The sequence below is a fragment of the Pieris napi genome, chromosome 10 (genome assembly GCF_905475465.1).
Source record: "Pieris napi chromosome 10, ilPieNapi1.2, whole genome shotgun sequence".
Taxonomy (NCBI): domain Eukaryota; kingdom Metazoa; phylum Arthropoda; class Insecta; order Lepidoptera; family Pieridae; genus Pieris; species Pieris napi.
In genome coordinates this window covers 12,955,031-13,243,388 of record NC_062243.1, presented here as the reverse complement: position 1 = coordinate 13,243,388, position 288,358 = coordinate 12,955,031, and the positions used below count along the sequence as shown (strand labels likewise).

The following is a 288,358-nucleotide window of genomic DNA, read 5'->3' as shown; positions in this document are numbered from 1 at the left end:
GTAATGGGAAAGATCTATGAGAAGATGCTGGTCGAGAGACTGAAGTGGCACCTTGTGCCTAAGCTATCAAAGAGACAGTACGGGTTCATCCCGCAGCGAAGTACTGAGGACGCCCTCTATACCCTAATGGATCGAGTACATAAAAACCTTAAAGGGAAACTCATAACATTAATCATCTCCTTGGATATAGAGGGAGCCTTCGATAATGCATGGTGGCCCAAAATACGCACGCGCCTTGCCGAACAAGGATGTCCCGTCAACTTGAGAAGGGTGTACGATGACTATCTCCGGAGTCGCAAAGTTAAGCTTCGATATGCTGGGGAAGAAGTAGAAAAATCGACTACAAAGGGTTGCGTGCAGGGATCCATAAGCGGACCCTTGCTCTGGAACGTTATACTGGACCCGATACTGGGGCAAATGTCTGACAATGATATATATTGTCAGGCATTCGCTGACGATGTGCTGGTGATAGTGGAGGGTGACAGTGGAGAGGAAGTCCAGAGGAAGGGAAACAAGGCGCTCGAGTTGGCCATGAAATGGGGTGACAATAATAAACTGAAATTCGGACCTAGCAAGACCCAGGCTATGGTAATAACAAATAAAATCAAGTATGACACCCCAAGGCTGGAAATGAGTGGAGTCCAAATTGGACTGGCAAGAAAAATTAAAATTCTTGGCCTGACAATAGACGATAAACTCACTTTTAATGAACATGTGTCAACGATTTGCGTCAAGGCAGCCAACTTATACAAACAGGTGGCTAAGGCAGCAAAGCAGACTTGGGGACTACACCCGGATATAGTATCCACAATTTATACAGCCGTGGTGGAACCCACTATAACTTATGCAGCGGCGGCATGGGCCAAGGCAGCCGGAAAAATATGTGTCCGCAAAAAATTAAATACTATCCAAAGGGGCTTCACTCAAAAGATAGTAAAGGCGAATAGGACTGTGTCTCTGAATGCAGCTCTGGCTCTTTCTGGTGCTCTCCCACTCGACCTGCGTATAACTGAAGTAGCCACCCTATACATGGCGAAAAAAGGCCACTGGGAGGGCCTCTCGGACGATATCGAGGTCGAAAATAAAACAGAGTATTGCAAGATGGACCATCCCGCCGAGGAGCCACTGCTAAAATTCAATCTTATTTCAAACGAGGAGGACTTGGCGACGAGCTCGGGGGGACAAGTGCAAATATTTACGGACGGAAGCAAAAGCGATAAAGATGTCGGCGCCGCTTTTTCCTGGTGGAAAAACGGGGCCGAAATAAAGTCCAGGAAATTCAAGCTTTCATCCTATTGCACAGTGTTCCAAGCGGAGGCGTTCGCCTTGTTGGCAGCCACAAAGGACATGAATGCCGCAAACGACAAAACCTGTGACATATACTCGGACTCTAGATCGACACTACAGGCGGTTGCCAATGGCAACTCATGGCACCCCCTTATAACTAAAATAAGAATAAATCTCAAGATAGCAAAGAAAAACAATAAGGAAATAAGACTACACTGGATAAAGGCCCACTGTGGTCTTTCGGGAAATGAGAGAGCTGACGAATTGGCCAGAAACGCAGCAACCAATCTAAAGACTAAAGCGGCGTACACAAAATGCCCGATATCCCACATGAAAAGGGCCATTCGAGAAAAAACAATAAAGAAGTGGGAGCAGAGGTATGCGGAGAGTGAGCGGGGTCTGGTGACTAAGGTATTCCTACCCGATATAAAATCGGCATATAATTTTGTTAGACAAAACAGACCAAACAGAAACTTAGTGCACATCATGACGGGCCACGGGCCTTTTGCCAGTTACCTACACAGATTCAATTTAAAGCGAGACCCGTCATGCCCATGTGACAACACCACGCCGCAAACGTCCCTGCACTGTCTGCTTAGCTGCCCAATGTTTGGAGTCGCGAGGCACGAGGTGGAGGAGAAAACTGGAATTTCTTTCAATGAAAACGAGCTCCCATACCTGGTGTCCCGCGACGACACTCGGACATGCTTGGAGGAGTTTTGCGACAAAATTATAGAAAGTGTCCGCAGACTGAACAGGGACTGTAGCATGCCACCACACTCGACGGACCACGACGCCGTGGGGATGGGGCTTTCCCATGGATAAAAACCGTTCAGAGGGAGGGCCCGTGCCACTCGGCGGCGCGTCCAGATATAGCGTATTGCCATACTAATTTGTAAACTAAGATATTATGTATGATATTATGTAAATAAACAATGTAATTAAGTAAATAATTAATGAACAATATGTAATAAATAATAACACTCATTGAAGTAAAACATGTAACCTACAGATTTTGAAATAAACATTTAAAGACCTCGTGTTTCAATCTAGATCGAATTTCCACGGCCCGGGGATAAACTTCGCCCGGGGAGTAGGCTGATTAGGTAAAAAAAAAAAAAAAAAAAAAAAAAAAAAAAAAAAAAAAAAAAAAAAACCTAACCTAACCTAACCTAACCTAACCTAACCTAACCTAACCTAACCTAACCTAACCTAACCTAACCTAACCTAACCTAACCTAACCTAACCTAACCTAACCTAACCTAACCTAACCTAACCTAACCTAACCTAACCTAACCTAACCTAACCTAACCTAACCTAACCTAACCTAACCTAACCTAACCTAACCTAACCTAACCTAACCTAACCTAACCTAACCTAACCTAACCTAACCTAACCTAACCTAACCTAACCTAACCTAACCTAACCTAACCTAACCTAACCTAACCTAACCTAACCTAACCTAACCTAACCTAACCTAACCTAACCTAACCTAACCTAACCTAACCTAACCTAACCTAACCTAACCTAACCTAACCTAACCTAACCTAACCTAACCAGTCGCAGTCGAACCGCCGTCGCGTAAGCAGCAAAACCGTTTAGCTCCGCAAACTAAAAATCCCAAAAATAGGATTTTTGTCGCGAAAGAAACATCGCGATACATCATTTTGTGCGTCTCGCGACGGCGAATCTAAATATATAAATATTGTCCAATAAAAAGTGAATATAAGTGACTGAAAAGTTCAAAAAACAACAAAAAAGTGAAAAAACAGTGACAAAAGTGAGTGCGACGCACGTATTTGATCGGTGACCTGTGCTTTTCTTTACATCGCTGGATGCGCCTTGCTAAGCCGCATCTTTTGACACCAATCTTGGATTTTTACGGATAAAGGTTTTTGAGAAATTTAAATAAAATAAAAAAGGGGCGTGACCACTGGTCGGAGAATTAGAGCCGTCCCCCACAAGTGCTATACACCAAAAGACGCGGCTCAAAAAGACGAGTCGAATGACATAATTTTCTAAAATATATGCCTTGGGGAAAAAATTATATAACTGAAAAACCAAAAATAACCTAATAAAAAACAACTTAAAGCTCAAAAACTTAAAAACTAAAGCGGTGACCCCCAATTTAAATAACGTCACTCGATAGAACTCACGAAGACGCGTCTGCTGAAGGGTCGCAAGGATTTTTACCATCAAAAATAAAAAAGTTACGACATAAAAACCCAAAAACCACGTGGCACGTGGTCGGCGAAATCCGAATTTTCTGGAAAGGTGCGATACGTCGTTGGATAGCCCTCTGCGAGCTGAACTTAACGACGGTTCGAACCAGAAGATCGGACCAACCTGAGCGGAGCTGCAGCGACGGGAAGAAACCAGGAAGAAAACACAAATATCTCGGGAACGGTTGGTTTTTTCGCGTTTTTAAGGGCAGATCAATATATTAATATATATTAATATATTGGATTTGTCCGCCTGGCCCGCCCCTACCAGGATCGAAATTCCAAATTTTTAAATTCCAAATTTTCAAAATTTATTAAAATTATTAAAAATTTCTAAAACTTTTGAAATATTAAAATCTTTTGGCAGTTAATAACTCGAAAACGGTGCGTTTTTCGGCAATTTTGGCAGCGGACTTGTATACGTAGTATACGTATACTTAGCAAGTTTGGACGAATTAGGGGAATATAAATATATAAAAAACGCACCTAACCCACGGACACGTCCGCCTGACCACCCATCAAAATCACAACATACAGGTGCGACGGCTCAAACGACTCCACTCAAAGAGGGGAGTCATTTTATAGCTACCGCACCTAACTACACACACACACAAGTGACTTACACACACACATACACACACAAAACACAATAAACACTAAGTGTGACGGCTCATTTGACTCCACTCAAAGAGGGGAGTCACCTGACAACCACCACACTTATACACACACACACACATCCTCTCGACTAGGGCGGACGGTCCAGCGCGCGTAGTTATTTATTTCTAAATTATACCAGCCCTTCCCGAGGACTTGAAACAATTAGCTTAAGTTTAGAAATTTGACATTTTGACGGCTGCCACCCTATTGGGGACAGACCTTAGGATAAGTTTTAAAAAATTTTTGACAAACTGACGGCTGCCACCCTTTTGGGGACAGACCCTAATATTAAGTTAATATTTTAATATAATTGTAAATAATAATTTATTACTGTGAACTGACACGGCTACTGCCCTATTGGGAGTAGACCTTAGGATAAGTAATAATATTAAGAAATTAATAATTGTATATAGAAATTATTTGCTATTGACACGGCTACTGCCCTATTGGGAGTAGACCCTAGAATAAGTTTTATTGGATAATTTAAATTATTGTATTTAAATAATATATTATTGACACGGCTACCACCCTATTGGGGGTAGACCTTAGACTAAGTACTCAAATTGAATTTAAATTTTACCACTGACAATTCCTAATAGGCAAAATGCTGGGTCTACGTACTCCACCGAAAAGTCAGTCATCGGCGCCTGCCATCAGGCGCAGCATCGATAAGTGGGAGGAGGCCTCTAGCCAGGGCCCAAAGGTGGCAAAAGAGGCTTCCCTGACCGGGGCGGGTGGAGGAGGTAAGTCTCCTGCTCCCGCTCTGGCCAGGGAAAAAGAAGCCAAAAACTGCTATCTGAAGGCAATGGCGCACCTGGCGGAGTCCAGGAACATAAAAACGGATATTAAAACAGGGGTACAGTCAGCTGTCAAGCGGCTGTACCAGATAGTCAAAGAGGCCGAAGAGGAGATACAGAGGAACCCACAACAACAAACACCGAAACAGGAAAATGACGCAAAAATAGATATAAACGAAAAGCTACACAAACAAATAGAAAGAATGGAAATGGAGAACAAGAAATTGGAAAAATTTCGAAAAAATATGGAGGATCTGGCAAAACAGAAAAATGAAAGCATCCTGACCGAGATTAGGAAAGAGTTGGAGGAAAAAGAAAAGAGAGAAATAGAAAGACATAACATCTGGGAAAGGAAAATGAGGTCGTACGCAGAAGCGACGAAGGAAAATCTCGGTCAGGGCCAAAACCGAAAAGAAGGCCCGGGAGGACAGAAACCTACGCTGCACTCTGTCGTTGTGGCGCCTAAGAGTGCGACAGACACGGCAGAGGACACGATGCAGAACATCCGGCATCTGTTAAATGCTAAGGAAGAAGGCTGGCAAGTAGCAAAAATAAGAAGAGCCAGGGACGGAAAGGTCGTAGTGGGATGCAGGACGGAGGAGGAAAGGAATAAAATCAAAGAAAAATTAGGGGAAGAAATGATGGTGAAGGACACCTTAAATAAAAACCCATTAATAAAAATTAAAAATCTCCTGTCCTGCAACACGACAGAAGACATTACCCGGGCCATCAAAAACCAAAACAGAAATGTGACTGCACACCTGGAGGAACGGGACCTAACAATTATAGAAAAATATAGAAGAAAGGCGAGAAACCCCCTGGAGAGCCACGTGGTCCTGCAGGTCACGCCAAAACTCTGGCAATCATTAACAGCGGCTGGCAGGATACACGTGGACCTGCAGCGGGTTTGGGTAGAGGACCAATCCCCTCTGGTCCAGTGCACTATGTGTCTGGGGTACGGACATACCCGCAGACATTGTAAAAAGGAGACCGAGGTGTGCAGTCATTGCGGAGGAGCCCATTTGAGGGCAGATTGCCAGATACAAAAGGAAGGTAAACCTCCCAGCTGCGTCAACTGTATATCAATAAAAGGAAGAAACGCGGAGCACGGGGCCTTCAGCCAGAGCTGTCCAACCCGGCAGGGGTGGGACAAGGCGGCGAGGCTAAGCTACGCGTATTGCTAAAAAAGCCGAGGGCACCAATAATATTACCGGCTTTCTCCTGGCACAAGCGAACCTTAGAAAAAAGAGAATCGCGATCCAGGAGTTTATAAAAGAAGCGGGCGGTAGAAACGTGAAAATAGCACTACTCCAGGAACCGTACATAGGGGCCAGTAAACAGATGGCAGAAAGCCCTATGTACAGAGTAGTGCAGTGCGTACCCACTGGAGAGAAACCGGTGAAGGCGGCGATACTTGTTTTCGACGAGCACATCGAGGTCTTACAAGACAAAACTCTTATAACGGAAAACATAGTGGCTGCCGTCCTGAGAACGGACCAGTGGGAGATAGGGATAATTTCAGTGTACTTCGAAGGCGATGAACCCATCGAACCATACCTCGTACAACTAGGAAGCTTCACGAAGAGACTAAAAACCAAGATGGTACTAATTGGAGGGGACGTGAATGCATGGAGTGAATGGTGGGGGAGCCGAAACGAAGACACACGAGGAAAGGAACTACGAGGGTTCCTTGAAGAAGAAGGGCTGAACATCCTAAATTGTGGCAACACACCCACCTTCGACACCGTAAGAGGGGGCCGTAGATACACGAGTGCAGTAGATATCACAGTATGCACAACGGCTCTCCTCAGTAAGGTAACGAGATGGTGGGTTGATACTTCTATTACTAGTTCAGACCATAACACGATTTTTGTGACTACAGCCCTTCAAAAACCCCAAACGCACACCCTACCGAAGACGACCCGCATATACAGTACCAAAAATGCAGACTGGGAGGATTTTAAGAACAAGTTAAGGACGGACATGACAAATAAGGGAATAAATTCTGACAAAATAAAAGAACTGGACACGAAGGCCAGGGTCAATAACATAGTAACGGAATATTCGAAATCAATTATAAAAGCCGCAGAAAAACATATCCCCAAAATTAAACAAAAAAGAAAAAACTTCAATCCACCCTGGTGGAACAAAGAAATAGAGGCCCTTAAGAAAGACATGGTCAGGAAAAAGAAACGGATCTCATACGCAGCTCCCAGGAGGAGAGAGTACGTAATAACTGCCTACCTGGAGGCAAAAAAGATATACGAAGAAGAGATCGAAAGGGCTCAAAAGGAAGGGTGGAAAAAACTCTGCACGAAGCAAGAAGGGGAAAGCTTATGGGACAGAATATATAAAATAATAAGAAAGGCGGAAGGGATCAGGGAAGACACCACGCTAATAGAGAAGGGCATTTCACTGAACTCCGAAGAATCGGTGCAGCTGCTGGCACAGAAATTCTTCCCGCCTGACAATTGTGAGATGGATGATGACATCCATCAAAGAATGAGGAAAACGGTTGAGGAAATGACCAGCAGCTTGCAGGGAAGTAGTGCTGATGAAGTGCCAATCACAATGGCGGAGCTCATCAGCACTGCTAGAAGCTTCAACCCGAGGAAGGCCCCGGGGGCTGACGGACTCACTGCGGATATCTGCTGCGCAGCTATCACGGCGAACCCGGAGGTTCCCTTGGCCATCTTCAATAAATGCCTCGAAGTGGGATGCTTCCCTGATCTATGGAAGGAATGCACGATAGTGGTACTGAGGAAGCCAGGAAAGGAGGATTACGCGGCCGCCAAATCCTACCGTCCAATAGGCCTGTTGCCAGTCATGGGGAAGATCCTAGAAAAGGTGATCATAAATAGAATAAGACATAGCCTACTCCCCAGGATGAGCAGGAGGCAGTATGGATTCATGCCAGGAAAGAGCACGGAGGATGCCCTCTACGATATCTTGACAAAAGCGAGGAGCCACATTAAAAACAAGGAAATAGTGCTGATGGTGTCGCTAGATATCGAGGGGGCTTTCGACAACGCATGGTGGCCGGCGATCAAGTACCAACTAGCAAAGAAAGACTGTCCCAAGCAACTAAGGCTGGTAGTGGAAGACTACTTCAAAGGCAGGAAGGTGGTGGTCCGCTACGCAAACAGAGAGAATGTGAGGCAACCTGAAAAGGGATGCATTCAGGGCTCGATTAGCGGGCCCACCTTCTGGAACATCTTGCTCGACCCACTACTGGTCGAACTAGAAGAGGATGGGACATACGCACAAGCTTTCGCAGACGATGTTGTGTTGATGTTCAGCGGAACGGACACGCACTCCATCGAAAACCGAGCGAACGTTGCCCTCGAGTATGTGAGGAAGTGGGGTATCGAGAACAAGCTCAACTTCGCGCCACAAAAAACCAAAGCAATGGTCCTGACGCGAAGATTGAAGTTCGATACCCCAAGAATAAGAATGAATGGACAGGACATAGCATTAGAGAAGGAAATTAAATTACTGGGGCTGACTATAGACGAAGGGCTAACGTTTAACAAGCATGTGCAAAATGTCACAAGAAAAGCGGCGGATATTCATAAAAAAGTAGCTAGAATGGCGAAGCTGGAATGGGGAATGACGGGAGACATGGTACACCAGGTATACCAAGCCGTCATAGAGCCGATAATTACGTACGCGTCGGCAGCCTGGGCACCGACAGTTAAGAAACTGTGCACGAAGAAAAAACTGGAGACGGTGCAGAGGGCATTTGCACAGAAAATAGCAAAGACCTACAGGACGGCATCGCTAAATTCCGCGACGCTATTGGCGGGGATACTGCCCCTCGACCTCAGGGTGGAAGAAGCCGCCGCGATGTTTGAGGCCAGAAGGGGGTCGTCTCCGTTCATACGCGAAGGAGACCGGATTGAGAGAGCCGTACCTGCTTTAGAACAACCCCATCCCGCGGAAAAACCGGAGATAAGCTTCGCCATCACAACTGACCCTGGCCTAATACAAAATGACGACACAACAGCTATCTACACAGACGGTAGTAAGACGGAGAAAGGAGTAGGGGCAGCATGGACGAAATGGGAAGGAGGAAGAGAGCGAAAATGGAAAAAGATAAAGATGGCCCCTTACTGCACCGTATATCAAGCAGAGCTGGCGGCTCTCGTCGGTGCAGTGAGGGAGGCGATGATAGCGGGTACTGACGTGAACATCTGCAGCGACTCGCGGTCTTCGCTCGAGGCGATTGCGGGCGGACGCTCTCGAAACCCCCGAGTAGTCGAGATCCGCAGACACCTGGTGGAGAGCCTTAAAAAGGGCCAGAATATTAAGCTCCACTGGGTGAAAGCGCACGTCGGCACGGAGGGGAATGAGAGGGCGGACGAACTCGCGAGAGCCGCTGCGGAGACCTCGAAAGTCAAAGCAGCTCACGTAGAGTACCCGCTCTCATACATCAGGAAAGAAGTGAGAAGAAAAACTATAGAAGAATGGGATCGAAGATATAAGGAAGGGATAACAGGGGGAATAACCAAATTGTTCCTGCCAAATATTACAAGGGCACATAAACAAATCCGAGAGAAAAGATTCAGTCCCGGGATGGCACAGGTCCTCACAGGCCATGGGCCCTTTGCCGAGTACCTGTGCCGTTTCAGGCTGAAAGAAAAACCTGACTGCGAATGTGAGAGTGGGGTGGAACAATCCATCCCACACCTACTTCTGGAGTGCCCCATTTTTGCCTCCTCCAGATGCGACCTGGAACAGATGACGGGCATGTCGCTTAGTCTTCAGGGACTGCCCGACATGCTAGTCTGTAAAAGATCGCACCTGGAGGATTTTTGCCAAAAAATTACCAAAAGAACAGCTAAGTTCAATGAGAGTAAGGCCGGGGCGGGGACCGCGAGGCGGCCGGCGCCCACTTGCCAATGAGTATTATAAGAATACTCACGGAAAAGTAAAAGCCGCCCGCGTCGCGGGCCCCGTCTCTGGATAGGAATGTGTTGAAAATAATTAATGTAAGGATATAGATAAAAGTAGGAAAATAAGAGACTGACTGTGATAGAAATGTAAAGATAAATAGATAGAGTAAAGAAAAAGATAAAAATAGGATAATAAAAAATGTAACTGAAACTGTGATACTGATAGGTGTAAAACCCTAATAAAAAATAAAGCTGTGTGTCAATTATTTTGAGGAAGGATGATAGAAATGATGGAAGTTTAGCTTAGACAACGACCCTGTGCGATAAAGTAGCCGGGGAAGGTAGGCCTATTAGGTGCATAGAAAAAAAAAAAAAAAAAAAAAAAAAAAAAAAAAAAAAAAAAAAACCTAACCTAACCTAACCTAACCTAACCTAACCTAACCTAACCTAACCTAACCTAACCTAACCTAACCTAACCTAACCTAACCTAACCTAACCTAACCTAACCTAACCTAACCTAACCTAACCTAACCTAACCTAACCTAACCTAACCTAACCTTTTTTTTTTTTTTTTTTTTATGAAGGAGGTTAAAATGCACAATTGCAGGCCCGCGGGCGTATGCAGTCGCTACCGCGGGGACTGTGGGGATGGTTATCTCTTATCCCTCTGCTAACCAGAGGGGAGAAACCCGACCCACTAAAAATTCCTCCTAGGCCCTCCATATCACCTGCAGTGCCAGACACATCCATTCTGAATGAATGACATCTGGCACCGCATTGAATTCCCCGGGGGTCGCACAAGGCATTCAACCCAGGGAATTCAGGCGAATATGTCCGCATAAGGGCTCAACGACGGCGCAGCTGAACGCTGTTGGGCGTACGCTCTTCGCGTCCAGCCCCCGCGCCCACGCCACGCCTTCGCCGAGCACAACCCCTCCGGCCATCGCCACACACCTCCCGCTGACGCTCAGCAGCCTCCTTCTGCAGCAAAACGCGCTCACAGAAGAAAGCTACCGCTCGCCATGCCTCTTGGCTACCAAGCATTGCTGCAACAACGCTCGGTAGCGAGAGGTCCGTCCCGATGACCGACACTAGGTCGTGGCGTTGCCTCGACCAAGTGGCACATTCAGCCAGGGTGTGCTCCGCCGTGTCCTCCGGGGCGCCACAATGGTGGCAGATGGGATGGATTTCCCGTCCCGCTACCTTGTGCAGAAACCGTCCGAAGCACCCATGCCCGGACAGCATCTGCGCCATCCGAAAGGACACAGCCCCACCCGGACGATTCACCCATTCCCGTAAAAATGGGCGAATCGCCTCCACTGTTCTTAAACCCGCCCTTGGCATAGCCAGATCATGGGCCCACCTATTAAAGGTGTCCTCCCTGGCTTGCCTCCTCGCTGGTCCGACCAATTCGGCCCATCGGCCATCTGCTCTCGTCTCACACTTGAGACGATACAGGCCACTTAGGGCCACCGCCTCGAACTCCCAGGGCGGAGTCCCCGCCAACAGGCACGCCGCCTCGAATGAGACAGTCCGATAGCAGCGAGCTGCCCGAACCGCCATCACTCGCTGCGGCCTCCTGAGCAGGGCGCGGTTCTTCGCCCCCAGCCTATCATCCCATATTGGGGCCCCATACAAGGCCATACTGCGTATGACACCGCAGTACAGCCTCCGTACACTCTGCTGAGGGCCCCCAATATTAGGCAGAAGCCTTGCTAGCGCCCCCGCTGCCCCCACTAACTTCCCCCCGAGAGCCTTAAAGTGGGCCTCAAAGTTCCAGCGACCGTCCAAGACGAGACCAAGGTATTTCATCTTGGACGACACCGGAACCCTTACTCCTTCCACCATCAGGACCGCCCCAGGAGGTGGACCATTCCTAGGGCCATGGAACAATAGGGCGTCCGTCTTATCGAGAGACACCCTAAGTCCCAGGGCCCCTATCCGTCTAACAGTAAGGGAGGTGCCAACCGTTGCAAGTCGAGCCACCTCCCCATAGCTTGCCCCACTGGCCACTACGAGGGTATCGTCTGCATAGCAGAAGACGCGCAATCCTGGCAGAAGCGCGCCCCGCAATACCCAATCGTAGGCCATGTCCCACAGGAGTGGCCCTAGGACCGAGCCTTGAGGTACCCCACACCGCACAGGGTGGTAACAGACCGTGCCCTCTCTATTGGAGTACACGATCCGTCTCTCCGCAAAATAGTCCCCCACTATCCGGCGCAGATACAGAGGGACCTCAAAAAATTCAAGGGCCTCTCCAACCACGCCAAAAGGGAGACTATTGAAGGCATTGGCAATATCTAATGATACTGCCAATGCCCTTCCACCCTCGCTAACCACCCCACCGGTGTGAGACCTCAGGTCCCGAAGAGCATCTAGCGTCGACCGACCCGCCCGAAAGCCGTACTGTGCCTCGCTCAGATCCGGCCCCTCAACAGAGAGGTGCCGGCACAACCGAGACGCCACGACCCACTCCAGCGCCTTGCCCGCCTCGTCCAAAAGGACAATAGGGCGGTAAGCCGCCGAACTGTCCGCCGGGCGGTCCTCCTTCCGCACGAGACACAGTCGTCCCGTCTTCCAAGCCACCGGGAACCGTCCACCGCGCAAACACGCGGTGTACAACTCCCGGACGGAGACCTCCATATGAGGGAGGACTACTGCCAGGACACAACCTAACCTAACCTAACCTAACCTAACCTAACCTAACCTAACCTAACCTAACCTAACCTAACCTAACCTAACCTAACCTAACCTAACCTAACCTAACCTAACCTAACCTAACCTAACCTAACCTAACCTAACCTAACCTAACCTAACCTAACCTAACCTAACCTAACCTAACCTAACCTAACCTAACCTAACCTAACCTAACCTAACCTAACCTAACCTAACCTAACCAGTCCGCGTCCAAACGCCACCCGAAACAGTCAAAATCCACGTCGCTCCGCGCCTTAAAAAGTTTAAAAAAAAATCAAAAAAAAAAAAAAAAAAAAGTGGTATTTCGTGTGATATTAGTGAAGTGTTACATATCGTTAGATGCGCGCTATCGCGATCTATCTTTTAGTGTAAAATTCAGTTTTTTAAGTTTACGTTTTCTATTTTATTTTTTCAAAAAACTTTAAAATTTTCCGTTTTTTCCATTTTAAAAATAGTGTTTATAACTTTAAAAATCAAAAAATGGTGCTGTGTTGTAGAGCTAATTAAGCTCTACATTTCGACATAAAATTTGAGGTTAAGGACTCAAAATTGAAGATAATCTGGAGCAAAAACACTAAAAAGGTGAATAACTTTTAATTTGGATCGACAACCACATGTTTTTATAGCTTCAATAGATTGTACTCCGTAAGGGCTTTCGTTTAATACCCAATTTTAAATTTTTGGAATAAGGGCTGATTTATTAGAGACCAAACCAGGGGTTTTATCGCCCAGCCTGCAGCCCCTAAAGATAGGAACCATTTTTTACATTCAATAGAAGCGCTAGACGGAAAGGTATCTTTTGACACATCACTCGACAAAATCGGACCAGAAATATCCTCTCGGACCAAGGGAAAACCGTTTTTTGGGTTTAACCACCCCCAAACATTAGAACACCAAATCAAAATTACGATAAGGACAAAGTACAGGAAATAACCTACAGACTGACACCAATATCAACAATATTCGCCCAGTAGTTCAGGAATTTCGACCAGGAATAGGTTGGAATCCAGGGTTTCCAGGGGATCCACACCTCCAAAAAATCGGAATCTACCACCATCTTATACCGCACAAGATAGCATCGGACCAGCACCAAACCGCACATCACACTTTTTCACCTGCCCAACTGGACACCAGATTGTCTGGTGACCAGCTGGAACAGCTCCAGTACCAAAACCACTGGATTGTCCTCACCGAGGGCAAGTCGAAAACTACAAGCACCTCTGCCCTACGAGCAACAGCCGCTGAGCAATCCTGCTCCCAAATATAAGGTAGGGTGGATTACCAGCCCCATATTTAAAAATTTTAATATTTTCAAATTTTCATCCTAAACCCGTCGAGCTTGGGCTCATTTAAACCGGCTCGGCGAGTTCTATTTGATAGCGTATACGGTTCCTTTCGCAAACCCCCCTCCACCCCACAATATAGGTTTTCCCCCCCCACCGCGCCAAAATCTTCCCCCCTACCCCCACCCCCTCGAGTTGGGTATCAAACGACTCAGCTCGAAGAGGTGAGTACACCTGTCCACATTTCAGCCCCCCCTCACCCCCCTTCGCAGACATGTTACCCAGAACCCCTCCCAAAACATCCAAATCTGACATTCCGGCACCTTACATGACCACAGCAGCCGCCAGGCGGTCCCTAGTGGACACTCTGAGCCCGTCTTTCACCCGCACAACTCCCCCTGCGGAGTCTACATACATAGAGATGGCGAGAGACTATAGAAAGAAAGGCTTGGACGCAGTATTAGCCTCCCGCAACCTAAAGGGTGATCTCAAAACCTCGATCACAGAGGCAATAAACGGCCTCTTTGGAGTCATCGCCATGCTCGACCCCTCCACCCCCTCCCCTCCCAAACCCCTCACGACACAGGCCACCAATACAACAGTTACACCAACTAAAGACACCACACAACAACAACTGTTAGACAAACTCGAGGCCCACTCTCGGTTACTCGATGAATCGAATAAGGCCTTGCAGGAACACACCAGGGTTATAAAGGCATCCCCTAAACCCGCGCCGCCGGAGATACAACCAGTGTCGGCGGACCCGCATAAGACTCATCAATCCTACGCTAAGGCCGCCGCCACGCCCAAACCCCCTGCAGGGCCTTCCATCATCGTGTCCGGAGAGGGTCTCAACACAGCAGAACAGTTACTTACACAAATTAGCAAAACAGTTAACTTCCGACAGGGCGGATACGCCCCTTTAAAGGTAACTCCGCTCTCCAAACACAAAATCAAACTCGTCTTTGAAAAAGACGAACATAAAAAGCACACTGTTACACAATTACAAAACAACGCAAACATCAAAACACAGGAGGAAAAACGGATTGATCCAATGATAATACTTAAAGGTATAAGGAAAACAATACCCGAATTTGAACTCATTAAAACAATAAAAGACCAAAACATCACACTAACTAAGCACACATTCACTATAAAATTCATTGCCAACAACAGAAACACTACACTGTACAACGTGGTTCTAAACACAACACCCTCTGCCTGGAATGCGTTCGCCGATCTAGGCAGAGTCAACATAGGGATGCAGCGGGTCCACAGTGACAACTTCTCCCCATTTAGGCAGTGTCAAAACTGCCTAAATTTCGGACACACAAAGAGCCGCTGCCCCAACACCACACCCACATGCGCCAAGTGCTCCGCTCACCATCCGACAGCGGAGTGCAAGGCCGAAGTACACAACTGCACCAATTGCGCCGAACACAACAAACAATTCAACACTAACACCGGCACTCTACACCGCGCCGACTCCGACAAATGCCCCAAAGTTACAGCCATGCGTGCCCGCGTCGAGGCAAAAATTAACTACATCTAAAACATACACAAAACACTAATTTCACATTAAACAACACAATTACACTCTGAATCAAACACTAACATTAACAGCGACCTCAACGCGCAGCACTTTCACTGGGGCATTTGTCTGCCTACACAAAACCTCTTACAAACTAAAAACGATTAAATTCACGACGACCTTTACACGCTGCACCTCCTCTAGGGCACCTATCTACACAAAAACACAAAAAACACAAAAACATCCACAATCCTTACCCCTTATCAAACAACACAACCCTTCCCAACCTTGTGTGCTCTATCAAAGCTTACAATGATATTTTATATTTTACATTCTCAATCAATAATTAATTTGCAAATAATCCACCCTCACCTTTACAAAAACACAAAAATGTATAAAGTTACCTCTATTCATCTATTACCTTTTACACTTTTTACAACTATAATACCCACTATCTTAACTATACCATTTAACTTCGATTCAATTATCAACTACTACTAACATATGTTAGACTATAATCTCAATTTTATCCATTTTATTTTTCATTAAACAATAAATTTAATTCCTACTTTACTGCATTAACACCATTTGTACTAAACAAATTGACTCGATTCTAATTTTACTATAAGTTCAATTCTATTTCATTGTATATTTTTATTTCACTATAATCTCAACTTTATTTCACTGTACGACTAATACCATTTGTATAACTAGTTACAGATCATTCTAGTCTCGATCTGTAACTAGTTACGGTTTATTTCACTACTAGGTTTAATATATACATGCACAATTCACTATAGCTTATCTCTGATTAAATTTAACCTTGTATTAACTGTAAATATAAAACCTTCCTATGTTTAATAATGTAAAACTTTTCTGTGTAATATTAAAGGCTGGTGTTAAGAAGAGGGCTTAAACTGGGAGGCTGAGGGTCGGTTATTGTATCCTATAGCAGAATCGACCCTCAACAACCTACCCGTGTCCAACTCTAAACACCTGCATAATTATCAGCCCAATTAATTATAACCCATCCTTGCTTAAATTTAGCATTATATCAACGGTATGGGTAAATGTAAAACTTTCTTATGTCTAAAAATATAAAACTTTTCTCTGTGTAATATTAATGTTAGTGATAAGTAGCGGACTTAAACCGGGCGGCTGAGGGTCGGTTATTGTATCTAATAGCAGATCCGGCCCTCAACAACCTTCCCGTGTTCAACGCTAAACACTTGCATAATTATAAGCGCAATTAATCATAATTCATCTTTGTTCAAATTTAGCTTTGTATCAACTGTAAAAGTAAATGTAAAACTTTTTATCTTTTCTTTATTCTTTATGTTTAATAATGTTAAACTTTTCTCTGTGTAATACTAAATGTTGGTGTTAAGTAGCGGGCTTAAACCGGGCGGCTGAGGGTCGGTTATTGTATCTAATAGCAGAACCTACCCTCAACAACCTACCCGTGTCCTACTCTAACACCTGCATAGCCATATTTATAAGCGCAATTACTAAAGCATATCTCTGTTTAAATTTAGTTTTGCATTGCCTAACGATGATGTATAGATTAAACTTTTTTCTCTGTTCAATATGTGCTGGTATTAAGAGGCGAACTTAAATTGGGCGGATGAGGGAAGGTTATTGTATCTAATAGCAGAACCAACCCTCATCAACCGACCCGCGTTCAATTCTTAATAGTGGAATAATTATAAACACAAATTATTTAGTTTAATAGTAAAACATTTTTTTTTTGTAATAACCTACTTACTTAAGTACAAATAATTTATAAAAATGTTTACTTTCACTTTATATAATTACTAGTTTTAAGACGCGGACTCTGTTCAGGTGGTTGAGGGAAAAGAATTGTATCAAATAGCAAAACCAACCCTCAACCACCTAATTCACGCCCAATGCATATATTTGTTTTTAAATCAATAAAGACTTCAAGCTGTACTTTAGCTTAGCTTCCTCGGCCCCGGGGCGTTAGTCGCCGGGGATGGTAGGCCTACTAACAATTAAAAAAAAAAAAAAAAAAAAAAAAAACCTAACCTAACCTAACCTAACCTTTTTTTTTTTTTTTTTTTTTTACCTGGGGAAACCCGCTTACGGGCCCCCGCGCCTGGGCAAAGTGTGAGTGGCGCGGGGAGTGTGGGGGTCAAGGTCATAAAAAACGATGACCCCATACCCACTAAAACCACCAGGGCCCAATCCGTAGCGTGTCTGTAGCTGGGTCGTGGTAATAGCCTTTTCAGGCCTGAACCCACTTTCCAGCTTGCGCATGCTGCGTGGCGCCAATTAGCGCGCAGCACTCCTAATAAAAAGCCCTATATATCTCTGTATGACGTCAGCGACGCAGAAAGTCGCGACGGCTACGCGCGGTACGTTTCTTCCTTAAAGGCGGCGCCGTAGGGTCAGCCTCCCGGGCTCGCTCGCTGGTTTCTTTCGCCTGCAGGACAGCCTCGGCGAAGGCTTCGACCGCCTGCCAGGCTCGTCTATCCCTTACCATGACGGACACTAAATTTGGGAGTGTCAAGTCGGTCACATTTATTGAGGAGAGCAGAGCGCTCCTCTCGGACTCCCACGCTGGACACTCCTCCAGAGTATGCTGCGGCGTGTCATTTTGACACCCGCAGTGGTGGCAAAGGGGGTTTGCCTCTCGGCGAGCCACCTGGCAAAGGTATTTGCCAAAGCATCCGTGTCCAGTTAGTAGCTGGATCAGGTGGTATCTCAGTGACCCCCATCGTCTGTCAAGCCATTCTTTGAGGACGGGCCGTATGGCCTCGAGGGTCCACAGGCCCGCGCTTGCATTTGTCAGATCGGCACTCCAGTTTCGTATCGCGACTTCGTGCGATTCAGTTCGCCACTGCTTAGTTACCTCGAAGGGCGGCTCTTCTCCGCGCCCCCGCCAGTGGTTTCTCCTCCAGTAAACATCGGCTAGTGCTACCGCATCGTGGTACCAAGGGCATGTTCCTGCTATCACACAAACTGCGTCAAAGGAAACGGTGCGGTATGCTCTTGCCACACGCAATGAAATCGTGCGTTGCGTCCGTCTGATCAGCGCCTTATTCTGCGTGTTAAGGCCCGTTGCATTCGCCCATATTGGGCAGCCGTATAGGGCTTTCGCTCTGACGATACCGGCGAATAACTTTCGGCACGATTCACGCGGCCCGCCAATGTTGGGCATGATGCGACTCAGCGCCATGGCTGTCGCTTCCAGTTTCGGCGTCAATTCTATGAAATGATTCTTGAACGACCATTTGGGGTCAAGCAATAGGCCCAGGTATTTAAGCCGCATTCCTATATCAATCGGGACCCCTCCAACGACGATTTGGGCGTCCGGGGGGCGAGATCTCCGGGGGCCGTAGAAGGCAATGGCCTCTGATTTTTTAAGGGCGACACGCAAGCCCAAACTACGAATGCGACCCACTATCTGCGCAACGCCTGCTGTCGCTCTGAGGGAAGCCTCCCTAAAAGAGTCGCCGGAAGCCACGACGAGTGTGTCGTCCGCGTAGCATAAAACTTGCACACCACGAATCAGCACCCCCCTCAAGACCCTGTCATATCCGATGTTCCACAACAGTGGCCCTAACACCGACCCCTGTGGAACACCGCATCGCACCTGATGTCTCCTCCAGCCATCCCTACCGGGATATATGATTTTCCTTCCTTGCAGGTACTCGGCGACCAGTGTCCTCAAATAAATGGGCACCCCATGGTATCGGAGACCATTAGTGATCGCCTCCCAAGGTATGGTATTGAACGCGTTGGCGATGTCGAGCGACACCGCGATCGCAACGCCACCTTTTAATGTTATTTCTTCCGTGATTTCTCGGAGGCGGGCAATGGCGTCCATGGTGGACCTTCTCGACCGGAAGCCAAATTGACAGTCCGACAGATCGGGTCCAACCGATGTCAGGTGGCGCCCTATGCGCACGGAAATTATGCGCTCGAAAATTTTGCCCGCCTCGTTCAAGAGTACGATCGGCCTGTAGCCTGAGGGCGAGTCGGCCGGTTTGTCGATTTTCCTTAAGAGGACCAAGCGTCCATCTTTCCATATTTGTGGAAAGGACCCTCTTTTTATACAGTCAGTCAAAAGAGATCGGAACCTTTCCAGAAGCCCGTGGCGGAGGGAGAGAGCCAAGACCTTTCCGTGTACCCCGTCCGGGCCTGGCGCCGTCTTTTTGAGCGCAGCTCGTTCCGCCGCAGCAACCAGCTCCTCCTCTGTAACCTCCGACGCTTCGTCGTCCTCCTCCTCTATGTCTCTGGTAGCATAGGCTCTCATTGTGTCCGACATTGCCGATGCCGGTGGGAAAAGCGTTTCTACGACCTTAGCCAGGAGAGACGGCTCCATTCCCTCGGTGATTGGCGGGGTCCATGGACGCATTTTTGCCATAACCGTCTTATACGGCCGGCCCCAGGGGTCGAGGTCCAGAATGGACAGGAATTCCTCCCAAGCCCGCTCCTTGGCCTCACTGATCTCCTTCTTCAGTGTCCTCTTCGCTTGCTGCAAGTCCGCACGAAGCCTCGCTTCTTCGTCGCCACCGAGAATGGCTCCACTTCTCCTTCTGTACCTTCGCAGGCGTCTTCGCGCCTCAGTGCATGCCTTGCGGAGTCTGCTCAGACCTGCGCTCCACCAATAAACATACTTTCGAACAGTAGGACGCTGAGATCTAGGCATCGAGGCATCCGATATCTCTTTCCAAGCCCCTTCCAGCGAGATCACTTTCTCGTCAATACTCCGAGCTCCAGCGGCAGGACACCAGGAGCTCACCACAGTTGCAACCACCAAGTCTTCTCTGTTTAAAGCTTTTAAAGCCCATCTAGGGCCTATCTCACGCGGAGCTCCCTCCCGGACGCGAGGCACTGACGACGAGGGGGGGGTGAACGCTGAAACGTATATATCGATGGTCGGAGAGCGTTTCCACCCCCGTCTCCACTCTCCAATCCCGTACACGACACGCAAGGGCGGGGGTGGCAAAGGTCACATCCACCACTGAAGCTCCCGATTCTCTGCAACACGTCCATTCCGAGCCGACATTCAGTACGACGAGGTTGCAGGATGCCAACCATTCTACTAGCACGTCCCCGCGGCAATTTCTAACTGGGGAACCCCACGCCGCAGACTTCGCGTTCAGGTCTCCGGCAACCAAGACCCCGCCAGGCGCGCCTTGCCTTACAATACTATCCATGCTAGCCAGGAAGGACTCGAATTCACTGATTGGTTTATTTGGAGAGAAATAAACCGCTACAACTTTCTGCTGGCCCAAGTTGGCTGCTACCCAGCCGTCTCCTTTCGAAACGTTCCTGAGGTGGCACTCTGAATTGCTGGCAGCAACGATAGAGACCAGACCACAGCGATCCGAGACCCAATTTGGGCGATCAGGTGCTGCGTACGGTTCGCTAATGACGCCTATGTCTATGGACCACTCCGCCACGCTCTGAACCAGCAAATTCTGAGCGGCGGCGCAGTGGTTAATGTTCGCCTGTAGGAAATTAAAGACCATATCAGTTGACTACAGCCCCGTCCGTCTCCATACTGTTATCCCCGCTCGGGTTGGGATGGGGTGCCTTCGATGAGGGCACTCTCCTAGGCATCCTCTTTTTGGGGGCCGAGCATGAGAGACCTCCCAAACGATGATCGGCCTTCCTACCGGATGCCACACAAATAGTGCACTGGACCTTTCCCGTGCATTCTGCCGCTTTATGGCCGGCTATTCCGCATCTGTAGCACTGTAGGCTGCGGTCTTCCGCCGTGCATCGGACCGCTACGTGTCCCTTCTCCAGGCACCTGTAGCAGCGTAGCTCTCTGGGCATATGGACGGCAACACGCGCCGCCACCCATCCGACGAGCAACCTTCCTTCGGTCAGCTTCTTTGCAGCTGTGATCGGGCACGTCACCCACGCCGCGGAGAGCCCACTTCTGTCCGGGCGGACTCCACTCACCCGAATTTGATCTGTGGGGCACTCTCCTTTTGCCGATACCGCAAGACGGATTTCCTCGGCTGTGACTGAGTCATCTAGTCCGGATATGCGGACGCTCGTAACTTTTTGAGGTCTAGCCACTTTTACGCTTTCTGCGGGCAGTACCTCCTTTAATTTGTCCGCGAGAGAGTTTGCGACGCCGTCCTTCCCAGTACCGGGAATTAGTAGTATGGCGGCCCCGGTCACTCCACGGCGGAACTTGACCGCCTCTAAGCCGAGGCCGTTGAGGTCGATCTTCTGCCTCGCTTCCTTTATAATGTCGGCGTAGGTGAGCCCCTTCTGCTCGGCCTCTTTTGCTAATGTAATGCTCACGGCTGCAGAACGTGTCACCCGGAGCTTTGGTGAAGCCTTCTTCTTCGGGCTAGTCTTCGAACTAGCGCGTGCCTGGCGCACTCTCGGCGAAGTCGGCAGGTCATTGACATCCTTACCTCGTTTGCCAACTACAACCCATGCGCTCTCGCCATCTCGGCTCTTAACGCCTAGGTTTGTAGGGAGCGCAACGGTGGCGGACGTAGAGGGCACTTCTGGTATGGGCACACTCTTACTGCTCTCGCCAGATGCTTTGGCTTTCTTCTTCTTCCTATTTTTCTTCATTTCTGAGGCCTGTCGGGCAGTAGCTGGGATTGAAGCAACTGCTTCGACTCTGCCTTTTGTGGCTATATCTGCCGCGAGCGGGGGACGGACTCGTTGCGCGGGATTGAGCCTTGGCTCCAGGTCCTCAAGGCGTGCATTGAGCCTTTCCCCGAGATTTCGGTAGATACGGGCTTCCATCTCTTCGAGGCCCGGCATCTGCGTCTCCATTCGCTTCTTGAGCTCCTCTATTTCACGATGGAGGCGCTCATTGTCCGCGCGTAGCGCACGCGTCTCTTCTGAAATCGTTTTCTGTGCGAGCGCAGCTGCATCCTTTCTTATGTCAAGTACAGCTTGTTTGAGGGCTTGAACGAAGCCGCCTTTTAGGTTGCTCGATTTAGTGGCAACTTTTGTTACCACTTCGAGACTGGCCTCCATCCGTTTTAAGACGGTGGCTGTCGTGTCCGATCTGTCTCCTCCATAGAGGGTACACTCTTCATTCTCCGATAGCGACAATGTCGATCGGGTCTTGCGAGCCTGCGCAACTGAGTCCAGAATCTCGGCCTCAGCGCGTGTTCTCTTCTCTTCTCGCTGCGCCTTACGGTAGGCTTCTTCAGCAGCGAGGCCGACGTATTCTCCCGTTGTGGGTGGCTTGACTCGTCCTTTCTTTTTCCGGTCCTTGGAGCCGGGAGTGTCTGTGGAACTACCCTCACTCTCTTCTCTACCTCTCTTGGGAGCTGATCTGCAGCTCCAGAAACGGCCAAATGACTCCCGGTCCAGTGACCCGACTCGGCTCGCCGATGGCGTGGACGACACACTAACCATCGACTCGACATCCGGCTCAGATATCCGCGCGGTTGCGCTTTCCTCAATTGCTGTAGATGTGTCTGGGATCGGCAGTCGATCCAGAACAACTCGCAGCTTTCTCGTCTTCTCTATACTTTCCTGCTTTTCCTCTTTACTCCACCTCTTCTCCGTAACATCTCCATCTCCTTCTACTTCTAAGTTGGTTTTGTTTTGATTATTTTCCATATTTGGTTTAGGTACATGGGGGATATAAAACGTCCACCCGGGCGGAGGCCCCTGCACCCGAGTAACCCTAATACCGCTTGGAGGTCGGGAATTATCCAAGGGTTGGCCGCTAGAAGCTCGACTTTACTGATCGAACGACCCGCTTACCCTTCGGAAGAGCGGGGGTGCAGCGTCACGCGAGGCCTCAAAGGGCGCCACAACGCGTGCACATTCAGGGTTTTTTATTGTGGTTTTCCTTCCACTCGGACCGGCCGGTTAAGGCAAGCCCACTGGCAAGGTACAATCCGCGAGACATGTCCACGACAATTGCACGAAGTACCAGTTTGCCCGGCGGGGGGTCGAGACCCCTGACCGATGACGACACATCGCCGTCACGGCCCACCGCGCCACAGTTCCACCACAACCACTGAGTGCCGTGATGTATCCATCACCTTACCACGCTGCAACGCAGCAGCTGATTCCAAAACTCAACTAGCTTCAGTGCACCGCATCTCGCATATTTCCCGAAAGAAAGAGTCGAGAGCAGCCGAGGCCCAGTAACAAGTGCGTAGCATCGCAACGAAATGGACCCCCTCCCCAGTCACCCCCCGCACAAAGCAAAGGTCCCCCAGCCTCACCTTTGAGATCAGGTGATCTCTCCAGCTTGCCGGGGACTAGCGGACTCATCTCCGCTGGGCGCTGATGCCCTCTCCAGAGACTGGCCTTCAAGATAAAGGCCAGCCTGTATAGCCTCCTTATTTGCTTCCCCTTTGCGACGGCATTGCTGCGGTCGCTCCAGGTACTGGGCCCCCCCGGCACGACAAGCCTAGGAGCCGCGGGTAAATCCATCCGCGGAGGGGGGGAACCTAACCTAACCTAACCTAACCTAACCTAACCTAACCTAACCTAACCTAACCTTTTTTTTTTTTTTTTTTTTATGAAGGAGGTTAAAATGCACAATTGCAGGCCCGCGGGCGTATGCAGTCGCTACCGCGGGGACTGTGGGGATGGTTATCTCTTATCCCTCTGCTAACCAGAGGGGAGAAACCCGACCCACTAAAAATTCCTCCTAGGCCCTCCATATCACCTGCAGTGCCAGACACATCCATTCTGAATGAATGACATCTGGCACCGCATTGAATTACCCGGGGGTCGCACAAGGCATTCAACCCAGGGAATTCAGGCGAATATGTCCGCATAAGGGCTCAACGACGGCGCAGCTGAACGCTGTTGGGCGTACGCTCTTCGCGTCCAGCCCCCGCGCCCACGCCACGCCTTCGCCGAGCACAACCCCTCCGGCCATCGCCACACACCTCCCGCTGACGCTCAGCAGCCTCCTTCTGCAGCAAAACGCGCTCACAGAAGAAAGCTACCGCTCGCCATGCCTCTTGGCTACCAAGCATTGCTGCAACAACGCTCGGTAGCGAGAGGTCCGTCCCGATGACCGACACTAGGTCGTGGCGTTGCCTCGACCAAGTGGCACATTCAGCCAGGGTGTGCTCCGCCGTGTCCTCCGGGGCGCCACAATGGTGGCAGATGGGATGGATTTCCCGTCCCGCTACCTTGTGCAGAAACCGTCCGAAGCACCCATGCCCGGACAGCATCTGCGCCATCCGAAAGGACACAGCCCCACCCGGACGATTCACCCATTCCCGTAAAAATGGGCGAATCGCCTCCACTGTTCTTAAACCCGCCCTTGGCATAGCCAGATCATGGGCCCACCTATTAAAGGTGTCCTCCCTGGCTTGCCTCCTCGCTGGTCCGACCAATTCGGCCCATCGGCCATCTGCTCTCGTCTCACACTTGAGACGATACAGGCCACTTAGGGCCACCGCCTCGAACTCCCAGGGCGGAGTCCCCGCCAACAGGCACGCCGCCTCGAATGAGACAGTCCGATAGCAGCGAGCTGCCCGAACCGCCATCACTCGCTGCGGCCTCCTGAGCAGGGCGCGGTTCTTCGCCCCCAGCCTATCATCCCATATTGGGGCCCCATACAAGGCCATACTGCGTATGACACCGCAGTACAGCCTCCGTACACTCTGCTGAGGGCCCCCAATATTAGGCAGAAGCCTTGCTAGCGCCCCCGCTGCCCCCACTAACTTCCCCCCGAGAGCCTTAAAGTGGGCCTCAAAGTTCCAGCGACCGTCCAAGACGAGACCAAGGTATTTCATCTTGGACGACACCGGAACCCTTACTCCTTCCACCATCAGGACCGCCCCAGGAGGTGGACCATTCCTAGGGCCATGGAACAATAGGGCGTCCGTCTTATCGAGAGACACCCTAAGTCCCAGGGCCCCTATCCGTCTAACAGTAAGGGAGGTGCCAACCGTTGCAAGTCGAGCCACCTCCCCATAGCTTGCCCCACTGGCCACTACGAGGGTATCGTCTGCATAGCAGAAGACGCGCAATCCTGGCAGAAGCGCGCCCCGCAATACCCAATCGTAGGCCATGTCCCACAGGAGTGGCCCTAGGACCGAGCCTTGAGGTACCCCACACCGCACAGGGTGGTAACAGACCGTGCCCTCTCTATTGGAGTACACGATCCGTCTCTCCGCAAAATAGTCCCCCACTATCCGGCGCAGATACAGAGGGACCTCAAAAAATTCAAGGGCCTCTCCAACCACGCCAAAAGGGAGACTATTGAAGGCATTGGCAATATCTAATGATACTGCCAATGCCCTTCCACCCCCGCTAACCACCCCACCGGTGTGAGACCTCAGGTCCCGAAGAGCATCTAGCGTCGACCGACCCGCCCGAAAGCCGTACTGTGCCTCGCTCAGATCCGGCCCCTCAACAGAGAGGTGCCGGCACAACCGAGACGCCACGACCCACTCCAGCGCCTTGCCCGCCTCGTCCAAAAGGACAATAGGGCGGTAAGCCGCCGAACTGTCCGCCGGGCGGTCCTCCTTCCGCACGAGACACAGTCGTCCCGTCTTCCAAGCCATCGGGAACCGTCCACCGCGCAAACACGCGGTGTACAACTCCCGGACGGAGACCTCCATATGAGGGAGGACTACTGCCAGGACACGCGCATGCACAAAAAAGGAATGTCCAATTACTTAACCACTTGTAATTGCCACCCTCGGCCTAGAGCGTATTGCTACGTTCTAAGCCTAAACACAGGAATCTCAATATAGTTGGGTGCCCACTGCACACTATAGAAACTCAACTGTGCCCACTATGTACGGTTTAAACACTCGCCCGGCACCGTACAGCCCTACCAAAGGCCGAGAATAAATATAAATTTACACTCGGACCGGGAATCGAACCCGGAACCTCACACCCACCACGGTCACATACAAAGCCGCTTGGCTATGAGGCCCTTAAAAAGGAATGTTGAATTACTTAACCACTTGTAATTGCCATCCTCACACAGGAGTATCGATATAGTTGGGTGCCCACTGCACACTATAGAATCTCAACTGTGCCCACTATGTACGGTTTAAACACTCGCCCGGCACCGTACAGCCCTACCAAAGGCCGAGAATAAATATAAATTTACACTCGGACCGGGAATCGAACCTGGAACCTCACACCCACCACGGTCACATACAAAGCCGCTTGGCTATGAGGCCCTTTAAAAAAAGGAATGTCCAATTACTTAACCACTTGTAATTGCCACCCTCGGCCTAGAGCGTATTGCTACGTTCTAAGCCTACACAGGAGTATCGATATAGTTGGGTGCCCACTGCACACTATAGAATCTCAACTGTGCCCACTATGTACGGTTTAAGCACTCGCCCGGCACCGTACAGCCCTACCAAAGGCCGAGAATAAATATAAATTTACACTCGGACCGGGAATCGAACCCGGAACCTCACACCCACCACGGTCACATACAAAGCCGCTTGGCTATGAGGCCCTTAAAAAGGAATGTCCAATTACTTAACCACTTGTAATTGCCACCCTCGGCCTAGAGCGTATTGCTACGTTCTAAGCCTACACAGGAGTATCAATATAGTTGGGTGCCCACTGCACACTATAGAATCTCAACTGTGCCCACTATGTACGGTTTAAGCACTCGCCCGGCACCGTACAGCCCTACCAAAGGCCGAGAATAAATATAAATTTACACTCGGACCGGGAATCGAACCCGGAACCTCACACCCACCACGGTCACATACAAAGCCGCTTGGCTATGAGGCCCTTAAAAAGGAATGTCCAATTACTTAACCACTTGTAATTGCCACCCTCGGCCTAGAGCGTATTGCTACGTTCTAAGCCTACACAGGAGTATCGATATAGTTGGGTGCCCACTGCACACTATAGAATCTCAACTGTGCCCACTATGTACGGTTTAAACACTCGCCCGGCACCGTACAGCCCTACCAAAGGCCGAGAATAAATATAAATTTACACTCGGACCGGGAATCGAACCCGGAACCTCACACCCACCACGGTCACATACAAAGCCGCTTGGCTATGAGGCCCTTTAAAAAGGAATGTCCAATTACTTAACCACTTGTAATTGCCACCCTCGGCCTAGAGCGTATTGCTACGTTCTAAGCCTACACAGGAGTATCGATATAGTTGGGTGCCCACTGCACACTATAGAATCTCAACTGTGCCCACTATGTACGGTTTAAACACTCGCCCGGCACCGTACAGCCCTACCAAAGGCCGAGAATAAATATAAATTTACACTCGGACCGGGAATCGAACCCGGAACCTCACACCCACCACGGTCACATACAAAGCCGCTTGGCTATGAGGCCCTTAAAAAGGAATGTCCAATTACTTAACCACTTGTAATTGCCACCCTCGGCCTAGAGCGCATTGCTACGTTCTAAGCCTACACAGGAGTATCGATATAGTTGGGTGCCCACTGCACACTATAGAATCTCAACTGTGCCCACTATGTACGGTTTAAACACTCGCCCGGCACCGTACAGCCCTACCAAAGGCCGAGAATAAATATAAATTTACACTCGGACCGGGAATCGAACCCGGAACCTCACACCCACCACGGTCACATACAAAGCCGCTTGGCTATGAGGCCCTTTTAACCTAACCTAACCTAACCTAACCTAACCTAACCTAACCTAACCTAACCTAACCTAACCTAACCTAACCTAACCTAACCTAACCTAACCTAACCTAACCTAACCTAACCTAACCTAACCTAACCTAACCTAACCTAACCTAACCTAACCTAACCTAACCTAACCTAACCTAACCCGTCTCCGTTCATACGCGAAGGAGACCGGATTGAGCTAGCCGTACCTGCTTTAGAACAACCCCATCCCGCGGAAAAACCGGAGATAAGCTTCGCCATCACAACTGACCCTGGCCTAATACAAAATGACGACATAACAGCTATCTACACAGACGGTAGTAAGACGGAGAAAGGAGTAGGGGCAGCATGGACGAAATGGGAAGGAGGAAGAGAGCGAAAATGGAAAAAGATAAAGATGGCCCCTTACTGCACCGTATATCAAGCAGAGCTGGCGGCTCTCGTCGGTGCAGTGAGGGAGGCGATGATAGCGGGTACTGACGTGAACATCTGCAGCGACTCGCGGTCTTCGCTCGAGGCGATTGCGGGCGGACGCTCTCGAAACCCCCGAGTAGTCGAGATCCGCAGACACCTGGTGGAGAGCCTTAAAAAGGGCCAGAATATTAAGCTCCACTGGGTGAAAGCGCACGTCGGCACGGAGGGGAATGAGAGGGCGGACGAACTCGCGAGAGCCGCTGCGGAGACCTCGAAAGTCAAAGCAGCTCACGTAGAGTACCCGCTCTCATACATCAGGAAAGAAGTGAGAAGAAAAACTATAGAAGAATGGGATCGAAGATATAAGGAAGGGATAACAGGGGGAATAACCAAACTGTTCCTGCCAAATATTACAAGGGCACATAAACAAATCCGAGAGAAAAGATTCAGTCCCGGGATGGCACAGGTCCTCACAGGCCATGGGCCCTTTGCCGAGTACCTGTGCCGTTTCAGGCTGAAAGAAAAACCTGACTGCGAATGTGAGAGTGGGGTGGAACAATCCATCCCACACCTACTTCTGGAGTGCCCCATTTTTGCCTCCTCCAGATGCGACCTGGAACAGATGACGGGCATGTCGCTTAGTCTTCAGGGACTGCCCGACATGCTAGTCTGTAACAGATCGCACCTGGAGGATTTTTGCCAAAAAATTACCAAAAGAACAGCTAAGTTCAATGAGAGTAAGGCCGGGGCGGGGACCGCGAGGCGGCCGGCGCCCACTTGCCAATGAGTATTATAAGAATACTCACGGAAAAGTAAAAGCCGCCCGCGTCGCGGGCCCCGTCTCTGGATAGGAATGTGTTGAAAATAATTAATGTAAGGATATAGATAAAAGTAGGAAAATAAGAGACTGACTGTGATAGAAATGTAAGGATAAATAGATAGAGTAAAGAAAAAGATAAAAATAGGATATTAAAAAATGTAACTGAAACTGTGATACTGATATTATGTGTAAAACCCTAATAAAAAATAAAGCTGTGTGTCAATTATTTTGAGGAAGGATGATAGAAATGATGGAAGTTTAGCTTAGACAACGACCCTGTGCGATAAAGTAGCCGGGGAAGGTAGGCCTATTAGGTGCAAAAAAAAAAAAAAAAAAAAAAAAAAAAAAACCTAACCTAACCTAACCTAACCTAACCTAACCTAACCTAACCTAACCTAACCTAACCTAACCTAACCTAACCTAACCTAACCTAACCTAACCTAACCTAACCTTTTTTTTTTTTTTTTATGAAGGAGGTTAAAATGCACAATTGCAGGCCCGCGGGCGTATGCAGTCGCTACCGCGGGGACTGTGGGGATGGTTATCTCTTATCCCTCTGCTAACCAGAGGGGAGAAACCCGACCCACTAAAAATTCCTCCTAGGCCCTCCATATCACCTGCAGTGCCAGACACATCCATTCTGAATGAATGACATCTGGCACCGCATTGAATTCCCCGGGGGTCGCACAAGGCATTCAACCCAGGGAATTCAGGCGAATATGTCCGCATAAGGGCTCAACGACGGCGCAGCTGAACGCTGTTGGGCGTACGCTCTTCGCGTCCAGCCCCCGCGCCCACGCCACGCCTTCGCCGAGCACAACCCCTCCGGCCATCGCCACACACCTCCCGCTGACGCTCAGCAGCCTCCTTCTGCAGCAAAACGCGCTCACAGAAGAAAGCTACCGCTCGCCATGCCTCTTGGCTACCAAGCATTGCTGCAACAACGCTCGGTAGCGAGAGGTCCGTCCCGATGACCGACACTAGGTCGTGGCGTTGCCTCGACCAAGTGGCACATTCAGCCAGGGTGTGCTCCGCCGTGTCCTCCGGGGCGCCACAATGGTGGCAGATGGGATGGATTTCCCGTCCCGCTACCTTGTGCAGAAACCGTCCGAAGCACCCATGCCCGGACAGCATCTGCGCCATCCGAAAGGACACAGCCCCACCCGGACGATTCACCCATTCCCGTAAAAATGGGCGAATCGCCTCCACTGTTCTTAAACCCGCCCTTGGCATAGCCAGATCATGGGCCCACCTATTAAAGGTGTCCTCCCTGGCTTGCCTCCTCGCTGGTCCGACCAATTCGGCCCATCGGCCATCTGCTCTCGTCTCACACTTGAGACGATACAGGCCACTTAGGGCCACCGCCTCGAACTCCCAGGGCGGAGTCCCCGCCAACAGGCACGCCGCCTCGAATGAGACAGTCCGATAGCAGCGAGCTGCCCGAACCGCCATCACTCGCTGCGGCCTCCTGAGCAGGGCGCGGTTCTTCGCCCCCAGCCTATCATCCCATATTGGGGCCCCATACAAGGCCATACTGCGTATGACACCGCAGTACAGCCTCCGTACACTCTGCTGAGGGCCCCCAATATTAGGCAGAAGCCTTGCTAGCGCCCCCGCTGCCCCCACTAACTTCCCCCCGAGAGCCTTAAAGTGGGCCTCAAAGTTCCAGCGACCGTCCAAGACGAGACCAAGGTATTTCATCTTGGACGACACCGGAACCCTTACTCCTTCCACCATCAGGACCGCCCCAGGAGGTGGACCATTCCTAGGGCCATGGAACAATAGGGCGTCCGTCTTATCGAGAGACACCCTAAGTCCCAGGGCCCCTATCCGTCTAACAGTAAGGGAGGTGCCAACCGTTGCAAGTCGAGCCACCTCCCCATAGCTTGCCCCACTGGCCACTACGAGGGTATCGTCTGCATAGCAGAAGACGCGCAATCCTGGCAGAAGCGCGCCCCGCAATACCCAATCGTAGGCCATGTCCCACAGGAGTGGCCCTAGGACCGAGCCTTGAGGTACCCCACACCGCACAGGGTGGTAACAGACCGTGCCCTCTCTATTGGAGTACACGATCCGTCTCTCCGCAAAATAGTCCCCCACTATCCGGCGCAGATACAGAGGGACCTCAAAAAATTCAAGGGCCTCTCCAACCACGCCAAAAGGGAGACTATTGAAGGCATTGGCAATATCTAATGATACTGCCAATGCCCTTCCACCCTCGCTAACCACCCCACCGGTGTGAGACCTCAGGTCCCGAAGAGCATCTAGCGTCGACCGACCCGCCCGAAAGCCGTACTGTGCCTCGCTCAGATCCGGCCCCTCAACAGAGAGGTGCCGGCACAACCGAGACGCCACGACCCACTCCAGCGCCTTGCCCGCCTCGTCCAAAAGGACAATAGGGCGGTAAGCCGCCGAACTGTCCGCCGGGCGGTCCTCCTTCCGCACGAGACACAGTCGTCCCGTCTTCCAAGCCACCGGGAACCGTCCACCGCGCAAACACGCGGTGTACAACTCCCGGACGGAGACCTCCATATGAGGGAGGACTACTGCCAGGACACGCGCATGCACACCATCCGGGCCAGGTGCTTTCTTGCGGGCTTTGAGACGGGTAAGGATAGCCTCCATCTCTATATCAGAGACTTCCGGAGCTATCCCTTCCTCTCCGCCCGCCACATCCCCCACAGACGCCGCCATATTCAGAGGGATAGTGTCAGAAGGCAAAGGAAACAGATCCGCCACCACCCGCTTCAGGAAGGTCGGTTCCAGACTCTCCACGAGAGGCATCCCCGTACCTTTCAGCCTCTTACGAGCCGATCGGTAGGGGCGCCCCCATGGATCATCATTCAACCCCCGAAGCATCTCCTGATGAGTCCTTTCCTTTGCCTCACAGATAGCCCCCTGGAGAGCCTTCTTGCGATCATTATAGATCAACCGAAGGCCCTCCGTGACATTGGGGCTATCTCCCCTCCTCCGGCGGCTCCTGTAGTAGGCCCTTCTGGCCTCACCACATGCGCCTCGGAGATTGCCAATCTCCGATGTCCACCAGTAGACCGCTCTCCTCCCCTTCGGCGGCCTCCATTTGGGCATTGCCGCATCCGACACCCTTCGGAGACTTAGGCTCAGTCTGCCAGCTCCTTCATCTACATCCAGAACACCAGTGGGCGCACACCACCCCTCGACAATTGCCACCTCCTGCGCAATCTGACGGTCCAGTCGGCCTATGGACCAGCGAGGAAATCTCATCCGAGTCTGCCCCCGCACATCCCACCTCATCGAAGTGGAGACCCACATCTGGATATAACGATGATCCGATAGGGTCTCCACTCCGTCCAGCACAGTCCATGCCGTCGTTACCCGGGCCGCCGCCGCAGAAGCAAGGGTCACATCCACCCTTGAACTGCCCTGTGGGCGGACACAGGTGGGCTCCGTTCCCTCGTTTAAGAATACGAGGCCCAACTCCGCCGCCCACTCCTCCAGAACCGGGCCCCTCCGACACGACACCCTGTCACCCCAGGTGGGAGACCTCGCATTAAGGTCTCCCATGAGGATAAGGGGCCGCGGAAGAGCCCCCCGTATGGCCAGGCCCATGGCATCAAGGAAACCCTCGAAATGGCTCAGACGCTCATTGGGGGAAAAATACGCTCCGACGAACGTCCATTCCCCCCAATCAGCCAGAACAAACCCAGAACCTCTCTCTCTTAGAGAGAGAGGAGGTCCATGCGGCCGAGCAATCACAGCCGCATCACCTCGAAGGTCCCCCACCCATGAGCTCTGTCGCGACACATAGTAGGGCTCAGTAACAACGGCCGCCATCACCCCCCACTCCGCCATCGACTGCAGGAACAAGTCCTGAGCCGCAGCGGAGCGCCTTAAATTCCCCTGAAGGAGGCTAGTAAAGCTGTCAGACATTTTATTTGTTTGACAGCTCTACACCAACCTCCATGGGAGCATTCCCCACCACCGTGCTGGACGCTACAGGGGCATACGGGGCCCCCCTCCGCCTTGGAGGGTTGCAGGCCCTACCCCCCATTTTGTGGTCTGCCGGCTTCCCAGCCGCTGAGCAGACCACACAATGCAGCTCTTTCGAGCTGCACTCATGGGCCTTGTGACCTACAACCCCACATCTAAAGCACGCCTCCGCCATGTCCACCGCCGAGGTACAGGTGACCCGCACGTGACCAAACTCCTGGCACTTAAAGCACCTCAAAGGGCGATCCTCTCGGATTTCAACCCGACAGGAGCTCCACCCAATGAGGAGCTTTCCTTGGCACACTTTCTCGGCGGCGGCGACCGGACACAGGAGGAACATCTCCCCCAAGCCCCGTATCCCACGCCTCCAAATCTTACCTGGCTTGATCGCTTCAGCCAGGCACCCACCCATGGCAGCCACCGCCTCCGTCACATCCCTCTCAGTGATGCTGTCGTCGAGGTCCCGAATAAGGAGGTCCGCACATTTGACGGGCCTCCCCACCAAGGCTTCCTCCGACAGCACCACACGAAGCCTAGCCGCCAGGGCATCAGCCTTCTCCTCCCTGTCAACCCCCGGCACCTCCAGCATCCGAGCTCCCGTTGCTGTTAGCCGGATGCTGATACTTGCGATACCAATCTCAGCCAGGCTAATACCATTTCTGGCCTTGGTTAACACGTCGGCATACGTCACCCCCCGCTCCACCGCCTCCCTCCGCAATGTGATGACCACTGCGGAAGTTTTCGGCGGAGTGAGCGAAGGCTGCACCCTGACAGACCGCCCAGCCGAGGGCCCTGCGCCGTGACCCACTCCATGGTCCTGTGCCTGGCCCACACGGCCACTTCCCCCACTCACAGGGGGAAGGACCGGCGCAGCGGGAGAACCACTCTTCTTCCCCTTTCCTTTTCCCTTCTTCTTTTTTTTGGTGACGGTCGCCCAGCTTCCGTCACCAGGACCCCCAGAGCCCTGGGGCCCCAAAAGACCTGGGGCCTCCGGGACTCTGCTCCCCTCAAAAACTTCGGGGCTCTGGGTCCCCACCACATTCGGAGCCACCGTGCCCCGACCCCCCAATGAACCCTCACGGGTCCTTGAGCCCTGGGGCCCCGTTAAATTCGGGGCCCCCGGGCCCCCCCTCTCTACAAAACGCTCGGGGTTCTGACTACGGGCCGATGCCGCCAGCGGAGGACGCAGCACAGGCTCAGGGAGGAGCCTGTCCCCAATCCCCGCAAGCTTGGCATCCAACATGCCCCCAACAGCCCGCATCACATCCCCCATAAGATTCTCCCTCACCCCGTCCAAAAGCCCCTCCATCATTTGACGGAGGGCATCTGGAGTGGAGGGACCCTCCACCGACACGGAGTGTCCCTTTGCCTGCGCAAAGTGCGCAGTGCGTTCATTAAAATCCCTCCTAAGGGCCGCAAGCTCCAGACCCAGGTCTTTTACCTGGGCCCTCAGGCGAACATTGTCTCTTTGGAGACGCCTATCCTCATCCCCCCTGAGGCATCTGTCGGCGAGATCCTCCACCATCTCGCCCATATCTTTCGCCGCAACCTTTAGGTCGCGCACAAACTTACCTTTAAGGTTGCCCGACTTCACCGCAATCTCTATGATTTGGTGAACCCGGGCAGCCGACTTCTCCTTGATCTCAGGAACCCCCAAGAGAACCACTGCGTCCTCGTAATCCTCCCATGATGAGAGGGGCCCGTCCGGAGCCTTCACTGAGCTTGCTGAGGCCCCATCCTGTAAATGGCCCCCAGCACCACGCTTTTCCTCTCCAGGGAGAGGCCAGGCCTCAAGATCCCGCAACTCACTCTGCGCCACCTCCAAACCCACCACATGAGAAGCCGCCTTTTTTGGTGGCTTACCCTTGGCAGGTGGAGAAGATGGAGAAGAACTTCCCTTCCCATCCCGCCCTGGGCTCTTAGCATGACCCCGCTTTCTAAAACAAGTGCCAATAGGCACATCGTCGTCACTATCGGACGACGACGGAAACCTCCCCATAATCCTCCTCATCAATGAAGATGCATGTATGAAATGGATGAATACAATGAAATAATATAAATAATATAATACACCACACAAAACTAAATTAAATTAAGATTAACTCTAACTTAAAATCAAAATCAAAATTAAAATTAAAATTAAAATTAAAATTAAAATTAAAATTAAAATTAAAATTAAAATTAAAATTAGACTTAAAATTAAATATAATGTCTTAATCCACTTCGGTGTAAATCTTCCACGTTCACTCACTGCGGTGTGAGAGACGTCCGCCAACACCGACGCGTCACAGCGCCTCACTTGACACCAAATTTACGACAAGATGGCGTCGTATATTGTAACATAAATGATGAATGATGCTAACATCAATATCTCAGCCCTCCCTGCTCCAAACCAGACTATGTTGATACCAATCAAACCGCCTTATTGAGACGAAGGCGATGGTTATCTCTTCTAGGTCATCAGACCACCCTCCGAAATAATATGGTTTAAAAACCAACTCAAAACTAAAAGTAATTTTTTAGCCAACTCTGTGAGCCGATTTTAAAAATAAAAGTACTCACATAGTCACTGCAATCCAACACATAGAATAAGTTCTAAAAACTTATACGTCGTCACGACAAAAACAACACAAACACACCGGGTCAATTTCCCACTCACTTATGCCTTGTAGTTATTAATGTTTATAACTTACAAGGTTCACATACACATCAAAATGATCAGTATTAATTCCTGAATCTTATGAAACCATTCACAAAATTATCAGACACAAAAATCCCACATAGGATTTTTATAGCCGCGGAGCGAACGAAAACGCAGTTGCCGCTACGACAGCTCGACGCGTACTGAAAAGGAATGTTGAATTACTTAACCACTTGTAATTGCCATCCTCACACAGGAGTATCGATATAGTTGGGTGCCCACTGCACACTATAGAATCTCAACTGTGCCCACTATGTACGGTTTAAACACTCGCCCGGCACCGTACAGCCCTACCAAAGGCCGAGAATAAATATAAATTTACACTCGGACCGGGAATCGAACCCGGAACCTCACACCCACCACGGTCACATACAAAGCCGCTTGGCTATGAGGCCCTTAAAAAGGAATGTCCAATTACTTAACCACTTGTAATTGCCACCCTCGGCCTAGAGCGTATTGCTACGTTCTAAGCCTACACAGGAGTATCGATATAGTTGGGTGCCCACTGCACACTATAGAATCTCAACTGTGCCCACTATGTACGGTTTAAGCACTCGCCCGGCACCGTACAGCCCTACCAAAGGCCGAGAATAAATATAAATTTACACTCGGACCGGGAATCGAACCCGGAACCTCACACCCACCACGGTCACATACAAAGCCGCTTGGCTATGAGGCCCTTAAAAGGAATGTCCAATTACTTAACCACTTGTAATTGCCACCCTCGGCCTAGAGCGTATTGCTACGTTCTAAGCCTACACAGGAGTATCGATATAGTTGGGTGCCCACTGCACACTATAGAATCTCAACTGTGCCCACTATGTACGGTTTAAACACTCGCCCGGCACCGTACAGCCCTACCAAAGGCCGAGAATAAATATAAATTTACACTCGGACCGGGAATCGAACCCGGAACCTCACACCCACCACGGTCACATACAAAGCCGCTTGGCTATGAGGCCCTTAAAAAGGAATGTTGAATTACTTAACCACTTGTAATTGCCATCCTCACACAGGAGTATCGATATAGTTGGGTGCCCACTGCACACTATAGAATCTCAACTGTGCCCACTATGTACGGTTTAAACACTCGCCCGGCACCGTACAGCCCTACCAAAGGCCGAGAATAAATATAAATTTACACTCGGACCGGGAATCGAACCCGGAACCTCACACCCACCACGGTCACATACAAAGCCGCTTGGCTATGAGGCCCTTAAAAAGGAATGTCCAATTACTTAACCACTTGTAATTGCCACCCTCGGCCTAGAGCGTATTGCTACGTTCTAAGCCTACACAGGAGTATCGATATAGTTGGGTGCCCACTGCACACTATAGAATCTCAACTGTGCCCACTATGTACGGTTTAAACACTCGCCCGGCACCGTACAGCCCTACCAAAGGCCGAGAATAAATATAAATTTACACTCGGACCGGGAATCGAACCCGGAACCTCACACCCACCACGGTCACATACAAAGCCGCTTGGCTATGAGGCCCTTAACCTAACCTAACCTAACCTAACCTAACCTAACCTAACCTAACCTAACCTAACCTAACCTAACCTAACCTAACCTGCATAATTATAAGCACAATTAATCACGGCTCACCCTTGCTTAAATTTAGCGTTATATTAACTGCATAAGTAAATGCTAAACTTTTCTATGTTTAATATTGTAAAATTTTTCTTTGTTATATTATATTATATTGTGTTGGTGTTAAGAAGCGGGCTTAAACCGGACGGCTGAGGGTCGGTTATTGTATCTAATAGCAGAGCCGACCCTCAACAACCCACCCGTGTCCAACTCTAAACGCTGGCATAATTATAAGCACTATTAATTACAGCTCATCCTTGTATAAATTTAGCGCTATATTAACCGCATAAGTAAATGCTAAACTTTCCTATTGTTTAATATTGTAAAACTTTTCTCTGTAATGTTATATAATGTTGGTATTAAGAGGCGGACTTAAATTGGGCGGCTGAGGGAAGGTTATTGTATCTGATAGCAGAACCGACCCTCAACAACTAACCCGCGTCCAATCCTTAATACCTGCATAATTATTAACACAATTTATTATTTGAATCATTATGGAACAACCTTTACACCTACTACTTTGTAATATAACATTCTACTGTATTAGCCTACTTATTTAAGCACAAACAATCTGTAAAATTTTTTACCTTAACTTTATATAATTACTAGTTTTAAGACGTGGACTCTGTTCAGGCGGTTGAGGGAAAAGAATTGTATCAATTAGCAAAACCAGCCCTCAACCACCTAATCCACAACCAATGTACATATTTGTTTTTACTCTAATAAAGACTTCAAGCTGTATTTTAGCTTAGCTTCCTCGGCCCCGGGGCGTAAGTCGCCGGGGGTGGTAGGCCCACTAGCAATTAAAAAAAAAAAAAAAAAAAAAAAAAAAAAAAAAAACCTAACCTAACCTAACCTAACCTAACCTAACCTAACCTAACCTAACCTAACCTAACCTAACCTAACCTAACCTAACCTAACCTAACCTAACCTAACCTAACCTAACCTAACCAGTCCGCGTCCAAACGCCACCCGAAACGGTCGAACTCACGTCGCTCCGCGCCTCAAAAAAGTTTGCAAAAATAATAACAGTGGTTTTTCTTAAGTGTTGAGTAAAGTGTTACATATCAATAGATGCGCGCTTCTGCGATCTATATGGTAAATTCAGTTTTAAAAGTTTTAGTTTTACATTTAATTTTCACAAAAAACAGTAAATTTTGCAGTTTTTTCAACTTTAAAAATAGTTTCAGTTATTAAAAAATTGTTTTTGTGGTGTAGTTGAATAGAGTGCATTAAGACGGACATTTCGACCCAAATTTGGTCGATAAGGGTCCATAACTGAGGATTTCACGGACAAAACCGCAGAAAAAGGTTAATAACTTTTTATTTAGATCTGTAACAGTGACTTATTATAGCTTAAAACGATAGTCCTAATTGAGGGCTATCGCCTGATACCCAGTTTATAATTTTGGACCTAAGGAATAATTTTCTAGAGGCAAAAAACACCAAAAATAAGGATTTTCCCCACCAGCAAGCGGCCCCACAACACACAATTAATTTAATAAGTCTATAAGATACGCTAGACGGAAAGGTATCTTTTGACATATCTCACGACAAAATCGGACCAGAAATATCCTCTCGGACCACGGGAAAACCGTTTTTTGGGGTTAACCACCCCCAAACATCAGAACACCAAATCCAAATTACCATAAGGACAAAGTACTGAAAATAACCTACCGACTGACACCAATATCATCAATATTCGCCCAGTAATTCAGGAACCACGACCAGGAATAGCTTGGAATCCAGGGTTTCCAGGGGATCCACACCTCCGAAAAATCGAAATCTACCACCATCCTATAGCCCGCACAAGATTCCATCGGATTAGTTCCAAACCGCACATCACACTTTTTCACCTGCCCAACTGGACACCAAGTCATCAGGCGACCAGCTGGAACAGCTCCAGCTCCAACACCAACGACTTGTCCTCTCCGGGGGCAGCCAGAAAACACCTATCACCACTACATTACGAGCAACAGCTGGCGAGCAATCCTGGTCCTTAACACAAGGTAGGGTGGATTACCAGCCCCATATTTGTAAATTTTTAATATTCCAAAATTTTTATCCTAAACCCGTCGAGCTTGGGCTTATTTTAACCGGCTCGGCGAGCTCTATTTGATAGTGTACAGTGTTCCTCTCAAAAACCCCCCTCCACCCCACAATACAGGTTTTTACCCCCCACCCTGACAAAATCTTCCCCCCCACCCCCACCCCCTCGAGTTGGGTATCAAACGACTCAGCTCGAAGAGGTGAATACACCTGTCCACATTTCAGCCCCCCATCACCCCCCCTCACCCTCCACCAGCAAAATGTTACCCCGAACTCCACCCAAACCAACAAACAAAGCCTCTACTCCCTCTACGTCCTCAACTCCAGCAAGACGGACCTTGGTAGAGATGTTGAGCCCAGCCTTCACTCGCGATAAATGCCCATCCGAGTCGGCTCACATGGAGATGGCCAAAGAATATAGGCAGACAGGCTTACAAGCTCTCGCTGACTCCCGCAACTTAAAAAGGGAACTAAAAACTGCAATAACAGAGGCAATCGAAGGCCTCTTCGGAGTAGTCAGCCTCATTGACCCCTCACCTACCACCCGCCCCAACCCTCCCGCCCCCGCACCGCACATACCACAGGCAACCAAAGCCACGATTACACCTACAACGAGTACACCGCCAACCGATACACAAATACACACCACACAACTAATACAAAAACTCGAGGCTCACTCTCGACTACTCGATGAATCGAATAAGGCCTTGCAGGAACACACCAGGGTTCTAAAGGAATCCCCTAAACCCGCGCCGTCGGAGATACAACCAGTGTCGGCGGACCCGCGTAATATTCATCAATCCTACGCTAAGGCCGCCGCCACCCCCAAACCCCCTGCAGGGCCTTCCATCATCGTGTCTGGAGAGGGTCTCGACACAGCAGAACAGATACTCACACAAATTAGTAGAACAGTCAATTTCAGAGAGGGCGGATACGCCCCCTTAAAGGTCACCCCGCTATCTAAACACAAGATAAAACTCGTTTTCGAAAGAGAAGAGCATAAACTACACACGCTCACACGACTACAAAAAAACACAAAAATAAACACCCAAGAGGAAAAGCGCATAGACCCAATGATTATACTAAAAGGCATAAAGAAAACAATACCTGAATTCGAACTCATTAAAACAATAAAAGACCAGAACACCACACTAGCTAAGCACACATTCACTGTAAAATTCATTGCTAATAACAGAAACACTACACTGTACAACGCGGTTCTAAACACAACACCCTCTGCCTGGAAGGCGTTCGCCGACCTAGGCAGAGTTAACATAGGGATGCAGCGGGTCCACAGCGACAACTTCTCACCATTTAGGCAGTGTCAAAACTGCCTAAATTTCGGACACACAAAGAGCCGCTGCCCCAATACCACACCCACATGCGCCAAATGCTCCGCTCACCACCCTACTGCGGAGTGCAAGGCCGAAGTACACAACTGCACCAACTGCGCCGAACACAACAAACAATTTAACACCAACACTGGCACCCTACACCGAGCCGACTCAGACAAGTGCCCCAAAGTTACAGCCATGCGGGCCCGCGTTGAGGCAAAAATTAACTACATTTAAAACATGCACAAAACACTAATTTCATATTAAACAACACAATTACACATTGAATTAAACACTCACATTAACAGCGACCTCAACGCGCAGCACTTGCACTGGGGCATTTGTCTGTCTACACAAAACCTCTTACAAACTAAAAACTACTAAATTCACGACGACCTTTACACGCTGCACCTCTTATGGGGCACTTATCTACACAAAACACGAAAACATTCACAATCCTTACCCCTTATTAAACAACACAACCCTTCTCAAACCTCGTGTGCTCTATCAAAGCCTTCAAAATGTTTATATCTTATATTTTACACTCACATTTAACAATTTATCGGCAAGTAATCCACCCTCACCCGTACAAAATGTATATAGTCATTTCTCTCCATCTATAACCTTTTAAACTTTTTACAATTATTATACTAACTACTTAAATATTTAACTTAGATTTTTTTTACGATTGTTGTTTTATTTAAATCATACTTTACTGTGCTAATACCATCTGTACTAAACATAAATTATAATATTAATTCCATTTTTATTTTTATTATAAGTTTAATCCCATTTCACTGGGTAATTTTATTTTAATATAACTCTAAGCAAATGTAAAACTTCCCTATGTTCACTTGTTTAAATTTGGCTCTATATCAAATGGTTTAATTCCATTCTGTTGTGTATTTTTATTTTTACTGCAATTTTGATTTTTCCTTATGTAATGTTTAATGTTGGTGTTAAGAAGTGGACTTAAATTGGACGGCTGAGGGAAGGTTATTGTATCTAATAGCAGAACCGACCCTCAACAACCTACCCGTGTCCAACTCCAAACACCAGCATAGTCATTTACAGGCACATTATTAAAGCCTATCTGTTTAAACTTAATTTTATAACAACTGTTTTATTCCATTCCACTGTGTATTTTTACATTTTTATTTTTCATTAACTCCAAATTTTGTTTGTGTTATGTTTAATGTTGGTGTTAGGAAGCGGACTTAAATTGGGCGGCTGAGGGAAGGTTATTGTATCTAATAGCAGAACCGACCCTCAACAACCTACCCGTGTCCAACTCCAAACACCAGCACAGTCATTTACGGGCATATTATTAAAGCCTATCTGTGTAAACTCAATTTTATTACAACTGTTTTATTCCATTCCATTGTGTATTTTTACATTTTTATTTTACTTTAACTCCAAATTTTGTTTGTGTTATGTTTAATGTTGGTGTTAGGAAGCGGACTTAAATTGGGCGGCTGAGGGAAGGTTATTGTATCTAATAGCAGAACCGACCCTCAACAACCTACCCGTGTCCAACTCCAAACACCATCATGGTCATTTACAGGCACATTATTAAAGCCTATCTGTTTAAACTTAATCTTATAACAACTGTTTTATTCCATTCCATTGTGTACTTTTACATTTTTATTTTTTACTTTAATTCTAAATTTTGTCTGTGTTATGTTTAATGTAGGTATTAGGAAGCGGACTTAAATTGGGCGGCTGAGGGAAGGTTATTGTATCTAATAGCAGAACCGACCCTCAACAACCTACCCGTGTCCAACTCCAAACACCAGCACAGTCATTTACGGGCATATTATTAAAGCCTATCTGTTTAAACTCAATTTTATTACAACTGTTTTATTCCATTCCATTGTGTATTTTTACATTTTTATTTTACTTTAACTCCAAATTTTGTTTGTGTTATGTTTAATGTTGGTGTTAGGAAGCGGACTTAAATTGGGCGGCTGAGGGAAGGTTATTGTATCTAATAGCAGAACCGACCCTCAACAACCTACCCGTGTCCAACTCCAAACACCATCATGGTCATTTACAGGCACATTATTAAAGCCTATCTGTTTAAACTTAATCTTATAACAACTGTTTTATTCCATTCCATTGTGTATTTTTACATTTTTATTTTTTACTTTAATTCTAAATTTTGTCTGTGTTATGTTTAATGTTGGTGTTAGGAAGCGGACTTAAATTGGGCGGCTGAGGGAAGGTTATTGTATCTAATAGCAGAACCGACCCTCAACAACCTACCCGTGTCCAACTCCAAACACCAGCACAGTCATTTACAGGCTCATTATTAAAGCCTATCTGTTTAAACTTAATTCTATAACAACTGTCTTATTCATTCCAGTGTGTATTTTTACATTTTTATTTTACTTTAGTTCTAAATTTTGTTTGTGTTATGTTTAATGTAGGTATTAGGAAGCGGACTTAAATTGGGCGGCTGAGGGAAGGTTATTGTATCTAATAGCAGAACCGACCCTCAACAACCTACCCGCGTTTAATTCCTAATACCTATATAATAATAAACATAACTGTTACTTTAATAATTATATAACCACTTTTATCTACTACTTTGTTGTTAAAAATTTTATTGTATCAACCTACTTATTTAAGCACAAAATAACCTGTTAATATTTCACTTTCACTTTTTTTTATATAATTACTAGTTTTAAGACGTGGACTCTGTTCAGGTGGTTGAGGGAAAAGAATTGTATCAAATAGCAAAACCAACCCTCAACCACCTAATCCACAACCACTGTATATATTTGTTTTACTTTAATAAAGACTTCAAGCAGTATTTAGCTTAGCTTCCTCGGCCCCGGGGCGTTAGTCGCCGGGGATGGTAGGCCTACTAACAATTAAAAGAAAAAAAAAAAAAAAAAAAAAAAAAAAAAACCTAACCTAACCTAACCTAACCTAACCTAACCTAACCGGGCGGCTACGCCCCGCTTAAAATATCCCCCCTGTCGAAAGGGAAACTAAAAATTACCTTTGAAAGTAATGATAATAGACAACACGCGCTTTCACATTTAAAAAAGACGGGCTCGCTCAATGCAGAAGAGGAGCGTCGTCTCGATCCCATGATCCACATAAAAGGCATCAGCAAAGACACTCCCGCCGAGGAAATTATCAATGCTATCAAAGATCAAAATCCCTCACTCAAATCAGAGAAATTTAACATAAAATTTAAACGGAACAATAGGAACGACAAACTATATAACCTCGTACTAAACACCTCGCCGACAGCCTGGCGTAAGTTCCTGGAACTCGAGAGGGTCTCCATTAATTACCAAAGAGTCCACTGTGAGAATTTCTCACCATTTATTCAATGCAGAAACTGCCAAGGTTTTGGGCACACCAAAAACCGCTGCCCAGCCACCGTCCCCACCTGCGCCAAATGCGCAAAAACACATACAACGGGCGAATGCAGCAAGGCGACCTCAGAGAAGCCTTGCTGCATTAACTGCAGTGAGCAAAACCACCAATACAAAACTACGACCGACGTTAGCCATCGCGCTGACAGCGAGAACTGCCCCAAAGTAAAATCCATGCGTGCCCGCGTCGAGGCCAAAATCAATTACAATTAAATATGCAGACACATTTTAATATCTTACAGGCGAACCTCGATACTTTTAATTAAATAACTAAAAAACCAAAGCGGCGACCCCAAAATTAAAAATCACATTCAGATAGAGCACAAAAAGACGCGTCTTTTGAGGGGTCGCACGGATTTTTCCGGCCACGAACCAAAGAGCAGCAAAGAAGAAACCGCAAAACCACGTGGCACGTGGTCGGTGTTCCCGTGGGATAAAGAAGACGTGCGATACATCGTTCAATAGCTCTCGTCGAGTTCTACAAGAAGCCGCTTCAAAAATTGAAATCGACCCAGCAGCTGAAGAGAAAAGTCGACGGGAATAGTTTTATCAAAAAACCGGGAATAACTCGGGAACGGTAGGAGATAGGGCATTTTTAACGTCACCCCAGTATATGGTAATGATTGCGGGGCTTAGGTTTATAATATTACATTTTAAAAATTTCGAAAACTCAAAATTTGCAAATATCCCTAAAATTCGAAAAAATTTTCAAATTCGGAAATCTTTATATGCCCGTATCTCAAAAACGGTGCTGCTTTCGCGATTTTTGACGGCAGACTTGTATACATTTATGTATACAAGCCTTGTTCCAATTGATTAGACAAATATTTAGGCAAAAAATTTCCCCCCCCCAAGAATTCACCCCGCAACCTCCCCCCCTCTCGCCGTTCTCGAGTATTTCATAAGAATAACTAAATTTTGTAAATTTAATTAGGACAATACAACCCTGTGAAGCGAATTACGCCTTAAAAACCTAATAGTATTATAGATATTCCACTTTTATTAAAGCCTTCCCTTAGGACCCCCATCCCCACCTCTTTTTCAAAATTATTTTTCCCCTAATTAAAACAGGTAAAGAAAACATTACAGCTGAGAGAAAACCGCGACGAAATCGGAGCAAGGACACCGGAGCTAGAGGCGTTTTTCATATTGACGGCCATTTTTGTCCGCCATCTTGAAAATTTAAAAATTTGATATCTCTGGATCGGGTTGTCCGATTTCGGCGAGACTCTCAACTTTTAAAAGGCCAGACTTCGCTCCGCAGGATAGAGTTTAAAAATTGTAAAAAAGTAGAGTCGACTCTACAAACCCAGTTTTCTCACTTGACAAGTCGGGCGTGGGGCGCTTATCACGACTGTGAAAACCGCACCTTCCTCCGACAAAATCTTACAGAGATACGACAATTTTACAGATTGGCGGCCATTTTGTCCGCCATCTTGAATAATTTAAAAACGCTATATCTCGGTAACTACTGAACCGATTTTAGTAAAAGACATATCAAACAAAAGGGCTAAAGAAGCCCAATCAGACTGGGTGGTAGAGACGACTCTACATAGAGTCGGGAAAAAATTTTCTGTGACAACCGGCTCAAAATTAGAATAAGTTGACGGCTGCCACCCTATTGGGGACAGACCTTAGGTTAAGTTTAGAAATTTGACATTTTGACGGCTGCCACCCTATTGGGGACAGACCTTAGGATAAGTTTAAACAATTTTTGACAAATTGACGGCTGCCACCCTTTTGGGGACAGACCCTAATATTAAGTTAATATTTTAATATAATTGTAAATAATAATTTATTACTGTGAACTGACACGGCTACTGTCCTATTGGGAGTAGACCTTAGGATAAGTAATAATATTAAGAAATTAATAATTGTACATAGAAATTATTTGCTATTGACACGGCTACTGCCCTATTGGGAGTAGACCCTAGATTAAGTTATTAATTTTAAAAATTTGAAAATAGCGTAGTACTTTTATTGAACTACTTTGATTTTAATAACTGACAAAACCTAATAGGCAAAATGTTGGGATTACGAACTCCACCCAAAAGCCAAACATCGGCGCCTGGCATAAGACGAAGTATAGATAAATGGGAAGAGGCCTCCAGCCAGGGCCCGAAGGTGGCAAAAGAGGCTCCCCTGGCGGGGGCGGGTGGAGGAGGAAAGTCTCCTGCTCCCGCTCAAACCAGGGAAAAAGAAGCCAAAAATTGCTACCTTAAGGCAATGGCACATCTGGCGGAGTCCAGAAATATTAAAACGGACATAAAAACCGGGGTACAGACAGCCGTAAAACGGCTGTACCAACTAGTAAAGGAGGCCGAAGAGGAGTCACCGAAAAACCAAGAAAAGCCAACACCAAAAGGGAAAAAAGAAATACTAAGCGATAAACTAGACAAACAGATTGGAAACGGAAAACAGAAAACTGGAGAAATGCAGGAAAGAAATAGAGGATCTGGCAATAAAGAAAAATGAAAGCATCCTGGCCGAGATTAGGAAAGAGTTTGACGAGAAGGAAAAGAGAGAAAAAGAAAGATATAACATCCTGGAAGCGAAAATGAAGTCGTACGCAGAAGCGACAAGGGAAAATCTCGGCCAGGACCAAAATAGGAAAGCAGGCCCGGGACATAAACCAACGCTGCACTCTGTCGTGGTGGAGCCGAAGAGTTCGACCGACACGGCAGAGGATACAATACAAAACATCCGTCATCTACTAAACGCGAAGGAGGAAGGATGGCAAGTTCAAAAAATAAGGAGAGCCAGAGACGGAAAAGTTGTAGTGGGCTGCAGGACGGAGGAAGAGAGGAGTAAACTTAAGGAAAAATTAGGAAGAGAAATGGAAGTAAAAGATGCGTCAAATAAAAACCCTCTTATAAAAATTAAAAATCTATTGTCCTGCAACACCACGGAAGATATCACCCGGGCCATCAGGAACCAAAACAAAAACGCGACTGCACACCTGGAGGAACGGGACCTGACCATAGTGGAGAAGTATAGAAGGAAAGCAAGAAACCCTCTGGAGAGCCACGTGGTCCTGCAGGTCGCGCCAAAACTTTGGCAATCATTAACATCGGCTGGTAGGATACACGTGGACCTGCAGCGGGTTTGGGTAGAGGACCAATCCCCTCTGGTCCAGTGCACTATGTGTCTGGGGTATGGACATACCCGCAGACATTGTAAAAAGGAGACCGAGGTGTGCAGTCATTGCGGAGGAGCCCATTTGAGGGCAGATTGCCAGATCCAAAAGGAAGGTAAACCTCCCAGCTGCGTTAACTGTATAGGAATAAAAGGAAGAGACGCGGAGCACGGAGCCTTCAGCCAGAGCTGTCCAACCCGGCAGGGGTGGGACAAGGCGGCGAGGCTAAGCTACGCGTATTGTTAAAAAAGCCGAGGGCACCAACAATATTACCGGCTTTCTCCTGGCACAAGCGAACCTTAGAAAAAAGAGAATCGCGATGCAGGAGTTTATAAAAGAAGCGGGCGGTAGAAACGTGAAAATAGCACTACTCCAGGAACCGTACATAGGGGCCAGTAAACAGATGGCAGAAAGCCCTATGTACAGAGTAGTGCAGTGCGTACCCACTGGGGAGAAACCGGTGAAGGCGGCGATACTTGTTTTCGACGAGCACATCGAGGTCCTACAAGACAAAAATCTTATAACGGAAAACATAGTGGCTGCCGTCCTGAGAACGGACCAGTGGGAGATAGGGATAATTTCAGTGTACTTCGAAGGCGATGAACCCATCGAACCATACCTCGTACAACTAGGAAGCTTCACGAAGAGACTAAAAACCAAGATGGTACTAATTGGAGGGGACGTGAATGCATGGAGTGAATGGTGGGGGAGCCGAAACGAAGACACACGAGGAAAGGAACTACGAGGGTTCCTTGAAGAGGAAGGGCTGAACATCCTAAATTGTGGCAACACACCCACCTTCGACACCGTAAGAGGGGGCCGTAGATACACGAGTGCAGTAGATATCACAGTATGCACAACGGCCCTCCTCAGTAAGGTAACGAGATGGTGGGTTGATACTTCTATTACTAGTTCAGACCATAACACGATTTTTGTGACTACAGCCCTTCAAAAACCCCAAACGCACACCCTACCGAAGACAACCCGCAAATTCAATACTAAAAACGCAGACTGGGAGGAATTTAGAGAAAAAATAAACACGGAGACATCTAGGACTGGACATTGAAACGATACAAGGACAGGACACAAAGGCCGGGGTCAATAACATAGTAAGGGAATACATAAAATCAATAACAAAAGCCGCCGAGAAACATATCCCCAAATTGAAACAGAGGAAGAAAAGCTTCGATCCACCCTGGTGGAACAAAGAAATAGAGGCCCTTAAGAAAGACATGGTCAGGAAAAAGAAAAGGATCTCATACGCAGCTCACAGGAGGAGAGAGTGCGTAATAACTGCCTACCTGGAGGCAAAAAAGATATATGAAGAAGAGATCGAAAGGGCTCAAAAGGAAGGGTGGAAAAAACTCTGCACGAAGCAAGAAGGGGAAAGCTTATGGGACAGGATATACAAAATAATAAGAAAGGCGGAAGGGATCAGGGAAGACACCACGCTAGTAGAGAAGGGCATTTCGCTGAACTCCGAAGAATCGGTGCAGCTGCTGGCACTTAAATTCTTCCCGCCTGACAATTGTGAGATGGATAATGATATCCATCGAAAAATGAGAAAAACGGTAGAGGAAATGACCAGCAGCTTGCAGGGAAGTAGTCCTGATGAAGTGCCAATCACAATGGCGGAGCTCATCAGCACTGCTAGAAGCTTCAACCCGAGGAAGGCCCCGGGGGCTGACGGACTCACTGCGGATATCTGCTGCGCAGCTATCACGGCGAACCCGGAGGTTCCCTTGGCCATCTTCAATAAATGCCTCGAAGTGGGATGCTTTCCTGATCTATGGAAGGAATGTGCAATAGTGGTACTGAGGAAGCCAGGAAAGGAGGATTACGCGGCCGCCAAATCCTACCGTCCAATAGGCCTCTTGCCAGTCATGGGGAAGATCCTAGAAAAGGTGATCATAAATAGAATAACACACAGCCTACTCCCCAGGATGAGCAGGAGGCAGTATGGATTCATGCCAGGGAAAAGCACGGAGGATGCCCCCTACGATATCTTGACAAAAGCGAGGAGCCACATTAAAAACAAGGAAATAGTGCTGATGGTGTCGCTAGATATCGAGGGGGCTTTCGACAACGCATGGTGGCCGGCGATCAAGTACCAACTAGCAAAGAAAGACTGTCCCAAGCAACTAAGGCTGGTAGTGGAAGACTACTTCAAAGGCAGGAAGGTGGTGGTCCGCTACGCAAACAGAGAGCATGTGAGGCAACCTGAAAAGGGATGCATTCAGGGCTCGATTAGCGGCCCCACCTTCTGGAACATCTTGCTCGACCCACTACTGGTCGAACTAGAAGAAGATGGGACATATGCACAGGCTTTCGCAGACGATGTTGTGCTGATGTTCAGCGGAATGGACACGCACTCCATCGAGAACCGAGCAAACGTTGCCCTCGAGTATGTGAGGAAGTGGGGTATCGAGAACAAGCTCAACTTCGCGCCACAAAAAACCAAAGCAATGGTACTGACGCGGAGGTTGAAGTTCGATACCCCAAGAATAAGAATGAATGGACAGGACATCGGAATGGAGAAGGAGATAAAACTACTTGGATTGACGATAGACGAGGGCTTAACGTTCAACAAGCATGTGCAAAATGTCACGAGAAAGGCGGCGGATATACACAAGAAAGTGGCAAGAATGGCGAAGCTGGAATGGGGAATGACGGGAGACATGGTTCACCAGGTATACCAAGCCGTCATAGAGCCGATAGTAACATACGCGTCGGCAGCCTGGGCACCGACAGTTAAGAAACAATGCACAAGGAAAAAACTGGAGACGGTGCAGAGGGCTTTCGCACAAAAAATAGCGAAAACGTACAGGACGGCATCGCTAAATTCCGCGACGCTATTGGCGGGGATACTGCCCCTCGACCTCAGGGTGGAAGAAGCCGCCGCGATGTTTGAGGCCAGAAGGGGGTCGTCTCCGTTCATACGCGAAGGAGACCGGATTGAGCGAGCCGTACCTGCGTTAGAACAACCCCATCCCGCGGAAAAACCGGATATTAGCTTCGCCATCACAACTGACCCTGGCCTAATACAAAATGACAGCACTACGGCTATATACACAGACGGTAGTAAGACGGAGAAAGGAGTAGGGGCAGCATGGACGAAATGGGAAGGAGGAAGAGAGCGAAAATGGAAAAAGATAAAGATGGCCCCTTACAGCACCGTGTATCAAGCAGAGCTGGCGGCTCTCGTCGGTGCAGTGAGGGAGGCGATGATAGCGGGTACTGACGTGAACATCTGCAGCGACTCGCGGTCTTCGCTCGAGGCGATTGCGGGCGGACGCTCTCGAAACCCCCGAGTAGTCGAGATCCGCAGACACCTGGTGGAGAGCCTTAAAAAGGGCCAGAATATTAAGCTCCACTGGGTGAAAGCGCACGTCGGCACGGAGGGGAATGAGAGGGCGGACGAACTCGCGAGAGCCGCTGCGGAGACCTCGAAAGTCAAAGCAGCTCACGTAGAGTACCCGCTCTCATACATCAGGAAAGAAGTGAGAAGAAAAACTATAGAAGAATGGGATCGAAGATATAAGGAAGGGATAACAGGGGGAATAACTAAATTGTTCCTGCCAAATATTACAAGGGCACATAAACAAATCCGAGAGAAAAGATTCAGTCCCGAGATGGCACAGGTCCTCACAGGCCATGGGCCCTTTGCCGAGTACCTGTGCCGTTTCAGGCTGAAAGAAAAACCGGACTGTGAATGTGAGAGTGGGGTGGAACAATCCATCCCACACCTACTTCTGGAGTGCCCCATTTTTGCCTCCTCCAGATGCGACCTGGAACAGATGACGGGCATGTCGCTTAGTCTTCAGGGACTGCCCGACATGCTAGCCTGTAACAGATCGCACCTGGAGGATTTTTGCCTTAAAATTACTAAAAGAACAGCCAAGTTCAATGAGAGTAAAGCCGGGGCGGGGACCGCGAGGCGGCCGGCGCCCACTTGCTAATGGGTATTATGAGGATACTCGCGGAGAAGTGAAAGCCGCCCGCCTCGCGGGCCACGTCTCGTGATTGGAATGTGTAGAAAATAAATAATGAAAGGAGATAGATATAAGTAGGTAAATAAAAGAATGACTGTGATAGAAATGTAAAGATAAATAGATAGTAAGGAGATAGATATAAGTAGGATAATAAAAAGTGTAACCGGAACTGTGATATTGATAGGTGTAAAATCCTAATAAAGAATAAAGCTGTGTTGTACATTATTTAGAGGATGGACGAAAGAAAAGAGGAAAGATTAGCTTAGTCAACGCCCCTGTGCGATAAAGTAGCCGGGGAAGGTAGGCCTATTAGGTGAAAAAAAAAAAAAAAAAAAAAAAAAAAAAAAAAAAAAAACCTAACCTAACCTAACCTCGTCGAAGACGTAATATACAAGCAGTGACTTCTTATGTTGTGTTTGCCATCTAACGCTGTCGCGTTTTACTTAACATCTAGCGCCATCTAGTATATAAAAACTAAACCTTCATACTGCAGGACCGCTCTCTCTTTCCTTAAAACACAACTCATACATCCAACAACTCAAATCATTGCACCAGCAAACTATAAACAAAATATATATATTTGATTTAAATTAAATTGAATTGAATATAAATAATTAAATTATATAATTATTAATCTAAAATATATAATTATAACGTACATATTATGTTATTACATTGTGATTGATGAATTATTTAAAATCATTTTATGATTTTATTTATTATTATAGAATCTTCAGTCGAACAAGTTTGACAGTAAAATTTCAGAACTTACATAGAAACCACAAATAAAGCTAAGTCAGTTTATTCATAGTTCATTCATAACACAGTTTAGTCATGGTACGACAACATGCTATTGAATTTAGGAACCTAAACTCATACGCTCAACTGGATTCTTTTAAGAAAGCTCACGGTATGCCCCCTGTCTAACACGTCTGTAAACACGTCTCTGAATACTACGCCGACAGACAATACAACTTGTCGATAAAACAAAGCAAGCGCCAACTTGCGGTTCTGGGCCGAGTAGACACGCACGTAAATCGCGCTTTCTGGACAGGCTTTAAGTCTTACGAATAAAGAATTTCTGATTTGTAAAAGTCCAAGTGATGTGATGAAGTGAGTCGTGCAATTCCAAATTGCATCTTGTCCACTTAACCGCACTAACGCTTGAAATTTAACATAAACTGTTCTTGTCAAATCTAAGTCCTTTTTTATTAGAAAACGTGATTCTATCTAAAGTTAGTAGTTAGTAGTTTAGTAATTTAAATTTATTCTAAATTTATAGTTAAACTTTGGACAATATGCGTTCTGGAAATACATCACGGACAACAAGAGATCTGGAATTACTGACATGGACAACAGGCTCAATGGAAATAAAAATTTAGATATGATAACAAACTTTTTATTTCTGATAATAATAATTATAATATTGTTTTGCTTAAATTATTAAATCTACATCATCCACATCTACTTAGTAGAAGTAGGGAATAGAAGTAGTAGAAGAAAAGTAGTAATAGGTGTGTAGAATAGAAGTAGTTTCAAAACCTAGGGGTAGAAACACCAATAATAGTTTATTGGTGTTTCTGTGTATGTACAAATAAATGTGAATAGTGTATGCCAACTACAAATAGAATTTTCTTAGACATCACTAAACCGTTTGAGTGAAGTGCCGTAAAAAGGAGTAAACACCTTATCGGAAACTGCAGTAAGTTGCTTTCTAAAAACTTTTAGTTTTATTTGTTCCAAAAGTGCATTTTATTCTAAAGACTTTTACGTTCTATTTACTAGAACTCGTACATAATGTTTTTTTTTTTTTTGCGTCATATTTGACAGATAGAACTCAGTTTGTGGCAGTTGGTGGTATAGAATCGCAATCATACACTTCCACATCATGTGTTCCACAAGGTTCTCATCTTGGTCCTGTCCTATTTACTCTTTTTGTAAATGATATCGGTTCGTTTGTAAAATATAGTAATTTTACATTTTATGTGGATGATATGAAAAACAGTAATTAATAGCGCTCATGATGTGGAGTTATTGGAAAGTGACGTAGTGGGTCTACAGAGGTGGTGCGATCATAACAAAATGGTTCTAAATGCCAAAAAAATTTCGCAAATTACTTTCTCTTAAAAGAAACTACCAGTCCCCTCTAAATACACTATCGACGGAGTACTACTACTACTACTTCCAGGTCCATGAAATTAGGGATTTAGGAGTAATACTAGATAGTAAATTATCGTTCATATCTCATTATAATGCAATAGTCAATAATGCTTCTAGAATGTTAGGTTTCATAAGGCGGCCGACTAAGAGTTTTAAAAATGTAAAGCCTAGACTTTTTTCATACTTTTCTATTCTCTGGTCCGTAGCATTTTGGATTGTGGTAGTGTTGTTTGGAACCCTGAATATTCTGTCCATGTTGACAGAATTGGACGAATTAACCGCCATTTCTCCAAACATCTATGCCGATTAAATAATAACATTAGCTATAAATGCGAGTATGAAAAAAGACTAGCTTTCCATCACTTGCAATCACTCCGCGATAGACGCCGCCTTATTATCGACATTATATTTGTTTACAAGATTTTAAATACCTTAGTAGATTTACGTAATGTTTTAAGTCAAGTTTTTTTTTTTTTAATCGTCAAACATAAAAAAATAGAATGCAATATTTTGCAAGTGAACTTCCTCTTAAAGAGGAGCACAAGAAACATATCAATCCTTTTTTACGTTCGGGCAGTGAGGACCAACGTCGCTGGATGCGCCTTTTTGAGCTGCATGTAACGACACGTCACGTCATTTGGATTTTTTTGTGTAAAAAAAAGGAAAAGAAAAGAAAAATAAAAAGGGGCCTGACCACTAGGTGGTGAATTAGAGCTGACCCCCACAAGTGCAATAAACTATAAAACGCGTCTTGACACGGCGAATAAAACAGTGTATCGCACAAAATTATTGACATCGAGGAAAAAGAGAGCCAAAAATCAAAAATAACCTCTTAAAAAAATAACAAAACAGATTATTACTCAAAAACCAAAGCGGTGACCCCTATACTAAATATACTAAGATAGAACTCGTAAAGCTAGTATTATTTGATAAATTAAATATGCAAAATGTAAAATAGGTAATTTTTTTTCTCATAAATGGCAACATTACGTCACGCGATTACAGCGCTGCGTCTGTGGGACTTCTTTCATAAAAAGGACTATAGTCCTTCAGTGCAGTAACCAATGTGTCAAATGTCAATATTTCTATCATGATATGTTATGTTAGTGATGTCATGATTCATGACGTAACTGAAGTATTAACTTAAAACCAGTATAATAATTAATAAATTATACAATAGAGTGTAGAGTGTAGATTAGATTACGGCGTTAGACTGTATTTCATATTTATTACTTATTAGTCAACTTTTAAGCAAGTTTAACTTGAACTCTAGGAACAATCAACAAACACAAATTACAATATATTTTATTATTTAAAAAACTATCTTGTCATTTAACGTGTAACTTTAAAACTATTTTGTAATGTCTCTTGCGGACGAATTGCTCGCTGATCTGGAAGAAAACGACGACCTAGACCTTGAATTGGCTATAGAAAATAAAACCACGCCAAACAATGATCAATTTGCTGTACCCTTTCCCATGGTACCAAAAGAAGAAGAAATAAAAAATGTTTCAATTAGAGAGCTTGCTAAGTTAAGAGATTCAGATAGATTAAAGCGGGTATGTGTAATAAGTGTTTATAACTTGCATTTGTTGTTTGTACTAAACCTTTCATTCTAATGTAATAAACCAAACACCGTATAAAAACTCCTAAACATAGGTTCTTAGAAATGGTCTAATATTACAGGTGATAACAGAAATTGAAAGAAATGTTGGGCAGAATAGAAACAAAATGGAAGTCACTGGTTTAATGGAGTCTGACCCAGAATATCAACTGATTGTGGAAGCTAACAATGTGGCAGTTGAAATTGATGGAGAAATTGGTATTAAGACTTAATTTCATATACTTTATACTTCTAGTCATACTAGTTTCTAGATATAGAAATAATTCCAATTTTCAGCGATTATTCACAGATTTGTTCGTGACAAATACCAGAAACGTTTTCCCGAGTTGGACTCCCTAATCGTGACACCTTTGGAATACATTAGATCGGTGAAGGAACTGGGTAATGATCTCGACAAGGCCAAAAGCAATGAAACTTTGCAAAGCTTTTTAACACAAGCGACTATTATGATTGTATCCGTCACTGCCTCCACGACACAAGGGTAAATTCTTTTCTATATTCATGAAGTATATATTTTGATCCTTTTATCAAGGTTTGATTGTTTTATAATCTTTTAAATTTCTTTTCATGTCATCAGAAAGTTATTGACTGAAGTTGAGTTGAATGAAATCTATGAAGCTTGTGACATGGCTTCTGAACTAAACAACTACAAACTTAGAATATATGAATATGTTGAAAGCAGAATGACTTTTATTGCACCAAATGTAACAGCAATTGTGGGTGAGTTTAAATTGTCAACATTTCGACTCACAATTAGACCTGACCGGTTTATATAGTCCTGCAAGTATTAATCATATTTTAAAATTGTAAGTTTATACAATTCATATTCATATCGAGGTGCACATATTGACAGTGGACTTTTTAAAATACTCTGGGATAGTTACTTTGGTGTTAATATGGCCATATTTCATAAGGATGATGATCAATGCTTTAAATTTTCCTTTCTATGTCTGCTAGTTTAAATAAAAACAATAAAATATTCTCTAATAAAATAGGAATTCTCTGCAGGTGCATCAACTGCTGCCAAAATACTTGGTATAGCTGGTGGTTTATCTAAATTGGCCAAAATGCCGGCCTGCAATGTTCTGCCCCTCGGACAGCAAAAGAAGACCCTCTCTGGCTTCTCTCAAGCGGCTGCCTTGCCCCACACCGGCTTCATTTATTTCTCACAAATTGTTCAAGATACAACACCGGTAACAATATTTCCATTAACAATTTTTATTACCTCTTAGAATCCTAAAAAATTATGAGCTTGAGTTGGGAAAAATTTAAATTAATTATATTATCACGTTTCACTGTTTGCAAGCAATGTTTATTAATATAGTTTTCACACAATCAAGTGACGTTTAGAGTTCATTCAGTTAGTTGAAAAGTGGCATTTTGCAGTTAAAATAAATGTATTTTCAAATGTACCTAACGATGTGACGATGTGGTGATGTAAAAAGGAGCTGCGATACAAAGCGGCCAAGCTGGTGTCGACCAAAGTGACTTTGGCCGCGAGGGTGGACTCGTGCCACGAGAGCCCCGACGGCCTCGTCGGGCGAAGGCTCAGGGAGGGCATCGAGAAGAAGCTGGACAAGTTGCAGGTGAGTGGGTGCTCCTCGTCGTGTGAACGGTATCCGTCGGCTCTCACTCGAACTCTCACCCTCCCGAACAGGAGCCGCCGCCCGTGAAGTTCATGAAGCCTCTGCCGAAGCCCATCGAGCAGAGCCGCAAGAAGCGAGGAGGCAAGAGGGTGCGCAAGATGAAGGAGCGCTACGCCATGACGGAGTTCAGGAAGAACGCCAATCGCCTCAACTTTGCCGACGTGAGTTGTCACTTTTCATTGTACCTCCGCCGCCTCACTCTTCTCCACTCCACTCCGCTCCACTCCACTCCACTCCACTAGCAACAGCCTAAAGATAATATTATGAACCCAACTTAATTATATCCCATTAGCCTTTGTGCGGCTTCGCACGTGTTTGATACTCATAAATATTGCCCGTCCGCTGTCGTTTTGTACTTAGCGAATTATACGTGGATTGCGTCCTACTTTGTTTACAAGCCGTAAAAGGCAGGTTTTTGGTTTTTAAAAGGTACACTGACGCAGATTAGTTCCGGTATTGATTTAGTGATATTTTTTTTTATTTTCTTTTAAACGAATCATCTCGACACAATCGAACGATAATTACAATATAACTTAAAGACAAGCTCGCGTTAATTAGAGTTGCGTTGAGCCGGAGCAATCTTGTGCAATAAACTGGGTTACAGTAAACTTTTATTATAGGCTGAAAGCTAACTGTTGCACAAATTGCACTTATTATTTCGCCATTCTCAATGCCCCGCGTCCAATACTTACCGTGGCCGTCAATAGGTCTTGTCGCATAGTAAGATGTTTAAGTGAAATAATCGTGAGCCGTAATGGTTGCGCTCGATCGCATATGCAAATGCGGAGCGGTAACTCGGCAGAACGCCTAATGCGATTCCAGATGTGTGGAACACTGGATGCTTACTTTTTTCGCCTTCTTCAAATAGACCGGAACTAGAACTGATGGAGCGAGGGACGTCCGTGCCGTAGCAGTCGACGTATTAGTAGTGGTTCAAACGATTACTTTCAACCGCACAGTTGTAGAACAATACGAACGCTCGCTTATGAATATGCACAATCTTTTAATCGTTTTGTCTGTGCCTCTGTAAAGTTTGTGCACTGTATTCGGCCTCATTGTTTGGCCAGCCACAGTGGTGTAGGAGGAACGTGAGCGAACTTTTTCTATGAATTATTCACGAATCTGTTACGATTCGTCTGCTTTTGTTTAATCGCTTCGCAGTTGGAATTCTCGAGGGAATTTTGTATGTTCAATAGATTAAGTAGTTTGTGCACGACATCAGTGATAGTATTGCTAAACACAGTTTACCCGAACTACGGCCTGAACCTTTATGTTTAGATCGAAGACGACGCCTACCAAGAAGACCTGGGCTACACTCGCGGGACGATCGGCAAGTCGAGCACCGGTCGAGTGCGGTTGCCGCAAATAGACGAAAAGACCAAAGTCCGCATCAGTAAGACCTTGCAGAAGAACCTTCAAAAGCAGCAGCAGTACGGCGGCGCGACCAGCATCAGGAGACAGGTGTCGGGGACGGCGTCTTCGGTGGCCTTCACTCCGCTTCAGGTAACGTATTTTGGGAAACGTGAACGTGCAAAAAGTGACGAGTGTGGTACAAGGTGACACTTGAGGCCCGCGACCTCAGCGCGAGGCGGCCACGCGTGACCATTGTTTTGTTTTAGGGATAATGAGGGAACTCAATCCTATTTTATGCAAAATCCTTTTGTTGCAGGAATCGGTTAGGTTAGGTTTAAAAAGTTTATTGTTTTCAAATACAGTATAATCAAAAACACTACAAAGACACTCAATGATTGTAAATAGGGTATGCTAAACATTCCTTCTCAGTGACACTAAAAAAATCTAGAGAGATGTAATACTCGGATTTTGCAACCAGTTTCATATTCTAACTCCCTTTATACGGTATTATTGGGACGAGACTAAACTGTTCTGTTATTTATATAATTTGACATAATATATTCGTAATGTGTCCGTGTGTCATCATATTATTGTGACGTAAAAGTATTTCTATCTGTATAAGAAAACAAGAAAGGGCGTCAACAATACTCGATTCTACCGTCTGAATGTCTTGACAGTACGATCCAAGTCTCGGCTCATTAGATACGGCGGATGCATTGCATCAAAAATGCCGACACCTTGGACGTGGTAGGATTATCTGCTCGGGCTGAGAATTAATTAATATTACAGAATGGACATCGTGAAATTAGATATTAGTTTAAGACACGTTAATGATTTAAAGCTTTAATCGTCAGAATGAGCCTTCGATGGCCATCGATTGAGTTACGTATCTTTCGGCATTTAAGATATAATTCGCCCGCTCGGCCTCAGTTTTGTAATTATAATGTATGTTAATCTCTAAAGTAATTATGATTAAATAATGTTTTATTAACCATAAACAGAAATGAAAATTATGTGATTTCTATTAATTAGCATTCGGCCATTAGGCGGTTTACAATTTTGTGAATAGTAAAAGTTGAGAGATAATTGTATATGCAATGAAACAGCTCGTGCGCTTGCTTTTTGCCCCTTTCGCTTCATTCTGCGCAACTGGAATGAAATTGTTTACGAGCCATAAAATATAACGATGCCCCAACGTTCAGCTGCATTGTAGACGCTTTTAATATGACCCATAGCGCCATAAGAAAGTAGAGAAGGCCGGGCTTTTCATTTAACAGCTGGAAGTTCCTTTGAGCCACTCTCGTAAAGTTTAGTAAAAGGAAAATGGCCAATTGGTATTTCATACGATCTCGTTAGAACTTTCACCGTTTACATTTCGCTGTTGGTATTTGTGCTACGGTGCCCTTTGCAATAACACAGACAGACAGACATTCTGTTAGGTACTTGCATTTCTCATTTAATATATGAAAAACATTCTACGAGATAAGGGATAAAACCCGGTGTGACGCACAAATTCCCAAATTTTCAAATTCCACATCATTATCATTACATTACAATATAGGATATTCAATCATTGTTATTACATTGTTTTCTTTAGTCTGAAATCATGCATTATTAATAAATTGATCCGCTACTAGTGTGGAAATCGGTGCCGAGCAAAATCTCTTCTTTACATTAATTAATTAAAAGTTTTAATTGAAACTGTTGTGGAAGATTAATGTTAAAGATTTTAACATGTTATTGTGCAACAAAACGGTGTAACCAATCGCGAAATTTAAGATTTCTTCGTGTCAATGGCCATATCACCTGCATTATGCACTAGGGCTATTACAGCGAAGGCTATTTTGCCGGCCGACACTAGATAGCAATCGCTAAGATTACGCGCCCGCGGGTCGTGCGTGATATCTCTTGATTTACCGTTTTTGTAGGCATTCGTTTACGCTGTCCTATCATTACGATACAATTTTACTTATCCTACTGTTCATTTATCTAAAGGTTGGGTTATTGAATGTCACCAGTCATTACGCTCGTAAATATTAGATTATTTCTTAACATATTGAAATGCCGAAAGTGATGCTCTGAATTCTGATGTAAAATCAATTTGCATAACCACTTTTAGGATGCTTATTAGACGTGTAATGGATTTTAAGCAACGATTTTGCCATTAGAACAAATCGCAGCCGTGCTTATCCCTTATAAAACATTGGTATAACGCATGTTTCTATCTGTTCTGTATAATAAGAGATAATGCTTGGCCAACACGTTTTATTATACAGTATTAACACGCCTGACAAGTCAATGGGTAATGATACCGATTTGCAATTAATAAAGCCACTAAAGTGTTGCGTGCAAATGAACAGTCATTGCTCGTTATTAACTTACTTGTCTACCCTCTATGACGGTGCTGAAGTTGTCTGACGAGATGGAGATTGTCTCTAAACCGCTTAATGCATTGGGTTATTAGTTGAACATGTATACATAAAACATCCTATACAGAACGTTCTCCGCTGATTTTCTTGTGAGTTGAGCTCAGACTAAAGAAATATCCCACGATGCACTGGAGCCTGTCACAGTCTAGACGAAGAAATTTGATCTCTGTGACTTCACCACACGATGTCAATTATATACTCGATGTAATATGACATAACTTTTAGTATATAATGTATTAACAAAGTTTCTCTAAGTGGTTTCAATATCTGATCTACAAACAATATACGCTCACTTGGGAAGTGTAGTAAACTGTTTTAAAAAAGCAGGTGAATGCCAACTCTCTCGTAATCATCGAAACACTTGTTGACATTGAGCAAGTCATTTACCTCTTTCCACTGGGCAATCATCATTAGACGCGATTTGCATTGTGATAATAATCGACGTTACGACGCCTTTTTCTGATATACTCGCCTATAAGTGGAGCACGTTTTCAAGATCGATGCATTTCACTGCCATATTTGCGCTGCGCTTTTATTAATGTGGGTCTCCAGACATATTGAGAGACAATATTTTTTTTATTTTCTCTCAAATTGCATTCTCATATTGCGATACTGATGTCGTTAATTATTTGAGTTTTTAATAATAAGTAAATTAGACATAAGTTAATTTATATATTTCGTTTCAAGGGTTTGGAAATCGTGAATCCTCAGGCGGCAGAGACGAAGGTGAATGAAGCGAATGCCAAATATTTCTCCAACACATCAGGATTTTTGTCCGTCGGAAAAAAGACTACGTGATCGTGTTCAATTTGTTTAAGCTACAATATACTTACAGCTACATATTAAATTTTTTCTTTTATTCTTTGACCTAATAATAAATAATTTTACTGGTGTTAATTCAGCGTAATTGTAAACATGAGCGAGGCCAAACAAAATAGAGCTTCCGTGGCTCGACGTGCTTTTAGAAGGGGATTTCTGGCTTTGGATTACAAAAAAAAATCGCGAGTCAAATGTGCACCTTGTAGATTGTCACCTTTTAGATCGAAGTCAGTAGTAACAGGCCGTGTACTGCAGTTACCGCATATTGCAACATGACCGGTATTAAATGCTAGGGAATAAAATACGGCAATATTCTCCACGTCCAGATGAACTCTGCCTTATTTATAATGCTGAAGCGTTTCGTTATACAGTTGGTAAGGATACAAATTAAATGCCCTTTCTCCAATACACTATGCGTAATCGGGGTGTTAATTAAATAGCCAACCGTAGAGAATTAAAGCGAAAGCAAGAATTATTTAGTGTTGTGTAGGTATTGCGATACAAGTACGCTGATGTGTAGCATATTGTGTTACAGTTCAAGGGCACGAAACGTAAAGCGCGTATAATTTAATTCTTTCACTTTCTTCAGCCGCTCATTACGTCACGAACCCAATTAAACTTATAAGAATATAAAAGATATTAAAACGTGTAAAATGCTTTTACACTAACTAATTTATGCATCAATTGGAACTTGCCGCTTTCTTCATTTGGCGAAGATCACTTTGTTATTATAATTTGCTATAAACACCGAATTTCTTTTGTTCATATGTAGTTGCATATGTAAAAATGAGCTTACACCCACCTTTGAGAGGCGAGCATAATTTTCCTGCACAAAATCAGTAAAAATGTGTTTTAAAACATCTTGATCATTGATCTTTACGATTTAAACGAGCGAGTAAATCATTTCTATAGTTCGATAAATAGAAGGCACGTTGTCCGAGATAAAGATTGAGAATGCGATACATCCTCCATGTAAATGCTAAAAAATAAATACAATCACCCTACAAGTAGATGAGACACTTTAATGTGCCCAGTCCGGAAAAGCAACTCCGAGTTACCATTAGAGGCGTCGGCGCGTAATACCGACTCGGCATTCGCAACCTTCCGCATTCTTACAGGAGAAAAACTTCTCATAAATCTTTCGCGTTAAAGTTTCGAAATAGACGCCGTTGAAAAAGCTTTAAGGAAAAGGGAAACTCTCGTTTGAAGATGGATCTTTAAGTACTATTTCTATAAATCAGTGGTTGCAAATAGCACGTGAAATGCACACAACTAATGAATAAATTTATAATCCAGACGCAATGCAGTATTACGTGATGTGTTGATAGGACACGCCCGAAGTAAAGAACGTTAACGGTTCATTGAAATCGAAAGAGTTAAATCAAATTGTGGAGACCGGAGAACAGGTTTGGAGCGATACATCCCGACGCCGAACGCTCGGCGGCCGAGTGCCGAGGCGCAGTGTTGAGTCGACCACTCTCGAGCCTGCGCGTACGCTCGCTTTCGGAGCTCTTCGCGAACACACCTGCCGTTTACCGTGCGCGCATCTCATGAGGACGATTGATGTGCCCAAGTGCTAATTTAGTGTTTCGTGTATAGTATGTTACCGGTGGACTGACTCGGCCTACACATGGCTAGCTTCGAAGACCTCGCCTTCGACTGGTCGACGCTGTGTCAAGAGTGTCCCGAATGCTGGACAGCCTCAGGTTAGTGACCCATCATTATTTCCACATGATTGGTCATGTTTCCTTGAACTATGACAAGACGAATTAGGAGTTTTTCAAGAGATAAGCACGCGTCTTTCGTAACCATTTATCAGGTAGTTATTAGAGCGCAGTTTGCTCGGACATATCTGCATCGTTTCGACACGATAGTTAATTGTGATTGCATTGCAATTATCATTATTTTTTTTTTAATTTTTATGAACTTTTTATTTAATTAAAACTTAAAGTAAATGTACTAAATTCTACCTTTGTTAACAAATGTTTTTTTACTACCCACATACAACTAAATATGTATTTTTTTTCTAAATAACCATCAGTATACTATTTTACTTTGTTTAATTTTGTATAATCTATATTGAAAGCATTAATAACTTATGGTCAGTCATGGCAAACAACTATCTATGGTTGTGCCAATTGTAGGAACATATTTTATTTATTGGTTAGACAACAAAATATTTAGCTTTTAAGTCAACTTATAATGGGTCGGGGCTAATAATCACATATGACAACTTTAACTGGGACAAGAGTTATCTTTATTATTTACAGCATTTATTTCTTTATTTATACAGAGGTGATAGATACAACAATTTATAGTATAGACTAACTTGTAGTGTGACATGGATTGATAGAAGGAAACCCTTATAGAAATTCCGCACTAACTACGACATAAAACGCATTGGCATTATCAATAAATATCTACTAGTAAATATGATCTGGATTCGTGGTAGAAGTGGTAGAAGAGTGCGTGAGATTTATCATGGAACTCGGACACAGACGACACGTTCCTTCAACTTTCTTGGAAAATTAATAATGTGATAAAAGAGTATTGTAATAGGTGTTACGTTATTATATGTACTACAATTAAGGCTTTGTTTCGGCCGCTCTGTCTATTTTGGCTCTTATTGAAGTATGTGTATGTGTGTCTTTGGCTGAACCCATTCGAAATTTGTATTAGTTCAAATTTACTAAGCTTGTTCAAGTCGAAAGTCGAATTTCAGTAAGTCGACATTCCTATGTATAATTACTAAAATTTGAATGAACTCTTGTCGTTAAAAAGTATTAACAAGATTTCTATTCACATTAGCATTATGAAGTAACGTAAAAGCCATGTAAGTAATGGCTTCTGTCTCTAAAAATATGCTCGTATCATCCAATCAAGCAATTATTTTAAACAGCCGCGTACCATCTCTTTTCACACGGGTTTCTGTTTTCATCTAAATTACGATTATTTTATTTAATATATTGCTTCGTTAAATTTTTCCTTCGCGTGTCTTGATAACCTTTAAAATAAATAAAAATTACAGTTTCTTTACAATATTATAAATGTTTTCATTTTTATCTGCAGAAGTAATTTCGAAATGTATTTCCTTGTTTTGCAAAGTCGATGTTTGTCTTAAAATACTCCTTAAATAATTTAAAAAAGTAAAGACGGCGAGTAGGTAAAATTTTAACGATAAATTAGTATACTTTTGTCCCAAGATTTCTGAAACAAGACGTTCAATGCTTCGATTATAATAAACTACCTCTATTTAAAAAAGGCTAACGTGGATTTACGACTTTTTATAAAAAACTGTTAACGCTGAGGTTAATTTAATTTATTCCAAGGAAAAATAAGATTTGAACTTTGGACCTGCTTTAGTTATCGGATAATTATTGGAATATCAGTGTTGCGATAAATAAATAGTGATAAGTTTTCATTATTAATAATTAGTATGTATTTCAAAACACAGAATTAGACCTTATAGCATATTTTATTCATTCAATAAAGTACCTAAAAGTTTCAAATATACCTACTATATCTCTCTGTTGGTGAGATATAGTTAGATTTGTTGAATAAGAAAATCTTGAATTGATATATTTTTGTGCAGCTAGACTATGTCCACTATTAAAATTTATTTATTTTATGTAACTTTAGTAAAAAATAATCTCTGTATAATCCATTTGGCTCAATATCCCACGCAGGGACGACGGCCGTGTGTAATGTTACTTTAGTAAAATAGTTTCCAAATTTATTGAATTCAAATTTATTTAAAACATAGCGCCTATTAAATTTATATAGCAAATATATTTCGACATGAATGTTTCTAGTTCAGTTTCTATGTCAAAAGGTTATTTTATTCGATTTTTATATACAGCTTTGCAGTTACCCTATAAATGTAGTTTTTTTTTTTTCGGAAAAAATTTTTTTAAAAGAAGTGATATTTGGTTTGTCTTACAATGTTAAAACAGTTACGAATTACGATAAACCCAATGTGAAAAGATAACTTAATGAGGCGAATACAATATAATTGAATGTCAAGTCACACTTACTTATCACACATACGTAGTTTTTAATGTAAATAATTATACTATTACTTTTTCTCAATACTCTTGCGAAGAGTTAAGAGCATCACGATTCTACCTTCACCTGTACCTACCGTCATCGGTAACCTCTGAAAAAGGTCCAGAATTTCTAAAATGAAAAACATGTATGCACTGTATACATATATTCTACAAGAAGGTTAATGGCGTTCGCTAGTATCACTGTCGCTGTGGGAGTTTCCACTTAAAGAATTCTTTAAAGACAAGTGTCACCAGAATGTCAATCAGGCTTTGTCGCTCGTACTTGAACAGTGTAGAAGCACCGTTATAGTATCGAAATTCTCGACTCGCGTTCAGCCCATTTTAACTGCCATTGATGAACAATTTGACATAGATTTAGGTACGCTTAGTACTGTAAAAAGAGAAAAGAGACGGCAACGCCTACTAAGACTATAAATATGCGTGTTTATAAACGTTTTATGTATATGTGTATGTTTTTATATATTATGACAAAGAAAGCTGCGTTTTCTTCGGAAAACTCAATTTGAAGCTAAGGACTTGCATTAAAAGGAAGTGTTTCGCACTTCTATTAAATTGCGATTAATTATAAAATACTTCTTTACCGACTAGGTTAGAACGTAAATTATTTGAGATTTATGTTTTACAAAATTTGATCATTGTAGTTGTGCGATGTTGAGTGGGTCAAATAATAAGAGAAAAGTACAGATAGGGGAAAACTAAAGGACAAATATGCGTTGACACTTACACGTATAGAAGCTTATATTGACAAGATTACGATGTTAATACATCGCGTACAGAAGTGGGCGCTAATGATGAAATTATGGTTCCTGGTGCGACTAATAGTGGCTCGGGATCTTCAAAACCTTAATAAATAATTTGCTTTATTTCCACACGATATCTATTTTAGAGGATATTTGGACTCTGTCTAAATTCTACTTTAGATAAAAGTAATCATAGATTAATAGTGAATACAATGTGTTAAAAGATTTTTTAAATTTGACCGTGAGATTTGCGGTCGTCACGCAGCGTGATTTCTTTATTATGCATCTTTATACTTGACTAGAGAGATTGTATTACTTAAACAAATAAAATGAATTTTGATACGACTTAATTTGCAATATTTTGTTTCGACTGTATCGAAGGCTTATGTGCTTCGGAAAATTAAATTATTTGATATCTCATCGGTCATAAACACGACTTTATACCGGTTTTATTTAACTCATTCAATATAACATATATCCATACATGGGGCTCGTTACCGTGATAGCCAATTGGTACCTACTTATTATTATTAATCAGCAGTAAAGTAGCATATAGGCCGATGACCGGACATGAGGTGCTGAGAAAAATCTACTGCGGAAGTGATAGCGATACAACTGGTTTGTAAATAGAGACAATAATCGTATTGTTAACATCGTGCAATCCATCAAAATGGCCATTGGCACTTTACACGCGATACTCCGAGTGCATCTAGTTTTTTTTTCTTGAAAAAAAAAGCGCTTTTGCCCTCTTTTTTTTGTTCATTCATTTGTACAATAATATTAACTAATTATTTTTATTTTCAATTAAAATATCATCAACATCAATGTCATTTCAAATGCTAATATCGAGTGTACAATATTAAAATGCCCTATTTCTGTAAAAAAGGTTAAATAGGTTTAAAATTAAAAAAAAGTACCTAGTGATTAATTTATTCAAATTAAAATAGAATTTTCTGAAAATAGATCTCGCTTGCCTGAAGCATTTTGAATTTTCCTAAAGAGTATAAACCCGACAGCGGCCACACTTACAGTAAATCTGTAACAATTTCAATTATTTTAATTATATAGATAGAATTGCAAAAATATGCCACCCCAAAATAAATTCCTCTAAATTATTCAAATAACAGTGTTTGTTTTTTTAACTAGAACTGATTCTATTTAAAGCCACAATTTTCTCACACTGATTAATCCTCAAATCGCCTAACAATAAAATAATTTCGTGTACAAAAACACAATTAAATGATAGTCGTGTATTTCTCGCGTAATTCATGCAAATGATTCACGTTTTGTTACCAAATCATGAAATTTTCCATCGTGATTATAATTATTCGCATTTACTTGATATTTAACACTTATTTATTTTAAAATTGTAGCAAATCGATTTCGACTATGCCGGGTATAATCTTCAACTAGTTAGAGAAGGCGGTTAAGTTACTCTCTTTCTTAAGTAACACCTTACATAGGGAACAGTGGCGAAAATGAACACCAAAATTTTGTACGGAAAATTGTACTTTACATCGAAAATAACATGCATTTCTTAACTCACTCAGCAAAGCATGCTATATTCTACAAAAATATAAGCTACGTTTTCCCTAAACAAAAAATAGTCCCAAAAGTAATTGCACTACTATATTTATACCAATATCTTTCTTTGACAAAGTATCGTGTGTCATATTTACGATGCTTGTGCATAAATAATGCAAAGCAGGTCTCTTGAAGCACGGCTATACGGGTATTCGTTATAACCGGCCGCATTCCTTTTATAATACGCGTTATTATACTGAGAATTGCCGGATGAACGTGCCTCGCTTTGATTAAAATGAAAATATATCTAGGTATTATTGGAAATGCATTTAAAAGTTGTCTTTGGTACAGCTCAGTACATAATAAAAACGAGTGACCTAACTGTAGACATATTCTGCTAAAGCAACAGGAACGTTGAGGTTCTTCTGTTAAGTAAGTTCTAAGAGAAAGGAGTTAATAAATTTATGTTTATGTTTCACTTCGCATCAATATGTACATGTAATAAACGTGGTGCGTGGGTGTTATTTTGCAAGTATTCTGAGATTGTTGCGAGAGGACGATATTCATCTCGTTGTTTTCTAAGTCTCAAATGTAACATGTAATACAACCTACATACTGATTATTTTCTTGCTCAATTTGGGCTGATTTGGCGCCTTGCTTATCTTTCTACAGATATTTTCGTAACGACGTGTATGTCTGTCTGTCTGTCTATGTGACGTGTCATTCAGTGACAATGATCTTATTCGTGAATAATAGTCAGATCTATATGACTCTTCCATAAAACACCGCAATTGTTTGTCCTAGAAGCCATGTTAGTGAGGAGATAGGTGTTACCAAAAATATACCATTTACTTACTTGGTGCAACAAGACATCTTTCGGTAATGGCCAAAACTAAGTTAACCTCGTAAAACTATGTAATAATTAGCAATAATGATCGATTTATTCCGACAAACACCCGCTTTTTGTTTGTTTGTTAAAAAATTTGCACAGAACAACTTGGAGCATATTTCTTAAGGCAGAGACTTGGACTTTAGATTGTTTAAAAATTGACTGAAGCAATTATACACTACTATTATTATTTAATGGCCTATAAAATTCTCATTTAATCGCAAAAGGTACGTACATAACACAGACAGACTACGCTACGAAGTGTAGCGCTCACTTTTTAAACAAACTTTAAAACTTTCCTAATGTTAAAAACTGGTAAGATATACCTACATATTAAATATATTTTAATTGTTTGGAACAAATCAAATAGATTGAAATGTAATCTATACATACGTCATAATAATCTACTATTTTATTGTCTTTTAGTGTTTTTATTTTGTACAATTTTTCCTTATGCTGTATGTTCTATGTTGCCGATACCGACCTTTAAAAATGGGCCATTTTGTGCGTCAAATTTTGAAACATTCTCTTCAAAAAGTCGTTATTTCGATGCCCAGAAACGAGATCCCTCGCTGCAATTACTCCATAAAGGAAAATGTAAGAGGATGTGCCAAATGTATTCACCCGTGTGTGGTAGTAATGAAAAAACCTATACTAATATCTGCTATTTAGATGTTGACATGAAAAGTGATAAAAGCATTTTCTACAAATACAATGGTGTTTGCATGACTCAGAGTGATATTAAACCTAAAAATGGAAATATGAAATTATTCGACTTTAGCTACTACGATCCCGACTATGATAACAGATTCGATTCTAGGAACAAGAGAAAACTGTGTGCTTTGTCTTAATTCAGTATTAGTCAAAATATACGATTTATAAAAAAACTGTTATGTTTATTATAATTAATTTAGTAAAGTTGGTCGACAAACTAATGGAGATTCTACTCAGGGGAAAAGTATGGATAGTAATTAAAATGTCTAAAAACCTTTAATATGGTAACTCAACCTCAGGTGGCGACTCAGTCGAAACTTATCTGGAATAAATTGTTGTCTCCGCTCGTCGCTATACTATTGTTCTCCATGTTAAAGTTTTCGAAGGCGCTTAACTGAACTGTAAAACATGAAATTCAGACGCTCAGTGTTACTCATTGATGCCGATCGAATATTGTGCTTAAGCGAAATAACTAGCATGCCTTTTACTTACGCATCGAACTATATAGTTTGGTTATAAACCTCTCTCTGAAATCGCCATATTCATCATTCGAACTCGGCTTAGAGGGCCGACGGGACTTTCTGTGTCAGATATATTGAATACTTAATTAATATAATTATTATTAAATCATTTCATAAAATTCACAAAGTTTTACTTTTTCCCATCTCGAAGATATCCTCCGTTTGGAGATCCCACTGATTTCATTTGTTGATTTAGGGCGACGAGTTGTTTCCCGATTGCGCACTGTCCTATGTGTCTTACGTGCACGTAAGGGTGGACAGTACGTATTATTTGCAAATCACATAAGTTTAAATATGTGACTCCGTCACTTCCACAAATCGGTCTGTCCCCATAAATGCATCTCAGATTAGCCTCGTTAATATAAGGAACCAATAGAAATACAACAACTGAAAAATAAATATATATCCTTTTATTCTTGCCTGTTCGCCGGTACACTGCGATATTATCATTTAATAAAGAATGTGTCGAAAATTCAGAACTAGACTTATATTTTGTATTCTTAGTGGCATTTAAAAGGCTGTTTAAATTTAACTTATTAAAGTGATATGATTATTTTTTAAATCGTTTCTAGATTGTTAAAAACTTTCAAAACGTACGTGTCAACATGACTAAATCAATTTAGTTAGCTTAAACTTTTCACTTTTATGAAAATGTCGAAAGAAACACTTTAATAATGTTTCAGTGTGTAATAATTTTTAATTTCACCGTCTAATGTTCTTATTTCATGGCAATAATTAATTACTGGACAATTAAGTCATTATAATTATAATACAATTCTTTAAATTTACCAATAGCTATTATGTTACCCTTAACTGAATGTTTTTACAATATCCCTTGGAAACATTACGTAAATCCATAGATTCTTGGCCAAACAGATTAATGGCCTATATAAAAGCCAAAGGTGGCCATTTCGAATAGAATATTTATTTATTATTTACTTTAATAAATATGTTGCTATAAATTTAAATAATAGTACATTACTTCATAAAAAAATGCATTTTCATTTGTAATAGAACTTGTGGCTGGACTAAGTTGTACGCGTCTTGTGAAGCTGCGCAGATAGTTGTCTCTAAGTGTCATACTTAAAAAAAATTACAATCACTCCCCAGACTCAAGAAGCATAAGAAGACATGTACGATGTAATTGATGGACACACAAACATTGATAGATTATTTATTAGTTTGATTGGATTTTCAACTAAATCCCTAGCGTCATATCTGAATATTCAATAATCAGTAAAACTGCGTATTTATACAATTCAGTACCTTTTCAATTGATTTTAATATATTATATCATATAGTAATATTGTGTAATGTGACTTGACCGTTATTTGTATTTTTTTATTGAGATAGACGACGGCGTATATTTTTTCCGTTTCGTTCCTTCTTTTACGTCATTTCCAGTGCCATCTTTCTAAGATTTCGTCGGAACGGTTCCACCGTGTAAATGCGTTTTTTGTAGGTAAAAAAGGTACTCACAACAACCTAAACCACTAAAAAAATCTCGTAAATATTGACTCAAATGATAACATGGTTCCCAGGGTTAAAAATGATTTATTGACACATTTTAGAGCAAAGGTAATGACTAAAAGAATTCGAATCCTTTGTCTATATAAAGAAAAGCGGTTATCCTTTGGGTTTATTAAATGATATTTGGAAAGAGTTGCTGGTCCCCTGCGTATTCACTGCATTATTCTCAAAATTGAATCCGTTCAAATTAGCTGAAAGGAAAAGCTCATGCTTTAAAAATACTCTCACAATCAAATGATGTCATGATTAATATTTCCACTAAATTGTAGCGTGGATTTGAAGAATGAGTAACGCTGAAAACGTAAGAACGTACTTTGTGCTTTAAGTATTTGAGCCAGAAATAGTTTCTTCAGATTTATATTTGACGGGTTTTTCTTTTGTTTACCGGCCGACAGTTTTCTGAAAAGGCAACATATTCTTTACAAACTGATATGAACTTTGAAAAGCAGAATTGTAATAGTTTTATATCTACCTGCTTCTCAATTCGGACTTTTTATTAAGAAGCTTGATGAACGGTTCCAGTGAGCATCCTTCTCTGTGGCAGACACCTATGTGATGCAACTCAAGGTTGGGTCGGACAGTTCGCACGATTTCCAAATCACAAAGACTGTTATAGGTGAAGCCGTCACTTCCGCAAACGACCATCTCCCCGAGTGGGCATTTTACCGCTGAGACGTTGCTCTTACAAAATAACGTTACTAAAACATTAATAAAATAAATTCTAATAAAAATACTTCCCGAATAATTCGATGACATGGCTTCTCGTTCAAATAAACTATAGATTCTGAATTATAAAACACACGTTAGTAATCGTATTTTACGATTAAACTTTTTAACAAAGCGTTAATTTTCAATTACAGGACATAATTTCGTAATCGGGTGTAACGTATAAAACTAATGGAGTAATTGATAGAAAGAGTCGATCGATGTATGATGAAATTATCCGGAGGATATTACTATATTTTATGAGTATTAGAACGGTTATTAAGTAATAAACATTTTTTCGTTATTACAAATATATTATGTACATACAGCAAAGAAGTAACTTTTGTGTAGCTTTACTAGTATTTATTACTAAGCAAAAAGAAACGTAGAATTATGAATATGAGCATATGGCTCTGTTTCATCGGGAATATCATAATGGAAAGGATCGAAGTGTTATTTAATAAAACAAAGAATTAAACGAAATTGTTTTTTTATTAAGTTATTCTAACCCACATTTATACCAAACCTGTTATGGTTTCCTTGTGTATTTATCGCATTATTTTCGAAGTTAAATCCACCCATGTATGCTGTAAGATATCAAAATAAATAAAAGTCTTGATGGATTTAGAGGAAATTGTACAAATAATCAAAGTTTAGCGCTTGTAAAATGTGGCGAAATTGTGGTTTTACATTACTTTGCGAGTAATGTAAATAAATTTACACTTACTTTGCGAGTTTATAATTTTCGCTAGTAACATCTTCGATAATTTTCCCATTCTTAGAAAATTCGGAATCCTAAAATATATTTAAAAAAACCTTGTATTATTGGTTTATTTAAATTACGAACTACATTATTTGCTTGATTCGAAGAACTTAATAAAATGACAATAACAGTACTAACTGCCCGCGAAGTCGTTGGTTGAAGACATGGCGGTGGTCGCACGGGCCCTGGTGAGCCACGACCAGGTATGGATTTACCGCTTCCATGGTGTGGAAGGCGCACAGGTCGTAGTATGTGGAACCGTCGCTGCCGCATAGAACTGTTTCTCCGTATGAACAACGAATATCCGTGCCATATCCCCTATACGGAAGAAAAACTAGGCAACAAACTGAAAATAAAATTTGTTTTAGTTCTAAAGATTATTTAATAGTGTGAGGATTACACAAAATTAAATAATAATAAAATAGCGTGAGGATACTTGAAATGTTACTAACGTGCGAACCGTGTTAGCATTTCTTCTTTTCACGTCACAATGACGGCGTCTGGCCTGATTGACCTTTAAATAATTAATTCTCAATTAAACTTCACTCACACACCTCGAAATCAATCAATTATTACTAGTTTCGATAAAATATTCCTAAAAATGCTGGCGTGCACAATAACAATTGGTGGTCAATTTTTCAATAACCTAAATCTCCATAACTTACTACATATATATATAATATATATATAATTCTCATAATATATCATAACTTTTGCGACAGCTGAGATATTCGTTTTAATGCCTAAAGCAAAGTACTATGATAAGAAATAGTATATGCACATCATTCTTAACGTAATTAAATAAGAATAATTTTGTAAATAGTCTTTAATTAACTCGCTACATATTACTTTATCCAAAAGTTTTGATGTTGTGTGCGTGTATGTTGTCTGTTTAAAAAAAATTAATAGCCTATATTCTTCTTCTTTCTAATATTTTTTTGCAGACATATAGAACAGCAACAATCTCACTAGGCGTAGGTAAATTGCGTTTTTCACAAAACTTAATAGTTTTTCAGTTCAATAAATTTGCGATATTGTGACAACCTTATTGAGAAGAATAGCTTACAAACTTGAAAATTTCAATAAAACCAAGGTGCCTAATAGAAACGACATCTCCTTTATTAATTGATTTAAATTTACATAATATAAGGGTACGGCTCTTTATATTTGTTTCGGCATTTCGATTTAAGGAGACTTTCGGGAACTCAATGGAGATGCTACTAATACGTTTATTGTACGGATCTGGTTATCCACCGATGTCTATTTGAAAATTATTCCGGCATCCTTGAGTATTTACTGCATTGTTTTGAATGTTAACTCCTATATTGCCTGCAAAATAGAAAAAAACGGTATACGTGCGATTACTGTACCCGCATACGGCCAGGAACTAGTGCAGGCGAATTAATTTCACTGCAAAATACACTGATACTACTTACTTTGTGCGTTTATTATTTTGGATAAGATAATTTTTGAGAGCTGGCGGATTTTCGATTTTTGACGATTTTGACGATCTTTTGACGATCTAAAATGAAAAAAACATTTATTGTATAGTACAAATGAGTCTTAAAGTATTTTTTCTTGTTTATTTTTATACTAACTGCTTTCGTAACCCTTTTTTATTGACTCCGTCTTCTTGAATAGCTTTAACTACTTTAATAAAAGGTTTAGTAAAATATACATTTCGAGCACGAGGGCCCGAGAGAGCCATTGTTAGACCAACTGAAGCAGATTTCTTGATATCAAAGTCGCACTTGTTGCGGTAAGCGTAACCGTCGCTCCCACATATTATAACGTCCCCGTACGAACGCTGAACTCTTGCAGCTGCTTCGGTCTTTGATAATGTCATGAGCAAAAATATAAAAGCTGTGGAAAATTATAAGTACCATTAAATATAAAACAATTATGTCGAAAGCAATTATTTAGAACTATTTTACATAAAACGCACGTAAAAGGAACATGGGGGTAACAAGGGCAGAAATATACTTTAGTGAAAAATTCAGAATATTTTTCGCAAATAAGTTGGCTAAAGGGTTCTTCCCACTACAAGTGCGAATTTTTCCCTACACCTAAGTCTGATCGCGACCAGACTTTAGAAGTCACTTTTGTAAATGTGCCATATACATAATTAATGGCAATTTTACAGTAAGAATTCTCCTTGCAATCGTAGCGTGTACTTTCAGATTGCTAATTTTCTGCATATTACGTAAGTACGTAATTTTTCATTAATGCTTACCGACTAATTTGCCTCCTTAGAATATTGGATGAAGGCCCTTATGTATTCATGGTTGGGCAGTGCCACATTGCGAGGCAGATGTTGCCGGGCACATGGCACGTGGATAAAGCTCTTCCTATGAAGCCTGTTTTTATTAATTATCTTTCTCGCGCAAACTTTTAAGCAAACAAACATTTCGTGTTTCAAATCAAATTTAAATTACAAGATGTTAAGGATATTACATCTCTATATCATCATTGAATGTATAGCACAAAATTAATTATGTTTGTTTTTTAAGAGCAGAACAATACTGATTTGCTATAGAATACAAATTCAACAATAAATGAATTATTCTCACGTTTTATCGAGCTGCAATGTTCTACATTATCATTATACAACAACATTCACGGCCTTTAAAGGTTAGCTCTCGTTATCTGAACTTATTACTTTACTCGCGATTGCGAAATTTTATCTTAGAGCCAATACATTTTATGACCTGCACTTCAAACTACAATTGAACGAGGATGATGCATCTTTTGTTTTATGAGGGTCGGTCATTCTTCATAACAATTCATTTTAGTACCATCATTTCGATTCCCTACGAATCACTAACAAAAAGTCTACTTCGGGTGTCAGAAGTTATAAATGAGATCAAAATATTTACAGATACATTGCTTTGCAATGTGTAGTTATAGAGCTGTTATTAGCGACATTTGTTAGATATCTTGATATAGATTTAATCAAGAATCGTGGGCGCGTCGGTGGAGAAAATATTTACAAATCATGGTCAGAATTTATCGATTGTAATGCTTAACCTCGCTTACATTCTCGTGACTCCGAGCGATCGGTGCCGAGACAAATTGTCGAAGAAAGGGCACCTTAAACACGTTTAACAATGACATAGAGGATTGAAGACGCAGATACGGTACTATTCTTAAAAGTTTTCTTTAATTTGCCAATATATAATATCATATTATTCGGCGTGTGCCAATCTGTAATTGTAACTTGTTGTTCTGATTTTTTTAAAGTATCCCATTGCAGAGGAAGTGTAGGCTGATCAGAAAAGTCACGAATTCACACGACATTAAATGTAAACCGTGTTCACATAGACGGACACGGAAGCTTTCAATATTGCGACGATTTGTTTGGTATTAAATATGTAACGATGACATAATGCCGAGTTGGTATTGCCTAAATATTGACAGGCGACCGTTAGCCGAAGTTAGAGGAAGTGTTTTGATTAATTATACTATTTAAGTACATTATACAAGGTTTATAAACTATAAACGGAAATGAGTCGAAACTTAAAACTAGGATTTTTTATCAACCGTCTTGGTTTATAAGTTAACAAATTCTTCGAAGCAAGTATAAATATCTAATTGAACAGATTTTCATCTGCATTTGTTGTAAGTATTTTGAATTGACTTTTAATTGATGCAATAAGTACGTGCACATAACACGAGAGTCAAATATGATCTTGTAATATATTTTACGGATATTTATCTGGCTCCAACTTATATTTGATGCAAGTGAAGCAATTTTTTTATTAAAATCATAAGGCTGTCACTTTAGCTTTGAAAGTATTCGGTAATATTGGTAATTGAGATAATTAAGTGCTTTCAACTGAATAAAAACAGAGCAGTTTTAAAGTTATAAGGGCGGGAAGTGACATAACCGCAATAAAACAAGAATTAAGCAATCATCTTAAACGGTGAAACTTATTAGTTAAAAGCTCGATGTTTGAATCGGCTTACGCGTTGCATAAGATAAATTTTATTTGCTTAGATAATGCTGTTATTGTTGAAAAGTTACCATTTACTAACTACCAAAACGAATTTTATATTTGAAAGTGTTTACGCAAAAAATATATCAACGAAATATGACATACAAATAGATTTGATAACTACGCAGATTATGTATTTGCGATTTTTCGGAAATATAATGAGAGCCAAGTTAATTAATTAGGTTCGTAATGCTAAAAATTATGGCAAGTGTTAGCTAATATTAAATATTTTTTGCAAATCATTACCTCAAAGTGCGGTTACGCAGCGGCCAGCTCATCGAAAACTAGATTTCACGACGCCATCCCGATAATTCATATCTTGACATCAATAATTACATGAACGGACAAAGTACAGAATAAGTAAGTGCCAAGTGAATTGCACAAACCATTTCCCTAACGACTATTTATGATCTGTTGCCGATCGGAAGCAAAACGAGACGCAGCGGATCTGATATTAAGTGCGATTATTTAATAAATTCAAGTCTAATTTATACACGTATGATTTGTTAAGTACATTTTAACACCGAAAATATATTTAAAAGCGTGTACAAGTATTATTTAATATTTTATAACACAATTACAGAAGCGAGCTTTACATCTATTTCCTAACTTGGCGTAAGAGGTATCTATTTCAGTGATGAAAGATAAACCAAACATTGTAACGGAGCGTGAAAAAAAATTGGCAAGTAATTCGAACCTATTGCAATATCTTAATATTGCGTTACACCTGATTGACAAGCTTTATTTTTGGAAATTTCCCTTATACGTTACATAAGCCAATGGTCGGTTGTGCGCAAAAAAAAAGGAGATTGTCGTCGCGATTATAAACTCGTGAGGAAATGTCTCCCTTCATATTATCAACATCGTAAATGCAACGTAATAAAAACGGAATATTGCCGTCCCTGTGTTATGACTCTCATCTATCTGTCGCTCTTCTACTTCTGGTCGAGCAGCTTCTACTTGATGCAGACAGGCTGCTGCCTCTGCCGTTTTAAAACTTTATAGTTGTAGTAGATATCATGAAATGTTTTCTACAAAGGATGTCGTAATTGCATTCACAAAAAATATTTGATAAAGATAAAGGCCTTTGGCAAACCAAAAAAGGCGATGAAAGTTGTAGTACACGCCTTTGTAGTTGCATTACGCCCAGTCAGGGTTGGTATGTTACAAACTAGATTTAATAAATGAAATCGAGAAACTTGTGACTGCAATTTATGATATAAACTGAATATCAACCGAGTCATATGACCAGTTAAACCTCAGTACACTCCCTTCTCCAAACAAGGTGCTCGTACCTTTCAAAATACACGTCTACTGGAGTCAGTTGACTTTACTATTGAGGAGTATTTAGGAAACTAACTAAAGCCCTATTCTATCATCATATAAATACCACATTTCGACTAATGTTTTTCTTTTTGCATTTCCAGTTTTCGTTGAATTTCTAAAATCCTTTTTTTTTAATTGTTGATTAGATTTAAGTAAGTAAAAATTATTTACCTGAATAATCCATTCCACTCTTGAAAGTTGAACAAACTTTTGTTGTAAACTATATCTTTTTTAATTCGATTTCTTGTTACTAATAATGATTAACTGCAGCTTGTTGCATGATTTATTAAGCTTTAGACTTGTCGAAAGTCTACGTTGCCTAAATAATAAGCAAAAACGCTCTCGAAATAAGATATGCCTGAAATCGATACTGATGCAGAGTATTTTATATTTTGCATACGTAATACACAATCAATTAATTATGTGTTTATGTGTATTTGTTAGTACATATTACATTTGAAACTGCGGATAGTAAAATTGATTGGCTTCGTTAGGATCGTGTTAGCCTGACTTAACTTTTAATGATGCTTTCACGGTAAATTAACGATTCAATGGCCTCTTCTTGTAATGTATGAGAGCCGGTTACGAACACGACGTCTTTCTTATGTCCTAAGCCCCAATTCTTTTCACCGTGTGCGGACTATTAAGTATAAGTATGAACCTCGCAAGGTCTACGGCACTTTTTGTGAGCCAAGTGTGACCTAGATAACATATTATACACTGTTATGTACTGTTCTAAAGATACACTTACATTGCTTTTACTATTTTTACCTTAAAACCCGTAGTGAAACGCCATGGGCCCTAAAGTGATACGTTTCTAACCTCTTCTGAATACCTATAGCATAACTCATAGAGCAGATCATTAGTTCTATCAGATTAGAATCGGACAAGTTGATTCGTTTTAATATTCCTTAAAGGTTTCACGTTTTAGGTCTCACGGATCCGAGATTTGTTGGGGAAAGTTAACAAAGTGCAATGAAATCTCGAAACCTAATTACATTTATTATCACTTCTATTTGTTTCGGAAACCTGAACGGGTTTTGTAAAACATTTTCCTTTTTTAAGTTTAATTTCTGTATACTTTATTACACATTATCACACATATCTTTGTATAATATTATCATATACACAGGCTGCTGGATTTCTATTAAGTGGGTGTTACTCCTAAGATCAGTTCATTAACGCTGTATTGTTATCTTATGTAGCGTGAGATCTATTAGGTAACACGTTATAATACTATCTTGTTTATTAATTGTTCCACTAAAACTCACAATCAATGCAGACTCGGGGATTAGGAGAGAGTTTCTCACGTACATACAACATAGTGGAAGGCGTATGTCTATCTTATGTCATTATCTAAGCTCCTAAGAAATTACCTCCAAAGCTTGGAGGTATTATTTATTACGATTGCTGTGTCGACGTTACAGTCGTTAGTTGTCACTAAAACTAAAAAGAACTTTCCTAAAAGTTTTCTTCGATAGCAGAAGTGAGTAATATGCTAACTAAAAAACTTTTCCCATTCGCTGCGCTTGCGCCATCCCTTGAATTAATATTTACGGACATATATTGTATTAAGCCATTGTAGTCTCTCAACTGTCGAAGGGAATAGTCGATGGCTTACGTAATAGCATGAATTACATTAGAGCTATTCATGAGATAAACTAATCGATTCAATTCCGAGTTCCTTGATTACCATTTGCATTCGCCCACACGAAGCCGCCAGCACTATCACAGTTTCATAACGCTATAGGAAGCTGTTAATGGTGTTTTGAACTGAATTTTATGATGCACTTTCATAAATACTAAGGATATATGGTAATTAACAAAGATGCGGCGACTATCTGTATTATTGCTATTTGTTTAAATATAAAATAATTATTTTTTACCACCGTTTTCAGCTGTGCCACATTACTTGCAATCGAATCGACAAGAACTTTATCTTATAATGTCGAGAGACAGTTTGGACATGCCTTTTTAGCTTAGATCGAGCCCCGTCTTTTGAGATTTACTTCCTCGTTGTTTCATTATAACTCTAATAAACATAAAATAACATCTTCCATAACGAACATTGAAATTAAATTAGAATGAAATGTGTCGTTTAAAGAAATCATTATGTGTGTTGGTTTACTAGAATTACAAATTGCAATTATTTGTCAGTGAGCACAGTAATCATCCGTATATAAATGTTAGAGAGGTACTTAATTATTTGTTGCTCTCAGATTTATTAAACATTTGATAACAAATTCATTTCTTACTACATCGTTGTTCTTTGCAGTTTCAAGACATAAACCTGAAACTTGCAAATGGAAATAAAATCCATAATTTATTTTACAAACGCCTACTTTTCTCTTTGTCATGCTTACTTTAGAGGTAAACCTAAAAAAAGTACAAAAGTTTTAAGATACCGAATAGTTATATTGTAATTGAAATTAAATCATGTCTTTCGTATAAACAATGTGAATTTAATTAGATAAACTTAAATCTAGCCTGCATTACGTTAACACGATTAAGCTTGGGATTACCTACTTCGTGCTTCACGAATTCCATTGCTGATTATACATTTAAAAAATGACAAATGGATACATAGTTTCTTTTTAATATAGGAATTGAGAAAATACACAGACAATTTGTAATTTTATAATTATAATTTGTTTTGAGCATGTTCGAGCTATTCCTCCGTCTGGAGAACGATCTGGTTGACCGAGGAATTGTAGTGAATGAGGACCTATTTGATAATTATAGTGACAATCCAGTGGCGCTACTACCCTTTATAATTATTAACCTCTCTTCCATAGACAAGTAGTCGTCGATTTTTGCATTTGAGACTTGCCTGTTTCCTTCACCGGACGAGCGAGTGTTAGATGCGCACATAGTGAAATGTCTATTGGTGCAAAGCCGTGAATGGAACTCAGGGATGAGAGTCACTGTTCTCAGGTCATTAAATATAATGTCTCTTGAAAAACCCTAAACACTGACTTGCTACTGAAGTCAATCTTTATCGACCCAAATGGTCCATTAAATACGTCAAAGTGCACTAATTTCTCAGGGCAACGCGAAGATTGGAAGACGAACGTCACGTATACACGATATACGTAAACCATGATTTATGAATTTATAATTGATTGGGTATAGAGTAATATAAAGGCATGTGTTCTAGCGATATTGACAATATTTTGTAATATTACAAAAAAAAACCCTTTGTCGACTCAAACATTAAATAAATATACGTTATTATACATAAATTAAATTAAGTAGATTGGTACTGTTGCACTATGGTATAGGTTTCACGAAATAAAAAAGGACATGGGTCGTGTCGGTTCTATTTTTTATAAAGGACACATTTTGAGATTTGAATAACATAAATCGCCATCGCGTTTAAGTTGCTTAACCAATAAATAAATTAAATAGATTAACCAACAACAATTAGTTTTCTCATCTCACGAGGGCACGCGATGAGTTAGAACAATCAAGTGGATCTAATCTTAAATCAGACCGCATCACAAACATCTCAATTATTGGTCGCGTGCGCTGCATTCCCCTGTAATGGCTTACAAATCATAACTTTTTATGTTAAGCACTTATTATAAAAAAGTATTTGAAACAGTTGTGTTCCACATATTCGATTCGTTTCGTTAAGCCTGCTATTCGCCATTGACGGTTTTAATTGGGAATCGCTGATCAACCAGCCTACCGAACATATAAAAATGGCGCTACCACCCTTGGCTTTAGATTTATGTATTTGTCACCAACTATTTTTTATAGGCAAGTAGGTGATCAGCCTTTTACGTCTCATCACGGTGTCACTAAGTATTTATAGCGCTCTATGTATATGACTCATAACTTGTAAATAGTCAATTTGAAATGTTCAAGTAAATATGTACATAATATTATTCTAATTATAAAATAAAGCTCGCATAACAAGAGTGGTGTCCGTTTAATTATATTTTTATTTAATTAAAGATTTCGGGCGCTCATTACAGTGCATTGTCTCGGCGACGTTCAAAGAATGATGTAAGCCATTAGGTTAGTCTATTAATTATTTTAGAGCAGTTTACGTTACGTAATGAGCTTTCGCTCAATACAATAATATGTCTATTGTCGAGTATTTGAATGAAACATTGTTCACGCCCAAAATGTAATAAATATCTGAAGATCCATTGTAATTGATTACGTAAATAGTGACTGATAATGCGTACAGTGGCCGATCCGGTTGTTATCAGATTGTGCTTTCGGTAATTGAACTAATTCTCGCTTATCGACTCGGATGTGGACAGAGTTTCTACTTTTGGGTGATGAGATTGACATAGAACTCGAATAGCCCACATTATGTTTATGAATATTGAACATGAACGGTCTAAAAGAGAGTGAAAAGACGTAAAGATATTGCTTTTATGTATGTTATTTGTCATTCGGTTAACACTTACACTGATGTCACTGCTTGTTCTAACAAGGATATAATATTTTTTGTTCAATGAGTCAATTCTATTTAAAAATATACCTATAATATAACACTGATGAAAACCAGTTTGACACTTGAAATGGTAAAATAAAACAGTTGCTATGATCAAGGCAGAAAGCGTCAGGTTATAAAAAATTGCGCCTCCATCAATCCAGTAGCAAATTCGCAGAAATACTTGATTGCTACCTCCAACATGATTTTTATAGAGTTAACTTGTTTCGAAATTATTACGACACATAGTGTTCGTAAAATACCATCACATAGTGCAAGGGTGTTGACTTTTCAGGAAATTAGTAATAGAATTGCACGTGATTCCTATTGCTTAATATATGAGTTTTCCATCGCTTGGCAATTTCAATATTATTGGTCCTTGTTAAATTAACGTCACCTTGGGGATTGAATTGATTAATATCTCTCGAGCGGCTATTTCGTCTGGTTCAGTGAGGCAAAGCGCTCCGTCGACGCCACTACGCCTCGCGATCATATCGATATCCACTTTATTTCGCGCATGCGGCGTTCGTACTCAGCAAAAAACGCAGGCGAACTCGCATGCGCCCTGCGAATTCGGTACTGCCTCTGGCCGAGTCTTGCGACACGACTCCTCTTGTGTGTCGCATAATTGATTGTCCACTCGGCTCTGACATTGAACGGACCGTGCACGGCTGCCGCCTATTTCACTACTTTACTCACAAAGTTTAAGCGAAGTGGAAACGTGATGGCATTTTTCTGTGATTGTGATATTATAGTGTGCTAATGGTGTGTGACCATGGATGTGGTGAGGGATAAGACTGGGATATGCGAGGACTTTGCGGAGGAAGGCAAAGATTCGCGACGCTGCATGCTCGATGGTGAGTGGCAGATGACGGTTGTCAATTGGATTCTTATCGGGTGAACTCCAGGTCAAATTAACAAGTAATAGGGAGTCTGTAACGCAATCCGTCTCGAGGACCAAATTCAGTACGTATTGATTTTCCGCGCAGCTGACATTGGAAGCAGGCGTCATGTTTACAAGCCAGCTTCATTGTTTCAATTGAATACCTTTTCACGGTGACTCACAGAATTAATATGACAATCATGATTCTATAATAAAACTCAATGAAGAATGCTTGGAAGTATTTTTTCCTTTACCTTTTTGTTAAAACAAATGTACTACACAATATAATATGAATTAATATAATATTAATCTAACATTAGTTTACGCCTATTATTATTCCCTATAAAAGAATCACATAACTGATCGTGATTCTCGTTAAGATAATTGTTACGCTTTTCGGAAGAAGGAGAAGAGGAGTTACTCAGATTCGTCGTTAAAATGCATAAGCAAATGGTGTTCACAATTGGCGAGATCCTCGGGACTGGTGCATGCAACATGCCACGCGGTGCGTTCACCCTTCGGTTCCCTTAGGCGTTTATAGGGTTTTAAAATCGATACCAACTCCCCTACGCAACCGGTATATGAAACGCAATCCTTCTTTCTTTGCTTTCGTACATCTGTCGACGACACCACACTGGGGTAAATTAAATATCATAGCTTTATATCGAAGTCGTCGTTACTCGGTATCTAGGTTAAGGTAGGCACTTGGGAATGGTCGTATAGTGGCTTAGAGTCAGGCGTTAAGCTGAAACAATGCGGTTTATTGATAGCGGTATCAATTTCACATTCCAGAACCGTCACTTTTGTTGTTTAATCGAAGCATAATTGTTGTTGTATTTTATAGCAATACTTAAAATAATCTGTCGTATATGAACAAAACAAATAAAGTGGTTTAAAATGTTAATCACTTGTAAAAAGCTTCATAAGGACTTTACTTATTTATTTAATATATTTTGACGTTCATTATATTCTTGTTTGCCGGTGTTACAAAGTATTTAAGCAAAATGTTTACACATCTGTATAATCTATGAAGAAATTTTGACTTTAATAAGCTGCCAGAGGACACATAACCTATTGATAACATAATCTATCGAACTGAAAAAATAATGTTAGTATTATTTAAATTACCTTTCGTTAATAAAAAAGCAGTGATCAAAGAAAAGCCTCAATTCAAGTAGAATATTAAATATTGATCTTTAAAAATAACCTTGATGACGAAATTTAAATAATGTTCTAATGAAACAACAAGACAATGCAATAATTGCATCTTCGCCAACTTGCAGTCGACTTCTTAATAATTATAAATACTAAGAAACCTGTAGTAGGTGCCTGCTGTCCTTGAAAATGGCTGTCAGCATAAAAAAAACATTAAACCTGTTTCGTTCACTTATTTCATGTTGAATAATCGCGTTTATATAATTTATTTATTAAATCCATTTTTTTATCTCCAAACGTTGATTTATGTCTTTAATCTCTATCAATCGATTTGTTACGAAATCTTAGTGATATTTTTTAGTTTTTAATTACAGATAAACATAAATAGATAAAATTAAAATGATTAATAAGTAAATACAAATTCATCAATATCGGTGTAGCGGTTTAATCGAGAAAGGGCGACGATTACGTGCGCACTATATACATCTAAGCACTTGAAACAAAAAAAATGTCTGAATTATTTGACATTGATGTGTAATACCAAAACAACAGAGGCAGATAAACAATTATATAAACCAAGCCAAACTATTGTGTTTCTTACCGTGCAAATTTATATTAAATGCAAAATAATCTTATGAGTACCTAATAAATATAAAATAAATAGTAAACAAAATTAATTTCGTACCAGTTTTATTAATTCGCTTATTTTATTACCTACCTATTATTAATTAATCCTAGAATAATAAATTAGTAACGTATGCTTGGGATACCATAGGATATTGTAAATCGTGAATTCACATATCGGTGACATCGGTCTAAAGTCAGCGTGAATTAGCATTTCTGGCATATATTTTGAATTGACTGCTAGTGGTTTTTACGTAGTTCATTTCAAGGCAGTTGACAACGTGCTTCCGCTACTTTATCATTAAACAGGCTAGCCTAGTCATAGTTATATAGCCCAGGCTTAATTAAATTTTTTTGAAATGTGTAAGAATACTCAAAATACACCCATGTAGTTGCTTGGTTTCAAGTTTGTTTACCACAACTGCTGGCCACGTGGATTGTGCATTACTACAAAACCTTGATACGTACCAGGCGTCCTCGCTCACCGTGCGTCACGCTTCCCGTGGTCTTTTCGTAAATTAACGAAAAGTATAAATAAACGGTCGTTGTTGCAACTATGTCCCAGTCTAGGCTAAACTAAGTATATATATTTAAAAATGCATGTAAAATTTGCAGAAGTAGCTAAGTTAAAATTGATATGAGAGAGACAAGAGAAGCCAAGCGTCAATGCATAGGCATTAGACTCTACAATGGGTGAAATTAACAAAAACTTGTAACCGGCTATTAATTATGAGTAACAAAATAACCTTGACGACGACATGTTCTAATATTTTGTAAGAGACTTATATAACGGTGGTTGTTTGCAATCGTTTCACCGTACTTGTAGTAAATGGAGTAAATGTTACAGAATACACTTATTCTTGAGAATACACAAAATGTTCCGCGAGTTAACTTTTAAAGTAAAATATATCTATTTTAGTTCTCTGAAGCCCACGACTGACTAAATTGGGACCATAGAAGCATTTATTGTCTTTCTTTCTGTTTACGAATAATTTCGTCTCATCTAGAATAGGAAGCTCTTAAATTCCTATAAAATACGCAATTGAATTTAATTACTGTGTGATCGTCTCAACTGCTTTGAGCTCATATTTTGTTGTGTTCAAACTCATATTATTTATAATAATGTGGGAATTTCAAGTAATTTTATATTTTTTTACAAATGACCATTTTCATAATTAGCTGTCATTAGTTATGAAGCTAATGAGTAGTCAGTAAATGTAGTCATTATATATATATATATAATGATATTTAGTACAGTTTAGTAGTAGCTTTAGTTACAGAATTTATAGTTTTATTTTTAAATATTGTATTGTAATATTCCTTTTAATTATAAAGCTTCCGGAAATAAATTAAATTAAAAGTGAAAACAGCCTTTATTCCAGTAGGTAGTATAATTTAAGTTAATTAATTTATGTCCTAATGATATTCGATTCTAGTGCACGACCTCCAAAAGAAGTTCAAGGCCTCCTCCAAATTCTTCTACTCGTCTCTCATCTTCTATTTTATAATATTTTCTCTTTATCTTGTCTTTTTTATTTCATGTTCCCAGATTTCCGGTGGGCGTCGTCTCCTTTTTTGCCCACTGGGTCATTCCAAGTACCATTTCGATCCATCTGCCATCAAAATCGCGGGCAGTGTGTAATTTTTTGAGTGTGTCACCACGTCTGTTTGTAAGGCTTTGTATTACACTATTTTTCACATTGTCTCTGGAAACAATAAGTATAAAAATTCCCAAAAAAGTAATTCTGTTTTTCTCTCGACAGATAATATCAGCTATAAGTTTCATAATATAACATAATAATGTTAATATCAGTAGACACGTTGCGTTCTTTACGGCGGCTGGCGTAACAAACTGAGGTCGCTCACCTTAGGGCTCACTCTGCTGGAGTAACTAATTAAAAGTATCCAACATTTGTTTAAAACAATTTATAATTTACTTTATTAGCTCATAAACGCACAATATAAGCTCCGCCTAGGGTTACAAAATCGCTAGGGGTTTTATGTGGAAATGCAATGAAATGAAAACAGTCCAAGATAAAGTAAATCAAAAATTGTTCTCTTCGAATGAAACGCAATCGGCATATTAATGTAGTACATAATTATAGGCGTATCACATACGTGTAAGGAGCGTTTAGCAAGCAAAATACTATAAGTAATTAATTTTTATTACCACAGATTACACACGCAGTTGCACACGCAAACTAGTGTACTAAAATATTCCAAAAACCTACATTTTATAAATCGAGAAGCGTGAGAGAGCAATTGTCTTACTGCGATTTGAGATTACAACTTTCCTTGTACTGACGATACATATAATTTCGACCACACGTAGTACCGTACAAACATTTTGATTGATTGTTTCTTGACTTTCTCCACGAACACAAAACCGATATTGAACTACCTCGAGTCGGCGCTGCATAGATAAGGTTTGTAATTTGGTTTGCTATCGCCGAGTAATCGAAAGAAATGAGATCGGAGCGGACGGGCGACGGCGTTGGTAATTGGCGTGTTCTTTTGTGAGTTCGCCGCTCAGTCCGTCCTGTGCCGCCACACCAGTCACGCCGGTTCAACGCTACGTATTCGAAGCAGCAAAAAATATGGCTGCTAACGTGTACGACTCATTATAAACGACGTAGTCGCGAATGACCTTCGTACGAACCGCGCCGATGAAGATGACCGAGGAGCAGGAGCGTAGCGACTCTTTCAACTCCTGGGAGCTGAACGGGCTGAATTCTTTGGATCTCTGGGACTACACGGTCGAGTTGGAATGTCTGCAAGGAACTGAAGGTCAGTCTTAGTCACGTCTTGCGCAAATTGGAGGGGCTCTGCGGACTGCGGTAGATGTTGCGTTCACCGGCCGATTCGCAATGCACAAAGCGACACCACAAATTGTTGCTACGGAATTTAACTGACTCTGACACGATGCTGTTGCGATAAACGCTTTCTGGTACATTATTTTTTGATTACCCATTTTATGTAATGTTAGCGAGAGCTCAAATGTAATAGAACTTTCTAATTTTAGGGTGCTAATGTTATACAACTATGCTGTATGGAATTACTTACGTTGGTACCTATAGATAAGTACCTGAGGTACCTATACATTTTTCGGATGAGCGAAAAATCTTAATTACTTCTGGCTAAAACTACTTTCAAGCAATATAGATTACTACGTACGTACACAATTTTTATTTGCATCACAATGTACCATTTTCCGATAAAAACGTAACGTAATTACAGTAAGAGATAAGCTGCTGCATCGATTAAGATAATATTCATTACTGTATCTACTGAAGTGCCTCGTGTTGATTTAAAGCCATATTTACTTTGGACTCCTAATTACCATGACATTATTCGAACAATCTAATTAATAATGAGTTGATCTTTAGTATAGTTATTATGATCCTATTTATTTTTTGATAAATCAAACACTCCAAAGTACTAAGATGAATCTTTCAACAGTTAGAACAATATTATTTTGTACGTAACTAGCGTAACTACGTTTCTGTCCAAAGTACGTTGAATTTAGCTTCGTAAATCATTTCTATAAATTAACATATAATGTTTATATTTCAACAACTTTACCTAACGTCGACTGACATGACGTAGCCTGCCTTCGGAATATAATTATCATGTTATTACAAAAAAACAACCGCTCGGTTTATAATTTTATTCCTACTTGTATAGTGCAAATTTAAATTCATACTTAAATATAAAGATAGCTTTTCATGTGTCACCTCACAGCCGTAGATTAGTACCTACTAAGACAATGGAAGTATCTACCAGTGTCTCGAGTGTTAGTTACCTTTGTCGACTATTAATAATTATCTGTTAATAGTTTTGTTGTATGTTGACACAACCAGTCCTGCGAACCTTACATTTCATAGACTATGTTATCGTATTCCTCATCTTAGCAAAAGAGAAAGTTTTTTACATACCTAGACACCAGTTATTACGAGATAATAATAGGTCTATATGTCGAAAGGAGCCTTCTATGTAGGGAATTGTTTGGATTGACTCATACATATTACAAGTTGTCCACTGACCTTTTCAAAAGGTCGACGACCTTTTTACAATGAATGAAACAGCAATGCAGGTAACCTAGAGTACTTTTTAATGATAAAAAACTATTTCGCTCTTAGTCGCGGGCTCATTTAAAAATAGCCTTATTTTTATATATCAGTGTAACGTTTAAATAAATGTTCCGAAAGTCTTGAACTCCTGAAAAGGTAGTTACCTAAAGGACTATACTATAATGTACATAATGGCCACTGAACTGCCAACATGCCTGGCACGAGAGTGTTCAAACACCGACAGATTATATCTTAGTTTTAAATGTATTGATTTGGACACCCAGGATTGACATCTGAGGTTGAATGATCTGCACCCAGACAGTAGACAATAATTGTCGTGATAGTTATAATATAGTTGTAGGTTTTATGTTCTCTCTATCTTCCTATTTCTGTCTCATAGGTTTACGAGTTCATCTTTAAGCTCTAAGAATCACAATTTGTAAGTCGGATATTCCAAGCGAGACTAAGGTTTGTAGTTGCTAATATTTGGAGCGAGAAGTGTTCGAACAAACTACGTCGTAAAAACTTAAATTGCTCTGCGTTGCGTGATATTTCTACCTGTGAGCAATAAAAGTCATTTAATCAAATAAACATTCATATCTTTCGTCACTATACTACAACTTAAAGAGTAGGAGCAAAACTGCCGCAATATTATGTTATAGCATATTAAACGTGTCAATGGGAAATGTGTGTAGTTATAAGCCTACTTTGACATGGACAACTCTAACTCAGTTAACATTTTTAGCTTTCGTACCACAAAACCAACATATTCTGTAAACATTGGTATTCAATCATTATAAACACGGCTGTTACCAAATGACCTTATTTTTCTACATTTTTATTTTTAACAAGGCTGCTGGAACCTTTCACGTGTCCAAATTTAAATCATATAAACTCTTTGTTACCGAATAATACTAACAGTAACGTGTCTGTTATTTTGCCGTTGAATACGAGGTTGGTCATATTATATTGTTGCGGATTTAGATTTGATGTGGTGGAGGATAGTATAAACCCTGCTCGAGATAACACTTTTATTTTACATCAAACTTTGATCAAAGTCTGCGTATAGAAAGAATATCAGTATGCACTATACGTATTTAAAACGTTTTATCAGGGAACGTGTAGGTGAGCTTTCAATTCAGAGTACAATAGTAATGATCGAACTATCTTGTCCGCAGATTTGCAGTTAGCGGCAGAACTCGGAAAGACTCTGTTAGAGAGAAACAAAGAACTTGAAACAGGGCTACGTCAACATCAAAATGTTATTGAAGACCAGGCACAGGAAATTGAGGTTAATTTTGATCTTAATACACACCCTACACACATCTGAGTTGCATGTTTTATTTTATTATTTTTTGACTTCTAGTACTTAACCAAACAAACGGTGGCACTACGCGAAGTAAACGACTCAAGACTGAGAATCTACGAGCAGTTGGAAGTGAGCATCCAAGACTTGGAGCGCGCCAACCACAGGCTCGCCGTCGACCACGCCGCCGACAAGAAACACATTAAAACGTGAGTTCAATGCCATCACAGGCCGTTTCCTTTATATTTCTTATTGAAAGCCTTCGTTGATTGCACATGGATTTTGTTTTTATCAATGATGTTAAACGAATTATTACCAATAATAAGATGAGTAGTAAGCGGTATTCTCCTTCACTTGTGAAATATGCAAGGCTATTCCAAAGTAGGTAAATTGTTTTATTCATGAAAACTGAATTTTACTACAGGCTATGCGGAAACATCGAAACATTGGAGGGCAAATGTGAAGAGCTTCAAAAGACTGTGGACGACCTAAATAGCCAATTGGAAATTTTTAGGCGGCGATCGGAGCGAAAGCCCGAAAGCGAAAAACCCAAAGAAAAGCCCCCGGAAACGACTAGCGCTGTCGTTAAAAAAACAGAAACTAACGGTACTCCTCTCAAAAGTGCGCCCTTACCGGAGCTTACGAAAGAGGACGAAGACTTGTTGAGAATCAGCGATGAGCTCAGAGAGAATAAGGCTGCATTTGCACAAGAGCACAGGAGAGTCACTGAACTAGAGGAACAGTTGGCTTCAGTTATTCAGGAGAATAACAGGTTACAGGAACAGTTGAGGAATTGGCACCAGCGAGATGACGAACCTAAGTCGATGCACGAGGAGTTCTCGATCCTTGAAGAAGTCAGGTATGCACCTTACATAATAATATATTGCTACGTTATTTGCCGTCATGAGCAGTAGTTTTAGTAGGTATCTACTTAATAATATATTAATGCCAGACTTTTGTATAATTAATTGTTTCGGATGATGTTCTAATAGTAAGTAGTTTCATATAACTTTAGAGGAACATTACCTATTAAAATGATTCATGAAATGATGAAAACCTGTTCCAGGCAAGGACAATTGTGCATCAGATGTCTCCGCGGCATAGAGCGCGACGACTTGTCTTCTATGCTGGACGGAGAGGAAGACGACAGAAGTGCTATTTCCTCTCTCATTCTCACTCCAACCGGAAACCTGAGCCCCAAAGACGAAGTCAACAGCAAACTTATGAAGTTCGACGTCAGTATCCCCCGCTTTATGCCTTTTACTCCTCTGTCGCTTTTGATCCTATATAACTGTAGTTTAACCTATCTATCTGTCTACTTAATACTTGAGCATAAACAAAAGACATTTTTTAAATCTCCTTAGAAATACATCGATTTCGATTATATTGGCGCGTGTCCTTTTAATTAATGTCTGCACTTTGATATGCTCAGTGTTAAGTTCACGGTGGTTATTAGATTTATTGTGTCTGTCCTTTAACATTTTTCAAATTTTCTGTAAATTTACTAATATTCACTTATAACTGAAGCAAGAAACAACAATCAACAAAGGTAATTGAAGGTCCCTCCGACTCTCATTCATCACATTTCTTCTTAAGACAATTATCCGACAGTTATCCTATCCTTACTCTGGACACCAAAACCCTTAAAAGCTTTAAATTGTTTGAAAATAAAAAAAAATGCAGACCGTAGAAGACTATAAAAAAGGCCCAAATGATTCCCGGAAATTCCCACATCTAATCACAGGGTCTCCCTATCCCTCATGAATTTGATTCGAGTGTTTAAATCGTTTCTAGGCAACACTTATTTTCCAACTGCCCCTGATGTTGTTGATCACGCTTTGCATATGCATTATGAAGCGCATTTGCAGTAGTTTTCTTTGGATATATCGCATGTAGTCGAAGGTACGTCCATTACTGACACGTTATTAGACTAAGAGTCTGCACGCTATTCAGTCATCGGTGAGGGTCATTGGTTTTCAGAATCAATGTGTCTAATGTCTGTATGTATGTTGTGATATTTATTTGTACTAACCAGATAATTATGTGTGTGACTTGATTAACATTTTCAATAATGAGTCTATAACGATAAGAGTAATGGGTGTATTTTGACTAATTACTTGAATTTTGTTATCGTTTGTTTACTTCTGAACTCGGGCTAGTTTCGTTTTTAATCATATTCTTGCCATTTTCTTAATTAAAATATTTTCTCTTATAATAACATTAGGTTCACATGGTAACAAAAATGTAACCTTCATGGCCTTTTCCCCCACCATTGAAAACAGTTTATACTTTCATAATACGCAAATAATAACTCACGAAAATAAATTAATCAAGAAAAAAAAACTTAAGACATAAGGTCACCAAATTAATATTTCTTTTATTGCAGAACGCCAAGGAAAAGTTACTTCAAGGTGTTTGGGCAAATAAGGAAGACGGCCACGAGAACCCGTACCGGGAGCTCGTGCAGAAATATGAGGCTTTACTCGAGGTACAACTGTCGCAAGGCAAAAACATCAAGAAGAACAAGACGGCCTCGCCGAGCGCACAAAACCAGACCGGGCCGCTCTCTCTCAACGACGAGCTGCAGACCTCCGGAGACTTCAGCCAGTTCAGCGTTAAGGACACCGACGAGGAAAGCGGCCACGGCGAAGAAGCTCAAAAAGATAACCGACCGAAGAAGACGGAGCCCACGTCGCGCAAAAAGATCATCCAGACACCGGACTTCTCGGAGGCCGAAACTTCGAGCTCCGGTTTCTCAGACGAGACTAGCAACAAAGCGACACAAACCGAACGCGAGAGACCCGGCTCCTTCTTGTGCACGATCGCAGACGGCGAGGATTACCGGTTTAGTATTTACGACGACGTCAGTCCGATGGACAGTCGTTTCCGCAACAGGCCTGAATACCGAGAATTATTTAAGGAGATATTTACAATTTTGAAGAAAGCGGCAGAGAACAAAGACGATGGAGAGCAGCTCCCCTTGCTCGACGACACGACGACCGGCAAGGTGCCACCCGTCACGCCCGCCACGGAGGAGCCGCCGGGCGACTTCACCGACGACACCCAGAGCGTCCTGTCGTCTGTCATGTCCGAACAGTCCATTCCAGTGTCCGACGTCACCGCTCCCGAATCTTCGACGCCCAAAGAGAAGGAGCAGCCCAAACTAGCTTCCGAACCGAAGGAAGCCACGCCGAAGACGAGCGTCGAAAGCAACAAAGAAAACAAACCAGTGGCCGAGAGCACCGAGAAACCGAAAGCCGGCGAGCAAAGGAAAGAGAAGGAGAGAGAAAAGGAGAAAGAACGCGTGCTCACGCCTCTGGTGCGTCAGCCACTGGAGTACATCGCGGCCACTAGAAAGAAGTCCAGGCATCGCAATCGCAAGCACAGTCAAGATCGACAGGGAGCCGACTCGCCAGTCTTTCCGTCGCCACCGAAGATCATCTACCAGAAGTCCTCCAACAAGAAACGCAGAGATTACAGACCCATCGAGGTCAGTCCCCTCGCGAGGCCCGCGGAGGCCGAGTGGAACGGCTCCACGCTCCAGTTCTACAACAGGAACCTCAACTCGCCCACGCCCAGCGTGAGCGGCCGCACCGGCAAGATCTACCAAGGATGGAATCCGGAAACAGACTCCTGGGACATCAAACAGAGCACCGCGTCCCAGGAGATCCACAAGCTCAGGAAACTGGAACTGTCCTACGCCGAGGTCCTGAGGAACACCGACAAGAACAAGAACAGGCGTAAGAAGCATCAATAATATTATCAAATGGTATTTTACAAAACGACCCCCTCTCGCGTCGGCGAGAGTCGAGTGATTCGATCGCCATTTGTCTTCGCCGACCGGACAAAATTTAGTTTTAAGTATTTTGTGATCTGCTAGCGTTACTTATTAATTTATATCACGAACGATCATCGAATGCCATACCGATATACTGTTATTTATTACCGCATATCGCATACGAGCCGACAAGCAATAGTCAAAGTTACAAATTAATTTATTTTACCTTTTTATATAGATCCGACATCATAAAGTAGCGCTTGTAACGTGCAACCGACCGAAATATGCATTTATAGTAGACATTAGACCGAGCGTCCGATTGTGGCTTCTTCGTTCTTTGTGAGCTTTCTTCGTATATCGCATTCTTTTTCATTCGGATCGATCGAGAGTTTGTTCCGTCATCGAGTCACTATTTTAATTGTATATTGTGTATTTTATTATGAAAATTTATTTGTAAATATTCTTTAAGTTAATTTTATATTAATTAATTTGCCATGGTACAGCGGCGCTTCGATTCATCGTGGGAATCGTCCGCCGAATTATTTAATGAGGATGAGAGGTCGGAGGTATGAAAATAAAAATTGGAACAAAATAATCAGTATTTCATTTAACCTTACGATAAGAACAGTTATAAATAAATATCGAAAGACTCGAAGAGCGGAGATCACTTCTGCGCGTCCAGCAGCTCCCGCTCGACGATCTTGCGGTACTCGTCGAAGCCGCCCTCGACGCTCTGCACGGAGCCTCCGCCGCAGACCCACAGCTCCCGGCAGACCATGCGGATCAGGCGCTCGTCGTGGGACACGAGGATGACGCCGCCCGAGTACTTGTTGATGGCCTTGCCCAGCGCCTCGATCGTCTCGATGTCCAGGTGGTTGGTTGGCTCGTCGAGCACCAGGAAGTTGGGGCTGCCGAGACACAGGTTGGCGAAGGCCACCCTCGATTTCTGGCCTCCGGACAGGCTCCCGATCGTCTGCAGAGCCAGCTCCCCGCTCACGCCGAAGCTGCCCAGCTGCCGCCGGTACTCCTCTATCGTCTTGCCTGCCGACAGACCCTCGTCACGATGCGCCTCTCGGAACTAGTAATAATAATAATAAACCGAATAAACCGTTCGATGACTCACCGGGATAATTCCTCTGGAGCAGCTCCACGGAGTTGACGTTCATCTCCAGCTGATCGACGTGATGCTGCGAGAAGTACCCGAACTTGAGCCCCCGATGCACGCTCCTGAGTCCGCTCGTAGGAGACAGGATGCCCATGATTATCTTCAGCAGGGTGGTCTTCCCCGCGCCGTTGTCGCCCACCTGTCATTCGTCAAGTGTTGCCCCGGGTGAGTCTCCAAGGGGACAATCGCCCAGGCACATGCGCACATACGCACATACATACATGGGCAGGTCTAGGAATCGAGAGTCCGAGAGGGGCGGACGGACGACTCGGGGAAGAGATAGAGGTAGAGTTTTGTTCGCGAACTCACGATACATATCCTGGACTCGAGCGTGGCCCCGAGGTTGACGTCGGTGAAGATGAGCCGGCCCTCGGAGTAGCGGAAGCCGACCTCGTTGAGCTGCAAGATGGGCGGAGACAGGGGCTCGGTCTCCGGGAACCTCAGCACCACGTCGACCTCCTTCTCTATCGGCTTCAGCTCGGGCCTGGGGTTTAAAAGTCACGTGACCGACGGGCGGAGGCGGGGAGCGACGAGAAAAGAAAAGAGAGAAGGCGCTCACAGCCTGTCCAGCATCTTGATCTTGCTCTGCACGGAAGACGCGCGGTTGGCGTTGTAGCGGAAGCGGTCGATGAAGTCCTGCGTGTGCGCCCGATGCTGCTGCTGCGCCTCGAACTCGCGCTGCTGGTTCTTCAGCTTCTCCGTCTTCGTCTTGTGGAACTGCTCGTAGTTGCCTCTGCGCGAGAGAAGAAGGTTGCAGAACATGGTATCTATCGGCTCTCGGCGAGAGGAACCTCCGGGCCTCACCTGTAAGTGTCGATCCGTTGCGAGTGAAGATGCATAATGTCCGTCGGGACGGTGTCGAGGAAGTTCCTGTCGTGGGAGACCACCAGGAGGGTGGTCGGCCAGTTCTGCAAGTAGCTCTCGAGCCAGATTATCGCTTTTATGTCCAACATGTTCGTCGGCTCATCCAGGAGCAGAAGGTCGGGTCTGAAATTCACATTTTCAATTATTTTTACGAAATCTTTTTGAAGTGAAACTTCTTTATCGGGGTTGGAAAAAAATTTAGTGTAACATTTTTCGGTTACGCGTCACATGTTTCGGTTACGCGTCACATTTGACCGTTACGCGCGTCTTTTTCTCGTCCCTACCACGGTTGATTCGAAGAGATTCTAAACCATTAATAACAAAAATTTATAATAACTATAACAATGATACTAAAAATTATATTACAATTTATGAAATTCTGTAATAATCTTAGTGGTAATAAGGTAAAATGAAATAATTGTATTATTTGTATTCAAGTCTGTGATATTAAAAGCCTTTTGTTAAACTTTATCTAATTTAACTTTATTTAACCAATTTCTGTAAAGTTAGTTGCATATAGATAATTTTTCGAAAAATAAGGTCATAAAGAAGTTTCACTTCTAACGTGTGTACACTAGTACACGCACATTTTTTAATTTTGCGAAGGTAATATTGTTTATTTTAATTTATGGACCCACTTGGAGAACAAGGCCCTCGCCAGCGCGAGCCTCATGCGCCACCCTCCGGAGAAGGTCCTCGTGGCTCGAGCCTGCATCTCCGACGAGAATCCTAAACCGTTCAGTATGATGGAGGCCCTCGCGGGTGCTTTGTCCGACTCGATGTTTTCTAGTTGTGCATAGATTTCTGTTAATTCTGATGACAGACTGGGATCCGTCGAACTGCAACATGGATATTTTATTTTTGTTACACCTCAAGACTCATCTCATTAGAAGAGAAGACCTCAGCTAAACCTAAAGCTTACCCGTTATTGATAGAAGTGGTGATTTCCTTCTCTCTCTTCAACAAAGTCTCTCTGACCGTATCGCATTCGAGTACACTTTGCAGTGCAATCGTGTCGTCACCGACGACTTCTTGCTCCACGTGAAGAACTGAAATGTGTGATGGTATCTTCAGTTGTTTTGCCGAAATCATCCTCAGAAGTGTGGTTTTGCCTAAACCGTTTCTTCCCACGAGACCGTAACGACGACCGAACGCTAGAACCAGATCTGCGCCTTGTAATAATACTCTGAAATAACATTCATTAAAATCATAAGGAGTGTGGGAATGTGATAATGAATAAGTGAGATCTAAATTAGTATTAGATTATTGTTATTTGGTAAAGTGAAATCGAACTTTACTTTTGTCGTTCTTTGGGAGAGAGAAGCGAGCATTAATCAATATAGGAAAAAAGGCACTGAATTGAGAAATAAATATTCCTAACCTATCCTGGCTAATTATTAACAATATGAAGGTTTAATAACTACATATATGGTTTTTAAACTTAAAAAAATATCCTTAATACAATTCCGCATCTTCTGCCAGAAACCAGTGTTTCAATGCAGATACACAGAAAATTTACTCAGAACTGTAGAAGTGTTGGCTCGTAACTAATTAGTCACCCCAAATTTTCCGTAAAAGATTTTGTTCGAGGTATTTCATGTTGCAGTGACAGTTAGATAAATTTCATGTTTTTATAAGATGCCTATTTTAATAGTTTCCTAACTCAAGAAGATTTTCTATACGCACAATATACACAATGAATATACCTAGGTAATGCACGGGACTCATAGATTAAGGGTTAAAATATTTCAAGTAAATAATCAATATTATGTATGAAAAAAAAAATCATGTTTCTTCAATTAATAAACTGTGTAGTGTAAAGATGCTTTTTCCTGTACTTTCAGGCTTTATGTACTGTGTGCTGGACACAGAAATATTTAGGATCAATCTTTTGGCTACAAAATGAACTGCATACCTGTCACCATAGGCAATGTCAAAGTTTTCTATCCTTATATCTTGAGTCCTGTTAGTGCCTTTTGCTTCTAATTTACTGTCTTTCTTTGAAGTGACCTGTGATGCCGTGGCAGTTTGTAAAACTGGAATTGCTACGGGTACTTTTGCCTCCTTATGTTTTTGCTGCTTCTGTTGTAATTTTGCCTCAGCTTTTTCTAGTTTTCTAGCATCAACTTTCTAAAAATTCAATTTAAAATATGTATATTTTTTTAATATAGTGCTTTACTATAAGAACCAGTAATAAATAAAAAAATATGTTTATTTAGGAATATAAGATACAGGGATCACTTATTCCACCGTCTACATCCTCCGTCTTCTTTGCCGATGAGTAGGGATGACTACCAATATAAATTTAATGACGTGGAATAAGTGATCCCTGTATCTTATATTCCATAATAAGGATATTTTTTTTGGTCTTTTTTTATTTTTACTATGGCACACATAGAAGAAAGGAGGGAGATATGGTCTGCTTTTTATTTGCGTTAAATTAAAAACTGAACAGAAACCTTGCAGTCCAGTTTCTGGTAGCAGCACCTGTTCACAGGCATGACGTGTGAGCCAACGAATTGAGGGAATTTAACAACCCGTCACACATCGCCACCACCCCAGTCACATTTGAGTAAGCATGACTTCTCTGGCTTCCCAGTTATTGAAACTAAACCTAGTGCGCATGTCAGGCATTTCCCTTCCTCCAGGCTCAACAAGCTGGCACAAGAAAACAGCACCAATATTTAAGGATGAACACATTAATACTTACAAAATTATCATCCCTTGTCTGTAGCCATATGCTCTTTACATCATTGTTTTCCATTACTGGGACTGTCATTGAAGCTAAGTGTATGGGAGCATCGAGAACTTTCCGTGGACCATTAGAAGTTTTTGTTTTTTCTGGTTGTAGCATATGAAGCAATTTTTCACATATATCCCTGAAATAGTTGTTTTGGAAAAGTAAGTAATAAAAAAGGTTTTCAAGTTTATGTAAGATAATTATATCTTACATTGATAAAAAGAAACTATTAGAGACACTTGCGAAAACTGAATGCTGTAATAATTGTCACAAGTTGAGACACTAGGGCTTGTTTCCAATAATACCGATAAGTGTTAATGGAAAGGTAGTAACTAATATAAACAAGGAAAAAAGGTGCAAACTACTAGATAAATAAATACCTTATGTCCTCTTCTGACTTTTCTGATATTCCTTGTAACACTTCACCCACAGCTTCAAATACTTCCTCTTTGTCTTCAAATTCACCAGCACTGCTATCCAGAACATCTTAAAAATTATAAATGCTTTATCTGTAAAAAGCTTATACGAAAAAGTAATAACAATAATTGTTATTTTTCTAACCTCTATATCTGAATGCAGAACCTTACCTTCTACATATTTTTTTAATTCTTCGTCAATTAAAGGAAATTGACTTTTTATATATTCACCACAGTTTGCCATTTTCTCTGATACTCGGTATTTCAACCAAGATAAATACTTTTATTATTTTACCATTTATTTATAAGACAACGTATAACTCCCCTTTGGCAATGTAAATTGTAAACTGACAGGTCTGACACATTCACAGATGAATTTGAAATTAGCTACTGAGTACTGACATTCAAATTTAATTCATTCGTATAATTCGTAGACGGACTATGGTATAGACCAAGCATCAGCGTACAGCGTGTGAGATAGCGAATGATCGACATATCACATATGTCATATTTACAGTTTTAATTCATTGAAGATTGCTTATTATTGACCAAAATACACATTCGAATGAATAATTCTTGAACAAAGTTAATGAGTCGTGACAAAATAAGCTACTTACCGATGAAAGGTTATGTTTGGTTCTTTACGTTCACTATAGCTTTTACAGCCAATTATGCAACAATTCACCATGACTGACACTTTAAATACACCTCTTATAAGGATAAAGTCATAAAATATGGGTTTGACTTGGGTTTCACCGATTTATCAGTAAGCGGTGAAAACTTGTTTACCACCAAGGGCTCGGTGGTAAACAAATAAAACCCGATACGTAAATAGAGACAGAAAAACTGATACTCTGTTTCGCTCGCACTTAAGTATTTCACGTTAATGCCTTCTCTCTTTAGTTATTATTGTTATTTTAGAAGCTCATCTAGTTCTATACTCTATCTACGGTATAATTAATGTTTAAATATCTTGCTCTGTCACTACAGGTCAGAGCCAAACTACAAACTTACTCTGTGATCCATATATTTTTGAAAAGATCATTACAAGGCAAAAGTCAGCCTGACTAAACGTTATATGACTTATCTGACTGAGACACCCACTTTATATTACATTCGTGTTCTATTTTGCTTGGTGGTCCTAACGATGTTCGAGGGCGGTCCTAGATAGCAATATATAGATAGCAACCGATAGCACCACTAGGGCAATGGCAAATTACATCGCTTCGAAGTTCGAATATTCTCGTAGACAGCTACTGTAAAAAATTCAGCCGAATCGAATGCGTAGCTTTTGTTTTTGATTTCAGAAAAATGGAAAATGAGCAATATCAGTCGGTGATACGAGCAAAATCAAAGAGCAAGATCACTTTGATAACGACCGTCAAAAATTGGTTTTACGAGTTTCAATTTAATCGCACGTTGGTTTTTGATGAGCCACGCCCAGGTGCCCCGAAAATGGCTACTACGGAGGGTAACATGACAAAAATTCACAATCTCGTATTGGCAGAATACCGATTTAAGATGTGCGAGAGTCAGTAGGCATCTCAAAAGACCGCGTGGGTCATATCCTCCACGAAGTATTGGGCATGAGAAAGCTGTAGGTGCAATGGGTGCCGCGTTTGCTCACTCCGGACAACGAGCGCAACCATGAGACCACTTCAGAGCAGTGTTTGACGACGTTTAAGCGCAATCCGAACGAGTTTCTGCGTCATTTCGTGACCGTGGACGAAGCGTGGATACATTGGTACACACCAGAAACCAAGGAATAGTCGAAACAGTGGACTTCGCCCTTTTGGCGCCATGGATAAACCGAAAATTCGTAAAATTTTCGAATATGAGTTCCTACGTGGAAATACCGCCCAAACAATACGAAACAACATAATATGACAATTTTTTTTTTTTTTTTTTTTTTTGACAACTTTGACCTAAAAATCTTCTCTTTAATTAGGAATTCCAAAGTCAATTTTTACAGTTATTTTACTCGTGCATTTGTTTTTCGAAAACCACGGTTCATTTAATTTTCCCGTTTTAATTTTTTGTCTTTGCGTCACTCTATTTATAAAATGGAAAACATAAAAACACGTTGTTTACGAGTATGAGTTCGAAACCGCTCGAAAGATTAATGATGTGTAGTAGACCAGTGCAGATAGCCTTTAAAATAAATAAAAAGGGAAAAAAATCACAGTAGGATGAAACCCATTAGAAAAGGAGGGGAATATGATCAAAATGAAAGGAAAAATAAATTACGGTCGATCTGAGGTCGGGAAGGGGGGGGGGGGGGGGGGGAGTTTTAAGGGTAAAAAACGGTTTATCTCGATTTCCGGCAAAACTAAAAGTCCTATCGAAGAAAGTTAAATGGCAAAGTTGGAGGTAATAAAAATATCTAAAACTTTTGTATTCACACATTTTTCACATAACCTCAAAATTTATGTGAAAAATTCAAAAAACCAAGTTTTTGCTTTTTTATTTTTATCTTTAACAAAAATATATTTTTTTTGACGAAATTTGGTGAAAACTTACCTTTCTATGCCCCAAATACACTGTAATTTATTTGATTAAAAATATTTATTTGTTCACCTTATTTTGAATTAATATCGAAAAAACACCCTAATTTTCAATCGAAAATTCTGACGTCAAAATTTCAGCTTTTTTCAAAAAGTTGGTGTGCTTTCAGTTCGTTGAAATCTCTACTTTCCTATGGTAAAAAAATATATATATATTGCCATAGTAAATCTTCTCAGAAAACGCAAAAAATCGTATGCAGTATCGCCCAGACCTGTCATCCCCTTCCTTACTTCTCTATGAAATACGAAAATTTTAGCCCATCTAAAGGTTAAATTTTTTTTTTAGGTCACTCAGGTATATATAAGTTCTTCTACATCTTAAAATAGTAATAAATAGGCATCTGATTATAATTTAAAGAAGATTCATAGAGAAGTAGGGAAGGGGATGACGGGTCTGGGCGTTACTGCATACGATTTTTTGCGTTTTATGAGAAGATTTACTATGGTAATATATATATATTTTTTCACCATAGGAAAGTAGAGATTTCAACGAACTGAAAGCACACCAACTTTTTGAAAAAAGCTGAAATTTTGACGTCAGAATTTTACTGTAATTTTATTTGGTTTCAAAAATTATCGGCACTGGTCTATAGGGCGGCGGAAGTGGCATAACTATACCATCTTTGGCCCGTGGCAAATCTTCTTTCGTGGCAATTATTTTGATGGGGCCCTACCAGTAAAAATTGTCCCTACTCAGTTTAATTTTAATAAACTTCGAGCGTACTCGTTTTCAGCGTACATACTCAATTACACATTGTAGGTATATGTCCCACTAATGGCCATAGGCCTCCTCTCTTCGGCGAGAGGGAATGGTCTGTAGTCCCCACGCTAGCCCAATGCGTATTGAAGACTTCACATTCATCCATAGAACATAATATCTCTTGGGCAGGGGCCCTCTTGGCTTTCTAGGCCACTGCTGATTCACGACAACGCTATCTTGGATATCTTCCTGCAAGGTGAAAAATTCAACTATGATGGGGCAGTCGAAACCGCCTTCAAAGATTTTATTGATTCCCGTCCGAATGGTTTTTTTAGTAAAGATATCAATGAGCTACATATAAGATGACTTCAGTACATAGATAGCAATGGTAGATTAATAGCAATGGTACATACTTTGATTAATTAAATATATTCTATTTAAAGAAAAAAAGTGCGTGCGTACAAAGTACACATGCTAGAAGTGAAACTTGTTTGGCAAATTAATTTTTAAGTTTTGTCATATTTCTACAAATCTAAAACTTTACATTCCCGATACTTAGGGGGAGGGAAAAAAGAAGAATATGTTAGGTATTTAATGAATTTAATTTAAAATTTAATTTAATTTAATTAATTTTCTTAATTTAATAAATATAAGAAAATTAATACAAATTATATTTATTTCTTCGGTAATAAAAACACGTGGCATTTTAATTTACAATTCGTAATTTGAGATTTAAATAAATTATTTTGCATAAAATATAAAATACCTACTAGGTAGTTAATATTTCATAAATTCCTTTTACGAAATTTTAATTTCTATAAAGTAATTCGCACTTCTCACTCTCTCTTAATCGGTCTCAATCGCTCTGTCCCTTTTCTTCGACAAAAACGCTGCACATCTTCGTGACGCTAATATTATTATTATTGCGTTTCATCGGTAAAAATTTTACCCTCATGCGCTTAAGAAGTTTCACTTCAAAAATCTACTTTTTGTTCCTTCCGTACAAAACGCCAATTTCATATGTAACGACCTAATATAAAAGGTAGATAAGTGGCATTAAATCCATGATCCGCGACACGGGAATTGACAAAATTATCTATGGTTGTGTATAACGATTTCACTCGGTTGTACATGAGAGTATACTTTTTAGTTTTTACCTATGATGTGATGCGGCCGGCCTACAACTAAGCAACTAAGATCCTTACAGCACAACTTGTTCACATCACGCAGGCTCAGCAGTCTATGACCTTGCGACTTCTTTTAATCTCTCTCAATTGGTCAATGAAGGCACTCGATAGCCAGATATCGAAGACTATACTTCCAATTACCTTGACCTTCTGCTGACTTTAGATCTGGACCGGTACGTGGTCTCTGTATCTACCACAAATGGTCCGGTCACTGTCTGGTGAAATCTGTGTCGTCATATTAGACGAGAGCCTGCGCGGATAATATGTATTTTATTAAAACATTAAGATTAAGAAAATTCATACAAATCTCCAATTAAGGGGCGTCCATAAATTACGTGAGGTGTTTTTTTAAATTTTCTGTACCTCCCTCCCCCCTTGGTGAGATGTCGTGAGATTTTATTCAACCCCCTCCCCCATCCCCCAATCTTCCGTGAGATTTTTCAAAATGTGGGTTTCTTACGTAAGGACCCACCTATGTAAGGACATACGTTATAAAAAAAAAAAAGGGTGCGTGTACTTATGTACGCGCGTAAGAAGTTATACTTCTTTGGCATTATTAAAAATAGTTTTTGATTGCATGCAAATAATTAATTACAATTAAATAATCAAAGACTGGAAAAGGAGTCATTAAAGTCAATAAAGTTCAGTTTACATTTGAAAAATTAATTAAATAAATATTTATTATTATTCTCTTACATTAAACAAATAAAACACTATTTATCTTTAAAACATTTTTATTTCATTATACTATTTATTTTTAAGTGACTGTCTTCATCAGAATTTCGGTTTGTAATTTTAAATTAATCATTACTTGGTTGTGCATCTACGAGGCTTCTCCAAAACTAAAACTACTACTTGCTTTCTGCAACAAATAAGAGAATATTAATTTAAGCTCTGTCCATGCAAAACTTAAATTTTTTTATAATTCATATTATAAATTTTTTAACACATTTATATTAATATAATTATATAAATGTGTTAATAATATAATTTGTAGCACATGCTACAGACCTGGATAGCAACTTTCTTTTATTCTATTTAGAGATAGAGATAATTTAAATATAATACCGGTGTCTTCCGTGTAGGTTTCTTTGGAGTTGTTTGGGGATTCTTGTTGTTCAGTTCGACATGATTTTCTTTAACCTTTCTTTAATCCTACAAAATAATGAAATTGTTAAGTTATGTTGTCACTGTTGTGCACACCTTTGTTTGGCTTTTTTAGTATTCAAGTTATGTCAAAACTGATTTATTACCTTGTCATTGTTGGCTTTTGGGATATCAATTGTTTCCAAAATGATTTTATTTGTAATATCCTGAAATATATAAATAACATCTGTTAATTTAAGTATCATGGTGAGTGGTTCGCACTCAGGTATTAAGGTGTATTATACCCACTGTCCATTATAAGTGGGAATGGGCTCACTTCTGGCTGGACAGAGTTTCGGTACTACAAGTGCAACATGGATGTTTTGAGGTATTACAATATGTCTAACTACCTGTAGGGGAATAAAGTACTGTTGTGAGCATATGCCTATGCTTGAAAGGTTGAACCTTGAACATTACCATACATCATATTTATAATTAACATTCCTACCTCGACACCATCACAATCAAATTCATTGAAATCTACTTCAAACCGTTGCGGTATCATCTCTGCCATATCCATTGTGTCTCGAGAAGGTGATGGTGGCTTTGTTCCACCTCCAGTTTTAGATGTTTCACGGCGATAAGATGACAACTCTTTTTTTGTATTCAATTTAGTGCACTTCCACTGATTCATCAATTGTTTTTTGTCTCTTGTCCTTATATTTGCTAGATTAAATCTGAAAAATTACATGTTTTGATTAAATAATGTGGTCATTTTTTTGAGATGCAGGTACTTATTAAAATGTTTACTTCTCTGTTATATCGCTCCAAGCCTTCATTTTCTCCTTATTAGTATTCGTGCTTAAATCTTTGTTCTCAATTATTGATATATAGAATATTTCTAAAACGTTGCTGTAACAAACGCAATAAACATAAGCAATGAATAATGGTTCATGTTTCAGTTTTAATCAACAATAATACTCGATAATACCTACGGATAGTTAACCTCAATTGTATTGAAGCACTCAGGAAGGTTGGCACAGTTTTTTCACAAATATTTTATCATATTAATTAGTTTTGATTTAGATATTAAATTTAAATCACTTCTGATCAGTGTTGCCAACTTAATTTTAACGAACCCACCAATTTTGCCGTCGCAACCCACCAGAAAACCACTAAAATCCACACTAACCAATAAAATAAATGTAAGTGTGTTTGTTTAATTATCCTTTTTTCACGCCGAAAGGAAATATAGGATCGATGTGATTTTTATGTCCGCAGATAGGAGGAGGTTAGGCAAGCAGCCGGCGAGCACTATTTTTTTGATTTAACCGCGGGAATCACATGTTTTACTGAAGTAAACAGTAGTCTATGGACTATGTCACTCTTTACTTTAGATGGATAGCATACAGCTAGGATATATTTTTTGACAATAAAAGAACAATATTGTAAATTGAATTATAAAATTCGTTTATTTTCATTACAAAAAAACTTATAGAAGACATACAAAATCGTTAAAAATCATCTTCAGCAGAGGATTCCTCTGCACCTTCTGATTTTAAGTACACTTCTTTCGTTCCTATTTTCTGGACTACATAATTTGGCAAGATGTAATTATTGCAACACTTTCCTTCGCGTTTTAAACCTGCGCGGATTGTCATAATAGATGACAGTAGATCTAGCTTCATTCGGTTTCTGTGTTTTGTCTTCACGATATTCATAATGCTGAATAATCGCTCTACTTCAGCATTAGAGTGCGGTAAAACTAATAAAGATATAGCAAACGTGGCTAAATCTTCAAATCGGTTTTCTCCTGCAATGTCTTCGAAATCCAGCACCTCGTACCAAAATTCCAGCCGCCTCCAGCTGTACTTTCCACCACTTCCAGCCAGTCCTTTAATTGGGAGTCCCGTAACCAACAATCACGGAACTTTTGCGTATATTGCGGTTTTGGCATTTTGTTTTAAAAATAAACTAAACATTTGCAAACAAACAAGGTCGCTCCGATGCATAGCATAACCAAAACTACTAAGTATCTGTGTTGTGTATTTCTATTTTTGTGCATGCATACGAAACGAACACATACAAATCTCATTAATTCAAATCAAATTTGACCCATTAGACATACGAATAAAGTCCATAATCAAAATAATTTAAGAAATTGATAAACTTGTTTCGGGAAATTCCCGAAAATAACGAACGTAATTTTACAGAGTTGCCTACAGTGTTGCCAACTTAATTTTAACGAACCCACCAATTTTGCCGTCGCAACCCACCAGAAAACCACTAAAATCCACACTAACTAATAAAATAAATGTAAGTGTTTGTTTATTTATCCTTTTTTCACGCCGAAAGGAAATATAGGATCGATGTGATTTTTATGTCCGCAGATAGGAGGGGGTTAGGCAAGCAGCCGGCGAGCACTATTTTTTTGTTTTTACCGCGGGAAACACATGTTTTACTGAAGTAAACAGTAGTCTATGGACTATGTCACTCTTTACTTTAGATGGATAGCATACAGCTAGGATATATTTTTTGACAATAAAAGAACAATATTGTAAATTGAATTATAAAATTCGTATATTTTCATTACAAAAAAACTTATAGAAGACATACAAAATCGTTAAAAATCATCTTCAGCGGAGTCGGATTCCTCTGCACCTTATGATTTTAAGTACATTTCTTTCGTTCCTATTTTCTGGACTACATAATTTGGCAAGATGTAATTATTGCAACACTTTCCTTCGCGTTTTAAACCTGCGCGGATTGTCATAATAGATGACAGTAGATCTAGCTTCATTCGGTTTCTGTGTTTTGTCTTCACGATATTCATAATGCTGAATAATCGCTCTACTTAAGCATTAGAGTGCGGTAAAACTAATAAAGATATACAAACGTGGCTAAATCTTCAAATCGGTTTTCTCCTGCAATGTCTTCGAAATCCAGCACCTCGTACCAAAATTCCAGCCGCCACCAGCTGTACTTTCCACCACTTCCAGCCAGTCCTTTAATTGGGAGTCCCGTAACCAACAATCCCGGAACTTTTGTTTTAAAAATAAACTAAACATTTGCAAACAAACAAGGTCGCTCCGATGCATAGCATAACCAAAACTACTAAGTATCTGTGTTGTGTATTTCTATTTTTGTGCATGCATACGAAACGAACACATACAAATCTCATTACTTAATTCAAATCAAATTTGACCCATTAGTCATACGAATAAAGCCCATAATCAAAATAATTTAAGAAATTTATAAACTTGTTTCGGGAAATTCCCGAAAATAACGAACGTAATTTTACAGAGTTGCCTACATAATGACAAAATATTCCTTTATAAGGTAAACGTTTTCGTCTTTTCCTGTAAAGATATCACTCGTGCTAGTGGTTAAATGTCGTAGCATACCACTGAATGAAACAAAGTAAACCACTAGAAAAATCCACTAGCCACTAAAACCAAAATTCGCCCGCTAAAACGTATATCTAAACCACCAGATCTAGTGGAATATCCACTAAGTTGGCAACACTGCTTCTGATTATAATTCAGACGCACATATAAAATTCGCACTTGTATAATGAAAATAACTAGATACATAGATAATCTTTTATTTTAAACAATAATTCAAACTCCTATATTTGTTTAAAAGGTAAATGTCAATGTCAGATGTCAATTGTCATGGATATTCAAAATTCTTGTTAAGCTGCTAAGCTAAGAAATAGAATATGCGTGAAGTTAGCTTATATTCTATTTCTTTTGTAGATTGCGCACGCTATAATCACACTCCGAATTTTGTGTCATAGGTGCGCGCGCATCGTAAAATTTCACTCTCATCAAATTTTCATAACGCGCCTAAAGAAGTATAACTTCAAAAACCTTATATTTTTTTTTCTTTAACTAGAAAAAGTTGAATAAATGATTCTTTGCTAAAATTGTTATTATATAATTGTTTAATTATGTTTAGTGGCAAATTCATCATTTGTCATTCAATAACTTAAAAAAACCGTAAAAGTGAAAAATTATTATTATAAAGAAGGAATTTGTACGGTCTGGAAAAAAAACTACTACCGACCTACGTAAAAATTAAAACACAACATAAAATATTTTTTTAACATTAACGTGGAATTAAAAAATATTAAGGGATCGATCGATATTCCTTTTGCTAAAATTAGCGTGATTTCTATGCTTTAGGACTAGCCTATAATGCAGAAAGACGCTACAGTCCCGTCTAGTCCATAAGGCGTCATGCCTGTCAAAAAGTGACCAAGTCTCGAGCCATGCAACTACATAAAATACTCTGTTATCTCTAAGTTAGTCTATGGACTTTACTTAATACCAAATACCAACATTTAAATTTATATCCCGCGCCCGCCGCGACGAAATAATATTTCTTTGATCAAAAAACAATTTTTATTTTAAGTTTCACAAATTATGGCAGAGGTAGCAGGATTTAGTTATAAACGATACGAGAAGTCTTTAGGACTACTTACTACTCGATTTGTGACATTGTTACAAAAGGCAAAAGATGGTGTTTTGGATTTAAGATCCGTAAGCATAAAAGAAAAACAATTTAATGGTATAACAATATTATAAACACCTATTCAATATTTAATGTGAATTTTTAGGCTACCGAAATATTAGCTGTTCGGCAAAAAAGAAGAATCTATGATATCACTAATGTTTTGGAGGGTATTGGGCTAATAGAGAAACGAAGTCAAAATAGCATTCAGTGGAAGTATGTTAAATTGATGGTCTTATTTGGTTCCTAGACTGTAACTGTATCTAAGCAATTTTTTTTATTAGAGGTGCTTGCCATGATGGAAATTCAAATGAAATTGGAGCAAAGGTTAATTCCTTAAGGAAACAAATAAGTTCTCTTGAAGACCAAGAACAAATATTAGATCAGTAAGTTCTACTTTAAAATCTTATGATAGATTAATAGAAATTTCTTAAGTCTTTTTTTCTCTTTTAAAGGAAACACCAAATGATGGTATAATTTTAAAACTGTTAAAGGTAAATAGTTACTCACAAAATTTTTGTTATGGGTTAATTTTATGTGCTCTAGACTAAATTACTATGGTCAGCCCAAGTATAAAAAGAGATGAATGAGATCTGCAATGTGTTTTCTTTTGTACATTTGTTTGTAAGAGATAACTTATTCACCTTATTTTTTTTACTAGAATTTTTTTCTATCAAATTAAAGTAATATTTTTATTTCAAAAGAGATATCTATTAAAACTGCTAATGCAATACTTCTGAAATATATAAAAATATTGTTTAGTAGGTTCATTCCTCTTGTATGGCTATGACGTCAGAAAACAACAACCAATTATTCAATGGTTCTGAACATAATGTTACAAAATATTGACAAAAGTAGTGACTTCATTGCTAAAAGTAACTGTTGTTACATGGAATTGTCCATGTAACATATTTCACAGTAAAGGAAAGTTGAAAGAAATGTTATAGTAGAAATTTATATTACCTTGACATTACTGATGTGAATTTATCGTTAGTGATTTATGTGGACTTAAAAATAAAAATGTATAAAATTAGGTAACAATCTCATACATATAAATTTATAATATCTAAACAAGTAAGAACTTTTAGGCACATGCACTTTATAGAGCAAAGTATCAAAAACATACTGGATGATTCGGACAATCAGAGTTTACACTATGTCACCGAAGCTGACATTAGGAAGTGTTATGATGGAGAAAAAGATCAAAATATACTTGTATGTGAGTGTCCCCTTGGCACTGAATTATCATGCAGCCATAATCCATATGAGGTATTATTCTTATTTTGCTGAAATCTGGAAAAGCTTTATAATTAAAATATTCTTTATAATTAATTATTAAGTTTAGGCAATTAGATATATAAAACTTATAAATATGACGCAAACCAAAACAATTATACATAAAAATAAACAACCTATAACCATTTTTAAATTGCTATATTTAATATCATAAGCAAAGTGTGAAGTAATATAAAAAACAGAAATGAATAAAATTGTTGTTATTTCAGGAAAAAGGCAGCATACTGCACTTAAAATCACATGAATCTGTAGGAGTTATATTATTATGTGATTTAAATAAAGAACAGGTTTGAAATTTTTTATTATTTTTTAAGATGATTATTTACTAGACCTTTTATAGAAAAAGGGAACATATAAGACTATTTACTTATTAACAAAAATTTTATTGTACCAAACGTGACAGAATTCAATCATATTAGAGTTTTTGTCTATAGGACAAGTTCGTTATTTCAAAGTTTCAAATGGTGAAATACTTATTGTGCTTTTCAGAAAATGGATCTAGACGACACAGATGAAGAAGTGGAGAGTTACACGGAGTTAGGATTTAGTAATACTTCATCCAATGCAAGTGAGTGGTTTACAATGGAACATGTCTCCCACCGAACGATTCTTCAAAACTACTTTTGTTTCAGATTACCTTCTAAGATTGAGTCCACCCATCACAAAATATGACTTCACATTCTCCCTGAGCGGGTCGGAGGGACTGTGCGATCTGTTCGATATCCCATGCTAACGTTCATATCACTATTTTTAAGATGCTATTTTATTTGGAATTTTATTTTGTGATCATGTTGACTTTACATTTGTAAGAAAATCATGTAAATATATAATCGAGAATGTTCACTATGTGAAAAAGTTTATGTGAATAAAACAAATATTTCTGATATTAAATTGGTTTATTTATTTGGTTTCGGTTTGGGAACGAAACGATCCAAAACGCCAAACGATTTGCTCGGCTTTTGTCTGTCCTTCGGCTCCTTCGGCGTCGTCTGAGTTTTAATGCTTTCCATTATTTGATCCTGAAAATTTTGTAAACTGCAATTACGCCTTTGAAGAAGCCAGATGCGATGCCCTCGGACGACACGTCCGAGTCTCATGAATATAACTTATTTAATACTTTTAATTGTAAGTAAATTACTCTAAAGCGGAATTAGAAAGTCGTAAACTACTGACCTTTCTCGCCTTTTCCTTAATTATTTTCTTTCTAGCAATAGTAGTCAGTCCTTTATTTTTACGTTTCGGCTTCACGTCGATCTTCTTTCGCCTCACGTGCTGAAAATAAATCTGTATTAAGTATGAATAAAAAATGAAGTGTAATAATTTTGTTCAAAATCCGTTTTCCGCAAAGAGACCACTTCGGTTCGTCGCTCACCGGCAACTTAGCCTTGGCTTCGAGTTTGTCCTCGAGCGTGGGCACGTCCACCTTGACGACCTCGAAGGGGTCGAGGGCGATCAGGTCCGCCGGAATCTTCTCCAGCAGGGCCTTGACTTCGGCCTCCTTGCGCTGAGCCTTGTTTTGGTACGGGTTGCTCTCGTACGCGTCGAAGTTGGGCTCGCCGCTGCCTGCAATGCGAAGGAGAAGCTTCACGATAAAAACGAAAGCGGAGCACCGCCGAGACAACCCCTTCCGAAGATTTAGAAAGAAGCATACGATATCTAATATCTCTCTATAAGCATAAATATAGATATATTTGAGTTAGATTAGGGAATCTCACCTGGCACTAGAATGCTCGTGAATCCACCGGAGGTCCCGATTCCGAGTACGTCTTCGTAAGGGCAGAACTTGAAGTTGCATATCGACTTGGCCATTTTGTGTCTCATGTATGGTTTGTCCGCTGTTTTCGTACAGGTATCACTGTAACGTATTTTTATTATTCAAAGACACTATTATTATTATACTATTAAAGTAATGACCCGAAGAAAAAACTCACCTATAAACTTCCACGACTTCTCCCAATCCGACGGCCAGCATGTCCTTCTGTGAGAAATCCAAGTCGACGGCAGAACTTCTGAGTCGGTAATGCTGTAAAGGACCATCCAAGTTACGAATGTCCCATATCTTCAAACTTTTGTCGACACCCGTCGTGGCCATGTACCTTTAAGTTAATGTCTATTAGGTGTACGAGTAGTGTTTAACCGGATTAATGTTTTAATCGATTGAAAATAGATCTTACGTTCCCTTCTGATCCACAGCGATAGCGCTCAGGGGCGTTTTGTGGCATAATATTTTGGCAAGAGGCTTCTTGACGGTCGGAGACCACATCGATACGACACCTTGAGAATTTCCCAAACATATTGTTGCATTATAAGGGTTTTGCGTCATCACAGAAGTCCTCCCCAAATGATTGTTGTAATGACCCACTATTTCTCCTATAGATATATCCAGCCACGACATAAATCCGTATTCATTCTATAATGTCAATAAATTATGAATATTAATTTCATTTAGTTTGTACGGTACAAGGGCCTAACATGTGTACGAAATGTCCGAGGAGTTTTTTTTATTTTAAATGTGAAAGGATTGAGGTAGCATTTTCTTTGAAAGCTCTGACATTTAAAGGAGATGTGATTTCAATATTTTTCCAAATTTATTTTCTTGTTCAAATACAATAAGGACTTTCACTTTAAAATACCAATAACTTTAATGGATATACCATTAAAGTTATATGCATTATACATATATAGCTGTAGCTGTAAACTTGATAAATTAAGAAGCAACTAATAGAGCAAAGCATGCTTGAGCACACAAATTACCAGTGTGATGGAGGCCTTTACCCAAAATGGATTCTTGCCCAACAAGAACAATATTAGTATTGTTCATTGAAAAAGGCATATATAATAATTTATGTAAACCATGAAATTAGTGTAAATAACCTTTTATAAAAATACAATATTTTATAAATAATTAATATTAACTAAACAAATGTAAAATAGAACAATGGAGTTGTCTTCACAATTTTATACTTGTTTAAAACTAAAAATAGCTATACTTACAACTGCCGCTAGTAAGAAATGATATGGAAGAAATTCCATCCTCAATATTTTATCCATTTTTTTCATACAATGCAACTCCATTCCTGTATTATCATAAATGTACAACCATTCCTTTTGAGCGGCTGCAATCATTGTCTCTACATGTAACCAACTGGAAATAAGAATAAGAATCAGTCAGAATAAAAAGCGTTGTTGTAATTACAATGGATGGCTGAAGTGGAACAAAATTTGGCTTCATCAGAGTATGGAATAATTTGCATTTGCAATGAAGTATTCCTTAGTACTTTGTTTTGGAAGATTTGGAATGTAAATGTTGCATTAATACTGGTTTCTACATAGTTAAATGGGCTTTTTGAGTAACTGCTGTGGACATGATAGCAGTACCATCAGTAAAGGTTGTCTGTCAAAATAGCTTCTTAAAGCTTTGGAATGATTCAAATTAGAGCTGGCAGGCCAAGCATGGCTTACACTGTAAATCCATGTGTGAACATAAAAATGTCACTTCTAAAAAAATATTGAATATGTACCTCACGTCATGTATGGATTCCATAACATTAATTTCACAATGTAGCTTTTTAGTGACCCAATCAAAAGCAGCAAGATGACCTTTCTTGCTACCAAGTAACAAGTGTCTGCCATTCTTTGAATATTTTGCCCTGTATGGGCCAAAATCTAGATTAAGGTTGAAAATCTTTGTAGCAGCTGTTATATCAACATTCTTTACAATCTCCTTTTGGGTTATACATGTTGTTCTATGATCATCATCCACTTCTAAGTAACTGAAAAGTTAAAAAATTGCTTCTTTAAAAGTCTCATACTTAAATTGTTTAGATTTGTACATATAATTAATTTCCTATCAAGGGAGTGGTTAAGGCAGTTATTAAGGAGGCCCTGCCCCACAATTAGAATAAAGACAATGTAAAATCTTGTAAGACTATATTTATAACATCTTCACAATCTGGCATATATGCCATATATAGCAATTGTAAAAATTTCTAATTATTATTATTTTAAACATTTTTTACAAATATTCTTTCTTACCCTGCATTTTCTGTTAATAGTATATCAGCCCGTGCTGCTTGGTTTTGAGCAAATCTATATTTAAGTTCTTTCTTTTGTAGTTTGGCTGCATACAGAGCATGTTTGACTCCTTTGTCTGAAATTCCATCCCCACGGGAGTGTTTCTCTAAGTTTTTAATATTAATAGGTGATTTTCCAGAAAATTTTTTGTTAACTTTTTGTGGTTTGGAGTCCTTAATTTCAAGTTTCTAAAAAATAAAATAGGTCAGAAGAGTTAATAGAAGACAAATTATTTAATTAGTAAGTATTAATATGTGTATAGTATCTCACTTTTTTTGTCCATTTGGAATGGGGCTTTAACTTCACGTGGTACTCTTCAACTTCATCACTGTTTTTGATAAGCTTTGAATTATTTTCTTCTCTCTTTTCAAAGTAGCGTAGCTGAAATTTGGGTTATGTTACTTCAGAAAGTGAAATATTATTATTATACTTCCATAATTAGGGATTAGATTAGTACCTTTTTTATTTGCTCCGATTTAACTTTCATGTCTTTATTCTTTAATAATGTTAGATCGTTGAAAAATACTCAAGCTATATTTTTATGCACATGCGTGATGCGATACTGTCAGTATGCAAAACAAAACGTTTAAACGATCAACACAAGTCACAACACACCTCCGTATTCAGAACACAGACTCTGTACAGAATACAGATTAGATAGTAGTCTGTAGTACACAGATGGGACAGTTGTGCTTAAATACAAGATGAGAGCTCGTGTGCAGTGCTCGACATCGGCTGAGTAGCTTTGGTATTGATTACTATATTACTATATCTATAATCTCTCGAAGTGTTACTCGTTAGTCAATATTTAAGTAAATAAATCAAATTTATAAATGCTTAAAATTCACAATGTTTTATCATCAAACGATTGATCATCATCACCATCAAATTGAAAAATGTTGACTGGGTTCTTAAAAAAATTGCCATAATCCGTTTTAAAGGATAATAATAGATAAACATATTTTCATATTTGGTACTAGACTAGCCTTATAACTTATTATATTATGGACCATGTAGATGCAGTGTGGCACTAGCGAAGATATATATATAATATATATAGGTTAAAAAACTATATATATATATAGGTTTTATACTTTCGATAATGATAAACCTTAATTGTAAACCTTAATATATGATACTAGACTATACAATTTGGGCATATTTTATACAGTTATCAGATTTCTCTTATATATGTTAACGTAAAATTGTAAAAACCGTTAGATTGTAATCTATCGGTTATCGGTTATCGGTATTCGGTAGATTGTACTACACTAACTTAGTTATCATTCAAACTTCTTTGGTCAATTACAGATTATTTTTACTTCCCAACAATTTCATATAACTACCGAATAATAATACGTTAAATTGCAAGCAGTATGTTGAGTTGACAATCTTTCGACAGTTTACAATCTCGCGAGATAGATTACAATCTAACGGTTTTTACAATTTTACGGTGACATATACCTACTAGCCTCGAGTCAACACGATATTCGGAACCTAAAATCAAGAGTTACAAATGCTTTAGATAGAATTCGTAACCGTAAAAAATAAGAGTAGACCCCCGGTAGCTTACATTTGTTAGTCACGAGACAACGTTATTTAATATTTGGTCACATTATAGTGGTTAGGTGTCATAATATTCACGATACTTTGTGATTGTTTGTGATAAAATTAAAAATTTCTAAGAAATAATTGCCAGAACCCCAAAACGTTTAAATTAATCATTGTTTCTTACTTTCTTCCTTTTTGTGAAAGTTGTGGTAACATAATTATCTTAAGGTGGTTAAGCTCTCTCAGTTTTCACAAATATTTAAAGGTTTTTCTTATTATTCTATAAAATAAATGAATGTATAAAAAAATACAAAACCTGCGATAGCAAGGTTTTTATTTTTGAATAAAATCCCTTTTTTGTTAAGTGATACCGCCGCCCACGAACACTTACACTGTCAGAAGGGTTGCAAGTGCGTTGCCGGCCTTCGACGAATTGGTACGCTCTCATCTTGAAGTACACTAAGTCGAACTGGCTCGTTAACACTTCAGGTATGCAGCTGGCTTCACATAGTGGTAGTGCGCGGCCAAAAGTGATTTAAAAGTATTAATAGGAAGAACTCCTCCGAACACTCTCCAAGGTAAATGCGGTAGAAGATGCAGAAAAACCCCACATATCTACGCACCGCCAAGGGATCAAACCGCTCGGAAAGTGACTGGTCATCGATGATTCGAATCGCTCTTCGTTGAATACGGTCAAGTTGAAGAAGCTAGTGGTACTGGAGAGCTCCCTCTAGACGTGAGAACAGTACTCCATATGGGGCCAAATTTGCGCTTTTTCGCCAAGCTTCTTAGAGGCCAATTTAGTCTGTCAATCTAAATTACCGCGAAATTGAGCGTAAAGGCGGAAACATACTACTAAAACGCGACGCGACGTGTCGTGTCGACACCCGATGTCCATCGTGCACATTACCAACACGCGACACCACGACACGCTTGCAAATTCAAAAGTCATTTAGCTGATTTATTCCCCGCGCAATGTGCCAGCAAGTTTTTACCAATTTGAGGTTCAGATTCGAGGAATGTTTGCAGCGCAATGGTGCACACCTGGATGATGTTATTTTTAAGAAATAAATTTCCCAGATGTCTATTTTAATTGAAATAAAAAATTTTGTGTATTGTATTTAGTGTTTTTTTTATTTTTTTTTCAAATTCGCAAATCTTTCTGGCCCACCCTGTATTTCATATGTAATTTCATATGTAAACTGAATTTGGCAGGTTATTTGTATTAACTAACAACATCCTAACTCCCTGTTTTTGTCCTTGTATTGAGGTAATCTCATGTCATATAAAACAGAATATTGTTTCACCAACTCAATTAATTGTTCGTCGTTCATTTCGCCAAATAAATCCAAAAATATCTAAGTATATAAATTGACATTCGTGTCAAAAACTCGAAAGCATTGACGCATGACGTCATCATCACAACATCCACAACACGCCGATCCAAATCGATTGGATGTTACCGCGTGTGATCACATGGCGTGTTGTCTATGTGCATCTGACCGAGCAATTAATCTATTCATAAAAATTAAAAAACTTTAGGTAGCTATTGTAAAACTATTTAACTACGTAGATATAAATCCTAAGTAGGTTGAGTAGTTGAATTATATTCGGGAAGAGGTTAAGAGGTAAGGATAAGGCTGTAGTGGAATTCCAGGCTTAACTAAATAAAAACCATGTTTTACGTTAAATAATCACGCCGTGGTAATTTCGATATTTATTACTTTTTATTCTCTTTAACAACACATACTCAATATATTACAGAAACATATATGACAATCAGATTAGTAACATAGTAATAGGTATTATTTAATGCGTATATATTCAAGGTTCGTTCAATGTCCGTTTTCACTTTTCACAGTATTCATAATAATAACACAAATGACGTTTGTCGGTGCGTCTCAAAGATAAAACAAACATTTCCTTTTAAAGCACAAAACATATTGCAAATTAACAGCCTCCAACCTCAATTCGAACTATCACATTCCGCAAACAACAATAAATAAATAACAATAACATAATCACAGCGAAGTGAACATTGGCTAACGAGGATTATTCCTATAATTGGTTATCAATTAATGACTGAAGGACCTTATCCGACCTAATGAGATCTCATTACTATGACGCCCGAGCGACGTCTTAACTAATATTCACAATCATTTATGTACAAGTAAACTGACTAGTGTCTCTTAACTTTTATCTGTTTTTACAATTATGTTCGATCCCCGTAACTTCCACCCGTCAAAGTCCGCTTTAGTATTTGGCACACACCCGCACCTCCTACGATGCGGCAGAAGGGAGGGCGAATTATTTAACTTCCTATTTTCTTCCGAGAGGGACCTTCTCCGTAATCTATATGTGAGCGTGAATCAGAAATTTTGTCCGCTTGTGTGCCTATAACTACGAGAGAAATACACAGTATTTACAGTTATCTATAGAGACGCGTATGGGACTAAAATCGTTCACATTACAAGTATAAACTTCTCCTTACAATAATTTAAGCATACATACGAATAACAGTGTTAAAATTCATTTTAGACTAGAATTACGGTCTTAGTGATATTAGTCTGTTTCAATGTAAACGTGACGTCTCAAAGAATTCACACATCGTATACAACAGTTTACAAAACAGTTCTACGGTCCGCTTCTCCGCACTTCACTATGAACTCCAGTAAGCCCCGTCGTCGGCGATCAGCGCGTCTGATCGCTTTCGGCGGCGCTCGGCGAGCCTTAAATGGGAGTCGGGAGCACCGTAAAGTCTTGAAGCGCGTTTTTAACGGTCTCGTAGATGGGCCGGTTTTCGTCGGGGCAGTACCCGTCCGGGGAACAGAGGGTCTGCAGTTTGGTCAGGTAAGAGTCGAAGTTGTCGTGGGCGGGCTTGTCCCCCGGCGCGGGCGGCGGTGCGGTCCCGGGGGCGCCCGACGACGTCACGTGTGCGGTTCCCCCGCCGGGGATCTTCACGTGCTCCAAGAGCGTTATTACGTTATTTCTCAGGCTCTCGTAGTACTCGTTCAGATTGTTGTTTCGTTGCGACATCAACTGGTTTTCCTGTTGACAAACGTACTCCATATAGTAGGTACAACGAGAAAAAGCAAATTAATTCGATTCATTCATTCATTTTGAGACATTGAGTGGCTACCGGATCGAATAGAATAAGTAGTACTCACTAAGCAATGTTTTGCGTTGGACGTTAGGAGGACTCAAAGTTGGATGTTTGAAGCCATGACAGTACCATCTACGTTACGACAAAAATATCCACTTTGAGTGTTATATTCGGATCTAATTCACACACTCACTCAAAAGCATGAGACTCTTACTCTTTCCCCGGTGCTGAGATGTGACTCCATAGCGTTAATGTCAGATTTCAGGCGCAGCATTTGCGACTCGACCCTGGCGTTCTCTCGTTGTAATTCAGTAATTTCTTGTTCCAACGTCATGAGGTCCTCGCCGTTGCCGGTCTGCATGTTGATGTCCATGCCTGCAATTATAGCAAATACAAACATAAATAATGAAAATATTCATTTTATAATATCAATTCTAATCCAACCTATGTTCAAAATAGAAATATATACTCACTTGAGTACGGTTTCGGATAAAGAGGCGTAATATCATCTGGGTATTTCGCCTTTTTGGGTTGAGGCGTGGGCGTCGTGGCGCCGGCTACCGGACACCCTGACAGCGAGCGATGCGTCAAAAAAGACCCGTTTATATGTCCGGACCCGTCACAACCGGGTGTCGGGCAATTCACTCCATCGAATTTGATCGCCGAAGCGGCGGCTGCCACTGCCGCCTTGTGTTGTTCGACTGTCCCGCCACTTTCGAGCACCCGCATTTTGTTTCGATTCGCTATCGGGCACCCGGATGCACTATAGGATAGAGGTAAACTTATACTCTTATGATGCATAACATCAGCGTCTTTCCTTTGGGCGTTAAATATTGGATGGGCTAACAAATATACTACGCCTGTTATACTCTTACATTAAATATTACGTCATTAATACCTATGTAATTGAAGATTTGTATAAAATTTCAAATATATTTAAAAAATTGTATTTTTTAAAATCATATTAGATACAATTTTGTAAAATCTGCCGGACGGGAGGTCTGAAGTCAGCGAAAGCGCTTTTCCTCTGGGGTGTTGAATTTTCACCCACATTATTTTTTTTTCTAGATTTTGAAAAACTTAATCATGTATTGGGGCAAGGTCTAAAGAGAAGCAATGGGAAAAAACTATTGAGCACTGAGACAAACACCTACTGCAGTTGTCGTACAGAATCCACTTTTCATCGCAGGTAACAATACGACGCTTTTCTCGACGCTGTCGTTTCTTCGACGCATAAGTTTCGTTGTTGGTTGGTTAGTTTGTGTGGCACCCACTTATCTACGTTTTATATCTTTGCGATTTGATACTTATTCAAAGACCCGCATTAAGCTCAGCCGTAGATTGAATTGGATCCGCTTCCACTATCGCCTTCAATTCGTCGTTGTCGATAATGGATAGCGGCCGACGGCGAGGAACGTTTTTTAACTCAAAATTTCCAGATTTAAAACGATTGAACCAATAATGGACCGAATTTATGCAAGCAGTGCTAGGCCCGTAGACGTTAATTTGTCGTATTGTTTGCGCACCGGTAATTTCACGTAAGAACTGATATTCGACAATTTTACCATATTTCAGTTTATCCATGGCGCCAAAAGCTACCACAAAAACAAAACACTATCTAAAAACAAACTGAACTTCAAATTAAATTACCACGGCTTTCGGAAAAAAAATATTTGAATTTCAAATTGCGTGCCAATTCGTAGATAATTAAATCTGTAAATGCTGGTATAGAATCTTCAATTACATAGGTATAATAAATATTTCATGGATACAACGGTTTACTTTATATGTTCCTTCTTAATTTTTCCTTCTCTTACCTTCTATGTGATAAAAATTTCCCTGTAGCATGTCCAGATCCATCACAACCCGGAATAGGACATCTAAGCAGCGTGTAAAGCGACAAACTCATTGCAATGGTTGGTCAAGAAAATGCGACGTTAATAATTTATGTTTTACAATGTTTAATGAAATTAGTAACGGATTAGCGATGTATTAATTATGTGTGTGTGGTATTCTATTGATCAAGTAGAGGAAAAGCCAGAGAGTCAGTTCAGAAACTATGCCTTGCCTTCACGAAACCTAATGCCATAATAATTTTCCCTCCCCGACCAATAAAGGAGATCCTACCTGAGTGGTTCTGAATCTTGTCCATCTCGGGGTTTGCTCTTGGGTTTGTTTGCCCTGGGACAGCCGGACAGGGATCGGTGTGAGGAGTAGTTCCCTGTGACGTGACCTGACCCATCGCAACCTGGCGTCGGGCACTTCAGCTCTTGTGAATGGGGCTGGAGTTGAGATCGGTCGGCGCGCGGACATCCAGATAGACTGCACATATACAAACTGCTTACAATGGCGTGTTACTGTATCTTAACATACGATATATTTTAATCATTTATAGAAATAATTGCGAAAACAGCTTACACAGTTTTCACTAGTTTAGAATTAACTAATTATTTTCCGGGAACACGTTCGTAATTTTTAATTCAGAAACGGACTAAATTAAAATTTCTATTAAATGTTTTTAACTTTGTTTCCCCTTCAACCGTCATTTCTAGATTGTCGGGAAAATGCATTGCATAAACCAAAAGCATGATCAGCTGATATTGAATCATATAAAATGCTTAGCCTAGGTATTTATAACAAATATGAGCTTATTCTTATATTTGTCAGTTTAAATCGTTAGTAAAAAATGGTAATTACCACATCGACAAACGCAACATGCAACTATTTTAGACGAAGACGTTAAACGATAATGATACCTGGTATGATAATATTGACGCGTTTAAGCGTACTTGTGTTATTTTTAGTTGTCATAAATTATTATATTACTAATTGCCAAAGTCTATATACGATGATAGCGAACAAACGAAAGTTTACATAATAGTAAGTATTCCTTATTTACATAACAATAATAAGATATTATACATCACATATATAAATAGAAGTATAACATCTAAGAATAATTCATAGTATGTTGGATTATTTTAAGAGAAGTTTACGATTCGGTATGCTCCTAATTTGCGTAAGAAGTTACGTCTATTTATGGACACTATGAAGAGTATAAATAAATCCGGAAGACGTTTTCGAGGGTACAGTAAAGCATTGCGTTTATTTTAATCTCTAAATCTATGATACGAGAGGTTTTTAGAGAACATTGATAATGTTTGACTATCTTTTTTTTAAAATTGTATACTAGAAGTAGTAAAGAATGTGCAATCGAAATTAGAAACAGGAATTCCCACCGTCATGCGGTTAGTCGAATCAAACACAGCGGGTGCGGAAATGCGTGTAACTAGGTCGTCAAAGACTTATGTTTAGTATACAAATGCTCTGCGAACATATGAGACTGCCAATTTCACGAATATCTATTGCATTCTCAGTGGCCCTTGCCTGCGATGAGTGGCGAAATTACCACTTATGTGCCCGGAGCCGTCGCAGCTCTCGACCGGGCAATGAATCAGCTCTCTCGGCTCTCGTATGCGGTAACCCAGTTTCCCATAAAAGTCGTCACGATGATAGCTACATTAACAGTTTATTCGGAATGTGTTAAGTTATTGTCTCGCTTCAACCGTAACCTTGTTAAAAATCCAAGTAAATAATTAACATTGATTCAAGTGATTAACCTACTATTAAAAGTTGGCGCGAACTGAGTTTCGTTTACGTGAATTGTTTAAATGTCAATATGTAGAGTTATTATCGTGTTTATAGGGAAAAATGTTAAAGTCGACACGTCATTAAAATAAACTTTAATTAATCACAATCTTACCTGCTTCTCCGCATGTTTTGTACTTGTATCTTATCAATATAATATTTTATCAGCGCGTGGGGAGCGCGCGTCGTGCGCGTACGCCGGTATATTTAGACTGATCCGTCAAGTGTGACTTACGAAGTATAAATTCGTAATTCCGTATGACGCTACAAGTGTGTCACTATTCAGGTAATAGTACAGACAGTGTGCACACTGCACAGTCCCGACGTTCGCATTACCATCTGCATTATGTCTCTAACAGAATTCATTTCTTCTTTTTGTGTGTCCTTGAGTTTCGTGTTAATATCCATTCATTGTACGCAAAACGTTTAAATATTTTGGAATGGAATAAAGATAAAAGAGAACACGTGTCAAGGTTAAACACTGGTTTTGTGTACGAACTATGGTAATTGTCGATGAAATCAATTTATTAAGCCTGTCAATAATCGTAGTCAAATGTAGCCAAAGTATGTACTTAGTATTGTCTAAGCGAAACTGTCGGTCTCGTTTGATCCGCCATTGCAAGCAGTTGGATGTCTTTATAGTTAAAAATAAGTTTATGACTGTATGCTTTTGGTTCATTTAATGTATTAAATCCGAAGATAAATTTGATCTATCTGGTGAGTCGTAGGAGAAAAATGATCAAGTGAAACATAGTTTGTCCCAGGATGTGCTCGGTATTACATTCTTATATCTTCAAAAAATACTCTTTTAAGGCGTTTAGGTAAAAGTTATCTAGATCTTTCTACTCAGAATTAAGTGATAATTGTTAAGTTTCTCGTTAAGACTGGTCGTGTCCCGTCTGCCTCCATTCTACTAATAGATAACTTTCGATTATATGTAGATTTTATGATACGACCAAAAAGATTATATTATGAACATTTGGCTATTCGTTAAAAATTCAGAGACCCTGGAATCGTGGAGCAAGTGTGACTCTCGTGGCTGTGAGTGTCGATATTATATTCACCTGCTGTCCTTAGGTTTGTCGTGTGGTGCGTGAGGCGGTGGCATATAGCAGGGCGGTGAGTAGGGCGGCGCGTGGGGCGGATAGGCAGGCGGCGGCGGGTATGCTCCACACTGGTACTGGTAGCCGCCGTAGCTCGCCGCTGCGGCCGCCGCCGCGTAGTCCGGTTGACCTAAACCGTAGCCGGCGACCGGGTGTGGACTCACGCCACCGTAGCCTGTTAAATATAGTTCCATAGTGTTAACTATTTCGCAGAACTCGTACCAGTATCGTTTCGTCGAATATGTTGCATAAACCGATGCACTGGATATGGTTTTAATTGTCGAAATTACCTGTTTAAGTTTTTCAATTATTATTAAAATGTGGCAATGCACTTACTAAAATATCGTATTCAGTACATATTTTAAATTACAAATACAATCTATACACATCTTATGCATTATTAAGCAGAACATAATTATATTTACATATAAATGTAGGAGAAGCTTTTTATTTTCTTGAATAAAATAGTATTTTCAGTTTATGATAGGCGGTGAAGTATTACGGCGGCACAAGACGCCTGCTCACAGAATTAGCAATGTAGCGTGAACGTGTTGCGGCGAGATGGCAGGGGCCGTGTTTTAATTTGTACTGTGTTTTACGACTCTCCGGAGTCCTGGCGACCTGTTTATATTATACATATGTATAATATGTTACATCAAGTATTTTGCTTAAGTTTTACCGAGCAAAAGAGAAAAATATGGTTTTAGTTAAAGTCTCATTTTTACCTCTTAGTTTAGTTTAGTTTAGTCTCTTTTTTTAGTGTCTCTCGATGACAACTATTGCTGAAAAGCAGTCGAAACGTTATATTGATTTTGTTATTTATTGATACAAATAGAACTTACCCGCCGTATCTCGATGATATGCCTCTAGGTAAGGATGGCTTCCGCCACTGTCTGGCGTAGATTCCCGACTATACGTTACACCGCCGGGGAACGCTCTACTGCAAAAAAAGACATGACATGATATGACATTGAGCAAAGCCGCGAGGATACAGCGTTTAAGGCTAAGCCTAACGAAGAATGCCTCACCTATGTGGTAAACGGGTGACGCTAAGGTCGAGGGTCTGGCCCTGCGGGCTGGGCACCTGAGGGCTGGCGGTGAGCTGAGGCGAAGCGCCCGGCTGCGGGCTGCCTCGCGCCCCACCGGCGCTACTGTACACCGGGGACGCGTAGGGACCCTGTCGTAACAAGCGTGTTAGGTCAAGTCTTATAGAAGAGCAGCCGCCGGGGTGGGCACCTGATGAATATCGGGCCTTAGATAGTTTCTCACCTGTGGACTGCCACTAGACGAGGACAGGTCTATAGCCGGGCGGGGATCGCGGGGGTCTCGGGGCGTCGGACTCCGTGGACGCTGCGCCTGCGCCGCGGCTATCTTCACGGAGAGATTGATCGCGGAGAAACCCGTCGGGACGCCGGCCATCGCTCCCACACCGCCCACTACCCCGCCACCCGCCTCGTAGTGGTACATCGGTCTGGACACACATATTTATTTAGCCCGAACGAAGCCAGCCATCGTCAAACTTATACATTTTCCGCAATTAAAAAGTTAAAAACGCAAAGAGACCCGTTTACCACATAGTAGAGCGCTCAAAAAGAGTGAGACCTACCTAGGATAAATGGGTCCGGAGCTGGCATCCTGTTCGGATTGATCCGTTTTCATCGGAGTGGGTAAGTGTGGGTCGTGGTACCGTTCTTCCTCCCAGCCGTAGGGCCGCTGCGGACATTGAGGGTCGTACCGTTCGAACGCCGTGGCACCTTCGTAACATCGAGCTTCGTAGCCGTACCGTGTCTCATTCATTTGGCTAGGAAACAATGGGAGACGTTAACATGGTCTTCGGTCTATCTTTAAATCTATTTTTGGCGTCACTTCGATAGATATAGGTATATCTCTGGCATCTTTGCTTAAATGTAAATGTTCCAGAATCACCTAAACGGGGATTAATAGCTCACCTATATGACCTGACGTGATCATCTGGCGGCCGCTCATAGGGTGAGCGCTGATCCGGCGGCGCGCCGTAGCCGGCGTGGCGCGTCTCCATGGCGGGAGATTCGCGCTCGGGCTCGGCGGCCTCTCGCTTTGGGACCAGCAGCTCGGGGGCTTCCCGTTTCACGACTGGACTTTGCGGCGATGCCGCTGCTTCCGGCTCACGTTTTTGTGGCGTACTTCCGGTGTCAATTGTCGCACTCGGGGCAGATATTGATGGAACTGGTGCTGATAAAACTGTAAAGTTATAGACATGTTTGAATCTATACTTTTATAGAATTGACTAATAACTTCACGTGATGTAAGCTGCAAGTGCCTTGTGGGTTAGCCTAGTCCTACAATTTCTACCAAACCGCTTCATATTTCTTTATTTATTTATAAACACTTCATTCCAGTAATATAAAAAGGAAAGGAAGAGTTATGATATGGGATTTCAAGGATATACTTTTCGAAAGAGCGTAGCTATAGCAGCTATGGGCTCCCAAAAATTTTAAATCGTTTTTGAGATTTAAGGAAGAGTTTTAGTATTGAACAATATCCTCCATTAGCTGCTCTTACGATAAATTTTGATCAATCAAACCCCTTCTAGAAGAAACCTATTGTTGAAAAAAAAATTATAAAATTAATTACGCAACCAAAAGAAGATAGATACTTATATTTAAAGAAACTTCTCCAGACCGCTTTAAGATTGTGGCATAATTAATATGTACTTGCATGTCTTAAACCAAAATATAGTAGCGTATCTGTCAGGCCTACGCCAGATGTCTGCCTACACCTACCTGCCTACATTATAGAAAAATTATGAACAAAAAATAAACAGAAAGACCAGACCAGACCTCACGTTGAAGTCGATTAATCTATCCAAATGAAGTATTGCATAATTAATGTAATTACCGTACCGATAGGCCTAGCACGTTGGGTCCTGGCAGCAGCTTTCCTCGCGGCTGCAGCAGGGCAACCGGATAGAGACCTGTGCGTGCTTCGATTCGAGCTAACGTGGCCGCGACCGTTGCAACCCGGCGTCGGGCACTTTAAGATTGTCTCGTGCAACGCCAGTACTAAAAGTTGGTTATTTAGATTATCAGCTAGTTCTAACCGACTAAAGAAAAAATATTTTTTTAGTACCTTCTACTATTCAATACTTTGCTACAAAAACAAAACATAACCCAAAGCCACGGGTTGCTTTTGCAATGTAATATAAATTAACTTGTTTGGTATTGGTATTGTATAGTAAAGTCACAACCGAAACAGCTACAATAGCTAGCTACAACTAAATCGTTAGAATATACTTACTCTCTGGTGTAACTTTATCCTTTCTTGGACATCCTGACAGACTGATGGACAAAGGATTATAAGATTTAGTTTTAGTTGGAACTACGTTCAAAATAAATGATTAAGTTAGTTTGTTATTAAGATTTCCACTTTTCAGTCGCAGATGTTGACTGAAAAATCATGAAATTACAAAACTGACCTTCGGTGATGCGAGTAAAGGCCGGTGACGTGGCCCTGCCCATTGCAACCGGGAGTCGGACACTTGTTGCCTTCTGTGGACAAATCGATGATGATAAATTATTATTTTGTTAATGATTTAGTGTGGGCGTGAGGAACGATCGATACGGGCGGGCGTGTCGCTGGGCGTACCTGCGCGGTGCCGCCCAGCCGCCCGCACCCATCCCGCGCCAACTTCGAAGAAAAAATAAAGAACGCCAGGCGACTGCGCGGTCCGACTGAGGTTTTTTCTTTCGCGTAAAGTGGGGCGGGACGCGGACGCCCCGCCCATTACTCTGACCCGTTTTTATTGCATGACGTAAACTCATTTTACGACGCAAATCTTTATATACATTTTCCACGACGTCCACATAGTTCGGGCTCTAATGTGATTACACCCGAACAACATTAGACGATAGATAAAGTATGCTTAGCCGTAAAATTTAATTATTTATTTCAATAAACTACAAAATTCTAATAACCGACACGGCCGCGAACCTTGAACCGCTGAGTCTACGAGCAAAGTGACTTTGAAACAAAGTTCTCCGTAAAGTTCTGTCATTATGAAGTTTGGTAATGGTTGACGCGGAAGTACCTCTGGAGGCCGGCGGAGAGAGCGCATTGAGCGGGCGCGAATCGCGCGTGGGCTGCGCCGATGGCACGGTCCGAGCCTCGTGCAGCGCTGTGGCGGCGCGGGAGCCTAACCCGGCCGGTTGTAAGATCGTGTATTGTTTAGAAGCTTTCGAATTCTTCTCGTGATCATTGGAGTACCCGCCGAACGGCTCACTCGGAAAAGACGTCGTAGGAATCTTATGCTTCACCTCCGCGGGAGGCTTAAAAGCAGACTGTGTGGAATACGGCAAGGCAGCCGTGGCCGCTTTGTAAACGTTGTAAAGCGTCTGCTTATTGACAGACATAATCTCTTTCCGCTTAGACTTAGCTTCCCTTTCGTCTTCGTATCTATCGTCGTTTCTGTCGGACATGTCGATTTCAAGTTCATTAGAAGAAGAATCGACGAGATCATCGAAGTTATTTCCATCGTAATTATTACACGTTTTACTATCTCTTAGACCGTCATCGTTACTCTGAGTTTCCATTTTCTCTATGACGACATTACTAGATCCGACGTTGTCATTATCATTAGCTTCTTGTTCGCCGATTTGGTTGTGCAAATCGAAACTTCTTTGTGAGCCATCCGTAGTATCTGAAGATTGTGACGGTGATGACGGTAACATTTTATCTGATCGCTTGTCAAGAAACAAAGTATCGAAGTCGTTGTTATCTTCGTTATCTTCGCTATGAATTGAATTTCCATCGCGGGACCAGCTGGGTAAAGAATTTAAAGCGGAATGCGTCCTCGGAAGAATATTATTTTCTTCTATGGGCTGGTGAAGATTATGTGGCCCGGTGTAGACTCGACAACGCTGGTCGGCTTCATCGCGTCTCTCGTCATCGAGAAGTCGCCGTCGTCTTTTATTCCCCGTTTCTTCATCCATCGATTCTTCGATGCCGCCTTGGTTATGTTGTCTGTCGATAATTCTAAAGGCTTCTACATCTACCCCAAAATCAAATCTTCTTTTGTTTATTTGCGGCAACGATGAGAACGTATTCATCGGCGACGTCCTGTAACAAATATCGTCATTAGACTAAACATAGGTAAAAAAGAAAAGCAAAGAGAGATATAAATGGTAAAAGTAAAAACGTACTTGCGTATCGATTTTCCATCCACAATCAGAATTTTTACGCGGAAATGATTCTCGGTGTTTCCAATCGACGTATCACATTAAATTCACTCGGTCGTTATTTATTTGCACAAAAATCGTTCCCACGTAAAAACCATTTCACTCAAGAGCTTTCAGACCAATTATATTTCGAATAAGATTAAAAAGAAGAACTTGCAACAAAAGTTTTATCTCTAAGAAAATAGTGTCAACGTCGCCAATGGCATAATTTAGTCGATTCCCGAATACCTAAATGAACAATACAAATTTTATTTATCTATTACAATATTTATGACTTCGTATAGCGTAAAAACGTACTAAGTAATTTACTAACCAAATAAAAAATCGCATTGAAAAAGTTTTCTAAAAGTTTTTGTGTTGCGCTTGTAATGACGTAAATGATAATTTCGTGTTGTCATTAGTTTTAACTTGACATAAACAAAATGTGAAGGAGATTTGATATAAATAATATTAAGGCTGATTCGTCAGTAGTTGTTTTGTCGACATAAATAAATAAGACTGTCAGTGAGCTTGAGAGAATGGCCAATATATATTCGGATAGTGGTGTAAATATGTAGTTACGTGAGCACCCCGAAGGCTGTACCGATGTAAGCCGAGATTACACGAGACGTGGCCAGTATTCCAATGGCCCTAAAGGGTTGTAACGTGCGACTGTGCGTTTGCGAAAAGCGCTCGTGTGTTCCCTTGGAGTAATTAGATAAACTCCGAGGGTGGTTTAACCAGTTTAAACTAGTCGTAGCGACCTTTATCAACGGGTGGCGAGTGGCGGGTTATCTCGGGCCGCGTTAATTGTAATGCCTGGAGATTAAGGCACGATATAAGTTCCGCTGCGTTATATTGCGGAACGCGTTTGGATTACGCTAAGACGCTACGTGTGGGGCTCTGTGATGATATCGTGTGTTGTCGCCCAAATGCCTTTTAAGGCGCTTCTTGAATAAGGGAAACCGCCAAAAGCGTCCACATTATAATTCAGATTATATATATTTTATTGAAAATGTTAAGAATGCCAATAATTTAGTAATTCTTCAACAATGCCATCGAAAATGAAAAGTGAACGTGCGACCCTTTCCCGCCCTCGGCAATAACAAACACGCGACCTCCCACGGGTCCCCAGATCGCGTCTTAAATTCAAATTGCACCTTAGAATTCTTAATTATTGAAATCATAAATCAAAATGTGCCGTCTGGGCGCGCGACCATAAAATTGGAGGGAGAAGCTCGAGTGTGGTAGGATTAAGACATTATCACTTTTCTTTGGAGCACTCGCGCCCTCGTCGGCTCGGCTCGACTGTAAATCAGTGGCTAAATCCTCTGGATTAGATTCATAGAGTTGCCGCGGCCTGTGGATCGTGAGGCCGCGATAATGGCATCGTGTGCTTGCGTGATTTCGCTTTTAAATCGACTCCCGCCCGGAGATAAATACGCTTCCAATTTACTTCAATCCCCAAATAGAGTTCACAGTTTAAACGGACTTGATGAGGCGAATTTATAGCGAGTAACAGGCTCTGGATATCGAGTGGACATGTTTTATAACGTGATAAGTAAAAAATAGTATAATAGGTACTTATACACTGTCTCGTCATCTTTGTATTGGGCAATTAGTTGTTCTAAATAAAGGTACGTCGTTGGCAAAAATCTTAAGCAATGAAGACCGACAAAAACATTGACCAAAGTCGTAACTTTTTTAATTTTTAACAATTTTTAGGGTTTCTCTATTTATATCAGTCAGAATTTGTTACGTCAAAGTTTGTTCAACATTATTTCGACACATCTTTGGGACTTCTTTCTTAAATTTTCTTGCGTAAAGATATTATTATTATACATATGACTGGTTCATAATATTATGTATGAAACCACCCGCATCGTTAAAAGTATCTTAAAAACTGTATCTCTTGATATCATCATCATCATTGAAATCAAATGATGAAATTTTGTTCAAAATTAAATACGTATCTAAATAATCATTAATAATAATATGATTTTTATAAAAAGACCTTGGGAAATAATTAAGTTGATTCCGTTCAAAAGTCAGTCAACCTGCGAGTATGCCTAGGTCGCAGATTTTATGCATTACTTTTACCGTTTACGTGCGTTGCACGCAGCGGAAAAAGCTGTCAGGCACAAGTAATATTCCCTGGGCCTTTAGTTCGTTGATAAATGAAGTATGAACTAGAAGATCCTAAAATTTGCGCGATTTACTAACAAACCATTCAGTTTCTAAATAAAAGAATAATACTTGATATTGAATAATTATATATTTTTCTGACTAGAAACAAATATTTAACAATAAAATTTAGTTTAAGATTTTAGATGGTTTTTTTATCCTTAGTATAGTACGTTTAAATCCGCATCACAGCTTCCCTACCTATATCCATTAATGAAATACCAATTCATTAAGAAAGCCACGTAAAAAAACAGCAGCAGTTTTGAGTAGCCCCTAAAAAAATTTAAGCTATTGCATAGATTTTATCGCGGGCTTTGAGCGCGGCGACCGAATCATGAAATTCCGTAACGAAATAAACCTAACACACGATGACGTAATATAGGTGCGGCCAATACGCGTTAGAGCGGCGGGACAGAACGCATGCAGTATGCGTCTCACATCGGTTTAGGGTGATCGGATAGGCGTGTTAGTCTGAGTCTGGTGGAGTGGTAGATTAAATTAATATCAAAGAAAAAATAAATACTGCAAAAAATAAATAAATATTTATATTGCATCAGTTTATTATTAAAAAAATGCTAGCTTTACCGCAGCAGTCCCCGAGTGCCACACGTATTTTTTTCACATAAAAATAGATATAATCTAAATAAAAATAAGGTATATTAATAATTATATGTGTTATATTAAATTAAAAATATCACAAAATACGTAGAAATTTAAAACATTCGTTGTTTTAGATTTAATAAATATATCGAAGTTATTTTTATTAATTTATATGTTATGTTATAATAATTTATACTACTACGAGAGGAAAGATTTGTTTACGTATAATACATTCAAAAACTTCTGGAACTATTTCTGACTGAGTAATATATTTATATATTTAAATGACAAGGCGCTAGTTAAATATTGGCAACATTAATCTGACATTAAATCATTAATAGCGTCATTGATAATTCATACGTCAGTCACGTAACACAAAACATCATTCACCGATTGGACGATTGTAAATTCTATAGCGGCCTTCACACGTGCAGTTCGGAATGGCATTTCTGGAACTGCGCACCAATCTGCAGATAAATCTGTGCAGACTAGACCGCGCGCTGATCTGTGCTTCTACTTTACGCTTCAATTGTAATAACAGTTTGAACTGCGGTTCAAACTGCCTATTTTGCTTTTCTGCAGATAAAACTGTACGTATAAATGCTTTTCGAGAGTTTAGATCGCAGTATGGAATGGCGCGTGGAATGTCGACCAATTTTAAAAGTTTTCTTTCAGTTTGAACCGGTACAGTAGAAATGGATACACGTCTCGTGATCGCGTTAGCTGGTTTTGTGGTTGGTTTTAATATACTAAAAAGGAGACGTGTATGGATGGACATTTACCCATGTTAAAAAAAATACGAGAAAACTATCCAGAAGATTTTAAAAATTACCTAAGGATGGACGGCGATAATTTTGATTGCTTATTGGAACTTATCCGTCACAGAATTACTAAGCAAGATACAGTTATGAGAATATGCATAACACCAGAAGAACGTCTTTCCGCAACATTAAGATATCTGGCAACTGCACGTTCATTTGGAGATTTAAATTACGGTTTGTATAAGCCGACTTATTTTTAACTTGCCATAAACATGGATGTTCCCGATATATTTATATCGGATATCCTTATAAAACCTGTCACTGCTTCCACGCTCCAAACTGCCATTTTGAAATAATTGTCATCCACACGAGGTACCCGCATAAAACTGTACAAACGTTCGAACACACCAATGCGCCGCATCGAACTGTCAAACCACCACGCGCTTGTCGCGTCTACACGGACGGATTGGACGGCAGATCGGAATGGCGCGGGCTGTTTCCTACGGTTCGAACTGTACGTGTGAAGGCCGCTTATGTCTTTGCCAATCTAATCCTCTCGCTGAATTGGAGTTTAATTTCGTTAGAGATTGTTTCTGATCAAAATATGATACATATTTATTATTATTTTAAATATGATACATAAATGTGTTGTGTAATTTATGAATAATTGTTAACACGTAAAACATTGTAACAACTTGATGTCTGTTGACATAATATTTAAAAGGACGTTATAGGAACTGGTGCGATGCCATCTTGCCTAGGGAATCGTTTTGGTGGGTTCTTGAAATTATGTTTTTTTTTAAATCCAATTTATTCAACGGAAATAAAAATAAGAATTTATTTACCTATTTATAGTCTGAAATAGATATAGATAACCTATTTTCATCAATGTTATAAAAAGATACACTAAACAAATATTTTATCCTAAAGTTTTGCGCGAAAACAGCAAAGAGTTCTTTATTTATTTCTGCGTCACCCAAAGGAACATTAGAGAATCGAATCTCACATCATCCGTCCGTTTCGTATGATGTGAGATTTACACACAAAGCTGGTCAGCTCCTGACTTTCAAAAGTGTCTTTTAGTGCCTAATAGGCCTAATTGAAATAAATAAATAATTTGAATTTACTTCACTTGTTTTTTTTATAAAAATGAGTTGTAAAAAGAAACAGTATAGTATCTCATATTTTTTTATATTTCTGCAGCAAAGAACAATCAAAGCCTTCAAAATTATCTACAATAATTGTACATTCAGAAAATATTTGTATCTATCATTTACAAAGACAAAAATTACTGAATCGTATAAAAAAACTGCCAACATAGGTACACAATATTTTATTAAAAAATAAACGATAATCCTTCGAGATTTCCAATATCAGTTAAAAGTAAATGGTTTAAAATACGCATTGAATATAAAAATTACACATAATTTTATATTGTTGTATAACTCGGTTCTTCTAATAGATTATAATTAATTACATTCTGCTACAGACTGGGCAACTGCTGCTATACAGTAATAAAGCAATGCAAGGTGAGTCGTTCATTTGAATTAATAACTATATAATAGATAATATACTGTTCTCTACATTGCAATATATGACATTTAAGGTAAACGTAAATAGCAGTTAAGCTAACGTTCATATTAAAGGCTTAAAACTTCAAAGCATCGATTATAATTTAGACAAAAGAATCATATGATTGTGAAAATCAATATCGCAATAGTTTAACTGAGTTTGAATAAGTGGGGTAATGGTATCGAGCGGTGCACTAGTCCGCACTCCTGCGAGCCCTTACCCTTGCATTGGTATTGGGGTGTATAGGGCTGACTCTAACATTATGTGTTGTCTTTATTTCATAAAAGAATTTGAATTCGTTAAAAATATTATCAACCAATCGAACAAGAATCAAAATACATGTTTGCAAATAATGGAGAAATAAGAGATGATATTCAAAGACATTTAACATGTTATTCTAAATTTATTTCTATATTTTTAAATATATTCTTATACGAAAAATACCAATTGAAGTTTTTTCTTTCATATAACTTAATTACTGTACAGTTAAAAGCGTCTTTAGTTTCATGTTTAAAAACATCAGGAATTGATTTAAACTATGATTTTAGTACATTTTACCGATAATGATTTAGCATAACCCTACGGAAACCTTCCCTACGTGCACTTGTAGCGAGGGTCATACTATTGCTCAGCGTTCGCCCCTCCGCACACATTCTACTTGTTTTGTATTTTTCTTAAAACTTTATCACCCAAAGTTTAAAGTTATCGAGTTTCTTTAAAGCATTTAGATATGTAGTTAGCAGTGATATTAATACCTTTCTAAAACAACGTGAGCGTAATGTGAAGCCTGAAAGATTCTGTTTCTATTTTCACGAACAACAAGCAAATGACAATTAGTCGGAAGGTTGCCCATCAGATAGCTCCAGTGGCTTCGGTGGAAACAATTTGAGGGCTTTATCTCGATCGGCCCGAGGCGTCACACGTGAAATCCGTTTAGCGACCGACAACCCTACCTGAATTAAACGTTATGTACGCTCCGTAAACCGTAATAACACAAAATTTAACACTTCTCCATCGAGTTATTTAATAATTGTTTCATTAATCAACAGTATCATTCTTTAAAGATAAAATTTTTGTTGTATCAGTTTGACTCTATACTTTTTGACTACTAAATACCTTTGTCAGCGAATGTTTATAGATAATTTTCAATTGAAATTCTTATTTTTTTTAATACTCGTTATTACTTTTAGTCCTCAATATTTTTTTAATGAATTGAAATTGTACCCATTAATTTGTAAGTACATAATATACAATAATTAAGGGTGTTTAAAAGCTAAAATAGATTAAGCTTACCGTAAACTAAATGAGAAACTTTTATGTAAAAAATATAACATTTAGTTTATCACATACATTTGATGTAGTAGGTAATAAATAAAGCACTAGCCGATATTTTTTTTATGTTCTTTCTCACGTATATACATATAGACAAACACCTGTCAGCATTAGATCATGCTTGAATTAAATGAAGATAGTTAATGTGAAGAAAAATACACATTAATGTTTTAAATTAATTATACATATTTTGTTCATGATGGTTGCTAATGAAAATGACAATTTGAACGTAAATAACGTTATATGATAATAATTTCTACTTAGTCAATCATATTAAAAGATGTTAAGAAGGCAACCATTGGTTAAATTAAATTATTAACCGCGTCGTAGGTTAACCTACGGTTAATCGGTACGCATTAAGTATTCCCTCAGTTTTCGTAAATGTCGCCGTTATGTGACGATTCGCGCATTCGATTCAATTAACGTGTATGTCAACCGCGAACGGAATAACTAATTAGAACCTCCTACAAACCTGGCTCAGAAATGTAATTATTAAATTATTCGTAACATTCTATCGCTTTCTTCACCAAAAGTTTATGAAAGCATTTCGTGAAATGGTTTATTAGCGTGGGATTTGTGCGTAAACGATTATTTTTTTGTTATACTTCACTCTTCAGTGCAATCCGACAAGAGCATTGGCTGAAAAAACCGGAACCGTAAAATCGGTTATATACGATCGCAAAATGAACTCGGCGCTTATCGTAATGACTTACCAAACGGGTCGGACAAGGGCCGACATCACTAAACAAAGCGAATCACTAACATAACGCACAGTTAAAGTTGTTATCTAGCACTAATCACAGCACTACGCGAGCTCCTAGAAGCGTGAAAGTTTGTCCGCGGTGCGTGAGCCGCGGCCGGAGCGATGCTCGGGAGACAGGTGGCGGTCGCAGCGCGATTCGCGGACTATGCGGAGGCCGAGTGCGGACGCCGGAGACCGGAGGAGGGAGGCTTGCGCGCGCACGCCTCGCCCATCGGCCCCGCCCCACACACCCGCAACCTATTTATTTCTAGTTACGTAAAATTTACGCGCAATACAATATATGTACCTGCATCTAGCCTAATATTTTATACATAAATGTCGCAATCCCACGCCATTTATTTAGCTCGGCACCAGCACTAACTCCAAAATAATCGATTAATCTCAATTCGCGGATGGGCATTAAAAAGCTCTCGAGCGCTTCGCACGGTGTAATGAAGGGCCTACGTTTTTATTAAAAGCCAATCACAGTTTTTTCCCGTCACTTCGACGGCCGGCAGGTGAAGTGCGAACTGAAAAAAGTCGCCTCCGGTCAATGGGGCTCCATCAAATTTGGCAGACGAGTTTTTTCGACCGCAGTTACGCTATCAGTGTCACTTAGATAAATTGAATGAGCGGCATCGGAGGGCGCCTCGCTGATTCTCGATCGTTTTAACGCGTTCCGTTATCGCCCGGTTAAATTTTTATTACGAAAAAACAAATGTGTCGAACGGGGAGGGCCCCGATGAGACACGTTTTATTGCTTGAAGTTTTAACGTATAAATCGTCGAATGAGTTTAATTACTGCCGGTAATGTAAAAAGCGATTTTTGGACTCGTCGGGAGTGACGTCACGATCAGCTGTTTCATCTCTAGCGCAACAGACAATGCGATTAAGATCTACGCAGGACAACTTTCGCGCGCCGAGCGGCAGTTAGTTGTTATGAAAGAGAGAAATTTGTAAATTGTTGGCGCCCGAGTTCACGAACTCCGTCGAACTGGAGTTTGTTTTAAGAGTTCAACCTTGAAACAAGAAAAGTAGTCCTGTAAAACAAAGTTTTGCGGCCGCCGTCGCCGGCGCAAGCGGTTCAAGGATTGTGCCCGAACTGTCTGTCTGTACAACTTTACCGATTAAAAGCTCAAAAGCTTCCAAAGTCATTTTAAAAGTTTATCTACACGCGGCGCGCGAGGCGGGAGGGTGTGGCCGCTTCGTTATCAGCCTCTGCAATACTTTGTCGAACCTAGTTTAACTTATTTACGGATCGGCCGCGGTCGTCGACCGTGCTTCCCGAATTAAACTGTCAAAGTTGCGAAGTAGCGATGGGCTCCTCCCGAAGACACGTGTTCGGCGGGAATAGTTGCCGACGCGACGTACACACCGAGTTCCTAGACCCTTCGCTACTTTGTTTTACAGCTGTTCCACTTAGCGAACTATGCCTAGAGTTGGGCGCGAGTTCTTGCATGTATATCGGCACACAACCGGATCCGAATAGTTTCATAAACATAACCCAACTTAGTTTTGGACAACTTTTCAAAGTCAATGCATACTAACTTTCGATGTCTGGATATTACGATTGGATCAGTTTGCGGTGACTTTAGTGCATTCGTTTGTCGGGAACTTTGTTTTATTGGATCGAAACTTCGGAACAAGGTTAAGTATCTTAATTCACTTTGTTCGCTGTAGGCTAACTTAACTAACTTTTAATCATAAAAATGTTCGAAGCTTCCGAATAAGTAAGAGAAACTTTCACTGTATTCCTAGAACACAGTGTCAAAAATTCTAGATTTTTATAATAGCCTAGATAAGGCGGTAGGTATTCGGAATTGGAGGCGTGTAGGCATCCACTATGAACAAAACAAACCCACTGCACCTTTATTTTCCTTTTAATTCGTGGGTCAAGTGAGTCCGAAGTTCTGTGCCAAATGCGACACATGACGGTGTTCTTAGTCATATATGAGATTCTTGCAATTTTTCAACAATTACATACTATCTAATATAAATTAAATAATTATATTTTTAAAAATACATATTTATTTTTATAACTAAGTCTTTATTCTTAGACCTAGTTGGAGAATATTATCTTACGTAAGGAATTACTCCATCGTCAGATGACTCCCCGTATGTAAAAATTCAAAACATTTTTAAAATACCGCAGTTATACTTCCCGCTAAGTGTTGGCTCTGAATATTACCCTTTTAGAGTTTCGGCAGTTAGTAGTGAAGTGTCAGTTGTTCAGTGGTTTTAGGTTTATCTATTGCAAACAAATATACGCACAACAAATCTATCCTTAAGATCTAATCTATCTTTCCTAGTTAAGTATGAACGAACTAGTTAATATATGATGTCATGACATGTTCGTATCAGCTAAGACAAATAGTGACACTCTAAAAAATCCTCTTTTGCTATTCAAAAGTATTATTAACAATGAAGCAGTCATCAAAATCTTTAGTGTATATTAATTATTATAGCAAAACATATATGCAATAAGAGGAGTCATATTACGGTATATGCTAATAAAAGTGATTATCTATAAATGAAGGGTAATAATTGGAGCTGGCAAGGTAAGATAAATCACGCTAGGTTCCGTTGTATGGCTCACTGCAACGAGGACTGCAGACTTACCGCATAGTCCTTGAGTTATTTCATGATTAGCTTCGTGATTCCAATGCAACATAATTTCTAATTAATGCTAAACAGTTCCTACAGACGTTTTACATTTGGATAAATTCGTATTTTTTTAAAGTTTCGTTAATTTACCTGAATAGGTATATTAATTAGGTATATAACAATATAATTAATTAGGTAATTACATAGAAATTATAACGATTTTCGTTGAGACTGAATTACTTCGATAATTAAAAAAGATACAGGAACTAATAGATCAAGGACTACCGTGATACAGAATTTATTTATTCTTTCATCTTCATTTTTGAAGTGAAACTTAGGTTAGTTAGGTTACTTTAGGCGCATGAGGGTAAATTTTTACGAAAACGTCACGAAGATGTGCAGCGTTTTAGTCGAATAAAAGGGACAGAGCGAATTAGACCGATTGAGAGCGAGTGAGAAGGGCGAATTACCTTATAGAAATTCTATTTTTAAAATTAAAAATCATAAAGAGAATTTAGGAAATATTAGTATTTTTATTTATGCAAAATAATTTATTGAAATCTCAAATGAAGAATTGTAAATTAAAATGCCATGTGTTTTTATTATCGAAAAAAAATGAAATTTATAATTTTTGACACTTTTAATATTTTAATGACAATTAAATTCATTAAATTCCTAACATATTATCTTCCTTTTTCCCTCCCTCTAAGTCTTGGAAATCTAAAGTTAAATAGTTTGCCAAAGAAGTTTCACTTCTGACATATTGTGTACTTAGTGTGCGTACACACGCACTTTTTTATATTATCATTTATAGCCTATTTAAATAATTTATATGCAATTAGCTTTATATTATTTTTTAGTACGTAGCTTCGGGCTATCGAAAGTTAAGCACGATTCTCTTTCATAATCAGTGTAATTACCAAAATCTCTTTCGAGAAGTCACGATTTAGCAGTCAAGAGTAGAGATAGCGAGCCTTCCAGCTAAACACTTTCCACCGTAACGTGACCTCCCCCGTTACCCTTTACACTTGTGTAAGAAGATGTTAGCGGCATACGAGACAGGCCTTTTAGAGGTCATAATAATTTTGCCGCGATTTATGTGTTATCTTCGTTTGGCAATAAGTCACGCAATAATTACCGCTAGTCGGGATCACGCTCCCCCGCACATATTTATTTATGATAAATAAATACCATGTGCTCATTTAATATTTGGTGTTTATTCTAAATATAATTGGTCTGAACTCTGTGTTTACTTGATGTTGGATGTTGTTAACTACAAATCTAATCTTGTATCTCTTACGTGGACGTCGTCGAGGTGGCAGGTCGGAAGAGTTTGTGTATCACCACAGGCTCTTCTTTATTCTGAAACAAACAAATTCGATTTAAAAACGTTCGACCTAAAGGTCTTTTCAAGCTGTTCAGTAAATATTTCGGATAATTTCCTACAATTTATATGATATTTTATCAAACATTTCATCAAAAACCATTTATTGTGACTGAAATAGAGCTAAGCATTATGTATGAAATTAGGGTGTTACGTGTTTTCGAAGCAAATGTGACTTTAATTGACACGAATTTAGAATGGATACGGTCAGCAAGTTATCAAAATTTTATAAAATGAATACATTATATTATATAGAGGAATCCTTTTATTTATAGTTGGTACTCTGTAGTTCAAATATTAACGCGTTTATAACTGTTATTTATTAAATTAGTATTAATGTTGTTCTCTGTATACATAGGATATATCGCAGATGTCTCTTAGTTGTGGGGCGTGTGAACACACGGCGCAGCATAATATGTTATCACAGTGTCTACGATGGTTATGGTTGCGCCATGAGCTTTTTTCGTGGTAGGTCTGTCTAGTGTTATTTAGGAAATGCTATGCTTGGAATGCGATGGTCTTCTGTGAGCAAGTATCTTGCTTTAAAAGGAGTCTGCAGAATGAGAGAGAGCGTAGGATAACAACCATTTTAAGGTATGGAAGGGGAGAGGAGAAGGATAAGGTTCGTCTTACCCTGTATACGACAAAACCTTGGCTAGCAGATAAAAAATAGGACATTTTTTGTTACCCCTACCGCCCCTATAAATAAGTACTGTGAGATTGTGACAATGTTTAGATTTAAAAGGGTATTCCCTAAATTTGATTTTAATATTAAGCATATAATTCCTGTTTGCTTACAACCAAGCAAGTAATTGATACAGTGCTCTTAGCACTCGCCTAAACCGTGTAATTATTTTCCAATTTATCGGCTTCGGCTCTAAATAACGGATTATTAAAACGTAGCTTTACCTTTAAGTTGTATAACATGAACCCTTTTGATTATAATTGAATTGTAATAACTATTTGTTTGAAATCAAAAGATTTTCTTCGTCGTGTATATTTGTAGATTGATTTGTTTTGAGTCGTAATATATTAATTTATCATACGAGTCCATCATACCAAAAAAGCTATTCTCAGCGAAAGATAAACGATAGTAGTCGAACTCAAGTCTAAACTAATGAACAACGTGTACGCATCACAATTATAATTCTTGCAAGTGTTTAGTCTGTGGCAAAAGCTCGGTCTCCATACAATTCGTTCGTACGGAGCTCCCCCTTGCCGCAGAGATTATGGTGGGTGCCATCAAATATGCATAAAAGCCGTAAAATGCCACACTTAACCGCTCGCGACGCCTCCGTTGTCACCTGCCTGCCGCAAAGAGACTCCAGACAGATTCTCAGACGTTCTAATTAAAAATTGCCACCGTCTTATAGTGCATGTGTTATTAGAATTTACAATATTAAAGGGAACCCTACGAGGTACTCGGATTTTTACGATTGTCTTGATGCATTAAAAATATTGAACTACGGTAAAGAATTTCAGACGTGCTGCTCTGTACCTTTCATTTACCTTAATCAAATAAAACCCTTTATAGAATATGTTATTATCTTTAAGCTTTAACATGATATAATAGGCTGGTTACCACCTACTTGCCTACAAGACAAATAATCATGAAACAGATTCTGATATCTGAGGCCCAGACCTAAAAAATATTCGTTTACTATTCATGTAAATAAAACATTAATAATGTATCGAAAAACTTAAAATGTTATGTGTCTAAGTTAGATGCGTTAAAGGCAGCGTCGGGCGCACTATTATATATGTATTACAAAACGTCGCAAAATCTACAATCCCATTATAACAATCATCTTCCCGTTCATTACTCAGCGCTAAGATAGTAAATTTAAATTAACAGCCCCTTGTTGTTCAACTCTATACATGCACCAAATGAATGTTCATTTCGTACGTGAAAATCACAATGTCAACAGTATTAGTAAGTCTCATTAATCTTTTTCAAATGCGAACAAAGTATTACAAACAGCAAAAATGTTATTGTCAATGATAATGTTTCTTTACATTAATATTTTTACATACAATATTCTTGTACTACTTTTTTTAAATATTATTCGAAGACATATATATCTGCAGTATAAATGGGGTAAGAACGTATTTTTATAATTTGGGATTAATTTATAGTTTTTTTAATAAACACTCGTAAAGTAGATACTTTTGATCTAAGTAAACACTGTCATAAAAATGAAGGCCTTAGAAATTAAAGCTCACTGTCTCGCCCCAACAAAATGAGCTGAAGTGAAAAGGCTTTGAGATTAGCATTCAAAACTTGTTCTTCAATTACTGTTCTTAAAAGCTGTCTGCAATATTCCTATCCTAAGATTTTAGAGTGACTTTTAGGTTTCTATCTTTTATTTATGGCCTCGTTTGCAAAAGTAAACATACGTATATAATATTTAAACATATTGTTTTATATATATCTTTATTTATGACAGGAAGTAAAGAACATTGTATTGCAGTTTCATATTTATACTATATTTTGTAATTAATTTGTATAATTAATATTTGAAACAATAGTCAAAAAATTTAAAGATAGGAATGAACCTCCATCTTATAAAGTCGGCTAAACAAAGAGAAAGCCATCTTCCCAAGTGAAGCGTAAGTTACAAGTCAAATTTACATAATGATTTCGCACTAACAAAAAACCCCTGAAACAATGTTGGCCCAGGGAAAGCCTGTATAAATTGATACTCGATCGTCGCTCATATAAAACACTCTGCCGAGATCGTCCCATGAATAATAAAGAATTGCCATGTCGCGACTCTGCGTTAAGGTACAGACATTTCCCTTTTAATAGTAATCATGTAATATATGCATGGTGAAGGTGAATTTTTAAGGTTTGTGTGAAGTAATACAAGGTGTTCCTTTTATATTCTTTTCCCCCTACATATGGCGAAGGAAAACTAATTCAACGCTAATTTTGTATAAGTAGTTTTCATTTTAGTGTAGATTAATATATAATAAAATAAGGGAAATATAACAAATATACTACAATTGAACACCATAAAACGATCTAACCGTTTAAAGCTAAAAAATGTAGGTTTTTTTAAAATGTGCGTATATTTTGTGTTCTCATTCAACTAAACATCTCCCCTTGCCATAAAACGTGTAGAAATATCCATAAAGATCACTGACATTACTCGTATGTAGATTGTAGATATAAATTTATTGCATTTGAAGTATCTTGTAAAACCACCGTAAATATCCCCACAATTCATTGAACGCTTTTATAGGTTTATAAATTACATTCTGCCGTGATTTCGGTAGCAATTGGTCAATACTGTTGATGAAAAATGTATCACCACATTAAAACTTCATGCAAGTATAAGTTATGTCAAGTTAAGTTAAAAATATCAGCACCTCATGATATAATCTAAGTTCTAACCCTGTTGTTCAAATATAAAATTATTTTAGTGACGATCAAATTTACGAACGGGTCGTGTACTTGTAACATCACACACACATATTGCATTAACGTTCCCACAATTAACATCACGTTAATTTCGTAGTCAAATGTGGAGTAAATCGCGGTACGTTAAATTGGCATGAAAGCCTCGCATAATAAATAACATGGAATTAAATCACTCTGTCGACTAATCTCGTACGCGATCGACGATTAACCCGATAGAGAGTAGTTTTAGCTGCAAATGTTTACTCAAATATGGATAAGGTAATTAAAAAACGGAATTTGTTTGATTCATCAGATTTTGTCACCAAGACATATCAAATACGAGTTGCTACACTCGACGAGTTGATGTATAGAGTTTGTTTTTATTTCCACAAATTGTTGATCCGAAAAGAGTTTTTGGGATTTCAATGATGTTTTCAGTGCGAAGTTTTACTTTCGTTGAATTTATTGCTTTCCGTTACTCTAAATTCTAATAGGACTCTAAGGTCAAAAATTATAATTTTTCTTAATACTTACGTCGAAACGATGGAAAATAATATGTTCACGTTCAAAAGCACAATTTGCCTCAAGCATCCGTCAGATTTCTGGGAAATCGTTGTTGCTCTCGGGTTTATTTGTGGTTGGGGTGTTTACCTGTGGCATCTGTACAGACAATTAGCTATTTAAGCTATTTAGGCGAATTACGCTCACAGGTGCGACGACATGCTCACGCTTGCCTGCAACTCATTCACGCATCGGCTGATGTGTGAAACGAATTGTTTAACCACCTCTGTAGAGCCGTATAAACTAGTATTTAAATAAACCGAAATTATACTCGAAGGAAGTTGATAAAACATTTTGTAAGGACTGGAGGTGGCCTTTACCCGCGAAGGGGATCCGATCAATGGTACTGAAGGAAGTAAGAATATTAGGATAACATGAAAAAGAAATGTTTATAAAAAATCTAAGTTGTAAATTCTATTCTTATAAAGCTTGAAAATTATGACCTAAATTATTATTATTGAAAGTAAGATATCTTTAGCAATATGTAACTATAATATATACAGAAATAGTTATCGGAGACAAAAGTCAAATGTACATTAAACGGACAGTGTGGGCATCGCAGGAGACGCCGGGATGCGGAGGGAAGCGAGCACAATGCGCCGCCTTCTAGGTGTCTCGACATAGTGGACATAGAATAAATACAACCAGATAAAGTTCTTACTTGGTTTGTAAAGTACATTTAAAAAATAGTAATTTAAATTCCTTTTAAAAGAGGAATTAACTATCGATTTAGTAATAGGTATATAATTATATATTATTTATTTAATATAAGGAAGCCCTTCAAATAACAAACATGAATATTATAAAACTGTACAAATGTATTGTTCTAATTTAACATCTTAAGCGATTAAGCTATATATCTTATATATAAAATTCCCGTGTTGCGGTGTTTGTGGTTAAACTCCTCCGAAACGGCTCGACCGATTCTCATGAAATTTTGTGTGCATATTGGGTATGTCTGAGAATCGGCTACTATCTATCTTTCAACACTCTAAGTGATAAGAGGTGTCCACCCCAAAATTTGTTTTTTTTTATATTTTCGACAATTTCTTTTTGTTTTTATTTTTTACATCATACAAAAATACATACATCCTTTAATTTTCACCCCTCTACGATCAACCCCTATTTTTTATTTTTTAATTAAAACCATATTACTTGAACTGTGAGGTTAATATAGAAAAAAAATCACAGAAAACCCTAAGTTTTCATTCCGGAAAACATACAGTCTTCAGGGGTTCAAAATGTCCCATGTTGGTATGTATTAAAAAGGTAGGCTAAGTAAAATCACATTAAGGAGAAACGAATTTCGCTGAGGCTAGAATACCATGAAATATTTCGAGCGATTCGATCGAGAACCTGAAATATCTGTAGTTGAGTAGTCTGTTCCCTGAAATATAGCATAGAGGTATCTGATTCAACATCGAGTGCATCGGCCTTCAAAAGGCAGCATAAAGATATTGGGCGTGCATTGTCGTGGGCTGCATTGTGTAACCATCAGCCAAGATAACACCGTCTCTCCGCCGGCTTTGTCTACCTAATTGTTGTATTAACAAACGACTACACTAGCCGGCGGGCTAAACGCTGTAATAACGTGTCTTCAGACAATCGTCCAATACTGCCAATACGCCGGGAAATTAGAGCAATTTCATAACAAAGCGGGTTGTTCGCTTATAGAAGTGGGGTTGGGCAAAAATGTGAAATTGGAGCTGCAATGAATGGACGAGTAGCGCTAATGATGTTCATTTTCAAATTGGCTGTTCGACGTTTATTCGTTTTAAAATGCTTAGTCTTGACGCTGCTGAGCGATCACCCCGCCGGTCTGGGCATCAATCATTTTTAGAGGGTTTCGTTTATCCAAGTTTTCTTCCTGCCTCAGCCTCCAACTTTTACATCGAGTGATCTCCGCTAAACCAACAGGGCGCGTTTCGTAGCCGCGTTTTGTATTATTTTTTTGTGAATAAATAATATTATTTCTCAAGGGAAAAGGGGATTGGATTTCGTTAAATATGGTTTAGTAATTGAATTGAAATCTCTCAATGTCGACGTTCAATTAAGCTTTAGATTTTATGCTTGATGAAGGTATTTTCCTTTGTTTTTGGAAAATTAATATTATGATCTTAATTTTATCCATTAAGTTAAGATTTAACTTAATTCAGATATAATTAATAAGTTTTGGGTGACTTTCATACTAATTAATATGTAGCTCTATTAATTTTAAAAAGATTTTAAAGAAGATCTTTTTTGCATTATCCATAATATCACTAACTTTTCTGATATTTTAATTTATAACAGGCTAATTTTTTCCATGATATTATCAAAATAAAACCACATGTTCAAAATAAACTTATTTACGGGGTAATAAATAATCAACGTGCAGTCGGTACAGCATATCCATAACAGAGATTGTCAAGGGTGATTAATGCTAATGTCGGACGCAAGATTTTTAACTTAGTTAAGATTAAAATGGCTTTAGCTATAATCGCGAGGCGCTTCGGGCGTCGTTCGTCATCCCCCGGTAAATTACAATGACACATCCGCCGGGAGGTTTTTAAGCCAATTCAACTTACCGATACCTTAGGCTACTTTAAGACGGTAGCCTATAATTTATATCAGGGCCGACCTCACTTGCCAGACAATTTCCCAAGCTAAAGAATACACAGTTCTTTGTTAAGGAAGGATGGAGCAGCCGAAGATAGGTACCGAAGCACGAAAAACTAATTGCTAATAATTTAAAGCAAGTTTATATAATTGTGTAAAATCAATAGTCGTTTAGACGAGTCGATAGCGGGAGTGCGCGGAATGGATAAAATTAGCATTCGTATTTTCAATTGCGTTTTGTGAACTTCCGGAATAAACAATATCGATTTGAGGGTTCCGTTTTGAAACAATTTGTGGAAAAATCCCACATTGATAGACGCAGTATGAGCAATGAGGGTGATTTTTATATTTTCGAGGGAGATCGCGGTGATCTTTGTTTTATGAGAACGATTAAGAAAAGCATATTTGAAGTGTGTACTCGGGTTTTATTTGCGTCCCGAGAGGGAAGGTGCGCTTCATTGATCTGTAATCGTTTTTAAGCATTTTATTGCTGCCTTACGCATTGGAGGGCTGTAAGTATGTCGGGGATTTGAGTTGATTTGTTTCGGGATTAAATTTACTTATTAGCATGTGGAAATCACTAATCATATTGGGACCAGAACATAATTGTCTACGAACCAATAGTTTTTTCAGTTCGGTTAATTGAGAAATGAACTTTGATGTTTCGAGGACTTATATTTAATATATGCAATTAAATAAAGACTCTTGGTGTGAAGAGATTTGTATTCTCACTTAATTTTAGAGCGTAAAGAGTGCGGCGTGATGGCTCCGTTGGCACCGAGTGGTTTGAATACTAACCAGTACCAGGAAGGGTTGTCTTAATTGTGCAGTATTCGACCGCGTACAAACCCCGATTCAAAAGCTCACGTGCGATTGTGTTCTTTCCACCCAGCGGTTAGTGGGGAACCGGTGTTATTTGTAGTTCTGTTTGATTTTACAATTTTGATAGGAAAATTGAAATTTCACCGTTTTTCATTTACCATGTTGTGTTTTCCATATCTGATCAAATCTATTGAAAAATGTTTTCTGTAAATTATTGTTTTAGATTTAAAAGATATTTAATCAAAGGTATATTTTTATTACCTATAAGTTTATTTAATTAGTTCTCCTCGAATTTACAATGTAGGATATCCTCGTGTTGTGAAATCTTCGACAGTCCGTTAAAGATATTGAAAACGAAAATGAATATGTTGTTAAATTGTCTCGAATCCATTTCCTCGCAATGGCGTGCCTACAGCCATCTGACTGGAACATTTTATAGTCAAAAAATTAATTGCAAGTGGCGTGGCCGTGATTTAGACGACCGAAATGTGGTCGTTAGTGCGAATTGAACGAAGGGGTTGTTCTCTCAACCCCATATAATTAAACTTTACTCGTCGTGATATTTTTGATAATGGCTATCATGTTTTACATTGGAACGATCGTATTTTCGCTGTTCGCTGCCTGTAGTTTGGCGCTATTTAGGAGAAAAGTTTCAGCGTTATTACGTCGTGATGATATTATTTGTTGTTTCTAAGAAGGTCTCAAGGTCCTTGCACAAGCGTAAATAGTATATTATTTGTATGGTTTGAGGTATGGATGTGACATACTTGCTTATAGCTGTATAAATACACCAAAATATATTCATAAGCCTTCTCCTCCACTTCGCTTTGATAAACCATAAGTAAGATTATGAAATCGGTAACAAAAAGCATAAGGAATTTAGTTGATATTTCAACCATCACAATTCATAAATTAACGCGACAATGCTTTGTTTCGCTGGAGAATAACGTGAAATAAAGGCATATTAATTATTCAGAGCCATACTCGACGCAATCAGAATAAGTGCTGATGTTTCTGTCAGCTTCCACCGCTGCGGTATACACGATTAGAATTCTTAAGCCTCGCCGAAGGCTTGATTAGAGGAAATTAAAATCATTACACTCCGCAGCCGTGCCACAATACCTCTCGTGATGCAAAAATAAGGGAAAGGCACATAAAGAAACCGGTCGCCGGAATCGGAAGCGGCACCATCTTGGAGCCGCCGGGCGGGAAAACAATGGATTCGTTAATTAACATTTTCTTACGCCTCGCGGCTGTCGAACGAACGGTTAATCGGACAAAATATTTACGACGCAGACGGTATGAAAATTCCGTGGATCGAACGAAATTAAAGGGGAACGTACGGATTATGAAAATTCTGTACGATGCGCGAGCGCTAATGGCTAATGCCTTCATTTGGAAAACAGCTGAAGCCTTTTAAAATAGATTGCACTAAAACACTAATAACGCTTGTTCCTAAAAATATTTCTAACATTTCATTTGATTGAAGAGAAATTTCAACTTGAACGTCAATTATGTTGCTTGTTTCATCATTATATTAAACTGTACAAGTAATAAGAACAAATTATATTCTAATTGATTACAACACTGATTATCTTTGATAGACATTATCTACAGACGTTTCAAACATTTTGTTTACCTTGGGCGATATCGAGCGCATTAAACTAGTTTGTATAAATACTGACAAAACGCCATTAAATTCAAATTGAAAACACCGTTTTTTGTATTGTTATTCAACTATTTTTAAATAGATTATTTAAATGAAATATCCTGCAATGCAATAGCCTTAGGGCAGTTACGAATATGAAAAATGGCTGTCATCAATAATGCAAGATAAGGCGGCCTAATATGACTGCGATATCAATGACTGATTGGTGATTTATTGTTGCTATTTAGTGCAAGTGTGTAGATGAAAGAGACTTTAGGACAATTATTATTAAACTAAATATATTGATTTGATTTACAACGCTCTATTTATAGAAGCCAAATCAAATATTGTATCCCTGGGAATATTTCCGTTAATCATAAATCTACCGGGGTGAATATTGTCTCAACACATAAGTTGATTTCACTTCAATCTTTAAGCTAAATACACAGTGTAACTATCAAATGTGATTTTTATTCAGCTACGGCGATTTTACGAGCAGCCATAAAACAGCTGGTTGACAAATGGCTAGTTCTGACTCCCGGACGTTCATTGCGTTTGTATTGACCTATGACGGAGTGCGATCATTTGTTAAGCTCACTTCAGAGCAACCATAAAATATGGACTATGCAGTTTCACATTGGTTTATTACACTTATTGCTTTGTGTGGGATTTACAATGTAACAGAGCGTAGGTAGCAGTTTTGGTGTTTTTGTGAACACACATCATTACGACTATAATTCGTGATGTTTTACCTCTGAATAAATACTGTTATCCAAATAAAATCATTAATTTCGATACTAGTAGTTGAAGTCACAGAGAAACAAAATATTAGTTGTCTGAGCAATGAAACTGCCGAGTAGTCGTAGAGTGTCGTAAAACGGCATGGCCACTGGATTACCGCTATTAATTGCTCTGCGACTCATAAACTGTGTAATGACTGCGCCCCGATGTTGTCTTACTATCGAAGATCTTGTTTTGATGACATTGGTCTTTACAAAGTTTTAAACATAGAAAAAATGCTGACAAATTTACGTCGGTTATAAACTTAAATCTGCTTTGTTTTACGTTTCCCACATCAACACTAACTATGCAAAAAACTCTGTTTTATATCGCGCAACCCGGAATTAGTATATTTCATTACGAGTGCGGAAAGCTTGTCATTGCAAAGAGTTCCGACAAATGTCTACCCGAGCCGAGGCGCAGCCGAAGGTGAGGGTTGACAGTCGGAACAAGTTGCAATGATGGTTCCGCACGTGTACTGAACGACTATTTTTAATACAGTTGCGAAAAAATTAAGCAATTTAATAAAATATTAAAACACAATAACCTCAACTAACTAATCAGTTATTTCTTATAAAAGGTATAATTCACATATTCATCGAAATTACAGTTTTTTTACTAACTGGGGAAGTTTTAGGTTGCATATTTACTGTTTGAGACAAACTATTATTAATTTCGTATGATTGTTCATGTATATTTAATATATAATATAACAAACAACTAAACTAGCAAAGAACATTTTTGGAAAATGGCGCCAACTGTAAAAGAATATGAGCAGAGATTTTTTTTTCTTCACCCATTCTGGGTAGGCAAAGGGAACTATGCCCATACAGCCAAATCTTCAGTAGAATTTTTTTATTGATATGAAATTTAATGAGATGAAATGAAATGAAACCTAACCTAAAACTCATTGAATCAAATCATTAAATCTGATATTAAAACAAATGAGTAGCTTCTTTTTTGAAATATTTGCATGAATTATAAAAACTTCTATGATTTTTTTTAGTAAAAACTTCGTGGTTGTTTTTTTCTCTTTAATAGACATTATCTTGACAGTTGGGAAAGAAAACGCACTAGTTCGGAAAAGGTAAAGAAAAAGCACGAGTGTGTAATAGCCCACATCCCGAACGCTATACGTCCCTTCAATACGCCACTTTTTGAGCAACTGTATTAAAAAATAATATTTAAGCCTTGACTTGTTTAAGCTATCGCGGAATATTATGGTTAAAATTAGTAATAAGAATATCCATAGCGCAGAATCACCTGCATCCTATCAGGATGGAGGACCCCACATACACACCTTCACGTACATACCCTCACTTTTACATAATCACACATCACAACCAAATTAGGTATAAAGTACTTAGTTAAATGTATTGTAGATTTTTTTTTTCCCTTTTGTAAATTTTTTAACATTTTTGAAATATTATGTATTCCATCTTTGGCTATATTTTTAGTGTATTTTTTGTTAGCTGTAGAATTACGAAATAAATAAATAAATCTCGCTGCAATCAGATTATGATTGCAATTCTTATAGGAATGTATAAATAAACAAAAACTGCAAGGCACGCAAGCCTACTGCGTGTTTGTTTACGAATAACGGTGGAATCTTCACGTCAAAATTATGCTCAGCACGATAGCGACAACTTTATAGCTATCGTTGCGACTCACGGCATTGCATTGGTCTCAATTATTAATTGTAATTTTTGACAGGCACCTGTCAATTTCGTAACGCTCAACCCTTCCTAATCCACCCCAAGACGAGAGGTGCTGGGACGTCTCCGGATTCCCCCGGAATAAATTAGCTCACTCCCGGCCACATCGGGATATAAAATTTTGAATATGAATGGAAAATTTTGCATTTGTAATAAAGCGCTTTTCCCGTAACGCCGCAGATGTGGTCTCGAGGACTGGATGAAGCCGAATCGAGAGACACGGCTCCTCAGGTGGCTCGTCATAAATATTTATTAATTATTTTTTCAATAATCTCTCCTCTCTAAGGACGGAGGGATATCTCCTTTGTTAATTACTTTTTGTTTCATTTGAATAAGTATTGTTTTTGACCGCCCGAGCGTGACGAGTTTTATAAAATCTCAGCGATGAATAATTTCTTTGAATTTTATTAAATAAACTTAATTGAATTCGAATTATTCACCTAAAATGTTCAGATTTTTTCATTTTCTATGAATTATTCATACGCATAAATGCTGAAAATATAAATTTCTCTAGTATTTCTAAACATAATTTTATAACATTTAGTTTTTCACTATTTTCGTTAATTAGCTTTAGGAGCAGAGTGGGCATGGTGGCTTGAGACTGTCCCTGCGAGCCACTCTCAGGCTGAGGTCGTAGGTTCCAACCCTGGCTGTGCAAAATAACTTTCAGTCTATGTGCGCAGGCGCTTGGACCCGCAAGGAAGCGGAAGCGTGGCCGTAAAAAGCAAACATGGGGCCGTACAGTCGCAGAAGAGGCAAAGAGAGCCGGAAAGAAAAGCCGGCGAGATAAAATACGAGGCTCAAGACCGAACGCGATGGAGACTCACTGTGGATGCCCTCTGCCCCTCAATTTTTAAAAAAACATTAACGAAATCATCGTGCCTAAAAGCGGCCACTGACGATACGTCCATTAATCCGAATGGAGTAGTCGTCGTCCAAAATCGTCCCATGAATGGTAAAAAAGTATTCCATTTGGAGTGACGTCAGCCAGCTCTGGATTTCCAAAAGGATTGAAATCCATGCGTCCAGGCCAAATGGACGTCATCCGTGGCCGTCCGTCAATGGCAGAAACGTGCGCCACGCCATATGGAAGCAATCCGAATTGTCCGTAAATGGGCGAAAAGGCGTCCATTTTTTTGAGGTTTTTGTTTCAGTTTATGTTTTGATGTCGATGGTGGTGCATGTGCTGTGTATTTGTCAAGCGTTATAATTTTCTTTTTATTATGTCTGTCCGCGCGTGACTTTGTGTTGGAAGTAATAGAAAAAAAATAAAAGTATTTCTATTTTTAAATAAATATATTCTTATAAATAAAACAATCTCCACAGAGCAAGTCGGACCGAGTGAGGGGTAACAGAGAGGAGTGGAACTGGGAACACCGGAAATGTGGCGATTGGCGCGCGGACGTGACAGACGCGGGAGTTTTTTTGTTATTTATGGTGGCGTTGTGAAAAAGATTGTCTTCTGGTTGCGTATAATTTTCATTGTGGTATTTTAGTTAATAAAAAATTGTTTTGTAAGGAATAAAACTTCCTAGGTTGAGTGTTTTGTTACTTTTAATATTTATCGTTTGTGTTTTCCAAGATCAGAAGTGGGATCACCACGCGTTTAGACCGTTTGTTATCTAAATTTAGTACTTATTAGTGTTCAGTATTGGAGGAACCTCATCTCGGCCGTAAGTTTTATTTCTTATAAAAGCAAAATGTCTGGTCTTTCGTCTCGACTCGAGGGACAAAGGCATAGTCGCGAAAAACGGCGTTCTAGTTGTCGCGAAGCACGTCGCGATAGTGTAGATTCCCGATATACGCCGCCTGGTAGAAGTCTCTATAGTAGTTCATCAAACCGCCGGAATCGGACTTCCAGGCGTCGTGATGTATCGCACGACCCTCATAGCTCTCGTAAACGCCGCGATAGTTCACGCTATGTAGCTTTTGATAGGATTCTTAGTAGATTAGAAGTGATTGAAGCTAGACTACCTGTATCCATAGATAGCGTGAGTCCGTCGCGTCCTGTGAACGGGAGTCATTTAGTTTCTACTCCATTGGCTGTACAGAGTTCTGCTAGTAAGCCAGGCTCAGGCATGGCTGAAGAGGTTATTGAGGGTAGTATTCCACACACACTGGATATGAAAACCAGTGAAGCAAAGGAGGAGGGGAGCGGTATTGTTGAAGCATTGACTGCATTGTTCAAAGCAAAGTCTCACAACTTTTATATATCGCCTTTTGATCCAAATGTACACGACTTTGATGTTTGGTGCAACGAGGTTGACCGTGCCCGGCTTCTAAATAATTGGGATGATCACGAATGTTTAGGACGGATAGGTAGTTGTTTGAAAGGAAATGCGAAGTTGTGGTTAAACGATTGGGTGACAAATGATCGATCGTGGAGTAATTTTAAACTAGAATTTAGATCGTTATGTCCACGTAACGTTGACATGGCTTCTGTATTATTTGAGGTAATGAGTACAAACTCTAATAAGTTTTCTACTTATGCGGAATACGCGCGTAAATCTTTGCTACGTCTTAATATCGTTAAAGGTTTATCTGATGAGCTGAAAACCGCTATTGTTGTTAGAGGCATTAGTGATCCCCAAATAAAAGCCGCGGCCGCAAATGCTAAATTACACTCAAAGGGTTTGATTGAATTTTTATCTGTTTATATAAAACCTAAATACGATTACCGCCAATCTAACAATACCGTTCGTTCTTTTAGTAGTTCAGGTCCGTCTTACACGCGAAACCGCGAGGCATCTAGGTTTGATAATAACAAAATTACTTGTGACACCTGAAGGACATTATGAATATTTGAAAATGCCCTACGGGTTGGCCAATGCACCAATTGTTTATCAGAGAATCATTTCCAAAACTTTAAAAACATTAATAGATGCTGGCAAAGCCCTTACGTATATAGACGACGTTTTATTACTGTCAAATTCAGTAGAGTAAGGCCTTGACACGTTGAAAGAAGTTTTACAGACATTAAATACAGCAGGGTTTTCGTTTTCTATTAATTTAAAAAAAAATTACCTTTTTAGACTCAGAAATTGAATACTTGGGGCGATTGATTGGTCATGGTCAGGTTAGGCCGAGTCTGGGGAAGACCCGCGACTCTTGTGTTACAACTCTAAGGGTCACAGACTCAGTTTGTTGAGGGTGTTGCACGATGAACATGATCATATTGGGACTGACAGAACAACTGACTTAATATTAAGACACTTTTGGTTTCCTAGTTTGCGACAGTTTGTAAAAAAGTACATAAGTTATTGTCTAGTATGTTTAGCACATAAAAAAGTTCCCAGGGCTCCGTCACAACCGATTCAATCCTGGACAAAGCCAGATATCCCTTTTTCTATTATACATACCGATGTCCTAGGGCCAAGAGTCAAACGGTTTCAAATACGTTTTGATTATAGTGGATGCATTTTCCAAGTATTGTTTGCTCTACTCTCTGTACAGACAAAACACTGACGAGCTAAAACGAGTTCTTTTTCAAATGCGGTGTCATTATTTGGTATACCGTCTACAATAGTATGTGACCGCGCTAGAATGTTCGAAAGCGCTACATTCCAAAAATGGGTCAGTGATTTGGGATGCTCGATACATTTCATCACGCCTGGTATGCACCGCGAAAATGGGCAAGCGGAGCGGTACTGCAGGACAGTTCTCAACATGCTACGTGTTGAAGTAGGCAACAAAGGTTCCCAATGGTCCGATGTGCTGTGGAGAATGCAGTTCACTATGAATATCTCCAAGCAAAGTACCACGCAGAAATTACCACTACAGTTACTGGTCGGTATTGACGCAGTTACTCCAGTCATCAGATCGTTAGTGCGAGATGTGGCATTTACTAATTCTAATCCCAATCGGGAGGCTCTTTTAACTCTTCGCAGACAACGAGCTTCGGAACACCTTGCAACCAATCAATAGCGCCACGATGCCTACGTTAACGGGGGTCGACGGCAGCCACTCACTTTTGCTGTCGGAGACTTTGTGTTTGTGAGCAAGACTGCACAAATCACCGGCAAACTGGGCCTTACAAGGTTATTCTGTGCCACCGTTACGAGTTAGAGCTACTAGCTGGTTCCTAAGGGAAAAAGACCCAAGCTGCAGCTGAAAATATGATGTTGTAGCAAGGCGAATGGACGCCGGATGCGTGCTCAGTTTTTTTTGAGACTGGTGAGTGATGTCAGTGGTGCTAATGTGTTTAGGCCACATAGAGAACATACAAAGGTAAGGGTCTCTGTTACAAATTTTTGTGGTGCTAATGTGTTTAGGCCACATAGAGAACATACAAAGGTATGGGTCTCTGTTACAAATTTTTGTGGTGCTAATGTGTTTAGGCCACATAGAGAACATACAAAGGTATGGGTCTCTGTTACAAATTTTTCTGGTGCTAATGTGTTTAGGCCACATAGAGAAAATACAAAGGTATGGGTCTCTGTTACAAATTTTTGTGGTGCTAATGTGTTTAGGCCACATAGAGAACATACAAAGGTATGGGTCTCTGTTACAAATTTTTCTGGTGCTAATGTGTTTAGGCCACATAGAGAAAATACAAAGGTATGGGTCTCTGTTACAAATTTTTCTGGTGCTAATGTGTTTAGGCCACTTAGAGAACATGCAAAATGTATGGGTCTCTGTTTTAACAAATTGTCGCTTATGAGAGCACTAGAAGCCGCTGTCGTTACAACAGTGTATGGCAAGATACTGAGTTTTATTTTTATTTGTGTTAAGTCTGAAGCTATCTAATTCTGTAATATTTGCTTTTTGATAGACCTTATCTGTGTGCGCTTGAGTGCACGCTTGCGCACATAGTACTGGTAATTGAGAAATAGAGATAAATGTCATTTTTCATCCCTCTAATCCAGGATATATGCTTCAGGCTATAACACTAAACTAAGTACTACTAACAAGTTCCTTCTATGTTTCAGAGACTGCATTAGACAATAATGAGCAGGTTGCAAGGGATGAAACAAATGAAGAGAGAAATGGCTCTGATGCTAGTGGTGCAAGCAATGCTGCGGTCGAGGACGCCGCACTGTCAGGAACGGCCGTCTTATAAATAAAACAATCTCCACAGAGCAAGTCGGACCGAGTGAGGGGTAACAGAGAGGAGTGGAACTGGGAACACCGGAAATGTGGCGATTGGCGCGCGGACGTGACAGACGCGGGAGTTTTTTTGTTATTTATGGTGGCGTTGTGAAAAAGATTGTCTTCTGGTTGCGTATAATTTTCATTGTGGTATTTTAGTTAATAAAAAATTGTTTTGTAAGGAATAAAACTTCCTAGGTTGAGTGTTTTGTTACTTTTAATATTTATCGTTTGTGTTTTCCAAGAATATTTATATTATTAAATAAATAAAAGTATTTCTTTGTTTCAACCAATCCTTCATCCACCTTCTCTTAGGTTTTTTTTGTCTTTTTAATAAAATACACACAACTGCTGCCACCAGTAAAGTATTGTTATCCATGGTATTATTTATTTCCTTTCCGTACGATTGCAAAGTTCGAAGTGACGCCATGCATCCAAAAGGAAGTCTACTAAATGGACGTATCTTCAGTGGCCGACTTTAGACCCAAAAATTTACGGCGTATAATAGACAGAAGGCATATCACCTACTTGACTTTTAAAAAAACGCAATTGAACACTAACCTATAGAAATCTGAGGCCCAGACAAAAATTTTTTTTTTTTTAAATTAAGGTAATATGGAAGAGATCACTAAATAAGGCTGCCTGTTCCTGTTCCACAATGTCATTGCTTTTAAATATCATTTAATTTTTATATGTAAAATTAAGTCAAATATTTATAAAATGTTAATAGCGTATGTGAATCCAACGTTTTATGAAACAACATTTATCAAAGACTGATTGGTCCAATTTAGCCACGTAACGTCCGGCCACCCTCGACTTATTAATTTTTTATTTGCTGAAGATAGTTACCGAAGACGAATTCTTGGGTAATAAAGGCAATTTTTGATAATACCGTATCGTTACGTTTTTTAACAGTCTAAGTGCTTTGGACAAAATTACACGAACAGACGTGTTATTTGACGGGCAATTTATAGCTCACTTAATTCAATTAATCTTAATTTACGACATTGGGAATTAATAAGCAACTAAAAACCTTTTTGTTATTCGACCAGAACGATGTCAAATGTAATAAAAATAAATTTGTATAACTGAAATGTAAAAATAACCAATTGACTCAATAGGAATATAAAATTAAAATATTTTCCATGGAGTTTAAAGATGATTTATGTGTGGTCGATCAAAGTTAATTGTAATCCTCTAATTGATAATCGATTTGGCAACAATAGCAGACTAACGAGCGTTAATATTAATCTTGTCTTGAAGACATTAATGACACCGACCCTGTTGTATTGCCATCTTCGCCTTAGGAACATGTCAAAGTCATGTCATGTTGTAGACAGTACCATAGATAGTAGGTATATTTTTTGTAACGAAATATTTTTTTTTATCCATAACTATTCGTCTATAATTAGGAGAAAATGTTACCACAAGGCCAAAATTTGCTTTCGAGTATAGAGATTACTAAACATTTATATAAAAGCTTAATTTGTAAAAAAATCCTAATTATCAAACAAATTAAACAAAACAGGTGACTTTTTCTAATTTTGTTTAATTTTTTGCGAAATACGAAATCTACTATATTTTTCATATTTTTTATTTTATTAGTTAATCATACATCAAATCGAAAGACAAAATGGTAACTTTTCTATTGTTCTCTATGTAGTCTGGTCGACAAGTTGAAAATGGAACAAAATAGAGATACTGCTCTTAAAATTATGTGCGATAGCTCATTGGAACCGGAATGACGCCTAGAAAAATGTGCTAAAAGCGTGTATTAGCACATAAAAAATTGCAAAAGTTATAGACAATTAAAGATGAAAAAAAAATGGCATTTAGTTTTTTGCCAATATTTAATAAACTATTAATATTTAAGAAATTTCAAATAAAGATTCTGAAAGAAGAGGAAATTTCCAATAAAATACTCCTAACTCTCGGAACTCTATCTCCATTATTTATAACTTTAATTTAACGCTGAAAATAGGTCTGCGGGTGACATTTTTAGGATTCGCGCGTGGCGTCAAAAGCGACTACGGCACATTAATTAATTTATTTAAGGTATTGAATATTTTTTTTTAAATTTGAAAAAATTATGGTGTGTTCTGAACACTATAATTAATTTATTCCCGTTGAAAATTTTACTTAAAGTTAATTTTTCAACAAGTTAAATAATTGTTAACAAACGAAATTTTCTCGAACGACCGTCTTAATTGTAAGTGAAAAAAAATGTTTAAATAATGGTCGTAAAAATATTTCGCTTCGTAGAGCCTTTCTTACATACATACTTAACAAGATCGTGCCATAAAAGTTAAAAAAATATTTATACTTTGTTTATAACATTTTTTTTACTTAAACAAAAACTTAAAAATCCATGTAATGTTGTTAAAAAAAATTTTTTTTTTCTAAATCATCATAATATAATCGTTTTTTTATTAATACAAGATATTTATTGATTTGCAAAAAAAAAAATTCCCGCCATTTGTTGATAAATTTTTTTTTAACAAATTGAATAAATAAATATTTTTAAAAAATTTTTTAACACAACTTTATTACATTAAAAATTTTATGATTTTAAAAAAAAAAATTTTTCCTAAATAACAATTTTTAATTGTTTATAATCGTTTTTTTTTAAATTTTCTATTGTTTAAATAATTAGTTAAAAAAATTTTTTTTTCTAAAAGTCATAATTGACAGTCCTCTATAAAGTAACAGAAAAAAAATTTTTTTTAATCAACAATTCTATTGTTTATTAACTTACCAAGTTGTTATAAACAAATATTCAACTTTTTTTAATTTTTTTTCTAAAACTTCTAAAATTAACAAAAACAACCATATATAACAAAGTATAGAAAAAAAAATTTTTAATTTTAAATAAAAGTAATATTCATGATAATCAAAAAATTTACAAAAAAAATTTTTTTCTGTTACTTTATAGAGGACTGTCAATTATGACTTTTAGAAAAAAAATTTTTTTTAACTAATTATTTAAACAATAGAAAATTTAAAAAAAACGATTATAAACAATTAAAAATTGTTATTTAGGAAAATTTTTTTTTTTTAAATCATAAAATTTTTAATGTAATAAAGTTGTGTTAAAAAATTTTTTAAAAATATTTATTTATTCAATTTGTTAAAAAAAAATTTATCAACAAATGGCGGGAATTTTTTTTTTTGCAAATCAATAAATATCTTGTATTAATAAAAAAACGATTATATGATGATTTAGAAAAAAAAATTTTTTTTAACAACATTACATGGATTTTTAAGTTTTTGTTTAAGTAAAAAAAATGTTATAAACAAAGTATAAATATTTTTTTAACTTTTATGGCACGATCTTGTTAAGTATGTATGTAAGAAAGGCTCTACGAAGCGAAATATTTTTACGACCATTATTTAAACATTTTTTTTCACTTACAATTAAGACGGTCGTTCGAGAAAATTTCGTTTGTTAACAATTATTTAACTTGTTGAAAAATTAACTTTAAGTAAAATTTTCAACGGGAATAAATTAATTATAGTGTTCAGAACACACCATAATTTTTTCAAATTTAAAAAAAAATATTCAATACCTTAAATAAATTAATTAATGTGCCGTAGTCGCTTTTGACGCCACGCGCGAATCCTAAAAATGTCACCCGCAGACCTATTTTCAGCGTTAAATTAAAGTTATAAATAATGGAGATAGAGTTCCGAGAGTTAGGAGTATTTTATTGGAAATTTCCTCTTCTTTCAGAATCTTTATTTGAAATTTCTTAAATATTAATAGTTTATTAAATATTGGCAAAAAACTAAATGCCATTTTTTTTTCATCTTTAATTGTCTATAACTTTTGCAATTTTTTATGTGCTAATACACGCTTTTAGCACATTTTTCTAGGCGTCATTCCGGTTCCAATGAGCTATCGCACATAATTTTAAGAGCAGTATCTCTATTTTGTTCCATTTTCAACTTGTCGACTAGACTATATGTATCTACAATAGTTAACGTTAACGTATGACTTCGGCTGTTAATATTTGAATAACAGCTTAAGTCTATATCATGTCGTATGTGGAATGATCTACTCCCTCGGGTAATTAATTAGCTATAGATCATATTGAAGCAGTAAAATTGGACCCGGGGTCAAACCGGATAAACATCGTAACAAATTAACCCATTCAGTAACACGGTTTCGTTCAGTATATCGAAATATCTACAGTATTGGGACATTGATTGAAAGCAATCGATGTGTCACACTTTATGCATCCATTTAATCTAGAGGAAGAATGTAAATACATATCCAATGGAGTCAGTTGATGCCTTTTTTTTCTTCTCACATGCATACTAGCTTCATAGCTCAGCATGGGCATTTGAAAGTTTAAGATAACTTTCTCAACTTGGTCGGTCTAACCAGTAGGCGAATTCAAATATAGTATACTTGTGTTAAGAATCCAGGTCGACTGAAAAATACTTAATAATAACGCGTCTTTGACTTTGGTTCTTGTTGAAGAATGTTGCTTGCGCACTCTTATTAACCCATTCATGGACTTAAATTTATTATAGGAGTCTATTGGTTCATTTTTTCTATAAAAATGAAATAAACCTACTTTCCAAAAAAAATTGTTAATCACTGGAAATTAAAATCTAATATTTATCGCTATGAAACAAACAAAAAGCATTTAATAAGCCAAGATAGCAAATGAATCCGAATTCGGAACTAATGTTCCTATTGCGTGAAATTGAACAATATCTGTGCCACGATTGACTCTGTGAGGAAATGAATAGATTTCATTTTAGTGTCATTTGTAGGGTTAATGGCGCCACCCGTTAATGTCGATGAGAACGGAAGCGTTGTAAACACGCTTCGTAACAGCTAAATTACTAGTTGACAGATGTTAATGTTCATTGGCTCAAGTGATTGAATTGTTGCTCACCTTTGTGTTGTTTCATTTAGATTAAATTCTACAATTATAATAATAACATATAAGAGTAATTCCAAATTGAAAAAAATAAAACTAATCAAATTGTATCTATAAAAGCCTTTTTGATAAGTACTCTGTAGCTGAATCGACGACAAGCCTTCCAAGAATATGTTCAGTATGTTTCTACAAGCTGTAATAACATCACATGTCAAAAATAATACAGACATTTTCTTTTAACACGGAAAATCGTCGTGAAACGTATAGCGTGCCCCAATAAAAGGTAGCTCAATTACAGCACAATGTCTTCTTTGTATTTTCCCGAAAAAACCTGTGTAATAAATAATACCGTATGTCATTTCTCAGCACGTATGAAATTTATAACATGGACCGATTTCGAACGGCAATTTATTTGTAATAGCTATACATTGTTCTGATAATACCTAGCGAGGGTCGAAAAGCTAATGTTTTTCTATTTGGCTTCGGATTTGTTTACGTTTAGGAATGCATGGTCAAGTCTGCCGATACTTATCATGGCTATAAACGTAGCTGTGGGTAGGGAATAGTGGTTTTGGGAAGGTTACTGCTCTAAATTATGTAAATATTAAACATATGATAAAACTATGATTTAATAAAATCTACCGAATGCTCGTGGATACAATCGATTTTAATTTATAGCAAACACAGCTTGAAACAGCTCATTCCCGATTGAAATAAAGATAAACTCCCACATGTCGTGACCGAAATCTCGAAGTCAATATATCAAGTCGAGAGCGGCGACAAAGCGATTTGAGACTTAATCACTTTATTGGCAGCGAGGGAGTCGGCTTATCACAAAGAAATGTTGTAATTCAACTGATATATGAGTAAACAAGCTTGCACTTTTCCGACCGCCAAAGTCGCCGAGGCCATAAAGGCGACTGCGAAGTTTGTATTACGGGGAGACTCGAGTGGGTTTGATCGTCACTTTTTTTACACGGTTTAATATTTACTTACCCTGTCTGAGCTGTCGTCGTCGCAGTCTCTTGCATCTGAAAACAAAAATAGTTTTAAGTTTTATTTTGTGTAATTTTTTTTACTATACGTCTGGATATAGAAAACTCCTAATGAAATGTGAATTAATCAGATATATTGTAAATTAGAATAGAATATAAATATCATAGAATAGAAATAATCTTATTTAATGATAACGTAATACATACAGTATACACACTCAGTTAATATATAACATTTAGTGAAGGCGGCTTCCTCTTAGTTATTAATAATAAGAAAGGGGTACAAGGCATTGTGTACACAGGCGTCTTTACCCGTTTGGTGATTAGCTTCGAACACCGGACCTAAATATGTTTGTACATTGGCTTTCTACGCACCCAATATCGGGTCCCTCTCGAGGATCAGCCATTACGTAGCCTCTTAACGACGGACGGTTTTAATTAAAAACTTCTTGCATTAGCATGTGTACGTCCAGCACGTAAGCTATATTTAGATTAAGGTTTAAACATATTTATTCCGCGTTTATACAGGTGAAATAAAACTAGGTACCTATAGTAAAGCTATTAAAAACTAATCATGCTTTTTTTACAGTTCAGTCGAGAAACTTTTGGTTTATTGAAAAATAGTGAAAAGCAAAATATCTCCGTCTAAATAATAAGGATACCGCAGGTAGTATATATTTAAATTCACTAAGTTTCCGAGTACAAAATCAGATGATTCTAATTATGGAGACGTCACTATCAGTGATCCGAGCTTTGGATATGGGTGCTGTTGTGAATATGAAATCGTCGAATGCTTTTAGTTAAGAAAATCGTATACTGTGTTGAAAAATGGAAGTGGATATTGTATTCTACATAATATTTGAACCCTTCAAACGCAAAAAGAAAATCGCTCATAAAATATGCATCATCTCAATTACCTCTCGCATATCGATTATACGGAATATTATTCGTGTATTCTAAGTGGGTCAGGCCTAAACAAACAGCGTTCAAGTGGCTCAGTCTTAGCCGTAATAAACATCAGGTGTACCCTCGACCAGGAGAAGTTGGAAAGTATTCAAACATACCGGTCTCGTTGTGTATGCCTGGACGATTTTAATCACGGCCCGAAAGCGCCCCAAGTGTACATAATTTTACTATGTATTTTTGGCCTTGCATTTGAATTTCGTATGTCTATAGGATTAGTAAATGTATAAGAAATATATTTTTCAAGAATCTTAACACTTATATTTTATTCTTATAATTATGAATGCTGAACGATAATGTTTTATTCCTGTCAATCTGTCTTGTGGAACGGGCATCATCTCGTATTTCTTTGTTAATACAACGGAGTCGCCATTCCGAATGGTTTACATAAAATAAACCTGGTAGTATAGATTTTTAGTTTTGGAATGAAGTTCCTTATCGCGCGTTGTGAAAGGGGGCTAGACGGAAAAAATTCTTACGAAAAGTTGTCACGACACTTTTTTGCTATTTGCTATTGTAATACACCGGTTCTCGTCCGATCACCGAAGTTAAGCAACGTCGGGCGAGGTCAGTACTTGGATGGGTGACCGGCTGGGAACACCTCGTGATGTTGGCTTTTTTTTTTCGTCGTAAGATTGGTGTCGAGAAAATCTATCATACTGTTATGATACCAATTAACATATAAATTAATCGAAAGGAATTTCGTTCCATCCGGGTGTCCCTTGACACCTCTAAAGTTTTTTTCTAATGTAATTTAGACTTTTATAGCGAGTGTTTTGTGCGTGTTCGTGAACTATTATTGTAAGGTAAGGTACAGCATCATTCTAACCTCTCTTTGTTTCCAAACTAATAATTTCTCCAAATCCTTACGTGACGTACCTAATTGTGTGCCTTTCTTCCTTGTAAGGAGCAGTACAACGAGGTATGTACTCAGGACTTATTCTAGTATAAGATTATGTATCGACGGCCACCGACCGAACCGTTCTTTGTGGTACAAAAACATCTATTTATTTTAATAATATTACTTGAAATATTAAAAGTTGAATCACTTTTATTTAATTAAGTAATTTTGTATATATTATACATGTGAATTGAAAGTGAAGTAAAGGATGTCTCTGAATTGCCTACAACACTCAAATTCAAACGTTGCAAGTACTAACATTGAAATCTTAGACCATTATGTCGGTACAATATTGACTCAGTGTCCAATTGTATGGCTGATAGCGGTCCCATGTCACTACAGTATTTGTGTTTGTATGTCACGTGCTTCCTTCAGCTCACACAAAGGACTTCTTCTCGAAATATAGGGTTTAGAATTGAGTTGAAAACTTTAAAAATACGTAAAAGCATCTGCATATCTACATAGTTCACAAAGCGTAAAAAAATCTTATTTAAAAATTGAATTAATAACATTTAAAATGTATTTTTTTTAATTGTTTGATATTGTGCTTTATTTATTTGTTTTTTTCTAATTCAATGAAATGATAAAAGAGTCAATCTATCACCCGATATCTAGCAACGTTAGCCATCCTCAAATCTGTTTGAGTTGCGGAAAAGTTGTGCCTTATTTATTTTTTATCAATTTCATCCGACCGGCCTTAAAAGCAACGCTCCGTTATATTGTGGGGACGTGAATTAGCAAAAACAGAATGGATTTAGGCTGTGATTATGTCAAAAATAATTAATTATTATCGATTCGGTAGCGGGCAGGGGAGCGGATTGATGGGAGCCACGGAGCGCGGAGCTAATTACTCCTAAGACGGGGACACGACGAAGATTAACGACAAATTTAATTTTATTTCTTTTCACATCAAAATTAGATTAGAGTATCAAGTAATCAAAGAAAAATAGCTCGGCCGCTTTACAATCTATGCGAGGGAGAAGGGATGTGTGAAGGGTGGTTCGGAATTTCTTCATTCATTAAGACCAGGCCGCTCCGTGATCGGCCTGCCCAAACAGACTATAATACAATTCAAATACACCAGTTTAATTTAGAACTGCTTCCATTGTTTACTTTTGGCCTTTATAAAAGCGTAAGATATCACTTCCGGGCGAGTTTCATTCGTCAAACGATCACAAAAGACAAAACGGCTAAACGAAAGCGTTTTTGTACCATCGATATTTCAGTTGAAAAGTTCACGCCGAGAAAAATCACAGTCATCGGCCGCTTTTAAATTAACGCCATTAGCTTCGAGATTTCCTCTTCGAAATAAAGTGCAAAGATTACCTCTCCTTCAAACGGACCCAGTAATTAGTAACGCTCGAGTTTTATTTGTTGACGTTCATTATTCGTTGATTTCGAGAGATCCCGCGAGCGAGACGGAGGTTGTATAGTACGGCTTAGAAAGAGAGGTGTGTTCCAATCGCGAGGCTGCACCTGCCGCCGCACGAATTTGCAATTTAAATTCCAAACGAATATTCCGAGAGGACCTCCTTAACACGACATCTGTTTAAATCGTCGAAGATAGAGTGACTCCTGTGGTTGAAAACTCTTTACGATTGGAATTTAATTGAAATAAAACAAGAGCCTCTCCTATCGCTGGCAGCGATTTAGAAGCTTAATTACTCAAAGCTATCTCGGTATATTTAAGTTTAATAAGAAATGAGTTATGTCGAAGCGAATATATATTAAGACGCGTATTAAAGGGGTGAGACGTCAGATTATAATTTGGCAAATTGATTGATACGATTCAGAATGATATATTGTGAGGTAGTGTATCGGACGACTGCTAATAGGTGTTAGTGGGTAAATAAAGAAGTGCGGGCGGAGCCAAGCGTCATTAATAACTATCACCCTCGCCTACTTCATTTACAATCAATCACATGTGCCTAAATGTTTTGGATGGGCCCAACGTGGGTTGAGGCTTTTATTTTAAGCCTGTTGTTTGATGACGCAAATATCTAAGACGTTTCTAAAAAATCAAAATATATAAAGTCTCGTTAAACATAGACTTTAGCAAATAAAACAAGGGGCTGATATTTATCCCTAGATCTTCGCGGAAGTCGAGATTATTAACGAGTGAGCGGAAAGTCACGTCTTTTTCTCCAAGTAATTAGCGTTAAAACCATACTTCGTTCATACGTTGGGAAAGAATGACTTGTCGGAAGGAGTTAATAATCTTATTAATTTGTTGGAGTAACCCGCGGCAACCCGCTGGTCCCGACGTTCTTTGTTATTAATGAGAACACCTCATCTATTGCATTAGCTGAAGGGCCCGTGAAAATCCCAACATATTACACTCCACCAGCATAACTTGATGCTTTATGTTCTGTAAAGTGTATATTGGTGAATGTGTCTTGTTAAATTTGTCAGATGCAGAGTTAAGACAATAAATAAATCGTGCGAGGAGAAAATGAAACAGGAATTTTCATTAATCAAATGAGCCCTTGAATGATTGATTCATATTAACGGAATGGAATTTATACAGTTTTTGATCATTATTTTTGTTACCAAATTGTCAACAATTGAAACCTTATTCGAATTGACGAAATTTAGGACTTTGCTCACCTGCGAAGGGGTGTATCAACTAATATCGAATTATGACGTATTATTTTCATAACTACTACACAAGCTCGGCTGATAGGCAAACTATCCGCTTTGATCAATTAAATTTTATTACACGCCTTAATTAAAGGGTGGGTTAAGTGAAAGATTTATTGGAGGTTTATCCTCATAACCGTAGATTACTCAATACGGAGCCAGGCCCGACACAGTCTTGGACGATTAAAGGACTATTCAGCTTTATGACATGTCACTAATTTCGCTTTTAATCTTTTAAATGTTGGTTCCTAGTGTGTTGGGGTGTTACTATGAATCTAAGCAGTAAGCAAAGTCTTCTTATTCTAATGATATGAATTCAACTCTAGATGAGGTACAATGGCTTCGTCGTGATATAAGCGCCATTAATTCTAATGCGACTGCCTAGTTGGCGAGGTACCCATAAAGTATGATTTCTTAGGCAGGGTCGCGGCCTACGCGGATAATCACTCCTCAGGCGTGCCCATATAATTCCTTAGTGCATAATGAAAGTTGATTAACATTATAGTCGTGTCGGTGTGCGTGTGTGTGTCCGACGCAGATTCCGAGTCCTAATTAAGAGCGAGGGAAGGAGGGTCGCGGCCGCCGGCGGGGGTGAAGTATCGATCATCGCCCGCCAAGGAATCGACGCAGGGACCCGCAAAAAGGGGATGCCCTCATCTCAAAATCAGCGGCCGCCTGAACCCGCTCTCAGCACATGTGTTTTGATTTAAACGCACGCTAAGGGTCAGTTTAATTCGCGTGTGCGGAAACGGAACGCTCCGGGCGCGATTTGCAAATCCGATGTGAATAATTACACGGCTTACGGCGCTTACCTACTGCCTTATGCTAATTTACATATTTTCTTGCGGCTTAACGTGCGGTCCACGCGTTTGTCCACTTTGAAGCCCGCGCATTAATCGTCAATGTGGGTTTGTAGGTCGCTTCGGCTCAAATATAAATACCCAGTACTACGACAGCACGGTCTGTATTTGCGATTGCTCGTTACGTAGCGAAACACTAACAAAGCTGCTTACAGAAAAACGTTGAAAAACACTTATCGCGCTCTAGTGAAAAGTGTCAACTGTCACTTCAAATCCCGGCGGCGAGCGGACAAAATCAGAAAAGTAACAAAAATAACAATCAAATAGAGCATTCGCGGAAATGAGATCTGAAGGAATGATCACGCGCGACCCCGGGGACCGGTTGCCTCTTCAAAAAGGACTTAATCTCTCAATTCGCTAAGGAGTTAAGCTTTAAAAAATATTTCAAGAGGCAACAAAGAGGACCCCTCGCGGTGTCTTTGACACGTCACCGGCGGCTTTTTTTCGCGGAATCTCTTTAGACGGGATGTCACTCCGTTTGTATCGGCTTTGTTGTGAGAGGTTAAGCGGCGGTTTATTAGGCTCAGCTTCCTATTCGCAAATAGAGGGGCGACGTTACGTGATTTTTATTCTATTGGGATTCTCTTAAACCATAGATTTGTTTGTATTTAAATCATTTATTGTTTTTCGATATCCTAAAGATGAAAATAATTATCGACAAAAAGACATATAAGGGAAGCCCTCTTACAATCAATATGAAAATGTGACGAGTGGGGTCGCTCGGCAGCCAGCGGTCCTTAATTAAGAATACGTGACAAAAGACGAGACGTGCACACAAACACAAGTCGCGCCGAAAAAGGTCCGGATTACGTAACCCTTCAAGCTTTTGATTTTAAACGCGTGAAGTGCCAATGCCGGACTGCGGAGTCTAATTTGGAAGGAGACCTGACAAATCTGGCTTCGGTTTCCCCTCGTTTAAGCGAGCCGCTACACGTGATGTCGATATGAATGTTGATACAATGAAATAATAGCGAAGGCGGTCACTATGGTTACGGGGACGGAAACCATACTTGAATAGAGCCGTGAAACGGTTAAGCCGCGTTTGACCGGTCGGGTCAGCGTTTTGTTCGCTGATTCATAGAAGCTGAGATAATTAGCAGGCAAACACGAAGTACCGAACAACTTTCACGGGCCGTTCAGGTGCTCGGCAAACACTGCCTGCAAGAAGTTTAACAGCAGTTTAATTGCGGTATGAAAACAGAAGCGCACAGAAAACACTTTAGATTGTATGAAAAGAACCAGTCGGTTACAGAGGTTAATATAGAAGCGCTCGAGCTTGAAGTTTATTAAAACATGAAAGTTTCCAACATTAAAATCACTTAAGGTTTCACAAATTATATAGAACACGAACTGGGCTTGTGCATAAACTAAATATTAGCGTTTGAATAATAATTTCATCGGCTTTTATATTTCATTCACTGAGACTACTTCTCAGTCTATTTTAACAATAATATACTTTAAATGCTGGAAATATCATCTCTGTTCTGTTCATCGGGTTCACAAGAAAAAAGATTATCAAGCGTACAGCCAATAACTCCCCAGTAGTTGCATGCTACGCCGTAGACATACCTCGGTGAATATTTGCTACGATGAGACTGTTTGTATAAGAAATAGATTTCTTAACGCTATTGCGTTCGTACAGATAAGTACTCTTCTGCCTTCTGTAACTCACTTTTCAAACTCGAAGGAGTCGTTTTACGATTTGGCGTTCTGATAAACAATAACCGCGACAAAAACGCCGCTCAAGTGAGATTGTGTACATTTGGAACTAAAATTCGACACGTATTCTTATAATGCCACCTGACATTTCACGTGAATTAAAAATTGGCAGGGAAGTCGTATTTCTACGTTAAATTAAAAGTTGCTCTTTCCTCGGCGATTTCGCAATTGTTTAGCGAAGTTCAAGTCAATTTATATATATTTCGGGAAAACCTTTTGATTATTTGTAGCAATAAAATTTGATTTTTTATCTCAGAACATCGAAGAGAATATTTCGATGCATTCTTGATCATGCCTTGTCTCCTGCAGACGTAGAGCGAGAGGTAGTTTCCTCAAAATTATCCTTGATTAAGTTTCATATTTTTAGTAAACTACTAGTATTTATATAAGTTGTAAGTAATTATAATTTCAGAATACCAAAAGTCCAAAATTCCAAAATTCCAGGTACCTATTATTGATCAATAATACCACATTAGTATGTCCATATCAACGACAAGGCCCCTGGAGAAAGAAAGACACGATAGTGCAAATATTTTCAAATTATTGCATTTCCACTATCTTTAATGAACGATTTCTTAGCAAAGTCCAATTAAGGTTTCTATATTTTTATAAATAAGCATTAAGGTTTTGGATTGTACTTGAGTAAAACTGAAGAAGACATCCTACACATTGTATGTATGAACTATTATTATTTTTATTATTATGTGCATGTTTCGTTGAAGTACTTATTAAGCTTATTATTTATTTTTATCTTCTAAAAGTAGATGTAATAAAATAGCTCTTTGTGAGGCTGGGTTTGAATTAGTTTTTAGTTGTCCTACTCTTTTAGGTTATCCAGTTGTCCAACTGTGTTCCAAATAGATTTGTGGTCTCGGCTAAATATTCCTTCTTAACAATAATTGTGGTAAGCATTGAGACTGGTCATTCTCTTCCTAGTTCTTGATGACTACTGCTGGTGGCTGTGATACAATGGTTATCTGCCTAAATTGTAAATAGTGAGATGTGTTAGGTTGCATCTGTATTGACACAAAAATATTAGATAACAATTTAACTAATGATTAGGAAAATAATAAAAAACCTGCCGAAAACCGCGGCAATGTAATTTTTAACATACATAGTTTTATATTTCATGAATGAATCTAATATATATCTAATATAATCTAATTCGCTGAAAGAATCCGTTTTAGCTGACACTGATAATCTTTATGTTAAGCAAGGATATTCTTAAAATTGTAACAATATAACCAGATGATAATGTTAGGTATCCCTTGTTTTGTGCTGAAACATAATCATTATCTTTAAGTTGTCTGTCAACAAACATTTCACAAACACTACATACGGCTTGTCAGGTCAGTCAGGTCTGGTTATGATAAATATAAACTCTTAATTTAGAAGTTATAAACAAAACACGTAACCTAATATGTAATATAAACATAAAAAAACGTATTTCTTATCATTAAGTGGCATGTTGCCAGATACGGTACATAATTTGTCACAAAAGAATACGAACAACATCTAAACAATAATCATAGTTGCTTATTATTGGCAACTTTATTAATTTGCAAATGCATTCATCCTTTGACTTCATCGTCAGACGTAAAAGTGCGTACATAACGTACAAATCATAATGAAGAAGTTTTCATGCAAATGTATTATTTATGTGTTGATCAAAAATGTAAACAACTACTGTGGTAATTTTTGAAATATTTATGATTTCTCTCTGATACATAAAATGATATAAGAATCATTTGCTTAGTTAATATTTAACACATTTAATATAAATTATACATGAATGGCTATATGTCGATAACCCTAATGCAATGTTTGACATAATCGTAGATAATTTTAATATAGTATATAAATATGATTACTACTGCAGGTACTGCTCTTGCAACATTACTTTGATTTGAATTCCACATTTTCTCCCGTAATTTACCGTATTGGTTAATTTCATTAATTCACCCTTGAACACGCACTAAGAAACCTGTCCCTCTATATTCGGGATCCAATAGGGATTTGGTCCCAATTATGTATTAACCAAAACTTGGATATATCCCGCACGCGAGATCGCCAGGGATTATAGACTTTGCCCAAGAATAATATATAAATCTTAAGACGGTCACAATAATAATTCTAAGTAAGCCATATATATTTAATTTAAATAAGTATCTTGGAACTTATTTCGTAAAAATTGTGTAACTGTAGTCGTGAATCTCAAGCAAATTGATTTCAAAAGATTTAGCTTAATTAAAAAACAATTGAATACTACTAGCTGTTCTAAGACAGAAATAGAAATAGGAACAATCCGTTAATGTTACTTTTTATTCTCATTCTCACACGAAACCAAGTTTGATCAACGTCCTCCAATTAAAGAGCACACTAAAAGCCCAACACAAATGACATAATAACCCAAATTAGTCAGCAACTAGCTGTTGTTCATTACGGAGTACCCTACCCACCTCGGTCGTATCGATCCTTGCCAGCGACAGAAACTTTCTAGACAGCTTTTATATGCACCGACTTTAATGCCGTACGTATATTAGTACATTCGACGTATTGTTTAAACGGGTCATTTGTTACCTAAGTACGTAAGAAACTCGAGTACGTACGTATTGGCTGTTTGAAGTGAATCAATGGATTATGAAAACATCGCTTGATGTTTTGCATTTTCGAGAGTATGTAACGCATACTAAAACTACTAACGAGCTAACTCATTCGACATCTCTTATTCAAAAAGAATTTCTAAGCCCTTTGATACGGCGAAGCAGCGGAAATAAGAAGTACCTATCAATATATGTTATAATTTTTATACCATATCATTAGTCTACGACTATTATCAGTTGCAATCCCGTGAAGAATAAAACACCTACATCAGTGTTGAAAATAAATGTTTAGTCACGAGATTGATATTTGTTAATTTTCGACAAAGAAGGACTTTTATAATATTTCTCCAAGGAACTCGTTAAAGTTTATTTAGATTGATGTCAGAGTGAGGCCCGTGACGTAATCATACGATCCCATGTGGGGTAAGTCTAATCAGCTATGAAAATTAGGTTCCGCTCATATCTTCTGCTTTGTACTGCGGAATTTAATTATTATTTGGAAATAACGTTACTCGGTGGCTTACTTGATGTTTAATTGGAATGATTATGGCAATATCAATATTACCTTGATGCAGGATGTTAACAATCCAGCATCTAAAGAGCGTCTTTTTCGTACGTTTGTTAGTAATACATATTTTCAAAACTCTTTTTTCTTCTGACGGTTTTGTATCAGATATAGAAAGATTAATTTTTAGATAAACAAAACAACATGTAAAAAAACCACAACATAATCATGTTACAAAACTGTAAGGCTTGTATGAACAAAACGTTTTTTGCGTCCGATTGAGACGTAGTGAGGTGCCCCGTAGCCCATGATCCATCAACCAATTAGTGATGTGATCAATCATCGACCCGATCACTCCCTGGCCGCACCTCGATGATTTTTTCCCACTTTTGTATCTAAACCACTGGGGTCTTGTTAATCACGTGTGATGCTCATGGAGTGCGGAAAATATTGAATTTTAACGCGCTCAATTCGCTTATTTAAAAAAATACATTTTACACGAACAAACATTAAAACACGTCTGCGGCTTCATTCATTTTAAAAGGAAAATATAATTCAGCTTTACCGTACTGAAGTCTGATTACTGTTTGTTTAGTCCCATAAATCTTGTTCAATTAACTGACGTACAAAATTGCACAGCTTCCCACAAGTAAATCAGAATTGCATCACTCTTTCAATCTTCATAAAAGTGAATCCGGCAAAACGAAGCGCTGTAAAACGATGAACAATAATTCTTTTTTATTACGCGCCAAAGTGGGAAGTAAATATTATCAGGAAGGAAAAAGGAAAGGAATAACACAACATAAAATATTAAGATTCAGCCAGGATTGGCATCATTGCGGCTTTCTTAGGGGAGTACCTACGTCTTTGAATCTTAATGCCATTTGCATAACCGAAGTCATGAAATAAATCAGCCGAGACGGACAAGAGATTCATTATGCGTTCTTTGTCTACGCGAGTAGCAATTAATGCAAAAATATCCCTTGTTATTGAATTTCTTTAAGGAAACTCATTTTAATTCAGACATCAATACTATTGTGTAGGGAAGTCTGATTTTTGTGAGAATAATTTTAATATCTTTGACTATTTCAAGGTTTTTATATGGTCTTTTATATTTTAGTCCAACTGCTTTTGCTGATTAAACCCATCAAGTTCTTACTAAAGTACACAATTGGATAGTATGTGATGAGATTATAAAAGCTATTACGACAGATTTATATTTTATAAATAATAATCATTACTAAAACATATCTACGAACATCAATTGTATACCTACCTTATACCACTGTACTTCTTTGCTTTATCACATAAAACTAGGATCAGATTCAATTCAACATTCATAGATTACAACAAGATTTTTCATATTCATGTTAATAGTAAATTCTTGTTAATAACAATATCCAAAGGATATACAGATGTACTGCATTTGTCGACAAATGCGAGAAAAACGGTGAAAGTGTTAAGGCAACATTTACATAAGTTGAGACAGAGGGTCGCCAAATACATATAAAAATATTCAGAAGGTGATGAAAGTCGTCGGGGTGACTCGCATGCCTTTATGATGGAGAGAATATTTACATCCTGCGAAAACGATAAATTTATGAGGCTTAATGCACGTTGCTGTGACTGTGATTTATGTTTTAAATGTGTATTGGCTAGTGGTCGGATCTTCTACAGGTAAGAAAAAAACTGAGTTTCCTTAAGATATGTTATTCGATTTAATTAATTTATCTGTGATAACAGATATATTCATGATGCATGGATATTTTTATAATCAATTTATTTATTTATTTATTTATAAAAGCTTGCCAACGCCTGGCACATTAATACATTGACAGAAGAAAAATAAAATACAGTTTTCAATGTGTCAAACTCTTACTGGCAAACATAGCATAGGTACAAGAAGTAATATAATTAATTAATCTAAACAATAAAAAAAGAATTAAACAAACACTAAACGAAAATCGCTCTCAAAGTCTGAGGTGAGCAACTACGGATGTCCAGATTCAGCTCGTTTAATAGAATGCTCAATCTGGACATCGGTGAATTTCGGCCAAAACGCGTTCTCCGGACAGGAGGGATAAATGGAAGGATGGGATATCTGGGATGTCTATTGGGTACACGGATGGGATGTCTATTGAAATTTTGTTAACAAGTTGGGGCTTTCTAGCTGATTGTTTAGTATCTTAAAGGCAAACGATACATCATTTAATTTTCTGCGATTCTCAAGTGACAAAATCTTGAAGTGCGCTAGCCGTGTATCGTATGTACGCAACTTTTTTTTCGAGGTGCCACTGGAGAAAAACAGTTCAAATGAAATAATAAATACAATTACGACAGATTGGTTGTAGATCTACTTGCCGTTTAAGGACATTGGAAAATCATCTGATAGAGTTTTAAATTCGCCAGTCGTAATTAGTGTGGGTGGATTTTTATGTCCAGGGATCGAAGAAATAACTACTCCAGAGAAAGGTTTACAATTTTAACCATTAGTTAAAGAGCGATTAAATCAAGTTTGTTTACGTCGGGTGAATAGCGTCATCGGCTGTGGTGGCGGGAAAGTTTTTATGAATTAACCGTCAAACAAGTAAAGAAGAACAATGAAAAACAAACTCTTCAAACAAAAATCGATGACAATCTGGGCCAAAAACTTTCTGAAAACTTTCCCGGCAAAAAGATTTATATACTTATAAAAAACTGAAGAAGAGAACTTTTGGAAAAACTTTAAATTGCGACCTTGAACCGGCCAACTTTGTTTCGGATTACTATTAGTAAAGTTGAAGTTGGGAACTTTTTAATGGAACGGGGTTGATATGCCGCGAACGGTGCCATTGGCCCCAAATTTATATCAGGCTTCTGCAAATCGCTCATACAAAAATATTACAATATTTGCATGTGGTTGTTAATTATTTATTTTTTAAGTACATAAATATATATATTAATAAAAAAAGTGAGCAGACAATTATTCTTTAACCATAAGATAATTATAACACTTCTGTTTTATTTACAAATGAGTTTTAGTATCGTTAAATGTTTTCAGGGAATAAGGGAAGAACGGAACTAACATCATGCCCAGCCCAATTGTCAACCTCACCTGGACTAGCGACTCTGCGGCGATTCCCTGTATCGTGGTGCTCCCTGCTAGATAACAGACGAGCCTATGGCGACCGACCAGTGGCGGTATAACTACACAACTGATCCGGCAGCGGATTAGTAGAGGCATCAACGACCTTGGGAGGTAATAATCCCTTAAATGTCTGGGGCAGAAGGCAACGGAAAACCACTGCTCAATCTTTTTTCCTAGTAGTCAGTAATCATGAAAAATTCTAATAAAGCACAGAAATGCAAGAGACCTCAACCTCCAGTAATGGAAGAAGAAATTTTTTCCATTTGTTTTACATAACTGCGACTGTAATTTCCCATCAATATATACATAAAGAGTCCTCCCAGAGTTGCATTCCTAATTAAAAAAACTTTTATGGAATTGCGGATAGTACCTAGAGTGAAATAATCGTAAAACTGAATCTTCCAATTCAATTAAGCCGGCAACAATAGGGAGCTACGAAAAAACTTGTAAAACAATGTATCTTCAGAATTTCCATCTAAAAGGTATTTAGAAGGAGCAGTGTCAATTGTGCCATCGTTTCCTTTATTAACTGTTAACTAGGACCGGGTGTTTATGTAAATTGTTATTGCTTTTTTAAGAAAAATCTCGTTTGACACGTCGAGAGGTTGTCTCGTTATTGCTGGAGCGTCCCGTTCGGGCACAATGGGATTTTGAAGGTAAATAAGTCTTTAAAAGAGGAATAAGTAAATTAGAAGCGACAAGACAAGAATCTCCCCTATTTTTTCCAAGGGGCGAGAAAAATGCGATCGCCTTCGCTCGAGGCTATAGGTCTAAGCTAAGTAAGTGTGGAAACGGATTTCTCACCAAATCATAGGAATGTCACAATGTTAAATAGCAATGAGAACAGTACAGTAATGTTATTTATAATTTTTTTTGAGCCAGAAGGCTAGAGCTCCTATTGAGAGTATCCGCGGCAGTATCACTTAACATCACGTGAGCCTCCTGTCCGTTTGCCCCCTGTTTTATATAAAAAAATACCAATGTGCTTAACGACTATAATATAATTAACGAATTGGTGACTGGCATATTTAACAAGTTAATTGCTATTTTAGAATACACAAACTTCACTAACAAGATAACGAATTGATGAAATAAGAAATTGAAGTATTATTTAGAGCCTTCTCTATACAAAGTAGCATTTAAAAATGTTATACGGCTGAGTGCGGCGACACTCTTGGCCGGTATCATACCAGCTGCTTCCACTGATACCTTTCCATTAAGCTTTCCTGTATTTTTTATCTATATATAAGAAGAAGTCATTATACACGCTCATGTTTTTAAATGACAATTTTAAGACACTTTGTGGAATAAATTTTTAAGAACAGCGTTATGGAATTTCGAATTAGATTTGTTTTTAGAATTAAAAACGGGAATATTTTTAAATTAAGATTAGATTGATCGGATGTGTTCTATTCAGCTTTTATTTAATTACAGTGGACAATCACGGTAGGAATATTTTATATATTTCCGTGTTTTGTTTGTATTTTACAATGCGTAAACTAATAGGTTTACGTTTAGTAAATACAATTGTTAATCAAAATAAAATTTCTCTTTTACATAAATGCCTAAGCGATTCCTTTATTGCCTTACCATTGAAACGTCAAATTAGCTTCGTTAGCCGAAGGGCACATTGAGCCTGACAGACGTCAAAATAGACTTGCTCAAATTAATGTGCTAATTCCGATTTTCAATTTTTGTTCCATTTGTTTTTTAATATTAAAACAAATATCGATTGCAGTAAAGTATTTAAACGTCGCTTAGTAGTAATGAAAACATGGCGTAAACTGTCTTGGGTTCTATTCCTAACAATGATTATTTATCAAATTTCTGGTATATTTTTGAAGTGAAACTTCTTTATCGGGGTTGAAAAAAAATTTAGTGTAACATTTTTTCGTTACGCGTCACATTTTTCGGTTACGCGCCATGTTGCTTTTTGAAGTCAAACTTCTTTATCGGCGTTGGAATGAAAGTTCTTTATCGACGTATGGGAGAAATTTTGCAGCAAATCGTCACGTTTTTCAATATATAATAACGATAACAATGATAGTAATAATTCTATTACAATTAATGAAATTCTGTAATGATCTTAGTAGTAATAAGGTAAAATGAAATAATTGTATTTGTATTCATGTCTATGATAATAAAAGCCTTTTGTTAAACTTTATTTAACCAATTTCGTTAAGTTGCATATAGTAGATCATTTTTTCGAAAAATAAGGTCATAAAGAAGTTTCACTTCTTACGTGTGTACACCTAGTACACGCACACATTTTTTTTTTCTTATATACTTACCACAATTGAATAGAAGAGTGTTGGCCTAGTGGCTTCAGCGTGCGTATCTCATACCTGAGGTCGTAGGTTCGATCCCCGGCTGTGCACCAATGAATTTTCTTTCTATGTGCGCATTTAACATTCGCTCGAACGGTGAAGGAAAACATCGTGAAGAAACCAACATGTCTTAGACCCAAAAAGCCAACGGTGTGTGGCACTGAAGGCTGATTACCTACTTGCCTATTATATTTAAAGAGGTTGTAGCGCCACTGATTCATTTATTTTACATACCACAATAGTAATATTTTATTTCCTTAGTGAAGTTTTATTGAAAATCGATTATTAAATCAAGTTGACCCCCCGAGAGGGTGGGAGCTGATATACTTGAATATAATCAAAAGCTCTATATATTAAATAAAGAGCCCGGCAGGCGCCTCAGTTAGATGTAGATAAAAATTCTCAAGCAAATTATACACCCATGAGTTGTAAAGGTTATTTATTTCCATAAAGGCCCCAAGCTATATAAAATCAGCATATAAAATCAACGAAGCATACATTCGTTACGACGCGTTGGTAATTTACAAATGACGCCATTTTACGATTCCCGCGACGAGAGAGTTTCTAAAGTCTGAAAATGATCTTACAAAGTATAGGCCGCCATTTTCTTTGGCCCCGGGGCTTCGAAGCGTGTGCCCGATAGAGTTTGAGGAGTTATGCAAATGCTATGGACAACAAAAAAGTTAATGTCAATGATAAGTGTTGTCCCCGAGGGTCGATCGCGGGGCGTCTTGGATCCCCCTTAGCCCATTTTTCGCGCGTTTTTATTTCTTTAGTGATTCCAATTATGATGTTGTGATCAAAACAGGACGTAGAAGCTGCGAATAAAGTCGTGGGTTTCGAGTTATTTTTACTAAAATTCTTAGGTAAAAGTTAAAACACCAGCAATCAATGGTACAACAAAAGTAATAAATATAGTATATATACACTACACAGGGCGTCCCAAGATTATGAGACATCAAGGGAAAGTACCTTAAATATCGTAAATAGGATAATTTACTGAAAGAACACTTTATTTTATTTTGAAAATGAAAAATTACTGCAATCAATGATTTTCTAAAAATAACTTGTCTCGTCTGGGAATCTAACCGAATCAAATGTGAAAAAAAACAACTCTCGTTTTTTTGATGCCGATCAAGAGAATGGACAAAAAATAATAATTCTTCTTAAATATTTTAAAAGAAAGGAACAACGTAATATATTTATGTAAAATTTCAAGAAAATCATCAACTGGCTTGTCCCGACGTATTATTATTATTTACTTATAGCTGACGACGACGTTTGAAAAATAGCTATGTTATCATACCATAGATAGCTTTGGTTATTCGCAAATAAGTACCGCAATCACTTCTGTCGTCGCGTAGTGTTATTAAGCCTTCCTCGACAAATAAAAAAAAACATTGTGAAAAACCCACGAGGAGTCCCTTTCTGAGAAGTTGTAGCCTCCATTTTGCATCTGATCGACTTCAAGAGGCGCCAAATGACTAAAAAGTCCTTCTCGAGAGAAGGACGTGGAATTAGTAAGAGCTCTCGGTCGAGGGGACGATCCTATTAAAAATACTACGTTCGCAGGTGTGCGTTTTTACCTGCGACTTTTGCGGTTTTACATTTTGCAAAGTGAAAACGGTAAAAGTTACCTTATCATTATAAACGTCTTACTGAAATCATAATGATACAGGTACATAGGAAAATACGTTTTGAAAGCTACTTTGTGATACAATATTTCAGTTCCTAAGTCTCACAGCGTTGGAAGATCAGTAAACAATAATTTTGAGGCCAGTGTGCAAGGTACAATACAATGATTAAATAGCATACGATAATTAATTTTTAACGAATTATTCAATGTACTAACAGAAAAGTGCATCAATGGATTTTCTGACTATGTGCGCATTTAACATTGACTTGAACGATGAACGAAAACGTGAGGAAACCGGCTTGCCTTTGACGCCGAGGCTGATCGAGGCTGATCGAGGCTGATCACCTACTCGCCTATTAGATTCACAAATGATCGTGAAACAGACACAGATATCTAAGGCCCAGACCTAAAAATGGTTGTAGAGCCATTTATTATTTTATAAGTGTACTTCGCTACATTTTCACTGAATAATTCGTATTTTAAGGCGAACTTACATATGTATATTAGGTATAGAGTATAGACCCCCTAGAAATATGCGAGATAGGGAATATTCCACGAAGAAGCGCCGATCGTTTGCACTCTTTACTACACCCCTATCTCACACGTCATGTCTTTGGTACCGTTAGCAGATGCATTTGTGTAACATTCTGAAATCTTACTTATTTATTATTCATTTATTATTTTATTTTTCCTGATATATCACTAATAATTTCGTTTTAATACCGGTAACGACCTCCACCTCTACGTGGTATTGGTTGAGTTAATCTCCTTCTTTAGTAATTTTATATTATAGAATAGCTAGCTAGCTATAAATAATATTTTTTTTGAATTTAAGAAAGTCAGTTTACAGTATGTGCCAAATCGTTCAATACCTTCAAAGTAACTGTAGAAAAAGGAAAGAAGCATCCATTGCTATCACCTTTTGCAGCGTGTGTTTCTGCTAGCCGTACCAGTTTTCCGGTTACTTTAGCGCGCACATCATACGCGATACGGGCTGAAAAATGCCGCGGCGTTAGCGGAAACATATCAATTCAATTTGGAAATCGCACCGTGGAACACCGTGAAATGGCCCTGTCACGCTAAATCACGAGCGGCCAGCGATAAACATCGGAAGGGTTTATGTTTTATTGGAACTGAGATATTTTATTCCGTGCGAGGAAATATTTTGACAGCCAATGTGCGCGCCAATTTGCAGATTGTATATTGGTATATTTATTTCTTATACCATTTGTAACGATGCGGTTGCTTAATGTATTGACATATTTAATAAAACGTAAAACTAAACCAAGCATTTATAAAATTCATTGAAATTTACAGGAATTATGTACCTATTGCGTACTGCATGGGTGCTGTTAGTTGTTCATCTACTTTAGGTGCTATGCCAATCACAGGGCGCCAAAGTATATCTCTTTGGTCGGCTGATTGTCTGAGCAGCGTGGTCAGCAAAGTAACTTCTGGAGTGGACTATACTACGATCAGCTTCTCCATGGACGCCTCTCCGCATTGTATGGGCGTCATATGAGACAATTTGTTGCTGAGATATGGGCCGTGAACAGTATGCGGAGTTGGGTCAAGATTTATGTATTGGTACAAATCATCGCGCGAGTTCATCTTCTTTAGGTATTAGGATAATATGGGAGCGCCAATCAGAAGTTAAAATACACACACTAAAATCTCTTCAGATATCTCTAGCTTTCTACAGTAGGTAAATATATAAAAAGCCTTTTAATTATAGGGTTGAAATATAAGTACTAAGCCATTTTTCTATTTTAATTAAGGACTAGCATTGCATTATTTACAGTGACAGAGTAAATAACTTAATGAATAATTAAATAAATAGCTCGAGCACGGAGCCCTGCCAGAGCTTGTGAATAAGCTTGTTTGCCAATTAACCCGCCCGTTATAAGATAGCAAGAGCTCGCTTCAGTAAAAATTCATTACGTCATCTACAGCGGATATAAAAATTAAAAATGCACACGCGGCTTATGCCTCAAGGAAAACATGTTAAACGAAATTAATTTTCCTTGAGAGCTCTCCGCTATTTCATTATTTTTAAGATTCTCGTCTCAAGAATGCTTTATGTTGACGTAACAGTGGAATTATTTAATCTTTAAACAAAGATATAAAATGAAACGTAATACTGTTGCCGCTGTGTACTGTTTACGGGTTATGATCCTTCCATGCCTTCAAAAACAAACAATCTCATTATTAAGTTATACCTTGTTGCATCTGCTAGACATAGTTTTCAAATTGTCAAACCAGCAAAATGGGAACCAAAGCCAAAAACCGACACTATCAAAATGCCGTAATTGAAAGTACATTCAACCCCACCGATGGATATCAGCGAATTTAATATCCCTCATAATTGAAGTGAACGTTCTTCCGAAGCCATTACGGTGAGCTCTCAGTCGAGACCTAGGTAATGAACTCACATTATAAATGCAACGAGCTGAACCCGCGACTGAGCGAAGAAGAATTAATTCATTTGCATGTAAAACTTCACCCACGGCGGTCTTAAGATTAGATATGTCGGGATCGATGAGTGGCTTCGTAACTGTTAGCAAGTCAGACATCTCAGGTCACAAATTCTGACATATTGTAGATGTAAATAGTAAATGTTATGTGATGTGATAAAGTTGTTTTCAATCAAGTTATAAATCTAAATATAAAGTTATATTGCAAACCTTACTACTTATATCACTAACTCGTACCACGCATGAACTTTGTACGCAACTGTATCAAAATGATAAAAATGTAAAGAACCAATAACCATTCATCCATCAAGTGTCAAGATATAATCTGGGTTGGTGCGACTCACTTAGCCCTGGAGGGAGGAATATAAAAATGTAATATTTACAGGTTGAGTTGATATCGCGCAGATTTTGGCTGCATTGTGGTCTTACCGAGTGATATACGCCTCTCGACTTCATGAGATTTAGCTCCCGGTTTAAGGGAATGTATTTTCTGTATTATTTTTTTATTTATGCTCTCAAATAGATAAGGTACTATGTGTTATATGAGCGTAGACAACACTGCTCATCTTTGTTAAATAACCATAATATTAATTTAAATCGAACAAGCTTAAACAATCATTTCAAACAATATCAATATGTAAGATAGAGAAAACAATTTTTTTTAAATATAGTAAGAGGTTTATTTAAAAGTATCACTTCACCTCCTGCGACCAATCTTTGTATCTGGCATTCCACGCGGCCGAGCGATTTAAATCTCTTAAGCTGAAGACCGGGCACCACTTGAAGCTCACAAATCTTTCATAATCTGTAGATCTGAGGGGCGTTCTTGGAACTATTCGACTTTTGTGATAGGAATTTGGCAAAAAGGTTGTTTTTTAGATATTTTTTTAAGTAGGTTGTATAAAAATACTGTTAAATTGGTTTATTTATAATTTTAAAGCAATCCAACGCTTTCAATACATAATGTAAAGCGACCCCAAACAATTCCTCGCATTTTTCGCACATGATATGTTTACGTATATACAATACGGTCCTACCTGCCGTATTCATAAGCAAATACAAGTCGAGGGACCCCATAATTTTCGGTTTGCATTTTTCCATCGCGACCACGAACTCGATTTTCACTCCCAAGGGCGGACGGACCGCCAGCCTCAAAAATATTAATGAAAATTTTTACATAAATTTATTCGACAGAGGGGCCTTACATCGTGCCATACGATGGGCTCCGTTTCTGTTTTTTATTTATTAATTTAATGGTATTTTCGGTCTAATTACCTGCCTGAGGTTATAATTCATTGCTTCGGTTAAACGAATATTCGTAGTCGTACATTCGCGATATAATTGATGTTTGGACTCGCTGAAATGAATATGAATTACATAATATAAAAAGGCATCGGTATTAGGTTTTGTTCTTTGAATACTTTTAAACAAATGATTCGAAACAGCTCAGCAGATCGGCCCTTCTACCTAAAATTTCAGTCCATTACGATTTCGTAAAAAAATAAACAACCACTTTCTCAACTATAATTAGTTCAAATGGATCAGGTTTATGCAAGTCTATTTCAGAACCAATAATCATTCATATACAAATACACACCTTGAGAATTCTCAAATAATTAAATTTTCCGTAAAAAGCATTCTTGGTTTAACCCTTCACCGAAAGCTTCAAAAGAACAAATGCAATATATCGGGGTTGGGCTTAATTTGCCCGCTACCAAAATTAAAGCGAGTAGCCCGACCGAATGCTTGGAATTACTCTGCGATATTTTTAACTTGTGGAATCCGAGCGTTTTGGGTTACTCGAGCAATATTAGAGAGATTATAGACTCAAGTGCAAGTCGATTAACATTCGCAAGTAACAACCTATGTAGGTTGTACTTTTTGTGCCTTCATTAGCTTACCTTTGTCGAAAATCAAGTGATCAAAATATTTTTTCACTCTTCCTTTTTTAGTTTTTAATAGTAATTATCTACGTACGTAGTATGTAATCAACTTCAGTTAATATTCTTAGTTATTAAATACAACGACATTCATGTACGTATTTATTTTATAACAAATGTTTCATCATTTAATAATGAAATGATTTCTACTCGTCTATAGTTTTTAATTAATTTAAAGAAACCTTTTTGAGATTCAAATGTTTTTAGAAGCAGGGGCTGAGGTTTGTTAATTTGGCGCGATGCGCTCGGACTAAAATTTTTTCTTCAAATGAATTTCGCATCTTGGGGGACATTGGCTTCTTGCCGTGTTTACAGAGCTCCCGACGAGTCCCACTTTGTTGTTTAATGAAATTATCGGTTTACCGAGCAAATGAACAAAGCCAGATTTCGCTTTCGACGATTCGGTCAAAAAGGGAGAAATCTTGTTTTTGTTTTCCTCGGAGGTGGTCCGAATAGACTCCTTTGTGGTACTCCTTGCCTCGCCACGGTACTTAATCAATTATGATCGATTCGTTAATTCGAAATGTAAAGCGGCTTAATGAGAGATCTTGCACGGAACAAATCTAAATCAAAACACTGGCTTTAATTCAACCGCGTTTTAATTAACTTTTGCTTACTTTGGTTTATTACATACATTCAAAATTTTGTTATTAGTACTAATGGAAATATCCAAATTTTTTGCAGAAGACAACTTTAAGTACTTAGTGAGCAAAAGAGAAATATAATTAAAGATCTCTGAAAGAACTCCAAGACATCCACCCTTGACGTCAGCAACGGCTCTCTAATTAGTTATATAAGCGCTTAAGTAAATGATAGCTAATTCCTGCTCGCCGTCCCGTTAACAAGAGGTGTGACTTTTCACCATTGTCGGCAATCTGTCACTTCCACATCCGGACCTTTTTCCGCGATTCCTTTATTGTTGCCTTTTCAAAGTGAAAGAATTCTTTCTTTTTCGTTTTTTACCCGGAACCTGCAATTGTCACCCTCCCCGTGTTTGTTGTGAGACTGATTAAATACAGCTGTCAAATTAGTTAATTTTTCTATCACTTTGGTATAAGATTATATTATTTTAAATTAAAACTCTAAACAATTCAATGCATAGATCAATTAAATTTTAATAGATTTGGTAGTTTTTTATTTAAATAGAATTATTATTTTTATTATTAAAGATATTTGCAATAGGTCTGTCAAATTCTGCGATTTTGAATGATGTTTTTCATCGGTGTCGTCGGCATGTTGAAATAAATTTACATTTAAATAGAACATCTGCGGGCTCTTCCGCCCTCTCAAGGCCTTCTGAGCGTTTTTCTTACCCGCTAATTTGTAAATCGTTCCCTAATATTGAAAAATTAAAATGCTGATTCCATACTTTCTTGCCATTTATATGCTAATAGAGACATTTCGAATCATCTGATGTAATCGGGATTAAAATATCAATAGGTAATTTGAGATAATTTGAAGTCAGTTTTGCTGAACTTATTTTTCCAGAACGTGTGTATAATAATAAATGAGAAAATTTCCGATGAAAAGGTTAATTGCAGTCGTTCTTACAAAATTTCCATATAAACGTGATGAGTTTAATCTTAAAATTTGCTCCATTTCTCAAGATTTAACATCGCTGCAATTATTTGTAACGAAGGGTTGAGAGAATGAATCTAATCCGTAATATTCGTAAATTAAGCGGCCTCAGCTCTAGTGCTGGTAAATATTATTTTTTTATGTTAATTACTGCCCGATTGTGTTAATAAACCTTTACATTTTGTAATTATCTTCACCATTGTCTGAGAAAGCGTTGGAGCGGAACATTTATTTCTTATACTTAATGAATTTGATAATTTTTTATTTAATGAAATTTGTAAATGTTTAAGGAATTTTAAGAACATTTTTAGCTCTGATCTTAGGTCTTACGACGTTGGACATAAATGCCCACTTTTTATTTTGTAAGTATTTTTTCTATTCCCAACTTTATATCATACATAGACGTAAAGGTCACAGTTTAATTGAAATATAATTCAAATTTTAAATCCAATTTCAATTCTTATTAATATACCGCTGAGCTGTTCCGTCATCATCACCGCAACAGCGGGTCCATTAATTAATAAATTAAACAATACCGTTCTTAATTCTGAAGCGGCTTGCTTGAGCCGCAGCGAAAATATTTGCCATGTATAAATTCTCGCTCCATGATGAAGACAACCCTTCAACGGCGGGCCTTCTTTATAGCTCTATTTGTGTATTTTAATTACTGTCATTATATGCTAATGACTACCATCCCTTTTTCTTATCCTCCGAAATGGGTTATGGCAGAGTTATATCTGCAGCGACGTAAGATTTAAATAATAATAATGACTCGGAAGGATAATTCCTTCAATTTTTTTGATTAATTGTTGTGGTGTTGCGGAGTGATCTCCACGGCAATTTGTTTTGTGTATTAACTTGACGAGGAAGTCGTTTGGTGGCTTGGAAAATTGGCCTCGTTTGCCGACTTTGGATACGTACAAGACAGTTAATGAGGTTCGCAAACAATGTTTCTGTGTTATGGCTGAAATTAGACTCGGTCGTTATAGATTATTTAAATAGATTGGACACTATTTACGTTCACGTCTCGTACCTCTTAGGCAAATATCCTAGTACTTTTAGTCTACAAATATAAAAAGACATTGTTTTAAACCTGTGTATGTAAATCGTGTTGAAATCGCTTCTTAACGACCCACGCTAACCCCATACAATGAAATTTGGGAATTCTTTTACATAATCATGTGTTGGAAATAAAGCAGCTTTTTACTGAGTGATGAGGCCCTTGTTATGTATGCGTTACGTAGAATATAATACCAACGAGTATTTAGCATAATCTTCGGCTGATTTGCGTACGAGAGGAAAGTCTTTGAGTGCATTAGACTTACGATTGGAATATGTTATAAAGATTTATCTTAGACAGACCTTACAAGCTTTTTTTATGTGAATTTAATTATTAACATTATTAATACCGGGTAGAACTGGTTACTAAAAGACGGTTAATGCAATCCGTATAAACTTATATTTATTTAGAAAAATTGCGTTTGTTACATGTTTACATGATTTGATTTTATTGAAATTCTTAAATATATTAGGTAAATGACTTGGTTTTTATGGTACCTATCGTTAAGAGCATCTTCATTCCCTACTCTCAAAGACATTGCCTGTCCATATTTACAAGGATCATTCCGTTTTACTGAGCATTATTCCAACGTGTTTACGACCATCAACACTTTATTGTTATATCAAAAAACCACGCTTTTGCTGTATACTTTTAGCGTTATAGCTAATGCACCTTGGGTATTCAAAATAGAATCAAATATGTGTTGAATAAATATTAATAGTAATTTCATTGTTTGCCTTGAGATTTTTGAGTCAGTAGGTACACAATATTTGTTTTGATGTGTTGAATTTTTTATAAAAATTAAGAATTAAACATTATCATCATTAAACATGTGGGCTCAAGTAGTTTTATTTAAAATTTTTGGTCATAGCGTAAATCGTTTAATATGGCATATCCGGGAATTTATTTACTTCTAAACCCCGAAGAATTATTAATAATATTTGTATGAGATCTTTTATTAATTCAAATATTCGGTAACTGCAAAAGTTGAGGTTACCGCGAGTAGCTCGCTCGGTTTGCTCACATTTATTACATTGAAAATCCAGTTCTGAAAATGTATTCGAGCGTACGAGCATAGCATGTTTCCTTGTCGCATTAGGCATAAGTAGTGCTCTCTCCTCACCCTATTAACCGTGATATATGCGACAATTCTTTTTCCAAATCCTTGAAACAGAAGGGAAGCGGTGTCATATCGCGCGCTTACAATCGACATTTTGCATGTGTGACTCGCTAATTCTGCTGATAAATGATATGAGCGGAATTCCGAATTGGAGGCTTTGGGGAGATTCATCACCGTTTCGTCGTACGTGTAACGCTAATGACAAGTGGTCTCAGTACGAGTTTGTATGTGAGAAAATTAAAATTATTTTCTTGTGAAACATCAAGTGAAATAAATGTCGAATATACAGACAAGGCAGGTAACTTGCACAACTTATATGTATTAAAAATGTTACCTTAGTATCATTATACTCTTAGAAATGTTTCAAAGAAATATCAGACGAAAGAAGCCCCGCGGGCAAATCAAGGAATACAATCCAGACTAATAAGAAGAGAACTCGGCTCTCAAACGCGTTTCACATGTTTAGACAAAACCTGTTCCCCTCGTGTGATGTATGCAAAAAGGGAATTGAATAAGGTGATTTCGTTCCGCGGGTCGCTCCCGTAGGAAAAGAATCCGGTAATGGCGAATACAATAAATTTTCATAAACAAATCGCGTTTTGATGGCGGCATATCGGCGCGGAGCGTGTGCGTACTCCCAATAAGGATTGATAGGGAAACAATGTCGCGACACTGATTGAATGGCAATTTGAGGCAGCGTGTTGCGGACTCCCGAACTTGTGCCAAGGCTTGTTTTACGACGAAATCATACCGTGCGTAATGGGTGTTTATCTTTGGCAATTTACATCAGTAAGTATTTTGTATTAGACCAATGGACACTCATTTAGCCTTATATTACACACAATAGTCAAGTCGAGGAAAATTTATCACCAAATAAATGATAATTAGTTAAAATAATGTTAATTTGGTTAGGATAATACTTATTATTGAAGTGAAACTTCTTTAGGCGCATGAGGGTAAATTTTTACGGAAACGTCACGAAGATGTGCAGCGTTTTTGTCGAAGAAAAGGGAGAGAGCGATTGAGACCGATTGAGAGAGATTGAGAAGGGCGAAAAAAATTCGTAAGGGGAAGGGAATTTATGAATTATTCGTTTTTTATATTTTATGCAAAATAATCTATTGAAATCTCAAATGACGAATTGTAAATTAAACTGCCGTGTTTTTGTTATTATTATAAAATAAAAAAAAATTATAATATGTATTAATATCGACACTTTAAATATTTTAATGACAATTAAATTCATTAAATTCCTAACATACCTTCCTTTTTCCCTACCTGTAAGTCTCGGAAATCTAAAGTTTTAGATTTTTATTAATATGAACAAGACATAAAAATTAGTTAACTAAAGAAGTTTCACTTCTGACATGACGTGTACTTTGTACGCACGCACTTTTTTAATATATATATATAACGTATTGATAAGAAAACAATTTGACGTTGGATATGAGCCCTGATCGGATATCAATTTGTGGCAGCCTGTGAACTCGTGGAAAATTGTGAGATTATTTTGATGACGTTACAAGTAATGTGCTCACGTCCTATCGTTATAGAATCCTTCAAAAATACCTGTTAAATCCCCTTACAATTTGTCAATGGAAGAAATTCGATTAAAAAAAATAGATTAAAACAAACATTAAAAAAATGATTTTTGGGCCAATTCCACAACATCAAATTAAGAGCACACGTTAAGTATTATAAGTAAAACCATATGTTTGACTTCATAATGTCTTATTATTCCCCTATATATTATCGTAAATGTAAAATTCTGATATCGGTCAAGTTTAAAATAATTTACAAGATTCTATTATGTTTCAGCATTAACAATTAACTGTTTGGCGTATCGAAGGAGTACCTCAGAGCCTTTCAAATGGGATCCGTCAGGTGACACACAAGGAGTTTAGACTTGCAAAACAGCTTCAGATTTTTCAGAAGGGCGGTAATGACGGCTTGATGTGTTTCTAGAACAGTGTACATGGAAAACGCTTCTTTTTATCAATATTCTTTTTGTGGTACAGTTTTAAAGCATACTCAGTAATAGCTTTTTAAGAGAACTAGTTAATTGTATACGGTGAATGTAAGCGGCATATGAGCATGCATTTATTATAAAGCTCTCGAACGGTGGGTAATGTGAAGGAAATGGAATTGAAACAATCTGTATTGTTCGAGATCTCATAACGTGTTGCCCTTTGACTCCGTATTTCCATAGAAGCGCAACACGAGGTAGCTTTCCACACTTGGGTAGCTGCGAGGCGCGCCACCTTTGATGCGCGTATGATTGCCGCCCGCGACACATTGGATCTATATTGTTGTCTTTTTCAAGTTTCGTAATAAGGGATGAGGGTGTATTAAAGCCTTTTATCCGGCTCGTCACGCCGGCACGTGGGGCCGGGAAGGGGTTTAAGGTGAGCAAACATTAGCTCTTTTACATTTTTGCAATTTCAACGACGACGCTGACGGCTGTTTACTGTAGCAACTTTGCAACGGGATTGTTGAAGAACGCTTTCGGGGAGGTACTTTATAAAAGGTTTCGGGAATGTAAACGAGTTTTAACATTCGGTTACAAGTGCGCCGGAATTGGGGAGTGAGTACACGGAGAAGGTCGGGTTAATCCGGCGTAGGCCCGGGGCCAAGTCTCTCGCCGCAGAGCGCCTGCAAATCTTGGCTGCGTTCTCGAACATTCCAGAAGATGTAACGTGGATTAAACGACGCAGTATATTCAACAATTACAGTACGCCGGCTCCCGCAGGTGAGATTGCATATTTCAAGAGCGAGACAATATTAGCCGAAGCACTCGGGTGGAAAATGAGACCGTTTTTGGTGCCTAATTTACAGTGGCTGTTATGTGGGGAACATGCTCATTGCACTGAAGCTCGGTACGTATCGTTTCCTGAATAACGTCGGAGACGTTTTAAAATGTATTAACTGAGCAGTTTGCGAATCTAAATAGCGGAACAGTACTAGTGCGGAAATGTTTATGAGTAGCTGCTCGGGATTGTGATTATGAACATGAGATTTAAGTCATACTTAGCTCTCAACTGAATGTATCAAAAGATATTTCGTTGATGCAGCATACGTTCTTTTTTAATATCTAACAAAAAACTGTTATTAACACAGACCTTTTTACTTAAAATTATAGGCAGGAATTATGATAACCATAAGTCAAGCACACAGATTTCAAAGTAATAAATATTTTAGCTATAGTAACAGCTAGTTAAAACATAAATGCGAAGACACGAGGGTTCGCAGCCTTAAAATTACGCACGATACAGTGCGCTCGCCAACTTTCCCATAAGAGCCCATTATTTACAAAGCCACCGTACCATTAAGATTCTCCACATATCTTCGAAAGGCGCTATGGTAATTACGGGTCCGCCATTTTATCTCGCAACTCTTAGCGATTAGAAGTCGCGCTCGCTCGCTTGTGCGGAGAAATAACAAGTCCGCGAACTAAGTTCGTTTGAGGCGCGTTCTGAAATTAATTCGGATGGAAGATATCGGGCCGTGCGATAGCGGGCTCTTCCGCGCCATTTATTGCTCGTGTGGTGCTCCGTATCGGTGAAGGGGTAAAGAATATCAAGATGTAACGAGCGGCTGCCGGAAGGCCCGCAAATGAGCTCCGACTTATCTGCTTTAATGCGGCCGAGGGTTAATTTCGTCTTACATGAGCAATTTGGATATATCGCCTCTTGAACTCACGATTGTTTCTATTTAAATATTTCGTCTAGACAAAAGGAAAATATCGCACGTCTAGAGAAAATGTGGTTCTGTTCAAACATGATGGATGGCGAGCAAATACGTGGAGCGTATTAGGAAATGAAATTAAGTCTCAAGTGCAATCTCGTCAGTGTACATAATATATTATAGTAGGTACTTCAAGTGCTTTCACCTACAAAGCAAGCACATATGATTAGTGTTAGGACTCCTTTGAATGTAGGATAGTGTTTAGTTTTTTTATTTATTTATAATGTGTGAATCTGATTAAAAATTTAAATAATTTGAATTGTTATACGATAACGAAATTACCGTCTTTTGTAAGTAGAAAATCTCTACGTATAAGTTATCATATTTCACCATCTACGAGTATGTCTAGATTTAATGCTCAAAATAAGTGAAAAATGTAAACTATGTGAACCAAAGAATTTCTCACGGTGAAATATTAAATAAATACGTAAAGTTACTCTCATGTAATATGCAGGCCGCTCGCGGCGCCGCCCGCCCAACATTGCATAATTATCTCCAGAAAAACCGCGCTATGGATGTATGGAATTTCGTAAAAATACCTTTTTAAAAATCTCTTTTTCTTTACCTCTTTTCGCAAATAATAGGTACTTGTCGATATTTCCCATTTTCACGACAAATTGAGGGCGTATATTCTACACTAATTAAATAAATAAACATAAAACTAAATAAAAAATCGAGGTCCCAAACTGGAAATGTGATCCCTAGTTCCTGCAATCTAAAATAGTCTGTTTACAAACGTTTGCGGTGTGTAGGTGCAAGCTCAAAGGGCTAGTTCACACGACAGGTTAGAAGGATTGACCGAGGCACGTCTGAGTCCTAACCGCAAACCTTTATGTATAATTTGTTTTTAGTGCCAGTACTTTAGATTCGAACGGAACGAGACACGCGATAGTGACATTAAATGCTTTAAATCTGACCGTGTTTGAATAGGTTTTCTTTTTAGTAAATGTACCTATATTATTAAATGATTTTTGAATTTGAATATATTATTTTACACAAGAAATTAAAAACATAATGATCTTTAATGTCTTTAATGCTCTCTCAAAGTCACTACCATTAACAATAAAGTCGATTGTACATATACTTAGAAAGTTTAAATCTCTTATATAGACAATACATATACATATATACGAGATGCGACTTGCAAAGGAAGTCTCGGTGCAAAAGGAAGTGCAAAGCACTGTTTACGTGAGGGCTCTCCACAAACACCTGTGAACCTCAGCACGCCTTGTTTATTCCCTCCGTCCATGCAATTAGCCGCAAACGTCTCTGGATATCAAATGGTGCTCGCATTCAAGAGCTTTGTGAACGTGTAAATGCTAGTGTTCATATTGTTTGAATATTTGGTTACTGAAAGGAAACTGCATTGTTTTATTTAAGCTTAAACATTTATACCGCTTTGTTCGACTAAAACTTTAATGATCGTGGTCAGTCAGACCGAATAAACATCTTTTTTGCTTAGCTTAATAAGCCTTATGCAAATGAAATACGCTTCGCACAAACAAAAATAAGAGTACAAAATGGCAAAAACAGGAGTGGCTCCCTGGACATAATTGTGTCTTTTACCGCATTTATTAACCTCTCAAAAGCTGAAACGCAACTGAAAACAGACCGGAGAACTCAAGTTCATAATGCATAAAATGAGATTTACCATTTCCACGTTCTTATACTGCCCTCGAAAGTACTCCATCGTGTTCGCAATGTTGACTTCTGGATGCGGTACGACTCCACTCGACATGATCATAATACCGCATCTAACAACCCTTCTACATCCATAAACCGCCTACAAATCTTGCCTCGGCATCTTTATATTGCGAATAGAACGATCTTTTAACCCGACGTAATGGCCAGGTTCGCTAAGAGGACCGTCGTAAAGTGTGCTCACTACAGGACCCTTCCGAATTTCACGAACTATTTCCCCGTACTAGCCCTCACTCAGCTTTTTTGTCGACTTTATTGTCCGGATTTTCTGCTCACCTTTATCGCCATTGTGCACCCGACTTCATAGAGGCATGTTCACTATTAAGACCTCATAACCGTGGGAAAATATAGCGTTTTGTTTTTCATGGCGATTACTAGATTATAAGATCTATTAATGTATTCATTATAGAAAAGTAATGTTATTTTTGTGCTTCCTAAAGCATTCACGAACAAAGCCGAAATGAAAGAATAAAACGGGAATGGCCCAGCGCATCGGAAGCCAATATATCTGTAGTGGCAATTGGGCGGAATGCGATAGGCGTGTTAATTGAGTGTGCTGGGCCCGGTCAGGAGCATTGCGTGAATGATAATTGCGAACACATTCGCTCACCGAATTCATGCGTCCCGTTCTGGGAAAACTTGGATGTGATTTTACTGGAATTGACGGAAGATTGTTAGAGGTCCGTAAAAATATTCTTTTTAAAATTTTATTTGTATAAGATATAACATCACACAATTTATTTTTCTGAATAGTGTGAATTTCGATTTGCTTAGGAAAAACGAGTTATTACATAAAACTATAAAGATATGTGAGTGAGTTAGTAGGGTAATCAAAGAAACAATAATATTCTTATATTAATTAAAATGATACCCAAAACTAAAGAGATGAATAAAAAAAGACACGTCATTTCGTATTTCCCGTCAGCTATATCGATGTAGGATCCACTGCATCCATTTCCCGCAGATAAACGCATGCGATATACGCGAGCCACAGGTGGCGAATAACGTTTTTTAGGAGTGAATGGCGGATACCCGGCTTAATTCAAGCGGGTAGCGTCCGTTCGATCGCACTTTGTTTTTATTGAGAGGCGTGGGACACCAGCGCTGAAAATGTTTCAACACGGAAATTTCAAATTTACACAGGAAAATATTTGATAAGAAATTGTGTTCTTTTTTTAAATCTTACATTTGTTTAAATTTTTAGATAAAAATTTGTATCTCGTACCAATTGATTTTAGTATCTATTAATGACTTATATAGGTCAACTTGTATCTGTTAAGATTTGTTAAAGCGAATTTATTCCAAAAAAAAAACTACAACGATAAATATATAGTGCCATATATTTATTTTCACACAGAACTCACAAAAATTGCTTATTGCATTGCATAAAAAGAACTTTCCCATATGACAACATAAACCGAGCGCCTAATTCACAGCAGGCACGGGGCTCCAAATAATTATAGCTCGCTTGACAAATTGTCGGGAAAGCCTACGTGTCGTAACAATTTGATACAATTTTCACCGCTTTTCCACGTATGGGCCGATTTGCATATATGCGGGGTGAGCTTATGCAAATATTTTTTTACGTACTGTTTACCCTACGGGAAAAGGAAACACTCGGGGTTTTAAAAAGATTTACGCTCTTTGTCGGATCATTAAGTGCGGAACTAATTTGCTTACCTTTGAAATGTGTCGGGGCTCTGTACCGGATAATTACTAGTTAAATGTCCCCGTAACGTGATATGCAGATTTTTCACCGGGAATGTTGGGTTTTCGCTTAGGGACCTCGCTGTACCTTTATGAATATTTCATTTTACTCTTTTAATTATAACAAAGTGTCATGCCTATTGTACCATAAACTGTTACTGTTCGTTACTTAAAAGTTTGACAAAACGCAGTAGTAAAGTAGATTTTCAATTCTCAATTTTACTGCCGCGTTATTGAGCATGTGGAAATCGTGAAATTAAATTTTCTTTGTTTTCTGTAAGGCTGTGGGCACCGTTATTAAATTTTCTTGTGTTTTTTAACGCAGGCGTATCATTAGATTGAGGGTTTCCGTCAAGAGGCTCGAGGGGAGCCGACCACCTAAGCATATTGAAGAAATAAAAAACCTATTTACAGTGTGCAATATAAAAGTTACTTCACAATTCCAATTATGGCGTGTAATAATATTAAGAAATTTGAAAAAAAAAATCACTATATGATCTTTTAATTTTATTACGAAATATATTATATAAATTTTGATCTTTATAGTCAGATGAGTCCAGGGCAAGTATAAAGTATCTCGAAGTGTTTATAGCTAAGAGACGCGACAAAACTCAACTCTGGCTTCACCTTAAATATACATATTACATTACGTGAAATTGCCCATTTTTTCCACTCTCCACCCTAGCAATTAGGGTTGCTTGTATAAATATTGTACGGTGCTCATTAAAGAGCGTGTTTCCTATATTTTTATCGCGGTCTTTGGCGACCACGGACGTTATAAGACGTCGCGATGTCATGAATAATTAAGCCTTGTACAAGGGAAGTGGCTGTTTATGGGATAAGCGGCGGATTACTTTATTTTTTGCTTTTGCCTGCCCTATAAGGTTCATACTTACTTTGATCGGCCGGAGATGGGATGCGTTGCCGTAATGAGGCCTGTAACAAAAAAAACGAATATTAGGCTATTTAATTAGAGGGATTTTTCTTTACATGTTTTTTTATACAATGTTTTTTACATTACTTAAATAAAACACGTAAACTTAATAAAAAGAGCAGTAATCTTGGCGTGACATCTCAGAAATTAATAAAATCTTAATGAAAAACGAACATAAATCATGACATTTCAATTAAACACGAGACATTTGAGTGATTAAAGCGAGATTGCATTTCAACAATTAACGCATTAGTCCAATAAGGAGCGACTCTTAATTAACAGTCCCTTAAAAATTGAGTACAAATTCAAGTAGCGATTTCTCCCCTCGGGATCTAGTGAATGGCTCGTAATATTTTAGTTTGCTCGAAACAAAAACGTCTCGTAGGGCTGTCACGTAGACACAATAAGCCTTTTAATTCGATTCGTCAAGACGGACCAGAGACAAAGGCCCGGAGTTATCATTCGATGGGGCACTCTTACCTTTTCTTATTACTTCACTACGTCTTTCTTCTGAGGTGTCGCGGATACACACGGCGTACGAATCCGAATATAGCTCCGCAAACATTTATCTATATATTATAACTCTTACTTCGGGAATTGTTGAATATGTTGTGATATACATTAGTCTCCTGGCAGGGTAACAGCTTTGCTGCTTTAAAACGAAACGACCACAAAGGCTCTAACCACTTAATTAACCCACAGTTACAAAAGTTATTTATTTTTTTTAGTATAAACGTACCCGTTCTACTGTATTTCATTTTGAAACTATATAACTAGGATTTACTGTCGGAAATATCTTAAGTCTATACCCCGCGTGTACCGGTCACAAGTGCACTTGATCCCGCGAGCCGTGACCCGACTACCGATTGTCAGCTAACAGCTTTATTTGTTGCCACCGAGCTTTTAAAAATACGAGCAAATACTACCTTCTTTTTCAAATTTACTGCGGTCATTGTTTAAAAGAACGAAAAGAAAGTAATTTATCAAAGAAGTGTGTGGAGAGTATGTACTTTTCATCAAAGTGCTTTGGGGTCACATTTCTTCGATTTATAATCTTGCACAGTTAATATTAATTAATATGGTTATTCCAAAACGATTATTTATTATAAATACTACGCTATATTCAAAAGCTTAATCCAAAATAATGTCTCGGTAAAAGAGAACTTTCATTACACTAATGGCGTACTAATGTTAATTATACAGATTTGCGCGATGACTGCGCGTTTAAATTAAGATGAATGATATATAACGCCCTTTTATTATGCAATCTAACGTAAAATTTGCTATAATTTCGTTGTGATAGGAGTATACGAACATGTGACATACGTAGATAGTAGAATTCTCTGAAATAAAAGCAACTTTCGAATGAGATTGTTGTAGTCAAAGTGTTGTGTACCGTTTAATGTATGAATATAAATATACAGCAGAAAACGCTAAACAATATAAGTGAAATTTTCTATTTATATTTTAAAAATGAAATTAATCAAAGTCTTATTAAATGGTCGTTAAATCACGTTAATTGCTCTCTCATAGCTCCTTTGTTTTAAATTTGCGGCCCAATTTTTTGTTTTCCACGAATGCCTCAATGGCATTCCTTTATTTACGAAACAGCCTGTTTACTAACCGGACAACAAAGGGTGTTTAAAAATTATAACCACGATAAATTAAAAAAGAAACGGATGATATCTAAAGGGGAAAATGGGTTAAGCATTTTTATTTATTTTTAACATCAATTAATTTTGGATATGGCGGGCATTATTAAATATTTAGCACTAGTAATATTAAATGAGTAGAATAACTGTATTTGGGTAGTAAAAGACATGGTAAGTACAGTACAATGTATTATACGAGTAAGCACATGTGATCTCAACAGAAATATTTTAATCATTAAATGGCACCAGAAAAATGTTCTTTGATCGCGTCGCCGGAATTGCTCCATCCCCGGTGCTATTGTCCATGGCGTCACACACTGTGGTCACCCCACAGCTCATCTTCTTAATTGTTTTCTTTCAAAGCACTCATTTCACAATAGAAGACGGAGCTTTGATCTTCACATAGGCTTTTATTTTACCAATTGCAAGCGGTAAAGGAATCGACAATCAAACATGGGATTATAGTATGAACGATACATTTGGTTCAGTCTCGTAATAATATTTGAAGCAGGTACAGTACCGAACATAAATTACGCGGTAGTCGTGTTTGTGTGCGGTGGTTAAGCTCGGGCTGCGAGTGTGTGCGTGCGCCTGAATTAGACGTGAAACTTTCAAAGTTTTCCCAAATTTCTGCCCCCGCTCCTCCCGGCAGGATCGATACGAGCGTTGAACGAGAGAGCATTCTCATCTGCCTCATGAAAATAACGGACATGATTCCATCGTTATGCCAAACAATATAATGTGTTATGTGGTGTTGATTTTGTTTTTATGCGCGCACTTTAGCATCTCGTCGGAGACTGCACGTTCATAACACGTGTATTGTTTTATTCCGTTGTTACGAACCTTAGATTCATGAAATATAGTTGCAGTGTAATGGAAGTCGGTAAAGTAATTGGACCCGTAACAACTGTCACAGCTTAAAATGGAAGCGACAAGTGAAAATTGGACACGAGATAGTCTGGGCATTGTTTGTCATTAATTGAGGGCTTTGCGATGATCTTCAGTTGTCCCTCGAAGGGCCGGAGGGCGACACTCTTGGGAGATATCGGCTGGTCAATCGCGTTGACAGCGACCCTTCGGCTTCTAGTGGCTCGCGAGGTGGGAAAAACTACACGCTGACAGTACTTAACGAACGGAATTTTCTTGAGTGCTCGTTAATGTTTTATGGGCGGAACTTTTTTCCGACTAGTGCGTGAATTGACGCGATAAGTGAACCTACATAATTCAATAGCACGACGCCGGACGTCAATTTTTTTATCGTTACTTTTAAGTGTCAGCGCCCGACACCCGTAATGATAGACGCGGCTAATTCAAAAGTGAATTTCCACTGCGGAGACAGTCATCAAAGCCGATAGAAAGTTAGTTGATTTACAACAATTAATATTTGAAATATTGACAATATTAAGGGAAACGGCTGACAGCCGACAAATCATATAAAACCGCCCCGGAAGGAGGAAGCACTGGCTGCTCAGGGACTTTATTTGGAAATGGAAAGTCTAAAAAATAACGGACAGCCTAACGCGGGGAAGTGATTTATTCGGAGCGGCGAGTGCGCGCGCGTTCGATTATCGAGATGATATTTCTCGATATTAAAGTGTTGCCAAGAGGACTGTGGACAATATGAGCCGAGGAAGATTTATTAGGCAATTCAATGTGACGTCGACGGCCGTTACGATTATTTCATTATATTGTCGGCGCCGTAAAAACGGTTAGCGTTTTATTTTATTGCAAAAATTTTATTTCGATATTTTATTGCCTTGTAAAATTTGTACGTAAATTATTGTCTTGGATGCATTTTAACTGTCGTCCCACTTATGAATTACCTTCTACTAGCTTTATTAATATAGTGTATATATTCACTGATTATAGTACCCATTAAAAAAAGATAAGGTGTATGGTAAGCGTGTTCTTAAAGAGAGTGCCGAGCAATACTTGCTTAAAGATTTATTTTATTGGGAAAGTATCGGTTCGCGATATGTCGCATGATTTGTGCGTCTCGCCGTTACCGACTCTAGGGTTGAGGCCAGACCTATGTCGATTGCACATGTTAACCTCACACGTCTGAGTACCTGCATAAAGGCTTTAATGAAGTGAAAAAGTGATGACTAAGTTTATGCTCGGTTTCAATTGTCAGTAAACCCATTTATTATATACCTTACATATTATTATGTACCTTAATCGTACCTATACATATTTAAACTAACAGGCTCTTACTTATGGCTCTAGATTATAGATCTCATGTTGTTAATAAATATAAAAAATTCAATATTCCTTTTTGTGTAGAAAACATAAACTTTAGCCAACAACAAATAGAATTTCAGCTATGAATTTTGGCCTTTCACGGTGTTGTAAATCCGGACAAGCAAAGCTGCGTTATTGAATAACTGCGTGACTCACTGCGGCATGCTTCGCTGCATCCCCCATACGGTTCGCAACCAGTTCACAAATACCTACAACCGATCTCGGCGCTTATGCTGCTTACTATATGAATTAGAATTCCACAAACCAATTATCCCGACATTTATCTTCATTCGGACAGTATGAGATCAAATATTTCAGTGTTACGCTCCGTGATTCTACTTTTTATCTAATACGATTGGCGACGTATCCGCACAGTTTGTTGTGATTTCTTGAGTGGTTTCCATAAATAATATTTATAGTTTAGTAATTGAAGAACTAAATCTTGCTGAGTTACAGAAGTTCGTTCTTTTTAAAGACGAATCTAAACAAAAGTCAAAGCACAACATTATACGTGTACTACGAGTGAAGCAAGGCATCCGAAATTGAGTACAGAGATTAGTAGTTACGGCAATCAGAGTTTAACTTCACTAAGCTTAAGTATAACAGTGAATGCGAAATCAACTGAGTCTCATTGTTAAGTCGTAGCGACTTATCATCCTCAGTTGGACTGAGCAAAACTTATCCTCTGTATGAATGGTTCATATCAGAGGAGAATTTGTAAAGAGTGGACGTGAACAGAATGCATGACCAGCCTTTATCTTGCGCCGGTCTTATTCAAGTTTTCATACGTGCGAATTGTGAAATGTGCCGACGTGGTTATTGTTGCCAACTTACACAGATTGCAGTGTACTTTCGTACATTAAGGCAGGTGTAAAAATGCATTTGTATCGGTTAAGTTAAGCAATGTAACATTTTCTACTTTCCACACTTAAGTATGTTTTACATAACAAATTCCTGCACCTCCTTTATTAATTTCCGCTTATGGAAGAGTAGTAAATAATATAAATATTATAAACTAACTTTATACTTATAGGAATAGGTCAATATTTATGAGTGCTAACTTACCTTTTTAAAAAAATACCTCTTTGCGACTGGAATAATAAATTATTGTTAGGGGTATATAATATACGCGAAAAGAGTGGCCTAAATATAGTGATAATCATAATCATATATACATAATAAAATATTGGTGAATATTGACCCTGCAAAGGTGACGAAGTCATACATTAGCCGAAACAAAGGGACGGATTTAACCCTGCTTATTATTTAATTATCTAGTGGGAATCGCAAGGCAATGCCAACTCCGTATGTCTGCTGACTCAAGGGGTGGCCTGTCTTCCCGTGACCACGTGAAGCCCCAATTAATTAGGCATAGATCCTAACTTAGACTTTGCTACATTTGCAAATAGTAACATTGATTTACAACGAATAGGTACTTTAAAAAGATCGACAACCACCGCTGTTTTAAATGGCTGGCAATTTTGTAACAAGAAACACAAGAAAAAGGAAACTTATTTATGTAATAAACCTTGCGCAGTACATAAGGCACACTATTGTTATTCATAGCAAATGTCCATTCTAAGGGTCCCAATTAATCATTGGCACACAAAAGAATCGAAAGGTAACAAAAACAGGATGGCAAATAATTTGAATACGTAACGAATCGGAGGGTAACGTACGAGCAGGCTATTCTTCAACTTACTCTCGCCGGATAAAGAGCTAAACTTGTTTTTAAGGGATGACCGATCGTTGAAATTTATGTATCGCGCACTCTGCCGCCGGCTGAACAAAAAGAGCTTTTTGCAAGGGTAGATACAGGAAGACGACAGATGGAAGGAAGAATTATGCGTCCCGCAGGCTGATGAGGAAAATGTGATTGTGTGAACTTTCCAGAGGATGCAAATCGGACAGCCGATATACTGGGCCCGCCGGATTTCTGTCCGATGCTCTTTTTATTGAATGAATTTCGGTTTATTTTCAATGTGTATGCTATGTGTTATATGTAATTTATAATTGTTGGTTATTTTACACACAAAACTGAAATAATTGTATTTAATATTGTTCTAGATAAAGGCATAACAAGTAAACGTACTTATACGTGATACTACAGTGCAAAGTTTATACTGAAATTCAAATTTTGTGCTTGAGCCAATGTTAATAAGTCTATTTATGTAATCGAAACGGAACCGTAGTCTTATCAAGCAATGATGATATCGAGAGCAATATTTAGATAGGGTAGTGTTTTATTGAAACACAAATGAGTGTTGGAGCGACCCATGCAAGTGTGCCTCGAATAAAAGGGCCGCATTAGAATAATTTGCCTTCGAAACGAACACAATTCTTCACATGGAGAGGCCTTAAATTTCACTATTTTACATACTCGGGATTATCATATCTACGAATGTCGGCCCCAGGCCAGAGCCTCACTTTTTGTGTCCGCACCCGACCTCTATCGCCTCCAAAATATTTAGTTACTACTTTTTGTTACACACTACGTGAGGGGATTCTTAAATATATTGTGGGGTTTTAAAACGTGACAAATCTCGCCAGTGTGGTCTTGTGTATTTGTGTTAGGAACCCACGTGTATTTTTTATTAAGCCTTTTAAAAACATTTCATCATATTGTATACTATAACTATAGCCATTAAAGCGTATGAAATGATCCCCTTCACATGAGTGCAAGTTAAAAAGACACGTAGCTTGACATTTGCCACAGGATAAACGGTAGAAACAAAACACCTCTTAACCTCAGTCGGACAGTATTATTGCTGGTAACCGCCAGAAGCCCCTCTGAAGGGGGTTGAAGACTGATCGGAGGTGGGCGAATTAGCCTCTGAAACCTCAATTAAGTCTCGTCTCGCGTGCATTCGGAACGGCCACATCCAATTATCGCGGGAACCTTTGTTTCGACTTGGAAACTGTATCGGTTGTAAAGCGACAATGGAACCTGTACCGAAATATCGACAATAGGTGCGAAGGAAAATTGACTGAAACTTTTGCAGGTACTATAGCTATGAATGTGCTATTTGGAGGTATATTTTCGGTTACGTGGATCAATTTAAGAGATAAATACTTCCAATAGAACTGCTTTATAAATTAAATAGTAATTTTAAACTATAATTAACTTAAGTAACAAACAAGTCGTTATCTTTAAATAGGTAAATTTAAATGATGAAATACATTAATTTCCTAAAAGACTAAGAGTCAAATCTAAAACAAGTGAAAATTACTCTCTAAAGTGGGGGTTCAAAAATCGCTAGTCATGTGCTCATAATAATTCAACCCTTCTTACAATTATACGTCACAAAGACGTGTCGCAGGCCCCTGGCTATGACGGATGGCGCACTCATCGACAAATTAACAACGCTAAGTGCGGTTGTATGTACACACAATACGGCGTTACGTAATAATATTACTTTAATAAAATTTATGAAGCTGTTATGTTTAATGGCGTCTAAGTTCTTCTTTGCGTATAAGGTTATCGTAGCAACGCCGCTGAGACAATGCTACGCCGTAGCGGTGCATCGGTCAAACAGATAGCTGGAAGCTAACTCTCAAGTAATTAAATTAATTTTGTTATACTCCCCCGGTACTTCGAAATTCTCTTAGTAATTGGAAAATTTATTGCAAGGTGTGCACGCAGCGGCGTGATGTTTCACTTTCTGCCGAATGATTTATCGTCTAGCGAAACAATTTTAATTGCTATCAGTGACACAGTGTAAACAACTATTCGATTAAGTTAATTCCATTATGAGGCTGGTAATTTATTTAAGAGCATCTCTAATTTTAGCTAATTTGTTAATCGTTGTAACGGAATTTATGTCCTCTATTAAGCTACAAATTAATTTTGTTTTTATTTACTTTTTCCTCACGCATTTATGTCTTTCACTAATTAGTGTTGTAATTAAATAAGACCAACTTTTGTATTAGGTTTGATTTATGAATAACCTATAACTTTTTTTAGCTAAGCACTTACCGTAGACATGAAGAATAGAAAGTATAAGCATGTTAAAGGATTTAACTTTTGATCGTACAAAAACAAGTTTGAGCGTAGAAGCATTAGTAATTATAATTAGTCGACCTCGGGCTATAAGATGTGAGGTGGAGCATGAAATAAGGCCGCACACTAGCGTTATAACATGCCCATGCAAATTCACTCATGCATCACACTTATGAGATTTTGTCCGCCTCTAGACGCTAACATGAGTTAATCCCGGATTAGCGAGCTGCTACTCGTTTTTACTGAGGATCTTCTGAGCTTTATATTTTATAAAATATTAATCTATGTACGATATGAAAGCTGTTTCTTTTACAATTTTTTTTTCTCATTAAATATATTACGTAACACAAATCAAGCCTCAGTTTGATTAGCACAGCTGACATGTTACTAAAAGCTATTGGGGTGGTTTCAACTCCTACTTTTGTATCAACTACTAAATAACAATCTAGACCTGAACATTACATTATTTAAATATACATAGTATTTGCTTAGCGATTGTGCTTAAAATTAAAAATATGTTATAATTAACGTAGCACGTAAACTTTGCGAGCTAGTTCACACACGGCCGGCTCTCCGCTATTAACTGAGTGGTTTCGTCGTAAAAGAGAACTGACAAACTATCTCATATCCGCTGGTTGGGCTGCATTAGTGACGCGCTCCTGACTTTTGTTACCCAAATTACGCTACGTCATCGCTTCGAGAGTGTGCTCTGCTGAAATTAAACGTGCCTTTACTAAGGTAATATAGCATAAAATATTAATGGAAATCATAACTTGAAATATTTTTACAATAATTTGTTGTTTTCAACATATTTGATTTTCATGGTTTGGGACAGGTTTCACAAGATTAAGAATGTATATATGAAAATAGTTTATAAGTTTTGTTTAACAAAAAGCGTATCTGTATAGTAACGACACTTAGGAAAGATTAATCACTCGATTGCAAAGCAATGACAGATGTTGTCCTTAAATTTCAAATAGCTTAAATATAATCTATACATGTTATATAAAGTTTTTTTGACATATTTATAAGTGCGGCTCGTATGACGTTATCTAAAAGTTTTGACACTGAAACAAAAAAGGGCGTCACATTTCGTTGTGATCGGAAAAAAGGTTCAATAAGACGGAAAAAACTAGCTATCTCCTCGCACCGTATTACATTCTGATTTATAACCGAGTGACTGAACTGGGGTGGACGTTCCAAACAAAGCACCAGCATTGTCTGACCCCTCCCTACCTTCGCTTACTAAACATTTATAGATAGCATCGGAGTTTATCGATAGTGGTTCGAGTATGATAGTAGATAACCTTAGAAAACAAAGATTGCTCCATTCGGCCGATTGAACTCCCTGTACTAACTTCCTTCCCATTTAACGCGAATCCATGCAACAAAAGGCTCTCCCGCGCGAAATAACAAAACTACCAATCCTTCGATTTCCGATATACGAATGAAATTTCCATTGGATAACTATCACCGATACGTCTCGAACTAACCAGATAATACACAGTAGGTATGTTTCTTTCTAAACTAAATTAGTATTTTGCTAAGATTTTCGAAATTGCACAAAATACTCTTCGAAGACCCCTATTTGCTGTATTCTTAATAATTACTTCTTCCGATTTGTTTACTTCGCCGAGACGAGGGGAATGTGAAAAGTGAATTGGGGCTGAGAGTCAATAAATAATAATGCTAAATGCCCATCGGGTGACCGGCGCCCGCCAACGGATACGTATAAAGCCATTTTAAGGCTTCGTGAGGCGCGAGTAGCATGAAGTATCATCGAATTTACTAAAAAGTTTAGCCCAATACTTTAGTAAGCTAGTTAAAATGCATATTTTTAATTAAAATCAAATTATTTCTACTTTGTTTAAATTTTGTTTCAGTAAAGGATAGACAACAAAATATATATATATATATTCTTAGCCCTCAAACTTACAATTGTTTTTGAACCATAGTTTTGATAAAAATGATGAATTTAATATACTTCATGTAATAAATGTTTTACGCGTCTAAATTGTTCTTTAATACATTTTTATGTGATAGCTTGTCGTGTAGTTATAACAAACATTTGCAGTAGCGCAAATGTATTAAACAGACATTTTCAATGCTAATTATTTAGGATTTATTTTGTTAGGAGCCAGACAGACCCTTCTAACTGACGTCGGGTCAGTCGATTTCCATTCAATTTGCTTTCATGTTTTATCAGACAATGTTTTGATTGGTTTCGCATTTACATTAACTTTATGTAAATTTAACTAATAATCAACTATTATTAAAATAACAACTTATTCTTATTAAAATTATAGATAATTCGTTTAAATTGATCACAAAGGACACATCTATATAGGAAGATAATTCGAAGTCGTTTATCTAAGGTAATAACGTGAAATAAATTTAAAGAAATCAATGAAATAAAAAGGGGCTGGCACGGGCCACGAAGATGTGTCGTAAAGAATAGGCCAAAGTTTTCCCATGGAGGGCATAAATTGGATTCGGAAGCAGATCACGTAACGGTTAAGAGTTCACAAAACTCTGCCATAAATCGAACTCGCGAGGTGCGCCAGAGACAAACGGCGCCGGCCATTGACAACGTAGAGTCATGTAAAATATTAAGATAATGTTCATCCTCTTTTATTGAATAGCTTTTTATTTGTAGCTGCTAGATATTCACTGTATTTAATTATATTAAATTATATATTTGGCGTATCTCCCCAAACTATTGTGTTTATTTATAATAAAAAAATCATGCTTTGTTGTGTATCAGTACTGACAAATGGCACATTTTCCCCATAGACATTAAGCTTGTTGACGTACTTGAAATGATATCGCAAAGACATATTTCGCAACAATACAATAAACGTTATCGGTATCAGTTCAGAAATCTAATAAAATACAAGGCATTAAAGCTATCTGGCGTGCCGCAGTAACGAGCATATAACTCCGTAGCCGCCAGGTGGCGCTGTGGTTTGTCTCGATGGAGGCATAAATGTCGCCTAATTCATGTAAATAGCTTCTTACTTTTTGACGTTGGAATTTTGATTAATTTTATTACAGGTATTACCTTTTTGGTAGCAGGATATCCGGTCGCTAAATTATTAAATCAGCGAACGTATTGCGCCCATTTTATAATCAAACCACACCCTGCCACAAAGCCTTTTTTATTGTGTGATTTCACAATGTTATAATATTGAATCACGATGTTCCTCTAATACAGTAAATAGAATTTTTATCTTATATAAGATAATGGTGATATTGTGTTTGATGTTCAAAACACCTACACAACGCAAGATATAATATGTTTTTAACTACGGGGGATACAAAACCTTTTCATAAATCAAATACCCAGAATAGTGTGGGCGCAATTAGTAAGCTATTGTGCATTTGCGCCGCCAATAAATCTACAAGATATTATAATCTTAGGGCAACTCTATTAAGATCCCTAACGTCAGCGTAGTTTCGGTAAATCTAGACATAGGTTGCGGTTAATTCCTTTATTTTGATTATAAAGGAATAAGTCCTCAGTTCTGTTTTACGATAAAATAATGCAACGGGAAATCATTATGCAACATTATAAGATGCTCCCCCTTGGATAATGTGATTGCAAAATATATGGTCCTTCAAGAAAAGAGCATACCAAGTCTTATAAGGCCGGCAACGCTCTAGCGATCCTTCTGGCAATGTAAGTGTCCATGGGCGACGATATCACTTAATATCAGGTGAGCCTCCTGCCCGTTTGCTTCCAATTACAAAAAAAATATTTGAAAGTAGTATGTTACTAGTAAAAGTTACGTTCAAACATTTAAGTTTCTTTTAATATACGTAAAACGTATTTTTTACCAGGTATTTAAATAGTCACGTTTAGTGTACTGGCGGTAACATATTCACCGCAGACGTAAGGAAATCCCATTTCTCGCCTAATACAACTCCTTGTTTGCTGGACCAGCAATATTTAGGAGTTCGGAGGCAATCTGAGAGGTATTCAGCCTTTAGTCCCAACGCCATGGAGCCCCATGTAAGTTTTAGCTCCCTTGGGGATGTTATGTACGAATAATATGGATACGACAACGAATGTTCTATTGAATTGTATCAGTATATAAAATAATAATATCTGGTTATAACTCTTACATATCATTGATTATTTATCATTGATTTAGCCGTACAAGGCTTGGGTGATCTTTTACTTAGTTTCTTTTTTCCTCCTAAATCATGCGAGAGGCAACATATATAATATATATCTATACGTAGTTATATATGAGAGATTTTGACGGAATTATGCACCTTCGATCCTTAAGGTTAGCGTCGATTCGTGGTTAAAATTTGTTGAATGAACAAATTTTTTTGTTTAATTTTAACTGAATCCCTAATATTACATCCATAGTTTAGTGAATCTCACAGACCCTCTCATTATTTACAAAGGGCTGGCCTGAAGTGTATGAGACGCGGCACGTTCGGTCACTAACGAGACATTTGTGACCATCTCCATCCGTCAAGTGTGGTCACCACTTGTACTTTTTAATGGACAAATTATATTTGGACGAAAACCCCAGGAGATTCGCTATTGGAAGGTCCCTCATTCAGCTGATGCTCAAAAGCAAAACTTGTAGATTTTTGTACACTCTTAAGAAATATTTAAAGTACAAATCGTTTATATATTGTGATTGTGGTATAGTTTCAATACAGATTTCATCGTAAGTTTTTGTTTGATAAATTCAGCCATATTTAATCTAGATAGTTCAACTATCTATTTGAGAACACGAAATAATTCACAGACGGTACGCAACCATTTACACTCCGATTTGCTCTCACCAATAACCAACCTGATATAGCGTTATTACCAAACAAATTGAGTCGAGCCTTCGCCACCTCAGACTAATGTAATTCCGCAGAGCGCGCACCCAAGAATAGATATTTAGAGTGGATTGTTTTCGACAGACCGTAATGAAACTCTGATGCCGAAATCAGTTTCGGCGAACGCGCCGCAGGGGAGGCTACATTGTAATAAGACATGGAATAACCTAAAATAAACCCGTACAAAGATGGACACGGTGCGGCCCCTTACTGCTTAATTTGCCTACCGTAATTACTGTCCTCTCGGGTTTAAGGCCCCGGGCCTGACCCGTCTTGCGATATTGCGTGTGGGCGCCGAGTGTGCGCCGAGCAAATACGCACCCACTCGTTAAGTATGAATACGGGTGTGGACAAAATGTATTAGCTTAGGCTGAGATTCGGACCGTGTTTGTTCAGCGATGATAGATTTATAGTAATTGTGTTATTAACGTTATGGGATAAGGGTTTTACGGACTTAAGTAATGAAGGCTTTTACCTAATACTTGGATTTATAGTTAATTTGCACACGTGGGGCGCATTGAGTAATGAATTAGTTTTCATACATTTTATTATGAATATTGTCATTGTGCTTAGTACTTATATTATTTAATTCGATGCCGTAATACAAATAATCCTAAGTTAGTATGCAAATTAAAACGAAGCGAATCTAATACTTGACATTAAAATTAATAACATATTTATTTATATTATAACTCAAACCAAACAAAGAAATTGCAACTCAACAAGAATGTAATTTATCTAATACAAATTGACATTAACTGCACCTTGATTAAAAATAACTCGATACCCAAGAGAAAATTAACACTTTTCCAGCGGCGGTGGGTCCGGATGATCCCATAATAACCTTGTTAACCCTGGCGCAGTCGGCTGGCCTTTTAACGTCCCTACATGGGCATTAATCCGAAAGCAGACCTTTGTCCTTTTCTCGCCACGGTACTACGTCCGACGTATTCTTCCCCGGCCGCTGCGGGGAGTGCCTTTTAGTGCGAGGCTTTCCTAACGAAGGGAAGAGCAAAGGTCGTCATTAGGGCAAGCGCGGTGTAAACAAGGTCCGAAGCGCCCGCTAATGGCTAATTCGTGCGTCCTTCGAGGTGACCCCAGGTCTGTCTCGGTGTAAATGGGCTTTTAATTGCAATTTTGATAGAGCTCACCCGGATTAGTTTTGCCTTTGTAGTGCTTTACACGTGTTATTTCTAATGCGCATTGTACATTATTTACGATGGTGATTCTAATGAATAGAAACTTAAATTAATAGTTTTTTTATTTAATATTAATACAGGGCTTATAGTATAAAAAAGTCTCTGGGACCTATAATGACTTTCTTTGTTGCTTATAATAGATATGTGTTACGGTATATGGGACAATATTATGACATAAAAGTTTTAAATACTTACTAAATATCAAACTACTGGCTGGTTATCGATATATACCTCTATAATTGAGAATTTGAACCCCGAGAAAACAAAATTGAAGGTCGTATTTGTGGAAGCTAGAACCACAGTAATTGCGAGGTTTTCTACAAATCTCTTGCCCCTATACACCGCATGTCAACCGACAGTCGCGGCGAGTGCTCCCACTCTTGTTCGGATGTGAAATTTAATTTCCGTTATGCGGGAATCTGTCAGTGGTACGCGGGGGAGGGGGGTGGCACACCCGCGAAGAAATATGTCCCGCTCTAAACTTTGTCAATTTGTTTGTGGAGCGAAATTAACTTGATCCAATCTGCGGGCGTGTCGCGACGTACTGCGGTACGGCCGTATTGGGACTCGTAGTTCCACCACCTCTTATCATAATTAGAGCCTACGGAAACAAAAATCCTTCTATGGTAAGCTGATATATCAAACGATGTCTTGTTAGGAATAATATTAGGTTTTCTTTTTTAACGATGAACCGCTTTACAATTTCCCATGATATCCAATTACACCGTACCCTGAGCGTAACAAGCATATATTTATATTAAAATTTTCCTTTATAAATTAGCGAGGTAACGCGTGAAAAGTAAAAACGCGTTACCAACTTTGTTATCCCTGTATGGGGCTCCGGAGAGTGCGTTATTAAAATATATTGTGCACGCACCTTCATTTTCGCATACTCCGCCGCGGAATAAGAGTGAATAAATTAGTTATGCCCAATATTTTCACCCTAAATGTTATTTGAACATGTAGGAATACGAGGAAATTGGTAGGGCGCATTATCAGATGAACGGTATCACATCGACCTCAATATTTTTATTATTAGGTGAAGAAGTCAAGATTTATTTTGCGTAAATCTTAATATGTAACGTAATTCTGCAGAGAATATCGTAAGTAACAGTTGAATGTTGCTTTCGGGGATAGTTAAGAGATAGATTTTATCAACAATATACATATATTTCTTAAAAACTATGAACAATTTATCACATTTATTTTATATTATAAAATTGATCGGAAATTTTAACATTTACATTATGATAGTTAGTTTAATTGTCTAATATAGATAGTGGACAGGTATTATAAGATTTAAAATCTAAAGTAAAATTTCTATAAACAAAATGAAAAAACATAAATCAGTGGCGCTACAACCTCTTTAGGTCTTGGCCTCAGATTATTGAATCTGTTTCGTGATAATTTTTTAATCTAATAGGCAAGTAGGTGATCAGCCTCCAGTGCCTGACACACGCCGTTGACTTTTTGGGTCTAAGACATGTCGGTTTCCTCACGATGTTTTCCTTCACCGTTCGAAAACATACACGCGTTTACATAGAAAGAAAGAAATAAAATCCATTGGTGCACAGCCGGGGATCGAACCTACGACCTCAGGTATGAGAGTCGCACGCTGAAGCCACTAGGCCAACACAGCCCTTAAAAATTTCTATTAACTATGCGATTATTCCCTTGACAACGAATTAAACAACGCATTTAATTCATAGTTAATTACATAAAATCATGAATACACGAACCTTCAAAGGGTGTCTAATAAGTTTTCACGTGAAGTTATTAGAAGCAAATATTGACAGGCAAATTAATAAATACAGCTTCTTTTGAGGAAGCGCAAACGTCGTCGCATCTTTAATTACGTCTTAAACAAATAAAACGAAGGCGTATTTAATCAGCAACGTATCTTTGCACGCGACTAAATGAAAACTGAAGAAGTCTTCAAGTAACTGGCTTTAATGTTTGCGTGTGTGAATTAAACACTGATTTCAAAGGGGCTGTTTTTCTTTCCTGTTATTGAAAGGCTATTGGTTGTGGGGAAGCAACTACGAGTATATCATTGTACAATTTTAATTAAAGAAAGGCGATATCCTCGGAATTTTGTGACGTTGTCACCAGCCCCAGATGGAAGTGTCTGTCCAAACTGTACTTTCTCAATGAAGATAAATTTACATTATCATATTTTAAATACTGTTACTACAATCCCCCAGTTTTTTACGTTCTCAAGTGGTATAACAAATTTCAATGGAAAGTTCTAACACTAGATAAACTGAGTTTGTTAAACATAAACATAATTTGCTCTGTCCTACTTAGGATTACGGAACACAACGATTCCAACATTTGATAAAAATATATGAAATACACGCTTGAGAGAAGCACGAGCTCTTATCGTCACTTGTAAGTCTCCGCAAGTTACAAAGTTGCTTCGACAAAGGCTTCAAGAGGAAGCCATTATGACTCTTGATGTCAGTCCGCGGCCGCTTCATTAGACTATTATTTTACTGGTCTGTTGCGTAATATTATATTGTATTTAAAGACATTATATCATTCTTAACGTGGAAAGAAATCTTGCTTATTGTATCGTAAAACTAGATGTATTTAGAACTAAACTCTGATTTTTCATTTCGTAGAATTCTGACATTTCATAAGTGTTGATACTAAAAAAGTTCTCCATCGAAAGAGGAACAAATTTGACCCATTTGAGTGTAATAAAAATTAAAATGTTACGTTTTTTTTATGGTTTACCTACAAAAAGGTAAATCTAAATATTTACTTACTCAAGTGACCTAATACAAAAATAACAAATATTTTAATATCACGAACAAATCGAATTAACTTTCTTTATCCGGCATCGCTGCCTACTAATTCCAGGTTTGATAAATTAAAAATCAGAGTATTCGACATCTTTTAACTCTCGTTACCATCTCATAATTCCAGTATGATATGAAGAAATGTTTAGTGAGATCGTTGTTATTCGATGGATAAGGTTACGATGTGTTTCATCTTGTGCATGTCTAAATCGCAATAATCGTCGGAATGACATGATAATTAATGATAAAATCAATATTAAGAGCACGATAATGAGGATACTTAACAACTATAAAGCACCCTCTAGACGGATGTGCGCCGCGACGTTAATTGCGCCGCGTTTGGCAATGAGCGGCCACAGAGCGTCTTATTAGACACGTAGCGGGGCGTGCCTCCGGTTAGCGTCTTGTCGTCAAATGTGAGCAGACGTGGGAATTACCGAGACGTGGATAAAAGTTAGCTTTGTACGAATACTGACATAAATTAGGCACGTAATTAATACGATTCGTTAGTGTACTTTGTTCTCGACGTGGAACAACTCGTGTGTATGGTCTTTTAGATTTGCCAGGTAATGTATTACTGCCTCTATATCCTATATGTTTGTATTTTAATTAAACCGTAATAATACATGTACATTTTACTAATCCCAGTTATTTATTGAGGGTTTGGAATGATGAAACAATAAAACACTCCAGAACTTTTTGACAGCATTTACTATTTGTCCAAAAGTACGAAATGTAACAATATCTACTGTCTTAATATACTTTACGTGTACAACATAAACTATACTAAGTTGAGGTATGTATATTAACTTAAGATGAGGTCAGGATGCATGGATATCGATATTATTATGGGTGATCCATTATATATTTTGAAGATTGGCTTTGTTAGTTAAATCAGTCGACAGGATAGCACTTCGGTTGAAGCATCTAATTTGATACATCGGTCATTGAATCTTCTGTCTTGACATAATCGAGATAAGTTTACGATAATTGAAAGGTAAGTGTGGTCTGATTATCAAAAAATATCAATAATATGAACGATATCTAATATAAAAATACTTATTGCATATGGTGAGTAGGTGTACGCCATACTATAATATACAATGTCACTAGGGAACGCGAACAACGAACGCTCACATTGCTCATAACATAACGAGTATGCAAATTAAACGTGTTTCATCTTGGCATTTTCACGAGAGCATGTCACTGTCGAGCTCCTGTGTCTGTTTATTAACTTTTTGCTAATTAGACAAGCTTACGGTGCGTGGATGTTGGTATTTTTAACTACGCCATAACACTTCAATATGTCGTAGACAAATGTGGGATGAATTGAACTCGTAGTACTACGTAGCATCGCGTAGCACGTATGAGCTTGGTGCAACTAAGTTTCGACATTCATATAATATTAAGTAAAATATTATGTACAACATTATATTATTGTCGTGAAATTAACCTTTTGTTAATAATGGCCAAATAAAAAGCCAGTTACATAAACCTATATATATTCGTAACTGATGCGATCCTAAATTTTTAAGAGAGCGTAAATAATTGTTTCACACTTTCCGTGAAAAATGTCACAAATCGAATTAAGCCGAATCAAATACAAACAAAAGGGCTCGGCTATGCAATGTAATCACTTGGACTGTCAAACACACGGGCAGGTGAGCTCACGAACGCATTTAACTTAAAATTTTCACTCCCCAGTAGCTTTTTACTAATTCGCCAAGTGAAAAGGGTTCGACGAAGTAATACAGTTTACTGCTTATTCAGTATTTATGTGAGGGGCTGCCACTCGCCTCTAGACGTCGGATGTAAGGAAAATTTGTAAAATTTGCACCAATTAGTAACGTTTGCTATCGCTAATAAATAAAACAATGCGGGAATGCGCTCAAACTGTTGCGTTTAGTATAAATATGATCGTTTCCATGGCGTATTTTAAATATATTTAATGGCAACGAGTATATTTTTAGAGAAAGGAAAACTTTAAAACTAAACCCATCAAGCATTTAAATTAAATATTTTATTTGTAAAAGCGTGAATACCTACTGCTAGTTAAGCGTCTTTTAGTTTTAATTTATATTTTATTTCATACGTTTTTGAGCAAACTTCTTAGCTTAATCAAAACATTTAATTGTGTAGTACTCTCATAAGCCAATTACGATATTAGATTTAAAACATATAATAATTTAGTAAATTAACCTATCGTTACAATTAATTGTAATATTTAAGAAAAAGATAATCCGAAGAGTGTGTTTTATTTTGGCTACAGAGATTTTCAAAGTAAATCCATAAAAAAATATCTTACAATGTTAGGTATTCTTATATATTAAGTAAGACAAAAATGCGTTCGAATGTCCAATATCAGGCAACATAGCCTCTATGCAGACGTAGATAGATACTATTTTAGCTTGAAATACACGTCTTCAGCAAGATTTTGGCAAGTAGGTGCGTTGTTTACGAACTGGCTCACATATCCAATCGCGCGTAATGTATTTATGATTATTGTTTCTAGCTGGTGTAAGAAAGTAAAATAGAGTACGCTTTAGGTGCCTCGTAACTAGAGTTGAAAGGATTTGGCAACAATTTACTCTGAAATAAGAATATGGGTTAGAAACAGTTTTGTGCCAAAGTTATAGTCTGATTTTTATTGAGGGAAAGATATGTATTAAATAATTCTATTACTTCGAGCAAATTTATTTTTATCTTTGTTATTTTTTATCACACTTTACTGGAAACAAATACTAAAGTAAACCCCTTAATTTTTTTACTGTTAAACGTTATTTCTCGAGTAATGGCGAAAGAATTTTTTTTAGTTATTATTATTAATATATTTATCAAAAATTATTTCTGAATTATAACTTTAAATACATGAAAATATCGTAACATGGCATCCTAACTGTACATAAATGATGTCCTAGTCAGAAGTAAATTGACAAAAAATAGCACTACTAATCAGCCTACCCTCCGCACGGTACTTTTTACGTCTCATAATTAAGCATCAGCGCCACGTAATAACCACGTTGAGCCATAAATACGCAAGAAATCGCGCCCATCCTCATAAATTTATCTCGTAAAAGGCTCTGCGATTATGTTAGGGGGTGGTATTAGCAAACTTTGTCCGATCAGGGGTGTCCCCCTCTAATACATTTTTCGTTGATGTAACGCGATTTCTCGACGGTTCCCGGTTACGTGACGGATTAAGCAGCTCAGTCTCACCACGGATTAAGATGGAGCTGTAATGTTTAAGGTATCGAGTACATGGGCCTGTCAATACTTTTAGCTGACAGCTCTTTGAGTTATTCGAAAATTAGCCTTTTCGTCAACGCAGCTAATAAGATTGTAGCCGCCACTAAGCTTTTATTGTTAAAACAGGTTATTGTAAGAATATAATTTATAAAATCAGATTAAAATCTCAACGAGTCAATAACCTATACCGTATAACGTTTAATAATATGTCGACCCATTGCTCTCCGCAATGATTATGTTCAGATAGGATACAAGATTAAGATCACTTAGACATAAACTAACCTTCTTATTCATAACCGTAGCTTTAAACTAGACAGTTCAAAACTAGGTTTATAGTTTACCGTTTCTAGCATGTTTAATTTTAATAGTAACCTTCTATTGATTTTTATGGTTTCCCATTTTAGAGAGATAATAAAGAAGATAAAAGATTTTAAATTACATCTTAAAAATGTTTAAAACGACATAACACGATAAATAAGGTTTAGGAAATTGATTAATATTCTTGAAGGCAAAACCATAAATCTATTGTTTGGGCGAATCTCTAGTCTCCCTTGGTACCCATATATTGCAATATTTCCATCGCATCCGCAGAGATTTTGGATTTGGTTTTCGGTATAAATTAAAACTGTTCAATTTGTAATTTGACATGACAACTAATTAAGTAAATAATGGTCCGCAGTAAAGGAATCAATAGGTACGCAAGAAGGTATGTTTTTAAAAAGTATATTTTGTCGTATTTTGAAATACGTATGACTTATACAGTTGCTTCAACATCAGGAGCCAAACAATCCCTCAGAATTCGCTCGATGTTCACACCCCGTTTTACGCTTACTAATTTTCTTGTTCGGACACAATTTCCTCGCAGACCCCTCACAACAATAATATAGGGAAACTATAATAGTCGAACCTCCAGTAATTAATTTCGCCATAAACTGGACCAATTGAAGCGTAAAGATTTCGTGTAGGCCTCGCTAAGGACTTTTGTGAATGATAATTAAATTTCAATTAATTCTTGTATTTTTAGCGGAATTTCGAAAGCAAACATTATGAGTATTGTTCTTGAATTTTAAGTGGGAGGTGGAGAATAAAGTTTAGCACATCAATTATAATAAAAGCTAAGATATATTTCTATAAATAACAGTCAGTCAGTTCTAACTGGTTTAGGTGCTATATGTTTATATACATTATGTATATATGTATGTCGTTTGTATGTTAGAACATTTTTATATTTCCTATCTTAACATTTCGCAAAATAAAAAAACTAAAATACAGGTGTTCACTAATGCTATTGCCGTATCAAAGCTGGCGTCTTATAAAATAGGCAGTGGTTTTGCCTCGAAAGAATTAAGTATGAAATATGCGCACCTCGGGTGCACTTTGATTTATGGAGCGGCGATCTGCTTTAAATATTGTTCCGTGAGTCTTAGAAGATGCTTTTGCTTCAGGAAAATGTAAATAAAGGGAGCTGTTGTAATACCGCGACTACATTAAGATGACAAATAATGAAATATCTTTCAAATCGTAAGTAAATTACGGTTAAGACACGGTTTGTTAGAAAAACTAGGAATAACATGAGTAAAAAAGTATTATTAGTGATTTAATACATTTCTCAATCTAAAACTTATTTCAAAATACTACGCAATAAATAAATTTCGTACACACAAGGTGCTACTCAACATTTTCCTTTATTACCTCGCTTCTCAACTTGAAGCAGTGCATAGTATTAATCAAGTAAACAATAAAAGCAACTAATCCAGCTCGGCGAATAAGTTAATTCCGGTGTCTTACCGCTATAACGGTCGCTCGTAAATCCCTGCAGACAAAACTCACCTGCACTCATTATATTTACGCCGTAATAAAACTTTCCAACTGAATATTGAATCTGCCGAGGTCGCCTTACTTATTGCCGTCCGTCAGTTATGCAATATACCCCGTAGGTTTTAATAAAGCCCCGAGTATTTCGAAAACTTTTCGTTTCGCCAAGGCAGCCATTGCCGACAGTGAGTGGAGCTCGAAAACTGTGAAGCATTTTTGCTTTGGTTACAGCTGTATGTAATATGCTCTGATGCGGCTTTTTATTTCATGTATTTAAACGGTACTGTTGTGCCTAGTCTGAGTAATATTCCTAGCTATTATCGTCAATTAATCTCAAAACCTTGCGAAATAGAGAAGCCATTGAAATACTCCGAGCTATGTCCGTCAAGTACCGGTATTTAACCCTCCGAAGGGTCTTAGGGTACGCTAGACTCAGCACTTACAAATTACCTACAAAATCCTACGTATTAAGTTATTGATTAGACAAAGCCCGTGCAAAGTGAAAAGTTACTCCGACGTACTCAAATGTTCCCGTCTAGCGTCTCTCGTCAGGCAAATAGGATATCTATGTCCGCGTGAATCCAGGTAAATGCTAATATTACCTTATTTATTCCAAGTTAATGTTTTGTTAAGTGATGGTTTGCATATTGGATGCGTCTTTTACGTAAGCAACGTCATTCGTTGGACTGAACATCAGTTTTAATTATTAAAACAGCAGTGTTTGTCTAGTGGCTTTAACGGGCGACTCTCATCCCTGAGGACGTAGGATCTATCCCCAGCTCTGCACCGATGTACTTTCTGCCTATGTGCGCATTTAATATTCGCTCGTAAAGTAAAGGAAAGTCAGGAAACCAGCATGCCTTAGATCTAAAAAGTCGACGGCGTGTGTACACACAAAAAAAACAAATGATGACGAAACAGATACTACTATTTTTTTAACTAATTATCGTATTAAAGTTCATTAAACTTCCATATTACGTATTAATTGTATTAGAAAGCTCATCCGTGCGGTTTTCTGCATCTTAAATGAGGGAAGAAAATAGTGTGCAGCACTCAAGAAATAGATAATGAATGCAATGACGCGTGCACATTATCGCGCACCTGCGCCGGAAATTGCATTAGATGCAGCCACCGTACAGCGTCGTACAACGTTCCACAACTACGCTTAAGCTCTTCTATTTATTCAAGCACAACATATTGAAATAAACGGGCGATTTTCAAGCGTTAACATTCAAAGAATGACAAAATAATTAAACGCAATTTAGTGAGGTAAAAAATTATAATAAAATATCTGTTTATTTTTTCAATCAAATTTAAAAAGTTGACAATTATACGTTTCGAAGAATAAAGTATAAAAAATATTTTGAATTTAAATTTTAAACTGAACAAAAGACAGTTGAAATTATTAAATTTTTAAGATAGTTTTGTAACTCATTGTCCAGTTTAACATCTGTAGCCCAACATATTACACAAAAATTATGCGTCGTTTCTTGAGCGTTCTAACTGCCCGTTCTGAAAGCAACGAAACGATAGCCTATTTACTTATGGGCGTGTAGTACAAAGGTGCATAGGTGCATCGGATTCCATGACGAGCTGGAGGCTTCAAAAGTTTCGCGTTTGATGGCGGGGCGCGGAAGCAACGTCGTTCTCAGGAAATTGAAGTCACTCCCTGCATTCAACGTACGAACAATGCTTTGTTAAAGAACATCTAATTTATCTGTTCCACTTGTTTCGCGGAATCTCATTTTAAATTGAATATCGATTTTTCATATCCGATTTGTTTTGTGCCGCTCATTCGTTTGATGCCAACTTGAAAAACTTAAACGAACTATCCTTCTATCACAAAGAGAATTCTTAAGTATAGGTATTTATTTTATTTGAAAGTAACTCGCATTTTCAGTAAGGACGGTGAATCGTTACATAATCGTAAGAGTAAGATATCATCGGTGAATATTATTTATTTAAGCTAATAATTCAGACTTCATATCGAAATTAATTCGAAAATGCAAAATAAACAGCACCTCAGAATGTTAGTTACGAGCGAGAAACCGCGTCAGGTACTGACGTACCGCTATTGTAAATATTAGTTCGAAACTCATCAATTCCACGTTCAAACTTAATAAAATACTTGCGCTTAATTGAAAATGAATACTGGCGTCGATCGGATCGATAAAATATTCCGCAGCCTTAATCCACGATAATGAAGCGCCGTGAAGGGTTACTTCGAGGGCCCCACTAATAAATGTTGCGTCCCAAATTTAAAATCAAAGTGCGGAATAAATTTTGATTAAGCGATTAGCTAGACCCTGTAAGGTGTTTGTGTTGCTCGGGTCTTCTGGGTGGAGAAGACAAGAACGCACAAAATTGATTTGATATTTGCTGTCTTAAAATTCCAATTAAATTAAGTTGAAATAAAGGGACGTAATAAAAATTTTAACTGTAAATTTAGCAAGATTTTTTATATATGCCTGTAGTCGTGTCTCATAACATGTATTTCATTTATATATAAGCTAAGAAATAACACAGAAACTTTTAGAAGTGCTAACAAAGGGAAGAGTATAACAGAAATCAAATTTGTAAGTGCAATTAAAATGAATAATTCCTTGAGGCTTCCATTCAGCGTGTATGCATATGCAATGCCGCGTTTCATTTACGTTGCGATAACTTTCCGATGAATTTCATTATTTTATTCATCGCTTAGTTTCAGAACTATAATAATCATTCGTTATATTGATTTTAAGATAAATAATCTACGAATATAGTATGTTATGCTGCACTATGACTTAATATTGAAAGTGACATTAGCTCTATTTCTAGTGTCGTTTTTTTATTTAACGGGGTCAAACGGGTAGGAGGCTCACATAAAGTTAATTGATACTAAATACTATATATAATTGCTGGATTTTTAACTTGGTAGTTATAGAGCGCAGAATTTCCAGAATACGAAGACAGCCTAAGCGTCCAGTACCGGGTGCAAAGCGGCCCAGTGGAGGACGCCCAGAGGGGGATGCTTCACCGCGAGCACACGCGCTTTTACGTACCCCCTGTGGTAGTTTCTGTTTCTGTCGTCAACCTTATAATGTTATAATTTAAAGATAAAAAGATTTATTCTCACACGTATATCTGAAAGTAATTATTTTAAAATTAAATTTTTGTAATTTTCTGTGGCTTTTATAATTTTTATTTTATGAATGTGAATTCATTTTTACCGTCTTGTACCGGCCCTTCTATACTTCGCTTTTCGACATAACAATAATTAAATCCACTACGACGATAGAGCTCAGCGTCTTTCGCAGCCATCGTAGTGGCAGACAAATGATAACGCGGAATATAGGGACAATTTAAACGACGAAATACGTATTATCTCGCCAAGAAACCGACAACGGTTAATTACGTGCAATTGTATGATGTACGATGTCTGCCGGCAAGAGTCGCTGCGAATGCTGTTAACTAAACAAAGCATAGACGTGTCTAAAATGCAACCTTATATCTAATGTGCCTTCCGCCTTATAACCCTTATCTTTGAAGAGATAATTTTATTTAAAACAGATAAAGCTGAATTGCGATAAGGAATTGGAGTTTCTTCTCTAAATTGATAATTCCCTTCATTGCTGATGATGTTGATCTATAATAGTCAAAGAACAAAGAAAAAGTAACCTTTTATTCTGGTGTATAATAGTTATAAAAAACCTTTCCCTTATTTATAAAATGTAAATAGAATCTATTATTAAGTGACAAGTCGAGTCTAATAAGGTTATAATGCTCTGCACTCCATTTAATGAGTTTACTGCATCCTGCACAAGTTTTTAAAAGTGTTAAACTTCACGCGCTTACCTTGAGTCTATTAAGTTACCAACGTTCGACTTGCACTAATTAAATATTTTTGTTTATTTTACTCGTACCTTTACCTTGTTACTATCTTCCTTTAATTTGATAGCAATTAGTTGCAAGCTGATGTTAAATATTTTGACCTTTGACATTTATTTAGACAAGAACACCGCAGACGTAAGGGAAATCAAAAATATAATTGTTTGCTATTCGATGGATGACATCTAATAAATTGTGCGTTGCAACATAATATTGTGTTTGTATTACGTCGGTAATATAAGAAATTGATATAGGATCTTCTGTGCACTTTTTCAATCCAACGCATAAATTTCACTTATGCGATCACAAAAACAAAACATTTTTCATTCAACCCATTCGCTCAGTAATCCAGAGGCACGGGGGAGTTGTAACAATGTTAACCGGTCCATTTCTCAATTTTCCCCGGTACAAGAGGCCCCTCTAAGATGGACGCACAAAAGATACACCTAACCCTTCGACAGCCCGCGGCTCAGCTAGAAGTCAGATATCGCACACTTTATTACTTTCCAAATTTTATAGGCGAATATTACCATCTTAATGATTTATTGTGATTTTAATGGACTGAAACATGTTATTTCAAGCCTCATTCATTCGCTTTTTAAAACAATATTTTCATACCTCATGTATTTTTCTACACGTAAGAATATTCATTTAAAATAAGAAATAAAATAACGTCTTATATATTATCTATGAAGTGTGGAGTCCCGTTAATCCAATAGGCTATGGGACTGAAACACACATTGTATTGTTATTGATAATAATTTTTAGGCCAGGAGTTTCCTTAAATTTACTTGCGTCGTCTTCACTTAGATAACTATGTACGTAATGCACGCAAATAAATAGCATTAAATTATTACATTTCTCCTCAGAATATTCTATTCATGTACATAAGAAAGTTTTATTTATTTAAAATTTAGAGCCTCGAGGCTGATCGGAGCGGGTGCCGTCTGGCATTGTGGTTGCATCCGTTTCCTCGCGGCATTATATTAAATTTTATTATCGTCCTGGACTAAGTAATGGGAATATCGTGTAAGGAGCGGTCGTCCAGGCCCCGGGCGTCAAGAGGGGGTTTAAGGGGGGTGATTAAAATTTCGGCTACCGTTGATGACACAACACTGCAGAGTGGAAGGATTAATAGAGGTTTTATGAGTGGATTACATTACTTTGTGTCGCTCTCGAGTGAATATTGTGATTTTATTTGTTACATTCACAATAAAGACGGCTTAAGAGCGCTTTTGCTCTAGCTATTGTGGTTGTACTTGCTGTCTATACATTTACAGTATCTTTATATACAATCCTTTTGAGTTGCCATGTTTAAAATATACATGTTTTTTTTTTAAACTTATAGCTTTACAAAATACATTATATATAGTAAACAGCCACTAAAACGTAATGACCATACAAAAACTATTTTGTATTCGAAATAGAAACATTGAGGACAAAGTTTTACTATAAAAACGGCTAAGTGGCTTTCAAAGAAAGATAAAGCTGAAAAACGAAGAAAATTTTCCGATACGAGAGGAAATAATTCGCTTTGAAACCATTGATCGCAGCAAATGGATATAATATTTATTATATTCATGTTGCTATTATCATGTAGAGCAGTGTTGCCTAGACGATTCAGCGTGCGACTCTCGTCTCTGAGGTCGTAGGTTCGATCCCCGGCTGTGCACCAATAGACTTTCTGTCTATGTGCGCATTTAACATTCGCTTGAGTGGTGAAGGAAAACATCGTGAAGAAAACGACATGTCTTAGACCCAAAAAGTCGACGGTGTTGGTCAGGTACAGCAGGCTGATCACCTACATGCCTATTAGATTGAAAAAGAGTTTTTATTATCATGTATTATAAGTAAATATGTGTTAAATAAATTGTAAATTTTACAAGGCAAAAATAAATAAAGTCAATAAGTAACCAACTACTCAATTGATGCTTGAAAAAAAATTCACGTGAGATGTCAAATCCAGTTAGTGCAACTTATATAAGGACTTACGACGATACAACCAATGATTTGATACACCAAAAAGTATTGTATTTAAATTTTCGACTTGTTATTTTACGATGCGTGGAGTCCCTAGTGAATACTACCAATTAAATAGTCTAAAAATGAAGAGCAAAACCTAATTTACTTTCAATCGTCAACGTCTTAATTACAAACTTAAAGTTTAATTATTTCCCAATAAATCTTACACGCGCGAGTGGCCGCGTTGATCTTTCAAGTGTGAAGGTTTATTTAAGGGCAGCAATATTTTTTCCTCCCCCAGCGGCTCACTTCGTTATATTTATTAAAACATCGCCCGAGATTACAAAGAACACGATATTTTTTTACACTAGAAGATGTGAAAACCAATTAAGGAGATAAAAAGGAAAATCCAGCGAGGTGCCTGCATTAATTTCTTTTTTGCGGGGATTATTTTAAAATTGCATTATATTCTTGTTAAGACGCCAGCGTTTCTGGTTAATGATAGCACTACCCCTTCCTTTTTAATTGCCTCGGGCTATTGCGAAATGAGTAATCCGGAGGTGCCCGGCCGTGCCTCCTGATAAAACTTTGGGCAAGTCTGAAATCTTAGGCGCATTCCTGCACCTTAATTGGACTCCGAAATATATTTACTTTATTACATTTTTGTTTTCGAAAATTAGATTGGAATTGAGGAGATGGACTTTTTTTAATGATTTAAAATTTTCATTTATATGAAATCCAAAGTATGAAGGTCTTTTATCTGTAACAACTTATAGTAAATGTTTGATGTCGATCAGTTTCAACCATATTTTATTTTCAACTATACGATTTTATTTCACCGACAATAATGTTCAAATTAAGAAATATTCCTCACGCACAAATAAAATATGGCTACAAGTAAATATAGCCGGGAACCGCTTAATTCGTGGGTGGAACCGCGTCAAGTGTCTGCTAGAAGTGGTAGCGATTACCGAAAACAACTTCCTTTCAATCAAAGGAAAATTATCCGTAATACACCAATCTTACGATACGAATCGAATGCATTTATAACTTGGAAGAAATCGGCCACGATTACCTCGACATAAAAATATTGCGATGGGAGTTTCGACTGTATTCTTATAATTACAAAGATGGCAATTCCTCGAAGGAAAATATTGTGATATCGTTTAAGTTTATTAGTCATCGATGGTGGCGCGATAGGCCGTACCAGTCGCGAACGGCGCGCACGCACTGTCAACACTACCCTAATGAACGGCAGTTACACAACGCACGAGATACTAAATGTCGCTCTACTTCCTGCAGTAATTTTATTGTAATTTGTGCGTATTTATCATGTGAGAAGAATTATAGCTTTATCATAGCGGCCGGCACGTGGGGTGTGATATACCTACCATTTTTACGCAAGTGTCAAAAATAGTGTATATGTTAACGTAAAATTGTAAACACCGTTAGATTGTAATCTATCTCGCGAGATTATAAACTGTCGAAAGATTGTGAACCTAACTTAGTTATCATTCAAACTTCTTTGGTCAATTACAGATTAATTTAACTTCCCAACAATTTCATATAACTACCGAATAATAATACCTTAAATTGTAAGCAGTTCGTTGAGGTTCACAATCTTTCGACAGCTTACAATCTCGCGAGATATATTACAATCTAACGGTGTTTACAATGTTACGGTGACATATACATACAGAACAATAATTGTCTCGCCTTAACAGTTATTATGCATGAAATAGGTATAGAAATGTTCAAAAGAGATAGCAGTAGGTACTCCAAAAGCTGCCTGTGTTCATAAACTACTAAAATGTTTTTAGAATATCTTATAGTTTTGCCTTAAAAACAAATAATGAATTTCTATATAAATTTGCGAGTACTGCAGATGAATTGTTTTGTAGACGATCTAGAATTTCGATCAAAAGGCTCTTTCTACAATGCGCTGCCTTCGATCAGCCGATTCCACATCCGTGCCGCCCCGTGCCAGCGTACCTTAAGCCCTAATTGATTTACCAGATAAACCTGGAATGTCACTATACTTGTATTTAGTTAATTATGTAATTTTCCACTAAATTGCCGAGTCGCGTGACTCATGAGCATGGATGCATGCTAAGGAACGAAGAAACTTCAGGTATCACTACTTATGTTTGGGATCGGCGTATTAATTTTGATTGTTTATACAATCGCTAGTTTTAACAATGTCATGCCTTTAAAGAAATATAATTTAGCGCTTTAGTAGTGCACAATTACAGTGTTTGAACATTGAATAATATTGTATATTAATACGAACAACTTTGTAGCTTAAAAATATTAAAAACGGAATACATCTGTTACGTAAAAATCACGAAGATTGTACTTGTAAATCATAATAACTTTAATATTCACGCCGTAGAAAGCAATTCATGTAATGAGAGTATAAAACAATGGCTGATAATTTACGAGTTTGGCCGCGGAGGAGTCGGACCTCTTGTAATTTAACATCGACTTCTATTTGATAATGTCGGAGCCTTTAAAATGAGAATAAAGATTAGGGATAAAACGGTGAGATAATAATAAATGGAACATTACTTAATACCGTAAGATTCAGATAGCTGTTAAAATGCGGGCCTTTCTATTTTTACCCTAAATGTACCTAAATATAACCATGTCTACTTAGATGCTGTATTTTCATGTCCCAGACAGTTTTAGTCTAAAAAAAATATTTCCTTTTTTGTTCTGTATAAAAAGATAATTTTTAAATATATTTATTTTGGAACATTAATTTTATTCATGGCATACAGTTACGTGATGCCGTTATTCCTAACAAGAGGCTTTGAGAAAGTATTGGAGCTGTGTAATTTACTATATAAATTAAAATATAATACGTATAGGCTTTTAACTCGTAACGATTGAAAAATATAATAATTTTTCCGATACGAAATATAAATTAAAATCCGAACGGGCGCGTAATTCGACAATAAAACGCAGCTGAGGCGCACCCCAATCAGATGGCGATCTTGATAAACGACCAGCGTGAGACTGCATTCTGCCTTTCAACATACCACCTTCGAGAAATGAACTGGCTGATCAAATTTATTATCATATTAAAACTTCCTTAAACTTTATTCTGTTCTTCTTCTCATTTGGTAATCACAACTTAGCAATAATATTTTCGCTTTCCTTGATAAATATGCCATAATATAAGACATATAATAATAATTTGAAACTTCATTCGTTTTAATATATAAAAATATATGATCATGATATACTGAAGCACATTTATTTTCGTTACAAATTGTCCGCTTCGAAGTTGTTTTATTCCTATAGCGTCGGCATTACAGTTGCCAACCAAAAATTCGGCATTTTGAACTGAAATTACTTCAGAATTAACATGTTCACTGTATGCATTGACGCGAAATGTGGTTCATTCTACTTAAAAAATGACATAAAAATACAGCAATGACTAAATACAAATAATTACTTCGTATCCCGGGCAAGCCGTATTGCTCTGCTCAAGGCTCATGTCGTAAAAATATATTTGTCCCTCTCGATGTCACACGAGAGCATAGAACAGAAAGAGACGGCTTATCGCAGCCTAAATAAAACATAACGGCTGAGAACACGAGCCATATTGCCTCGCTGGAAAAGTTTTAAAAAGTTTTCTTTGCGGACCCATTACAAGTAGGAGTTTGTATGTGTGCGAGCGCTCGATACTATGTCAGAGTACAAAACAAGATTTTGGTATTAATAGCGACGAAAATATCATCTTCTCTAGTATTTACTACTATTTTGCAACACACACAGAAACAAATTAATCAAATTTCTTTTCTGCACCGAATCAAACTATAATTACCAGAAGATTATTATATAGATACATACACGTTATGCAATATGAAAGGGCCTTGTAAAATGTGTTATCATAATTAGAGAATTTCCTTCCAAGAAACTTTTTAATAACGACATAATAATTAAAACGATGACGTCGGATGACCTGAATTACGTTTGTGTGCGTGAGCCCATCACGCTCACAGGAACGAACCACAAACACAAGAGAAGTAGGTTTATTTCCATGAAAAAGTTTTGAAAATCGATGGCTTTAGCTCCAGCGCTCGAAAACTTTTCCGTCATATAACCATAAATACAGCTACGCTGCCATTGCTACGAGCCATGTTTTGCTTCCTCAACAACGGCGCGTATTACAAAATTTTCACTCCAGCTTCGTCGTCTTTTACTAAAATAAAAAAAAAACTTACATGGTTATTTATTAGGATGTTGACATGTTGTATATTATTAGAATGGGCCAAGAATAAAAACGCTTATTTTTTAATTAATTATAAAACCTTACTTCTCTCTTAATTTGGAATAAGGCTTCATATGATTAGGATGTTATTAAGAAAGGTTTGGTAAACGTAAGAGACTATCCAGTGCAGGTATCGGGTGCTTTGCGGTGCGCGCCATCTTGAAAATATCTCTCTGATATATTATTGTTTATAAATAATGACTTCTCGACCCTCCCAATTTAATTGTGGCGTATCCTCGAGAATGGCTTATTAAGCGGCCGGTTAATATTTCCTTATTGGGCTGTAATTAATTTTGTTAGTCAGGTGCTAAACCCACGGCGGTTTTTAGGTCGCCGTCTAAGCGGCTATTATCTTCCGCATTATTTTGTCGTGGCCAATTTGTTTGAAGCCTTTGACGGCTAGATGGAGATCGAGTTAATTAACTCGTCTCGGTGAAGCACCGGTCCGCGAATGATTCGATTTGCTGATTACATTTGCTTAGAGATTAATATTTTGGGATGTTAACCAGAAGACATGATGTCTGAATATTTAACTGCACTTCGTGAATTCAAATAAAATTACTATTAACTTTGCTTTCATCTAAGTTCAAGAGTAACGTACGTTATGCGACGCCGCAATAAGACATAAACTCTGAAACGGAGTTAGAACCACGCTGAAGTTGTAGGCAAGGTCGAATTAGCCCCATGACCTTCCCACTGCAGCCCTCTGCCCGCTGGTCCAAACTCCAAGTAGTTAGCGAACAACTGCCATAACTCCGTAGGTACTCTGAAACTGGGTGACGGTCTAACCGGCCGTTGACTCCGAGAAAAAGTTCTCTTTAAATATCCACAACTTTAGTTTAACAACTCAAATTTAGTTGGTAACAAACAGTAACAACAAGTCGCGAAAGTGGCGCGCGAGTCGTTCAAGTTCAGCTTTGTTTCGTGACGCCGTGACTGATGTGTTGCTTAATAGATCCAAACATGACACATACGTCACATTTGAAAATATACCAACTATATTATGTACCATCTCTTTATAACTTATAATTGCGCCACGCGGCTTTTACGCAAATCTTATGTAGCTTTATTACAATCACTTTAAATAGTTTTGTATACTTTTATACCATTCCTTTCAAATTTGTCACGCTTAGTGTGCATTGTACTGTTTCATATTCGTAGTTTAGTCGAAGTTAGTTATCAGGACTTTGCTGGTCTTAATAAATACACCCATAGTTATCACACAAAGGCTTATTATGCAAAAGGGTTGCTTCCAATAGTCGAGCTGTCGTAGAAGCGGTTTTAAGACAGGCAAGAGCTAGCCACAAGTTGGTACGGAGTACTAGTAACAGTATCGATTTCAGCTTTAATATCGCCGGAGTGTTCTTGAAATATTATTTAGTTATTATTGATATTTGATTTAGGTGGCATAAATTGAAGTCCTTTAAGAAAAAAAAAACAACATCTTATATGTTGATTTCAATGTGTGTTAACTAAATCTTACCCACCTACGTAATTACGTATGAAACCTAAACTTAGTTCGTGTGACGTAAATTACGTAATATAATGAGGAAAACGGACAGTAAAGCCCCAGTGCATTCGGTGGAGTCCTGAGAAGGACTGTCACGTCAGCTCTGCGGTGGATAAAAGGCGCATGCGCCCCCCCGCCTCCCTCTGCCCGCAACACGGAAAACTTTTCTCCGACATAGGTATAAATACAAGCGCTCACCCGTCGGCAACACTTTTTGCCCCCCCTATGTGGGGTGGGATGGCAAAAGTTTTGCCAGCCCGACTCGGTACTACGTACACAGCTCTTCCACTTTTTCCTGTATATTGAAATGGAGGTGCGGAGAAAAGAGTAGAATTTAGAAGCTGTCGTACAAATTTTAATGAGGATTGAGAATGTGACTGCCGCGTTGTAACGAGCGTGCAGGTTTTATTATCGATGCGTATAACGGCACGAGGGCTCAAACGCGATTTAAATGAGATCGGATAGAATGTTCACAAATTGTAATTTAGTGGAATTTGTTAGGAAAATTTTGGAGTGGTCACTAATGAAATTTAGCGAGGTCCGGAGGTAGTTGCATTATAAATGACTGGTCAGCGGGGTCAACACCTTGTTAGTGATAATCACAATTAGGCGAACCGCTACTTCATCTCGAATCCACTATTTAATAAGGATATCTATGTACTGAATGTTTAATATCCGGTTTGTTTGCATTTCATCCTTCGTTAGTGGACCACGGAACTTATGAATACCTAATACCTTCTTTGACTTAGATTTTGTGCCCCAAACTGAAATGCACGATGATTATACTAAGCGTGTAAAGTTGTTTATTTGTTTTCACTACTTTTTTAATAATCGTATTAAAGATAAATTACAAAAAAATTAATGTCTCATCCACATTGTGTGTTGTGGTTTATAATTAGGAACAAAGTTCGGTTATAGAATTTGTACACATTCCGTGTACAAATACTACCTCTTCAACGTCTTCGCAGAACACCGTGTTTTCACTGGCTAGATAATACTACAATAAATATATCAATAAACCGGAATATATTAGGTCAATAAGAAACACCAACCGCCTTAGGTCGGTGGTCTATTGGATCTCGAAATCATCGTTTTGTAAACATCAAGTGAGGATTTTGTTTAAGGATACGGGTTAGTCAAACATTGAACGGGCTGTCAGCGGAGCATATTTGAGGTCCGTTAAGGGTACATTCATCACTTTGGGTATTTAGTGCAGTCTGACCCTATGTTATCTTCTTGGAGCAGTGACGTCACGGTCCACCCGGTGACTGATGACTTGCTTTAATTAAATTTTATGGAACCGCTAAGCAACATCACCTATTTCATTTAACCATTAAGTGTCCTGCCATGAGTTATAAAGATCTACCTTTGAGGTACCTAAATGTTTTGTTTGTTAAAAAATGAGGGTGTTTTAATTAAATATCTGTAACAATTAACACAGTTTAAGTAAAAATATGTATAAATTAAAATTCTTGAAGTAGGTTTTATTCCTTGTTTGACTTAGTTTAGCCTTACTGCGACGGATAAACGAAATAATTAATTCTAAAGAGTACTTTACAACGTAAAAAATAATTAGAAGAAACAAACGAATGCTTTATATGAATATTGAATTATTGACTTCAAATCGCACACATAGGATAAATTTAAGCTTCGAAAACGACATTCAAAGGACGGTTAGAATTATCTAAATCTGTGTAATGTAGTGGCTGTCTAAGTTAAACCGGCCAACTCTGACATTCATGCAAAATTCAGAGAATAAAGGCGAGCGGAAATCAACGTGTCAGATATATACGTACTTTGCGGATGGATTTAGCTCAGGAATTAGACGGCATAAAATAGGTACTTAAACAAATTCTAACTCGAACGACCCAACACTGATTTCTAAGTATACATTGCTGGCAGTTTCAGGTCCATATTGCTATGTACAAAAACAATCACTATTATCGAGATGATCTTTTTTGACTTGAATCGGGTATTTTCCAACATAAGGATTGTTCTCTAAGTTCGTCAACACCGTACCTTTTTAAGATATGGGATGCATACAGGTCCCTAAATAAATCTACTTTTATTTACTATGTGATTTTACATACCGTAGTCGTGAGTTCGAACGTTACTCGGAACTTGAATTAGTTGAAACGTTTGCAAAATAGACTTCGGTTATTCAAACTTTGCACTCACCGGGCAGCAAAAAGCCATTTGTTAGAATGGAGTCGAAGCACTCCAATAAAAATTATTTCAATAGATGTTTTCGTTTCGATTCTAATTAAAATTTATTGCATACCAACTTTGGCCACACGTCCATTTCAACGGCTATATTGGCTCGGTTCAATTTATGTTCTTGCAATTTCTCCTATTTACATTTCCCGAATAATAAAAATTATTTTAAAAAATGATCTCAAGCTACGACCACACCGTTTTATAACAATTTAGTTATACAAAGGAAAAGTTTAGAATAATTATAAACAGTTTCGGCACACGGCCTATAATTTGAAGCTCGGCTGGCCCGGAACTTGTGTGAACTTCCTCATTTATTCACTAGTTTGAACCTAGCTAATCAGGTTTTAACTGCAGCGTAATTATTGTAATTCTTACACATTTTCATACGTTTTTTTAATCTTTTAGATAAAAATATCTCTAAATTTTAAAAGGAATATCACGTAGCAATAACATCAACTGGCCGGCGTATTCCTTACTTAATAAAAAATTATTAAAAATATACATTAGAATAATTTCTTAGTAAATTCATTATCAAAGTACAAAACAACATAAAATTTTGTTTTCTACTGAATTTTATTTTTGTAGAAATAAAACTTAGATGTAAATATAATATTTTCTAAAGCGTAATCTGACTAAAAATGTTCAATTTAACAGTGAGTAAAACAACGAAAAAAATCGGAATAGTTGTATTATTATTTCTATAAATCCAGAAATGTTTAAAGAAAACACTTTTTTACCGGATTCAAGTTAAATAAATTATTTTCCGACGTTTCGCGTGCTTTGCAGCGTGCGTGGTCACTGTGACTGAAGACAAAAGGTGTTGAATATCAAAAAGCATTACAGCTGTAGAAAAAGTTGTATTATCTGTATTTATTACCCAGGAGTTGATATCGACTTAAAGATGGAGGGTTTTGGCAGAAATGACTCACGGTGTCCTCTATTTAATAGACGCGCTGTAAAGCACGCGAAACGTCGGAAAAAAAATTAATTATGTAAAATAATTATAAGTTTATAATAATTTCAATTCGGTAATAAAGTGTTTTCCTTAAATGTGTAAAAGTTATGTTAATACAAGACAATTATACAATCTAGAAATGGTTTAAATTGACATTAAAGGTTTTCAGCACTTTGAGGTAGGTATATATTATAAGTATGTCAATCAGGCTAAAAATCACAACAGTATTCAATCAAGCATTATAATCACACAAGCTATAAATCAGAAGGAAAACAAAGAATGTCACGACGTTTAACTCGAGACAAGAGCGATAACTCAGGTCGGTGGGCTGCACGGATTTATTGGAGCAATTGACAAAGTGGCAAATGGGCCATTAGAAATTAGGAGTTTCAAGACGGAAAAATGTACCGTCATAATTCCCAGTGTAAACAAAATTGCAGCTAATAAATAATCGTGCTCGCCGTTGTTGTAATTTATAAGTACGGGGACTATTGTTTTAGTAGGTTTGTTGGTAAAAAGGGGCATATGGGGGCAACATAAATAATTTAATAATTCGTTGATACAGTATGCGCTAGCAATATCAATAACCATCGCGAGCCGCGAAGGTATACCAATGGAAATGGATACATAATTAGACCTAAAGATCGACGATATGTCAATGTAAAGGCTTTCCTGAAAAATTATAGCCATAACTCATTCGACAAGTAATATGACATTATAGTCCGCAGCTATATTAATAAATAAAAATAAAATACATAATTCAGTCTATATATCCTAACGTTCGTACAAGAAAGGGTCGTAAAGCTATCTCATTGGCTTCTAATACAAACAATAATCGTAATAATCGAATACACAGGGGAACTAATTCTATGAATGTTTTCAGTCGATAGCTTACGACATGTTTATTATCATTGAGCAATAAAAATACGTCTAATGACTCGAGAAACGATTCGGGATACGGGATTGTCTCACTACTTCATATGACTCAATAAAATTTTATGTTCAGTTAAACTTAGGTAAACGGTTCCCTGTTTTCGCGAATTAGTAATTATTTTATTTACCTTTATAAAGACTCCTGTAATAGGGGTGACGACGAAAGATTTAAAGATTTTATTGGAAATATTTGTTAAAAGGATATAAATCACTGATTTAGTTTTATTCACAAAATATATAAAATTATAAGATTTTTAATAAAATAAAATATTAAAACACTGCAATCGGCCATTTTGACTGAAACACTAAACTTTGAGCGCTTTACGTCACGCTTAGGTAAAGTTCAGTAACTTCCCTGTGTTTTGTTGTGATTACGCATTTGAATTAATTTTTTTATACATGGATGTTGCGCGATTTCCTCGCACCAAATAAAGAATTTTGCTCGGCTGAATTTAGAAACGTTAAAACCTCGTTGTGAGTGAATTTGGTGTGTATCTTTAGCACTCGATACAAATCCAATTATATTAAAAATGGGAAACCCAGCAAGAAATGCTTTAACATACTAATGCATATGTACCTAAGTGGCCTATGAAAGTTTTACTTTTGCGTTGCAGACCCTAATTTTCCACTTATAAATAAGTTGAAATTTTATGTACAACCTTTAATGACCAGCATGTGACAAGCTTTTAAAAGTATTATTACAATTTGGACATTCCATGTTCCACATCTGGAACAGCCAACCAATTAAAAGTGTATAAGTTACATATTAATAAAAATGTATATTAAATGAAATTAGATTAAATTATAATAAAATTAATTGAGGAAATATAAAATAGCTACTTTGTAATAAGAAGGTAAGAAAGAATAAAAGGTTGGTAAAAGAAACACAGAATTTTCCTGAAAGCTCCTTTTGTGCACTAACTGCGACGTCCCGCGGGTGCAATGCGTCGTCTTGCCCTCAACAACTAAAGGTTGTCAACTGAAGGTTTCTTCAAAATATTTGTTTGGAATGTTTTCGCAAGGCGTTTTGTTAACGCAATCGTGAATTTGTAGTTTCGTAAAATAGTTTTCCATAAATAATAATTTACTTAATAACAACAACAGGTTTTTAAATTAGGAGTCACATTACAGCGTTACAAGCCAGTAGTAATGTAAATCAGATTGCTTTTTAACATAATTGTTTAAGCAGTCGGTAGCCCTACCTCGTCCCGCGATACCGTTCGCTCACTCGTGCGTACAGATAAAAAATAATTGCTTCCGTCACCCTGGATCGGGGAAATAAATATTCTTTGGGAAAAGATTGAATTGGTATTTTAAGAAACAGTAAAATGCGATTAAAATACAAGTATTACATAAAATATTGGTGACACTTTTATTTGAACCATTTTAACTAATTAAGTATGATAGTTGTATAATGTTTTTTTGATCGAAAAAGGGACGATTTCAAAGTAAGGTTGTATAAAATAGAATCTTAAGCATAAGCCAAATTTGGAAAGTGCCCAGTGCACATTGGAAACAAAAGCCAGCGCCCGAATGCAAATGTATTGTTCTATTCCTAGACATTGTAGTTCGAAAACGAATAGTGATAGCTATAGACGTATCGATGCCGGCATCTTAAAGTGGGTTTCCAATTGTTAATCTTCATTGTCGATTCGATTCCACTCCTTTGAATTTCTGAAATATAACAATATGTGCATTCGATTGGGACCAATTCTAATATCGACCAATCGATATTGAATTTGCCAACTATCGCTAGACTTTATGCTCACAAAGCTAAATAAAAACGGATATACCTGCTATTCGGAAAGTGTTCTAATTGATTTTTTTATAAACAAATAATAACAATTAGTACTGTAGGTTCACTTTTGTTTAGTTAAATAAAGCGTTAATTATTGTTATAATTTGAAAGAGTCATCAAACAAATAGAACATTTCAATCTTCTAACGAATAACAAGAAGTAATCATCTTAAGTGTTGGTACAAAGTTTGTAAAGCCGAGTGCACACGTGAGAGCTCTATTCAACAAGTCAAAACGTATTGTGTGAGGGCGATCGATCATAATCAGCCTCTTTCACCTCACCTAATGGCCCACGAAATGGCAGCATGCGTTTAAAATCTGCGAGCGTTGGCAGCATTCGGAGCTAACCGTTTGGAAACGTGCACAAAGCGGGCTGACAGATCCATCACGCGTCGCTGTCTGTGGTGCTTTTATTCCTTTTTTGAAATGTCTTGTAATTTTTATCTATGGCCAAGAAAAGCCGGGAAAGCTTGAAAAACAAAGCCAATCGTTTTTTGAAGAATATATTTTTAAGTCAAACGTACCATGTATATTTTTATAACCAGAAATTTTTGTCTATGCTTCTTTGTCATCGAATCCATTGTTCGCTTTGTTATTTTAATTTTTTTGCGGAATGTCTTTGAGCGTTCAAATGACGCGTGTAATATCAAGGTTCGACTCGTTTGATGTGGAAGATTAGGGGTATTTTCAGATGAGTGTTTTATATTTTTCACGGAAGGGAACAATAAAGCGTCTGATCCCTTTGCGGTGCACCGAATTGGTTTCAGTGGGAATTTTAATCATTTAATTGAATACAATTCTTAAGGATGCCATGATGCTTAAATGAGTCTACTAACTACTAGATACTTTACTACTCTACTCTACTCTACTAGATATTTAAATTTTACACAGACTCCGCACCAATAGGTTTCTGTCCATGTACACAGGTGACACTCACTCGGTGATGTGTTATTGCTTTCAATTACTATCAGTATTTAAAAAAAGAGCTGCATAATAATATAAATAAAAATTTTTAATTTACCACAATTTTTGTACAAGCAAACACTAGTATTTGAGATTGAAGGAGACAAAATTATTAAATTTTTCTGCTGTCAATCTGATAAGAAAAAGCATAAGCGGTGGTAGCGCCACTATATCGAATAAAGAATTGATATTTAAGATGTTAATTTCATATCAAGTTAGGATAAAGTTAGGCCATGCAGACTACAACAATGTTAATATTCTCAAATGTATAATTCCAAATATCAAGACACTTGGCTTAGCTGCTGTCCGGAGCAATCGCAATGGACGCTGAGCAGAAAATTCCTTTCAAAGTTTTGATTGTCCAACGCAGATGGCATTCTTGCCCAACACATTCCCAAACGTGGAAGATTGCCGCGTTTTATTGTGTTCATATCACCAAGTTTATTCTCTGAAACTCATTGGCAACTGTCATTTGCGGAGACATGACATTACGCCGGTATTTTTATTTATGTTTTTAGCTTTCGGATATAGAAATTGTATTTGGGATTTGCAATTTTGAGACTATTGAATCTCATAAACACCATTACGCTTGTTTGATGTAAATGTACACTGTTAATTTGTAAAAGTAGCATTGGAGAAATTCTAACTAACAGTAAATACGAGTACCAATGTTGTAGGAAACGCTGTAATGTAATGAAATATGTTATACAAAGATCAAACGTTAATGGCACATGTAAAGTGTGTAATTTTCGTTAATCAAAAAGCGAATGCAACTTCCGACCCTTAGTATTTTTAACCCTAATTGTAATAACATTGAAAACGCAGTTTCCAGTTGACCGGTCCATTAGTGCGAAACAAGGTGGCGTCCGGACCTTTCAGGGGTATTTATAACCGTTACTATAGTTGTGGCAATAATTTCATTAGCGGGGCACAACTAGAGGCCGGACAAGACAAATGGGGGCCATTAGGAGCCTAACGACGGCCCTCGTCAGGCCCCCAAACTTTTAACGATGAGAATCAAAGTAAATACGGAGCATTATCTTGCGGAATCGGCACAATCGTAGTGCTAGGTAAAGGGTTACGCTAATAGGTAGGCAGGTGGGCCGAATTAATGCAGGTTGCATAGTGACCGGTTAATTAAAAGAGGTCAGCGTTCAAACGGGCCTAACGTTGTTTTGATATGTTTGGACAATCACTTGGGTTCAATCTACAACGGTACAAATGCTGTTAAGGGCAGGACACATTATTTCTTTGATACATTTTAAGTGTTTTTATTATATATGTGTAATAAAATCATAAAATTCCTGCATGTCTGAGCTAAGTTCCAGTTCCAGTTCTTCAAAACAAAACCTATAAAAGCTGAAGCCTTGGTTATATTCTTTCATTAATTTTTATTTTATTTATCTACTAAAACTATTACACAAAAACACTGTATTTTTTTCACTACCTACTACATAAGTTCTTATGAAAAGCTAGTCCAGTCTCAAGGGAAATGTGAATCAGTCGTGTATTCTGGCGAATCTCCCAACGCTCGTACATTCTAACCTCGCTCATTAAGGCCCATTCGTGGTCACTTCTTTTGACCCTTCGTTATGGGTTTGCGGCTAAAGAAAGACATTTTGGTCGTTTACGTATGGAAATAATATATTATAGCCACCCGCAAATGTCACTAATATTTAAACATAAATAATAATCTGTCGTTTCATTAATAACCAGTAGGACAAATAAAATGCTTGATAATTGTTATAAAGATGTATTATCAAAAACCAGTCCCAAAATAAAAATCACTTTAAACTCAGTCCCTGAGAACAGACACAACAAATAATCCTAAGTAACCACTTATCATAGAGTGGAGTTACTAATCTCAGGATTACTGCATATGAGGAGTGTCGCTCAAGATATTATTTGAGTCCCTCATTACGCTTATTACCTCAAGATGACAACCTTAAGAAGGGTGTTGATATGAACTGACTTATCCGCAAATGCATGTATTGATATTAAGATTATCTAATATAACTCTTATATACTATTTGGGGGTAGTAATATAAATAATAATTAATATAATTAATTATTATTTTTATCTTAGAAGGTGAAGACGTGTCCTACCCAATGTTATATAGATTATTTTTAGTAGTTTCTAATGTGTAATTTGTATATTTCCGGAACACAACTAACTTTCTATGTATATAACAGTTTGGTTGTGTTAATAAAGGACACATCGCAAATAGAAAGCATAACGTGGATATTAAGTTAATGAGAGACGGGACGCGTCACTCTAGACAAGTGTAGGGGAAAATATTGGACGAGTGTTGCTTCATAGTCGGAATACCAATTTATTGTTTCATTAACACGGATTACATGACATGTGTCTACTGTACTTTTGCCACAATGTGTTGCCAGCGATATGTCAGAATTTATCATTGGTTGGCGGCAAATATTTTAAAAAACATGACTAAAATGCGTTCCATTATCATTTTTTTTCTTAACAAGGTTTGACCGGATGGAAAGCGTCGTCGGACCAATATTTAATCGAAATACTTAGAAAATTGCCAACACATTTTCATCAGCTAAATTTTCACATGCGTCGCAAATATCTCAAATAAAAATTTCTTTCCACAATTGAAATAAAAATTGTGAAGTTAAAAATAATTCGCTCCCGTATTGTTGACGTTAATATCACTCGAAGGGAGGTTGGGGTGAAATGTAACACACGGCTCGCTACTTTTTATTAATTTACGAAGTAAAGTTATAATCTTGTTAGCGTCCCGACTCCATTGTGACGCGTTACCTGGACATTGTAATAGGATCAACTTATTAAATACTAAGTATGCAAACATCAAACGTTTTCATACAATGAAAGATTTTTCTCTGTAAGAGGCTTTTATTATTTTTTCTTTCAATTAAATCCGCTTTATGATATTGTTTTGCTTTCCTACTCAGGTTGGCTGGCAATAATAAATAATAACCGAAGCTTATTTAATAAATCTTAGAGAACTCCTCGATAGTGTTCCGGAAAGCAATAAACATGATATCGTTTCGCCCCAACGGTTATGAGACAAAATATTTGAGATCCATTTACTAAGGATATTAGCCGTTAAAGAGGTGCTCGAAAGGCTCCGTTGCCTTACCTTCGGACCCTTTGGGAGGCGTTTTCTCAAGGAGCTAAAGGTGTTGTACCCCATCCTAAATACGATCTAATTACGAAATAGTTTCTGTTCTTGATTTATAGATTAAGTTTATCCGAGGCCGGGTCGCACACGCGGCGCGTTGGTACACCGATGACATATTAAAATCCTTTCTCCGTACTATACACATACATTGGAGTTTCAGGGTGTAAAGTGGAATTAATATTTTGTATATTATGAAATTGTAGTAAAACCGAAGTAACTATTTTTAACATTTGGGTTAAATCATTTAATTTGTGTATGCGTGTATGTTTTTGTTTTAAATATATTATTACATTTATATATTAATCCCGAAAGTTTAATAACAGCTACATTCACAATGTATACAAAATAGTAGTCTAAATAAATCACTATTGCGAGGTGTTAAAGCAAAGACGGTACAATCTCAAGGCATTATCGGATTCCGTGGGTCTGCGGCCCACAATGGATGTTCCTGGCCGAAGAGAGCTTACACTGTGGGCTCAGTGCTTTGTAGCAAATCACTTCGCGTAGATTTATTGCCAAGTGTCCCCATTACCCCACTCGCCCCCGATATAAATCGTGGAATAAGTGTTGCCATATTTACCGGTGACGTATCGCTAATCACGGACGCCTTCTGCGCTCGCCAGTTGTGAATAGTAATTATTAATCCGAGTATCTGATGACGAATCTGAATAATTTATATCGCAAATTTATTGCTCTGAGGTCATCCTCAAGTCGAGTTGGCACAGTTGCCACATGTGACTAGAGTTTTAGTTAAATAGCTTTTGCGGGTGAGGAAAGCGAAGTGAATGAATTTGAGTAATATTAAAATGTTGCTAGAATATTTCCGTTTGATTATTGTAAACAAAAGCTAAGCCCACTTCTACCCAATCGAGCGACATTCCCATATCCTTTGTCCTAACATAAAATTAATCATATTCGGGATTCAATTTACATAACGAAATTTGCACAAAATCCAATTACGGCCGATTATCAAATTAAAACGGCCGGAGCGAGATTCCGGAATAGATAAGAAAATTACATAAAAGATCCTTATTAGCGTGCTTAATGTGTTGAGTGTTAAGTAAATTTGAGTGTAATCGCTCCAAGCCTTTTCCCGGATGGGAATCCGGGGTCGGGAAAAATGTGCTCGGATTTATTGGCTTGTTACCGGGATTTAAAAAAGATTCGAGACGCAGGAATGCGACCCGCGTGTCGGCGCTTTGACGGGTGGGAGAGTTCATTTTTGCATTCTGATTTCGGCTTTTGCTAAGGTCTCAGAATTATATTATATTATATTTTAAACCCCTTAAACTAAATTATCTTAACTCGAACTCTTAAAATGATCGATGCAGCGTAAGTCCAATCAGAAAGAGATAAAAGACAAGTTTGTTTAAAAGATTACCGATTTATCTTTTATGAATAAGTAATTATAAATCAACTATACGTTAGAGAATAATAATAAAAACCTTATTTTTCAGGTACTTTAACACTTAAACACATTTCAATTTCTATCTCAATCTTCAAACTCAAAGTCAAATCTTTATTGCATTCCTTATGTACATAATTCATTACAATAATGAATAAGGACCTTGGCTAGGCACAGCAATGTTGTGAGAGGGCATGCTTTATTATAGTTCATTATATTCTTATATATTCCTATTCTTATAAGATACATTATTTATTTGGTATATTTACTTTGGTTTCACGTTGCGAAAAGGTACTTAACATTATTAATAAACTTAACTTTTATAAAGAAATTAAAATCTATCAGTCAGATACTCTGTAACAGTGTAATAACATTTCTTATATAATAATTCCTTTAGAGATTTGGTAAACCTCAGGTTATTTGTTTCATTCTTCAAATTTTCTGGTAATTTGTTATATATTTTTATGGAGGAGGTCAATGGTCCTGATTCATGTAACTTTAGTCTGGATGTAGGTATATCTTTTTAGGTATCTGTGTGCCTTTTTTTGGCAAAGGCCTCCTCCAAAGGCCTCCTCCTCCTCCGCCATTCTTGTCTGCACTGCGCTACTCTCTGCCACATGCCACCTGATGTTCCACAATCTGGATTAACCACTTTCTAAATTGCCTTCCTCTTTTTCTTTCATTGTACCTTGGGCATCAGTTTAACACTTTTTTGCTCCACTTTTCAGTTCCTCTTGCCATGTGCCCCATTCATTTCCACTTAAGTGTATTTTATTATGATATCTGCTAACTTATGTGCTACCTTAGTTATACGTTAAATAAGTAAATACTTATTATTTTCCTAGTTATTGAGTTAACGTATCGAAGTGAAACATTATTGATGAAAGTTTTCGATTGCATCCACGTTCGTTCGTAACTCGATTGCTCATCAAGCATTTTAAGTGCCTCTTACTGTCCTCTTGAGACCTCTCGACTTGAATATTCAAAGAAAGATTTCGATCGCGACTTTCAGTTACTAAAACTTCTTAAATTGTACCTGAGATGATTAGTCAAATCATTGCATATATTAAACAGACCTACAAATATTATCTACTTATTCTGTATAAATAATATTTCTGTTCATTTACGTTTTACGGTTTTTTTGTATTTTTTAGAAAATTGAATTTTTCATTTCTCATTACAAGTCAATATATGTTAAATGTTGTGTCATAAGTTTTATATTTTTCTCGCGTATAAAATAATTACGAATAATACCGTAAAATGATTTCCTCAAGAAGTGCCCAATTCGCAGGAGATTTCGAATGAATATTTTAAGTGGATTTTTCCCAAAGTCGTGACGTGAAGGGAGTGACAGGAATAAACGAGGTAAATTAATAAAAGAGGGCGGTTAGTTACAATTACGTTTTTAAATGTAAGCAAGCCAGCTCCTTGTTACGCTTTGATTTTTCTTTTGCGACACGCCATTTGTCGGGCCTCGGATACCCGTCGTCTAGGGCTGTAACTGAAATTTTTTGAAACTTAAATTTTTAGTATACACGAGGTAATATTCCCCATTTAATGTTATAAACGTGAAAGCACATTTAAAGGCTGACCCTGATTATACACTTAACAATTTTTTTAATCAAAGTTATTAATCATATACTGTTACAATTTTTCCGAACATTATTAATTTCAGAAATAACCGGACAAAGATCAAATATTTTGTTTCGGTATAAAAAATAACAGTCAACAGAATTTTCACGTTCTACCGTCTGCGAGTCGGCCGACAGTAAGCTTTGATTTCGCCGGGAAGTAAAGGGTTTGAAAAAAATCCGGGAGAAAAATCTAAGGAGGGTCGTAAAAATATCTAGCCGTTGTTTTCAAAAGACGAGGGTAGTCAGGTAGAGGCAAATGAATTGCAAACAGCATTATTATTTCCTTCAGGAAGTCGTATATATTCGCGGGCGCTTTTATTTTAACGTTTTCCGCTTTATTCATTTTTTCTTACCCCTTTTTATTGCCGACAGCCTCCTAATATATTGTAAACGTACCATAACGGCTGTAAACAACTATTACAAGTTAATATTCTTCGCTTATCGCTTTTATTCAATTTATGAGTCATTTTATAGGAGATATTAACTATTTTTGTGATTTCGGACGTCGACGACAAACGCGTCACATGTTCTATAAAATGGCTCCTTTTTTAAATGGCAATACATTGTATATAATATTTTTGCTACTTCCACATTAATCATTATCAACTGAAATAAAAACCTAATATTATTGAATTTATTACGTTCATACAAACTGACGGACATGATCGGCGGAGTTGATTTTATATTAGGTAAAGACGTGGCGGGATTAATGTTTAATAAACATTTTAATTAAGCTAAATAACAATACCATTGCATAAATAATAAACCAATTACGCCCAACAAAGGTTATAAGATAAGAACAAGTGTATTTCTTGGGAGAATAGTTTCGATCGTAAAATTTGCTATAAAAGGGCGATAACTGCCGATTATGGCCGTCTAACTGCTCTCTAATAATGAATTGTCTTTAGGATAATGGCTGATCGTGATTACGGCCTCTTGTTACGCAATATTACGCTGGTAATGCTAAAAATCTCAATGTATAAAGAAATGCCACAAACAGCTTAATGTTTCATTTGTAAAGGATTCGTAATAGCATGCACAGGCCTTTTTCAGCTTCTGATTGTAGTAAAATTAATTACTAGGAGGTATATTAGGAGGTATTGAAAAACCGTTTACTCTTAATGCATAATTAATAATTTAAAAATAATGAATCGTAACTTTCGAGGTTTTTGCAGAGTGAAACAATTTTGAATGCTTGTCTTGTTTCCCTATATTTACGATCGTAAAACTGAGATAGTGAGATTCCCGTTTTTATTCGATCAACATTCCCCACACACGGGTAAGTAGGATATATTTGCAATGTAATAAAGCAACGAACGAAGCCAATAAAGGTAGATTATCGGAAGTTATGATGCGAGCCTAGTTAATGCCACATGACAATAGGCCGCGGGCGAGGAGGCTGCGTATACGGGATTAATATGGAAAGATATCTCTTTTTAAGAAGTTATAATATTTTCAATTGCAAGAGTTTGAGACTTGTAAAGTCATGTATCAGTAGTCATTTTGAAATAGCAAATATGAATAATATGAAAAATAATAATAAAGTGGCGCTACAACCTCTTTAGGTCTGGGCCTCAGATTTCTAAATCTATTTCATGATCATTTGTCAATCTAAATAGCAAGTAGGTGATCAGCTTCTTGTGCCTGGCAGACACCGTCGACTGTTTGGGTCTAAGGCTAGCCGGTTTCCTCACGATGTTTTCACTGTTCGAGAAGAAAGAAAACCGATTGATGCCCAGCCGGGGATCGAACCTAAACTTTAGGGCTGAGAGTCGATCTAGCCACTAGGCCAACACTGCTCTATGAATAGTATGTGAAAAATATTATACAATTACAAAAATATACTATTATCATTACATACATATTTCTTAAATGTAGTTTTTGAAATTTCTATATGAAAATGCGTTTATTAAAAATGAACTCTTTCCTTAGTTGCACGCCATAGCTCAGAGAGCATAAACAAAATGTGATCTGGTTCACGTTATGAAGTCGATTTATCATCAGCAAGCCGAATAATTGTCTCTGGTATGCTTTGATCGTTACGATATTACGTTTGATGTACGGATCATGTTTTTTTTTATTTTATCTCCCTTCGTCGAAATACCTGCTTATGTAATGACTTATTTGGCTACGGTTTGGTATGTAGGTAAATATAGTTCACATGAGTCCACTTTTAAGCTAACATGTGTGTGTGTTTGTACATCTACAAGTGCACAAACTGAAAGCTTACATACGAGTTTTAGCGTAGAAATAGCGTCTCAAAAAAAACAAATCATGTGTCAGCATGTTGAGGATATTTACAATATTATTCTGTCGTTAAGAGTACCTTTTTTCATTGTTTTAATTTAACAAAAAAGGGATTTTTAAATAGACCCATAAAGTGGTTGATAAAGCACTCTTTGCTACTGTTTGTAAAAGGACAATCGTCGATACTGTGCAAACAGTTCGACACCGAGTCAATGTTTACATAACCTCCCCTTAGCGAAGCGGCAATAAATCCAATAAATAAATTACCCTTGTCAATCTCGTATGATCTCATCTGAACTGATGCTTTTACGACTCTTTGTTCTTTTATACAAATCATTTTATTCCACCTACAAAACTTATCATATCCCGAATTTAGCCGAAAAACAATTCATTAGGTTATATTCCGAGCTCTCATCGAGTTTTAAACTAAGTATAATTCAATTGCTCTAAAACAAACTACCTACACATACACAAATTTAAGTAATTTCAGTGTGAAGCAATAATAAAATACACAAGTTCCGATAGAGCGGGGGAATAAAGATATTATGGAACCTTTACCGGACGCAAATAAAACGATACGGTTGCGTCTACATCGTAAAAAACACGTTAACATCCATATACATTTCTGCCCACAGCTCGTGCACACAATTTCTGCCCCTATTTGCGGACACAGATCACTACCCTCCGATACAAAGTAACTGATTGCCGCACAAACTGACCTATTTGTTATGTTGCCTTTTACTACTGTAAGGGTTACTGTGATTTGATTGTTCTTTATGGCCTTTTTACAACTTTGAATCCGTAAAAGGAGTAAGCAATTAGAAACAGATATACTGTAATACGCAATGTTAACAAAAATAACTTCTTTTTCTTCATTATCTCTATATTTTCTCGTATATCTTTCATGTACACGAAAACCTTTACCATTATATTCCAAGCGAAACATAATTTTTCGCCTTTGTTGCAATTTAGAGTCTCTGAAGGTGTTCAAAACAAAAGTTATAGCAAAGTTTTATCAGTGGCCCGGGGCGAGGGAGTCCCTTGACCTATTTATTTCGGGATGATCCAAGGAGATGAAGGTACTGTTATTCCAGGGCTATTATTCAGATCAGATATTATTTAAAAAGTTTTGGACAAAGCAAACGACTTTTGTTCTAAAATTAAATACTTTTAAAGGAAAAGGCAACCTTTATAAGGCCATTGTGCCTAATAGGAGGTGTCGGGTCTATGCAGCCGTTAGGTACCTAGCTGCTGAACAAAATTTTCATATCTAGTGCGCAATAAAATCCTATTTTTTTAAGTTACCTATATAAGCTTAGCTATAACGCTTAGCAATATTTTAAAGAACAAAAAAGTAATTAAAATAAAGTTAACATATATTTTAATGATATTTCGTTTGAATAGGGATTGCAAATCCCAGATAAGCTACATGATATGTGGATATATTAGTGTCAGCACAAAGTTGAGTATTGATTCGCTCTCCTAGCAGTAAGATTCTAGTTTAGAATATGTTCTTCAATATTCTAAACGTATGTTAAACATTCTACGAAAACCTTGTACAGAAAGAATATTTATACATTATCTATAATTTGTTAGTATGGCAACACGGTACATCGCAATTGTGTAAAAATATTTATATATATAAATATTATAGATATATATTGAAATGTAGAAAAGTTGTGAAATAATAAAATATTAAATATGTAAGCAATAATAGCGTTTACTACCTTAAATCTTTTAATTAGTTTGAAGCATGAAAGGCACTTTACTTTTCACTGTGTTTACTAAAAAGCAAATGTTTCTCACTTTCGATCCGTTTAATATTTATTCCATTATAATAAACCGTGCGATGGAACTCGGTTCTTCTAAATAATTAGCGAGTATAAAGCGATGCTTAAGTAATGAAGCATAATTATAAGAGAGGACACGTCTTAGATAAATAATTAAATCAATCAACCCTTTTCCCGTGGCGTATAATCTTTTCTCTGAAATTAACTTTAAACTGAACAATTTAGACGATTAATATGATTATTTATAAGAAGGGTACAAAACCTTTGGAAAAATATTTATTTTGTTATTAATAACCAGTGTTAGAAGTTAGAACATACGTAATAGTAAAGTTAATTTGAAAAAGATATTTTGTTTTCTTGGAAAATGCTGCCAAATTATTGTTCTACATTAATATATTTTAACTTTGATAAAAAACCTCAAAACACCACCTACTTGTAAAACATAATTGAATTATGATTACATATGTAAATAATTTTGTCTAATTTCAAAGCTCCAATACATTGGAAGCACGCATACTAATCAAATTTGATCGCTAGCTAAATTTAAAGAGATGTATGAGCCCCCGGGCAGGGTGGTGCTAACTTTTAAAGATATTATCCAGGAAGGGTTGAGTCTCGTGCGTCCTACGTGATCTCAGGCGCCATCTGTCTTCCTCGAACTGTTTGTTTATTCCATTTACATGATTTTATATTTTGTATAAGGGAATTGATTGTGGGTATCAGTTATTATTGGATAAATATATATTGGTATCCATATTTTTTATCATGGCGTAAACACAATTTAACACAAAGAGAAAAATTAGTATTTTAATTGAAACACAAGTAACGAACCCGAAACCTTAGATTAAATAAATTAAATTAATGAAAAATTGGTACAATTCAATTTATGAAGACTGACTTTATTTAGCAATAGTTACAATTTACTTTTTCTTAAAAATTTTAAATTGTCGTTTGTTTAATGTTTAATATCAGCTTTCTTTTTTTATTTATTAATTTACCTACTTAATAGATTTATGTTTTCTGTTTCATATATTTTGTTTATCAATGTAATCGGTTTTGGCCTTGTATATTGTTTAAGTGTTTGATTTTATAATATGTATAATGTATATGTGTAGATGTAAAATTAATGATTTCTCTAATGATATAAAAATTACAATGTCCCAGAAATATCACGCGTAGAATAGCTGACTTATCTACAACCAGTTTTAGTATTTTTCTGTTCCAATTTTTATTTTACGACTGTAAATGTTAACAATACCTTTTGTAAGGAAACAAAAAGCGAAATAAATTATGCAAACGTGGCGCAGTAACCATAAAAAATCAAGACTTTTTCCATCGAGACATTGAAATGTATTGAGACAGGAACTGGACGGCCATAAATTTATCATTTTCCACTGCATAAAGCATAAATTCGAATCATTGGTCCTTCCTTGGTGAGGTTTCTTATTGTAGAATCGATAAACAAGTGGTGCTGAGAAAAATACTAGCTTTATTTTTTGTTGGCTTTGTAGGTATTACTTCTTTTTTATTGACTCAATTCTGACAGTAAAAAATAATACATAAATTTAAGGCGTAGGTTTATTCTTTGAAATATCAATATTTTATAATAAATAAATAATTGAGTAAGTTATAAGCGTACTTTAAATAAACAATAACTTTGAAAATATACCATTAAATAAGTTTTCATCCAAAGTTGTCGACCACTTATTAGTTTTACGAAAAAGCGTGAATAGGCACCATTTGAGCACAATAGGTCCCACATCTCGTCAGTCGTCACCCACACGAGTGGGGGAATCTCCATAAAATATACATATTTTTAAATTTGATTGAAAACTTGCCGGACAAATGTTTGCCATTCGAAATTGGACGGGGTGTGGTGACAAAGATTCGTTGAATTTCTTTTTTAAAGCTGCTTTGTCTGCATAGTTTTTGTGTTATATTTTGTTCAGATACGGTGAATAATATAAAAACTTGTTAATATAAGTGTCCGTTTTTTGATTGCACTTGAAATTCTGAACATCAAGTACAGAAGTGTATAAATCAATTTCCAACTAAGTCATAGCAATTCTACATTTAATCTATCGCATTGCGCGGGCACATATCTGCAACGCAAATAACAGAAATGGAGGCTGCGGTTTCCGATACACTCTCAAAGGAGCTATGTGTTTGATTTGGACCGCCCCGGACCGCCGACAAATTACGTTCCAAACTTTGTACTTCTGTAAAAACTTATATAAAATGTTACACAATATATTAGAATTATAATCTATAGATGTTTGTTATGTTAATAATGCTGTTCTTAAATCAAACTTTTTAGGTACTATTTTATTTTCTCTAAATAGTTTAAATAGCTATTTGTTATATAATTGTATACGTGATGTAGAGAGCTCAACTGTAGTAATGAAAATGAATTTCTATGATATTACGAATAATCGGGATAACTATATGTAATAATGTTGCAGTGCTGGGCTATGGTTTGAACGTACCTACCTACGACTTTCAACCTTGAGGTCGTGCATTCGGAAGCAAACAACAGAAAATGTTCGTACGGTGAAGGAAAATCGTAAAGAATCCGGCACGCCTTAGGCACGTAACAGCTACAAAAATCTAAAGCCTCTAGTTTTTTTTTAAATGTAAGAACGCAGCATGTAAAGCTCACATATGCTTGAAAGCTTAAATTCTAAAATGGGATATATTGTTCTCTTGGCGATCGTGTCTGATTCCATTATTGTCCCCACATCTTCACCGAACTAAAGTATCTTCTAATCTGAGCCGGACATCGAGATAACGACATTATAAACCATTGCATTCGACTACAATTTGCTTTTAGAGGGACATCGGTTGTAATTTGTTTGTAATTTTATTTGTATAAGGCTATCTACTGTATAGATTATAATTCAGTACGTTATCAAAACAAATTTAATTTAGTTTGTCTTAAAAACAATTAGAATTTTGATTAAAACTCTAGAAACACTCAGGAAATTGTCGTAATGACCCTTCACCGGACCACAGAGTATTTACATAAAGCAATTAGTGCCTTTAATGTGGTTGCTTTAAGACGTACCCAAGAAGGTTGTACATTCATTAAACTCGTGTTTCTATCCTCTTCTCTCTCGACTCGAATAATGGAGAGGGGTGAAATATATTCGGAAAACATCCACCTAAGAGTTTGTTAGACAGTATAAGGCGTTGTAAGCTAAATTCCTTAACAGACCACTGGCAGCCGTTTTGTGAAATCCTGAGCAAATATTTAGACTCATTTCTGTGTTGTTCTTCCGAGGAAGTAATGTGGGAGATATTTGAAGAATACAGTGGTTAAAAAACTAAAAAGTTATTCATAAGCAGATAATATTATTTGTTTTATTAAATACCTCTTGACATCCTTGTGCCCTTTTTATTTTAAGACATGATCTGGATCTACCAACTTAAGAAAATAATATTCACAAAATCAATTTTAATTATTAGTATAGTTTCTAATATTCTTGTTCCTAAGATTTTGTATAATTAGAATGAAGTTGTGGTTTATTTCGAATTAGTTTAGAGCATCGTTTGCAGTACCCACCTCAAAGCTAACGATAATTCGTATAGGTATGGGTAATTTATTAGATCAATATTGCTTAAGGTCGGCTATAATGGTTATCGGTTCGTTTAATTACTCTCTATTCGAGACAATGGTTAATAAGAGGCGATGCCTCAGCACTACACGATGATTTATAGCCCTTTAGTTTCTTGAGATTGGATGGCAAATGTAGCGAAGGAAATTAAAGGTGGGGCGATTAATAGTAATATGTATGTTTCACATAAATTAACAATTTTTTTTTCACTAAAATATAACTATTAAAACTAGTTTTGGTAACTTTTGGTTCGCATGTCATTTTTTAAAATGTTATACAGAGATATACCCGAAAGATTTAATCATTTACACGTAAATATAGTAGCAGTCATACTCGAATTAATTAATTCGCATTAATGACAATTAATTAAGTTTAGGAAAGATTTATAAAAGTTTTTTTTATCTAAAACTTTTTGCACAAGAATTTATATATAATATTAAATAAATTTAAAGAAAATAAAGAAACCCTGGTTAACGGGCGGCCTTATCATTTCTAAGCGAATTCTTCCAGGCAAACCTTATTAAAAAAACAGTTAAAAAAAGAGAACAGTTGTACCGTATATATAATCGGAAGCTTCACTTGCTATCGTAATTTAAATCTGTTATTTTGTAACTTGCATTTTTTAGATATTTTATTATTACAGATAATTTAATAAACGACTCTGAGTAGGTTAGTAAAACAATAAATCTCTCAAAACGATTATAACTAGTTTGTAACTAATAAATTCATAAGCAAATAGCTGTTTACAACTCCAACAAGAGACCAAGAATTCATGGATCACATCAAAGATCTCAATTGAATATTCAAAGAGACCGGACGCTGTATCACGAGGAATACAGACTTATAATTCATTGAAATTTATTCACACTAATAAGTTTCACCGATATTATCAATAATGAAAGCTGCGACAACCAAGCAAATTCAGATAATATGTTAACTGTTATAATGTCATCACACGATATCTATATATATAAAAATGAAACCCGTTTTCCGTTGTCACGACATCACATGAAAACGGCTCGACCGATTTGTCTGATTTTTTTTTGTTGTGTTTGTAATTGTCAGGAGAAGGTTCTTATAAAAGAAAAAAATTGCGTGGAAAATTAGAAAATTCAAGAATACTTAACCACCATACAATTCGAACTTTTTGGTGTAACCTTATGGCGTTTGACATAACACAACATTGACAGAATGCGTGCTGCAAATATCGTCAGAGGATGTAAGAAAAATGAATATCGTTCAAAATAAAATAATGCTTCGATCGGAGTTATTATATTGGTAATATAATAATATGCGAGCCAGAAAAACAAACAAAGAATGTTGTAGGTATAACATAAAGCATTAGAATAATAAACACTTTGTTTCTGAAATATTTTTTTAGTTCATTATACCAATTTGAAATCATTATTCATAGTTAAGACAGGATAACGTCTGTCGGGTCCGCTAGTATTTTATAAAAATTAATAAACATGTGGATTAATCATTATTGAACATTATGCTAAAAATATACATAAATAGAAGTTATTTGTTTAGACTAAATTAGTGGTGTAGTCAACTAAAAATTATATTTTCATGATGAAACTAATTATTATTCAATATTGATAATAAAAATTGCCATTACAGTAATATTTATTATTTAAAATCAAATGAACATACAGGAATCAGCTTTTTTCATATACCTAGGTATGGCGCTAAGTTGTAGCGTAGGGTTCGTTTCTTACTAATTACTTAGTCAGCATAATTAAGCATCTTCAGTGCATGGTTCGATGAAAATAATCTAGTTTCTGTATTGAAAACAGATGAAATCCTTCTAAATAATTGATAGAAAATAAAATCTAACACAAAATGTTCATGGGTAAACGGTAAACTTTTCTCTTAAATTAAAGAACGTATTTAAATAAAGGTAAATATATCCACAATACTCGGAGTGGCGTATTTTAAATTTTAAAAATGAAGAATAATGTTAGTAATTAAAAAGGATTGACTTATTAGTTGTCAAATATTTATGCGTGCGTTCAGATTTATTTTGTGTAAACTAAGGAAAATACATCAGTAAAGTATTGCAATTCGGTGATAGTAGTGAACATAATTTTAATTTTGTATTCATTGTATAACTTTCATAATCTCTGTTCAACTAAGCTGTACACGACATTAACTGTTAGGTTAGACCTTTGACAGTACGAAGTCACGCTTACGCCGAGTCAGCTTGTGAATTAATAATATACCTAATATACACACACACAAATATCGTAGATTTTACTATAGATAGGTAAATTATTAAAAATTGTTTTTATTTCGTTTAAATGACAGACAATTTTGTGAAGTCACTGTTATGTGCTGCTAAACCTCTCATCCAATGCGTTTGAAGAAAAACAATATAAGCCTTAACATGTGACAACCTGGACCGTAAACTCTGTAATGGCTGCCGTCAGCTGACGCTGCGTCGAGCAAGTTTTCTTATCTCACTTATTACACGGGCGATGCACTCTCTCATTACCGCAAATAGCTCTTAGATTAGAGAAGGAATACTTATTAAACCTCCTTTGTTAATAGGTAGTATATTTGTAGTTTTATGTTAGAACTTACAAGGTATGTAAGTAAATAATTTATGGGTTAGTATTTGTTTTTCCACCAGGGAATCAGATAAGTGTTATTTTATGGATTCCTTAATACGCCGTAGTAAAAAATTCTATTGAACCAAATCAACTGCACTAGAGGCATGTTTATAGCTAGACAAAACATTTGTCAGACACTGCAGCGGCCTCCCTTTTCGTATAAATTTGGTTATTAACCCCGCAAACTTTGATCGTCAGAGTTGACCCCGGCCGGAGTTCATCGATCCGCGGCGACTTTCACCCGGATCATAAACTGAGCCACCCACTTTCAAAACTGAAAAAACATTTCCTGACTCACTTCAAAACTAAGTCTACCTAATCACGGGCGAACAAAGTTCCATTAAGTTTTTTTTCAAGTTCACTTGAACTTCATCGATGTGTTCGTTCACCCCGTAAGGGACACTCGCATTCAACTTTACCTGCTCATCGAGCCTTCGAGACAGAATGTGGAGCAAGGTTGGAGCGGAATACTTTCCTCGCGAACTTTTTGCAGATCGATGGCGTTGGAAGTTTACTATTGCGTCGCTCATAAAGCTGATTAGGGTCGCCAGACATAATTAATCAGACGTTCGAAGCATATAAACTCTGTACCTGTACTCCTGTACACGGGGCTTCATTACCCGGACGACCCGCAAAGAACCTTTATTTACTTTACATATCAACGCCGGTAACTAACGAGCGAGGATACCTGCTCAGCATTCGTATTCACAAAAGGTTTTCGCCTACCTACGACGGGCGTGAAATAGGAGGCGAGTCGAGAAGGAGGCATTAAAGGAGAAAATAAAATAAAGACGGCGCCGAACGGATGTGAGGTCCGCGAAAAAAGTACGAGGAGAGCGGGCTCAATGGTGAGGCGCAGGTGAAGTGGGCGGGGCCTGTGGGTGGTTGGCGGGGATTGGTCGACGCCGCCCAGCGGAGAGAACGCCCCCCCGGCCACCGGCTATCGCCCGGCCACCTACCACCCGCGCCGAGCTATGCCTGTGTCGTGAATTAGTTTGCCAACTTTCTGTCTATGGCGGAGGCTTCGGAGCTGTAAGTATGGACGGCGGACTGAATAATCGATAAAGGTGTTTATTGAAAATGGGTAAGGACGGGCTGTTTATTGCTTTCTTATTATTAATTCAGCCTATAATTATAGAGCAGCGACGTTCACCTAAATCTCACTGTTCCTTTTTACATTTATAATTCGTCACAAGAGTTCTCGGAATTGCAAAGTTTATATGTATTTTAATTTTGCGTTTATTAAAATTTCAAAGTAAATCAATTACTAATTGATTAAAGCGTGTCTTCACTCATTTTAACGCATTAAACAGATAAGCCAACAACATATGTTTTTATTTGTAGTCACAAAACAAACTTCAAACGGTAGCCAGGGATGTTGATATACAAATTTACCAAAATAGAAGGTTATGTGTACATAAAAAACAACGATTTAGTTAGAGGATTGTTCATTCGCCTAATCAAAGTCCCTTTTTAAACCGGTCACCGCGTTTGACAATCCCGTATCAGTTGAAAAATCGAAGTGAATACGCTCTCGGCAAAGAGCAAAAATGAAAACAAAGAAAAAATAAACAAAACACACCCGTCTATTGTTCGACGTCACAATGCCTTTGCGACACGGAGCAAATAACGTTTGGAAAAATGTAAAAAAGCGCAGTTTGCGGGTTCCGGGTAAACACGTCACCGTTGCCTTATTGAGTTGATCTGGCCATTTGTACGGCCCCTCGCCCTTTGCGTTGCGAAAAAAGAACCTTCAATTCAATTCCCGATATCCATTTTTGACGTTTCATGATTAGAACGCAGTTTCGTCGTTAGCGGCATGTCTCGTGTGCTTCTCTATTTTTACCTTTTGACATCAAGTGCGAATTCATTCGATACTGCGCTATACATTAGGGAGAAATTGCATCCAGGTGTTTTGTGATGTTCGGAGTAAACTCAATCAAAGAAGTAATAATAACCGTAATATTTCGTAGTTGTTCTGCAGCTGGGTTTTATCATCGGACGTCAAGGCAGAATACAAAACACCATCCGTATCACCTCGACGTCCGTTGTTTCACAATTGAGCGTTTCTTAAGCCAGTTTTTGCCGCGCGCTACCACTATGTGGAACCAGCTGCCCACTGAAGTATTTCCAAACGAATTCCACTTAGGGTCGACAAGAAAAGAGCGTACCATTTCTTAAAAGGCCGGCAACAGACTTGCGAGCCTCCTGGTAATGTGAGTGTCCATGGGCGGCGGTATCACTTAACATCAGATGAGCCTCCTGTCCATTTGCCTCCTGTTACATTTAAAAAAATATTACTATGGCCAAATGGCCAATGTTATTTTAAGCACTTGGCCAAAGTAATAATATAATATATCCATTATTATAGGCTTAATTAAAATAACATATACATATAATATAGTAATTTCCACGTTACATATTATATACCTTCCTTTTACACGTTCAATTATTAAAGTTAATAAAACCTACACAATTTTATAATTATAAATAAAATAAAAATAAGTTTTTTTTATAAATTCGAAACAGAATAATTACAAATGACCGTTAAACCCCGTTAATACATCTCTCGGGCATCTTAGAATTGTCTTTGAGTAATAATAAATATATCACAGTTAGTCCCGAGGGGCGAATAAAACAAAACTGAGTCTCGGGGTGAAAGAAAAACGATTAATATTAACTGAAATTGTTATTGCCCTTTTATTGCTATAATTTCATATTTTTACAGCCTTTACGAAAGAGTTAGGTTAGGCTTGGAAAATATTCATATTTTGAAGCTTATATTATAATATAAGTACCTACTTTAAAGGCACGTGTTACTCCAGTTTGTTAGCGACAACAATGTTTTTAAAAGTTATACTACTTACGCGAAATTAATTTTTAGTGAATTTAAAACTACGATACAACGATAGTTGCTCCTCTCACACTTTGAAATCCATTTTACTTAAGTTTTTATAATTTAATTTTTATCTCTTTGTGTATGTTATGTTTCCCTATTTAAAGTGCTTGCATAATTAAATATTGTATTTTTTTTGTTGTACCAATGTATCAGTGTTCCGAGCGATGGCAAGCTTTTATAAGTATGTACTTTGTACATAAAAAAATAAAGTATTAATATAAAAATGTCTTCTACGGTTCGCTTTAGTATTCGTGCTGTAAGTCTTAACAAAATTAATTATGCAAAACTAAAATTTCCTCACCCAATTCATAAAATATAAAGAACAAGGGGTGCGTAATGAAGTCCCGTGATTTTGGGGCAAAATTGGTCCCCGAAGGTGGACCTTATTCGCAGCCACTTTCTTGTATTAAAATGTAAACATAACTCTTTGACTGTGCGATTTGTTTTGCGAACAGGACACTTATAAAGAGGAATATATTATAGAGAATATTTTTTTTACTTTGCGATATCATTTTGCTTGTACAATATATGAATAGTCCTTCTCATTCGATACATGCTGCTTTCATGGCTTTGGTTATCGACGGTAATAGTATTTTTTATAGATAGTGACATAATGTATGGTATGATGGTCAAAGAGGATATTCAATGGGAATAATATTGACTTGATTCTAAAAAAATATATGGTACCAAAGAACCTGACAATATGCAATTAAAAACTGTTTAACCCTCTCACACACCGGATACATTTTGCATTTTCATCTTAACCTCGGGAGCGGTCATCTTTTATAGAATTACTCCCATGGGCCTTATAGACAGGAATCAAAGGGATTATTTCGTTTGAATAATATCAAAGGCAACCTTGGCGGCACTGGGTTTCACTGCGTTTGATTACTAATGTCTTTACAGTAGATTTATATAATGAGAGTTTTTATATAAGTAGTTATATATATTATATGGCAATGTTGTTATCAAAAAATATCAGTTTTATACAATTTCACTTCCTTTTAGTTTTAATTCTACTATGTGCGTGTTGTTCTTAGAACAACTTACCACTTACAAGTGCGTTCTTTTATTTCGCCACGTCCCTGCTGAGGCTAAACTTGTTTTATTAATCGAATCATAATTCATTCATCTCACGTGGAGACAAGTGCGATAGTTCCTTACAAGATTCTTTAAAGAATAACAATTAAAACGAAGCGCGATGAGTGTTTTGCAAGTTCGTCTCATCCGTAAGTACTTTAATCTTTTATGACAAATCAATGGAAAAAAGTTACCTACATTAACAAAAGATTGATATTAAATTTAAAGAAATTAAAACGTCTAACAATAGTATAATAAGTATCTCATTTTAGTATTACATTAGTCAATAATTAAATAAATCAGTGGCGCTTCAACCTTTTTAGATCGGGGCCTCAGATTTCTGTATCTGTTTCATGACCATTTGTCATTATAATGAACAGCCTCGTGTGCCTGATACATGCCGTCGACAATTGGGTCTAAGGCAACCCGGTTTCCTCAAGATGTTTTCCTTCTCCGATCGAGCTTATGTTAAATGCGCACATAGAATGTAAGTCCATTGGTGCACAGCCGGGGATCGAACCTACGACCTCAGGGATGAGAGTCGGACGCTGAAGCCGCTAGGCCAATCAATCAATACCAAAGCATATTTTTAGACACGGAATATGTGAGCAAATAAATAAAATAATATTTAAATGACATATAGACGTGCCAATCGCCGCTTCAACGAGCACTATTTAAACAGTTTGAAATTAGAGCTGTTTATAAAATCCGAATATAACTTTTTTAATTACTTGCAACGTCGACGCCAAATCAAATGACGGAGTAAGGAGCGGTTTCTTAATACTCTCTAACGACTGTGAGGACGGTCGAATTCTTTAATTATTTAGCTCTAATGGCAGCCGAGTTTGTCCTTTGACGTCGCCCGCTTTAATTTAAACCTCCCCCAAATTAAAAATATAATGAGACTCAACTGTGTCACTGTTAATTGGAAACCGATATCTAAGAAGATTTTAAGTTTATGCTGTTAATTCTTGTTTACATAGATTTTATTTTGAAATATGAACAATTTCTTTAAAATAAAATTTTCAACCTGTATTCATTAAGTCTTAGTATACAACTAAGACATGCTATGTTTAAGTTCCAAAATGTATACAGCTTTTGTTTGATCGCTTTTAAACACATTATATGTTTTCCTTACTTATATCAATTTGTTATATCAGCTTGTAATGTTTTTTAACATAGAATCTATATCAGTTTATCGTATATATTGTTCTATCAATATATTAACTCTCACAAAAACATGGGTGGCATTTATATTCATGGCTGGTCACATTGTCGTGAGGCCAGCGAAATAAAAAACTGTAATAGATTCCGGAACAAAATCCATCAAGCCGACATCGCATGACATTTGACGCACATGTACGTTATTGTCACTGATACACAGCATGTTCAAAAATTAACGACACTAGTAAAACATATTTATGTTAGAATTGATGGGCTTTTTTTCAAATGAACCGGCTTGAACAAGGGACAATAACCAAGAGATTAAATGTTAATAAACATAAAACATTTAGGTATCCTTCCTATGCTATCCTATTACTTTTTTGCTTTACACTGTAACATGAAAAATGTTATCATCTATTATTTTTCTAGTACAATTCTCAACTTCTCTTCTCTTCTATTACTTTGCTTAATAATATAACACCCTGTATACAACCCACAAGCGCGAATGCAATATTTTGCTCACCTTCGGGAACCAACATTATGCATAACTGATAAGGGTCGATTCTGTATGCATGCCGTCCTTAGTCTACTGTAATGGCATACAGGCCCTTGAGGCTTCCCGTTTTTACACCGCTTCTTAACTGGCTTTACTATTCAACGATATATTATGCAAAACTCACGATTAATATTTCATTATTATATGTCAAAACAGAGATTTACACAACAACTGAGATACGATTTAGAATATGAGATATATTTGTATAGATGTAGAATATAACATTTGCGTATGTTAAAAATATGACCATCATCATATTATATTTCGTCGAAATAAGACAACTTTAGAATTTGATGTACATTTCGTGGTAACATGTTCACAAAATTAGTAAACAACATCCATTTCAAAGTATCAAAATTATTCAAAATGCAAACACGCCAATCTTGACGTCCGGATATTCAATTCCCGAACATGTCCGAAGTGACACGAAACAAATATTTATCAAAGCCTGTAAGGAATACGTAAAATGGTAAAACATGTCGTGGTTGGGACAAACAAATAACCGGCCGTGATGGATTATTGCGACTGACCGCCACTGCTTCCTATTGGAATAAGGAATTACCATATGCGCCTCTTGGACAGACAAAAGTGACCGAGGCTGCATAAGTATGGAGATGGTGACGTGAATTTTATTGTGAGTCTGATTTTTAGAGACGCTTCAAGCAGACGGCAAATATATGCTATTATAGAAGGGTTTTTGAAGTTAAAAAACATACTGTAAGTGGAGTTATGCTCGGGAAAATGGTAGACATAACAACGGAGAAAGTTATAAAAAAGTAGTTGTTAATTTATAACAAAGAAGGCTGTGTAAGTTATTATTTATATTAATAATGCCTGGAAGAGATCGCTCGAAAGCAATAAGGCCGCCAGTTGCCCTTGTTTAATAATTTTAATTGTACTGTATTACTGCAATTAAGGTAAATAAATAAATGGGTTTTGGCCTCAGATTGCATCTGTTTCTTCGATAATTTTTATTGGATACATAGGTAGGTGATAAGCCCTCTGTGTCCGTGTCTGACGCATGTCACGATTTACGAAGGTCCCACGCTTAAGCCACTAGGCCAAATCTGCTCTAAATTATTATTTATTCACGTACATATTACGTTGTTAACATCTCCTTGGCTCTTTTTCGTTGTAATCTCGTGAAGCCAATTTAGTTTGAAAAACAGAAGACTGTTATTAATTCCTTAAATAAATAGTCTGGCAAAAAGAGTCCACACTATCCTAGATTTCTGGTTTCCGTTATTTTACCAATTTGTTTTGTCAGTTCAACATCAAAATGCATTAAATAGCCGCCTCCACATCTAGTAAGCTTCATCCTTCAAAAAGTTTGATAATAACACCACCAGCGTCGGGGAGCGATAATGTGACAGCCGATACGTCGCCAGCAGCCTTGCACCGGACAATTTAAATTTCGAACCTTCATTTGTCCAGCCAGTACTTTTGTTGAACGTTGTATATCTAAAAAGCTCTCCAGAAGGAACAAAATTAGAACGAATAGGAAATGTGATTTATGGTCAAATAATACGGACCAACTGGGATATTATTGTTTCTACTATTTATATTTAAGCTCCCAAAGCTGTACAGAAAAGACAAAGCCTTACAATAGGCGCTAGTGTTACTAATTCTCATTTCTAATGTTATTTATCTTGTACAAGAAATAAAAGTATATCAGGAAAAACCGTGGATTTGATAAATGAGACATTCATGAGGTGTCACAGGCCAGCCGTGCGGGGATTACACGTGTCATTACCACCATAATACGACAAAGCAGGGGGTCTTTTAGACCTGTCAACATGACAATACTGAATTATTGATCGAAGTATATCTAAACACAAAGGAAGTATTGAACGTTTACTGTAGATTGTTGGCGAAGAGGCTACATACTGCTCAAAGATCTTGTTTCGTGTATTGTAAAAGTGACAGGAATAAAATAGTTTAATTAATAATTAATTTCCAGCGTTAAAGTTACACTGCCACATGGACAAAACTTTTTAAATTTGTTTTAATTTCATATTTATGTTTTTTTTAATTATTATTATATTCATTTATATAAGTTATTTCCATTGGTGTCATTCGACACTTGTCGTGGTCAATTGATGTGAAGTATATTTATTTATATCGGTGGTTCACCATTTCAGTTATAAGGCGTGGATTAGTGCGTCTGTGACCTTAGTTCTTGCTGTGATCTGGTTGGAAGGGACCAGAAGCGTGAGAAGACCTCAAAAGCCTTCGATGACAAAATAAAAATCTGGGGAGAAATTGATGAAAGAAGCAATAAATAGATCCAAATGGAAGGTTTAGGAGGAGGCCTCTACCGAAAGAGGCCCATAGTCCATACTGCATGACACTAAACAAAATTACGATAACTAACCTATACTTACTATATAATAACAAAACTAATATCCCATATGTACATTTTATTCTTAATAGTAAAGTGGCTTTATTATAATATTTCTTGAAGACATCCATTTCAAACCAGTTATAAGATATAATATGAATACTATTACGCTTAATATTACGGTATGTACGACAAGACTCATTCTAGAATTACCATTTGATGTCTCAATTTACTAAACAAATGGAAGGAAAATTACGGAGTACGTCAAATAGATGTCAATTACGTCAACAACAAAGATTCTACGCGCTCTGACAAGACAGATGCTAATCAGTCAACCCTTTAGGTCGACAAATCGGAAATTAGAGTCGCATGAGCGCTCGCGGGTTAGCCTCTACTTACTATTCAGGGTTGCCGATATCTCAGTTCAGCTGTCAGTATCCTCAATATGTCTTATTATATTACACTTATCTTGGTTGAATGACCGTCTGCTATTGTTGTGTTGTTTGAAAATGAAAAAATTACAAACCAGTTAGTGATTAGTTATAATGCATATTCTCTGTAAATGTTAATTTTTTGTAAATCTTTAGACAACCCTAGACCGGGTCTTTTTCGACCTCGCTAACTTGAAATAACCCCGTCCCGATCTCTGAATATTTAACAGGGTACAAGTGACGCTTCACATGGCTACTTGTGACGACAGTGATGTTTAGTTTGGAAATGTGAATAATTTTTTTTAACATTAAACAATAGTTCTTTTCTATATTATTTAAGATTTTTTTTAACTAGACAAGTCATTTTATAAAACAGAATATCAAGTCACATTTAATTAAGTATTTATGTTAGAATTTCACAAAGAACACAGTCTAATAGTATAACTAAGGGTTTAACTGGAGAAATAATAAACATTGTACACTTTTGAAATAAATCATAGATACTTAACCGACTTCTTCTTTACTACTATATTCCCTCCAAATTGTATTGCAGAATATAAATCAGTGGCACTACAACCTTTTTAGGTCTGAGCCTCGGATGTCTGTATCTGTTTCATTATATTTGTCAATCTAATAGGCAAATAGGTGACCAGACTCCTGTGCCTGACACACGCCGTCGACTTTTTGGGTCAAAGGCAAGCCGGTTTCCTCACGATGTTTTCCTTCACCGTTTCAGCGAATGATAAATGCGCACATAGAAAGAAAGTCGATTGGTGCACAGCCGGAGATCGAACCAACTACCTCAGGGATGAGAGTCGTACGTAGAAGCCACTAGGCCAACACTGCTCTCTGCTATTGCAGAATAATTAATTAAGAGGGCTTCTTTTAATTTGTAATAAGTATTTTTTACAACTACTCCATTCAATAGAATTATTTTAAAATAATTGCGTGGATAATTTTGTCCATCAAACGCTAAGCAATAAATAGTGGGAACTTTCGTAAATTGACCCGTGACTTTGAAATATCAGTTCTCAAACGACTGTTCGCAAGTTCGTCTTACGTCGATTACGCCGAACTTCTCTTTGATCGTGTTACCTGCAGTTCGGAGGGATCTTTGTTATTTGATACTATTCATGTAAGTAAAGAGTAAAAAACTAATTTTAATAAAGCTTAATACAACTAAGTTTTTATATGTAGCTTTTAATTATTTATATAGATCATTAAATCGTTTAATTATTTATTTATATTACTACGCCTTTTTATCGAAGGGATAGGCAGGAACTACGGACGTCCACTTGCTACGGTCCTGATATAACCTCCCTCGCTTCATCCACTTTATAATAAATATTGACTAAGTAGTAACTAAAGAACTCGTGTACTAATCACAAAATAATTTCTTGCTTTTGTGATATCACATTGAACAATTCACTTTAGGGTTTTTAAGAAAAGAGCGTACCAATTTTAAAAGGCTGGCAACGCACTTTCGAGACATCTAGCAATATGAGTGTCCATGGGCAGTTTCACTTAACATCCGATGAGCCTCCAGCCCGTTTCCTATTACATAAAAAAATATTGAGTTTGCTTACCTCATACAATGCTAATAGTTGAAACTAAATAGTTTATTTATACGTTTATTTAATTGCTTATCACAGAAACTAAAACCTATTGCAACGAAGCGTGAAAGATGTTGCGAAAACGAGAAAAAAAATTATGTTTCCATTCCAGAGTTTCTGTACGCTAGGCAGATGAACAAATAAAATTTACGTTTGACAAATTTGTTCCTCTTAAAACCAACAAATAACAAATGTTAATCCGCGCCTTTCATTTAGGACTGGCTCAGTATAACTTGTTTTATGGTAATTATATTATGATCATGATATTTATCATATGCTTAAAAATGTCATTCTTTATTCATCACAAAAAACAGTTTAAAACAACACAGCAACAAAATAATGGTCACATACCGAGCTCGCGTTTACTATGTGCACGGGTCTCAAACCAACGCGAGAGAAACCGAGGGCACAGCTAGTATTCTTATACTTACAAACTTAGTGTGAGTTAATTCAAAATCTAATACATTTTTGGCGTACGGGAGTCTGCTTGAATGTTACCCTTAATGTAAACACAAGTGAAGACGGTTGTTGTCGCTAGTAATAAATAATTAAGGCCGGACCCAAACCACACATTCCTGGCCAGATGACGGCGACATCTTAAAATATGGCCACCCTTTCTTCAGCTGACTTCTTCCCCTCCCACACAAGGTTCATTATAATTAATAAATGACTTTCGTCCTTAAACATCCGTTTTATATATGTATATGTAAACACTAGCTTTTCACTGCTGTTAAGGGTTTACTTATGTTCAAGAAATGATAATTGTTAATACTACATGCTTAGCCCTAATATTTCTCTGAACGATATCTATACAAAGATATCATAATGTGGAGTCCATAAATATTATAAATGACAAGTTCATAACTTTCGTAGTAATCGGCAAATGACATAATTTACTTAGAGCCCGATCGATACACCACAATCTCGAAGACGCGGATCGGAGAGCCATCTCAAAGCAATAAAATTGCAGATCAAAACTCCATCGGCCCCGTGGCCTTTATTCAAAGCCACCGAGGCGCGCTATCAAAGAACCTCTTCTTAGGAGTTAGCGTCTTAGGGACTGCAACTTTGGCAAGGGTTACGATGCGGGTCGGGTTTTTGAATGTAAATAGTGCGTGGGTCTCGCATGAATTTCATTTAAGTAATTAATGGAAATGGTGCGTTCGGCCGGTTTCTGTGATCTTATCAGGTATTTTGGCTTAATTGCTGCAATGCAATTAAGTTCTAATATGGACTCTTCATTTGAATTTTTAGTATGATTAGTAGCACATCCATACTACATATTTCATTTTACTCCAAGGTTCATTTTAAACAGACGAAAGCTGCCCACCGGCCCGCATGTCACTTTGTCTACTGTCGCTGATCCTACAAAAGTACATTTAAAGGTCGCTCACAAGCGAAAAGGATTAGCCCTTATCATGGTGCACGTAAAGCGGTGATACTTATATGAGTGCCCCTTTTATTGCATTATACGGGGAAGGGTTGATCCCTTGGCGTCTTAGGAATACAGGAAGAATTTATAAATAAGTTAAGAGAACCCGCCTTATTCTTCGTCTCGGCGTCGTTTGTTTTATCATATTTAAATTATTGTAGTCAGATGTGGAACGTGTACCTAATTGCTGTACTTTGTTAAGATAATGTACCTTTGGCGCGACTCCACTTTTGTTTTCTTGTTTTCGGCTGTTATAAATTCAAGAAAGGACGTCGCTGGAACGCCCAACTTTCTTGTACTGTTTTTGTACAAAGGCTCTTTTGGAGGCACGTTGTTTTGGACTGATTTGGAGTCATTTGTAATTCAGAAATATTTTTTATTACTACATCTGGTTCTGATGATTTGTTAGCTCTATATTCGTTAACAAGTGTAACGAAGTAAACAAAAAGAAACATAAAAGTCGTGGAGGAGATTATATATATAATTTAAAGGTACTTATAATTTTTTAAGCGTATAGGTAAAAGAACACTTTTAAGGTTTTATCGCACAAATATTTAGGAATAGAATATATCTTTATTAATAGGTATCCACTAATATGTGAGGAGAGCAAACAATTAGAATTATTTGTCGCAGGCACACCAGCCATTGATCAAAGAGATTTAATTTAAACGCTCCACGTTTCCGTAGAGCCGCGAGTTAGTTAAGAAAACAATGACTTATTCATATTATAACAATATTTTCAACCATAAATCACATTTAAGTGTTATTTCATTTCCTACGAACCCTCGCATGCAGCACACGCATCGAACGAATAAGTAATTGAAATTTGAACCAACTTTTGATTTTGGGAAAATGTTTTCGCCCGTTCCTTGAGAATTATAATGGATCCAATCCTTTTCGGGATCTTAAATTATTACGCGTTATACCCGTCATACTCCGTATTATTAAAATGCCGCTCGTAAAATTATTTTAATTTGTAACAGCGTGTTATTATAATTATGATCATGTTACTAAAATTCTGTGAAAAGATATTATACATAATTTTGCTTTTAATGTAAAACTGAAAACGAAAATATGATTCATTAATTTTAATGAAGCTTTATAAAACGTTTTTGCGATTATATCCGTACGAATACTTAACTGAATGTAGCAATGTGTTAATTGTATCTGCTGCAATAGGTGATACATATCTCGAGTCAACCGTCTTCACTCATAATCCTCAAGATCCGGCGATGATCCGTCCATTAAGTATTCATCTCGCGACATTAGTGTCTGCCGTTATTAAAACCACCTGTAAAGCCTTCGTATATTGCGAGTTGTCGACGCTCCACACGTTCAGGGCCGAGGGGGCGTCCCTTCCGCCCTCCTGACTTTTGTCTCAAATCTCAGCGCACGTCTTGGACATCGGGGACACATCTTACAGAATTAATAATAAGCCAAGAAGCCGGGTGTGGTTTGGGCCGCGATGTGCCGAAATTCTGAACCCTCATTATGGGTCTTCTGCACTCACCGCGTACTTCAAACTTTCGGCGTTTGCGCTCGTATTCGCCCATTGTTTATCGCTAACGTCTTTCTGTAATTATCGAATTAAGATGCTGCTATCGCTTCTTTGAAATAGTACACGTTTCGCTTTGTTGGATTGTGAAATCACAAATCGGAGGTTTGTGTTTGGTTTTGTATAAAATAAAATTTAAAACTCAGCCATAACTATTCGAGTCATGTGGCGTTTAAGAGTAAGTGGACGTAATGCTACTAATTATTTTTACATAAAACCATTTATAATGTGCAATGTTATTTCTGTATAGTAGCTAATATATAAGAACTTGCTACGAAATACAAAGTCGTTTTCAACTACGTTAGTAAGATCAAATTTAATTCTATAACAGAATAGATAGTGTCAAGATTTGGCACAAACTATGACATCTTATTTCAATGTTAACAAGTATCGAAGTGTTCGCATTTGGGAAAGGGTAGACAATGTCTTGTCCGCCTCGGGACATAGTTGAAGAGGAGATGTCATCAAAACGCCAGATGACATTTGTTTCTTGTTATGATCACTGTTCACAACGGATTATGTAAGACCTTAGAAATTGCCTGTCGTGTAATACACAGCTTAACAAAGACTCCGTTTGAAACGATTTTATTTCGCGAATCTACTTGTATGTGGGTTTTAATAACGAATAAAATAGCTTTTGTACCTATAATGTATGTAAAATATCGTTAGGGTTAACTAATTAATGGAGATTATATATACAAATAACTATTGTGTATACTTCTATACTCCCTCACCTCCCTCTTATCTTAAAAATGAGTTCAAATTCTCAGGTCCTTATAACTATATATTACGCTCCTGTAATAGATGCTTTTTGGAAATTCCATCTCACAGCTCATCCTTCTTTGGCAATTCGTTTAGGATCTCCGCCATTAAGTTGTGGAATAGGCTGCCCGACTCCATACGATTGGCTACCTACCTAATATCTTTCAAAACTCGTCTGCATAAACATTTATGTAATTGTTGTATTTCTAATTATTTTGTATAACATCGCCATTCATGAATCCGTGAGATTAGCTTTTTAGTTTTATTAATATTTTTTTTGTATTATTTTAGATTTAGGTTCTATAATTAATTCATAAGATTTGGTTATGCACTTCTTGCACTTTACCCTTCACATTTTTTTTAGTTTTTCCATAATAGGGTTTAAAACTCAAACTCAAAATAACTTAATTCATATAGATTATAGGTAAACGAGTACACTTTTGAACGTCAGAAAAAAAGTCAAATTAATTGTAAATTTACATTTACTACCATTTCGCAAATCAAGGGTATACCCTTTTTTTTACCGCTCTATAGAGCGGGCAGGAGAAACTAATTTAATCTAAGTTTTGAGTCATACAAATTGTTTGGAACTGGAGCAAATCAATCCCAAGGATTAGGATCATTTAAATATTTATCAAATTTATAAAAAGCTTTATTGATTAATTTTTTAAATGGTTGCTCGGAATAGATCGCTTATTAGCGCTAAGGCCGCCCGTTGTATTCCGTATAATTTTTATATTATTTGTTTGTCTTTAAATGTAACAAAGTGTAAATAAATAAATGAAAACTATTGAACTTGACATTAACAATTAATGGTTAAACTACAAATACCCAATATTCTTACACATTCGTCGAAAAATGGTTATTCAACGATATATTATAGTATTTAGTGTAAACTGTTATAAGATAGATGCCTTGTCTTAGATTCAAAAGCTCGTTAGAGGTGCGGTGGAGGGTCACGTTTCACTGAAACCTCAAGACAAAATGTTACACCCAACTTTATAACATTACAAATTACAATTTTATGTATACTTAAAATTACTCTTGCTTAAAACATTTCTTTGTCACTTACAATATTGGAAAGATATAGTTGTATATGCAGAATTATAAATATTGATATTTTTTCTTAGACCTCTATTATTCCAATTTAATTATTTTATAATGTATAGTAAAGTGATAAGACTATATATTTTTTTTATATCTTACATATGTTGCCGCACAAAGTCCTCTTCGATACGATCTTATTTAATTGAGAGTGGTAAAACTCTTGGCAAATACTTTAACAGAACAGAATTGAACTCACAACAAATTCTCCAACGAAATCTCACCGCTGAACAAAGTCCTATTATAGGCAATCACCGATGCCGTGCAGGCTTTTACGTCGAAGTGCGCTTTGGGGAACAATAAAGCAGTAAAGTGGTGTATCGTGAGTTATTGGGACACGTTATATCATTGTAATTGTCTAGTTTTCTTAATTCTATCGCATTTGTACGCTCATAGCATTCGTGCGGTGTTTTTGTGAGATTGGTTTATTGTATACTATATAGGATAGGCGGTAAAATAAACACTATATCATTACTATAAATGAGCCAAATTTTAATATTAAAGAGGTAAAAATAATTAATTTTCTTTTTAAAAACGTTATGAAAATACTCGTGTATGAAAATCTTTCATCTGTAGTTAAAATATCTTGCAAAACCTATAATATAATATGTATAACTTATAACATATGATATGATGAGCATATGTCATATACGTTATGTATTATGTTGTTACTTTTACCATAAAATAGGTTGACTTCAAAAACCCAAGAGTATAGATCATACCTACGATTTGACGGGTTTTTTTTATATTTGTTAAAGTAGAAATTTATTTGGATAACGAATTTCAATCAAGGAATAAAAGACACGCGTGTTAATAAATAACAATTAGTTGTGATAATTTCAATTCGCTACGTTCGTTTGGTCAGTAAATTACCAAGGCGAAAGGTCCGCTTGTCGAAAAGAAATATTACCACCACGGTTTAAGTCTTTAGGGCGACGTCATTATGTCGATAATATGTGAACGCCATTATAAATACACAGATTTTTAGTATGTTTAAAACTATACTTTCTTAAACTAATTGACATAGTATCGAATATGTATTAATAAGATTTTTTTGTCAACAATATGATAATTATCAAATGGAAGTTGGTCATAAAAAATATTTTATATTACGTAATTAGTTGTTTGTGATTGTCATTTACTATAATATTAACTAGTAATGTTAAATCAGGTAATTTCAGCATTATCGAACAGTTAGCCGCATCACTATGTTTGGTGTGTGTAAGTGTTGAACAAATCGGCGTGTAAGAGACCGGACCACCCGTTGAGTGCTTAATCACTTAACACTTAGCGGATTAACTAGAAATTTATTGCCACAAAATTTTCCTTTGCTCGATTTTTCCTCCCCCTAATGCTAGATTACGGTTAACTCATTCCTTATATTTTAATTATAAAGTATTTTCTATTTTTAGTTAAATGGCTTCGATAAAATATAAATTAGAAACAAACAAACATTAAAATAAATATTAAATATATATTAATAACATAATATTAGACTAACAATACTTAATTGTACATAATATAAAATTTTATTTTAATAGGAATTGTCGGTAATAACAGGGTAATTTTGATTAAAAATGAACTAAGTAATAATAATTAATTACTTGCACGACGATAGCGTTCGCGTAATTTAATTTTAAAATGTTATGTCAAAAAAAAGGAATAAATTGCATTTTCTCGACATATCGGTGAACAGAAATACTACAACACCACATTAAGCTATTTACAACAATTGAGAAACAAAATCTATTTTGGGGTATAATTACTCAATTTGATTACTAAATTTTTCATTAAGTGCGTATTACAACGTAGCACTTATTTTCTACTCGCATACACTAAGGACATATAAAACCCCAACATTTTACCCCAAAGCAAAGTATAATGTATGAATGTAGACAAAACGAGGTCTGGACAAGGGGTTTGCTCAACAGGGCATCAGCAATCCGTGAAAAGAAACCCTTTTCTGACTATTCAGTAAATAATTGTATGGATATCCCATTTCTATATGGGCAATTTCATTTATAGATTTATAACTTATCTTCATTACATACCTACTAAGCAAGTCTAGATTAAGGCAAGTTATACATTTAGGTGAATGTTAAAAAATGCTTTTTTTTAGTCGTTCACGAACCAGGCAATAAATAATTCGTAGTTCGCGTTCTTTAGAAAACTATCATTTATTTTTACTCTAAATTATACAGTAAAAATAAATAACTTTGGCTACGGATAAAGATATTGCTTCACTGGCGTAACAGAAATAACAAATTAGTAGTAACTTTTTAATATGCAATAAAAAGTATATTTTTAGAATATCCTCAAGTTTCTCTATCGGTCCCTTAATGGTAGGTCAATAATATGTTAGCAGCAGGTCATTGCAGGATCAAAGCAATCGTCCGACAAATAAATAGTTGATTTCGCTTTGTAAATAAATACTAAAAGGCCAATACGAATAGTTTCAGGAAGAATGCGATAAAGGGGACCATTGCTATGACTAACAAACGTTAGCAAAACTGATTTTGTGAATAAAGGGGTTCATTTAATGACGTATTTTTAAGTCCTACTATTAGAATAGGTATTTATATGATTTAGTACTCCTAAGGATTATAATTTTGAGGACTAATTAACATAAAATGTGTCCTCTATATATGGATATTAATATGAGTTCAAGTAAACTTTGTGTCAAACGGAAGACCGTGTAACATTATGTAGCAATAGCTACGAGACATACGAACAGCTACGTAATATAATATATTGTGTAGCACAAAGAACTACAAAACATCTTACAAAGATTCAGTGGTCGTTGATACTAAATATATTTTATACAATAACAATATATTAAACCTTGATGACACATACCGTCATACCTTCATTTAATCAAATAGACGAAAAAAGCCACACAATTGTCAGTCGTAGGGATAAAATAAGATTTGAATTAGGGGAAATGTTAGACTGATTCTATATGATATACTTTCAATACAAGTACAAAAACTTCACAACACGGATAAAACACTCACGAAATAATGTAATGGTACATTAAGACAAATTAGCAAGATATCACAAACAATTACAAGTGGGTCTAACCGAGCGATACAACAAATCAAACTAGTGAACTTTCACATGGCGACTCAACAAAATTTGTTACAATTATTTATTAACACTTCATTATCTTATACAAAACCATACATACAAAAAAAGCAGGTAACAAAAGTTGTTAGGCAACTTGTTGGCCTTGTCGCTAACAAGCGATTTCTTCCAGGCAACCCTAATATGGAACAATAAAAAAGAAACACCTACTAGAGCGTAAAGTACAAGATGTGCATAAATAATTAACAAAAACTCAAACTCAAAATAACATATAACACTACCTATAACTAAAATAAAGAAAAGTCTAAAGAAAAAGCAAAAAATAAATAAATAAACAATAATATATGTAATATAATATAATAAACAAAATTAATAAACTAATCTAAGGGTTAATTGAGTCACAATTACTATATAAAAGTAGTAGCTAATTACCAGGTAATAGAAAAATGATAAAAAAGAAGCTTTTTAAATAAATTTAAAGACTGAGCTCGCCCGATATCAGTAGGTAGGAATTCCATAGCAGGATACTTTGCACAGTAAATTAGTATATATTATGGGCAATAAGTACACCATTGTTTTATCGTTACATATAGTATAAACTACATTAATATGACCCCGATGCACATACAAATATTTTTCAAATATTTAACTTTATTACTTACCTCAATTATTAACTTTTATTTATCTTTTACTGCAGTTTAAAGAAATTGTGTTTTCTGTTACTTGTATTACTAGTATTATAAAATTACGTAATCTTCATGTAATTATTTGTAATAATATAATATTCTTAATAAATTAGGACTGTTGATTTAACTGTGTTTAACGCCATCTTTGTAAGAATTTGAGAACTACAAATTACAGCGCCCTCTCGGTGAATATGTAAGAAGGAAGACAACCCTGGATTGCACAAGGGTTGTACAACGGTCGGAATAAATGTTCGCATTAAACTAAATTTTAACAATGGAAAGCATCATTTTATATTTTAATTTATCTATATCATTCTTTATTTGTCTATAGAACATTTGATAAATGATTAATATGTGAAATAACAAAAAAACAAGAACATTTCAACATTGTAATTTTGGAAATATTTTTGCGATCCTAGAGGCGCTGCTCGTTCCACCAAGAACTACCATACATATTTGCAATATGTAAAAATTCATTAAAACACGTAAGGATCTTTATGATATTTTGATTTTAAAATGCAAACTTTTGATAAGTTAAAGAAATCAAGGTTTAACATACCGCTCTCCATATGTCGGAGGACTCGACTCACTCAATGCAGAAAATGACATCCATTTATGGGTCTCAATATCGTATTGCATTGGATATAAGGAAGTCATAATTCTCGGCTTAGCCTTAGCGATTTAATTATATCCTAAGTTACACAGATATCCTCACCGTACGATTGTTAATTGCCGTATATAAAGAAAAATAAATAAGAATAGTTTACCTCTATACAACACATTTGATGCGCACTACAACATAATATCTGAATGAAAATGTACAGTAAATTAAATTTCTCAGAAACGCCTCATCTCCATATTACAGTTCCACGAAAAGCAGCTCAGGTTATGTTTGAGTATATTAATATTGCACGAGTATTTGTAGGAACTTCGTACTAGTACTTCTAGTAATAGCATCTAACTAATTAGTAGAAACCATTATGAACAATAAACACGTTATTATTTCGACTTAAATTTAAAATTTCGTGTATTTTGGAAAGAAATTTTGTCTTCCAAACCTTAATATTTAGTCTACGGTAAAATACGCTTAAAACTAGTTCGTTAGTTTAAGACTCGTATTAATTATATATTTTGATAATGTAAAGATGTAGAGAACAAATATTTGGGCTAAACTGTTAAATTGTCGAGACAATGGAACGAGGTTTGAGACAAAGACTAATATAACAATGAGCTCTGTACCAACTGTGATTATAACTTACGACTTGCTCAGCTTATGGCTGGACATTTTTTTTAATATTCTAGGAATATTTTTTTGAGTATAATCCAAATACGAAAATCATATCTTTCCTCTTTATTATATTCATAATATGTTTAAATTGAATATAAATACAAGAGACACTACTTAATAATGTATTAGAAAAGAAACATAGATATACCTCAGTAAATAAATTAAACAATTAATACATAGTTATTTGTAGAGTTATTTATTATTACTTACCTTGGCGCTGGGCGTGGGCGGGTTGGGTCCAGGAGAGCTGCGGGCGGCGTTTGGTAGCTGTAGCAGGTGGCGTATCGAGTAGCCTTGCCGCCCGGTGCGTGACATACTGACAAATTCAAAATATTATATTAAGAACATTCATTCCTAATTAAAGATATAATCCTTATTAAAACTGGTTTAACTAAAGTTCTCTCTTTCTGTGAAATTATGTTTACGCTTTGATAAAAAGAGAGAGATGTTTTTTTAGTATTCAACAGTGCAATTAGACATAATTAAGTTATATGAATAAGACAGTCAGATTTAAATTTTAAAACAAAGCGAGGTATGTTAAATCTTCTATAAGTATTTAACCACTCGTTTCGTGGCCCCAATAATCTACTGCGCTGTTTCATTAAAACTTGTTGTTTACTTCAGCGTCTAAATTCGATATTTTAAAGTAACTTTGCTAACTACATTACGCGGGAAAATAAATTATTAATTATTATTTATCGTATTACGAAGGCAAGTTTATTCACATAGCTGATAACTAATTAGTATAGGTAATTTCTATACACATTATGATGATATCCTAAACATTAGTATTTCGGTTTTGTTTTAATAATATGTAGAAAGTAGCTGGTTTGCAAACCTATCGAGATACTCACGAAATTATAAACAAAAGGATTACAAATATTAATAATATATTACCCCGAATATTTATTGTTTTTCTGTGTAAGTACGATATACGACAGAGTGAATTAATAGACTGTACAAATGATTGTTCCAATAGTATCTAATTGAGTGAAAATTAAAAAAAAAATTGCCAATGGCCATAATATCATAAAATTAATAGTTTTTATCGAGGTGAAAATTTTAAAGTTAACATTGTAAGAGAAGGGATCGTAGGTATGATGCTTTACTATTTTTTGATTGCGCATTAATCCAAATTAAAATCGAAAGCAAAAGAAAAATCTATACATATCCCCAGTTGTATATTAAAACACAAAATGACATCTTAACAAATAACTCAGACATTTTATTGTAAATCAATTAGAATTTTCTAACAGGTAAACAAAATAAAAACGCAATTTCATTCGAGTGAGCAACATTCCCGGGGGCTTCGAAATATGTTAACAAGATCAGAAAGTAGACCGAATAACAAAGAAAATTAATAAATCACTGCCACTTCTTCAAAATATCGCCAGCTCCTCCTCCTTTATCCTCTATAAATACTATGAAAGTTATGAGTTATTGAATATATCTTGAATCGATCGGGATTTATTGTGAAAGCTTAGTCTTGTTATTGAGGCACGACGATTTTCCAAGTTTTCAAGTCTTTATTACTACTGAGTTATGTTACCCTAGTCACCGAATCTCAACCCTGGTGATCCCTGTTCCAATCCCGGCAGTGAAAATCTTTCTTTGGAATTACTTATTCATTCTTGCTCATACGGTGATAGAAAATATCGTAAGTAAACCGCCTAAGACGCCATAATTTTCATTAATGTACAGACACAAAAGGTTCATCACACATATTAGTGTCGCACATTATGTGTGACACTCGCATACACAAGTCCCAGCCATCACAATTTCATTAATATTCCAAATTTTTGAAGTAATGTTAACATTTATGAAGCTTTTAGACGGAATTTTACTAAAATAAGAATATTACTAAATTTCGTTAGAATAAGATTTTTATTTAAAAAAGGCTCAGACAAATATGAATTGTTGGGTTTCGGTTTGTATTAGTTGGTTTTGTTATTCATCGGAGGGGAGGGTATTTATTCATTGCTTCGTCTATCCTCGTCAGGCCGCTCTCTCTTACTAAATAATATTATAAATTCGTTCAGGAACAAAGAACCATATTTGTTATTTATTCATCTTTCTGACACTGGACCGACATTAAAAACGTTTATAACCAGCCAATAAAGAATATTGAAAACGACGAGTTCGTTGATTCACCTGGACGTGAATAATATAAGTAATCAGCCACTTTTACTTTTAGAATGGATTTAGTTCTAACGTTTAGTTTTACGTTTTATTTCTTAAACTCTCTTATCTCTTGTGGCTCGAATCCGGTTCATAGGCAAGAACATTTAAACACCCTGCACGTGTTTTTTGAGTGAAGCTGAATCAGCTGACGATTCCGAGTACTGGGCGGTGAATATGATAACGCAAACTCTGTCCAGACAGGACAGAAGAGACTTCAGATTACTTGATACATACTCTTATAGTACATTTTGAAACGTGTAGTTTGAGTATTTTATAATAATGTACTTTACCACACGGAAACAGATAAAGGACATTAAGAATTATACACTTTTGTTATTTATTTTTGTATTTGACTTCTCATCCAGACGAGTACACTGGGTAAGTAGACACGCAGATAAACATTTAAAACCAGATGTAATACTATGTAAGATGTTCTCAGAGCGTCCATTAAGTTCTCTTTGAGCCAACATAGTGCTTCTCGACCCTATTTCGACGGAACGAAACTTATTTCCTATTCATGAATCGCGTCCAATAAAATTGAAGTCTGTTTATAGAGCTTTGTATTGAGTTAAGATTACTTTACACGAGGGCTTTTTACAATACAAAACGAATTTGTAGCAATTTCTTGTTTTTCATGAATATTTGCATACGCTATCTGAACTGAGTTGGTTAAGAAACTGCACAAACTTTGAAACTAAAAGTTTGAGAAAAGTTTTTATGTCTATCATCTTCGTTTACAAAATATTAAAATATATGCACAAGAAATTACACACAGGTAACTTAAACTGCCCGAGAGTCATATATCATTGGAATTAGGTTATTTATCTTAGTCATCAACCTAATAATTTTACTTAAAATAATATATTTTTTTACATTGTCGGATTAAACAAATATACGTAGAGACGAGAAACGATTCGTAGGCGAGCTACGCGCTTGCTACGAAAGGATGACACAAGCAGTGCTTAGGATTCGTAGCAGGCTTCGCGGTAAGCCACGGGCCAAAAATGTATCAACAAGAGTTAGCAATACTTTGAGTTAAGATAAGCGTCTATAGGCCGCCCCAAGTGGAATAAAAATAATTAATAATTAATATTATTAAATATATACAATATATCAGTGTCTGCGTTTGCTTAACAAGCCAAGCACATAAGGACAAGAATTTGCAAGTCAATTTCAGGTGAATATTTAAGTTAAGTTATCTAGCATTAATATTTTATAAGGCTTTAATTAATTATATAGTGTATAGAACCTTATAAACAATACTTGCAAGGGTAATTTATTGTTCATAATAAGTAAAAGAAAACTGGCAAATATAAAGAGACAGTCGTACCCATTTCATACAAAATGCTTTAGCCGTAATTGCGCTTTACTAACGCGTGATAAAGTTGAAAATGGAATGGAACGACTTATGTAGATAAGACTTTATTCCTCTGGTACATTACATGTTATGCAGAATCTAGTGAATTCAGGGCGACCGTGTAGTATAAAGATTACCTTCGCATTCAGAATTAATTCAATATGGGTTTGTATTAGGTTTTTTATTTCCCTACGAGTATGAATGTGAATGGTCGAGTCACATTTAGTATAATATGTATTTTCATATATTTGTATATAACTCGTAGGTTTTTTATTTTAGTACTAAAGGTGATGGCAGCCGAATAAATATATATTATCTTGTATATAAATAAATAAATCAGTGGCACTACTTTTTTAGGTCTGGGCCTCAGATTCTTGTACTTGTTACATGATCATTTGTCAATCTAATAGGCAAGTAGGTGATCAGCCTCATGTGCCTGACACACGCCGTGGACTTCTTGGGTCAAAGGAAAGCCGGTTTCCTAACTATGTTTTCCTTCACCATTCGAGCGAATGTAAACATGGAGTTTCTTTCTATGTGCTCATTCAGGCGCACATTGGTGCACAGCCGGGGATCGAACCTATGACCTCAGGGATGAGAGTAGCACGCTAAAGCCACCAACGGTGCTCTTTATTGAATTAATATATAGGAATATTCAGTATAAAACTTGGATTGGATTACTTATTATTAATTATACTTACATTGTGTTTATAAAGTTAGTTCTCTAGTAATTTCTAAAAACTTATAAATGCCTACGCTTTAAGCATTAATACAGATTTAATGTAAAAGTTGTAAAATTCTCCATTAAAGGAAAATTTAGCGGAGAGAAGAGGTCGGAATTATTAATCCTATCTCAAAGAAACTTGAGCTCTGCAATCGAGATTTATTAAAATACTCTTCAATTACGAAGTTTTCTTAAGATGAATTTATTAAAACCACTATTATTTTTTGCTATTATTCTCTAACTTGTTCACTCGATGACTTGTTTATTAGTTACAAAATTATGTACATTCATTTTGTATTCAATACTTTTTTCCAGACGATATGATAATTTAATTCTTGATGCAAAAGCTTTAATTAAACACGAAACTTTTGCAGTTATTGCTCATATCGCTAGACTTGCAGTTATTATTCGTAAACACTAAACAGTATCCCATCGATTCATACACTTATTAACACAGCTGCAGGCATCGCCATTTTGAAGTGCTTATTTCCATTATAACATTGTACTAACTACACTGAAATGTTCTACAAAAGTTCCCGTTTTGCTTCGCGAAGTCCACAACTTTCAACTTACCAAAGTACACTAACTCCCCTATTGGTATTACGCGAAAACAACATTTATTACAAGAGCGCACAGATTGAATTAGCCCGTGGCGGTATTCCGCTTACAACTTTGTTCAAATACGCCGAGTTGAAGTTATCTGAAAAGTTATTTAACAAAGTTTCATAGCTTTCTTGAGTGTTATGCGAGTTTGTACTTATAACAGTTCGGATTGGGTTAATTATTGTTTGAAGGACGAAGTTAACTTAGGTCATTCGGTATCTGAGCGTGTTTGACGTTATCCCATCGAGAGCCGTGACTGTAGAAAGATTTTCCTGCTCTACAATGGACTGAGACTCGAACCAGTTACAGGAATGACTTCGTGACAGCTTCAATTAACTGATTTTCAATTAAGTGCCATTCATGTGAATGAATTTATTTCTTAAGCATAATTCGCATGACGACTACAACGCTACCGTTACTGATTCGCAAAGTAAATATATAGTACCTAGTGTGTGTAATAAGATTACATTGTGCCGCAGATTTATCTCTTACCGAGCTAGTGACTTACATTAATACGAGAGAAGTATCATTACATAAGAGATCACAACGAACAGACAAGGTCACGTCCTGTTAAATATTATTTAAAAGCAGTCTCCACGGAGGTTTATATTCGCTGCTTACGCTTTCTTTGATCAATTCGCTGAAAACTAAATACAGAATAACAATTTCCTCGAGCTGAGTGGCTTTTTGCGATGGAAGGTTTATTAATATCTGAATATTCCTTTCATTAAGTAGCGTTTGTTAACCGTGTATCGATTTATTATTATAAATTTAGAATTCGCAGTATAAACTAGAATGCTCTACAATAAAATCTCAAATGATTATAAATATCATTAATAGTAAAGTAGTTTCATCTGTACTCTACATTCCTGCTTGTTTGTAGGCTCCACTAAGCTATGGTAACTACTTGCAACATACATAAAAACTTTTTATGAACACAACTTTTTAAAAAGTGATTTCACTACAATAAAGTAAGTTAAAAGAGTAATACCTGTCACTCATCTCTGTATCTGTGCCATAAGCGTGCTCTTGTAGAGTTTTTAGCGTTCCTGCCGCTCGGAGAAGTAAACACAAATCATAAGAGCATCATCCGGGAAACGTCACAAGTGATACACTTCAAAACAATACATCAAATTATTGAAAACACTCGTTTTTAACGTACACACGGCAACAACAATAAAAAAACACTAGTTCTCAGTTAAAGAAACGAATTTCCTCTCTTATTATAACCTTAAAACATCTTACTGACACTCCGCGGCCCACAGGAATTAATAAAAAGTTTCTTTATAAAACAAGTGGGTTGTGAGCATGTTCCAAAATGGCGGAACTTTGCGTTAACTTCGGAACGTAGAGCGAAGTGAAGTTGAGGGTTGCGCGGAACATTCCGGCCGCAGCTCTTCTGCGCAGCTATCACTAACTTTTCTCATAACAATCCACATGAAAAAAACTTGCTAACAGTTAGTTTGTGTGGTGAAAACTTTTTTCACACTTCTTATGATCGACTGGCGGTCACTCTCAGCTCTTTTCGACACTTTTGCATGTTTAAAAACAAGTTTTAAAGTAAGATAGTCTCGCTTGCGGGCCGCGAGTCGCGTAGTCGACAGGGGTTCGCTCGGGGAAAATCAATAACTTACGGCCGACTCTCTTCGCCGCTCTCCGCGTTTAATCATACACTTTGTGAGCAAAACATTAAAACTTGTCCGTTTGTTTGCCGGAGGGAGACGTCTGTCGATCGCGGAGCGGGAATGACTCATAAGCGCAGGCGGATCGGTCTAGCGGAGCGGGGAGCTTAGCGGATGGGTTTTCCGCTAGTTGAAAAGATTTCGCGAGTTTACTTATGGCAAAGTTTTGCGAGGTGCTCTTACTGAGAAGTACGACTTTGTACTGCAATGTGAGAAAGATTGGCGACGGCCGCGCCCCTTCCTGGCTGCCTTCTAACTTCGCTGCATTGTTATCGACGGCCGCAAGCTCAAATTATAAGTTTGTTTAATAACTTGTAAGGCTGTTTATTAGGATCGTGTTCCAGTTTTAAATTGCTTTTGCGTTGGAAAACAATACTACGCCTTTAACTTTTGTTTTACATTCTGATTGTAAATTAATTTGAAAACTTTTGTATATTTATTCTTTGCTGCGATCATTCATTACTTTATTTCAAGCATTACTTAAATAAATGTGTGGTAATGAGTCATTCATTTAAATATAGCTGCAAAGTTAGCACAAGTTGATTGAATAATTGCTATATATAATACTAATTGTAATAATAACATAATATTATTCTTGCTTAATTGTTCGCATATAAGAGTACCTTTAGCAAAGTATGACAAGCTAAGTATACATTAATATAAATTTTATTTATTATAATTATTTACTAAAATAAAATAAAAATCTATAATTCAGAAAACAATTTGAATATGAATATCGAATGAAACGGTTTAATTCTTTAAGTAGTGTAAACAAGTTTTGTCTATAAATGTTTCCCCCGTTCTCCCTAATACACCCGTTTGACCGGGAAATTATCGGGCGATCAGTTGACTAACTGGTCTGCGATGTAACCTTAATAAAAATGTATCACCGGGAAGGTGAATAATCTATGTTATGGAACTGTAAATTGGGCGGTATCATAAATCGGGCAACAGATCGTGCGACAAGTTGAGTCGAGAGGACGCCAGACCATGCCACCTTCCTCCCGGCGGCTGAGCATTAACAAGTACTTTGCGAGATAAATAAAGTTAGTTTATAGCTGTTGACGTTTGTACAGATTTTTGTACAAGTTTCTACCAGCTATATGTCTACGATTAACATCATATCTATCAATTAAAGTATGTATCGCACTTTAAGATTAGTTTCTATAGATTTTTATAGGGAGCGGTAATGAGATGTTTGCGTAATTTTATTTCCTTTAGTACAAATTGAAGAATTGTACTAATAAATATTTTATCTACATAAAATTTTGTTAAACACAATTTATATCTAGAATGAAAATAATAAAATAAAAAAGTTAACTTGTTGTACCAGACAATTTATAGACTACGTTTCAGCCTGTAGTACCCGCAAACTAATAGGCCATTGTGGTATTAAAAAAAATGAAAAAGAAAATGTGATTTAATAGATCCACTTGTACAGTATATTATTATATTATCTTATACCTGGACATTGTATATTTATTGGGTTATAACATGCACCTCAAACAGTTTTTCCTCATTTATATATTGATAGTTATATGAGAGCGTTTATAAGGCTATATATTATAGTACCTACTTTTCTATATTGCAAATAGTCACTTACTAAAAATTATAAGTTAAATCTTTTGTAATATAAAAACAAATTAATATTAATTTTCCAGTATACAATTCTAGAAACATTTCTGTATGAAACACTCGTATTGGAAAATGCAAGATGAATTGCGTCTTTGTATCGAGGGTTTTCAATTCCTATGTCAAGACGTAAGCTTTTTATTTTACTTCGCTCAGCGCTACGAAGCTACTGAATAGAATTGATCAAAGTACTCGTAGCTATTTAGCTTTATTTATTAAGTAGCTGCAGATAAATCTATAATAAAAATAAATTAGACAACGACAAAAATACATTAATTTTTGTCCATTAAAAACGTATCGTAATAGATATCTAGCAACTGTATTTAGTCGGTAAATATGACTCCCGTATAAGATTTGACATTTTCCTTATAATGGGGGAGCAAACGAGCCTACGGGACGCCCAAGTCATCCCAGCACATGGACACCCATTTTTCGTGGGTACGGTTGGAGGTCGTATCTCTAAGGGAAAACCCCCACCGCGAGTCGATTCCATTCGCAAAAGAAAGTGCCGTTATGAAACGGACCGCGGAAGACTTCCAGCCATCAAGGTGATGTTGATGAAATTTTGAATTGATACCTAACATTTCTTCAGAACACTTTGTAGTAAACGCAGCGACGTAATGTCTCTGCGTAGAGAGAGAGTAATAATCAAATCGATCAGTAATACATTGGAGATTGACAATTCGACAAACCCTTCTCTAAATTTGGTCAAAAGGAAAAAGCCGCTATTTGGTAGCACCAGCCCAGATATGTGAGGAATATTCCATATGAGGTCGAACTTGAGGCTGAAAGACATACAGAAGTGATATATTTTATAGTGATAAGTTTACGAAATAATAGGAAACAAGTTAAAAAAGTCTTCTACTGCCTCCCCGTCCTTTAAGTATTCATCTATAGCTAGAGATAGTTTAATAGATGACTCTGAGTTTAAACGTTATAAATAAAAAAATAGTAAAGAGTCCCGATTAATAAATAAAATCTAAAATTCTTCCCTCTTGATTATTTTAAACAGATAATTTTAAAACACGCTTTTGCTTTCTATTTGGTTTTATTTCGTGACAACTGTCAGTCTTTAACCCTTCTCGTTTTATACCTATTTAATTATTTCTTACGTAACAAAATAAAACGTAAAAATGTTAATTACATTTTGCAATGAAGGGGCCGTTACAGGGTTGGAGTGGCTAATTAATTATTAATGTAAAGTTTCAAATATAATTATCTATTTATAATATATTCGAACTATACATGCAAATGAGTTAGGGGACTAATTAAAATAGGTTTAATTATGTTTTTTAAAATTGAAATTCATAGAAAACTTAAAGACTTATGTATAGCAATGACTTCAAAATCGACACTGATTTGCACCGGTATAATATCCTTATAAAAACCACAAGACTGCTTAAAATTTGTTACTTCGATAAATCTTGAAACTAAGGCGTACGAAGTGTCCTTAATCTCAGCGAGAATATATTTAATTCTATACGAAAATACCAATTTTCACTGTGATTGAAAAACCTTTTGAAAATATTTCTCTAGTCCATTATTTTTAAATAGAGAGATATTATCTGTCTATTCTGTCTTATTAATTAAAGATAAGTAACCCACTAGACACTATCTATCCTTGCCCTCTTATGCGAAGTAAATATGCTTATACATTTGCATTAAGAAGTCGAAGAGTAGCGAGTAGCGGCCCGTTCGCTGGAATCTATTAAACGGATTACGATGCAGCAAGACCCTTCTGTCTCATACGTGATCGCATTTACACCATCCAATTGAAAATGTTTTCTTTTCTATTGTTCGATTTTAACTTTAGTATATTTGTGAGAGACTGGAGCACGTTGTTATGTAAATGCATGTGTGATGACAAACCATCGTAGGATTTATTATTATTTCTATAGAACAGGGGAAAACGTGCAGAAGGCTCACCTGATGTTAAGTGATAACATGGACACTATTAAAACCAAATGGCTCGTGAGTGCGTAGCTAGCCTTTAAGTAATTGGTACGCTCTTTTCTAGAAGGACCCTAAGTCGCGGAAAAGCTTCAGTGAGCAGAGAGAGTAGAAGATGCAGAAAGATCCCACATGTCCCCACATCTTAAGTTTGCTCAACGTTCAACATTATTTTTGAAGTTTCTAAAATACTACTATTGTCTCGGAAATTCTCGTTTTAAAAACTGTTATTATCCGGAAATACGAAGATAAAACTCAATATCATTTTATAAAATATTCTGTCTTTGATAACTTTGAATATGAAGAATGTTATTTATGTATTTTAAGTTTAAATTAGGTTGACATCTTTAAATCAAATTTGCACTTGATAATACGGTTAAAGCAAAACTTTACAAATAAAATGAGTAAATTTAATGGTGATAATTGTAAAGAAAACTTTCTTAGCTTAGGCGACCCATTTCTTTTGATCGCTTCTGTTACGGGTCGGTGTAAATAATGAAGCTCTTAATCTGCGTCAGCTAAATTATTTATGCATTTAAAAGGATTTTCTCTTAATATGAGGTAGCCGCGCGGTCACGACTTGCCGGCTTGTCGTTGAAAAGTTAATTGGGCTCGCTGTAATTAATGTTTATTCAAGAGTTCGGCATACATTATACCTTGTCAGTTGCCAGACATTGACGCTGGCTGAATACGTAATGAGAAATGTTTTCGGCAAGTTTCCAATAACTTATGACATTTATAACGGATTAATAATTTATATATATACTAGCTGACCCGGCAAACGTTTGTATTGCCATGTATATTATTTCTAGGAAACATTTTTTTAGTTCAATAAAAATAAATATCTACAATAATAAAATAAAATAGGGGGTGATCGTAGAGGGGTGAAAATTAAAGGTTGTATGTATTTTTGTATTATGTATTATAAAAAATAAAAACAAAAAATGTTGTCTAAAAAATAAAAAATATTTTTAGGGTGGACACCCCTTATCACTTAAGGGTTTAAAATATAGATAATAGCCGATTCTCAGACTTTCTGAATATGCATAAAAAATTGATAAAAATCGGTTGAGCCGTTTCGGAGGAGTATGGGAACGATCATTGTGAATTTTATATATATAGAGATAATACCTTCTGTTACCTAGTTTTGTGTTTAAATTTTACCTAGTTTTGATTTATATGACGAAGCTTTGTTTTTTGGTAAATTTATTATATTACAAGCAATATATTTTTTTATTTTTATATTTATAAATACAATAATTGAAAAAGCATTTCCGCTACAATATTTTAAGGAATTAATTTAGTTGTGGAAATAACTGTTGTCTCGCGCGCAACACCGAACGCTGTTCCCATTAATATCTGAATGGCGTCTACACCAATTATAAAGTCGAAACCTTTCAGAATACGAACGAATTTGTCCCAACTCCCTCCCGACCATTGATTGACGGCTTCAAAACGCTTTTGACACGAGTTGTTACCGCGTTACGGCATTGTGATTTGTTTGGAAACACTTGCCAATTAACATGTCGCGCTTTCGACATGTAATATGAGAATATAACAATAACTGTAAGGCAACAAAAGGAATGTAGCAAAGCAAAGCAGATTTAAGAATTATATAGTAATCTATATATTTCTTTTTTATATCTATTATATAAAAATACCGTAGCTTTCGACGGGATGGGATAATTTTCTTCATTTTTAGAGATTTACCTTTACTGTATGGGAGCAGATTTATTGTGCACATGGAAAGAAAATTCTATTGGTGCGCAGCCAGGGTCAGAACGCACGGGGTGTAGACTAGCTAAGAGTCGCGCTTAGCCACTACGCCAACACGGCACACAACTACCGAGGGGACTTTTTGTATCGAAGAAGTCGCAGTTCATATTATCAAAGGAACTATGAACAAACTATTTGAAAAACAAAAGATAATTTATAAATGTAATGTAACTGTACCGCACCGTACTATACGATATATACCCACCATTAATGTATTATTTTTATTATAATGGAATTTCAAAAATAGATGGTATTTTACAAGCACTGATTTAAACGAATTAAAACCGCAACAGATTAGAAGGTTCGTTTGAAGGGTCGGATATTTTTGATGTGGCGGACCGCAGCTTTAAGTTCTTTCCACGAGTGCCTCGGGCTTTTTCTCTAACGAATAACTTAAAACTTTACTTGTCTTAAGTTCTCAGAAAAGCGCTTTGTTTTGCTTCACGTGAAACCAACGACACTGTTTATTGACCTCGTTACAAAAGCTACGAGAAATAGGTGAAGGAAATCTCTTCATTTTGCTTTGATTTAAGATAAATTAAATTTTAAAAATGCCTTACACTTTTAGAATATACACATATATATAATGTTGTCCTGTAATATATGACCGTAAAAAATGTCCTGTTCTTTGTCTATGCTTATCTACAAATTGTAAATGCACAGACCAATGTTATAGGTATGTATTTTAAAAATGATTGAAACCTATCTTCTATTATACTTTAACGGTGGATAATAATAAAATAGCATTTACGATTACTTCTTGTTGCTTATATGCTGCATACATGACATTGTCTACACATTTGAATATATTATTTACATCTCGCTGACCAAGATAGCTAAAAAGCACTCACACTTCCACTTGTATAAATAACGTATTTTAAGTTAAGAAAGTTTCGTTTAAAAATTAACATCATTATCGTAGCACACATTGTCCATTTCTTTATTAAGTATGTGTATTGTTTACGAATGTAAAGACAGGTTCATTTGACTACTTTTAAACTGAACTGCAGTTTGAGATTTAGGGAGAGGAGTGAAGATCATGTAAACTAGTGTTGCATCGAAATCGAGACTTATTCCGTAGTATTTCCCAAAAGACCCATCGTCCGATCAGACGATTCTTGTCCTGCGATCATACTTGTAATTGTTGTTGAGATATTTATTGCTTCTCTCCCCTTTTATCTAATCTTCTACCTCATTATTCTTGATTGAGTACTTTGCTTTGTTTGTTTATTCGATTAGAATCGCGAGTATCCATAATGATTATTATGAGTTATTTGCAATATTATCAATTATTTAATCGTTGGACTTGAGGTGCTTTTGGATTTAAAGAATACCTACCTGAATTAAAAAAAACAATGTTTTTAAAAACGATTTTGCATTAATTTTTATGCGTGTATGCTATTTGATTTATTGCAAAATCTTTACGATACAGATGCTTTGTGCGTGTAATAAAACCAATAATACTGCTTAAATGTTTTGAATGTTACAATTAAACGTGTGCACATACTAAATAAGAGCGAAGGACCGATTTAAATTTCGAAGCGAAGCGATATGATTCCACAACTTGATTCGAACGAGAAAGTTATGAAGGAAAAAATAAATGAAACCATAATAAATTCGCCCCAAAAATGAGCTGCCTAATCAGTGAGGGCACGGAATTTTTGGGCACAATAAAAACAACACTTTTCTGTTCGTAAAAAAATCTCATTTTCCTTTATTGCAATGAGCCTAATTTGAATGGAGTGCTATGCAGTTATGGTTCAAGAGAGTGGATAATTTTAAGTATCTGACTGGGAGAGGAAAACGTACCTACTTGTAATGATTGAGAAAGTCTGCCTACGCATTGTGTTGTTCAAAAAATGGAAAATATTAATTTCCGTTATTTTTTTAGACAAGATTCTATATAGATATAGATAGTATATAATTGTTTCTATGAACACTTAGAACTAATAAAAAGCACTTAATTCCAATAATTGTATTTAATTATAAACTGAAGTAGGACAGACATTTGAGAGTAAAAACTCTAAATGGGTAAAGTTCGCGGGATCTTTCTAGAGGGAATTTAATTGAAATTCCTTAGTTAAAGCGACCGGTCACTGGTCGCTAATGTTAGTAATGTGGTGTACAATAGGTAGCTACATAATGGTCCTTTCTTATTAAACTATCAACTAGAAATATATAATATGTAAATAATTAACAATTAATACACACATATTAGTATTATATGAAACTTTTGACGGATATTATTTAATCTTTTAAAAATACAGACTGTCTTAAAACTTTAAAAATATATCATAGGGTTAGAATATCGGTTAAATTCAGAATATGGAAAGCAAAGTTATAGAAATTATATAAGTTATAGAAATTATTTAACCCTTCGCAGCATATATCCGTTTAGATATAGTAATTCTTAATTGTCTACGAAAAAAAACAATAATCTTTTGATATCGTACGATTTAAAAAAAACAGTATGTAAATTATTAGGGATTAGGGATAATCCTTGTTTGCTATCAAGAGAGACCAAAGACGGTTATAAAACTCTCTGGGGCTCTTCAAAAGTAGTAAAAAACGCATTAAATTGGCAACGGTTTGCAGGTGAAGTAGATCAATACTTCGACAACTTTATTATTAAACTTTTAATAAGCTTACGTTACGTTTTTTTACAAACAATTTTAAGTAATGCGTAGTATGTCTCTTACTATAATATAATATTTCAACGGTGCTTTTTGTAATAATAAGAAAAATCCATATTTGACTAGCAATATACATGATCTTCGTCCATCAACAGTTAAATTTTCGGCCATCTTTAGGCATGACTTTAAAAATATAATATTGATGTAATATTTATTTAAAAT

At 37.7% G+C, this 288,358-nt stretch overlaps 6 protein-coding genes and 3 long non-coding RNA genes across 17 annotated transcripts; 3 read left to right on the top strand and 6 right to left on the bottom strand.

The window, feature by feature from the left end:
- The first annotated feature begins 54,674 nt into the window (after window positions 1-54,674).
- On the top strand, window positions 54,675-61,404 carry LOC125053217 (U4/U6 small nuclear ribonucleoprotein Prp31). Its single transcript, XM_047654465.1, has 9 exons — window positions 54,675-55,064; window positions 55,192-55,327; window positions 55,406-55,610; window positions 55,707-55,849; window positions 56,138-56,322; window positions 56,575-56,715; window positions 56,787-56,936; window positions 58,054-58,278; window positions 61,245-61,404. The coding sequence occupies exons 1-9, from the start codon at window positions 54,867-54,869 to the stop codon at window positions 61,353-61,355; spliced, it is 1,494 nt and encodes a 497-aa protein (XP_047510421.1). The 5' UTR covers window positions 54,675-54,866; the 3' UTR covers window positions 61,356-61,404.
- A 1,424-nt stretch (window positions 61,405-62,828) lies between these two features.
- Window positions 62,829-95,011, top strand: LOC125053215 (nipped-B-like protein B). 3 transcript variants are annotated; one of them, XM_047654463.1, is made up of 6 exons: window positions 62,829-63,082; window positions 90,511-90,623; window positions 90,699-90,847; window positions 91,063-91,497; window positions 91,705-91,873; window positions 93,025-95,011. In XM_047654463.1, the coding sequence occupies exons 1-6, from the start codon at window positions 63,007-63,009 to the stop codon at window positions 94,393-94,395; spliced, it is 2,313 nt and encodes a 770-aa protein (XP_047510419.1). In that variant the 5' UTR covers window positions 62,829-63,006; the 3' UTR covers window positions 94,396-95,011. The 3 variants fall into 3 exon arrangements, with proteins under 3 accessions (XP_047510419.1, XP_047510418.1, XP_047510417.1); XM_047654462.1 differs by lacking the exon at window positions 62,829-63,082 and adding an exon at window positions 83,191-83,457; XM_047654461.1 differs by lacking the exon at window positions 62,829-63,082 and adding an exon at window positions 87,761-88,049.
- LOC125053219 lies at window positions 67,098-70,515 on the bottom strand. 2 transcript variants are annotated; one of them, XR_007117547.1, is made up of 5 exons: window positions 70,429-70,515; window positions 69,966-70,218; window positions 69,803-69,891; window positions 69,585-69,709; window positions 67,098-67,219 (listed from the first exon to the last, which is right to left on the bottom strand). It is a non-coding gene; the product is annotated as an uncharacterized LOC125053219 (long non-coding RNA). The 2 variants fall into 2 exon arrangements; XR_007117548.1 differs by having other exon boundaries at window positions 69,605-69,709.
- Window positions 71,286-83,173, bottom strand: LOC125053218. Of its 3 annotated transcripts, none has more exons than XR_007117545.1 (9): window positions 75,063-82,987; window positions 74,428-74,692; window positions 74,266-74,351; window positions 73,282-74,158; window positions 72,968-73,175; window positions 72,794-72,861; window positions 71,834-72,653; window positions 71,675-71,760; window positions 71,286-71,552 (listed from the first exon to the last, which is right to left on the bottom strand). It is a non-coding gene; the product is annotated as an uncharacterized LOC125053218 (long non-coding RNA). The 3 variants fall into 3 exon arrangements; XR_007117544.1 differs by lacking the exon at window positions 75,063-82,987 and adding an exon at window positions 74,775-75,054 and having other exon boundaries at window positions 71,289-71,552; XR_007117546.1 differs by lacking the exon at window positions 75,063-82,987 and adding an exon at window positions 82,998-83,173 and having other exon boundaries at window positions 71,363-71,552.
- On the bottom strand, window positions 86,620-87,605 carry LOC125053221. Its single transcript, XR_007117549.1, has 2 exons — window positions 87,433-87,605; window positions 86,620-86,968 (listed from the first exon to the last, which is right to left on the bottom strand). It is a non-coding gene; the product is annotated as an uncharacterized LOC125053221 (long non-coding RNA).
- Window positions 94,998-99,960, bottom strand: LOC125053216 (ATP-binding cassette sub-family F member 3). Its single transcript, XM_047654464.1, has 11 exons — window positions 99,773-99,960; window positions 99,566-99,671; window positions 99,156-99,324; window positions 98,361-98,575; window positions 97,368-97,631; window positions 97,084-97,284; window positions 96,386-96,568; window positions 96,141-96,314; window positions 95,891-96,065; window positions 95,540-95,720; window positions 94,998-95,457 (listed from the first exon to the last, which is right to left on the bottom strand). Exons 1-11 carry the CDS (start codon window positions 99,843-99,845, stop codon window positions 95,081-95,083), a joined length of 2,118 nt encoding a protein of 705 aa, XP_047510420.1. The 5' UTR covers window positions 99,846-99,960; the 3' UTR covers window positions 94,998-95,080.
- Window positions 99,961-109,449: 9,489 nt separating this feature from the next.
- Window positions 109,450-111,840, top strand: LOC125053140 (transcription factor E2F5-like). The gene is made up of 7 exons (XM_047654367.1): window positions 109,450-109,682; window positions 109,760-109,869; window positions 109,938-110,039; window positions 110,742-110,922; window positions 111,159-111,236; window positions 111,439-111,517; window positions 111,582-111,840. Exons 1-7 carry the CDS (start codon window positions 109,566-109,568, stop codon window positions 111,680-111,682), a joined length of 768 nt encoding a protein of 255 aa, XP_047510323.1. The 5' UTR covers window positions 109,450-109,565; the 3' UTR covers window positions 111,683-111,840.
- LOC125053139 (WD repeat-containing protein 46) lies at window positions 111,827-115,639 on the bottom strand. Its single transcript, XM_047654366.1, has 11 exons — window positions 115,481-115,639; window positions 115,294-115,404; window positions 114,985-115,211; window positions 114,471-114,722; window positions 113,944-114,094; window positions 113,124-113,359; window positions 112,881-113,045; window positions 112,665-112,804; window positions 112,322-112,512; window positions 112,123-112,221; window positions 111,827-111,968 (listed from the first exon to the last, which is right to left on the bottom strand). The coding sequence occupies exons 1-11, from the start codon at window positions 115,508-115,510 to the stop codon at window positions 111,846-111,848; spliced, it is 1,725 nt and encodes a 574-aa protein (XP_047510322.1). The 5' UTR covers window positions 115,511-115,639; the 3' UTR covers window positions 111,827-111,845.
- Window positions 115,640-118,253: 2,614 nt separating this feature from the next.
- Window positions 118,254-280,325, bottom strand: LOC125053135 (myelin transcription factor 1-like protein). Of its 4 annotated transcripts, none has more exons than XM_047654359.1 (20): window positions 279,455-280,325; window positions 273,809-273,914; window positions 196,803-196,842; window positions 163,303-163,337; window positions 140,716-140,777; window positions 128,495-129,522; window positions 127,883-127,955; window positions 127,705-127,745; window positions 127,311-127,469; window positions 126,378-126,648; window positions 126,035-126,229; window positions 125,698-125,899; window positions 125,457-125,605; window positions 125,271-125,368; window positions 124,390-124,603; window positions 121,805-122,014; window positions 121,495-121,557; window positions 120,151-120,440; window positions 119,892-120,052; window positions 118,254-119,622 (listed from the first exon to the last, which is right to left on the bottom strand). In XM_047654359.1, the coding sequence occupies exons 1-20, from the start codon at window positions 279,463-279,465 to the stop codon at window positions 119,305-119,307; spliced, it is 3,726 nt and encodes a 1,241-aa protein (XP_047510315.1). In that variant the 5' UTR covers window positions 279,466-280,325; the 3' UTR covers window positions 118,254-119,304. The 4 variants fall into 4 exon arrangements, with proteins under 4 accessions (XP_047510315.1, XP_047510316.1, XP_047510317.1 ...); XM_047654360.1 differs by having other exon boundaries at window positions 121,805-121,999; window positions 279,455-280,324; XM_047654361.1 differs by lacking the exon at window positions 121,495-121,557 and having other exon boundaries at window positions 279,455-280,323.
- Between the last annotated feature and the right edge of the window lie 8,033 nt (window positions 280,326-288,358).

What these genes read in the sequence shown, in the direction of transcription:
- LOC125053217 (XM_047654465.1), top strand. Translation starts at nt 54,867, where the DNA reads ATGTCTCTTGCGGACGAATTGCTCGCTGATCTGGAAGAAAACGACGAC. An exon ending in ATTCAGATAGATTAAAGCGG is followed by an intron (nt 55,065 to 55,191) that starts GTATGTGTAATA and finishes CTAATATTACAG; the next exon opens with GTGATAACAGAAATTGAAAG. An exon ending in AGAAGCTGGACAAGTTGCAG is followed by an intron (nt 56,716 to 56,786) that starts GTGAGTGGGTGC and finishes CCTCCCGAACAG; the next exon opens with GAGCCGCCGCCCGTGAAGTT.
- LOC125053215 (XM_047654461.1), top strand. Translation starts at nt 87,905, where the DNA reads ATGACCTTCGTACGAACCGCGCCGATGAAGATGACCGAGGAGCAGGAG. An exon ending in ACCAGGCACAGGAAATTGAG is followed by an intron (nt 90,624 to 90,698) that starts GTTAATTTTGAT and finishes TTTGACTTCTAG; the next exon opens with TACTTAACCAAACAAACGGT. An exon ending in TCGATCCTTGAAGAAGTCAG is followed by an intron (nt 91,498 to 91,704) that starts GTATGCACCTTA and finishes AACCTGTTCCAG; the next exon opens with GCAAGGACAATTGTGCATCA.
- LOC125053216 (XM_047654464.1), bottom strand. Translation starts at nt 99,845, where the DNA reads ATGGCAAACTGTGGTGAATATATAAAAAGTCAATTTCCTTTAATTGAC. An exon ending in ATCAAGATGCTGGACAGGCT is followed by an intron (nt 96,066 to 96,140) that starts GTGAGCGCCTTC and finishes TTTAAACCCCAG; the next exon opens with GCCCGAGCTGAAGCCGATAG. An exon ending in TCGAGTCCAGGATATGTATC is followed by an intron (nt 95,721 to 95,890) that starts GTGAGTTCGCGA and finishes GACGAATGACAG; the next exon opens with GTGGGCGACAACGGCGCGGG.
- LOC125053140 (XM_047654367.1), top strand. Translation starts at nt 109,566, where the DNA reads ATGGCAGAGGTAGCAGGATTTAGTTATAAACGATACGAGAAGTCTTTA. An exon ending in CAAAATAGCATTCAGTGGAA is followed by an intron (nt 109,870 to 109,937) that starts GTATGTTAAATT and finishes TTTTTTTATTAG; the next exon opens with AGGTGCTTGCCATGATGGAA. An exon ending in CAAGAACAAATATTAGATCA is followed by an intron (nt 110,040 to 110,741) that starts GTAAGTTCTACT and finishes AAGAACTTTTAG; the next exon opens with GCACATGCACTTTATAGAGC.
- LOC125053139 (XM_047654366.1), bottom strand. Translation starts at nt 115,510, where the DNA reads ATGAAAGTTAAATCGGAGCAAATAAAAAAG. An exon ending in AATCGGAGCAAATAAAAAAG is followed by an intron (nt 115,405 to 115,480) that starts GTACTAATCTAA and finishes CCCAAATTTCAG; the next exon opens with CTACGCTACTTTGAAAAGAG. An exon ending in CACGAGCATTCTAGTGCCAG is followed by an intron (nt 112,513 to 112,664) that starts GTGAGATTCCCT and finishes TTCGCATTGCAG; the next exon opens with GCAGCGGCGAGCCCAACTTC.
- LOC125053135 (XM_047654359.1), bottom strand. An exon ending in TCCGGACCCATTTATCCTAG is followed by an intron (nt 125,900 to 126,034) that starts GTAGGTCTCACT and finishes ATGTGTGTCCAG; the next exon opens with ACCGATGTACCACTACGAGG. An exon ending in GACAAACCTAAGGACAGCAG is followed by an intron (nt 122,015 to 124,389) that starts GTGAATATAATA and finishes CATTGTAAGCAG; the next exon opens with TTTGTATATGTGCAGTCTAT.